Source organism: Onychostruthus taczanowskii, unplaced genomic scaffold (assembly GCF_017590055.1).
Source record: "Onychostruthus taczanowskii isolate IOZ18803 unplaced genomic scaffold, ASM1759005v1 scaffold17, whole genome shotgun sequence".
Classification (NCBI taxonomy): domain Eukaryota; kingdom Metazoa; phylum Chordata; class Aves; order Passeriformes; family Passeridae; genus Onychostruthus; species Onychostruthus taczanowskii.
The window spans coordinates 9,345,808-9,634,165 of record NW_024498906.1 but is presented as its reverse complement, the minus strand read 5'-3'; the positions used below and the strand labels follow the sequence as shown (position 1 = coordinate 9,634,165).

Here is a 288,358-nt window from a genome sequence, read left to right as displayed (position 1 = left end):
TTAGTTCTTTAATCTCAGCAATAGACTTGTGACTAATATAACATTTCAAGAGCTTTGGAGCTGGGATCACAGCAATTTCCTGGAGCTAGGATGAGATTACAACATTCAAAGATGTGATACGTTAATAAAAACAAATTAATCTGCTACAATACAAGGAACATCTTGAAGCATATTTATTAATTCCACTGGGATTATATGAACTGCTCAGGTCCTTAGGAATTTCCTGTATTGTGCTGTAATTTGTGCCAGAGAGACTAGACCTGGTACCAGCCTGCTTATCTGTCTATGAACAGGTCAAGGATTAAGTGTTATCAGTGCATTAATAGACTTGCCTGGAGAGAACAAGGGTAAATGCATCATCAACAAAGGCAACCTTGCTAAACTTGAAAATTGTTGAGTTTCTAAAATCTGTTGCAGAGTATATTGAGTACGCTGGCTCTCAGCATTGTTTACCTCTGAAGAGAGAAAATGCAGCTCTACAGTGGCTTCCCAAGTGGAATTCTCTGTGGGATGAGAGCAGAGGGAGCCTGCAGTAAACCTGCTCAGCTGGGGGCTCCATGGGCAGCTGGGCTGGAGCATCCCCCTCCAAGGGAGGGTGTGAGAGGCAGCCTGGCAGGCACAGCAGAGAGGCCAGGCTGCTGTGCAGTGCCAGGGTCTGTTTATTCCTGGGCTGTTCCTGGGGTTTGGAGGCAAGAAATCAACCAGGACTGCTTAGTGGAGGTCCTGCAAGGGGATTTCCACCAGAGTTGTGTGGATACGATCTCCATGGCTTAAAAAATTATTTACTTTGTCTTAAGTCTTCCCTGGTCTGTTGTCTGACCCCCCAAAATGCTGCTTGGCCTCTTGTGACCACACCTCCATGAGCACCTGTGACCACCCTTGTTTGGGTTCCAGATCCTAGGGGCATGGCTGTAATCAGCATTTCCTTAGGCTGCCCTTCTTACCCCCGTTTGTCTGTGAAAATAATGTGTGCCTGGTCTATAAACTCTGCATTTTGAGCTTTTAAAATTGCACTATAAACTGATTGATTCCTGCTAAACCTGGGGTGCTGGGGATGGCTAATATTCAAGCATGCTGATGAGCCAAATGGCTTTGTATTCATCTACTCAAATACTCATGCCTTGCTCACCAAGAACAAAAAAGTTCTATTCATACAGAAAAAAGGTTTGTTTAACCTGAATAGTGTCACTTAATGCTGACACCAGAAAGTCAGAAACCTGCACATCAGCAGGTTTCTTTTATAATCTCTTGAGGTTCTACTTCAGCTGTTCTCTGCCCAGCTTGAATGTCTGTTTGCCTCATCACAAATGATTTGCCCATTTATTGTCGAGGCTAAAATTACCTACTCTAAATCCCTGCTAACTACTTCACTTACAAAAAGTGATGAAGAAAAAGATCTAGGCGGGGTTTTTTTGTTCCTCCAGGATTTTACTGGGCTAATGTCCTCAACCCCTAATTGAGGCTAAGGGAAATTAGATCACAAAAACTTATATTAAAGTAACACTAAGAATCTGAATTGAATTTGCTATAGTGATGAATTTCAAAGATGGAGCTGAAATTCCCACTGAGCAGCCTCTCCTTACTGCATCCTTAAGCACAGAGACTTCACAAAATAGGAGATTGGAGACCCATGGCTCTGTCCATACTGGGAAACCAAACTGGGCCCTGGGCTGGGCTCAAACTCCACCTGTGAATATCCACAGAGTTTACACCTTAGTGCACCTCCGTATGGTTACATTCATGATTCTGCCACAGAGCATCTGTGCATAGTCCAGGAGCAGCACTGGACCAGGCACAGTGCTGACCATGAACCCTGGCTGCCCTCGCTGGGCTAAATGGGAGAGGGCTCCCTCTCCCTGGGGGAAGAAAACACATCAGTGTGGGAGCAGGCAGTGAGAAAAAGCTTGCTCCTGTCTTAAAGCAGTCATATCTATTTAGTAATTTTATAATGATAAGAATGATTGTCCCATTAGGTGACAGTTAGCACCTTTCACTTTGAATTTTGTACCTGAAATTCCTTTCATTTTTCTCCCTCCTGTCCTTTCTCCTTTGGATTGAGCTCTATCCTCAGTGCACCCTTCCACCCCTCTTGGCCTGTCAAGAAACTTAACTGAGTCTGACTGTGCTTGGATCAAGCACACCTCCTCAAGGGACCTGTGCAACCCAAATAAAATTAAATGTAGGGATTAAGATGAGTAGGGGAGGATGTGATTAACACAATCAATTAACCCAAGTTCTCCTGTGTGGAATGAGCCCTACTGCATCCATGGTAAATTCTCATTAAGATACTAATTTTATCGTGGATGAACATAGAGATAACCCATCTCAGTCCCTTTTTGTAGCAGATGTTCACGAGACACCAGTGAAAATGTGTCTGAGCCTGGTGCTCTTGTGCTTGGCCAAGTGCTCTGGCAGATAAGGGAGCTGATTTGTCCTGTGACAGCAGCTGGGTTCAGGTACTCTCATTCTCAGACCTGGAGAAGTCTGTCTGTGTAGACTGAGCATCCTGCATGTTTGTGAGGGGGAAAAGGCAAAATGTGGAGCAAGAAACACCATTTTCTATTTTAAACATACATCAGCCTCAGCATGGGGTGTTGGTTCAACAAACACTGAGTGTGGAGCATCCAGAGCTGGATGGAACTCTGCCTCCAGGGGTCTGCAGGGACAGTAAATATTGTTTCCTTCAACTTTCACATCTTCTAGAGAGGACTAAAAAAACCACTTGGATAAGCCATTCACAGACCTTCTCTGACACGGGGAAACATGGGAGCAGAGGACTTTAGGAATGACAAGAGGCAGCCCCAGACACCTTCCTGGCTGCTCTCTGTCCCTGGCCCCTTGCTCTTCCTTGTTCTTCCATCCTTCCTTCCATCTGTTCCCTCAAACCCTGGCTTGGCTGCCACCCCTGCTCTCAGCACCAGTTCTGCTCCTCTCTTCCCAGTCCTGGTTGTCCTTTTGTTCTCATCCAGCCACTGCTGCCCTGAGGAGCTGGCAGTGCCATTTCAGCTGCTCCTGTGCTGCCTGTAGTGCCCAGCAGTGTGAGTGTGAGTGTCAGTGTCAGTGTGAGTGTGATTGTGTGATCCATTGCCCACACATGCTCCAGCTGTGCCTGCTGTGCAGTGCAGCAGCCTGCACCAGATCAAATGATTCCAAAATAGACAAAATTAGTTCCTCCCCCTCTGATGAAACGTAGAGAACTTCATTTCTCTCCTCATCTACTCTTTCAAAAAGACACAGAGGTGGTGCTCTAGGGCTTTTATAATCATATCACAGTTAGCACCTTAAATAAGTAACATTTACTGTGATTTCAAGTTGCTGAGGAGCCTCCTCACATCCACCACCCAGCAGACCCCAAATGAGCAAGGAGCTGCTTGCCTGAGCAAGGGTTGCTCCAGAGGTTTTCCTGAGGAACCAGGAGGTGCTGCATGAGCAAGATGTGGGGTTTCAGTCCTGATTAACTTCACAAAGGGCCAATTCTGAGCCATGACAGTCCCAGCCCAGCCAGCTGCTTTCCATCCCACAGTATCTCAGCTATGCCAAATATGTGATAACGCTTAAAATTAATGGCAGTTCCAGAGTTATTCACAGGGTTAGGCATATTTATTTCTGTAAATTGAGATCTTGCTAAAACCTGACTGCTTTAGGAAACACTTTGAGCACACGTGGTAAAAGAGAGAGTCTCTCCAGAAGGATTGAAGGGAGGTTATAAGCCAGGTAGATATTCTTTCATAGAACATGTAGATGCATCAAAGGGGAACAAGGGTGTTTTTCTGCTCTTTTTGTTTGTATAAAAGCTGTTTGGCACCTATACTGTATGTGTTTGTTTGTTTGGCAATTGTCTGCCATATGGCTTTTCTCTTTTCTTCCAACTGCAGCTCTATGTTTCCTAAGAAACAGAAATCAGATTGACAGGTAAAATAACTGAACTTTTGTCAAAAATAGATGCACCTCCAGTCTTTTATGAGCATGTGGAAATAGCATGCAGATATAGCATGCATACATTTTGTTTTGGAGAGGGTCTGGAGAGAGACAAATTCACTTCCACCCCTCCAAAGCATAGTAAAATCCTGTTTCTGTACCCGGATGCAGGTTTCCTTCTTTCTTTCTTTACTTTCCTTCTAAAATGTCAGTCTTTTAGGTAAGTGTCCAAAACACCAACCTTCTAATCCACTCCAAAAAATGAGAGTTAAAAGCTTTTATCAAAATCCCACTTCCATTTTTGTGTTTGTTTTGATTTGTTCCATTTCCCTCAAAATAAGCCAACTTTGCTGTTCCAGACAGTCCTCCTCATGAAAACAGCTTAAAATATTTTCCTCAATGAAACCTGGACACCTGCCTTATTTCAATGATCTCTCAGTGCTTTCAGTGAAGCAGATGCTGTTGAGTCAGACCTGCAGAAATTGTACTCTTCCTAGTCATTTTTGCTATCTAGAGTCTGCCTTAAAAAAACAATACTCTTCATCTGCATGCCACCTCGTTCTCTAAGAGGGTTGTAGGAGACCACTGAAGGGAAAATAGTGCACAACATCTGGAGGCTGCTGAGCCTGCCCTGCCCAGCCTCCTCCCCGGGCTGGAGTCAGCTGTGCATCCTGCTGACTCAGACCCGCCACGTTTTCAGAGGAGTAAAATACGACTGAAAAAGTGCTAAAGTAGGAGTTCATATATAATTAAAATTTGCCAGCTATGCCTAAATGAGTTCAAAATACCTTTTCCAGAAATCACTATTCCTATAAAATGGGATTTTTTTTCTTTTCAGATCAAAGAATATTTTTAATAAATGAGGACATCTGTGGGAGCATTTCTTACTAAAGACAGTGATTAAATTTCTTCAGTTTCTAACCTGATCCCTCTGACTTATGGGAAGCATTTCCTGGGCAGGTGCTGGCAGCAGCCCACCCCTCGTGGGGTTTCTCTGCTGTGCAGGAACCCCAGGTCAGATCCCATTAGCACCCAGGGTTGTGATCACCTGAAAAAGGAGCAGATGAAGTCAGTGCCTGCTTTGTACCTGTCTGTTGAATTATTGATATCAAAGGTCATGCAGCTTCAGAAAACACCAAAATGTGGCATCCTTGCTCCTTCAGAGCTCTCTCAGACAATTCCGCTCATTTTTCTCCATCACAATGGAGGCTCTCCCCCTGCCAGAACCCAGGACACCCTTCTGGGTGCCCTGGATGACACGAGCCCCTGGCAGGGGGCTGGGGAAGCCAAAGACACTTGGGATGTCAATCCGCCCTGGATGAGACGAGCCCCTGGCAGGGGGCTGGGGAAGCCAGAGACATTTGGGATTTCAATCCTGACCCATGGAGCAAATTACCAACCTTGTATGAAGAATCACAAGTCACAGAAGTTTAAGTAGAGTAATAATGAATTAATCAATGGGTGAAAAGTGGAATTTTGGGGATTTTTACTATAGGGGTCTAGGAGGCAAGATGGAGGGACTTGGGTGTTGTCCTATTGCTCTTCCTTCTTCTTCCTAGCCTCCATCTTCTTGGTGATGCTGGCACATTTGGATTGGTTTAGAAGTAGACAGTCTAACATAGGTGATAGGGATTGGAAAATCATGATAAATAAAGTAATTCATAGTATAAAATGTAGACACCAGCCTGGGGCAGGCAGTGTGCCCTTGACAGACCCCTGCAGGTCTGAGAGAAAGTATTTTAGATAAGAGACAATAAACAACCTTGTGAACCAGAGCCGAAGAATCCCGACTCTTTCTTTGACCACCAGGCTGGGAAAAAGGGACTCTCAGCATCATCCTGAATGCAGGAAACCCGAGATCCCCCCAGCCACTGAGCTCTTGGAGCTGCTGGGGGAAGCACACAGCAGCAGTTTTGCCCCACAGCAGTGGCAATACCTGTGCTGCCACCAGCAAAGCCAAGGCTTCAAGCTGAGGTATTTCTGGGGAGGTTTCACAGAGCCTGCTGGCTGCTGTGCAAAGTGACCAAGGTGTCTCTGGTGCAATAATATCAGCCAGCTGTTTTCCCAGACGTGTTTTGTATAATCACTGAAATTGCTATTGACCTGCAGCAACACAAATAATTTTCCTCTGTTTTATCATATTTACCATGTGCTGGATGGCATGAACAACGTGCAAATTATTAGAGAGGGAGTTGTAAGGACTTAAGGAATGCAGTTTCCTGTCCCAAAACACTGTCAAGGCCACAGAAGGGACTGGCCATAAGGCAAGCCACCACAGCAAGAACTTGAGATAAGCACAGAAGAAAGGAATTTGCAACAGGAGGGCACTAATTCCAGGCCTGGTGAGGCAAATCTGGGTAACCTCCCAGTTATTGCACCTGGACAAAAATTCTCTATGGCAAACTGTGGGGAAGAAAGCAACTGCTAACACTCATGTAATGCCAGATTATGGGAATGGCACCCATGCCCTGTAGATACCCAGAATTTGGACTGTATAAAGGTGATAGCCCAAAAGAACAACTCTGGGACCCCCACCACCAAAAACCAGGCTGAAGAAGGACCAGTGGAACACCACAGGATCTATGGGATGGTGATAACTTTCTGCTTAATCTGTCTCTCTCTCACTCTCTTTGACCCCTTTACTATTTCTTTCTCTCTCTACACCTCACATTTACTGTTAAATAAAATCTCTACCATTGACTTCAGCCTGTGGTCTCATTTGCACCTTGATCTGGACAGAGGCACCTTTTAATAACTGGATCATAGCAGGGATTTCTGTCCTATTGGCATCACTTCAACAGAGTCAGAATAAAATCTCAATGTAAGCATTTGCTCAGGTGTCCAAAAAGCTATATTAGGAATATAACCTCAGAGGAATAAAATAAATTATTCTGTTTTATTTCAAGTGTGACAATTTTTTTTAATAATTGTTCCTACTGCTTATAACTGACCCAAAACTCAGGGCAGATTAAAATATCAAGAGACAGGTCCATATGGCAAACGTTCATGGTTATGCTAAGCATTAAATGGCTGGATGAGCAGAGGGGAAAAAGATGTCTGGATTCTAACACTGGAAAGGACATTGTGCATATTCTCTGGTCTGAGAGGAGGGAGGAACATGATGAGAAGGGTGAATTGGGAATCATAAAATCATAGGATGGCCTGGGTTGGAAGGGACATCAAAGGTCATCTACTTCCAACTTCCCTTCCATAGCCAGGGACACCTTCCACTGGAATGGGAGGCAGGAGCTGAGCTGGGACCTTTCCTTCTACTTTGTGTTTTCTAATGAGGAAGAAGGGGGGTTTGGGAAAGGAGCTGTGCAGAGACAGGGCAGCTGAATCCCATGTGTGCCCCAAAACATAGGGCTGGAAAAGCAAGTCTGCAGTTCCAGAAAGCAAACTAATCTATTTCCAGGGCACAGAAGTCTATGAGTCAGGCTCTTGGGAGCTGAGTGGGATTCCAGCCTCAGCTCCTTGAAGGCTGAAACTCCCAGGTCCTCCACCCAGTGCTTCTGTGCCCACCCCGGGTTGGGTGGGAACACCTCAGCAGAGGAAGCTCCACCTGGCACAGCTGCAGCACATCTGGGCAGCAGGCTCCTCAAGCACGCTTAGCCTTGTTCACCTACAGCAAAAGCCCTAAAGGATTTTAAATGGTCAAGCTGCATTTTTTCACATGTTTGAGTCATGCTCTATGTCTCCATGCCTTATGTTAATGATGAGGTGGCCGGCCAGCAGCACAACCCTGCCCAGGTAAACTTTTAAAAGCCATGATCGTGTTTGCCTACAGTTTGGCTTGCAGAGGTAAAATAATGTACTAATAAATCCTCCTCCCCGTCACTGAGGAGCTTCAGTTTTCCAGAATTAAATAACGTGGTGGATTGTGGCAGTGCACAATTTACCCTTTCAGCATGTGAGTCACAATCCACTTTAATTACTTAAGTAATTCAGTCCCCAGGCCTCGTTTACAGTGGGCATGCAGTGCCTGGCATCCAGCCCGTGATTTGCATCTGAATCTCCCACATGCGTGCAGTGCTCCCCTACATAAAACTTTATATATTCCTACACTCTTTCCAGGAGTTATATATTATTTACATCATCTATATTGCAAACATACCAGAAGAGCACTGGAGTTTTCTCTGGAGTTCAGCAGCCTTTTCACGTTCCCCATGCCTGAAAGTATATTAAACATTCCTGCTTCCTCTTGTACCTCTACTCTACTGACTCCACAGCCTGTTTTATGCAGGGCAGTGCTCCCTTTCTGTGTAGGTGAAAGTTTGTTTACTCACATAATGCAACTGAAAAGGCAGCTGTAATGACAGTGAGAAACAACAGAAGGAACCAGGCAATAGCAATATTTCTTCCTTTGAACATTTGAAAGGGTTTGGCTAGAAGTGAAGGAGAACAAAAACCAAAAAGTTATGTGGGATCACCAGCGTGGAAACAAGCTGGGATTGCTCCTGCAGTTGTGGTAACTGGTGGGAGTAGTGGGGAAAGGCAGCCTGGAGAAAGATGAGGAAGGCAGCCCTGCAGAGTTCCCATGTGCATGGCTGCCCTGCCAACTACCTCTCCTCAACTGCCTCGAGTTCTGGGAAATTGTTTATGTGGCTTTTGGAGCCTTTGTTCTCAAATGGATCCTTTGCTGTTTCAGATATTGATCAGCTTACAAGATTCTCTGGGCAAACACAAGAGGAAAAATATTGTTTGGGAGACAAATGGAATATTGCAGAAAGTAACATTTCTAGAGCACACATTAGAACCAGATGTTCCACTCAAAAGTATTTGTGGCCAGGGACTATGCCGAGAAACTAGCTGCTATAAAGAGAAAAACCCAGAATTACAGCACACTGGATACAAGAAAAAGTTACACCAAGAGCAAAAATATTGCAGAAGGATATATTAGGTGTCTTACAGTCTAACGAGTCTAATTACAGGTTAGTATCCAAGCCAGAAAAGGGTTGGATCCAGCTCCCACCTCTTCCACAGATGTACTGCTGGATTTTGACCAAACCACGTAGGCTTCACTTCAGTGTTGACTAAGGACTTGAGGGCTTTGCTGTGCTGAGGGGTTTTAGTTTCCTCTCTCTCTGTGCCTTACTCATAAGAACTGAATGCAGCCCAGGGCTGGCAGGGGAAGTGCTGGCATGGCAAGGTCTGCATGGGCCTTTCTCTGGGGCACCACACAGAGTGTGAGGAGGAGGAAGGTGGCTGTCAGTCACTCAGGACCTTTCCCATCCCAGCAGACCCTTCCTGGGTCAACAATCCAGGGAATTGTGAATGAGGAGTGGGCTGCTTCTCTGCCATTTGGAAGAGCTGCGAGGGACATCTAGGTCTCCCACTTGAGACAGTGTGGAAGATGTGGAAAAAGTAAAAATAAATAAGTCAGTCATAAATTTTAAAAGCATAACAGATGAACACAGTTGTCACACCAAAAAGCAAAGCCTCTCCTGGCTCCATGCCCCAAGTGTGGTCAGAAAGGGACACTCAGGAGAAGCACACAAGAAGCAGTGCAGTGACCTCCGCTCTCTCACAGCTTCTGGTGACATAGGAACTTCTGGGGTTTCACCCTGGACACAATTTTGAGCAGAAACTGATGGCCCCATCCTCTGCCAAACTGCCCCACCAGCTTTTGAACCCATTTGTTGTTTTGGTCTCCATAATATCCCGTGGCCGTGACTTGCACAACTTCAGCACATGCTGGGTGGTGAAGTGTTCCCTTTTTAAAAACCCAGCTGATTTCATCAGCCCTTATTCTTATATTGTCAGGAATGATAATCAGTCTCTTTCCTCAACTACCCATTACCACTCATGACGTTATCAGGCTTCATCTCTTCCCCAAGCTGAAAATACCCAGGGTATTTTGCTTTTCCTCATGCAAAACTCACTCCATTCACTGAGCCTGCTTCTTCCTTTTTCTGGGGCTCTTTCAGCTCTCCATTCCAAGCTGTGGTGATGACTTCACTGCATAATATTCAGGATAAAGATACATCATGAATTTATGTGGTAGCATAACTAATTTTTCCTGTTTGTTCTCTATTCTTTCCTTAACAATTCCTAACAATCTTTTTGACCACCGCTGAGCAATGAACTGATTTTCACAGGGACTTGTCAGTAATGACTCCCAAATCTCTTTCCTGAACATCAGAAGCTAATTTAGAAACTGTCATTCTGTGTCATCCTGGAGTGGATTTTTCCCCCATATGCATCACTTTGCATCTATTGGCATTGAATTTCTTCTATCATTTTATTGCCCAATCACTAAGCATTGTAAGATCCTTCTCTGAAGGTGAAAATCAGAAAATTGATATGGGAATTTGGCCAATTGCATGTTAAATGTATTTGTAATTTCACTGGAAGCACAGTCAATATGTGAAGAATGCAACTCAGAGAAAAACGTACCTCTTGCTGCCAAAAAGCTCTGGGAAGTTCATCTCATGGAGGATCTGACTTTTAGAGAAAATAAATTCTTTTCCTCATTTGTGTGTGGCTGAAGGAATTACATCTTTCCAGTCTAAACTTCAGTTCTGAGATACCTATGATGCAGGGAACATGGAATTTGCCAACCAGGGAATATCTCAGGGGGCAACTAACTCAGCCTATGGAATTCAGAAAGTATTGACATCCCAGTCAGGATAGCTATGTCCTGACAAGGCTCTGCCAGGTCTGACAGGGCTGTGGGTTGGTGTTCTGACACCCTGGTGCAGGTGCACCTCTTGCTTTGCTGTTTGCATCCCACTGGAAGTACACTTTGAAAATTATTTTCATTAATAGCTTTCTCTCATGATTTTTGAGCCACCCCTATAGGCCATCTACACCTCTAAGCAGTTATTTTGTCACCAAGGGCACTTCCCCCTTGGAGAACAAAAATGTTTTTTCTGCACAATGAGAGTTGAAAAGGACTTGTTTTCACTGTAACAAGCGAGTTTGTAACAAGAGTGCATGAGGTAAACCAGACCTAACACTTGTATGTGGGTGCCTGCATAAATTGTGTGTAGCTCTGGTTGCTAATGTACACAAATAAATCCTGCCCATGAAAAGGGTGACAGGACTTGGGAGGGATTTGATGCCGCCTCCTGTCCTCTGCAAAATGCTTTGAGCTGCCACAGGTTTCCTTCCTTCCTTCCTTCCTTCCTTCCTTCCTTCCTTCCTTCCTCCCTCCCTCCCTCCCCCCCCATTGCCTTGGCTCTAGGAATCTTAATTAAGCAAATGAGCAGACCTCTGCTTTAGCACACACAGTCTTTTACCCATGTTAAATGAGAGTTTCCTGCATCCAGTGTCATCACAATTCTGAAATTCCACATGGAGCACTTTTCACTGAGCTGCATTCAATTATTTATTCAGGCTCTGGTTCCATCCCCGCTGAATGCAAGAGTACAGACTTCAACACAAGCTGGAAAGAGAAAAAATGTGAATTAAAAGTCATTTAATCTCATTTAATCACATTTCCTCTCCTCCTTGACCAAAAGATTTAGAAAATAAACAAACTCTCTGAAAAGGAAAACTATTAAGTAAGTTTCAAAGTCAAGTTCATGCCAACTAATATTATCTATTTCAGGACTTCCTGCCCTGCTTATCTCCTTTTAATTAACCTATTTCTGACCCGGAGCATGTGTTTGCCTGGCAGACACAGTCCCATTTCTGCAATTGCTCTTGGCTCAATAAAAGAGTCTGTAGTGGTGTTTGTGATCAACATTGCTGCGATGTATTTCCTGTAGCAGAGCTAAGGGCAGCCCGAGAGGGAGGCTGGGGAGCAGATGTGGAGCAGGAGCCTTGCAGAGGGAAGGCAGGGCTTTCTACTCAAAGTGCTGCACATTGGAACCATTGTCAAAACAATGTGGTCAATCTGCTCTGTCTCCCTTTTCCTACAGCTCAGATGTCTGGGCACAATCCTGGAGCCAAGGGGAGCACAATCAGCAGAATTTCTATTCATTCTTATCTTCTAAAGCACAGATTTAACATCCTCCTGTGCACAGTGACAGGCAGGCCACAGAGGGTGATAATAAACTTGCTTCCCAAGTGGAGTCCGTCCCTTTATTTAAAATCTGAAAATAAACCTGATAATATTCTCAGACTCCAGATAATACCTAGAGGTCTCAAATGTGTGTTATGAAGAGGGCAACAGCCCTGAAAATATGTAGTTTTAAGTGCCAGAGATTCTATCTCGTGATTTTAGTAGCAATTTGATGGAGCCCTGGACAGCACAAAAAAAGACGTTAATCCACTTACCCAACAAATCCTATCCTCCAAAAACAGTACAGAGGATCAGACTGAGGGGAAACTGAGCTTGAACAGCTCCTCTTCAAGGGGAAGGAAGGAAGGAAGGAAGGAAGGAAGGAAGGAAGGAAGGAAGGAAGGAAGGAAGGAAGGAAGGAGCAGAACATAATACATTTGTCTGGGCAAGTGAAAAACTGGTTGGTAAATACAGCAAACCAATGTTATGAATAAATAATTTCACAGCTGATTCCTTTTCTCCTAACCCTTTATTTTAATGTGTTCCAATAACTGAAACAAAAAAAACCTGGCTATTCAGTGCAGGAAAGCTGTGTGAGTACAAACTATACACAGTCAGCTATGAACAGTGATTTAAAAGGAGGAAAGCAGGTAACAGACAGTTTAGAAGAAATTCCTGCCAGGAAGGCAAATGATGACAGGATCTAAACACATGTTTTGGAAAAAGGGTGTGCCTGAGCTGCCTTGGAGGTGATGATCTCACATTGTGGCACGGTGTCCTCGTGGCCCCACAGCAGTGTGACTCCCCTGAAGTCCTTTGTTGGACCCCAACACCTTCCAGCCTGGATCAGCCACAAGCACCACAGTGTCTTGGAACACAGACAACGATGAATGTGAAAGCTGAAGATAAAAATAAGCACAAGTCCTTCTTTTCCATCCTAAGCTCAACTGAAACATAACACAGTCCCAAGCAGAGAGGAGATAATCTTAGATGTGTCTGCCAGCCTGTTTACTTACTTATTGTCAGATGATAAATGCTGGCAAGTCTTCATCTCCTGTTTTACCCTTGAAAATGTTGATTTCCAGAGTTTCTCCTGTCAAAGCCTTGCTAAGTTGGACACAAGCTAGGGTGGAAGCACAAAGCCAAGTTGTGCACTGCCAGTGGTGGCGAAGCTGCTCCAGCACCATGCCCCCAGGCCACTGTGAGGCTCAGCATGATTTCCTCACACTTCCCTTTCTTGTTCAGGGTAATTGTATTTCCCAGGGATGGGAAAATGTACTCTGGCAGCCAAGGTGTATCTCCAGTGTCATGAACAGGCTGGGCTTGAGCACAGACATCACAGCTTGTGCCTCTAGACAGGGCAGCCACAAGTGAAATTGAAACATTAGAACCCTTAAATGCAAAGTGTGTGTCTGTGGCAACAAATTCCTCTATGCCAGCTGCTGTAGCAATCAGCAACACAGGTCTTTTGTGCCTTCCCTCAGAGCTGAATGATAAGAAACACCAGTTCCTGGGAGGGGAATGTAGAAGAGCATCACCCAGCATCACTAAAGATGATCAACTGCTTCATCAACAGCTCCCCTCCAGCACTGGTCAAGGAAGAAGAATCTGCTTCTCAAAATACCCTTTTGTCTCTCTTTTAGGAAGGATTTTCTGCTCATTTCTTTGACTGACTGCCACCAGTCCATGCCTCAACTGAGCAAAACTTCTCTAGGAACTAAAAAGTTTGTTGTGTAACAGAGCTGGGAATATTACAGGAAAACACAGTGTTTGGATGCTGCTTAATCAATATTTCATCTCAGAAATACCAACATGTTCTGTCTGACAACAAAGCAAACAATTTTTCTGCAAGAACACTATTTATCTAAATAAAATCTAAGGCAGAAAAAGGTTAAAAGGATTAAATAGTCCCAAAATAAAGAAATCTCTTTTTAGCTTAAATAAAGCATTTGAGTTTCAATAAAGAATCCTTTAAAATACCATTCTTGGCTCAGCATCAGATGAACATTTTTCCATTCTTTTGCTTCAATTGCCATTCTGACAAAACTAATATTCACCTTTCTCTTGCACTGCACAAATTCAAAGCAGGAGTACCCCTATCTTCCCAGACAATAGTGCATGCTTTCCTAAGAAGGATTTCTTTTGAAGTTGAGATGTCTTGAGCAAAAAAAAACCTATAAATAGATAGTGAGGAAGGTGACTTGGGACAGCTGTGAGTTGTATAAAGGGCAATTTCCCTACTCAATGGGAGCAGCAGAATTGGATTCAACTCATAGCCACTTATCCAGATGTCTGTAATTTTTTTGTCTCTAAAATTACCTTCCCACAATAAGTAGGAAAGGTCCTGTAGGTCAAGGCTTAGAGATATTCATAGAAAGCAGAAGGAAAATGTTATTGCATTTTAGTAGCTGTGGCTTTGCTACTGTGGCTTCTTATTTGTGATAAGTCTATCTGAACATCCAGGTGTGATGGAAAATGACAGATTTTAAATAAATCCTCTCACTTATTACCAAGAGCAAAAGCAGCTTTGTTTTATATATGTAAAGAACTCCCATTTAGACATCATGTTCACACTGTAATTTCAAATAAACAACATTTAAAACAGCAGCTAACAAGACTTAGAGTTAAAAGCCTGATGATTAATCCATCACTTCACCTGTCTTCCCAAATTATACATGTTTAGCCAAATAAAGTAGTAACATTCTGCATTTTACATACAGCAGCACAAGGTAAAATAATCTACTGTGACAAATATTTCCAGAGGGGGGAAAAAACCATTTACAAACTGTTGAGAAAACTGACGTAATGCACAAGAAGCTTTCAGAGATTTCATCAGCAAAAGGCTGAGCTTTCTAAACACCTCACACCTGTTTTGTGAATGCACTTGTGCTGAATTACACCATTGTGGGTTTGCTGCTGCTGTTCCTGCAAGGGAAAGGAGGGAGAACCACCGGGATGGTTCCTGCGCATTTCACTCTCCATCACATGGAAAAAGACATGGCTGGAGATGGGAGAGGTAAAAACTAAGGAGCAGGAGAGCTGCAGAGCAGGCTCCATCCAGCAGCACGCTGGGGATGGCAGAGCTGCCCAGCAGCTCCTCATCCTCACAAAAGCAGCCTGAGATTGTGCAGAGACTGACTCAGAGCAGACCAGGAGCGAGCGCATGAGAAAAGCAATGCCAGCTTGAGGAACACAACCAGAATAGCACAGAGTGCTGTGACACACAGGCAGGGAAACAGGCTCATTACCTCATGCATATGTTTGGAAACTGTTTTCAAGAGAGCTTTTCTGGTGGTAGGTACAGTTTGTTCCTCATACTCATTTAGCTAGGTAACATTTTCTCTCATTAGGGAGAAACACAGACCAGTTGGGGCAAGGCTGAGACACATCCTGGCTCACGTCTAGGCTTCAGCTGGGAGGCTGAAACTGTGTCACCAAATCTGTGAGCTCTTTGTGGGGGATCAGATGTGATGGGGTCAGGCTGCCCACTGAGGCTGACCTGAAATGACAGGAAAATCAAGATATATATTTTTAATACATTTATGCAGCACATCTTCCACTTCTCTCAATATAACATCTTTAAAGCTTGGAGTGATGGTGTACAAGCATGTAACAGAAAGGCAGGAAGGGAAAGATGGTGTTTGTTGAGGAAGGGCTGATCCTTGGGCTGTAAGTCATTCCTTGGCCTTGCTTATGCTATTTGCTTATTGTTTTCAAGTAATGCTTAAGAAGAGCCCACATTTTCACTGATTTTCCTGCAATGATGCCATCATGAATGTCCTGTTAGCAAGCACTGCCAGGAGCACATTATTGCTGTATTAGTGTTTTCGGAAATGTGTGGTGTGCCATGTTCTGGTTACTCAGCACAGTCCTTCTACTCAGATGGGGTTATTGCCACCTTGGGGTACTCCTTAACTGAACACTGCAACCTCAGAGGCAAAAAGTCTGGGAACATTTCAGCCTGTGAACGTCCAAGGCACCGCTAATCCAGTTCTGCAGTTTATTCTGGCATCAGTATTTCGAGTCTGTTACAAGGCTTAGTGATTTCAGAGTCCCAGTTTTAGTGCCAGCAGCACGCAGAGTTTACACTGCAGAATGAGCCCGAGGTGCTGTCATTGTGCTTTAGTGCTCTTGATGGAAATTTTTTTCCATTCATTTATTCAAGCACTTTTCAAGCACCAGATAAGATTTCAGCGTCCTGCAGCAAGTCCCGCCACTCAGAGAGGTGCTGAATATCTTCTCAGCCTTTCTGAACCTGCCAGTTGTCCTTTTTCATGAATTGCTCCCCTCTGTGCCCCACACTGAGGAGTCCCTGGCTCGCTGTCAGGTTTCTGTGGGCTGTCACCCGTGTGTCCCTGCCCCAGAACCACGTTTCAGTGGAAAGTGGCAGTGGCTTTCCAGCCAGACCCTTTCAAAAACTTCAGCCTTTCTCAAGCGTGTTTGTTTTGGCTGTTCCAAAGTTTCCTCTCCCTTTAATAGATGGCAAATGCATTATCCAGCACAAACAGGGAGCCCATATGATGGGGTGGAGGGACAAAACAGATGGCACATGAGTCACTCCCATTCGCAGAGCCGGCGATGAAAACATGCTCCTGCTTTAGCATCCTGCTGCAGGCTTCTTGCAAAGACAATTGAGGAGTCCAGTGCTTGGCACTGAGTCCCCACAGCCTTCCAGGTGAGGCAGGGATTGCTGCTCAAGTCCTTTCTTTGTGCATCCAAAGCAATCCAGGGAAGGGCCTGGGGACTGTGGCAAGCCCCTGGTGAAAAAGTGCTGAGAAGCAGCCAAATTCCCTGGGTGTGGGGGCACTGAACCATCCCCAGGGCCACAGGACCCCTGCACTTCTTCAGGGTATTAAACTCCTTTGTTGTATTTTGTTCCACCTACTTTGCTCTTTGCTTTAACTAGGAATACTCCCTGTTTTCTTTTCTCTTTCTTTTCCCCCCCATCCACAATCCTTCTATGGGTAATGCATTTTATACGATCACTCACATCACTGAAATGCCATGAATTACACAAGTAGGAGTAGAAGGCATTGGTTATGCTCTTGCCAGGAAAGATCCTCAACCTATTGGAAATAATGATTATTTGCACTGTATAAATTGGATTTCTGCCATGAACAATATTAGAAGGAAAAGGCAGCGAGCAGTATTACTCTGCTGCTGAGTATTCATTGTGTTAAAACAAAAATAGACATAATATCAGATAGCTACCACCTGGAAGCTGCATTATATATTTGGGTGAGAATACAATCCCAGTCTGCAAACACATTTGCACATGATTACTTTTACATATTGCAAGAAATTTCCTTGAAATTCAGTGTGTGTAACATTATTACTCTTTATTCATATTTGCAGAGGACAGCTTAGAGGAAGAGGCACAAGATAGTTCTTTCTATCAAGAAGGTTTAATTAATTTTCTCGCATAATTCAGGGAAGGAGGATTATTGAAATCAAAGACATATAATCAATGAACATTTTATTAGTTATTTCTAACTTAAGTGTCCAAATGTAAAATTCTTTAGACATCAAAAGCCATTTCACTGCATAGCTAGAAGGGATTCTTTTTTTCCTAAAAATAAGGCAGATTTATCCTCAGAACTATCTGAAAATTAAAATTTGTATTTCAAAGAAAAATTGCTATTATTGTAGAATAGGAAAGTTTGGGGTTTTGTTTGTTTTTTCACAAAACCAAACAAACAAAACTTCAAATGTGAAACCTGACAAATTCAAGATACATATACAGAGAGAGGCTTTCTCCTTTTTTTCCTGTTTCCCTTTCATACTGACACTGTAAAATCGATAACATCAAAATTGTTCTGGTTTTGCTTTTCATTTTCCTTTTTATTGCCTTCAATAATTTTGAAATTTCCTCATCTTTGAAAAAGAAAAATGGAAGAGTCCCTTGTTTGTGTCACACTTCAAGCACTAGAAAGACTTTTCAAAGTTCCAATAGCAACCAGCAGCAGAAACATTTCAAAATGCAAAAAAAAAAAAAAATTGTTTGTGTGGGCAGAGCTGCCTGTTCAGCCTTCATTTTACTGTCCCCAGTTTCAAAGAAATATTTGACACTGTTAAAACTTCAAAGCAATCAGACATTGGTGTTTCAAAGGTTTACAAGAATTCCTTTTGAAAAACCGTGTAGTGTCAGACAGAACAGTGTTCAGACAAAAAACCCTGATGGTGGCAGATACTGGCAATTTGCATTGGAGTCCCAATATTCAGAGCATCAGTAGAAACAACCCTTCCCAAATACTCAGAGCAGCAATGCTCCAATAAAATAAAATAACTTTTAATAATAATATAATAAAATAAACATAAAATAAAATAACTTAAATAAAATAAAATAAATAAAATAACTTACATAAAATAAAATAATTTTTAAAAAGAAAATAAAATAACTTTTAAAATAAAATAACTTTTAAAAAACCCCATAGTTTGTCTCTTACAGTGTCTCCTCCTAACTGAGGAGATATGGTAAGGAGAAAAACATTTGTTGAGTGGTCACTGATCCTGCATGAACTCATCTTTAGACATCTAAGGTGGAATTTTACAGGGATTTGATTTTCACGCTTCCAAAATCAGACCCTTCAAATGTATTCCAGGTTCAAAGCCTCGAGCACAGCACATTTCTTGGCCCATGCTACACAATATATGCAAATTACACCATGATATAGACACATCTGCACACAATTCCACAGACCAGTACACTGAAAAAAGATAATAAATCATAAACTGAGAGAAGAAATTGTACAAATGGAATGTCACAGACACAAAAAAAAAAAAAAAGGAAAAAAATAAAAGTCTAAAACCAAAGCATCCTCTTTTTTTGTTGTTAATGAAGCAATCTGATTTTGCACCAGTAAATTGGCTTTGATCTGTGTCCGTGTTACCCCCCTGTGCAGACAAATGCAATAGCTGAATTCTGCTGTGGCAGAGAGGGAGAGGGAAGGGCTCACGGCTCCTCAGGCTTGGGCTGGTCCCTGATCATGGATCTGCTGCCTGGGAAGGCTCTGCAGGGGTCACACACAGCCCCTGCACAAGGACTGGAGCTGCACAGCTCACAGAGCTCAGGCAGGACTGAATGTATTCTCTCAGCTTCCACAAACTTTGTACACAGCCAGGAGACAGCCTGAGCCTCACAAGCTATGCTGAATAAGCAAAAGAGGGGAATTTTAGAGTGGAAAATGTAAAAGAAAATCCTCCTTTTTGTCACATGTGCACAGGTGAAGGTGCATCCTTCAGTCAGCCTCCAGACCAAAGCCTGTAAGACAGAGGTTACCAAAACCAGAAAATATCCCAGATTTAAGCAGACCTGGCTCATCTCAGAATGGCACTATCATATTTGAATCTAAGCAAAGCTTTTTTAAAAATGGAAATTGGACAAAAGTGTAACTGGGAAGCTTACACAGAAGTAAATACCAGAGGTGTACCCTAAACCCACCATGTCTTTCTGCAAGTAGCACCAAATAACACTCCAAGAGAGACAAAAAACCTTAATATATCCTCTTCAACAGATGTAACTAATGCACTGACACCATATCAGTGCTTTCAGCCTTAATGAGATGTCAGTGTCTTTGTTGCATGTATTGATCTGTTCACCAGGCTACAAAATAAAGGCATGTGACCCCATGGTGAACATCTGCACTGCCTTTTTGGGTGACTTTTCCACCTTGACTTTGGCATGGGGAAAACTTGATATTCCTACCTTCATTAACATTTCCTCCATCTGATCTGTGTGTTAAGGAATCACAAGTTATATTTTTTTCCTTTTTCCGTGGGGATTTTTTTTTGGACAATAAATCTTACTTTCCTTTTCATGTTGTTCCACATGAAAAACACTTTCTAAGCAAAAATTGTGTGGATTTTTTAATGAATTTGAAGCAATGAAGGTTCTGCACATGTAAACTCTGGTCCTGAAACTTTAGCACCTCAATCTGAAGGTGAAGAAATGCAGTCCCAAGCTGTGTTCCAGGAGAGTGGAGACTCCCTAATAAAGTCCAAATAAATTTCAGATTATGTTTCCTATTCTGACAGCACCTCTTGCCAATGGGTTAATGCAGCATTAAATTTGCATGTCCAGTGCCTGGCTTGGCTTTACAACTCCCTTTCATTTTATGGTCAAAATCCACACTGAAGATTTTAACTCAGTCAGATGTCTGTTGTCATCAGGATTTACTCAGCTCCCTTCAGCTGTAAAGCAGGGAGCAGACCAAAGGATCACCAAAGTCAGGACAAGTCTCTCACTGACTCAAACCACCTGGCAAAAGTGATTTCCTTGAGTCTGGGGCAGGCATCCCACAAATGGCTAAAAAGTAATAAACGTGTAGAGCCTGCAGGAATACAGTGAAATACAATGAACTCGAGGTGTTGGATGAGCAGCATGGCCAGCCACCCCCAGCCTGCTTCCTGGATTAGTCAGCACCAATGCAGAAGAGCTCCATGTGGATAATTTATGGTTCACGTAAATATCACATTATTATAACATTTTCCTGTTCACTCAGAGATAATAAGAGACATACTCCAAATCAATATTTATTATTTTAGCTTTACTTCCTCCCTGATGTTAAGCTTGACATCCTTCTCCTCCCCCATTTATAGCCTGCCATTGCTTACTGAACCCCTCCACAACCTCTGAGATAAGTATCTGGAGGAGATTCATATATCATGATAGCAATAAACCAATCCTTCCAGACACATTTAACCACAATGCAGTACTGTCAAGCTCTGAAGACAAGTTGTTCCCTGAGGAGCAGAACTACTGAACCTTGATTTCCTGCAGTTCACTGTCCCAGAGCTTTCCTTTTTAACCCCAAACAACACCTCTCTGCTCCCAGCATTGCAAGTTCACCACATGTCCCCTTGGTCCTGTACATGTCCCTGGAATATTTTGCCTTGCAGTTTTCTCCAGTTGCCTTCACGTCTCCCAGGCTTTCTGGTGACTCCACTCATTTCTCCTTCATGCCCTTGCTACTCTTTTCTGTCTTGACACTTGGGCAGGAGACAGTGGGACTAGGCTGGAAAAACAGATTGGAGATTTGGTCTGCCAGCTGTGGGGCTGCCAAACCCCACACAGAGCACTAATTTGTTCAGACAAGACATGAAGTAAACCTCTGTCCTTCACCCACCTGCCGGGTGGGATTGATAAATTAGGATGGCTGGGAAAACTCCCCCTTGCCAGGTTTGGTTTGAAGCACCCAAGAGATTCACAAGTTCCCAGAGGGCCATCAGACAGGTGACAGAAAAGCCTCACCTTCTTCTCCCAGTACCACAATGCCAAAAACTTCCTGACCCACCCCACACTCTGCTTTTCAGAGTAATCAACTGACTGACCCAACTGCTCATGATCTTCACTAGCCTGACTGCTTTCCTTCTTGAGGCAGTTTTATATGGCATCAATCACCTTTTTAGGTTTTTTTGATGTCTAGTGCTAAATTTACATTAAATATATCTGTTGATTATTATTGTCAAAGTTGCCGACCCGAATCCATAAGAATGTCAAACTTGATTATGCTGCTGATATTTTGCTGTCTCTGAGATGGAGCATTACTTTCATTGTTGTGTTATTTACAATTATTTACACAATTCCTTTGTTCAAAAATAAGGGAAAAACCACTAAATAGTACTTGGTGTATAGGTAAAGCCTCAAAATGCACAGCTAAGACAAACAAGGCTGCAGTGTGCACATTTACTGCTGCAGCTCTTATAAACAAAGTTTAGCTGCCTGAATCCTGGTGATTTATACACTTTGGGCAAATATTGAGCAAATATGTGATTCATGTCCCCAGGCACTCTCCAAAGATGCACAGTGTTCCCTCCACTGTGTTTTAGATGTGTGCAACAGAATGTTACTGTTTGATCCAAAACATGTGTTATGACCTGCTTCCTTTTCCTTTGGTGCATTAGCAGAGGTTTTTGGTAAGCTTAATTTCTTTTCAAAGACTGTCAGAATAAAAGGGTCAGATTATAATTTCATTTACTTGGAGGAAAGTGAGAGGGTGCAAAAAATAAATTTGATGTCCCTCTGTGAGCCAATATCTGTCCCTGTGGGCACCCTCTGGCCCTGACTTTTTTTCCATGACTCAAGTTTCACCTTCAAGTCTTGGCTTTCACCAGGAAGAACTGAGGACATATCCTGAAAGACATTTTGACACCAATTGATCATTTTGCTCACCTAAGACTATCATTTATATGCTAACAGAATGTTCAAGGCTGCCATTCAGCTGCCAGCGAGTCCCCAAAGAGGTTCTGAAGTTTTCTGGGGTCACCTCAGACTTAGCTCACGCAAGACTGACAGATCAGTCAGGGCTCCTGTTGTATTTGCAGGGTCCCTCATGGCAGGAAGGAATGATGAATCTGTCTCCATGTTCTCAGAAGGCTAATTTACTATTTTAAGATACTGTTATATTAAAGAGTACTATACTAGACTAAAGAATACAGAAAGGATACTTACAGAAGGCTAAAAAGACAATAAAGAAACTTGTGACTCTCCAGAGTTCTGGCACAGCTTGGCACAGGCTGGCCATTGAATCAAAACAATTTACAGCAGAAACCAATAAAACAATCACCTGTGGGTAAACAACCTCCAAACACATTCCAAAGGAGCAAAACACAGGAGAAGCAAATGAGATAATATTGTTTTCCTTTTTCTCTGAGGCTTCTCAGTTTCCCAGGAGAAAAATCCTGGGTGAAGGGATTTTTCAGAAAATATGAATGTGACAGGCTCCTGCTGCAGTTTGGCTTCTGGGAGGTGAAATGCAGCCTGGGCTCAGTAGCCAGCTCCAGTGCAGCAACCAAGCTTGGAGAGTGACAACCAGCATCTTTCTGCCACTGTGGTGTGAGGAACCCCCTGCACAGGGCAGCCCTTCCCTGAAAGGACCAGCCTGGTTCTGCTTTTCCTTCTGCTTCCCAATTCCCAGCAGAACCTCTGTGGGTATCAAAAGCTGCTCAAGAACGACAGGAGACATTGTGCCAGTAGCTGATGAGTTAATTGCTGGAGTGAGACTCAGGAGGAAAACGACTGAGGCTGTGGTCTCATGGGTGGTGACAGATCGACTTCACCCAGCTAAAATCATTCCCACTGCTACGCCCAGGGCAGCACAGCTGTGTGTGGTCACACTGGGAGACACGTCACGGAACAGATCCAGATGGAAACAGCTAGTTCCCAGCATTTTTCACATCATTAGGCATTTTTGTTGGCAGCCAGACAGAGGGTGACAGGGAGACAGAAGGGACAAAAGAGGGTCAGTGGGGAGGAGTGGAAATGATGCTTAAATGGCATCATGCTCAGACAAGGGCAGACAGGCCAGCAAAGCCTAAATGTTATCTTTAAGTCACTTGGAATTCTCCACATATCACTGGAAAAGGGAATCTGGATTTCACAGGATTTTTCTTTAATATTGCCTAGACTCCATATCCCTTCATCACTGTTATTTCATTTCAGCTTTTGGCCTGGGAGCACATAGACTATATGTGTGTGTGTGTGTGTGTGTGTATATTTATATATGTACATGTAAAAAAATGAGCAATAAAGGTAGAAAACAGACAGGATCACATTGAAGTTTGCATCTTCTGTGGATTTCTTCAATCAACTTTTCTGGTAGGGACAATCCTTAGTTGACTGCAGTTCACATCACAGTATCACTGTAGAGCAGATGTTTGACTAATGTTTGAGCAAGCTATAAAATACCTGAGATTGTCACTTATTCTTTGTTGGAAAACATCCTTACAACACCGAGAAGAGAGAAGGAGGAGAAGGAGGAATCCACACTTCCCTTGGCATTGCGTGGTGCATTTGAACTGTGGGCTTTCCTCATGCCTTGTAAGGTGAATTTTTAAGGATTCCAGTTATTGAACAGCCTATAATATCCTTTCTTTAGCTTTAAATAAAAATAAATCCAAGCTCCACTCTTGGAGAACAAAATGTGAGAGAACACATACTGTGCAGACACATACTGTACAGTTCTGCCAACAGCTGTTGCTATAATTAAAGAGAGTAGTATTTGAAACAGTAATAAAAATTAGAAAACAGTATTGAAAATGTGACTTTTCACTGGTTTCATTCTGGCAGGCAGCCTCATGTGACACACCTGAAGAGTAAGAGGCTTGTTGCTTATATTTCAGCCCTGAAGTTCTGCCATTCTGTGCTTCAGCAGGTCTTATCTTCATCTTCAGACTTTTACTACCCTTCATATTTATATGTTTTAGAAGTAGATGAAATTACTAACACACCAATACGCCTTTAGTTTCTGATAAAACAGCATTGCCTCCATGCTAGATAATAGGTGTTGTTGATGCATCCTCATAAGCACTTATTCTTTTATATAAGATTTTAGGTACAAGAATAATTTTTTTTAAGTTATTAGATTAGTATGTTGATTAAGTTTGTCAGAATAAAATAACAATACTTACTTACATTGAAAGATCCAGCAAGTCCTCACAGGCATTTAGTTCAGACTGATCGTGGATATTCTACTGGCATGAGATCACATGAAAATTTTTGCTTCTCTAATGATAATCATCACATAAAATCTCAGATAACCGTGCCTAGAAAGCAAAATTACAGATTGAATTTCTTGTACAGCCTATAATCTGAAATTAACTGGCATTTTGTTATTGTTTATGGACTACATTGTCCCATTGGTCTGAATGGCAGATTACAAATATAAACATAAGGTCTTTGTCCCAGGGAATTTGCAGTTTACTAGATTGATTATCTTAGGATAAAATAACACAACCAGTAAGCAGGGGGCTTTTCCTTATTTCTGTTTTTTTAGCAATAAAAAACATCACCATATCACTGATAGGGATTTGCTAAATTTTCATCTCTACTAGGCCAACAGCTCACTAGAGCATCTGAGAAATAGCTACCATTACAAAAAGATTTCTGGTAATTAAAGGCAATGATTAGTTCAACAAGTTGAACATGGCATTGTCAGCCAGCACTGCCTGGATTTAAGATTTCTCATTTTAGATGCCATAGTTTTCATATGTGATGTTCTCAGTTACCAAGGAATAATAGACTCTTCATTGAAAACCTACTCAAAATTTCCCACCTGGGAGTTCTAAATGAATATAGACACAGTTTGTACCTTGTTTATATCAGCCAATACCTATTTTTCAACTAGATCCAAGGGCAATTCTCCAGTATCTGAGAGTTAAGGAGACTTAACATGTCACTTTTTCTACCTCAGTGCTTTACAATACAATCCCGTTGCCATATAAATCACCAATAAATAATAACCTCCTTAACACTATCTTCACTTTCCATTAACCAAAATGTTCTTAACTTCAAATTGCAAAATTAAATAAAAGAATACTGCTCTATCCAGCATTACCTGCACTGTTCATCATTTTACTATTCAATAAAATAGAATGTAACAACAGGATGCAACCTGTAGGTTCACTGTTAGAGAATTCCAATCAACTTCCACATTACACCATTTCAGCTGGAAATAAGAAAGTCTAGAGATAAAATTTATATTTAAAAATATTTGTAGGTACAACCACAGTTTTATTTGGGTGACTATTTGGGAAATGCAGTTACTCTGTAAAAGTGTAAATCAATAGTAGCTGTCTTTTTACACAATTGCTGTTGAAATTTCTGTTAACTTTCAGTAGCTCTGCATCTATTTCACATATGCCAATTACATATAATGTGGGCATATTTGCAATGGATTATAACAAAAATGCCATGTAACAGCCTAGCAAAAATAAGGCAAATAACTCCAAAATACATAAAACATATCAAAGCCTTCAAACAGGCCCACCACAAAAAACCCCTAATGGCTAAAGAGCGTGTGTTCAGGCCTCCCTCAAAGGCAAGCAAAATCAACTTTTGATGACAGAAAGGATGTTCACTATTTACTTGTGAACTAGGGTGACAAACTTTAGCCATTGTCACTGCTTGTCATGAAAAATAAGAAAGATGTGCTTTGGTGGTAAGTTTCTTAGCAGATTTCATCTAGATATAACCTTTTCTAAGAGATGGCTTACTCGGGATGAGAATATACCTAATGGCAGCAGCCCTTAATTTGATAATACTTTTTTTTTTTAGTTTTCAAATAGATAGCTCAAAAGAAATTCTTAAAAGACATGAGTACCCCATAAAATGCATTGCTTACATATACAGAAAAACCCCACATATTTCACTTAATTTCCACTTTACTTTTTTTTCCTTCTATATCTTCAGTGAAGTTACTCTGAGCTCCATCTCGCTCTTGATAATTTGTATTTCAGTTGCATCCTCCAGTTTGCAGCCTCTGTATTTTTTTTTTTTTCGCTTTTCTTCATAAAGAAGGTACAAAAAGTCCTTGCCTTGGCAGCCAAGGGTGCACCTGGATTTGTTAGGAAGTTGCAGCAGTTGTGGATGCTGTAGCCCAGGCATTCCCTGACTGCAATTCTGGCACCATTTATCCAGCAATTCACTGCTAGGATAGGTGAGAGCAGCTCACCTGTTGCAAGCACCATTTTCAACCTCGTGCTTGGTAGAGAATTATCAGTGTAAGCTGCATTAAATATCCTTCATATGGCAGAAGATAATCAGGGCCTTTTCCACCCCATTTGTCACAGCAGCTGCAATCAGCAGTGGTTGGTATCTGCTGGTGCAGCTTCAGGGCTGCACAGATGACTCAAGAATCCCTGCAGATCTTGAAAGCTGTGGCAAAAGCTCCTGTGTTTGCTCGAGATCAGCAAAAGTCTATTAAATATAATCCCCTTGCATAGGTTTTTAATTCCCAGAATCCCTCTGTCTTCAAAAATATCAACAATGTTGCCTCTCTAAAAGGCACACAACCAGCGGCTTGTCTATGTGCAAGTACCAAGCCAAAATACACTTTGTTATTCTAAGTGAATCTTTCCCAGGTCTACATTCTGGTTTTCCAGTGCACTGGCAAGAAATAGATTTGCTGAACCCCAAAATAGATCACTGTTTTCAGCAGTGACTATAACTGTTTAAATCCACCATCCCCAAGTTGGAGGACAAGCACAGAAATTTTCTCACCTGCCTCCTCACTGCAAAGTTGGAGAAGTTGGGTTTGTCACAGTGATTGCTGCTTGGCTGGGAGCAGAGACATGTGCCTGAGCTCTAGAGAGTGATGTCATCTCTTTTATCTTCCAAAGGCATTTTCCTCTGTCTTTGAAAAAGAATTGGACGAGAAGTGACTGATTCAATTTTTCTCCACTACTGAGACTTGCAACCCATATCTGCAACCACAGACTGTGTGTTTGTACTTGGTGCACCAAGGTATTCCTCAGCAGCCTCTGTGCTCCTCATGCTATCAGTAATTTTTTAAATGGCTTTGCTAACTGACTGCCTAATGAGTAGATCTGTCTTCCAAAATAGTTTATTATTCAAAAGAGTCCAGATAATCAAAGCAGTGATGGGATTTTAAAATCACATCTGGCCTGCTTCTCCAGACAACTTCATTCATTCCAAAATAAAGTCTATGACATGAATGTAAGAAATGCAAAACACTATTAGGTTTTGGTTTTCAACACCTTTTTATTATCTGCATTATACTCTAAACTGATGCATGATTTATAAAAATGCATAAAAATGAGTAAAAGACTCAGTCAAAATGGTCTTGGCAGATATTATCAAAAACATTGTTGATCCATTCAAGCATCACTTCCAAGCGGGCAACATCAAATATAACTATTCTGCAGCCAGAAAAGGAATTAATTCCATACTAATCTAAAGAAATGCTTCAACTCTGACTGTGTCAAGCCTGACAACACAGGTACTATGCCATCCCTTCAGCAGCTGCTGGATAAAGCCTCAAACTATGGTGCCAAATTCTACACATACTCCTCACAAACGTGTCTCCTGGAAATGTTTGCCAACAGTAAACAGAAGATTGAAAATGTGGTTTTGAAATCACCGCCCTGGTAATGTTTCTGTGTATCCTGTGAGGTTATGCACGTGGCCTTTGCACAGTTTAATCCAAAACATTTGTATTGGCAGAGTCAGTATTTCCAGAGATGTTGGTACTTAACATCCCTGCCTATTCCAGAGGAGATGGCAGAGGGCAAGTGGTCAGCAAAACAGTGATTTATTGCTGGGTTGCTTTTAATATGACAACAAATTAATGTCTTTGCCAGGTCCTCTCCTGCATGCACTACATCCCTGGTGTGCTCTGCTGGTCTGTAACCTGAGAGGGCCCATCCCATCCCCAGCCCTGCTCGTTGTCTCTGACATTGAGCATCCCCTCTTTACATCGTACAGCAATAAATTGCAAGTTTTATGCAGAGTCTCAAATGTTCTGGATATAATCTTTCAAAGAGCAACAGAAAAAGAATTCCCCTTACATAGTATCAGGTATTCTCCCAGTCACCTCCTGAAGGCTACAGAATTCTCACAGACACTGTTCTGGCACAGAAGGAAGCAGCAGCACAATGCCTTACTGAGAGTTGATGGTAGAAGCTGCCTCCCTCTCCTGTTCCTGAATGAGGCACACGATGGCCCAGCCTGTTTAGTGTTTAAATGCTGTTCACATTCCTCGTTAACCTCAAATTGTGACTTCCTAAAAAGCAGCAGTAAATGTGCTTTAGGAGATGACTTTTTCCATGTGGTACTGTAAAAAGTGCAGTCACTGAAGAAGTTGTAGTCTATGAAATGAAGTCTCAGAAGTCACACGATTTCTGAAGATCAAACTTCAGATCTGCTGGCAATGGTGTAAATTCAGGGATTACTTTTCTGAGAACCATCCACATTTACAGTGGTGGGAACTGTTAGTTATGTGATGAAGAGCTCATCACCACAAGCACAAAGGCCTGGAGATGGGCAGAGCACAGTACCAAGCAGAGGAAGGCACATAGAACCTGGTCCTGGGTACTCCCAGGGACCTCAGCACATGACTGCCCGACCATGGTTTGGGTGTGGGACAAGTCTGCAGGAGCTGCTGTCACCAGACAGCCTTGCAGACTGAGCAGGGTTATTGCCTGCAGGTGTTCAGGACTCTTTGTGGGATGGACATTTGGGAAATGGTGTGAAATGTACTGCAGGATGTCTTAAAGGAGTTAGTGGCAATGTGTGAGACTTAGGGGTTTTTAAGGGTAAAGACCAAAGGCAAGAAGAGGAGGGTGAAGGCTGCTTGCAAATGAACAAGCATGAAAAATACAGAGATAAGTTGATAAAAAGAACCAGTTGCATGTGAGCAGGCTGCTGGTCATTATGCTTGCTTGGTCATGCCCTGATTTTCTTGTTAAATTGCATTTCTGATTGCTTGCCTGGGTCAGGGACCATGTTCTGTGTGCATGTGTGTTTGTGTGCGTTTGTGAGCAGCAGCTGGAGTCAAGCCATGCAGCAGAGGACCTGTGTGTCTGGGCACCAGTATCTGGAGAAACCAGTGTGTGTTTGTGTGCTTTTCCCTAGGGAACATCACTGCTGATGTGTCCATGTAGGATAAGGGGTGTGGGAGGCTGGATACCAGAGAGACCAGGGGTCTGGCAGTCAGATCCTGGCACGGCAATAGGTCACACAGAGGGACCATGTGTGCATGTTCATATCTGTGTGTGTGTGTGAGTGTCTGGCTGCAGCAGCCAGACTGGAGCTGCAGACCCATCCCATGAATGACATGAATATCCTGGCCTCCAAAAGATCAGCCCAGAATAACTCAGTGAGGCAGAGGTCGGGCAGAGCACGGAACGGTGCCCTGTGTCACCCTAGGACTCACACCCACCCCTGCCCAAAAATCACCTCAAACCTCCCCACTGAGCCAGGCAGAGGAGGCTGCAGGCAGGTGTCCTGGCAGAGCTCCACAGATGGGGCTGTCACAGCTCCAGGTGACAGGGAACACAATTGCCTGTGCAATTCTTGCTCTCCCAAGACAGGAGGAGCCAGGTCCTGAAGCAGAGACGGCCACACGAGAGCAGCCCTGTGGTGGAAGACGTGTGGGAGCTCAAGTGCTTTGCAGTATGGCACTGCCCAGGGACAGCCTGTGCCCACAGACAGCCACGGGACAGCCAGAACCTGCCTGTCAGACAGTCTGGTGGAAACCTGGAAGCGGCACAGCCAGGTGGACCATGCTGTGTCCCAGGGTGTGGGTTGCAGTGCTTTTCAGCTCCTGCCTCACAGGACAGTGCTCAGCTATGAACCAAGGCTGTCCTTCATCTCTGGCTGTGGTGGCACTTCTGTCTCCTGACTGAGGGGACCAGCAGGGCCAGCCCTCCTCACCCCACAGGCCGCTGGTACAAAACAGGACAGTGGGGACACAGGTCCTCAGGCTGCCCTGCTGCTCCTGTGCCATTAGAGCAGAGCAGGGTGCTGCTTTGTCCACTTGTAGCTGGGGCACTGGTGCTGAATTCTTGAGGGGACCAGCAGGGCCAGCCCTCCTCACCCCACAGGCCGCTGGTACAAAACAGGACAGTGGGGACACAGGTCCTCAGGCTGCCCTGCTGCTCCTGTGCCATTAGAGCAGAGCAGGGTGCTTTGTCCACTTGTAACTGGGGCACTGGTGCTGAATTCCCAATAAAACAGACTCTGATAGGTTGCAGCTGAGGTGCAAACAGATGGTAGAAGGCTTTGAGCTCAGCTGATGGGAAGAGCTGTCAGGAGGAACTGGGAAGTGCTTTCCATTCTCAGGGTGGTGGGACTGCGTGGCTCCAGGAGATGCCACACATCCTTGCCAGAGGCATCACATCTTCTCACTGGTGCATCTGCAGCTCTGGGCTCCCAGAGATCTTCCTTGGGAGCCAGCAAGGGGTAGCTCTTAATGCATGGAGGGTGAGGGGCAGGAGATTAACTTCCTCTAGCAACTGGCCTCACTCAGAGCTGCAATCTGATCCAGGACTCAGTTTCTAGCTCAGGAGTAGAGGAGGATTTTAGCTGCCCTGAATTTTGTATTAAATGAAACATGTTAGAAAATCCTGTACATATCTGAGAAACCACAAGCCTAGGCATTAAAAAAACATGCTTCCTTAAAACTTACAGAAGTAAGAATGTTCACCTTTGAGCTCTCAATTACAAGCGTTCAGGGCACAATAGAGCTGTGCAAGGAAAAGGCAGCTTGTAATTGATGTGATTTATTAGGTTGTTTTTATTAGGTTGTTTTTCTGTTCTATGAATATCCATAAACCTGCTGCAACTGTTACATGCATTTGTTTATTCAAATACATTTGACTAACAGTGTTCAGAAGCTTTGACAAGGTGGATTGATCATATGTAATCAAAACCTGAATGGTGTTGCACTAGTAATGTGCTAGGAGAAAAAAAAAGAAATGCTTTAACAAACCTGGAAAGCACAGAAGTACTTGTAGGTAGTAGAAGCTGCTTTCAATGTTTGTTTTTTGAGGTTTCAAAAGTGACTCCCAAAACTCCTGTCAGGATAACAATTGTTCCTATAGACACAGCATGCAAACCTTGAAGTTGGTAAGCATGTTCCCTCAAACTGAATTAATTTTAAAACTCAGACACTGTTTGCATACTTTTAATTACATACAAAGAACTGGCAGTGCAAGTAACAGAAAAAATATAAAAAAAATGCAAAGAGAAAAGTCAAGCCTTAAAAATTAAGCTCCTTGTTTCAAGCCCCAGTAGACAATATCAGAGCTGGCCCTGAAGAATAAGGAGCAGAAAAAAGAAAACCAGAAAACAGCTCTCATTTTTCCCAACTTCCCAACTTGCATCCAGTGAACATTCTTTGCTTTGCTCTCACTTTGTGCAGACCACTACTGTGATAGCGAAGGCATTTTCTTTGCCTGGAAAATGTGAATATTCCCTCAGAAGAGCACTTGAAGCATAGCAGGAGGAAATACTGCGGGGAAGAGAGGTTTCTCTGAAACCAACCATAATGGATTCCTTTTCATTCCTGCGCCAAGGGACTTGCTTCAGAGCAGAAGAGTAGCCTGGCTCCTTCCGAGATAATGTTCCCTGTATCCAATGGAGACTGAAAGAGGAAATATTTTTTCCTTGGGGCACCTGTCTCTGGTCCTCAAGGGCTCTGCATTGCACAGGGCCAAGGCAGGTGAAGGATTTGTGGTCTAAGAGTTAAAGCAAGAGGAAAGAGAGATAGGACCCCTGGATTACAGCCTTTTCTCTGACACAGAGGTAAATAGTCACATTCAAATAAAAACTTCCCCTTCAAGTTATTTTTTCCATTCTCTACCAATCCCAGCTTATCTCTCCATAATGGTCTTCACTTCCAAAATCAATTTATAACCGATCAGACAGCTAAAATAGCTTCTTACAGTAGGTGTCTCTAGTCAATGACTGATTTGCATTAAGAAAGATATGACAGCCAAGTGTGAAGAGAAAAGAATGATAGTTTAATTTTAGAAAAATTCCACATTCATCTGAGAAATGATTACTAAGCACTGTGTATATTCATACATAAATTACTTCTAAAAATGTGAAAAATATATTAAAATGCTAAATATTTTCTTGCAGTGGGAGCAGGAAGGCCCCATATCAGATGCCAAGGCCTTTTTTGCAGTAAGGGAAGGAGGAGAAGCACACACATCCAGTGGCTCTCACTGTGGCACTGAGCAAGGACAAAGGGAGTAACTCAGGAGGATGGAAGCAGACGGATGCAGGAGGAGGGAGAGGCTGGGAGAGAGGCCAAAGCACCTTCCAGAATCTCTGGGGAAGGGTGAGGAGCCTCATGCTCTGTGTGTGTGAGCACTGGGACACCCCTCCTGCCAGCCCTGGGGACAGCAGGGATGTGTAATTTTGGGAGCAAAGAACGAGTTTCCCACCCAGGGAGTGCCAGCCCACCCCAGCTCCAGCCCCTGCAGAGCCAAAGGCAGCTCTGAGGAGCATGACACAGTCACAGGGGGACGTGCCAGGAGCCAGGTGCCAGCTCCCAAAATTAGTCCTGCAGCTTGTCAACAGAGCTCTGTCATCTCTATCCAGAAAAAGACTAATAGTGGGCTGACGCCTGGCACTGACAAATTAACAGGTTGCTAGAGCTGGGATTTGGATTGGCTGCTGAGATTTGTTTTGATTTTTGAAGTGCATCTTTATTTTACCAGGAGAAGGGTTTTTCTTTGCTCGTGGTCCAAGCTGGCAAAAAGCAGCCTGGGATCTCCCACAGAGGAAGCCCAGACCCTGCCAGGGCCTGTGCACAGGCACTCAGAGGCAGCAGAGACCAGCAAGATAAATTGTAGGCTCAGAGCCTGCAAGGGAAGGGATGGAAAGAGTCGAGAGGCAAGAAAGGTGTAAGAGGAGGCAGAAAGACAATGAGAAGGTCAATGCAAGACCATTAGAGCATCTATTATGTTTTTTTACTAGATGTGTCTCATTTTTCAGTGTCAAGAAGAGAATGTGTATGCAGTGTTTGTCCCACGCTAACACACCCTGAGAGAACAGACATCAGTCACTGGCTGTGTCACGTTTTTATTAGCTAAGTTTCACAGAATCATCCCTCCAAGTAGGGAATAACTCCATGCATCACAGCTCAGGTTTGACAGGAACATTAAAGGCAATATGTACTTTGATATATCAATCCAAATTTGTAGGCAGCAGAGGCCAGATTTGATGTAAAAAATTATTAAGATTATTTCTTATTAAAAAGTTAATGTTGTGGCCTTCTAATGAAGATCTCACTATCTTACATAAAGGTCTGTTTCAAACAACCAAAATTGTGTTATCTGACATTTTAATTAGTTCCATTTCATTGCCTTGGATTCACCCCGTCTTCTTGCATTATAAGTCCTAGAGCATTTGACACTCTTATGTATAAGATCATCTTAGAAAGACAGCAAACTTTTATTAATCTTGACTTGGTTTCTACACACTAGAACTCTGTTATTTGACATATCTGCTCTGCACATCACTTCCCTGAAATGTAACAGGAAACTCTTTCCTGGCTTCATTCAGGAGAAGAAAATTACTGTATAAGCAAATCACATGGAGGACCAGATATTTTAGGGATTTTTACTCCTAGGAGACAGCATAGAACAAGAACTTCCCAGAACTGTACAGCCATGAGTACCAGCAGAATGGCTCCAAGTTCCCTCACACAAATTCTCAATGCTTTTCCTGCCAGAGGCAGGAATAAGTAATTCTTTCATAGATGGACTGGCCCAAAGACTGAAAGGCAACAGGAATCTCCTCAGGAGACTGGAGAGCTCAGCTCACTGAGAGCATTGACTCCATCATCCCAGTATGACTGAGCACAATTTTTTGTGTTATTTTGCAGATATAGCAATGTGTAAGGGACTTCTTATCCCATGAAAGTAATTTAACTAGCCCTTAAAAAAGTTATACCATTGCAGCATGACACTGAACAGTTTCAGTCCTTTCAAAAGCACTTTGAAACTATGCAGAACTCAAGCATTTCCCACTCAGGGGACTAAAGGGTAAGTTGGTTTATTTTGCATAATTTAATCTCAAAAATTTTAACAGATTTGTCTAAAACAAGTCTAAAACAGGCAAATATCAGTATTAAGCAATGCATTTTAGACAACAATTTCACACACTCACAGAGCAGTCAAAATACTACATAACAGAACGATTCTGTGGTAAAAGGATTATGCTGGCTTACACCAAAAGCTCTATGTCTAATTTAGGACTTAGGCATTCTGAGCAATAAATTTAAAAACTCATGGGAAATTAATTTTTTTCATCAGCAGTGCCAAAGGTTTCTAGATGAGTTTGAGTCAACTGACTGAAATTTGAGTTGAAAAGCACCATCCCCCATCCAGCAATGGCTCCACTTTTCCATCGTTCAGGGCAGAGCCAGATTCCAGGAATTCAGCTCTCTATATTCACATTTATTAAATCTGTGTTGCTAGACACAATGTATGGATTTTCACCCAGGACTTCTCTGTAACAGAACATCCTCACTGCCTTTCTGTTGATCAATTATTGCTGAAATTACATTCCAGTGCTTCTGAAAACAGCTCAGCTGGCTAAAACCTAACAGGAGCCACATGCCAGAAAATTCATCAAAGATTTTCTTTTTCCTCTCTGGATGAAGCTAACAAAAAAACCCACTTTTCCTTTCTTCCCCAGGTAGAAACCTCTCAATTGACCATGTGGAAAGGAAATTAAATTATGCCTTTTCTTTTTCAACGGTTTGCTCTTTTTTCAGGGCTTCAGGAGGAGTAGTTTGCTCTGGACCCCTGGCTAACAGTTTCTTAAGGCACTTAAAATATATTTCTATTTACTTAAAACTTACATTTATATTTCATGTCTGTGTGGCTTAATATATTTCAACTCCTCTAAAGGCTCTAATTCAAACCCTGTATTTCTTTGTCTCTCTGAAGGGCTCAGAGAGGCTTCTGTTCCATGCATTCCAACATCTGCCCTAAAGATCTGAGTGATTAATTTTTATTCTTCATCATTTGAGAACACAGAAACAAGGCAAGACCAGCTCAGGTCTAAACCCCACCAAAGAATCCCTGAAGGTTTGCACAGGAGACACACTGGAGGACTGGCTGCAGCTTCAGGGGGGACATCTCCACCATCTTTAAATGGTAGTTCTGTGAGGACACTAAAATATTACACATTTCTTGCTCTACTCTATTTCTTGATAACTGGAGACAAAACAAAATATAATCCTGACATTGCAGTGCCAAGTCCCCTGCCACGGTGTGGTCCCTGCTTTGGAAGCCTCCTCCTCTCCTCCCTGGCTCTGCTCTCTCACAGTCAGTGTAGAGGCTGAAAATCCAGCCCTGAACACCCCCCACAATCACCTTAAATGACTGTCTGGCACAGTCAAACAAACTTTTCCTTTCCAGGCACATCTGAGCAAAGCTCTGGACTTTTCCTAAGCAAGGTGACATTCTGTTATTAATATGTGATTCTGGGAGCCAAAACCCTGCAGGGTCCCACCGTGACCATGAAAGGCACCTGGCTGCATGGAAGTAGCACTGCTCTCTCATTTACCCAGCTAAAACCCAAATATTTACTCCCAAATTGAGCTGAGCTGCAGCTCGTCTATACCAGCTGGTTATCCCATTGAGCAAAGAAAGGAGGGAAATGGATTTCTTCCTGTTTTCCTTGCTGGTCAAAAGATTAAAAGCAATATAGTTGTGTTGGTCCCTAGGTATTGTCTGATTAATATCCTGCTAGCCTGCTGGCAAATTGCCAGAATCACTTCTCTTTAAATGAAAGACTTTTCCATGAGCTTAAATGGATTTTATTAGCGTAACACTAATAATTCAGCACTTAAAACCCAGAGAAAATATTATAAATAAATATAAGCATGCCGTGCTTACTAAGGTTCGTTCCTGCTTTCTTTCCAGGTGGGCAAAGAACTGCAGATATTTCACCACATTTCACCACAGTCAGGTCAGAAGGGTCTACAGGAAAGGGGCTAGGGAGCTGAAAGGTGGGCAGCCCTAAAAATTCCTTTCTGCCAGCAGCACCTAGCAACATGTCCCTGCTGGTTTTTAATGGTGTTAATCAGGTAAGATGTAACACAGATAAGTCTTCTTCCCCTGCCTTCAGGTTTCTTGGTCACAACTTGGACTCTTTCTCTCTCCTGACTCTTCCAGCATATTTCCCATTAATGACCATTCTGAATTCTCCAGCTTCTCATTCCTTTACTCTTCTTTGTAGCAGATGTTTGTAGCCAAGTTCAGTTTAGAAACCACTGGCACTAGGCTGGAGTCAGCAGCCCATAAGGAGCCTGAGATTGCTGCATTTATTCAGTGTTATTCATGTGTTTGGGAATGCAGCTATGGCAAGCCTATCTTTTGCCTACTGTCTGCATCAGCTACTCCTGTCAACAGGGATTTCAGAGGAGATAACTCCTCCCTGTCACCTCTAGCAATGGTTGCTTCCCAAATAGTGCTCCCTGAAGGACTGACATGCCATAGAAGAAGATAAATGTTCTGAGGACACTCACTAAAAATACTGTGTGTTAATCCCCCAATTAAAAGCCTCTGGAGGAGAATAATGAGTGATCTGTTAGCAGTTCTGTAGGTTTTCAGCTGTCTGATATCCCACATCTGGGAGCTACTGCCCTCGGGTAGCAGCTAATTGGCCCCAGTTACCACAGAGCCTGCAGTCCTTAATGTATGTATCATCACTCCTGCTCAGTAAAGCAAAAAAGGACTGATTTCAGCTCGACAGACTCAGAGCTGCATTTCAGAGAAGGCAGGGAACTGACTTTACAGTATATACTCCATGTATAAATCACAGGACGAGGCAAAATCCAGGTCCTGACAAGCACTTTCTACCCAAGGGAGAAACTGGCTACAGAAGATGTTTCTTTGGGTCAAATACGTTTATTTACAAGGACTGCAAAAGTGCTGCTTCCCTGTCAAAATCAAACAACCAGCATGTTCTTCACCTAGCCCCTCTTGGCCAATCTGTAACCAAAAAAAAGCTGTTGCAAGGCCTTTTCTTGAGCAAAGATCCGGTGATTGCTCTGTCTCCTTGGTTTTGTGTTACTTTCTGCCTCTGTCTCTGCAGAAGTCCTGCTGCTTCTCTGGCAGGCACACAAAGATCATTACCTCTCCCTCCATGCCTTGCTCTTTTATTCCCACAGGCCTGTGTAATTCAGCCTTTGTGGGATCTTAAGAACTTGTTCCCGTGGTTTTGGAGACTTGGTACAACCAGAGAGCCCTGTTATTTGTAAGGCTTATCTCTGAGCCCACTCACCACCCCCTGCAATGCACCCAGGCTGTAACAGTGCTGAGATACCTCAAGATTTACTTTTTTTTTTTTTTTTAAAGGCTACATCCGCATTGATTTCAACAGGAGCTGGATGCCTAATCTGCTTATACACTTTTGAAAATCCTATTAAGTGCCTCTTTACTGCTCTAGGTTCCTAAATATACTTTTCTTAATTTGGTTCGAAGTGATTTGCATCCATCATCAAGATTCTTGAGAGTGTGGCTGGAGGGGAGAGGCCTCCCTGTCACAGCCTCTCCATGCAGTCTGTCACTTGCTCAGATACCTACACTGGGAGCTGAGCTCCTGTCAGGATGCTGTGGCAGTGTGAAATATGTCTATTAAACTGTGAACACTCTTGCTGCTGCTGCATCCTTACCTCTCCTGTGCTGAGCACAAGTGTTCTTTCCCACTAGAGCCCTCACCATGGGCTTGTCACGGCCTCCTCTCCCTTCCCTCAGACACAAACTGGGTCCTGCAGCAGGTCCCAGCTGCAGGTGGTGACACAGCTCCTTGGTGAAAGTGGGAAAACACATTTTGGGAGAAGGGAAGGGATGGTTTGGCTGCTTGGAGGCAGCAGCCAGGGCAGCATCAGTGTCTCACCTGGCAGTCCTAGAGAATTCAATGCCTGTGTCTCAGAAATGCCTTTGCTCAGCTGATTTTATGTTCCTGGGTTTGCACTTCCTAAAAGGAAGTCACAGGCAAGAAAACTGTGAGGATGTAGATCAGAGAGGCTGAAAAGAGCAGTTTGTGCTAAGCACTTCTCAGTTTGGAGAAAGGGCACTGAAAATGGGTCTGTGCCTTTAGAACTGCCACAGGATGCAGGAACTGCTTCCTGCACTCACTAGACATGGAAGTGGGGCCAAGGAAGGAAAGTGGCCATGGCTAAGGTGCTCCCCACCCATGGACAGCTTGGGAAAGATGGGCCCTGCTGGCATCCTCAGCAGCTCTGCAAGTCTCACCAGAAAGGAGAAGAGAGGAAATTAGCACCTTGAGAATTACAGTTTAAACAGTCCTCAGAGCGCCTTTAGCTGTTCTGAAGATGAAAAGAAACTTTGAAAAGGGATTAAATGTAGGATGGTCTGGTTTTGATACAGAAGAACAACGATTTTAAAAGAGCAATGAAAAATATTTCAAGATCTAAGCATACATCCAGAGAAATCTAGAAAAGTGCAAATGTGGGAGTATTCTGAATCTGGTCAGATCTTTCTCCTCTTACAGGCCCTATGCTGCAGCCCAGAAGGCCTTGATAAAGCAGAGCCTAAAAGTCCACATGGCCTTTGCTACTGGTTTCTCCCAGTATTATTTGTTTGCTACAAATCACAGCATCCTGTATTGACAAATAATGTGTGTATTCTATTTGCCATCTGTCAGAGGTGGGGCAGTTATCCTCTGTTCATTGGGCAGTTTACTTTGTCTCTCCCACAGCCAATCCTCCCTCCAGAAGATCTCTTCTGTTCATGGCCAGTGAGTGTCCCTGCATGGCTGATAAAATTCCATCAACCCATTGGGAGATGCTCCGACCAGGGGAGGAGCCAAGCATTCCCACCTGGATATAATCTGAGTTTGCAACACCAGGACAGCCTTTGCCCACTGCATTCCCAGAGGAGCAGCTTTCTTCTGCACTTCATTCCCAGAGAAGCATCTTTTTTATCCACTGCATTCCCAGAGGAAGAGCAGGCCCATCTCCAGCAGCCCTGGAGCTTCAGAGGAAAACTCCACCCTTGTGCAGGATCCCTGCTCCAGCAGAACCACAGCTGGCACTGCAGGAGGGCTGAGCCACCATTTAATCAGACTGACCCACAGGGTGTCAGGTCCTATTCTGACTCTGTCAGTAGGTTTTTTTGTTGTTTGTACTACTACATTTGTATTTTTATTTTTCCTAATAATAAACTGTTATTCCTATTCCCATATCTTTGCCTGAGAGCCCCCTTAATTTGAAAATCACAATAATTCGGAGGGAGGGGGTTTACATTTTCCATTTTGGGGGGGCTTTGCCTTCCTTTGCAGTCATCTGTCTTTTCAAGACACACAGGCAGAAGCTGAAGTGCACCAACACTCTCAGCAGCCTCATTAAGGACTCAGAAGGGCAGGATCCAGCCTGGGAGCTTCCATCAGCAACTTCTGAGCTCTTGGGTCTTTCCTTGTAAAGTGTCAGCTTGGGCAGGCCTTACAGCACATCTGAGCTCCAGTCCCTTGTCTGCAATACTGCAGTAATAATAACAGTGGATCCTATACAATCCTTATGGATTGTTTAGTTACCATTTGCAGTGGATAGTCACAGCTGTACTGAGGACAAATCGCCTTTTTGCAAAGACTGAATTAAATGTCCATATAAAAAATCTAACCAGTTATAACCTGCTGAACAGGCAGACAGTCCAAATCCAGAAATAAAAAAATAAAAAATTAAAATAACAAAAAATATTATTTGCTCATCCTCCCACTGCAACTGTGCAATAAGCAGAGAAAGGAAGAAAAGGTTACCCTTGTTCTCGGTGAAAAGTGACAAGAATATTCTTGCCCTTGGATCTGCCAAGCTTTCAAGGAAGATCCCAGAGCTGGATATCCTCAAGCAGCAAATGTTAACTAACAAAGAGAGAGCTGGACAGGTTCTCTTTCTTGGGAGAGGAGCAGGGCTTCCCTCAATGCCACTTTGCATGAGACCTAGAGCCAGAGGCCAGAGCATAACCTAATTAGGCCAGAAAGGGTGATTAGCTGTTTATTTTGAGGATGTTCAAACCATGCACTCACATTATACACTGCCCTGGGAGAAAAAGGATGCTGTTTATAGTTCCAGGCCTATGGGATCATCAAAGTTTATTTTCCCCTACAAACGAAGGCCTGTTCTACTTACATTCTTTCAACTCAGATTGGATCTGTTTATTTTCACTCATCTGCAGGAAATGGGAATATTTCAGTCTATTATTCTGAGTCCAGGGAAGCAGTTTGTATTGCTTAACCATGGGCAAAGGCAAATTAGTCACAGCCTTCACATGCTACCTCAAAATGTTTGTTTAATAGTAGTACCATTAGTGGAAAAAGGATTTACAAACCCTCATAGTGCAAATTCTGCTTCTTGAACCTTTTCTGGAAGGCATGAGAAACTTTGTTAAACCCCCCAGATGACTGGTACTCCACTGTGGAATGTGGAGATGATCAAGTTGTCTCTCTTCCCAGCAGGCACTCCATGTATTGATGCTGACCTGAGGGGTTTAATGCAATATTTTCAAGAAGCTCACTGCTTCTTTACTGAATTTAGCTCCTGGTTGTCTTAAAGCAGAGCACTGAGAAAGGAAAATGCTGGTGGGAGAGAAGGGAGGTGCAATGATGGTCCACACATGTGGCTTCTGGTCAGAGCAGCGGCAACAGGACAAAAATGTCTTCATAATATATAAAGCACACCCTGCCAAAAGCTACAACGGGATCTGTCTTCAGTGTTTCCAAATGTTTGTTTGAGCTGGCTTCATATTTAGTTATAAAACAATCCCTGTTTGTTAGAATATATTAACAGGATTTGTTTGCTTGCTTTGATCTTCTATTTTTAATCATCTCTCATGTCCATGAAGCCTTTGGTAAGATTCTCTGTTGATAAAAGTGCTCAAATTATAGCAAATGGACTGTGAGGTGCCAATATATCTTAGAGAGGGTTTTAATTCCTTTGAAGTTAAGCTTTTTGACAGTCAATTAAATTATTTTAATTGTATCTTACTTATTTTAAACTTAAATCAAGATTATTTTTTCAACTACTGTAATTTAAAAATTCTGCAGAAGCCAGGCAACTGCAAATGCTGGGAATGTAAATTTTATCTGTTGCCTGCATTCAGCAGAAGAAACAATCAAAAATGCACCAAATACTGTGATGAAAACAGAAATTACTGGCAACCAATTATAAAGATATGGTGCAGCAGAAGGTACAGTGTGTTACATACATTATGGAGCTGCCAGAATAGGCTACTTAGGGGTGTACAATAATAATTTAGATTGTTGATCATAATAATCTCATGCTGGCCATAACTGTCTGGCTGTTACTTTATGCTTCCCCAGCCTGTTTGCTGAATCTGTTTGCTGATTTCTGCACTTGTTTATAGTTTGCAAATTGTTTGAGGCAAAGTGAATTTTGCTGTTTGTTTGCTTTGCTGGCTCTCGAGAAGGGAACGGGAACCTCCATGATCTCCTTCACTGAAAATAATTTAAAAATCCCTAATGGATGCTGTAAAAATTCTTCTCTAGGAAAAACAAACTCAGCTGAACTCTAGCTAAATTAGCTGATATCTCTCATGATCCACCAATTTTCATGATGGATTATGGGGAAGCTTTATGAAGTTCAGAAATGGCATCATGTTCCTCCCTCCTCCTCCTCCTCCTCCTCCTCCTCCTCTTCCTTCCTCCTCCTCCTCCTCCTCCTTGTGGCAGGGTCCTGCTGGCTGCCAGAGATGGAGCAGAACTTCCCCACTGCACTGACACAATCCTCCAACTCACCAGGTTAAGGGAGCCTAGATTGATCACTTTTCAGAGTAATGAGGGTTAGATGCTCCACAAGAAAGCTAGAGAGCCTCCACGGGTTTTTAAGATGAGCCACTGCATGAGAAGTTACAAAATGCCAGTAGCCTTTACCTGGGTGCTTTTTTTCCCTTTTCTTGCTCTGAGATATCCAACTTCCTCGGAGCAGCTTTCTCATGCAGACCCCTGGAAAAAAACTTCATGTTTTTCTTGCTATTTTCTTCTAAATAGTTTCCTTTTTGTTCTTCCTTTTGTTCTTGCAAAAAAAAAATAAATTATATATGTTCCATTTTCAAATATTCCCTGTGATTGCCAGGACAACAAGACATACCAAGGTAGAATCAATTGATTTGCAGGGTTTTTATACAATTTTCTTGTGGAGTTTTGGTTGTTCCTTGTATATGATCACGAAGTCCAACACAGACAGTAATTTAACCAGAAGCTTGGTGTCAGCTCTTCTGGGGTAGGAATATTTTAATATTTCAGATTTTTCTATTGTTCATAAGAAAAAAGCAGCTAAAATCTGATTCGCTAGTTAATTCTCCTGCAATACATGACTGACAAGCATTCATAATATTTAATTATTATTATCAAGTCATTTCTAGCCTTGTTAAAAATTTTCAACATTTCTGTGGAATTTACTTGTAGGTTTTCTGAGGCATTTTGACAAAATCCATTGGAGCATAGCTGCTTTCTCCCAATACACACAGGAATTTATGCTAAATTGGATAACAAAGCTGCTTGGGTTGGAAAACAAATTAATCCACCCAGTCATATATGAAATGCCCAGAAGAAACAGAAGAATAACAGCTTTTCTACATTTTACTTCTGTGAAGAGAGAATGAAACATTCTTGTCTCCAGGGATCTTCGAGTCCCTGCTCCCATCCTTCAAGTTTTATCTTCCCTCCCCAGATTCAGAATTGAAGGAGCAGAATTAAATGGTTTAATGAGAAGAGGTGATGGTGGCAAGAGGGGATACTGTCAATCAAGGAACAAGTCCATGGCCATGTGAAAATCCAGGATAAAATGCTCAGTGCAGCCAGACAGGCAGTCCAGGGGCTGCTGGGGAGAGCAGAAGTGGGATCTGAAGGTCTGATAATCAGCGGCAAGGTGATCAGTACAGTGCTGGGGGTCTCTGCTGCTGTTCATCTCAGGCAAAAATAGAAGCTTAAATGCAGGTGTTTCTCTCCAGTGACATGGACCTCTTGCTCATGTGAAAGCACCCACACTTAGTAAAATAAATCCCACCCTCTCCTAAAGCTGCTTGCATTCCCTGAATTGTTCAGGAGGGAACACTCTTCCCTTTCTGCTGCACTTGCAGCTGCCCAAGAGGAGCGTGGGTGCTCAAACTTTGGAAAGAACAGTGCCCCTGATGGGGAGCACTGGGGGAAGTGCTTGCTAGGATTAAAGGAGGAAGAAAAGAGTTTCTAGCAGAGTCCAACAGAGACACAAAGGCATGAGAAATTCACCTCAGGGGAAATCCTAGGCTGTATTTTCTCCGAAAAAAAAACACCTAAGCTTTACATCACGGATGTGCCTGACAAAGGAATCTGACTGGCAAAGTTCATCCACATCTGCTGTCTTTTAGGAAAGGGGTAAAAGTATATTTGATGCAGCGTTCAGTTATTTGCTCTTTGGAAATCCAGGTCCCAGGGAGTTTTTCTCTCATTCTGCTTTATTGGTTTTCACTGTCTCCCAAGATCTGTGCAGTTCAGCTCCATGGTAACTCAGGAACTTCCTCAGTCACTTACCTATTGATGTATACAAGGAAAGCACAGTGCTAATATACTGTTTGAGCATCTCTAAGGTATATTTAAAATATCTAAGGAGTGTGGCAGAGTAGGATTTATAGAGGATACAGAACACTGCTGCCTGGCCTTAAGTGGTAGTGATTGCCTCTTGGGAAGTACTACCAAGTCACTCCAGGCTTTGCAACAACTAAAGTCATGCTAAACTCCTGTACACACTCTTAAGCAACATTTGTTCTCCCCGTCCTCCAGAGATTACAACAAAAAATATGAGGTGATTAAAAAGGGGAAGCAAAACATAGGAAAAATCACTTGTCTTACAGTAATTAGCCTTGTCAAGGCTTATTAGACAGGTGCTACTGATTTAACAGCCAGGATATGAGCCCTGTAATCCTCATTCTCTGCTGATCTACAGCCCACCACCACTCTGCTCAGCCTGCCAGCCCTGGGTTTTTTTACAAAGAGCAGAATGCTAGAGGGGCTGGTGCATGTCCACATTGTGCTCTGACATGTGCATGCATAATCAGAAAGCACTTCAGGCATTAGGAAACAGAAAAGCCATAACAATTCCCACACGGACCTGAAATCAGATCCCTGCTTCCTAAGCTTTCATCCTGGTGCCCAGTCACCAGCTGGCTGCTCCTGTACATGACACAGGTGAAGTTACTTTTAATATCTGTGTGTTGATTTTTACAAATTATGATGGGGTCCAGACAACAAAATGCTCAGTGCAAGCTGCAGTTCTGGGGGTGCTGTGGGGATTCATTGGTTAATGCCACAGGAACTGGTCTAGAGCATTTAAAGCTTTCGCAGTATTCTGCACCTTCTCACTGTTGTGAGCTATGAATATCCTTGGGATTAATTTTTTAATACTTCAGAGAAGATGACTCAAAAAGTAGAAATTACTATCAGAAGGGGGAAAAAATTCTCACATATTCTGGGAGAGAAATAAAGCTGCATGTTACCCTTTAAATCTTGCACTGAGAACAGGAGAAGGATCACCTTCTACTATTTCAGTTGCAATGAGGGACCTGCAATGACATATTTGTACAAACACAAGGGCAAGAAGCTAGAGATCTGTATCAGCGTGTCCTGAGATCCTTTGGAATGGTTACTTTTTCAAGGAACTGTTCTACATTGAAAAGTTCACCTTTGAAAATTGGCAATGAGTAACCAAGGATGTCAACCAAAAGACCATTGCAGCTGGCTACACTGTTGAACATGTCAGAGTAACCACAGGATCTCTGTGATCTCTCACCAACAAGAGGCAAGCACCACCCTCCGGCTTCAGATCTGGAGATGGAAATCTTCCCCGGAGAGTTTCCCAGAGCTCCCAGCTGGTCCACATCACCCTCCTGCTCTGGAAGTGTTTCCTTCTGAAAGGCACAACATCAGGGGCATTCGAGGTGAGGTTCAGTTGGTGGAATGCAACTTTCTGGATGGTGTATATTTATCTGTAATCCCACAGCTAATTTCTGAAGCTGAACAAAGCCAAATGCAGAAAAAATGGAAATGGTTGGGTTTCTGTCCAGATTATAAAGTCCATATGGACCACTAGCATGAAGCTCTTTATTCTTACTGATACTACTATTGTTATTGTATTTTTCATTTTGAAGTGACAAATGGTAAGAAAAGGAGTTCATAATTATAAGTTTGATTAAAAGAAGGGAAACTCGCCCAATTACATAAAACATATTTATGTATAACTACAGAAAATATGTTTACATGTCAGAATCCTGATCCAGCCTATGTAGATAAAAATGGTGAAAGAAAGCCTACTTCACTTCTGGAGACATCTGTTGTCTGCTGCTAAATAGGGAACTAACTTCTAATTAGACAGATCTTACAGAAAATGTTTGGCAATATTTGAAGCATCCTGCATGCTGCATCTTGTTTGAGCTACCTGACTCATCAGCATTTTGCTTTTGCAGTGAAGTTTAGCCACACGATGCTAATGCAAAAATAAAGAGTCATCTGACCTGTAAGTAAATAATAATACAGTCACAGGAGCTACCTCTTATTTAAGGTTTCAGAACAATTTTGGTTTTAAAGTTCATTTCATTAGAATGCTTCAGCACATTCCTCTCTGCACAGCTCTGTGGTTAGATCCCAATCAGAAGACAATATTTGGAAGTTGCAGGTTTTAGGAGGAGCTGCTCTTTCAGAACACAGAATCAGCAATTTGTGACTTTACATACTAAAGGTTTTGTGCATTCATAATTCAAATTAGGCAAAATTGAACAGAAGATTTCTCACTGGTCATGCTGACAATGAAGGTATGGCATATTTTTTGCCAAGAACTTGGGGAAGAAATAGGTATAAAATGATCTCCTCACCCAGTATAACCCCATGAGAAGTTTAGTAAAAGGGTAAAAGTACATCACCTGTCCTGTTTCTAATTCTATTCTACTTTGATTGCTGGAGATACATTATATATTATATATGTCTGGGGGATTATATTAATAAAATTTCAATAAAAGTCCCCTAGCTCTGCCCTTGTATCTATCTAATGGAAAGGGAAGGCCTCAGCCTCCAAAGTTCATCCTGAAATTCACTTCTAGCCTATCTCTTTTTATGAACATTCTTGGCAGGTTCTGGCAATGAATACACTCAAGCAGTCATTTAAATTCTGCTACTTTCTCAGGAAGGGAATTCTTTACAAATTATATTTGGTAGCATCTACTAATTCATTCATTCTCTTTCAAGTGCCAACTATAGCCTGATCCTGTATGAACGTTCATGTAAAAAACTTCCCCTTTAAACTCTGAGCCTCTAAGACTCAGCAGTGAAAATACTCTAATTGCTGATTTTATTTTCTAAAAAAAAAAAATTATCCTGAAAACAGCACATTCCTATGTGATGTTTCCACCTTGACTAAATTACACACTTCCCACTGGAAAAAAAAAAAAATCCATTTTCCACTCTCTATTTATGGAAGCATCAGTCCACCTTCCTGAGGTTTCTCTGCAGTTCAGACAAGGGAAGCTTCCACTTTGCACCAATCAGCTGTTTACTGCCTTAAAAAATTGGGCTTCTGTAGGATGAGTCACGAGGCACTGGAGATTCAAAGATCAGTTCCTGGGTCCCAACTAAGGGAACACTTTACTGTGCCTAATTTAGGTGCTAAAGTATATTTAAATCCATTTAGACCACAACTTAACATTCAGTGGGCAGCAGGTTTGGGTAGAAATGCCATTGTGCAAAAATCAAAGGCACACTCTGGAGTGACATTTCATGTGACAGCTAATTAGGAACTTGAGCTGATAGATGATGGGCATGGGGTAAAACTAAGGACATTGCAGACTTTGCACTGCCTGCTTCTGGGATTTCTAATGCTTTTTTCATTGTTATTAAACAGCCTCATTATTTTGAAGAACAATAAATTGTTACAATTAAATCTTCTTTACTGTTATTTTGTTGGGGAACTTTTTTATAGATCACAGTGTTTCCTGAAATTGCACTGTGCAAATATTATTACTTGAGAGATGAAATTAAGCTTAGTGAGTAAACCAAATAGATGAACAAATAAATAGACATTCTTCAGTGAGCAACTTATTTCTGAATAGTTTTGGACATGTCCATTAATTTGTCCTTCTGAAGGTAGTAAACAATAATTTCACCACCCCAGTTCTGGACAATGAGGAGTAGAAGGCTTCAGCAGTCCTTAGGCAACCTTTTAAAATCATCCACGTTTTTAATCAGAACATGAAATATTTTCTAAGCAAACGTGTCACCATAGACTGCAATTATTCAGAAACATCCATGTGGTTACCATCCCATAAGTGCAGTGTAACAGGTAATAAAAATCATGAAAGCTTACATTTTTGCAACTGCTGAATTCCTAAACTTACCCAATTGCAAAGCTAGTTACAAAATGAAGAGAGAGAAAGTTATAGAAAACTGCAATAAACTCTGAAGTCAACAGTGACAGAAAAAGGTGGCAGGTGTCAGACTAGATAAAACAACTTGTGATTGCATACCACAATGTGACTTCATTAAAAGTACAAACAAATTTAAGCCTGAGGTTATGGAATTTACTTTAATTTGTCTTCATAACAACACCTAAAACTTTCAGAAAATGTTGGCAGAAAAAAATCTAAAGACAACTGTGAAAAAGCTCTTTTTTCTGTTTTGTTTTTTTTTTTTTTTGTCAGTATATAATCAAAATTGAAATAAACCTTAGGTTGAAAATCAGATATAAGATCTGGTTTCTAATTAATTGGGTAAAATCATATAATTAGGTAAAAATTAATTCATGCTACTTTGAGCTTGAAAGAAAAAAAAACATAACTAAGTGAAAAAATGCATTTTATCTGCTGTGCTCAGCTGAGTTCAGGTTGCTTATCTGTTCAAAGGTATTCATGTTTTTTACGTGAACCACGTCAGCAAAGGGAAATCTGTACTTTTAAAAGAAGTACCCACTGATCCAGTGCAATCCCTGATCACTCCTGACCATTCATCCCAGTTAACTCCTAGGACATTGCCTCACAAGATCTCTTTTGGGCTGTTCCAGCCAGGTAATCCAACACAGCATCGCTCACTCTGAGCATTTTATCAATTCAGGCCCTTCCACAGAACTCCGCTGCAGAGCCCTCTTGGTCTCCTTTCACTGAGCCATCCAGGCATGGTCAGGGTAAGCTGTGTCACTGCTTTTCAAGGGGTTTTCTTCAAAGGGTTTTCTTCAAAGAGTGATCAGAGCAAAGCTCTGCTAACTCAGCCACCCCAGCAGAGATCCTGCAGCCCAGGGTTGCTGCTGCACTCTCAGCTCGGGTAGGATCTGTAGGGTATGGTTCATTTTGCTCAGGAAAGTAGAGCCACGGGGAAGTTCCCAGTGATTTTTTTTTTATTTATTTTGCTTTGCTTTAATCAAGTTAAGCTGCAACAGCAAAGCTGAAGTTGCACAGCATAAACAGGAGCTCGTTCCCATCCATTGCACCATGCCACACTTTTGCTAATGTGATTTTAAAAGCCAAAACTTTTCTTTCTGACTGGCTCCTGTCTTAGACAAATTCCACACATCTGAATACAAAGATCATTCCAGTATTAGATATGAGACTTCATTATTAAACATTACTGAGGTATTTTATCTCTGTTTGACAAACAATATTAAAAAAGATAAACTGGAGTATCTGAGCCACAGGAGGGTCTCCAAAGGTTCATTAGATTAAAAAAACCCAGGAATTTAGCTCCTAACCTGAAAGGATAATAGCAAATTGCTTCTGTTGGCATTTCAGATGGATTTTTTTCAGATTTCTTTACAGGTTAAGAAAAAAAGACTTGGAAACAGTGACTCCTAAAACAAACTGAACAAAGATTTATATCTATTTGCAGAAATATTAGTTCTCAGTGGGTCTGTCAGCATTCAGCAGTTTCTATATTATTATATAGTTTCAGTGTTGCCAGAGTCTGCTCAGTTGCTCTAAATTTCTTTTGCTCAAGTATGTATTTTATATCTCTTGATGGGAAAATCTGAGGCTTGTAACTTCCTGGGCTACAAATTCATAAGTGACAGACAGACATGAACAAAATTTCTCTATCTCTTCAGAACCTCAATAAACAGAAACGTGGAAATGATGTTTTAAATGTAAGCAGAAAATACTGATATTAAAGTGTTGTTTCAAAAACTGCTAGCAGGAAACAAGAAAATTCACGTTCAACACAGAAGACTGAGAAAGGGGACTAAATTAATCTATTTTCAGCCACAGAACATGGCACACTTCAAGAGGCCAGGAAAACCAAGCTCATGAAATAGGATTCCTTTAGATGGAACTCTTGAATTTGAAAGATGACAGTTGTGTAACAAAAGCATCAAAACTTAGGAAATTATTCTCTTCCTCCACTGATTATTTCTCCTTCTGAAACACCTCCTTGGAGGAAAATGAATGTATCTCACCTACTCAGCTCATGGCAGATGAGATACAGCTCTCCTGTGCAGAAGACTTGAATTCAAAGGACTTGAATAATGCTGTAAAATAAATAAGGCGATGACTACGACAGAGGTTTTGACAGGTGCAGAGAGTTCTTTATCTGTGTAGTTCTTTTCAGAGTAGCATTAAAGCTGCTAAACAAAGATTCTAGATTTACTCAGCTCTTGCCATTGAATTTCCTACTAAGACTTGTAAATATGCCTGGACTAGAAAAAAGATTATTTTTTTTAATATTCTTTTAATTATTCTGTAAGTAAAACAATTATATAAAAATACTTGGGAAGGTAATGGGCAACAAAAAAATCAAATTCACTTAAATAGAACATGATCTTTTTCAGGTAATATGAAGTACTCACAGAGCCATCTAAGAATATTCTACACCAATTTTGAACACAGCATCAGAACAGTTCTGCAATAATCTTTAAGACAAGTGTGATATCTTTAAAAATGAATCATTACAAATATATGGGAGAAAATGGGATATATGTACAGGTCCAACTGGTATCCTTCAGCTTCAGAACAACACAAAGGTGCCAGCAGTTACACCTAGACAGCACAAATGTATTCAACGAGAACACAAGTGCAGATAAAGCAGAAGTGCTAAAACGACAAAGAGCTTTGCAGGATAACACATCCCAGCTGAAGCACTTGCAAGGTAAAATAAAATACTGTGAGGCAGCTGCACTTAAAGGCTCCACACTCACACTGAGGGCCCAGGGATCAGCTGGATGTCAGGTCCTTGAGCCCTCCATCAACACTGCACGGAAAGGAGCTGCCACAAGCAAGATCTCTGCACTCCAGCACGGCACACGCTGCGGAAATAACAGAGACACATTAGAAAGCACAACGTGATAACAGGTAGTGAATGCTGACCTCTGCCAGTGACTGTGCAGTTTTTATTCTTTGCATTTTTCGCTTCCCATCTTGCCTGCTGAAAACCAGGTTTTCTTCAGGCTACCTTTGAAACGTGCAGAGAAATCTCTCCTGGCAGAAAGCATAATGTGCGTGACCTCCTGTGGGGCACACGAGCATGGCTGGGCTCTCTCCTCGCTGTCTGCTCGCTTCTGGCTGTTGTTAGAGGTGCCAGCTGCCCTCCAAACCCCTTTCTGCATGTGGAACACATTTATCCACCAGAGATCACTTCCCTCATTGAATCTGTCACAGCAGCAGCAGTGCTTTGGTTCCTCTGGACACACCTGGAAATGCCAGTAGCCACAGAGACTCCAACATGGGCCTCTGTGGCCGCATTTCTCTTCACAGAGAAAAGCAAGGCACAACTTCCCAAGGATATTTTCTGGGAATCGCAGCGAGGAACCTCAGAGAAAGAAGAAACAATTATTGTCTTATTTGCTGTGCCTGTGTTTGTGCAAAAGCAGAAGGCAATATGGAGATTGTTTACCCAAAGTGATGGTGTTTTGCTTCCTTGGCCTATCAGGGCCAAGTGTGTGTTTGTGTGTGTGGGGACTGTCGGCTGACAGGCACGAGATTCAGTGCAGTTATGTGCAGAGTTGAGTGCTTGGCAGATTCAGTTTAGATGTAATGTAATATAGTGTAATATAATATAGAATAATATAGTATAATAAAGTAATTAATTAGCCTTCTGACAAGATGGAGTCAGATGCATCATTCTCTCCCCCTTGTCAGGGGTGAAAATATCTACTGTAGGCCACGGTCCAGGAGCGGCCTTTCCTCTCTCGGGGCTCCAAAGAGGATCCCAGCTCCTGCAGTCAGTGAAGCATCCAGCTCAAGATGTACCTCACAGCAAGGATTAAAACCTTGGAATGCTTGCACAGAATCATGTCAGAGACAGCCCTGCACAGCACACGCTGCCATCCCACCCCAGCGCAGAGGCAGCCCCAAGCACACGCCCTGAGAGCAGCAAATTGCCACTTGTGGGACCATTGCTCCAATGAGGAACAAAAACTGCACAGGGGAGAAAATGGAGCATCAGACACAAAATGTATTAATTGATCTATCTCCATTCTGACCTGAGCATTAAGAAGGACCAAAGCCAGCTGTGTGGTGTAACGGAGACCTCTGTCACTGCTGCCAGAGGAAATGGTCCCTGCCCATGGGTCACATCATGCAACCATGGTTCAGAAACTTGTCCCAGCTCTGGTACAACTTGAACCAGAGTTTGAGGTGGGCCCTGGGTGCTCAGCAGGTGCTTCTGAGCCAGCAGGTGCCCATCCAAAACACACCATGCCAGGTCCTGGCTGCTGCTCCCCCGCAGTGCTGCAGTGGCCACAGGGGTGGGGATGGCTTCTCAGAAGACACTTTGTAATTGCCACCGTGAGCTTCATATACAGCAGCCAGATGCTTAGGGGGAAAAGAAAGGTGGGGGACTATAAATCTGTGACTAAGTAATGGAATGTTGGGCTATGAAATCCACAGATTACCCTGGGAGAGGCTCTCTGGGCGGCTGCGTTAATGCCAGCACAGCGTGCAGCTGTATATCGCTCCCAAACAGCTCCTGCCTCTCGCCACAGAGGCTGCACCGGGCTTGTCTGGCCTCCTGGAGGCTCTTTTCATGTTCACCTCTGGCCGTAAAGAATTAATTCATCACTGAAATGCTATAATCAGGATCTCAGGCTCCACTAACACCTGCTTAAATAGTATGACTGTGCCTCGGATAATATGGCTATGCCTCATGTAACACCAATCTCTCTGGTCTCAGAGTGCAGCTATGTGCTCACTGCCTGTCTGAGAAGTTTTGGGGGAACAAGAGACACAAGGGAACCACCTCAAACCTGTTTCTCCTTGGCATCAGACACCCCAAGGTCACAGCAATATTACACACCCTTGAGATAAGTCTGTAAGAGGATTTACTGGTCTTGGAGAATCACTTGTCTTGGATGAGCCACTGCTCTTGGATGAGCCACTCCTGGTTGTCAAGTAGGGACTGATCTAAACCTGCAGCCTCTCCAGGTACTGCCTTTTCAGTGAAGAATTAAAAACTCCTTAAAGACAGCATCAGCAAGCAGCTGCAGGCTCAGCAGGTGCTGGTGCTGCACATACTGGACCACCCAGCAGAGCCACATCCATCTTCCCAAAAATTCCTGCCCTACACCCCCCTCACCCCAGGGCACTGCTGGCATTGCTGGCAGCCCTGGGCAGCAGCTCACCCAGTGGGAAGCCCCAAGCCTGTTTTTAACTCTTCTCATGCAGGGACAATGCACCCTTCTCCTTGTCCTGCTGCCCAGCTCAGCACAAGACCTTCCCCCAGGTTTCCCTGCCGAGGGCAGAGTCCATTCCATGGAGTGTGGGATCTGCACTGTACAGCAAAGGTACCTCACTGTCCAGCACCCCAACCCTACAGCTCCACTCCATCTACATTTTTTTCTGTCTCTTACCCATTTTTTAGTGCTTCTCTGACTGATTATCAACTTCCATCATGAAAATACCCATGTACTTTGTAGTTACTGTACTTTATTCCTCTGCCAAGGGTGCTCTCAAGCTCCTGTCACTGGAAGCACCATGTGTTCTCTTTGTGCCACAGATCTTTAAATGCAGTAGTTATACGTTACTTAGGCTGCACATATTTATCCCTAAAATAACACAGGCGTCTCTGCAGACCTTCACTGGGCCTTTGATGCACTCCAGACATGTTGCTCTCCAGTCTATTACTCAGTAGCACAACTAAAATAATTGGTACTTTCCAAGCCTTTGCTGTGTTTTTTTGACTCCTAACAGTGTGAGTGGTCAGGTGTGATACTGAGCTCAGAGGAAGCTGGAAGAAAAGAGAATAGATGAGTATGTGAGGAATTAAGCTAGTTCTTGTTGTTTGACACTGTAGAGGGTGTAAGGCCTGCTGAGGAGAAAATCACAAATAAGCACCATTCTCAAAGTAAGTGAAGGTGAATTAATGACTTGGAGTTAAAAGTTTATTAATAAACCAGAAGAAAGTTAATACATATCTTTTTAATGCAGTCAAGATTTGAAGTATTCCAACTAAGCACTGAAGAGAAAAACCACAAAATATATGCTTAAAAAGACCCAGGGTCTGAAATAGGATGTACTGGTTGCAAATATATTCCACTATTTAGCTGCACCAAGGAAGCTGCCATGGGATATGCTCCTTACATATCTGTTCTTTGCCAGGTTTAAGGAATCAGAACTGCAAACAGAGTTGGAAGAAAAGACCCAGCTTCATCCAAGGCTGTCAGACAAATGAGGTCAGGAAGTTTTTTGCTGAATTTGGGTAAGGGGAGCTGGGTAAGGCCATAGGATTTCTCCTCAAGCAAAGGGTAGCACACAGTAATATCCAAAGCAGAAAATGCTCCAGCCTAAAAAAAAATTTAAAAAACCAGAGAAAGAGAATAACTCTAGAGGCAGGCTTTTGTTTTATTAGGTGTAAATCAGATGTGATATTAAATCCATATGGTAAAGGTTAACATGTAAGAAGGATTGCATATTGATTGCAGCACTTTAGAATTGGACCATTTTCCATTAACATTTTCTCAGCTTCACAATAGGCAACAAGAGTAATGCAGAATGCCTAAGAATTAACCACAACAGTAAATGCTAATGCAAGTTTTATAAAGATAACAATACATCCCTTACATTTGTGATGGCAACAAAACAACAGAGATCCTTAATAGCAGTATCAATTCTGCATCAGAAACAAGGAAAAACTAACAGCAGAAAAGTAAACTATCTAGCCCTACTAAAAATCATAAAGCTGAAAGTAAAATCATCCAGCAGCAGAAGAAAATGCAAGATCAATATAAAATATACTAATTATTGCCTTTTCCATTCTGCTGCATATATGTCCTACTCTGCTTCTTGCAAAAGCAGGAAAGATTGTCATATCAGGGCCCTAGACTCTAAAGCTCATCTTTCTGTGGCTGAGCAATTGTCCCTGAAGGCCACTAAATTAAACAGAGGGAGACAGAGCAGTAACACTCTTTTTCCAAGGATATCAGGGGGTGGCAGGATTAGACATCTCCCTGGCACTCCCCTCAGTGGAACTGTAACACCCTGATTCCCCCTTTTCTACATGTTAATATCCCAAACCTTCCAAAATACCCCACCAGTGAGTGGACTCCTCCCAAGCAGAAAGAGTTAGATCAGACCCTGTTGTTAAGCATGTATATCTTGGAAAAATTCTCTTTTTGGCCTGCTTTCCACCCATCAGCGCTGAATTTCACCTGCTGTTTCACTACGTGGCAATGCAGTGTCAGCTCTGCAGACAGATTTGCACTGCCCTCAGTAACTTGGTGTCATCACCCAGAAATGAAGTTATTTTGGCAAGTTATCTGAAATGCCTTCTTCTCCCCACAAAATAAAATCATTCTGTCAAATAAACAATCTCTCTTCTGTGAACACACCACTCCAATTAATGGAGGTTAATTGTCTATAACAAACAACCATTCAATGTATTCATTACACTAATGAGATTTCCTTTTTAGAGGATTTATGAGTCGAAAAATACAGTTCTGTTCAGTCAGCTTTTAACTGCAGGAAGGAAACGCGCCTGAATTTGGGAAAACCTTTCACTCCAAGAGAAAATTACTACCTGCTCTTAAGAAAAAATGGATATTCATCCACTAGTTGACAATAACTGAGCAAAAGGCCAAAAGAATTGCTTTCAAACACATTCATTTACTCTGTTTTGTAATATGAGCATGTGTGATACCACAGTTGCACCCACTTGTTACAATGACTATGAAGATTATTTTTAAAGCATAACTGACCCTGATGAAGCAATCTGTCTTCTTTTGGCACTTTCAGATTGCCACCACAGAGCTAAAGTCACCTGGTTCTAACAGCAATGTGCTGGAAAGCCAGTGGAAAGCAACCGCTATGATATTTTCAGTTCTCTTTCTTTAATGTTTCCACAGTTGAAGTAATTTGCCTGATTAACCACTGTCTATTAAAATTAAAAGGCAAGTATCATCAGAGAAATTACACTGGGCTTGGCACTGCTACAGCCAGACCACTACATCTTGTTAATTCACAATTAGGCTGTGGATTGCTGTTCTGCTCTCCACTCACACCCATGTTTGCAATGCAGACTCTACCCCAAATCAGAACCCAGTGCTTTCAAGATTAATAAGAGTATATTGAAGCTAGTCCATAAGAAAAAAATAAGATATTTTTGTACTGGAGAAAAGGAGGCTCAGGGGTGACATTATTGCTCCCCACAACTCCCTGACAGGGAGGGTGTAGCCAGCTTGGGGGCTGGACTCTTCTCCCAGGTAACCAGAAACAGAAGTAGAGGAAATGGCCTCAAGTTGTGCCATGTTAAGATTGAATATTGGGAAAAATTTCTTCCCAGAAATGGTGGTCAAGCACAGGGAAGGGGTGGAATCAGTCCCTGGAAGTGTTCAAAAAGATACGAAGGTGGGGTGCTTGGAGACAATTTAGTGGTGAACCTGACAGGATAGTGGTTAGGCTTGATGACTTTGGAGTTTTTTTCCAACCTTAATGATTCCCTGGTTCTATGATTCTTTGCACAAATGTCTGTGCTGATCCCTCACCATCAGTGTGGGCCAAAAACTGGGCTACTCTCACCAAAAAGACTCCAGGCCAAGCAAGGCCAGGTGTTCATCTGCAAAGGCCTGCAAAGACACTTTATCCCAAGAAATGTGAAACTAAGAAATCTGACCACAGGGGTGGTAACTTTTAGTCTTATGCACATGACTTTATGGTGTTTACTGCCACTGGTTTAGATTGGGTTTGGCCTCACATTTGAGTCAAACTCCACCATGAAGGGAAGTTTCTCCAGTGATGTTGTCCACATGGAAGTGGACAGTCATCATTTGTTAAAGATGTGTAAAAGCTGCATGACAGTGTATGAGGGAGGTGCTCCACAGTACTGAAAGCAATTTCAATTTGATGTGTAAAAAAGACATTTATAGCATGGCAAATATCAAGAGAAAAGGGAAAGGAAAAATAAGAAAAGCCCCACCAAAAAGATAGATTAAAAGCCTCAGGTGTTTCACTATGCCAGAAGTCAACTCATTCTGAGTCACTTCCACAGAGCCAGTTCCCCTTATCTTTTTCAAATAATCTGTTTTCTGCTTTCAGGACGGGTTTGGCTGTGGAGACTGAAAAGTAGCATGGGCCACAGGGCAAAGAATGGTGCATGAATGTTTGTAAGTGTGCCTACTTAAAAGTAAAAACTCACTTTCATTGTATGTGCAGGTTCATTTCTCACTCCAGCTATGTGTGAAGAATAGATCATTAAGAGCACAGGCATGAGAGACGAAAACATTTGACTGCAACTAATAGGATGTTAAACTGAATGAGATGTGATGGGGAACACATCTCTGGGCATGGCCTGGATTCCACCACTGCTCCATCTGGGCTGAAGGAAGTAAATACCAGCTAAAAATCAATTGTTTTAGTCCAGGAAAAACTGCTGTGGCCTTACTCATGATGTTCAATTGTCCTTCTCTTCACAACTCACAGACAGCTCCAGAGAAGAGCCAAATGCCCTCTGTCAATTGAGTGATACTTTGGTATTTTTACCAAATACAAGTTCCAAAATGCTCTTCCAGACAATTCTGATGCAGAAATAGTTCTAAATATAATCCACTTCTCTCAGCTCCCCTTTCCAAAGTCTTCCCACTAGCCCCATAAGCAATCAGTAAAACTAATATGAAACATTACCACATCCAAATTAATACGGAGATTACATCCTGAGGGTCTGCTGCCACCCTTCATAGTTTCCTAGAGCTCCCATTTCCAAACCAAACCTTGATCATGTGCCTTGGATATGTGATACCTTCCAGGTGAATGGGATTAGGAACATTTACATTTTATTAATGCCAATGAAACAACAGGAGTAGAAAAGGCATAAGTTGTTCAAAAATGAAATATTTAGTAAGAATAAATAAAAAGAAAAATGTGGGGAAAAAATCTCCTCACTATCACTTGATGAGGTGATACAACTCTAATCAGCAAATTGCAATCTTGTTTCAGACTGATGATTGTTTCCATGCAGAGCATAAGAACAAACTAAATCATCTAACACTTATTTAAAATGCTGCAACACCAGCAAGCTTATTGCAATATAATACAGTAGTAAAGCAATTACACTCTGAGATTAATATTTATAGAACATAATCAGGTTTTCCTTATTTAAAATTTTATTCAATAATTTGTGCTCCCTAAAAGCATTTTCAAAGTCAAAGAAGGGTTTGAAATAAGTCTTTAAGGGAAGGTATCAAACCCTGGCAGGAGTCTGGAACAATGTTCACTGCCCCTGGGAGGCCACGTGCTAGAATGGCACTTCAGGACTGAGGATGTCCCTTTGTCACTTGAAGGAATAATCACAGGAGAGAGCAGGGAAGGAGTTGAAAAATGGCATGAATTAGGTGATGTGAAAGGAATTTGCAACACAGGACAGTGACCATTCCATGGCAAGAAACACAAAAAACCCAACAGAAGTCAGATGCAGAACCTCACCAGGAGGAGGGAAAGAAGGGTATTTTTTGAATCCAAAAGACTGTGGCAGTGACACACTAGCCAGAGCCTCAGAAAATTAAGTGTGGACCTCCAGCATGACTGGCCAGTGACACAAGGACCCAGTGACATAGTTCTCCAGGTTTCTTTCCTCCTGGCTGGTTCCTCTCTCAGGCAGGAGCTGTTGTTGGTCACTGGGTACACAGCACACAAAGCTGTGACTGGCCTGGGCAAAAGTCTCTGTGGGCTATTGCAACACAAACTGTGTGAAATAATGGCTATTATTTCTGGAATACAGTTAAAACTTACACCAGAGCACTAAAACTATTCAGTTTTAGTGTGAGAAAGTTGTATGCTGGGATGTCCTCATCTAAGTCAGAGCAAGAACAGTGCCCAGATCAGAAAAATGCAGGTGGAGCTTCCAGGCAGCAAATCCCGTACACCCACAGCACAGGGGATCAGGGTTTGCCTTCTGTCAGCAGAAGCTGACAGTATTTTAAGGTTCTAATTGTCAGTACTGCCAATTCTGAGCTAAATGACTTCTGCTGCAACAAGCCCTGCTTCAAATTCCAAAATGCACATACACTTTATAACAGGGTGTGGGAGGGTTGTTAATTGCTTAACTGCACTCTTCAGGAAAGCATTTCTTACAGTTGAGTGTGTATAAATCCTGATCATTTTAATTTTTATCTTGTAAATCTCACTTCTTTTTACTGTATAGTAAATTCCCATGGTGCCTTATAAACTTGGTATGTAATGGAACTGATCAAGATATGATCTTGCTTTACAATCATGTGGGGAGAATCCTTCAGTTTCCTTTCTTCAAGGCAAGTCCTGCTTATAGACAGGACAAAATATCACCTGGTTCTGGGGTGCTCAGAATGCAGTTTGTCTGGTATTAATAGAGATTCTCAAATCCCACCCCTGGAACATCTCAGTCACAATCAGCACCCAAGTACTGCTTGTCACTGCCCAGTGAAACACGAGTTCAGCCCAGCACCCCCTGAGATCAGCCTGGTGAAAAGCCTCTCCTCTTGTCTCTGGAAATGGTCTGTGGCAGCAGTGGAGCAGAAGACAGACAGAGGAGCAGAAAGTGCAACCAAGCATCTTCATTGGGTATAATGATAGGTCACAGCAGACACAGAAACTGAGAAAACAGAACACTTGAGATTCAATGAATTAACTTCATTGCTGACACATCTTCTGGCTTCAGCAATCTTGTGTTTTCACATCTCACCAAACACACAGCTCCCGAACCTCCCTATTTTGTCTTCAGATTAAGAAGGCACCATTTCTTGTTTGTATTATCTGCTCAGTTTCCTGGCAGTGGCTGTCAGCAGTGGACATCTCTTGACACCAAGTGACTAATGGAGACAACTTGCAAAGTATCAGTGCAATTCAGAGCAAAAGGAATAGAATGTAGCATCCACCACATAATTCCCCTGTACAGTCCCTGTTAACTGCTCAGAAGTTCTCAGTGCTTTGGAAACCATTGAAAAGAAAGGACATTTCCCTCCTGTGACTTGATCCAGACAGGCCCAGGCTGATTTGGGTTGTTGGTACAACTGAAAACAGTTTTGACCTCTGCCTTTTTTAAAACAGCAGCCAACTCTATCAATCCAGCATTGTTGTGACATGAGTAGAAGCTACAGCCAAGGCACTTCAATTGTTTGGGTTTTTTTTTTCATTTCCCTCCATCAAACAGTACTTTATTTCCTTTCATCTTCATATCTTGCCCAGCAATCCAGTGATTCACAAATGTATCCTTTTCATATCTTCAAAGATACTCTATTAAAAATATTAGCTTGACTTGGGTGAGCAATGGTAAAGTGTACTTCCAAGTGTTAAGTCTGGATTGAAAATCAGGAATTTGCTTTGATATTCACAGCACCTTTTGTCCCTGTAAATTTTCCTAAAAATGTTTTATTTCAAAAAAAAGGCAAAGGCAAACAATATGTTTGCAAGTTCATGTGAAGAGATACAGTTATAAACAATAACTACAGAACAAAACAAATGGCAGAGGGCCTAAGTGGCTATTCCAGCACTGGAAAAAGTAAGGTACAAATGGATGACAATATAAATATTAACACATGCAGGAGAACAAGGTTGTGACTTGTCCTCACCTCTGTCAATGTATTAATCCATATCTCACATATATGGGTGAAACTAGAGAGGACCTGGTAATTCTGTTTTCAGAAAATGGACCAGACTGTGCTGGATCACTGATTCTGCACCAGAGCTCACATTTCACACAACCACAGAATACCTCAAGTTGGAAGTGGCCCATAAGAATCACCAAGCCATTTTCCCTGCTCCTTTCAGAACTGCCTAGAACTAAACCATATGACTAAGGATGTCATCCAGATGCTCCTTGTACTCTGATACCCTGGCAGGCTCCATGCCACAATTATATCCCTGGGGAGCCTGTTCCTGTGACCAACCACCCTCTCCTAATGTCCAGTCTAAAGTTCCCTGACAATATTTAGTTCCAGGTATCTGCAAGCTTTCTTTTTAACTTTTAATTTTAATCATTTCTCCTTTTTCTCATTCTTTTTTTTTCTTTCCCTGTCTGAAATAATCACTTGTGTTTTGTGTGTGAACCTGGAGGGTGCATCAGCCAGAGCATATTCATTCAGCAGTTTGACTGGAAAAGTGCATTCCTGAGCGTAGACTCATTCCAGAATGTCAGCTCCTGGTGCCTTGTGGAAGGTAGGGAGAACAATTCACGGTTTGTCACTTGCATCCTGAAGGGAGAGCCCTCACAGCCTGATGCTTGTGCACTCCCAAGAAAATCACACCAGGCTGCAGACCCAGCAAGGGGCTAAACTTGAATCCTTCACTCGAAGGACATGAAGGCCAGCAGAACAAAAAAGCTGCACATGGCAGTGCCACTGCAGCCTGCTCCTGGTGTCTGTCCCCTTTTCCTTCCCCCTTCCTTCCCACTGCTCAGTGATGAGAGGGCTGCTTCAGCAGTGAGGATGATGGGACTGATTTGTGACATTTTTTTGCTGCCTATGAAATGCTTTCCATGAAGTCTTTTTGACAGGTAGAAACTCCTTTGCATCCAAAGCATTCTTTCCTGCTTTTTTTTCCCTTTTTTTTTCTTTTTTTTTTTTTTTTTAGGAATTCTTGATTTTAACAGGAGGATATTGACTGTTTCAACGAGGAGAAAGGTTACACGGTGTCAATCTCAGATATGATGTAGAAGGAACTTGCACAGAAAAGACTGCAGGCAAATTAATGCACGCTGTCAATCTAAACTCACTGTTGCCAGGCATTTATAGCCTGTATCTAAATTATATTAATTTTTGACTGTCCATACTGCCAGCTTGACAGACGACTGGTTCATCTAATTGTTGTTTCCTTCTCATTAAAAGATATTTGCAAAAGCACCTCTAAGCAAATACACAAGCTGCACAAGAAGAAAGCAGTGTTTTTCCAGCAACCTTTGCACTGCACATTTCTGACAGGTTTTTGCACCACATTCCACATCAATAATGCTACAGCAACCAAAAGGCCATGCAGGCATTTAATCTCTGAGTGCCGCGGGCACACAGCTACTGGCCCAACATTCTTCAAAATGTGCTTCTGCTCCGGGGAGTTGCCATTGGAGACTACTCAAAGTCTAAGTTAGACTCATTTTAAAATAAAGCGCTTTTTGACACTAAATAAAACAAACTCCTAGTTTTATTGAATTACAGGCAGTGCTAGAGAAAGAAGAAGAAAAATTATACCTTTAAACCATATTCTTATGTCATCTGAGAACAGCTACCAGGAGGAAAACTAAAAATTCCAAGTGATGGCAGGTAAAACACCCTTTGTCCAATTTATAATTTGTACATATCTAAATAAATGTAAATATCAACTTTCTTACAGCACCCAGCAGAGCCACATAGCACAGGTCAGCAGGGGAGAGCAAGGGACAGTGGAAAAAGGGAGCAGGGCTATAGAATGAAGAGAGTAAGGGACAGTCAGATCCTCTCTCATCCAAGGGGACTGAAGCAATATAAATTATTTTCTCCAATGGTGTCTCCCAGACACAGCCAAAGATGCTTTGTTTGACCTTGCCCTATACTTTTGTATACTTTTTGAGATTGTTCATTTCATTAGACCAATACACAAATACAAAAAGCAATTATTTTTGTGAAACGTGCCTCAAAGAGTGAAATATTATTGACTATAGCTGGTATCCATTCTATACACATTGCTGAAGTGCAATTAATCATAGGCAGACATTGTAAACATTATAGTTGTCAACATTTAAAATCTATACAAATGCTTTTCCAGGTAATTAATATAAGGAAAGCATACCCTCAGTTCAGGAAAGAAAGCACCTAAGGAATAGTATGGTAATCTTATGCACTCTCAAAGGCAAAATGGTAACGATTTTAGTGGTGACACCAAGTAATAAATGTAGGCTGCCTGAGCTGAACACAGGAGAATACATATATATATATAGATATACACACACACACACAAACACACATATATATATATAATGAAATTTTAAATAAAAGTTAGATCGTTGCCCTCAGAAAAATAACGGGGTTTTCTGCTTTTTTTGTTTCTTTTGGTACTTTCTGACTCCTGAATACTATGAAGTTGAAAAAGCAATTAATAGTAAAAAATTGCTGTCATTACATAGTGAATAATAGAATATACAATGCCTCTGACACTAAATCTTAGCTAAAAATCCAGTACACTCAGAGAACCTCATTGGAAGTGGTATTGCGCAACTACAAAGAGGGACACACAACTATTGGTTTTTCTTCTCAGTCCCAGAAGTAGAAATAAAAATAGAAACTCCAGGGGGAGCAGGGCCAAGACAGCTCAGAGGGTGAGGACCTGGGCAGCCTCCACCTCTTCTCTCTCACAATGTCACAGTCATCTGCTGCTGCTGTGATCCTAAGGATATTGCCACTGGAAGGGCAATTCTTTAGGAAAAAAACACTGTGGTTTACCAGAGGGAAAAGACACTGAGAGTAATGAAGTGAAAGGAAAGTTCTTCCTACCCATGTATACACATACTATAATTTATGTGTGGTGTTTCTAGAACACCCAAGAACTTTCTCTTTGCATGTTCTTTGAAAAGAGAAATGTACATAAACATATGGCAAACATGGTCCCAGAAAGAAAGGCAGCTGCTAATAAACAAGCACTGAATTAGGTGACAAATAAATTAATTAGGTGAACTTGTCACTGAATTGCGTGACAAACCCACTGCAGGGGGAAGCAGTGGAAAGATGAAGTTGTAGCCCCACTGCAGCCCTGGAGGGAGCTGGAATTGCTCCTGGCAGAGCAGCAGTGCAGGTCAGGCTCTGTGCTGGGCTGGGCTTGGCAGCCCCAGCTGTGCTCAGAGCTGGTGGCACCGAGCTGCACAGGAGCTGAGAGCTGATTGGAAACTGGCTTGAGCATCCTCCCAGCTCAGTGCTGCAAGAGCACTGACTTCAGCTACTATTAAAAGGTATAATAGCATTATATATAAAATAATGATTTGTGTACAGCAGGTAGATGGAAGTTCCTTAATTACTTTTTCACATAAGCCAGCACTAGGACAGCGTCAGTAAAACAGAAAATAAACACACTCAAACTTGCACACGAGGCATAGTTATCGATAGAGTTCACATTGCTAGGCATAAAAAATAAAATAATTCAAAAAAAGGGTAGAAGTTTGTATAACTTCAAAGAATGGAGTGAAAAAGACAGATCACAAAGCATTGAAAAACACTAATGCAAAGCAACCAGCAAAAACTCCCTTTTAACTCTGAGTATTTAGGAAGACTACACATGATATATTTCATTGTTGTTTTCTACACCATTTCTTAAATTGTTTGGCATGGACTGGTGTCAGAAGCTGCCAGTGTTCTGGAATAGGGGAATTTCCACCAACGGATTCCATGAAGGAAGTGCCAGTGATGCTGGGAATGAACACCACAGTTGCTCAGCAGGAATTCCTGGTGCAAAGCAAGTCCACAGACACTGCTTGTGATCACAATTCTCCTGTTGTGCAGTGCTACACTCAACAGCCCACTCTTTTCCTGTACAGTTTTTATAGTCTTTAAAGGCCTGAATGTGACTTTCCATCTTTCCAGCAGCGCTTTTTCTTTATTGCTTGCATGAGTTGTTCCATTTCATTATCCAGTGGCATAGTAGATCTTCCTTGTTTTGACAGGGACTGCTCTGTTACAATTACCTGCTGTCGTTGTGGTTCAAGTGAAGGTGCTGCCAGCTGGACAGAGCTGTAAAGCAACATGAGAGAATTTCCCAATGTTAAAGATTTTTTGAAAATCCAGGAAGCAATTAGCCACTGCTATATTTAGAAGCCTGCTTGTATTGTAATGAGATGCTGCCAGCCAGAGGTTGGGGGCAGACAGAGCCTTGATGCCTCCCAAACTTCAGAGATGCTTGACTATTGCATCACATTTAAAAACTCTTCCTCTCATCTGGAAAATGTTTAGCATACAGGAACATGTGACACTTTGCCACGAAACTCCATGGGGATAAACTGCACCAAATCTTTCAAGAAGGATGTTGCACACAAGGGGAAATGACAAGTTCATGGCAGGCAGCAGAACTGGCAGAAGGTGTCTGTCCATTGGTGGGTTCAGCACCTCTTTTCTCAGCTAATCAGAGCACGAGCTGGTAGGGAACAGACTCCAGGGATTACCAGCATTACAGAAACATGGACAGGAGAGGAAGAGGAGGTGGGATATGGCAGTGTGGGCTCACACAGGTCACCTGCTTCTCCACCAGTGGAAATTCCTCATGGCCCTGTGCACTCTCTGGGAGGGACACTGCCTCAGGACATACATGACCCCTGTCATCTCCTCAAAGGTTTGCTCACACACTGGAATCATGAAAGAAAAAATTAATAAAGCCTCATTTTAAGAAATGAACAAACACAGCACAAGATTTCAAAGCTACTTTTCTAAAAGATGACTAGAAGATATTGGGAGGCCATGACAACCCCAAAGCCCTCTGCCACTAAACCAAATGAATTTGAAGCAAAACAGGTAGCTAAAGAATCTGCAAAAATAATTTTCAACAAAAAGAATTTTCAGCAAAAAGAATTTGCAGCAAAACATGCAGCTTCAGCAACAGATGAGTACACAAGGCTGAAGCCACACATGAGAGGCCATGATCCTACATGTGGGAGAGCAGTCTTGAAGAAAAGGAGGAATTTCAGCTCTAACGTGGAAATTGAAGCTAATAAAAATCTGGTACAATTATCTCAGTACTTTTTTGCCAAATGAACCTCAATTATATAAATTATCTTTATTTTCCTCAATAAGGCATAAGAATGTTTTCTGACATTTTTGCAACTAGTTTCTATTGAGCTACTAAGTACAGAAAAAATCATTACTACCTGAAAAATGAAAATTAACCTAACTTACTAGTTCCCTCTAAAAGTTCATCTGTTAATCATAATTACAATATTTTCCTTTTGTCAGAATACAGTAGGAAATATTTTCCTTCTCCAAAGCAGCTTTGGTTTCAGGGAAACCTAGAGAGATTTCTGTAATTTTCCAACTATTACAGTCCCCTAACACTTTATTGTTGAACACGATTATTAGATCCACCAGTTTTGTCTTTTATGTGTGTGTTCCTAACAGATGAGCTGGTTTTGTGCCCCATCATAAGCTTACAAATTAAACTCCTACATGCTCTCCTGCTTCCTAATTTGGTGCTTTGGGACAGCACTGCTGTTAGCTCTCTTAAGAACAAAACCATTATTCAGATGAGCTACAGCAACTCATCTTCAAACACTGAACTGCAACTTACAAAACAAAATTGGATTGCACTCAGTATTTAGCTTCAACATTCAGCACCACACAATACAAGCTTTAGAACATTCAATTTAACAATACATGGAAGAAATTCTTGCCAAAGAAAAGTGAAATTTCCAGCAGAAGTCTGGGGTAATCTTGTGTTAATGAAAATGTTTTTCATGGGTCTTTTACATTCAGGTTCACACTGGTGAACTTGCAGGCAGTGATATGGGCAAGTGAGTATAGGCAACTCTTCTCAGGAGCAGCCTGTAATTGCCACTTCTTACAGCATAAATAACTGCTTAGGCAGCAATAAAAAATACAGTCAACTGTGTTTTCCCTAGACTTTAAATTGGACTATTAGTTTTTTCAACCTAGAGAGACATACTGCAGACTCTCATTGGAGAGTGATCCAGTAATGAGGAGTAAGAATAAGGAGACAAGTTAACCTATAACTCCTAAAGGCAATTAGGGTACCTAGAAGTGCCAACTGCCAGGATGCTCCCAGTGGTGTTCCAGTGATGCTCAGTAAATAGAAAATTCAGGGATAGCAAGAGCCATGTCTTCACAAGCTCCTGTATGTTCCAGGCCCAAAGGCACCAGCCATTTTAGAGGAAAATCCAGTGATATTGGTGTCCTTGGTTACATGAGAACAGGAGTGTGCAGGGTCAGGCTGAATCTTGCTCTTTCCCTCACCCTGCACTCTTGTTGCCTGTGATCAGTGACTGGTTGGAAATATTTGGCTCCATTTTCTAACATTAGCACAACTGCAAAAAGCAATAATTATTGACACTGCAGCACATGCTGTATTTCCAGGGGGGTTTGTGTGCCATGGAGAGGGAAGCTGTGCTGGAAAAGGTTTGGTCCTTCAATTTCTTCCCAGAGATAAGACCAGGCATGCAACAGTCCAGTGTAAGTGTACAAACCCAGAAGTAAATTTATGTCCTGGTGGTAAGGTTCAGAGACTAAACCAAGAACCCTGACACCAATGGCAGCCAGGATGGGAATGTGATGTCACCTGAATAAAGCCTCCATTTCTTCAATTAAGAGTTGTTTTCCTTTCAGGAGAGACCTGGGATCCACAAACCTGAGTACCCAAGCTCAGGTGCTGCCTGAATGAACAAACTCATCTGTCCTGTGTCCTTCCAGGATGGCTTCTGGGCAAACCCCAAGGCACAGGGGCCAGAACAGCACTAGGCTGCTGAGAGAAGTACAGTCATGAAGGATACAAAAAAAAAAAAAAAAAACACCAACCCACTAACAAACTGAAAAACACACACACAAAAAAACCCCTCCCATAAAAAACCAAAATACCAATAAAAAAACCAAACACCAAAAAACAAAAAACAACACCACCAAAAGGAAAATAAAAACAAAACAAAAAAACCCAAAAGCAAACAAAAACCCTAAACAAACAGAGAAACAACCCAAAAACCCAAACAACCAACCTGGCATCCGTTAAAAACTCCAGAGGTAAAAACTGGAACTTTGATTATAGAAAGTTAAAATCTTTCTGTTTCAAATTCTTCTCAGTAGGAGTACAGGGAACTACTGGATGTTTTCATAAACCAAACAGCACTGCATTTATGAGAGCTTATGATGCAGCAATGCCATTTTAATAATAATAGTGATAATTATCATTTTAGTTTTGTAAAAATTATCTCTTAATATGATTTGTAACTCAGCAAAGAAGTCTCTTGTCTAGATTGCAATTTAATTTTTCATAATAAATTACCAACAGTGTTAGAATTTGAATCAGTTGCTATTGAAATATACACAGTGCTTTAAGCACATCATTTTTCACATTATTTAGTTTCATATGTGTATATATACCCTAGGGGGAAAAAATGTCAATTTTTTCTCTTTGGACTGGTAGGTGATGGGTATGGCTCATCCAGGTGCAATCAGGTAATAAAATCACTGCACCACAGTGGTGTGGGTACCTATGGCAGGCTGACCTTCCTGTCTCCCTCCTGTCCCCCTGTGTCTCCCCTCCCACCTCCCATCTCTGTGAATCATTTATTTAAGAATTATTATTAAAATCCACATTCATCACACAACCTTCATGTATGTCAACAAACCCAACCCGGAAACCAACAAAAAAATTCCCCACCATAAAAACCAAAATAACATCAACACAACCCAGAATAAAATGGGCAGTTTACACAAGAACCACCCCTTGTCCTTTGACCACAATTACAACACAAGTTCCCAATGATCTTCCTACTCTCTAACATTGTTCAATCCATGTTTTCCCCATTATCTCTCCCAGTTACCATCCCTATTTCCTCACAGAAACCACCCCTGTAGCCCCCCTGCTACCAAAACCTGGCCACGCAAACCCAGCACAGTGTCCAACCAGGTTAACAATGGCATCTCAAACCAATGCCAGGAAACACAGCACTGTTAATTCATTGCCCTGGAAGGCACAAGATATTTGGGAAAGAGCACTCACGCAGTGACTGATGTCCATGGATGTGCATCTCCTTGCCCTGGTTGAACTCTACCACCCTTAGTTCCCACTTCTACCCATCCCTGAATTAACAAGTTGCTATATTTGATGAACTTTTCTTCCTTCCCACCTCTTTGTGTAGTTATCAGCTTCTATTTGCTGTAAATCCACTTCTTATTTCTGGGATGAGAATTGTGAGGTTAAAGCATTCTTTTTTTAATTTCAAGTCCTGGGAAGAGTAAACACTCCTAGACTGGATGAAGCCAGGCAAGGAAGAGTTTGACGTTTTTTCCTCACTCTGCTATTTTCCCTTAGGGAATAATATTTTCCCCATTGTTACATCTCCCATGTAATTTTCCTTTACTGCCCTCTTCTGATTTAGCACTTGGATATTAGGCAGATTAATAGTGAATAGATAACCTGCAAGTTGTCCAGTATTGTAAATATATTATAAATACTACTGGCACTCGCCTCACTCTGCCCATTAGCAATGCTCACCCATTATATCTCCAATGATAGCATACACATAAAACACCACCGAGGCTGCTAGACAAAAGAATCCCCAAGCAGAGTGGATAAATCAGAAAAATTTAAACAATACAAACAGGAACTTCTATACCTTTTACAAAGTTCCATTACTGCCAGCAATACATTTTGAGATGATGTCATAACACATACATCACAAATACTCAGATAAGCAAGGCTTGTAGCAATCTTCCTCCCAAACACCCAGCCAGTATGTATATTTGAATATCTTTTTGACAGTGCTTAGGCTGGAGGAAAAAACAACATTTTTTCCAGCCTCATCAAAAAGCAATTGACTTTAAAGCACAGGGTTTCATCTATGGCTGTTTATTTAGGGGACTTTATTGGGTTTAGTATTTTACCATTTCACATTGATACAAACAACTTCTTCTAGGTATATCTCAATTTTTTTCTTTGCTCATTATGAAATTAAATAGCCTGGTATGAAATTTGAAATTACATACTTTTATTTCTGTGTAAACAGCATCTCCCAGTAAAATAACCTGTAATACAGTTATGGAAGGAAATTATTTAAGAAATTGCAATTCTCAGTTGAATTTGTCTGCTTCCTTTATAGACTAAGTTACCAAATCTTTATAGACAAATGTTAGTCTTTACTACATTTTGCTTTTGGAGTACTGTGTATGCTCCTGGGAGCCTAAACTGGGGTGTCTTTACCAATCACTGGACTTCAATAATCTCACTGCAAGTCCTTAACTGTGTCCCCAGTTCAGAAATGCTGCTGCTGGTCATTCACAAGCTACAGAGAAGCTCAGTCTTCAGTTGCAGGATGCATTTGCTGAGCTGGTGTCTCACAGAGCAGCACATCTGACCCAGGAACAGCAGGAAGGCTTCTGGAGCCCCCAGCCCTCAGTTTTATAACCTTGTCTCAGCTTAGAGCTCCAGAGTCCTTACAGCACTTCTGGCCAGGGGTTCCTTGAGTGCAGAGCACGTTGGAAACATCCCTTGGTTTGGATGACAAGAGCCAGGCTGCATGAAGGCTAACCCAGCCAGAAACAGGGAACCTGGGGCCTGACTCGGGAATTCTTATCAAACCAGCTGGATTTCTGGGAGGGGATTGTCTGAAGTCAGCCCAGACAGACAGACAGACAGATCCTTCCCCAGTCTGCCAGACAATCTCTGAAGCATCTGCTTCAACCTTGCTGAACCAGATCTAATCAGAGCAGGTGAGACTCACCTTCTAATCACTCAGTCATAAAAAAGCCTTTGTGGCACCATGTGAGAAACAGTCCTGTGAGCAGAGAGGACAGGCAGAGGGAGAGGCAAGGGGGCACTGAACAGCACGGGCTGTGGCCCTAAAGAAGCTGAAAGGCCCTCACTACCCCCTGACATCAGGTGAGTGCCTGATCATGGTGGGCTGTGACCTCCTGCTGGTGGCATTTGGCCCTGGCAGTGCCAGGCAGCTGCTCTGAGCCACAGCAACCATCTAAGCCCAGCCACAGGTAGGGATGTGATTGCTCACACCCGGTTGCCACCCTGAAAAAACTCCTACACTGTGGGCTGGAATGTTTCCAGAGCCCCAGGCAGTGTCTCACTGACAATACTTCTCCTGTTTAGAAACCTCTCTCCCTTAATAGCCAAGTTAAGATTCTGTGTATTATTCTTACAGCTTTCACTCTCTGACTCTTTAATGGCTCGGCTATTAAAACCAATGGGGTTTAAATGCAACAAAGGTAGAGCTTAAAAAAGAATCCCCAAAGCCCTACTATTGGTAGGCGGTAATGGCTGAGTTAAAAGGGGTGGTATTTCTCAGAAGAGATTGCTCAAAGGGAAATTAGGAAATTCTGGAAACCTGAACTGCCCATTAAAGAGAAGGTCCTGGCAATGGGAGTGAAGTGTGACAAGGCAGACACTGGCTGAGTGAGGCTGTGGGATAAACTGAACAGAGGGAGAAGGGATTGTAGGGAGGTATGAGAAAAATGTAAGAAATTAGGTAAAAATCGGAATGAGGCACACAGACAAATACGGGAATGTTCTCTAGAAAAGGTTTCAAAGTTCAAAGGTGTACCTTTATCAGGATTGATATGGGCAGAGTATCATGCACACCAGGATTAAGAGAAAAACGGTTTTATTTATAGGTAAAACTAAAGAAAAAAGCTATGCATTTTTGGGCCAAAGGGAGCTTGGGAGTACTAAAAACCTGAAATTAACTCTGAAGAACTGTAAGTACTGGTTTTAAGTACAGAACTAAGAAAAGGCTGGGTATGACTATAAGCCTTGTTTCCATAACAGGAGACCAAGCTCTCAGTGCAGAATCCCTTCAAATTTAAGGAATTCAGCTGTGATCATCCCAAAATAAGGATTCACCAGCTTATTCCAGTCAACTTCAGGTCTCTAGAGCAAGAGCTGCAACATGCCATAGGGGATGAAGGTGTTTCTAAGTAAGCTTTAACACCTGAGGAGGTGTGGAATGACACTTTTATGGCTCCAGGAATGCTGTGGAAATACAAACTGGTGTTTTGGCAGAGGTAGAGTGCATTCATGGAGTGCACTTCACACTGTAGAGCAACAAATAGTTAAGCAGACACATGCCCATGTCTTCTCCTCTGCCTAACACCTTCCTTCCTTCCTTCCTTCCTTCCTTCCTTCCTTCCTTCCTTCCTTCCTTCCTTCCTCTCTTTCTTTTTCCATCCCGGTGGAGTCTAAGCAAACTCCAGTGCCTTTGGAGCACAACAGTGGAGCATGATCAACTCTGGCAGGAGAGCAAAGGGGTCCCAGTTGAGCTGCTGTGGTGCAGCTGTCAGCTGAGTGCTCCTGACTGAGGAGCTGTAAAACTGCCACATCCTCAGCAGAAGCCCCTACCTACTGGATAATACAGCAGAAAATACGAACCAGTTGTTTTTCAGGAGAAATTTTTAAAAAAGAGAAAAGGATATAGGTATGGACTGAAGAGTTACAGCAAGCTACTTAAATGCAACTCTAAGTGCTAATTGAGCTATGTTTTAAAAACAAACTATTCCTCATTATGAGAAAAATGTAAACTCTTCAAGGCTCTGCTGAAACACAGTTCTTTCATGGGGGCAAGGTGACTACTTTTAATAAGGTGTTTAAGTAAGAGCAGAGTGGGGGAAGGACTTCTGTAACACCTGGGTCAGGAAACTCTTGGTTATTTATACCCAGTCCCACTCAGCCAGAGGCAGCCCCAGGACCATGGGGGTTCACAGCTTGGCAGCCAGGGCAGTCAGTTCTGCCACTAACCTGAGGTGCTGCTGAGTTTTATGTGACCAAAAGGACTCAGGTCACCACAGGTCCCTTTAGTTATGTATTCTGCCTGCCCAGCACCCATGACATGTGAATCTCTTTCTGAAGACAATATATGCTAAAAAATCACATCTGTGCTGCTTAATTTTTGCCTCCATTCCAATTACATCAGAAAGTGAAAGCTGTCTTCCAGGAGATTTATGGCCTTTATTTCACATTGCATTGAGCCCATCAAAATTTAAGATCAATTGACAAGACACAGCTCATGAGACTTCTCAGTTTGTGGACATCCACACTATTAGGGAAACGGAAAAGACACAAACTCAGCAGTACAAGAGGACAAGGTAATGAGCTGGGACACACCTGAAGCACATTCTGCTCTCTTCTGCAGGATGGAAAACCCAGCCACCAAAACAGACAGGAAGAAAACAAAGATGGAGACAGGAGCCTCCGTGGCCCTGTGGGATAACCTGCTATTCTGCAAATGATTGTTTATTTCAAATGGGAATATTTCTGGCCTCTGGTTTGCTCAGATACCTACAGCTGTGGTCATGGTGCAACAGCAAAACTACTTTGTTCTGATCCTTGTTCTGATGTTTATAAGACAGTTTCTCGTTATTAATAAATTTGCCTTAGCTGCATTTCCTTTCTTTTATGAAGTAGTTTAGTGAGGCAGATTTACCTTGGTGTGAGAGATGGGCAGATGGCAGGGCTATATAGGTCATGAGCTCCTCAGCCTGATAAAGGAACTGCTCTGTGCCTATACACTGACTGTCTCCTGCTGACTGAGACTGAAAATATCCATAAAAGCATTCCTTATAAACAGAAATACCTGAATCTAAGTATAAACATACTGCCTAAACTAATTATTATGGTCAATTTTATATACCCCTTGTGAAAATAAACTCCCTAGTTAAAAAGAATGAAGCATCTGATTATCCCAAATATGAAAGTGGCTCAATCAAGTTTTTTCTACTGTTCATATTGATTCTTCTAATGAGCACATTTGACTTCCAAATGGGTAGACTCAGTGACACCAGCTTGTCTAGGATCATGTCAGCAGCTGTTGACAGTCCCTGGTGCTTCAGATGAGGAAGACAAAAATCCAGTTTTTTAATGCAAAGATGAAATAGCCACTCAATTTCCTTATTTTAAGGTTTGTTTTTACTATCCTTTCTCTTCAGTTCTATACATCGTTTAGTATGTTCTAATTGAGGACATAAATATCTTTTACACTCCTCCATCTGGTTCTACTCCTGGCCTCAGAAGTATAGTACAGTATTGCATCCATTGCTACCTATTATCCATTCTGTCTTCAGTTAAATATGATAAGTTTTATCTTTTTTGTTTGATGTTTGGATTGTTTGAACATCTTTTTGCTCTTGTATCGCAATTAAAAATACAAGAACATGAAATATCTTCCCTTATTTAATGTGCACTCTACAGCTATATATTCACTTCTTATCTAGATAATCCTAATATGAAAATCCTTTATATGGAAATTTTTCCACGTCATTCCTCCCAGTTGCTTCTAAACTCTTCTTTTCTGACGCTCATTCTTTTTACGTGATATGTAGAATTGAAAGGTTCCAAATAAACATACCACAGATTTATTCCATCTAAACCCATACAATCTTCCATGCCACTCCTAGGTTTGCATCAATGTTTTCACTCAATTTTTTTTCTTTTTACTGGTTGTCATTAACTTGGACCTCTGACAGCAGTTCAGGTAATTCTTCCAAACTGCAGTACCCACATTAATTTTCATCTGATGCTCAGTGACCTAGCTTAGCTATCTCTGTAGTGCTCTTTGGTCTTCTCTTGTTTTAATTATCCCAGACAATTTTGTCGTATTGCAAACGTTGCCACCTCACTGACCATTCTTTTACAGATTGCAAATTACATTAATCACCGAGTACTGGTACTCAGCCTCAGGCCATTCTGCCACTTCTTCTGACATTTCTGTATCTGTCTCTCCATGTTTCTATAACAACTTTCTCTTCTTCCACAACAACTAGCTTTTTTTTCACAGGTTTCTACAAAGAAATTTTCAGAAATTAAGTATTTTTTTTATTATTAATTTCATAGAAAATCTTGCATCTTCCATGATGGAAAAATGTTTGTCCCTACCACATTATATCCTCTTAGATGCCTTGTACCTATTCATAATTGTTTAATCCAATTTACCCAGCAGTTAAGCAAAGCTCACAAGGGCTGTAATCACAAGATTGTCCAGAGCACTTACAATCTGTTCAGCTGTCTAATACCTTCGCAATGTCTCTCACTTCCCATTTGAGCTGTAGCTCCCTGGAATAAAAGCCAGCCCGGTGATGCAGGCACAAGGCTCAGAGTCAGCTCTGGATTCTTGCTCTGGCTCTGCCAGCTACTAGCAGTGTAACCTTCAGTAAGTTCCCTAACCTTTCCACACCTCTCTCCTTTCTCCAGTGCAGGTGGTGTTTAACAAAGTCAAGATTTGCCAGGTCAGGATTTGCCAGGTCTCTGTTTGTCTCAGTGCTGATTCCTGGGGGTTTCTGCCATGCCTCCATCAGAGCAGAGCAGCCAGGGTACGTGAGCAAAGAGCAAGCAGCATCCTGCTCCTCTGCACATCCCTGAATACTCTCACAGCTTTCCAAGGATTTCCTCTCTGGGTGGAACAGGGAGCACCAAGCAGAGGCACAGCTTCAAACCACCCACCTCCAGGGGCAGACACACCTGGAAAAGCTGTGCTTTAATTTTTTTATGAAGTCTGATTATTAATGTTTTGTAAAATTCTGGGAGATCCTTGGTAGGAAAATTTTACCACCTGCTAAGTGTTGGACTTCTGTAAATATTTCCAAGAAGGGCACAGTTGCCAAATGTTTGGGTTCAACTTTAACTATTCTAATGCTGGGCTGGGGGGAAATTCTCATGAGAAACCAAATACTCTTGCTGAACAAATGTTTTACACCACTTATTTTTCTGGTTTCTGTCTCAATAGCCCCCACTGTTTCCTGTCCCTTAAGTGGTCCTTGTAATCATGTATTTAAACATTTTTTGCCAAATGTGTATCTTCCTTCTCAAATGCAGAATTTGATAGTATTAAAGCACTGAAATGCTGCAGGTATTAGATTCAAGGTCTTGACATATTTAACATAATTAAAGAATCTGAACACTTTGTTCCAGTATTGTCATTTTAGCACTGTACTGGTTTTTGACTACATGAAGTATTACACAGTACCCTAACTGCAGAAGGTCTGAGATAAATTACACCACTTGAACTTTTAATATATTTACTCAGGCAGTACCTTGAAGGAAAGTTCATAGAAGCAAATCTATTAGGTAAATTAGGGTTGTAACTTTTTGGCAGCTTTATTTAAAATATTAGTCAAAATTAGTGAAGCAATTTAGTCCCATTCAAAATTATGCAAGACCAATATGCAAATAGAAGAGAGAGAGCTTTAGAAATGTAGAACAATTACTATTTGAATACATAGGTATTTAAATAAATGCACCACAGAGAGACCAGCCAATGACAGCTGGTTATCCTACAGTGTAGGCTGGCTTTGATCTCCATGTTCCACATATTTCCTTATTTCAGGAGAACTTCTGACTTTCTCTCTGCCAAAGCATCTAAATGGCTGACTTCAGAGCAAACTTTTTCTTTTCCACATGCTGATACTTGAATCAGAAAATATTATTCTGATTTTGTGTTATATTTGTGTAGGACACCATTCTTCCTTACCTCTATGCTGTGTTAAAAGCAGATTAGTAAAATTGTTTGATCATTCATGCTGAGTTCCTGGCAACAGCCTGTCATACTACAAAGATGACTTTTCACTGAGTATCTCTCCCATAAGTGTATTAGGAGGACAGGAGAAAAAAATAGATAGAATTGTAATAATTTCTCCATGTTTACGTCCAGTCTACATGACCTGAAGGTGCATTTTAAAGGATTGGTGCATTCAGCAGCAAAGAAATTATCCAAAGGAAGGCTAAATAATGAATTTGGTGGGGGATTCCTCAGTTGGTATTTCTCCTGCATTATCTCCCCCTTGGAGAAAGGTCTTTTTACTGTAGTGGTTGAAAATGAGCCAGGCATGCTTTCAGAGGGTACTTGGATTTAATTATCACCATCCAGAGGGCTGATTCAGGTGAACAGACAACACAAAGTTTTCATATACTTAAACACACACTTAGCCCTACATGTTAGAGGTGCCAGGTTTAAGGAGCAGATTACACATGTGATCTTTCACTGTGCTCCAGAATCGAACCCCAGGGGTTTAGAATTGTGTGGGAACAAGCTTTCTCTGTGCTATTTCTCCTCAAAATGTTTTCCAGGACATCGTGCCTACCTGTCAAAGAATGACAAAGGTGCTTAAAATTGACCTTGAGTCAAACAAAGAGAAAAAAAAGATTTAATCTTTAGTCAAGAACCAAGTTTAATCAATTATTTTAATAAGATTAATTTAAGATAGTCTCATGAGCAATCTTCTGCTATATTTAGGGCTACTGTGTCATTTTGGTAACATGGAAAATCAAAGAATAAAGAGGAAAAGGTAAAATAAAAAATCAGGCAAGTGCATAATCCAGTATCTAAGAAACAGGGCAAACAATCTTACCAGCTTCTTCTTATTTGAAGTGAGAGATTAAACTCACATGAAAACAAAAATCAGAAGTTCTTTTGAAAACCTTAACTTTTTATTTCAAATGTAATTCCAGTAAAAGCAGGGTATGCTGAGTAACAGCACAGTGGTCTGCTGAGGGTGACAGCTGCTGAGACCTGTGATGTTTTTGCACTGAAGATGGAAACCCTCAAGTGTTGAAATGGAAAAATTTTTAATTACTATTAAATTGCCAGCAGGTTTTTTTTTGCCTATCCACAGTAAATTATTTCTGTAAACACTTTCAGCATTGGGGAGAATGTTTCAGAGATGAGTGATTAGTTATGAGTGACATCCAGAGACTTCAAAGTGCAAGACCTGAACATTTTCTGAGCCACAGCTACTCTGGGCTGACAGTGGCAGCTGTAAAGCAGCCAGGGCAGGGAACCACAGCTTTCCAGAGCTCTGGAAAATGCCAAGAGCTGGTGCACAGAGCCAGGTTAAGCCATGGCAGTCAGAGAGGTACCAGACAGGAATGAATCACTCAAACATCTTGGCTCTGTAGGCTTAGAGAATAAAGCCCAGGACCAAAAATAAAACTAAGGGTGTAACTTCACTGAAGACTGCAATGGACAGCACAGATACCTGAGGCAATTTGAAATCAGTGAGCTTTCTTTCAGGGGAGCAAATTAACCCATGCACAGCTTTGTGCTTTCATATACAACCAGCTTAACCAGTGAGCACACTCAGAAATTTTGTCATAGCTGCTGTAGTTTATGAGGTTTAAAGTAAGGCATATAATCTTGTAACTGGGACGTGCTGGATGCTTAGGGACCAATAGACATCCATTCTGGTTGTAGCAGTCATGGCAGAAGCTGCTGTGTTCAGTCAAAAATGAGCTGGGTACTTTGAGCAATTTAAATAATAAGTCTTCATTAATCCATCTCATTTTCTAGAATGGTTTAGGAAATGATCACACGAGGGAGGTTGATGTTATCATTAGTATACCTAGCCTGACAGACAAGAAAGGGTTTAAAGATTCCTTGGAGAGACAAATGTTGCATGCAAATTTGTGCCTGACAGAGCTGCCAGAACCAGCTCCCTAAGCCTGGCACTCTGCAGAGCAGAGGACACAGCAAAGCACTCGAGAAAAAGTGCCACTGCCAGTGACAAAGCTCTTGAGAAGCTGAAGGAGTGAGAGGCCTGTGAAAGGCATCACAACACCAAGTTTTCTTCCACCCACTCCAAAAACGAAAACAGTGCAAGCTCTCTTACAGTGATGGTGCTGAGGCCCTGGCACAGGCTACCCAGAGAAGCTGTGGCTGCCCATTCCTGAAAGTGTCCAAGGCCAGGCTGGATGGAGTTCTGAGCAGCCTGGTCTAGTGGAAGGTGTCCCTGTCCATGGCAGGGGACTTGGAATGAGATGATTTTGAAGGTCCCTTCCAACCCAAGCCATTCTGTGACTCTGCGATTCTCCTTCAGTTGCATGTGGGTGTCAATAGTTGCCAGCACCACAACTAAAAAGGTTCATGCTCTCATTCCCCAGAGATAAATTTTAGCTGAAATTGGCTGTCTGCCACAGGGACCTGGGAAGCAGTACTTTAAAGAACAACATTCAGCTACAGAAACATGATTTGCAAGTTAAATGCAAACCTAGGAAAGTTTTGGTGGCTGCAGGCACACTCACCCACTTAAAAACTGAGCTGTGATTCAAGGTCCAGAGTCAGATTTTACAAGAATCAAGCAGATTAAAAAAAAAAAAAAAAAAAAAAAAAAAAAAAAAAAAAAAAAAAAAAAGCAAACACAGACTACAGACTTTGTTTGTCAAACCTGCTCTTACAAACAAGTTTTTTACAAAATGTAATTAAAAGTATTTACATACTGTGCCTAGTATATTATTCTGTCTTTACTGATAATCTTTATCAAACTCAGATTGGGGGGTGCTCTTAATGTCAGATGAATGCTTACAGACCGGAGTGATCATTTTTAGATGTCTTTGAAAAAATATAAAACGAATTAAGGAAATTAATTTAGGGATTGAAAACTCTAAGAAATGGGTATAGAGATTTGTCCTGATCCTAAACAAATGAATTCATCAAGGAAGTGGTAAGACTTGTCGTATGATACAGCAAGTACTTGTTCCCAATGCAAAGGAGAAGCGAGCTTGCATGTCCTGGCTGGAAAGGAAAATCTGCAGTCAGCAGTCCCTTATCCTAGATGTGTATTGAGAGTATTCTCATTTTCCTCAGACAGTGCTGCTAGAAAAGATAACAGCTTAGAAAGATGACATCCCAAATTTGAACCTTATGCTAGCCCTGGCATACCTGATACAGGAATGTCTGACATCTATCAGGGTCCTGTTTAACCATTCTGTTCAGAAATTTAAGTTTAGTCATAAAACCAAAACCTCCATCATCTCCAGCCTCTACAGGCCAGCAGAAAATGTTAAAGAATACACAGGAATGGATGCCAATCCTGATCTGTACCTAGTGCTGTTAATAATGGAGTGGTACCATTGTAACATGACTTGTTACTTGCTTATATTTTATTCAACTGAAAACTGAAAATAAAAGTGCCCGCTCTTGAGTGCTTACTAGGAATTCATGGCAAAGTCACAGCAGCCAGCAGATCCATGGGAAAAAATATGAAGTGGGGGAAGGTAAAAGGGAAGCATAATCTGGGATACCAGGAGCTGTCACCATTTTGTAAGAAACAACAGTGGGAATGAAGAGCAGTGACTGCAAACAGCAATGATGTTGTAAGAAATATCCTGTGGCCAGAGACATAACTTGACATACCAGCTGGACAGATGCAGAGGAATACATGACACGTTCTCCAAAAGAGAAGTCCCAGCAGTGCCATTTCACCTGAGAATTTATGACAGCCAAGAGCCACAGCAGGTTGAGATGAACTCATTTCAGGACGTGGCACAAGTGGAGCTAACAGAGCTGCAGCCATCTGACAGCAGGAGTATTGATACTCTGGGAGATATTTCCAACCCCATGAATCAGCGCAGAGCACCTCAGACTAATTGAACATGTGCTTGTTCATTAAGTTAGATTAAGTTAGCAACTGAACTTCCTTATTATGTTAATGTTTAATTTCAGGAAGCAGAGGGAAGTTGCTGAGAACTTTGTCTTCAAGAGGTTCTGGCTTGAACCAGTTGTTAAATACGAGCTACAAATTGCACTGCTCTTGTTAGGAGCTCACACTCCAAGTCAGACAGATCCCTATCAAACTCCGTGGTGCCTGCTGGTTCCCGAACACGGAAATATTGAGGAGACATTTTTTCATTTCTGTGAAAGCCAGACAAGGAAAAAAATACCTTTCTCATTACTTTTTTAAAAGCTAGTAATCTTCTCCTTTTCTTTTAGGGCTTCTATTACTATATTAACAGAAGAGATTAAACCATCCCGCTTTGAAAGATCAAAGGAAAAAAAATCTCTATTTTTTTAAGGGAAACTTGCTGGAGCTCCTTACTGCCTCCCCAGCATATCCAGAGTGATCGTGCCTCAGAAATGTCTCTATCTGTTGACTGTCTGTAAAGGAAGCCCAGACAATTAGCTCAGATGGAAACCTAAAGTTAATTTAAGACTAAGAGACTAAGATTGATGCCTAAAGTTAATGAGATGATTTGTAAATGATTCTTTGTTAGAAACCTACATGAGATGAGAAAACAGAATTGACCACTGCTTGTCTAAATCTTGGTTTACCTGACCAGCTGGGCACTGGCTGTATCTGCACAGCAGAGGCAAACCAAGTGCCTTTCCCTGTTCATAATTCATTCCTGGTCTTCGTGCCCTTCACATCCTTGAGCTGACATGATTCTGGATAGGTACAGCTACTCTGGGCCACATCTGCTCTCTGATTGTCTTCACACTTCCTACCAAAGGCACCAAAGGAAGGACAACACAACCCCATGTAAACCTCTTAGTACTATGAGTCACAGCTTTTCCACTTATGGTAGGATTTACCCCCTGATCTGACAATTACTGCAAATAAGTACTTAAAAGATTTTTAGACAACATCTCCTGTCTTCTGAAAGGAGAAAACACTTGGCCCTGTCTGGCCCTTTGAAATAATCAATTATTATGACTGAACTCAAGCTTCCAGTCTAAGAGGGGCCCTATATTGACATCTGTAATGACTGAGCACAGGCACAGCTGAAGTCTGTGGGTGTGGAGCACAAAATGGACACCATGGCACTGGAAAATCCACAGAGAGGACTCAAACAGCAAGGGAGTCTGAGGGATCTGAGGGTGACAGCATGGGAAGGGCACCAGTGTGCATTTCTGCTCTGGGCTGGCCGCAGAGAAGTTTCTCTGTCCCTGTGCCTCTTACAGGACAGAGGTTTGGGTGGACTGTCAGCAACACGTGTTACTTCTGGCCATTTTCCTCACAGAAAAATTAATTATTCTTAGAGATTTGTCCTTCTTAAGTTACTGTAAAAATATAATCCTGAGAACTTAGTTCTGCTAGATTCTTTTGTATTCCTTGTGCTAAGGACATCACCAGCATCAGACAGAGCTTCTGATTAGGAGCCATCATGCATAACATGAGGTTAGAACAGGTATTTGCAGCTCTTTAGAAAGTGTTTACATATTTCCATGACCCTTGGTTTTCCTCTGCTTCTAAGATAACATATTTTACATTAGTGAAGGAGCAGAGAGATGTGTTTGATGATGCTGTACACCTGTAGCTGAGAGAAAATCAAGGGCAAGTCTTGTCTCCAAATGAGCACTGATGGCCAGAAAAACATGAAGCTGAGCATATTGGCCTGATGTAAAAACACCAGGCAAAGCATCACTGAGGACCACACTTTACTACAACATAAATAACAATTTGCTCACCTACCACTTCTTCCCACCTTCTGTTATATTCTCCACTGACATTCCAACAGTGAGAGCAAATAGGGCAGCAATCACAAAAATAGGCTCATACTTAGACACAAGTGCCTTTTCCCAAGGAAAAAATTTGCCTTTGTGGAAGCATTTTCTCCTTCCAAATGAAAAGGCCCCAAGCTACTCACAGAAGTCTCTGCTGAGATTTGGACCATGTGCAGTGCACAGGTGATCATCAAGGGAGAATGGCTGGAATTTCTTCAAAATAAGGGAGAGCCCATAAAGGGAACAATCAGAGAGAAGCTGTGTATTGGGTTCAGAGAGAGCTGTTATAAAGTGTGGCAGTCTTTTTCTCTCTCTGCTGTCTCCAAACTTCAGTCTCACAACAGCTTTTCAGCTGCAGCCAAAGTGTCAGGCTCCCAGCACAATGTGAATGCTGTGGACACTGCCAGGGATGAGGATGCCCATGGCCAGTCCCCTTGGATGGTTGTCAGGGTGCTGCTGCCAACATAAGCCAGAGGAAAAAAGGACATTTTTCTCCCAGTTTTTCCCTTTGACACACATGAATAGAATTTCATGGGACATGGAAAACCTTACACCTTTGCCCTCCAGGAGTTTTTCTCCTGCTAAATTTCAAAGATCTGCTGCAAACCATCTATGGCTTGGATTCCTGCAGGTAAAAAGTTTACAAGAATTTTCTCAATGGCAACTTGGCCAGTCTGAGTCAGGAAATCAATACCAACTCTTTCCATTGCAGGTGGTTTTACTCATGAAGTATAAAACAACCTTGAAGTTTGGGTGTGAATAATCATGTAGCCCCAGCATAATACTCCAGAAGGGGAAGGCATAAGAGGGAGAAGGAAGGGGAAAGTAACTAAATGGTGAAGCAGAGGGTGTTCACTCTTCTGTGAAGATATTCCTCATCTGAAAAAAAAAAAAGGAGGCTGAGAACACCAGGAGAAAAAGAAAAAAACTGGATGACAAAGAGGCAGATGAAATACTTAGTAAACAACTACTTACAGAATTAGTATTCTCTTCTAAAGTTATAAAATGTGGCAAGCTTAGCTTACCCTGAGGCTATAGGATAAGTGGTAAAGCCATAGCTGTGTCTTAGAAGCCTTCAACTATAAACCTTGTCAGCTTTTGTATTGCATTAGTGCACATTAACAGTGATCTAGGAAATGCAGTAAGAAAAATTAGGTATTTTAAACCTCATAAAGAGGGTTTGGAAAATAAATTGGTGGCAGAATGGGGACAAAATAGAGCACGTATTTTGGAAAGAAAAATGGAACACAGAATAAAACTAAGAGGCTGAGAACACAAGAAACACCCTAATGGGTTCACCTAGCCCACCTTACCTGAGAGGGAAGACTGAGATCAGTAATGTGGCCTTCCTGGGTAAGGAGATTATTTGAATTCCAGGTGTGCTGACTCTGGGGATTCACCTGAATGTGGAGAAACTGACTGTATAATTTGTAGTGAAAACTGAATTTACACCTTTAAAAATGGAAACAGAGCAGTGGCAGTAGGAGATAGCTTTGGAAGTGCATGAAAGCCTGGTAACTTTCCTGCAACCCTTCCTTTCCCCAGTACCTGCTGTTGTTGTAGCAGGCCTGCCCCATGGCACAGCCCTGCCTGTTCCATCCAGGGGTTTTTTTAATGATGTGTCATTCCTGAAATGCTTTCATTCCTTTTTGAACCTCCTGATATTACTGGTGTCCACAGCTTCCTGTGGCAGCAAGTTCTCAAAAAGTTTGCTAGCCAGTGTGTGTGTGTATAATATTTTTTTGAAAGTAGGCTCTGTCTTAAATTACCTTCCTACTTGCTTTATGGATCAGTAGCGCAGGGTTTGAACTACAGCTTTGTTTTCACCTTCATGCTTTTGTAAACCTCAAGTATACCTTACCTCACCTCAGGTGTCTTCTCTGCAAAGTGACAAATCCCAGCCTTTTTCCCTCTCCTTGCAAGGCAGCTGGCTCATCCCTGGGTTGGTTTTGTTGCCATTTTCTCTCTGTTCCCTGGCAAACTCGTTTGCCATCTTCCTGGAGATGGGAAGGTCTAAAACATCCCAGCCCTCCAGCTGTGGGTGCACCAGAGTTTTATGTGGAGGCAAAATGACACTTTCTGCCTTGTTTTCATGCCTCTCCTGACACACCCAATACTGCCTTGGCTTTTTTTTGACTGTCAATGCACCCCACAGCAGTGGTTTCAGAAAACTGCCTGGCTGAGTCTGAGGGATCTTTCCAGAGCTGCAACCATTAGTGCCAAGCCCAGCATCCAGCAGGGATGGTGTAGCTGAGGATTTCCTCTCAAGGAAGTATTCCCTGCCATTTATCTACACCAAAGCTCCTCTGGGCATTTGCTCTGCTTTGTGGGGCCCTTCTGGAGTTTCTATTAGGGTGGCACCTGTCCAGTCAAAAGAGCTTAATGAGAGTGAGAAATGCAAGAAAGAAGGAAAGACTTGAAAGGAAAATAAAAAGGTAAGTAACTAGTTTTCAGTTTTTTGTGCTAGTACTTAGCATTTTGATATTGTCTTTATAATGTGATTTTTAATTATTTTTCTCTAAATAGGTGCATGAATATAGCATATGGTTGCAAATGATGAAAAGATAACTGGAATTTTCAGTTGGTTTTATTACCTGGTTTTAACCCCTCTAAGACATTTTTAATTTTAAAAATTTTCAATAAAAGCATCCTGGAGAGATTTCCTCTACAGTTCTTCTAATTTAATCCATACTCATCAATAAGGAAAAGCTGCAGCTGGGGAGAAATAAATAAACACCTCCAGTAATGCAATCAAGACACAGCTACACGGTACACAAGGAAGGGGAAAATCAGCAGAATGGCAAGGAATAGCTAAAGAAATTCAATTAAATAAGGGTTTGTGTAATTTTAAAGTATTCCTCTCTCTTTTAATGTTGTCAGCTGTTCTTACCTGGGACTATTTCACCTTTGGAAGTTGGTTTTGAAAGGTGACTTGTGATACTTCTGACAGTATCAGACTGGGTCAGCTTTGGTTGAGTTTAATGCCCATCTTCAGCGGTGTTACCACAATTTCTGTTTAATTATGAGTAAAGTCTAATTGCAGATGAGGAAAGTGACCAAGACCTGTCTGGGTACTGGCCCGGGGTCAGTGTGAGCCCTGCCAGAGGAAGGGGATGTGGTCACCATGTCTCAAGGGCAGCGAAAGCAAATTGCTCATGCCAAAGAGGCACCTCTCAGCCTGCTGCCTGAGGAAAGGAGGTTTTGCCATGCTCACACTACACCTAACTTTCCCAGGAACTTTTGAACCTGGCGGTCAATTCCAACAGAATTGGTCCGGGGCAAGGTACAGAACCCTGAGATAAGCTCCAACTGCTTTTTGAAGAGAAGTGGCTGCAGGAAAGAGACCTGGTGGTGGCTTCAGTGAGGAAAGGTGGCAGTGAGAGTCCCCTTCTCATTGAGCAATGGAGAACTGACACTGTCACGGACCTTAAAATAACTCCACTGGGGGAAAAAATGCAGTTGGAGATTATCTTCCCAGACAAACATCACTCACCTGTTAAGACAAGCATTCGTGGGAAACCTGGCCTCTTAATTACAGTGTGGCACAACTTGTGTGCTACACCTGAGCTCTGCAGCTGCAGCCTACCCTGCCACATGGCAGATTCTGAGCTGATTTAATTACAGACTTTTGCAAGAAGCTATCCAGACCTGCTCCAGGTCAGCTGATGGCTTTTGAGGGTTCCTTTCACTAACAGTTTTTATAAGGACTGAAAATGTCTGTGCCTGTGACCAAAACACTTTTTCTTTTCATTTCAACCAAAACACATTTCTACTGCTCAAAGTATGAACTGTTTTCAACTCATAAAACTTGCCCACCTAAATAATATGGCTGTTTGTCAGAAACCTGGTAGGCCTGCAATATTCTCTCTTACAAATTACTAACAGCTCATACTCATCTTCAGTCTTGTTCTCAAACTTTGTAAGAGGGAGGGAATTAATACCTCGGTTACAGATCAAAGCCCCCAGGAACCTGTTATAATTGGAATTCCTGTTATAATTGGAATCTGAGGAACAGGATTTGGTGCTTCCTACATCTGTGGGGTAACAGAACACTGTCAAACCACTGAAATTTCTTGTTCTTCATCATCATGTACCTTTTACATCAAACTTTTAAATGAAAACACCGTAAAGCTCTCTGGATAACTGATAACTACTGTTCCAAAATCCACTTTTGAACAACTTACCTGCCCTGTGGTTCACGCTGTATGTGCAGACTGTATGTGTGAACTCTGAGAACAACCCCAGGTGAATAAAACATGAAAACCCCACAAAATTTTAAGAAATAAGTTTTCCAGTGTCCAAGCCCACACTCAGCTACTCCTTAGCATTTTTTGAATGCGAAACTGATTAACCTAAACATACACAACCTTAACCAGCCTGTCCAGAATCTGGCAGACAGGCAGCTCAAACATGGGCAGTGCTTTGGGGAAGGCTACCAAGGACTCTGGGGCATTTCCTCATGTGAACACTCAGTGTCCTTCTCTTGCTCTTTCCTGATCAAAAAGTCCGTCTCCCAGCTCTGAAATAACTGCTTTATTTTCAGACCACTAGCTTGCCAGTAAATAATTTCAGGTCTCAAGTGCAAAGTTTCTTCTGCTCCTATGTCAAACATTACAGTTACACACTTTTTGTGTGTACACAAATACATATTTCAGAATTATTAATTTAATCCCAGAATCTATAAGGATCCGCACTGGATACATGGGTGAAAATAAAGAATGCTTGCTTATGAAAGGGGATGACTACTTTTGAACTTGTGGCTGGAATGTCTGCTCACAAACACACCTGTAAATGCTTTGCTTGGATTATCATGCTGCTGGGTCCTGGCTGCTGCTGGCAGACTAATGCTCCTATTTTCCTGAGCCCATTCAATGTGAAACAGAGTTACAGCACAGTTCTCAATTGTTCCAGTAACTGCTGATGCAGTGGTATCCTTGCTGTGTTTGCTGGCTCACCATGCAACTCTTTATGATCCAGATCTACGCACAAATCCTGCTTCAGACAGATTTTTTTCATGCAATTCAAAGGGGAGGCAGCACCCACATTCACCCTCCCCCTGCACTGAGCGTGGACAACTGACAGGTTTGGTAGATCCACCTTGCTTCTTGTGAGCCTAGTGAATGCTAGGGCTGCTCCAACAAGGCATTCTTTGCTCAAGGATGGGAAAAAAAGCCCCAAAAAACAAATAAACAAAGAAAAAAAATGCCAAGCTCAGTCCATCAGATTAAAAAAGCAGCCACTACCCTCCTTCCTGGAAGGCAGCAGGACTCCTCAAGTAAGCCAGATGCCTACTGGCATTCCCTGGATGCCAGGGATCACCTCCCTTCAGCAAAAGCCCATTTTTGTTCCATGTCTTCCAACTTCCTTCCCAGGAACATCCTTCCTTCCCACAACTGATCCCCAACCTGGGCCCCAGGATCTTGTCCTTTAGCAGAAAGCCACGTTCATGTGCTGCCTATTCCCAAAACCAACCCAGGTGTCCTCTGAAGTTCTTAAAGGGTTTGCTCTGTTACAGTATTTTGGCACAAAGGCCCCCATTTATTATGCCTGGTAAACTTTTATTCAGTTTAAGCTGTCACACTTGGGCAACGTGGCCTGGTGTGACACCAAGCACTCAGCATCCAGAGGAAGGCAACACCTCAGGTGATGCTGCTGCAGCAGCCAAAGCTCAGGAGGAGATCCATCACCCCCAATTTTCTTCCTTGTGCACTTTTTTATTTTTATGTTAACTTCTCACGATGGCTTTGCACACAACTTCAGCTCAGAGCATGAAATGAACACTCACCCATATTCTAAAAATTCTTAGTGACCTGTGTGGGACTCAGCTTTGTGGGCCTGCAAAAAGAAAAAAATGGGTGCCCACGTTTAGCTGTGTGAAATTTAGAGAACAGTTTAAATATATCAGCTTTTTGTTTGCAGTCCAAAGAGCAGATGGTGGTTTAAATATTTTTAAAAGGTTTGTATGGGATGGAGCACAGACCCACAGGAATGTCTCTCACCCTTAAGACAGCACTGTGCAGTGATGTTATTATTGGACATAATTAATTAGATGTAATTATTTTCACTATTTTTTCTTGATTTTTTTTTTCCCTTTTAAATTTATCTGCGGACAGGAGCAAGGTAGTGTTGCCAGTTCTATGTTCCAAAGGCAACCTTTAAACCATTTCATCAGATATTTCCACTCTGACAGTTTTTTTCCTCTGTCTGGGGAACAATTCCATAATTTACCTCTGCTAACGAGCTTTGGGAAGTTGCACGTGTGCTAACGCACCTCGCCCGAAACAAACACTTTTTGTAAACCGCAAGAGCTCCTGACTAAATCCTTCAAGAGAGCTTTGCTATCTTCCACAAAACCACCCAAATTTTCAAAAACCTTGTGAAAGCAGGCAGGTGCACGCCGTTAGGCCCGGGGACAATGGCTGGGCAGGCACGGCGGCGCTCTCGGCTCCCCGCCGTGAGGCGGCGGCGGGAGCCGCGCTCCAAGGGTGAATTCGCTGCTTTCAGGGATAACGAGCGGCTTTCCCAACAGCAAAGGCGCTCCAGACCGTGCTGCACAAAACACTGACGTCCCGCTGGAAAACACAGAGAAAAATAAAGCAGCGGACAAAGCCGTGCGAGCCCGGCTCGCGCAGAGCTCCTTTACTGGCACAGCCCGGTTCGTTCGAAGGCGGGCGCGCGGCGGGACCCCCCGGTGCCTGCCGCGGGGGCGATGGGGCCGATAAAGGCGATAAAGGCGATAAAGCCGATAAAGGAGAGAGGGGCCGCGGAGCGGTAACAGCGAGCAGCACCCGCGCCGCGACCCCCTCCCCGCGCCATGACGTCACACCCCCCTTCCCCGCGCCATGACGTCACCGCGCCCCGCGCCTGCGCGAGCCCCCACCTCTCCCTTCGCCTCGCGCCTCCCCGGACCCCTCGAGCGGGCGGTTGGGGGCTGCGTGACGGCGGCGGCACCGGGAGCACGCGCGCGCGTCCGCCCGCCCGCCCTTCGGTACCGCGAGCGCCTATCGCGAGCGCCTGTCGCGACCGCCGCCTCGCCTCCTCCTCGCGCCCGGGAGCGGAATCAGCGCCCGCGCCTGGGCTCTCCCCGCCCTTCCCCCTCCCACTATTATCCTCCCTCCCGGCGCTCCCGCCCGCCCGGGAACGCGCGCCCCGCTCCCGCCCGGCGAGGGAGTGACCCGGCGCTGCCGCCCGCCCCGATCCCCTCCATGGCTCCCGCGCCGCCCCGCTGGTGCGACACGCGCGGGGAGCGGCGGCGGCCGCGGCAGGAGGCGGAGGAGGAGCGGCAGGAGCGGGGAGTCCCGGCGCGGCCGCGGGAGCCCCGGGCGGGCGGCGCTGGGAGCGGCCGGGATTTACCGTGGTGGCGGTGGGCGCTGAGCGGCGGGGGAGCCGGGCGTCCCCGGGGCCGCCGCCTCTCGGGCTGAGCCCCCCCGCCCGGACCATGGCCGACGACGACGTGCTGTTCGAGGACGTGTACGAGCTCTGCGAGGTGATCGGCAAGTGAGTGCGGCGGGGAGCGGGCAGGGCAGGGCTGGGCGGGGGGAGCGCTGCCCCGCGCCCCCCGCCCGCACCGGGCACGGGGATGCTCCGCCCGGGACCCACCTGAGTCGCCGCCGGCGGGTCCGTGCCGGGTGCGGGCCCCCCCCGCGGCCGGTGCCCACCGTCCTCGTCACACGGGAGGCGGAAGGGGGAGAAGTGACCCCATGTTTCCTCAGCCACCATGATTAACCACCTCGCCATCGCTCAGCCTGGCTGCAGCAAGCGGCAACCACTTCCCACCCCTTTTCTCCTCCTCCCCCCCGATATCCCATTCCTGGCACACCCATCAAGGATTGCCTCTTGGGGAAGGGAGAGGGAAGACAGCTCTCCGTAGATCCACCTATTCGCTGGGTGTCTGTATATTTGTGCGCCAGGTGTTGGGTTTTCCTCTTCTTTGCTGCATAATAACCAGCTTGGTAGTGGCGCTCGGGTAGAGCTCGGTTCTCGTTCAGATCCGTCACTCCGGTTCGTGTGGAAATGGAGATGTACAAGGCAGGAGGAGTGCTTGGCCTTTTGAGTCTTATTATGCAACTGCTGTTAAACCGATGCTCGAGGCTTGTGTGAAACCTGGGAGTTGAGGCAGTGGCTGGCGTTCCCCAGCTGCTGTTTCGGGTTACCGCTGCTGGATGAAAATGACAATTAGAGTCACCAAGAATATGCAGAGACTCCCCCAAATCAGATGGTGATAAAGAATTAAACCTGAACTCCATTCTCCCCTGCCCCCATATTTCCGTGACTGCTCAGTTTTGAAATCCATTCTTTATTTCTTCACCGTCTTTCATGTATTTTCTGTAGTTGTGTCTGTGTTGCAAAAAGGACAGGAAAGATACAGTGATACTGAGACTGCCTAATTTTCTGTGTGTCTGATTCCAAAGCTGAGATTGCTCTGCAAGCCTTAGTAGTGACACTGTTCAGTGTGCTTGGAGTTTTTTCTTCGTGACAATGGATTTTATGAGAATAATTGACCGTGTTTTGGTTATAAACAAAGAATGTTTCCTGCATGTATTCTCTTGCCCGCTCTCCACCCCGATGCTTTTCAGTGTATATGGAGTGCTGTCTGCTTTCAAAGCCAGGGCTAAAAATATTCCAGAATTAATCTTTTCTCGGGATTATACTGAAATGCTGGTCTTGGACATAGCAGGTGGCTTTGTTGTCAGCAGAAGTTTCAGCTCTCAGTTGTGTTGTTTCACAAGACACTAGCACCTTGCTCCTAACACAACTTTTAAAAATACTAAGCTCCAAGGGCCTTGTTTGCCATCATAAATGGTAAATGATTGCTTTAACTTGATGCTGTTGAGGCGCTTCTGTAGGAGCAGAACTCTTGTTGTTAAAGGTGTTTTGAATACGATTTTTGGCACATTCCTTTCACAAGTGGTTTTATGCTAACCACTGCAGTTCACACTCGGATTTATTCCTGCCCGATTGCCATTAGGAGGAAGGTGCAGTGCTTATGCATGACCGCACACCCTTTCAGAGGATGCATGATCGATTCACAGGGAGCCAGATGTTTGCACATCTCCGCTGACTTTTTGTTCTGTGGCTGGAGAATTTAAAAGGGAGAGCTCAAAACCGGTGGATTAGGTGTTAGCTGCAGAAGTTCCACACAAGATTTAGGTAGTGTAGAGAGTGTTGTGATGTAACTAGATCTAACAGATAAATATTGAATCACAGCAGCAGGATGATGCCAGGAACACTGAAGCAAAAACAGGGTGTATCACTGAAAATACCAGCAGTGGTGGTGTGAAGGGCCGATAGCTGGTTGTGATTACTCAGGTTTTTCCACACAGGTGTCAAGTCCATCCTCTAAAAATACCCAAACATTTAAAATATAAATACACAACTTTCATGTACAATTTATGAGTGGTATTCCTGTTTCTTTGCAATGCTACGCAGGTAAATTCCAAGGGACCAGAGGTTCAGCATCATTATTTAGCTTAAAGACTCTGGGTACCTCCTTGCCTGTCCATAGGAAACTTCAGGAAAGCTGCTGTAAATCTGCTTTGAATTGCTACATATGCATCTGACCAAACATCTTTCAGTGAAACATACACTAAATGTCTGCATGTCCCTGGGATTTGTTATTGATTGATGCAGTGATTTAGTTCTTGCAACTAGCACATCTGGCTCTCATTTGCATTTCGGACACATAAAATACTAAAATGTGTAATTTATCTTCCTAAATAGGTGGTTACCACTGTCACTAAGTGTAGTAAAAGGTATTTTCATAAAGGGTGTGGAGAAAGGTCTTTGCCTGTAAAATGTTTTGAGTGTTTAGGCAAAGTTCTCATACAATTTACCAGAGAAATCAGGAGATACTTTCTTGGCTGACAGTAGACAGTCCAATTTGTTGAGGCATATTCTGATCTTTAGGATAAGCTTTAAACACTTCTAAATACAATAAACTGATAAGACTGACTTTGAGTAAATGCAGCAATAATAGCTTTTGGTGAGGAACAATTACAGGGTAATAGTATATGAATGAATTGATGGGAATGACAATGATAAACTGTTTATTGTGTGACATTTAGTGTGTTTAAGTTCTGCAAGCATGCATTTTTCATTTTTAAGGGGTGTGGGTGGAAAGAAAGGCCAGGAGGGATAGAGAGAAATTCTAGTTCATGTTTTCATTAGAAAAAAATGTTAGGGGAAATCTTATTTTGCATATATTTCCAGTATACCTTTCCATTGCTGAAAGCTATATGAAAATACAAATTGGAATAACAATCCAAATTTCTCATTGAACTTTTTTAAGTGGCATTTATGACACTAACATTAGTCATGTATTTTTACTTAACCAGGCTTGTTATGTTTGAGGTTACAGTCTCTTCAACTTGGCTGACAAACATTCTTCAGAAAGAAATAAATTGAGGGTTTCTTTATTAGCCTTCAGAAATGTGTTAACTCAGGATAAGTGATAGTGATGAAAAATACAAGTGTGCCATTTTTTTTTCTAACTTGCTTCCAGGTGACTATGAAGAGATTGCCCCTGTGTATTGGTTGAGAAGTACACAGTCTAAAAGCTTTAAAGCTGTTCCTATGTGGATCAGACCATGTGTTTGATTGACAGCTCGCAGATAGTAGTGCTAAGTGTACTTGTTTATTTTTTATTAGAATTTTCATTCAAAATGCTTTGAGTAGTTTATAAAACGTAGTAGGTGTAACATTGAAACTTGTTGGCTACTCATCCAAGGTGCAGTCTGTTCTATCATAGGAGCGCCACATACACATAGCAGGAGTTTTCTTTATGCCAGAGAGAGAATGCCTGTCTTCAGTAGGTGTTGAATCTAGAAGAGTGAGGCAAGGTTTTTATGATAGAGCCTTGTTCTGCAAGGACTTTATTTTAAATTACCTGGTTTTACGTTTCTGTAGCTCTTAAGATCCATATCAGTTTATGTTAGCATTAGAGGAGAACCATAAAGATCGTCTGACCTTTCTAACAGTAGGACTTAAATTTCTCCAAATGTTTAAGTTGTAAATACAATGGGATAAAGATGATAGTCACTTATTGTGTTTAGAAGGGCTTTGGTCACAATTGAAGTCATTAATCCTGGGATGCCTTAGGAAGAGCATGCCTGGCAGCTGGAAGGAGGGGATCCTGTCCCTCTGCTGCACCCTGGTGAGGATCACCTGGAGTTCTGGGCTCCTCAGGACAGGAGAAACATGGAGCTCCTGGAGTGATCCAGTGGAGGGTGACAAAGATGATGGAGGGACTGCAGCATCTCACTGAGGACAGGCTGAGGGAGCTGGGCCTGTCCAGCCTGGAGAAGAGAGGGCAGAGAGGGGCCCCCATCCCTGTGTGTCAGTGCCTGCAGGGACGGGCAGGGGATGGACCCGGCTCTGCTCCATGGTGCCCAGCAATGGGACAAGAGGCAGCAGGCACATTGATGCACAGAAGTTCCACCTGAACATGAGGAAGAATTCCTTCCCTGTGCAGTGACTAAGCACTGGATCTGATTGTCCAGAGAAGGCGTGGAGTCTCCCTCGCTGGATCTATTCCAGACACATCTGGACACAATCCTTTGCCAGATGCTGTGGGATGACCCTGCTTGAGCAGGGAAGTGGGACCAGATGACCCACGGTGGTCCCTTCCAGCCTGATCCATCCTGTGGTATTAAAAGTCACTTAAACTGTACATTTTTGTCATTTTTTAATTCTGTTTGTGGGCTGTGCGTGCCATCACTGGGTATGTAGTAGTGCAATTGTTGGCATTTCCAGTACCCAAGGATACCATGATGTTTGGTGCTAATGCTGTCAGAGCTTCCAGGATATTCTCTGAAATCTTGGTTAAGGCTAATCCTCTTCTGCACTGCATGTGTGAGGATTTTAGTTGTTTTCGTCCCTCTTTGCTCTGTGATGGGATGAATCTTTCTGCTTGGGCTCTTCTTCATCTGGTAAAGAGTAGTTAAAGAGCAAGAGCCAGCAGGCATTGCTCCCTTCTTCCTTCTCTTTCCAGACTGCCAGCACCGCTGGAACACCACAGATGTGAGCTGAGGATGCAGTCATGGGACAGGGTTTATTTGTTTGGTTGGGTTTTTTTCATTAAAGTTTGAAGGCTTCTAGCCCACTGAAGTCAGGGGTGGTGGTTGCAATTCCAGCCTGAGCTCTTACCTGGAGTTGGAGGTGCTTTAGATTTATGCCTCAGTCTGGGGGTGTTCAATAAAAGGATGACAGAGCTCGTGGATTCCTTGTCCAAGAAATACTTAAAAATATAAAAAGTATAAAAAATACTTTTAATAGTTGTAATTATTGTGGTAACAAAACTATTTGATGGTTTCAGTGGTATTGTTTTTCGTTATTGCCTCCATTTTCACTTAGAGGAATTAGAATGCTGTTGACTCTCAAACATACTTTTACTCTAGTACACTGTTGAGACCTTTGCATTTCCTGTAAAACTAATGCAAACAACTGATGGGTGTACTTAATGACAAATCAAATGGATATGTGAAACAACTGTAGTATGAACTCACTGTTTGTAAAGGGGGGAAGGGAAGGGAACTTCTTTGGGACAAGGCAACTGATTTGTCTAGTTTGGCTTTTGAGTTTTTTAGTGCTGTTTGAAACTCTCTGCTAATAAAACATTCTTGGCTGTTGTCTCTGTTAGAGTATGTAAGAGAAACAGATTATAATAAATACTTGATTTAAGCATGAGGTCGTAATGTGCATTTCTTCAGGAAAATAGTGGATGATTATTTTTAAGTATAATTACTAGAGTATATACTTAGCTAAGTTATTCTGCTATGCATTTTAGCTGTAGCAGTGACCTGTTTCTGCTTAAGAGGCTCTGCCTACTTAAGAGAAACAGCTGAACACAGAACAGAATGAACAAACCTGGCTGCAGAGTACAACATTTCAATCACTACTCTCTATTTGTACAGCTTTTTCTAATATTGATAACCAGCAGCACTCTTGTGTACCTCTCTCTGGAGGAAGAATTCCTTCATGGAAAGGGGTTGCTAAGCATTGGAATGAGCTGCCCAGGGGGTGGAGGAGTCACCATCCCTGGAGCTGTTCATGAGATGACGGGATGTGGCACGCAGTGCCATCCATGGCTGAGGTGACAGGGTGGTGATCGGTCAGAGGTTGGAGCTGATGATCTTGGGGGTGTTTTTCCAACATAAATGATTCTGTGATTCTTGTGATGTGAACAAGAGAGCTGTAGTGATTGGAAAGTTGAGGATTGCGTAAGAGGGGAGTTTGGAGGAACTTTATCTGGGAAAATACACGGAGAGAAAGATTGTGCAGGGGCTTTGCAAATATGTTTGTGTTTAAACACCCAAGAAAAGGAAGCCTCGAAAATGAGCAGATCTGAGCAGACTAGTCCTGTGTAATTTCAGCCTGAAAGTTTGAAGATTGTAGACCAATTCACTACTGAGATTCTGGATCAGATGCCTGTGAGAAGTTGTGGGATGAAAAAAGTGACCTTGACTTGAAGATTTGCTAAGTTAGGAGATTGATCTTTTTATTAAAATAGTATGAAGCTTCAGAAAAATGGGGGCCAGGCTCCAGGACCCAAGTGATTCTTGATTCAATCTTCTGAATTTCAATTCAAACATAGTACTTAAGATAAAATACTCTAGGATAAAGAAATCTTAGGGGAAGAAGAGAGACACATTTTATGTCAACAGCCACTCACCTACTTAGCCCTCTGTCTGATACACTGTGCTTTTTTACAATCTTTTATACAGATGTCACTACTATGAAAGGTAATCAAGCATTATTAACCTCAGTATGATGTTTCCAAAGATCACTTCTCAGAAACTTGTAGTCTTATTAAATGTGTCATCTAAAGAATGATGACTCCAGAAATGAGTGGTTGTTATAAGTAGGTATTTCATGCCGAATTGTGGAGTTGATAAAAATAACTCTCATGAATGGAGTACTTTTTTTTTTTTTTAATATGCAGCATGACTATCAGCATGGCCAGAACTATCATCCCTACCTGATAAAAATATTAGACTTACCTCTTAAGATAGTGTTGTAATCAGCTCTTCCCACCAAAAGAACCCCAAGAAACTTTTATCGTTCTTTGCCTACATCAGATAAGTGTGTAAGAGGATACCTTGGTAAGGCATCTAAAGCACAGGAAGAGAGTGCCTTGAGTTCAGCATAGCTGTAAACTGAACTGTGTTTTGTGTGTCAGCTTAGTACCTTCTCTTCATAAACTTGTGCTGCATTCAGAATGGGTTGCAGTATTCCTTGGGAGGTGTCTGTTTGTGCAAGGAATGCTGCCCTTGTTGGAAACAGCAGTGCACAGCAAATCTATGGCATTTCAGTTACCTTTGTGTTACTGGGTGTTTAAGCTCCCTTTTACCTGTATTGACTTAGCTTTTTCAGAAGTCAGTAGTTAGAACATGTTTTCAGCACCTGAACACATTAATCGTTGATGCATAGTTCTTACAAACTCACAAAGTTCATTGTCTGTTTAAGAAATTCTGAATATTTGCCTTCCACCAGGGAGTCTAAGTAGCATTTGGTTGAATAGATTTTTACTTGGCTCCTTCACCTGTTTCTTTGGCTACCCAGTGGGAGGTCATTGCTTGCAGCTACTGTGATTTCATTTTTAACTAACATCTCCATTTTCTTTTCTGGATTATGTGGACATAAGCAGTTATTCGTAGCATTTGAGTAAATTTCCTAGGATATGTGAACTAAGAAAGTTGTACAAAACTTTCCTCTGAACAATTTTTTTAGAAGTAAAAGCTGGGGTGTACAGGCATTTACAGTGGTTCAGAATGTGTTCTGCTCAGTTGTTTGGAAGCACTTTAAGGCAAGTTGCAAAACTAGTTTTATCTTATCAAAGTGTCAGTTCTGCTGCAGCTGAGATTAAGAAACCCTTAGAATTTCAAAGTGTGCCTTTCCTAGGAACATGTTATTCTAGGGTAACTTGTGACTTGATATAAATTCAGTTACCAGAGTTTGGAAGGTAGTTGACTGTTGGGTATTTTTGATCCAGAGATCACTAAGAGTAAGGAAGGAAGTCTTAACTGTAGAGAGGTTGAGGCTTCTCAGGTACAGTCTTTAAGATACTCCATGAAATCTTTTTCTAGGTGTCTGGTTGTGTGGGTCTGTGAAGTAGACATAACACCACCAAAACCAAAAGGGGAAAAAAAGACCCTAAAAAAATCTAAAGAGCTTCTAAAAGAAAGTTCAGCTTGTCCTGACCATCTCGGAACTTAGGCATGTTCCTCTAGCTTCTTTTTTCTTCCACTTTCATTTCGGGTCGACGAGTGAAGCCTTTGGCTGTGTCCTTGATGTTCCAGCTTAGAGAAGGCAGCCAAAGGAGTGTGTTCCTGCTTTACTTCCACACTGCTCCAGCGAAATGCTGATAATCCAAATGGAGTTGTCAGCTGCCCACTTCCTCTTTTTTTTTTGGCTTCAGATGTTGCTTCTGATACTGAACAGAGGGGAACAGTTCTGAACTGTGGGAAAGCACTCATTTACACTCAATTAGAGGGATCAATACACCTGTAAATGGAAGGGATGGTGAAGAAGCAAGTGAGGTAATCTTATCTCCCTTCCTCAAACCACTTCTCCACCCCCTTCCTTCTGGTTAGGAGAAGATGATAGAGGAGGTGGGAATGAGGGTGGCCTGTGAAGATGACAAACAATTTAGGGAATTATGTATTAAGTGATAGGTTCTTTTCTACAAGAATAGTGATACAAACTAGTAATTTTTCCGAGAAAAGAGCTTTGTGGAGCTCTTTATGTTTGCCAGGGTTGAACTTGAATGCAGCAGCAGCAGAGAGGTTGTGTTTGGAGGGGTTTAGAGAGGAGACCTGTCTGCTCAGCACTGGTGTGGCTGCATGCAGAGCAGGAGCCAGGGTGGGAATTGAGGTGAAATCCTGCACCTTTGTGATCCTACAGCCCCAGCAAGTATACCATAATTCATGGAGGAGAGCTGTGACAAGTTGTAGCTGTGCAGGAGGTTGTGTAAACATGGCAGGGGTACCCTTTCTCCTCTTCGTGCCCTGTGTGAGGAGTGTGTGAGGGCATCCTGGCAGCAGGAGCTGACTTAAGTTTGCTGCTGCTGGAAGAAGGAGGCGTTGCTCTCGGGGATCTTGCTCTATTTATGTGCCCTGAGTGATGCACACTTCCCCTGTGCCAACTCCCACACTCACCTGGTCTGTGTGAGCCAGGTGCACTACAGAAATGCTCACTTGCTGGGTGGTTTTTCTGCTGTTTTCACTGGCTTAACCAGACCTGCAGTGCAGTCAGGGCTCACTCAAGGTAGGAGACTCAGGGACGGACAGAGATAAAGGGTGCAGGAACCTCTCCCCTCTTCTCACCTTTGGCAACAGTGAATTACTATGACCATATCATAAAATGCTGTGTTAGGTTTTTTTTTTTTTAAAGTATGTTTGGCTTTTTGTGTATAATCAGGAAGTTAGCTTCCAAACCCTTTTCTACAATAATCCAGACAATGGTAAGGAAAGGGCAAGAAAAAAGGGAAACAGATTACTTTTTTTGAGGGGAAAGGAAACGTTCCAAATTAACATGCAATTATTAACACACACACACACACCAAAAAAAAAAAAAAAAAGTTGTTTTTATGGTCTTAATTTGTTTTTTCCTTCTTCCTATACACATATTCCTATTCCCTGTAATTAAAACCAAGTACTAACTTTACATCAGGACCTCACTTCATTCAGGATTTTAATTGGTGACACAGCCAATTAAAATTAGGAAGGCAACTGAGTCTGGGATTTTTATTTGTTGAATATTTGAATTAATTCTTTGAAACATATTAGCTTCTGACATAGTGATGTTCTTCAAATGTGCACATGCCTTGTTGGGTCCTTCAGAACTTAAAATGTTCACAGTTGAGTGTGCTCTGAACAGCAGGCATGCTTTGATGTTTGGGAGTAATTCTAATCTTTATAGAAACCAAATCTGTTACTTCTGGTTCTGGTGTGATTGTGTGTAAAAGCTCTGATAGCATATTTAGGAATATTCAAGAAATTCAAAACCAAAGTTTTCCTGAGGCACCTATTTTCAGATTTTGTTTTGCTCTAAACGTAAATGTAAAATGTATTGTATTGACTTCTGCCTTTCTGTCTATTTGTTTTTTGAGGGGTTTTGTTTGGGTTTTTGTTTCAGGTCTTTTTAGGAAAAGTTCTGTGTTAGTGCATCTAGATTGAGTTTAGATTGAAAAGTACCAACTTCCATTTACAGAAAACTGTTTACCTTTCGACAACCCCCAAACTAGAAGTAACCTCTTTCTTAGTGTGTTACTGCAAATATCTTCATTTCAGACCTTCAGCACTACAGACATGAGAGGAACAAAAGGTGCTTTCAGAACTGAAGGTCAGACAGACTGTTTTGCTCAGTTAGAGCTATTAGATCAAGATTATTTTCCTTACTTTTTCCTTTCTGGAAAAAGCAGTTATCTGTTGGCCGAGTTTCTCGGATGTTACAGCCCTTAAGGTTCAATTATCTTTAAAAGCATAAAGTAAACAGGGTGCTTAAAATATCAGAAGTTCTTTCCCTAATCTTAGATCTCAAGTGTGTCAATTTTTTTATCAGCTGCAGGCACTTGTAATTGTAAAGTATTCAAAACTTCATAGCTGCCATTGAGATACACTTTGAGGATACTTCCTCAGCTCTTGCAGATGAATCTTCTTACTTGAATTCTTGGTTTGAAGTTTTCAAAAGTTGAAGTTGTCTGTTTGCTGTGTTGATAAGAGGTATTTTCAAATAGATTGCTGACTGTAGAGTTGTTTTGTGTTGTGTGTTTGAAATACTTAAAATTTGCTTAGAACAGGGACTGGGAATCAGATTTTTGCTTTGTGAAAATGATCATCATGGATGCTTCATTTCCCTTCTTAGTGAATCTGGTCATTTTTAAATGATTCCATAAAACATCAGCTGGGATTGTTAAGAATACCTTTGATTCTTTTATCTTCTAGCCTGGTGAGTGCTTTCACAGGCAGTGTGTGCTAGGGAAGGATTTTAATTGGAGTGTCCTGATTTTGGGAGGATTGCTCCAAGCACTGATGATGCAGTGGCATGGACTGACAAGTTCTGAGAACGAGTCCCAGGTCATAGCGAGGCAAAATCCACAGCACAACTGTTGATTTGGGTATTTTCCATGCTGGTGAGCTACAATGTCTCTTGAGATGGTGCTTTTCGATATCCAGGATCCTTTAGGTGTTGTGTTAAACAGCAAACTCAGAAGTATGATCTGAAATTATTCTCAGGGATGCAGTTATGGAGAAGGGTGGGGTCACTCTGTGAGAGTTCTGTGATTCTTTCCCTGAATGTTCATTATATTTCACAATGGGACTTAGTTCTTCATATTGCTAATGTATGTTTTAAAAATTTAAAGTGTTCCAGGAAACTAATTTGGGCAATTCTTTTCTCAAAACCCAGGCTATATCCAGCTTCTCAGTATTTGTTAAAGTTGCAAAGACAAGGAAGAGTGTAAGAATAATACCTTCCTGAAATGTGGTTTCAGATGTATGGCTGGAACATTCAGAAATCAGCGGTGACTTGTGAGAATATTGATGCATGTTAGAATTTACACATGTATTTTGCTGAAAGCTGCTTTAAAATTCTTTTTCTCAGATGTGCTAAAAATTTATCTGTGAAGTTTTTGCATTTAAAAATAGAGCCTTGCAGTGGTTTGTAGCTGTTCTTACTGATAGGTTTCACTTTTTGGTCACTGTTTAAAAAAAGAAAAAAGAAAAGCAACTTGTAATGTTTACCGTTTGGACAAAGCTGTAAGAATTACTCAGAACTTTCCTTTTCATTTAACTTTTCCTCTTACATTCAGATGCTAGCTTGAGACTTTGCTGCCATCTCTAGTTTCTTGATGAAATTTATCTTGAGCTGCTATTTGTCCTGCATTTTCATCTGTATTCTTAAAAAGACAGATTTTGGCTGGATTTCATGACTGCTGTTAGAAGAATTTGTTTTGTAAAGCTTGTATCAGTCAGGAAAATAGCTGTGTGTTTTTTTCGCCTGTGTATTTTTCCCCTGAGAATACATTAGGGAGGTTTTCTAAGGAGAAATATCTTGTATTCCTAATATCTTGTATTCTTCTTTGTTTCACCTTCAGATACAGCTTTAGTTAATAAGCAAACTTCCTGCATTTTTTGCTCTCATTTTGGCTGTTAAAATTTGCAAGTCAAGCTCCTGTTACTGTATTTACTATGATAAAGGCAATATATTCTGTTGGTTGGTTATTGAATATAGAATATTGAATACAGTTTTGGGTTTTGCTGGTCTCTTCAGTACCAGCATTTTACTTCCAGTTTGAGTGTCAATACACCTGAATGGTTTTTAAATGTTTCTTTGCCAGTTTTCATTCTTTTAGCATTTTTTTTTGTAACATGACACTCCTCGGTATCTCTGCCAAAGCTTCCTTCTGGATTTTTTTTCCCTGCTTTACCTCATATTTCTTTTCCTATCAATGACAACTTTTCCTGACAACTTGTATATGGAGTTTCACATGGTGTATTCTGTCTTAGACTGAGCTCTCCTTCAGTTTTCTTCAGACTCACTGGGCTCCCAGCAGACTGTAGGCTTGCTGTCAGTCAGAATTGTGCTCCCATGGAAACTGGGTTGCTGCAAAATCAAACTGCAGTTTCAGTGTGTGAAACCTGAGCTAACAAAAGGTTTCTCAGAGTTACGAGAACCTTTGAAAAAGTGTCATCATTTTACAGTTTTATCTTTGAATCTGCAGCCATCTGTGACTGTAGTGTTGGGACCTGTTTTGTTTTCTGTAGAGGGAGTGGTACAGGGTAACCTGTTCTGTTACTGTCTCAAAGTCCTGATGACAGTTCAGGTATTTAATGTGATTTTTTTATTTTATTGTGTTGGTTTTTTTCCCCTTGTAATAGCTGTGAAAGCTGTAGAGGAAAGTGCTTTTCTTTTCACAGGTTGACTTTGCCTCTGCAGCATGGTAAAAGTAAAGTTGTGTAGCTTCACTGCTTCTGCCTAGAATTCAAGGAAGAGAGGTGGTTCTCTGCAGTGGAATTGTGTTCCTGTGAGCCTGTGTGGAAGAAGGAAGTTTATCTGATCTCTTCTCACCAGGGGGAAATAAGATCTAGGCCTACTTGTCTTAGCAACCATTCTTCTCTACCCAGTCAGTTTCTGGGAAAATAAGGGTTTTTCAGCAACAACATTTATAAAACAAATGTTTTATACCCAATAAGTACAAACCTGCTCCACTCTTTCATGTATACTCTAACTAGCAGAAAGTGCATTTTGTATTTTTCACATTTTCTGATTTATCTAATCTCTGTGGTTTTGCAGGGAGTAGGGGATGGTTCTCAAAAATCATTTAAAAATGCTGCTGCTTTTTTTTTTTTTTTCCTTGCTGCTTTCTTTAGGCTGATGCTATCTTACAGGATAACTCCTAGAATCTCAGGAAAACTTATGTACCTACTGCTCAAGTTAAAGGACTTCCAGAAATACAGATCTCCAAGAGAAAGGAGAAAGTTGTATCTCCAAATTCTGAAGCATGTCTTTTGCAGGAATTCATGTTTTGTGGAAAATATTACACCAATAAACTCATTTGAAGGGGGTGTATGATCCTGCCCTGTTAATATGTCAGAGCTGATACCAACACTGTATGTTGGGTTGGGGTTTTTTTTTTAATTTATCCACATGTAAATGGGCTGGTAAAATGCTTCAATTTTTTGCCCATTCTCCTTCACTTCTAGTAAACATTAATATTATGTTCTGTCGTATCAGCTTAAATGCTTTTTGGAAATGTGTTGTTTATAAAGCTACAGAAAATCTGCTGTTCTTTAATGATGTGCGAAAATCTTTAATCAGCATTCCTTCAAGCAGCTCAAATGCACAGAGGTGTGCTAAGTCCAAAATCACATTTGACTGAGTGCTAGTTAAATATTTCACTTGTTTCCAGTTAAGACCCTGCAAAATGTGCAAAACCCCTATTTTTTTGTCTGCTTTAAAGGCAGCCGAGTTGTTATAGGCAGAATCAGGAGCACATTGTTGATCCTGGCATACTTACTGCATGCAGTAGGAGTGAAGAGAAAGAAGACAGTGTGGATCTGATGTGAAAGTGTCCTCTATTTATGTGGTTGTTGTTTTGTTCCCCAAGTAGTTCCAGATGTTTTCACAGTCCTCCCTAGTCCTGGATCTCAGTAGAGCACATTTTATGTTACTCCTCCTTTTTAACAGGTAGGTTGTTCAGTGTTAGTGAGCTAGTAATCAACAAGGTAAATATGATAGTATGGTTTGGAATGATCCAGTGTCCAAAATGCTCAGTGTGTTTATGACTGTTTGGTGCTATTCAGAGTGGACCACCTGAAAAAAAAAAAATTCAGATTTTCCACCAAATAGTGGAAAAAAGGGTTGTGTTCAGCTTCTCAGTATTATGTTGAAGGTGAGTTGCTAATTAAAATTTATTAGCATATGCTCTTTTACCAATTAAAATGGCTTCTTGATTTAAGTTCTTGAGAAAATATGTCTAGTAGTAGAGATTATACCTATAGTCAGACGCTTCTCATAAAACCAGTTTATTTAAATTATAGTCCATGTTAGTTTATGTAAACAGTTGGTAACGTTTATGCAGTGTATGAAAATCCTATAGCTTTCTATAGGCAGTTCTGTAAAATGGGAATTATCTCCTTGTGAGGAAGTTGACAGCAAGTAGTAGAAAATAGTCACAATATTAATATCAGACTCAAGTTTATCTTTGTCTTGTCCAGAAAGGAGTTTCTGTGCAAGTGTTCATTTTCAAAGCTTTTTATGTAGTAAAATGTATACAATGAAGTTCTTAAAAAAACCCAGAAAATCTTATCAAGCACTGTTCCTTGAGATGTGTCTCTCCCCCTTTTTGTCATTTTTGTTCATGTTCTTGCTCTTTTGGGTGGCTAAACTAGACTGATGAAAAAAAAAAATCAGGATTAAAAAGTGTCTTTCTCCCCTCACCCCTTTCATAAGTTTCCCACTCAATCATTCTCTTCAGGAACTTTGGCCAGTTTTCCAACTACAGTGCAATTACTCTTAAAACTTTAATCTTCACCTGGATAGGAATTGGGGAGCAATGGAAGCCATGAAAACAGTTAAACCAGGAAACCAGTTTATCAGAAAGAAGATTACATGTCTGTGTCTTTGGAAGGAAAGCACAGATTATACTTTTTTTTCTTTTAAATCTCCCAGACAAATGTTTTTTGCTTCTCAGTGAATTGATTACATGTGGTTGTCATGTGCTGGAAAACATTAGTGGGAGTAGGGACCTTTCAGTGATGTTGCCTTAGTGGTACTTGGAATCTAGTTTGTCACAGAGGGGTATCACATAGATAACACAATTATGAGTGTCCTTGGGTGTCACATGTAGAAATTCATTTGTTGAGAACCAGACCAGCACCTTTCTTGAATGATCCAAAGGAAAAAAAAGAAATGTGGAGGGGGATCAGGAGGTCATTAGCAGTTTCGAATATATATGTATATTTTATTAAGGGCTTTTAGTTTGGCACTGTATTCCTCCGGCTTGTATTTGAAGTCACATTTGGACTAAACCCTTGACAATAAAGGAGTTGTTTTAAAGCTTTGTTTAGGCAGATGCCTGCAGAAAGGACAAGACTGTAAAAATGGAATTTTCTAGCCATGTGAAGGGAGTCCTTTCTCCTTAAGAAATGAAATGAGCAAGCACTTGGAAATAATCAGTTTTGTAAGTAAGGCTCAACCCAAGTGCTGCTGTCCTGGACATACAATTGAACTGGGACATCTGTGAACTATCTAAAATGATTTCTAGACACCTTATATAGCACTCTTTCATAGATTGTTTTCATTCTGGTTTTGGCCATATTATCTGGTTTTGGCTATAGAATTTGGTGTTGAGTAGGATTTCCATAGTGAATTGGGGGGTGGGAATCACCCTCTTGGTATTTGGAAAGAACAGATCCAGTGTATACAGGAGATTGTATTTATTTTGCATTGCAAGTCTGCATCCAGAGGGGAGGGAAGAAGCAAGATCTGAATCTCAAGAGATGTGCAGTGTTGCTTTAGACTTTCCAGTTGAACTTTAACCTAAAAATGGGGAAGAGGGCTTTGATTATTCAGTCTGTAGTATGTGTTTGCATTGAGCATCAGGAATGGGATCTCCATTAGGAGGGGTAGTTGAGGTGGCAGCTCTTGACCTACTCAGCTGCTTCTCACTTGAATGTGGAGAGAAAAAGCATGTAGTTGTGACCATCATTCTTCTTGATTCCTTCTAGCATGTCACTGGGTCTTCAGGCAGGAGTAAATCAGACTTGGTGTTTTGCAAGGTAGGGTAGAATTGAAATGAATACTTGAACAAACTGATGAAAGAAAACCTTGCTAAGCTGCTTCAAGTCCTTATTTTAATTAGTACATTCAATTCTGAAATATGGCCTAAGCTTACCCAAGAGAGTTTTATAATAAGCTGATAAGTGTCTGTGGGGGCAAAACTGGGTTTGTTCATTTGCTTGTTTTTAAAGTACGTGTATAGCGTAATTTTCAGAATATTGGGGTAAAAAAACTGAGTTTTATGCAAACTGCTTGGCTGTAAATCCTTCCTTTCAGCATTCAGCCTTACTCCAGCTGGGAAGGTTCATGTGAAACAGCCTTGAAACTTTTTTCTGCTTGTTGTTGTACTGAAGGCTGTGGCAGATTTATCATCTCCTGCCATGTCTACAGAAGTCTTTTAACACGAGTCACAGTGTGTATTTCAGTTGTCTTTTGCCAGTTTCTCACTGCCAAGACTGAGCCTTGCCTGCACCCAAATTTAAGGCAGGTAGATAAATTTACTGTAGCATCTGCAAGCCTCTTTTCTTTTGCCTTCTAATGTTGTTGTTATTACTGTTATTGTTATAGAGGTAGCTGGATGTTACGTTTTGTGAGAGTTTGTTTTAATTCCATTTCTGGGACTTTCCCCCCTTGACTTATCTTCAGGTCTCAACAATGACTGAAACTGTCAGATGTATTAGATCAGAAAAAGTAATATATACTCAGAGAAAACTACCTGCTGAAATATTTTCATGCTGCTCTGTCCAGGCTAAAGATGTCATTTTTTGGTTTTTTTGGCCCTAACTCATACTGAGCTGCCAAGTTTTATCTTAATTAGTATTTTGCTATTGCTGCTTTAAGATGAATAAAACAATTATGTTTTTCCAGATATCCCCAGTGCAGATGTTTTTGGAACATCTCTTATGGGTTATTACACATAAAAGCAAATTAAAAGTTTGAGCTCTTATATTGTGACAAGCTGAAGGGATACTTACCTGTGATTTAATGGTATTGAGTTAGTCATTGGGCTTTTTGTCCTGGTAGCAGTAAATAGGCAGGGATGAAGTTCTGCATTAAAAAAACCAGCTTTATATGTCTAAAAAGTAATTTCATTCTTTTCCCCCGACAGAATTAGCTTTTGTCATATAATATGCCTGCTAAAGTCACTGGTGAGTTCTAGCAACTGCTTTTGTCAAAGAATCTACATCTGTGTATTAAATGGAATTGATTCAGGGCTGTGTTTAGACCAAAGGTTTTGCCTAAATTCTACTTGGAGAAGCCTGGCAGAGCCTTGGCTGTAGGCTGTGGTTCACTTTGTAAGCATTCTGGTGTCTTCATGTACTCATTTAAAGCTTCCTATGTACCTTAATTTCACACTGTGTTGAAAAGAGTTGATAGTTACATTCTGGAGCAGTCAGTCAGATGTGGAGCTCTGCAATGCTGCTGTTCTAGCTGGGTGATTCTGTACCCAAAAATACACAATTCAGCAGGTAGTGGGGAATTTAGGTTGTATTCTTGCCTGTGAAGGAAACTGCAGTACAGGTTGGAGCTTCTAATTCTGTTTATTCCTCTGGTTCCATGCTGCTCTAAGGAACAGCACTTCAAAGTGTGATGTGCTCTTTCTGGCTGTTTGTGTACAGTTCCTCTGATGAATGCTGGGTTTTGGTTTGGTATTTTGTGGTTTGGGATTTTTTTTGCTTTGAAGAGTCAGATTGGTTTATTAATTTTTCCAGGTGAACTGTCTTTTGTGCAATAATAACTGTTTTAGCTTGTATAAAAAGATATAAGGTGTATCATAACAAAAGTAGTAGAGGTGAAAATTGAAGAATGTCACTGAGGGTCATAAAGAGAGCTTTAACAAATCGGATAAAAGTGGTAGGAAAATGAAGAAGAGAATAGATTCCGATAGTTAAAGAAAACTGACCTAGAATTCTGTGAAATTGATTATAGTTGCATTTTAGATCCAACATACAAAACTTCTGTAAGGAGGATAAATACAAAGAAATGAAGACTGTAGAAAAGCAGAAACAACAGTGTTTTAGAGCATACAAGTGTGAAAACCCCTTTGTTTTCTCACTAAGAATTACTGTATTAAAATGTTTTATGGGAAAGGTATGAAAAAGCAGTCATTGGTACAGACAATACATTGGAAAAATAATTCTAAAAATTCCTACAGCAGCTTTTAAATATGTGACTGATTCATTGTTTATGTGTCTTTGGTAAGTGAAAGACTTCAAGGTTTAGGGCTTCTGTAACAATCTGTGAAAAAGCTACATATTTTGTTTAAAAACTAAAGCCTAATTTAAAAAAAAAAATATAACTTCTCAGTGCTTTGCCTTTTCTCTTTTTTTCTGTTATTCCTGAAGAGGGGGAGCAGGAATCACTGAAATCCTGGCCAAGTGGATTTTTGGAAGCTTGTCTTTTAATTGGAGCATGGTCCAGCCTGCTTCTGCTGATGCTGCAGGATGAGAAGGAAGGAGAACAGAAGTTGGAATAGGAAGCTGCTGAGAGAAAGATTCTTACTGAGGGTACTGTTGGGAGGAAGAGAGAGGAAAAAAGATGAGTAAAGTAGGTTTATAAGAAGGAATAAGGAACACAGTTTGAAAAGTAAAATTGAACAGATAACCAGAGGAGATCTTATGATTGCCAGCCTGCAAGGATGGACAAAGTGGGTTGAGGGAGGGAAAAGCAGCAGCAAGTAGAAATTGATTTACTGGTTAATATCAGGATATTTGTAAATATAAGAGGGAAAACATCCCAGATGAGCTAAGGTTGTGGAAAATACACAGCTGGTGCTGGAGAAGGGGGAAGAGGAATGGAAGTGAGAATCATGAAAGGATTAGGATTACTGAGCTGATAATCAAACACGAGAGAGACCATTTTAGCAAAGCAGAGTATGCAGAAGGGCACAAAGACTGATTCATGAGTAGGGATGGGATGTTTGACAAGGTTATTGCCATCAAGTGTTCAGCATTCAGTGGCTTTGAAGTTGAATGCTATTTAATTGCAGTGATTTATTTCTTTATTTGTGTGCCATTTCGCCAGAAGAGCAAAGAGAGTAGAGATTCTTAGTATGTTAAAATAAGATATCAACAAAAATGTTGACTTCAGAAAACTGTACTAAGCTGGATCATTGGATGATTGTGCATGGTAATAGTTGATTGTTGTCAGCCATCTCAAGTTACATTTTCCCTGTTTCTTAATCCATATATTTTAACTGATTAAATTAAAATCTTCATTCTTGCTCTTCCCTTGTCTCCAGTGCTTGTGGCACAGCTCCCTTCATTTTAAATAAACGAGGTTAATTTAAATGTTTCAAAAATTCTGTGATGTTAGCTTAGCTCACTCAGACTAAAATGGGTTAGGGAACAATTGCAGGAATCCCAAGGTGAGGAATGGAATCGTGTTCATCTCCAGTAGAGGAAACAACACTTGGTTATAGGTCTGATAGTTCTCTGCCAGCTTGGATTGCCTGATGCTGTTTGCAGGCACTGTATACTGCAGCTGTCTTGTGAATACATAGAAATTCTCAATTTAGCAAAAGTCATTTGGGCCTTTTTTTATTAATAAAAAAATGCTAACGATATATGAAAACATTATCGGCACAACTGACCTTGAAGACATTCACTGGACAAAATTTGTCAACTCATGCTCAGTTGACAGACTTATTTTTAGACAATGTAGAAAATGTAGAAGAATTTTGTACCTCTTGACAGACTTTTCTTAAAATTTTGCTGTCAAAGCAGACCTTTGTTTTGTTTGCTTGGGTTTTGGTGGGTTTTTTTTGGGGGGGGGTGTTTTGGGGTGGGGGTTTGTGCAGTGGTTTGGGGGTTTTGTCTCCTAAAGCTGAATGATCAATGTGTTCTCTGTTAACATCAAAATTCTGAGTCCTGTGGATTTTGTCTATCTACCTGTTGGTACTTCTGTCTTTCTTCTGAAAGTTTCTCCACTTCTTGAAATTCTTAGTATTTTGGTTTTTGTTAACATTTCCATATGACGCATGTAAGTCATCTGTTAAAAAAAAAAAATCCTGCTAGCATTGCAAACTGAAAAATTATCCAGGGCTACTTAGTAAGTGTGACTTTTAAAATTAGCCAGTGTGACACTTTCTTCATTTCCTGTGATGTGCAGTGTGAACAGTGTAACCAGACTGGCTGTTTCAATCTAGTGTCTAGACTTGGATGAGTTGTGCAGGAATCAGCATAGAGCTGATTCCTTGTATCCTGATTTCCTGTATCCTCTCCTCACAGTGTTCCTGAGTAAGGGTGGGATTGTACAAGGTCAGCAACAGACAGAATTCACCTTCAGCTGCTTTTGGCATTATACAAAGAAAGAGAGTTGATTAAATGTTCTTAGAAGGATGTTGTCATGTAGAAATACTTATTTTACAAACATAAATCTGAAAATTGCCTTTTGAAGCACTGCTTTTCTGCAAAAGAACCTTTTGTATAGACATAATAGAAAATAGCCCTTGCTCATATAGTATTTTTGTATAGTGGCTTACCAGAAATCAGGCATTGTAATTTTACATTTCCTTCTTAGAAATGTGCAAAATACTGTGATGCCATTCAGCTTTCCATGTCTCTATAGAATTCTGTGATGCTCTTATCTGTCGCTGAAAAAGAAGATTCCAGTGTATGGATGTAGTCAGAAGATGGGGTTTTGTGTCAATCAGACAGTTATTTATATTCAGTCAACAATAGAAAATGGTGCTCTGTCCCTCCTCCCTGTGGATTTTTTCTGTCTTTTATGCTGCTGGAAAGAAGCAGGGCATTGTCACCTCTGCCTCAGACTAATAAAGGCTGGAGATGCTTAATGTATTGTATAGTAGAAAATGCAGTGCAAACTCTCTCGCTGCTGGCCTCTGTCAGTGTCTGGAGATGTATGGGTGGGGAAAAAAAGAATATCCCTTTAAACCTTTTTTGCTGTTGCAGTTTTCTCTCCTGTATAGTGAGAGGCATCATTCCAGAGGCAGTAGAGTGGATAAATAAGATTTGTGTTGCATTGTTGCTTGGACAAAACAAACAAAAAAAGCTTGAGGACTCAGATAAGTGAATGAAGTTTTGAAGTGAATGAGTTATGCCATGCATGATCACTATGTATGTGCTGTTGGACCAAATCAAAGACCTTGGCTGTGTCTTCCTGATAACCTCTTAGCTGCTGAAAGACTAGTGCCAGCTAGTCCTTCACACTTCCTCTTCTCTGGGCTACACAAGGTCATTTTCCTCAGCTTGCCCTCATGGAACAAATGTTGGAAATTTAATTGGATGGTTGATTTGTCAATTGTTTTCAAGGATCTTTGGTCCCTATTTACAGCTGGCACATCTTTTTTTCCTGTGGAAAAAGAAGTCGTGGTAGATAAAGAGAAAGCAAAGGATATTGTCTCTCTAGACTTCAGAAGGGCGTTTGAAAATGTGTCCCTTAAGATTCTTGGAGAAAATAAAGGAGCAGGGGCTGGTTGAGCACTCAGTGAGGAGGATTGAACAGGGTCCTTATCAGTGGCTCAAAGTCCAGCTGGGGCCAGAAACCATCAGTGTACCCCGGGGGTCAGCCCTGGGTGCAGTGCTCTTCAGCACACTCATTAATGGTCTGGGTGGTGGGACAGTGTTCCTCAGCAGCTCTGCTGATGGCACCAAACTGGGACAAGTGGCTGGTATCCCAGAGGGTCATGGTGCCACCCAGGGAGTCCCTGGCAGGCTGGGGCAATGGACTGGCAGGAGCCTCATGCAATTCCACAAGGATAAGTGTGGAAAGTACTGCACGTGGGGAGGAACAACCCCAGGAACCAGAAGGGCTGCAGGGTGTGTCTGCAGGACAGTCTGGACTGATGTCCAACAAGGTGAACACCAACTAGCCATGAGCCATTGTGGTAAAAGGGGGACATCCTGTGGCATCCCAGGCTGCCTTAGGAGGAGTGTCACCAGGAGGCTCAGGGAGGAGCAACGGGCACAAGCTGAAACACGAGACCGAAGGTGTGGAAACATTGGGGTTTTTACTGTGAGGATGACTGAGCCCTGTCTCAGATTGCTCAGAGGGCTTGCTGCGTCTCCATCCCTGGAGATGGTTCAAAGCTGATGGCTCTTGGCAGCTCACTGTGTGTGGCCCTGCTGTGGACCAGATGACCTCCAGAGTTTCCCTCCAACCTCAGCCATTGTCTTTTTCTGTGTGCATGATTCAGAGAAACATCACTCCTGGTTTTTATGAGGTCTGGGACAAGTTTCTCAGCAGGAGGCTGATGCATTGAGTTTTTAATTGGATGCAGCCAGGGTCTGCATGTGGCAGCTGCTTTTGATGTTTCTGAAGTGGAATGGCCTCTCTACTTTATTCAGTGTCTCGCAGTTTATAAAATCAGTGGGAATGGGTTGCTCAATTCTACATGCTCAGATTTGCTGAGATCAGAAGTGTGTTGAAAATCTGGTGTAATATACCTTCAAGTTTGTCATCTTAAGTTTGAGCTTTCATTTAGTACTAAAAGTTATTCAACAACACTTCAGACCTCATATCCTTCTAAACCTGAGGGCCATACACAATTTCCAAAACATTTGGAAACATTTCTTATGATGTCTCAATTCTTAATTGCTGCCTCATTCACTATGTGTTTTGGCAATGCTTTCTCCCACAGTGTGGTGCTATTGTGTTTAACTCTGTAAAGCTGGTAACAACTGGAATAAATCATTCTTTAAAAGGGTACAGGACAATAAAGCTACAGCTAACAAGGATCCTAATAATGTTTCCTTCTTTTGAATACCACATTCCAGTTAACATTTCTTGTAGAAGCTGTGAGAATGGACAAGGTTTGCATGGAGTTATGTGCTAGCAAACCTAATTATTTTCAAAGTTTTAGTGGATTCGCAGCCTCCTCTAATTTTGCATTGCGAAGAGAAGCAAAAATTGAATGTTTTTTCAAAGCTTGTGTTTCACTGCATCCATCACGGAAACATGAATGAACATGCATGTTCCTCTTGGTTTTCCACGTGGACTTCTCTCAGGAAGGGAGATAACAAGAGTTGGTAAAACACCTGGGTACAAGGTAGCTTTTCCACTTAAATCTCTGCTAAATTAATGTAGACATTTGACTAGATCGTTGGACCACCATTGCTAAACTAGAAGTTAATAGTCTTCTGCACAGGAGTGGAAAAAGATGAGCTTAACTTAAAACCATTATATAATTATGGAGTTGATTTCCCCTTTCCTCCCCTTCAAATGATAGTGAAGTTTAAACTGAAATGTTAAACCACAGGGGTATGTTATACAGAGATACACCTCACATTGAAAGTCAGGTGTAAAAAAAGGGTTATCATTAATTGTTTTATTTCCTGTAACAAAATGTGCCCAGCTGCTTGCAGTTCATAGTTTGTTCTGCTTGTTCTTTTTTTTTTTTCTTTCCAGTCTCAATTGTGAATCAGGAATTTGTTTCCTAAGAGGAAGTTGTTTCTTACGGCTGATTTACACTAATGTGTCCATGAATGATTCTTAGGGCTTTGTTTGCCTTTCTGGCACACACTTCAAGTACCTTATTTTTCACTCCATTGCATAAAACGACTTCAGATTATTTTTCTTTCTTTTTAAAAATCTGATCATCACATTCTTATTTTCTGAGTTGCATCCTTCTCCCTCCAGTGGCATCTGTGCAGTGGTAGTGTTTACTCTTCTCTGTTTTAGCCACGTGGGTCTGTGATTTTAAGCCTCTCTCCTGTTACTGAGACCTAGTGCCAAAGACCAAAATTAGCTTATTTAAATCCAGTTACAAAAAGGTATTAGTTCTTGAATTTGTCTTGCTGATTTAGTATACACATATAGGCTTTTGCTTGAAGGTGATGTAATGAAAGGCTTGTTTGCTGTGATTGTTGGAGTTCAGGAGGTCCTTTAATGCAGCAATATTCTGCAGTTATTAAAGGTGTGAAAAGCTTTCAAGGGTAGTGTTGCTAGCAACCTTAACGAGGTGTTGCTTAAGCTTTAAAATGTTTTGAAGAAACTGAAGCTTATGCAGTTATTTTTAAGCTATTGCATCTTAAATAAACAAATCTTCAGATAACTGTTAAATAGGCTCATGAGACTTATCTGGCCTTCACCATGTTTATGCTATAAATAGATCTAAAGCCAGTCCTTGGCAGCAAGCCCCTTAACAGGCTTGTGAGTGCTTTACATCCTGACCTGTGTCTGGGGACCCACCTGGTGAGTAGGATCACTTTTTAAATGGACCTTTTTTCAGTGGTGAAAGTAAATAAGAAAAGAAGTAAAATGTTTTTAGTCATAGGAAAAGAGAGAGGAGGATGAATCCATCTAGTGATTTTAGCTCTTAAAATCTTCAGGAGTTAGCAGCATGCCTCAGTAATTAGTTGGATAAATTCATTGTCAAATATCCAGGGAGTGTTCAGCTCTTCTCTGAGTATACCACACTTCACCCATCACAATTGATATAATTTATAATTTCCTCAGTGATTAAAAAAGATGTAAGTATAAATTGATATGTAAAAGAGCACAAAGGATCACCTGTTTCAAACTTGCAGCTCCAGAAGAATAAAACAACTTTTCCATAGTTAAATTATACTTGAACTTGTGTGGTAATTGGAAAAAATGTCCTCAACATTTGCTACACAAGAGTGGGAGACCAGAGATCACCTGAATGGTTTACATATATAATTTAAATTTTTACAAAAACGTTAAGGTGATAGGAGGATTGTCAGAAATAATTTTCTTGCCAAGAGAAATAATTTAAAAATCCTTTTCAGGAAAGCATAATGCTATTTCTCTAATTTAAATGACCTTGTAGGCATTTGATGAGTAATTAGGTCTTTAAAGACTATTTAGATTAATTTCTGAAAGTGGTTAAACACACATGTATACAAAATTACTGAAGTGCATCAGAGTTGTTATCTATTATGTTTTATCCATAAAATATTTGTGATGATGTGCTGTGCAAAGCAGCAAGTCCTGGTTTCTGTACAGTACAGTGACACACAGGGAGGAATTTAATAAGGGGCAAAGCAGTTTCTTTATTAACGGGGCCAAGATGTGTGTTTAGGTGCTAGTATTGAAACCTGTCAGTTATGTGCTATCTGTAAGCTGGTTTTACTGAATAGTGGAATTAGTTGTAGTAGTCACTTGCTTGGAAGTCGTGACTGCTTAGGAGATTAAGGCACGTTTCTGATTTGCAACCCAGTCACAGAGAAATTAATTTTAAAACAAAACTACTGAGATTAACAGCTGGGAAACTAATAATATCTCATTATGTTTATGAGCTGAAAAATAGTATGGTAACAAATTAAAATTTGGGAGAAGTTGGGTTTTTTAAATCTGTGCTCCTTTGTGCAGTGAGTATTAATGAGTGCTTGCATTTCCCCCAAATGTAATTTGTTTGGGGTTTAAGTACATGGTTATAGCCTTAGTGCTAGCCATGATGTAGAAAAATACTGTTTCTCTGTAACAAAACGGTTTTGTACCATCATTGTGGCAAATACTTTTAATATCAGTACATAAAGACAATTAATTTCAGGAGCACATTCCCCCTGCCAATTCTGACAAGTCCTGCTTTAGCAAGTACAGAGGGAAATAAAATAATTTCACTAGTAATTGGAGAATTTATTATTTGGGCATTTTATTTAAAACCCCTAATTTTTTTTTTTTCTTGTATAAGATAAGTGAGAAATAAAAAAGATACCATTTTCTCAGGTCCACATTGATATCTCCAAGCACAATATTCTAGAGCTGTGTTTTTCATGTGTACTGCCTATGCATATAAGCATAATTTATAGAGTATCTAATCTGTCTCTTAGAAAAATATATACAAATTTTTCAGAAGATTCATCTAATAACTATGGAGAAAAATTAGCATTTGTCATTTCATTCTTGCATGGTCTTGGGAGCTCTTTGTACCTCTGTGTCTGAGAGATTTTTGACAAGGAGCATCACTAGCAGAGACAAATGAGTGTTATAATTAATCAGATTCTGTTGTTTTGGGAATAGTGTAACTTATTAACAGGGTCACTGTTTAAATGGGTTTGTCCTGCGTGTAGTAATGCCTTAGAGCATAGTCCTTGGACAGTAATTTTAGTGGTTTTATTTCTTGTGTTTAAGATTCTCTAAACCCAAGGTTGTGGCCTGAGCAGATGCTGCTTATGAATGACAAGACAGTTTTCAATTAAATGCTAACAGAAATAAATTATTTTCCAAATCAACCACCAGTGAGCAGTGATTCTTTAATACAAACCAACAGTGCTACTGTTTTTGATTGCAAGCACAATGGTATAAGTTGGACACAATGACAACTTTCTTAACAACTTTTCTTAACTCTGAATATTTCTTCTTTATAACTTTTCCTGTAACTGCTTTTCTTATATTCCTTACGGGTCTGTTAATCTTCCTGTTCAAAACTGAAGAACAGTGTGTGATACTGCATAAAACTGGATGTGAATATGTACCAAAGAGCTAATGATCATTAAAGTGCCTGTGGAATTCCTGTACAATTTCCAGGTAACTTTATTGCATGCTGTAAAAATTTCTCTACTACTTCTGTTTAGTAAAATTAACTGATCTCCATACATCATCTTCAATGGCTAAATTACATCTCAAAGTAATACTACAGTTATTTTTTCTAAAAGCAAAAAGTTTGTCCTGTGCACAAACTGTGACCAAACAAAAAGAATTTTAAAACACAACAAAACAAAACCTCACAAACGTGCACAACATCCAACCCTCCCTGCATTTCATGTTGAATAGACACATTATGTGTTTACAGAAGCTCTGCAGTGATTCATATAATGAAATAACATTAAGTGAATTAGGTGACCATTAGGAATATGTGCAGAAGTCAGTTCTATGTATTTAGTTCTCAATGTGTCTCAAATCAAAATACATAGTACTGCAAGGGGCTTTATTTTGTGGTGACTGTTGAGGGTAGCATCTTATTTTCTGTGTTAGATATGCAGACTCCTGTTCTCTAAACTCCTCTTTTGTGTGTGGCTTTTCTAGCACTGACAGATGGTTCAAACTGGACCAGAGGAGAGAGTGCCTCTCTTTGTGTCATTTAATGTAATCATTCCTGTCTATGAAATTTCATGAGTGAGAGCTACTTAATCTTGTTTCTGAGACAAAACTGCTGGTTTCCTGGCATTTTTAATAGTTGGAACAAGGATTTTGGCCTTGGACTCTGTGTGTGTTTTGGAAATTGAATATTGTTAGAATTACTGCTTGTTCATGATCAAATATTCTAACAGAATTGGAATGCAATCACTAAAATGCATGTTGTTATGGGATTAGAGTTACATTAAATTCTACTGTCAGAACTCATTAGAGCAAGTATTGTAAATACGATTTTTCAACCTGTACGAGTAAAACTTGCGTGACTTCTTCCTACAAACGCTGTTCCTCCATAGTTGTTATGGCTTGGGCATATTGCATATTGGTAGAAGTATTTGCTTTATTTCTTTAATATTGGTAACACTAAGTCTGTCATTCAGATAAGCAGTTGGACTGTAATTCAGGTATATGGACATTTAAGAGATTTCTCCATTTCTGGACTATGGCTTGCTTTACGCCTGCAGTTCAGATTCTTTGGATAAATTGAGTTGCATCTTTCTCAAATAGAATTCTGTGTTGTCTTTTCTAAATACACAGAAGTAAATATCATCTGTCTCAGGGCTGTGTGGATATAACTTAAGGTTGACATTTTCATGATAAAAAAATCCTTTCAATGAGTTGCATTGTTTTAAATAAAAGCTGTACCCTGGCAGAACTAATAAATTGAGAACTGTTATATCTAGCAAACTTGGCTTATTGATTTTGCTAGCAAAACAGGTCTGTGTTTTAAATCTCTAACATCATTCTGTTTCTAGTATTATCTGTACATAGCTCTGCAGTTCAAAGCTGATCATGCATTCAGTGCAATACCTTTTGGTCCAAGCCCTGGTTACAGCAGCTTGCTCTTTGCTTTTGAGTCTGACTCTGCAAGCTGAAGAGCAGAATGAGTTGTGTGCTGATTTTGTTGGGTTTGTGGCAAATACTGAAGTTGCTTTCAAGCTGAAACATCTCTTGTTAGCTGATTCTTACATCCTGATGTTAACTGAGGGGGGGAAAAAAGCACATCAAGTCTGTCACTTGAGCAGCAGTGCCTGGGACCAAAACTTCTACAAAGTTCTGTACTGTACAGCTAAACAAATCCCATTTACTAGAGTGTCATTTTTTGGAAAACCTTTCTGCATTGGTCACTGCTTTCAGCTGGGATAATCTTCCTCCTGGTGCCTGGTACAGTGCAGTGTTATGGATTTAGGATATTGGTGTTAAGTTGTTGCTGAGCAGCACTTCCAGGGAGTCGAGGCCTTTTTGGTCCTCAGCCCATCCCAGCAGGGAGAGGCTGGGGCTGCACAGGGGCTGGGAGGGGACACAGCCAGGACAGCTGACCCAAGGGACATCCCAGACCGTGCAGGGTGCTCAGTGTGTAAGCTAGAGGGAGGAAGATGGCAGGAGGCTGCTGCTTGGGCTGCTGGATGTCAGCCAGCAGGTGGGGAGCAATTTTCATTGTGCATCACTTGTTTGGATTGTAATGATAATAAAAATAATTATTATAATATTTTTATTAATACTGATTTCCCCTTTTGCTTCTGTCCTCTTCAAGTGTCTTTATCTCAACACACAACTTTCCTTTTTTCTCTCCCCCATCCCTCTGGGGCTGGGGAGTGAGTGCATGCCTGTGTTTGCTCCTTGCTGGGTTAACCCACAATAGTTACTGACATAGTGCCATTATTAACTAGTACTGAGACTATGAGCCACTGAAAGTAATTTTCTTAATATATCTGTATTTTAATATTCATGCAGTGAATGTGGCTATATTTCTTACAGCTTGCATGCATCTTGCCTTCCAGATGCTCCAACTGTGTGTCATATATGCCTGTGATCCTAAAAAAATCCTGGAAATAAGTTCAAATAATACTGGAAATGTGAAAAGGAGTGTAGCTATTTCTGCCCATAGGTTACATGATGTGTCTCCTCATAGAGTGTTTTTACAAGATTGCTGCCAAAGCACTGAAATGTTGAAGTTAATTTAGCATTCAGTTTGTGAATTCAGAAAAGAAAAAAGGAAAATCAAGAGATTAATTACACAATGTGAATTTGAGAAAGAGCAAATTGAACTCTTCAGTCACTTCTTAATATTAATTCTTCAACGAGAAACAATTAGATTTTTTAATAGGTGTTAAAATTTTTCATTTGTCTGATATTTTTTTCTTTTTAGTTACTGTTTTTTCCAGATGTCTGCCTAACAGTGGTATGACTTAATGTTTCCAAGTCACATCAGTGTATATAATAGTTTAATTCTTAATGGTGTTTGAGAGGACAATGGGTATTAACATGGGACTTTAACAGAACTGTGCAAACCATATGACACTTCTGGCCTTTCTCAAAGCATCTTTAAACACTCCAAAGTTTACCCATCTAGTACTTGAAAATGAGCCTATCTTTCCCCAAGAACAAATGTGCAAGAAAGATGTAACAGTGTTAATCTTTTCTGTTTGCAGTTTAGGTTGTTTGGAAGTATGTGATGAATTTTTCTCTGTTACCAATGTGAGATTTAGTTTTCTTTGTAACAGAGAAATATTGTTTAATAGACCTGCAATGTGGGTGTGTCTGCATTGCTGTTTTTTCTTTTTTCCTCAGGTCACGAGTGCTCTGTTGAATTAAGTCTCTTGATCGTCCAACCTTAATGTGTTTTTTGGTTTGTGACAGCCCCGATGTTGGTTGTGGTGTGTGTCAAGACTCACACAAACCTCATGGAGTGACAGTGTGAGGAGATGATTTGATGTGTCCTGTTAGCAGAACAGAACATTGTGGTTTAATGCACTGTGCATTCTGTTGTGTAACTATTGTGACATTACTGTTGAGCTGGGCCTGTTGAGCCTGGAGAAGGAGAGGCTCAGGAAGGATCTCACTGATGTACAAATATCTGAAGAGAGGATTCAAGGAGGACAGAGGCATAAACTTGAGCACCAGGAAACACTTCTTAGCTGTGGGGGCTCCCAAGCCCTGGCACATATTGCCAGGGGAGATTCTTGGTTATTGGAGATGCTCAAAAGTCACCTGGACATGGTCCTGGGCACTTGGCTCTAGGAGGCCCTGCTGGAGCAAGGGCTTGGACCAGATGACCTCCAGAGGTCATTTCCCACCTGAGAAATGAACTTTACTCTTAAAAAAACAAATTTGGAAACAAATGTGGAAAATGCAGGTGGTCTAAAATCTGTGGGAAATAACACTGGATTGCTTTAAATAGCTGGTTCTGTTTTAAAAGAAGGGGTTTGTGTACATCATTTAGGAACTTGTTTATATGTACATGTTGGAAAGTCTGCCAAATAGTGCTCACTTAAAATTATTTTCTATTTGGCTTGTGACTTGGGAGATTTTTTTCAGGTAGGTGTTATGCCTAAAATAACTTCTGAAGTTGTATAATTACAGAAGTGCAGTGTGGGTTATCTAATTGATAGTGAAATATGTGTTTTGGACAGCTGCTTTTTAGTGATCATCTGTTTGTATACTAAATCATTAACATTTCAGAATTTTTAATAGCTGTAGGAAGAGCAAAAAGGTTTTGTTTTAGCATTTTGTATTCTGTGATTCTCATAGAATTTAGATGTGGTTTTGAATGATAGGTTAACTGTTTGAATCTAAACTTCAGGCGAAAGTAAATTAGCTTTTGACAGAAAAGTCATGGGATGTGAATTTTGCTTCCATATTTCATAAGAGTGAGATCTTAGCTTTTTCTATAATTAAGCTTCTGGCTGGAATAATCTTGGTGTAATTTGAATTATTGAAAAACAGAAGAGTATCAGTGTAAAAGAGGAGCAATACCTGTTTTGTAAATAAAATTTTTCAAATATTTTTTGAGACCTTTCTGATTGTCTAAAGGACAATCTTTTCTCCTTTAACACTGGCAAGCACTCAAGTTACACTCTCCTTTCCTTCCTTCAAGCTGATTGCAGTAACATCAGTTTCTGCAGGAGGTGATTCCTTCCAGGGGCCAGAAGAGAACTGAAAACCGACCCGTAAAAGCCCAGTTCTTTGTGATGGGTTGTTTCTCACTAGTTCTCTTTCTTGCCTGTGTCACCCCTGTGGCCACACCTTTGCCCAGGATGACAGGAGGAACCTGGCAGAAGTGGAAGGACAGGATTTCCTCATTTCCTGATTACCTGCATAATAGTTCTTCTTAAAGCACCCACCCAGCCATAGTCCAGGTGGCAGCTGGAGTGCTTTTGGCATTTCCCCAACTTTTCTGCTCTTGTAAAATGTCCAGAGGTGCAGCAGAGCACAGAAAAGAGTCATTGAAGTCTGGCCAAAATAACCTGCTTGCGAGTAAAGTAGGTACATGAGAGTGGAAAGCTCTCTGCTTGTGCTGGAAATTCATGTTCAGTAATAGAGATTTTATTGGTGGTATTTGGTTTTGACCCAAAACAGTGCCTAAATTGCATTTAAATTACTCTGGGGCATGTAAAAAAAATGTTTATACTCTCTTTTTTTAGTAAATCTGTGTTCTGTTTGTTATTTTAATGCATTGAGGACAGCTGCTCCTACAGTCTGTCCACTGCACAACCTGCTCTCTGGGTGTTCCTGGGAAGGAAAGCAACCAGCCTTGAAAGACTTCTGTTCAGATGCAGAGTGAAAGTTTTTGTGCCTTTAGCTTTGTTTTGAGCATTTAACTTTGTCATTCAGCCACAGCTGTAAGGTTCAGGCACTTTGGTGTGGTCTGTGTTGATCTTAAGGTGCAAAGAAAGATGCTCTGTGCAAGGCAGAGGCAGCTGAAAATGGAAAAAGATGCATTTCCAGGAACTGCGCTTGATAACCTGTGACTAATTTACTTTTTTTAGCGTTTTAGCTTTTAAGGATAACTTTTCAATTGTGTTACAAATACAACAGAAAAAACATATACTGAAACTGTAGGTCTTGCATATAGGAAGAGCTTTAGAGATAATCTACTGAAGGATCTTATCTCTGAAGATTTCAAGAAAATATGGGAGTTTTGAGTGCTGCAAGGGGGGCAACCATAGAAGTGTCATGTTAAGCTTCATGACCATGGAGAGAAGAAGAATTTTAAGAGCTTACTACAAGGTTCTAATTTGAAGGAAGTCTCAGCAGGTTCTCATCTGTTCCTGGCAGCTCTAATTGTTTCCAATTTTCATCATAACTTTTTTCAAACAGCAGAAGACTAAAATGCTCTGAGAAAAGGAGCCTCATCCATTTGTGTTTTCTCTGTTGGTAAATTTGTGATATCTGTATTTCTTCACTTGTGTACATGAAAGCACAGAGGTACCTTTTTCTTTGTTGGTATCATAGGACTGATTGAATTCCACATGAAGAACTTCATAAACTGCTTTTTTCTTCTCCCAGAGTGGCCTTATTTGCTCTCAGTAGAGCAATTGGAAACTTTAATTTAGGCAGGCTATAATGTCACTCTTAAGATCTTCGCGGTTTTTTAGGGAAATTTTTTAAAAATGAAAAGTAGGGGCTCTCCTGTGTCGTTTTGGTAGAGGGTAAGGTCCTGTGGCTCTGCATTTCACTCACACCTCCTGAAGGGCTGAGAGGTGAAGGAGAGATGTCCCCTGTAATTTCCTTAAACCCTGGGGTTTAGCCAGGGAGAGGGGACATGAAAACCGACTACCATTGCATACCTGCAGTGAGCTCTTGTGAATATCTGTGCTTATCAGTGTGGAAACAACCAGTTTTCAAAGCCTTTAGCACAACTTTTTTGTAATAACTTTGGAAATTACACTTTTTGTGGCACTCAGGTAATTTTTTTTTCTTTTTTTGTTAAATTATGCCTGTGGATTTAAGTAACTCAGCTGTTGCAGATAGTCTGCATTTTAAATGTGTCCTTCTGTTTCACTTCAGCTGTCTGTAGAGGAATTTTCCTTTAACTTAAATTCAGGGCCTGTTGTTCCCAGATAAAGATCTGATGCACAACATGAAAATATTGATTAAAATATTTGTGTGGGACTGTCTGTTGTTAGATTCTGATCTGAAGCTAAACCTTTGTCAATAGATGGGAAAGATTGATAGGCCAACAGAGAAGATGGGACATAACTGCATTCTAACCAAAAATCCAACTCTGTGCTGGACTAAAGAATCTTTATTATAAATCATAAATATAAACTTCACAAAACTGGCATGAGCTCCTTGTGTTGCTCTTTAGCTTGCAATTTGCAGTAGTGGAGATTTTCATGTGCTAAAGATAGTGATTTCTGCAAATTCCCCGTCAGTAATTGTCGGGAAGAATGGTGGATTTCAGCAGTGCACTGAGTTTACGCTTTCATTGGGATTTGACTTCTTTAACTTTACTGAAGAAACAATAAAAGTCTGTCCTTGTTTTTCTGTTTGCACTAATGTGGAGATTTTAGCTAATGGGTGAAAAGAGTAGAGAACACAGAACGCCAATGAAAGGGCTTTTAGCAGCTGACAGGAGGTATCAAAGTCAGTCCTGCTGAATTGGGCTTTTGCTGTTCTGAGAAGTTAAATCTTGATGTGCTTCACAGGCATGAGCACTTCTCTGTCTTTTAGTCAGCTAAAGTCTGTGACTGCTGAATTTTGCTCAACTCTGATTTTTACAGGAAGGCTCAATTTGTTGTCTCATCAGCACTACATTGTTGATAAAGGCTTCCAAACACTATCACGTTTAATATCACTGAAATTACTGGGGTTTTTTCATTGTTGACCCATTGTGTGAGATGTTTTTGTGCTGGTGTGCTATAATAATTAAAATATCTAAGGTAGGGGAAATTGATACCTCAAATGAGCATTTTATGCAAGAGTAAATGAAACTGAAAACATATTATGGTTGTATCAGGCTTTTTTGTTTGATTTTTTGTTCAGAAGGCAGTAACTTGGTCTGATATCTTGCATGCTTGGTCTTTGAAGAATAGGAACTTCAGTAAAATTAAAATATAGAAGAATGATCTGAGTTACTTAATGATGGGCCAGTAATGCAGTCTCAGATGCACTTAATTTTCAGAGAAAAGCAAATTTTTAAATGAGTGCAAGAGATTTGACAGGAACATATATTTGAATTGCTTTGCTATACCACATTTTAATTATGTGTGCATATATGGGGGGGAGGTTTGGGGTGTGAATATATGCATCATGTATATCTATGCCAATATATATTATAAAAAATGTACTCATTCAACTCTTGGAAAGGCTGAATCTGGCTTGGAAAGGCTAAATCTTTCAATCTCCATGAGATTGTGGTTGTTTTGAATGAGTTTTGAATATTAGAGCAGTTTTACCAGGGAATTTAGTATAGGAATTTCTCATGATGTGCAGGAACTGCTGCTTTAAATATGTTGCCATATGTTCATTTTAATTAGAAACTTATTTTAGTGCTATCAACCAATAAAGTTTCAACCTTCAGGGGATTGCTGAGGTTCCAGTGAAGCCATAACTTGTTGGAGGAGTTTATCTGGGGAGAGCTCACCTGCAGTGCTGCTTCCAGCTCTGGGTCCCCAGCATGGAAGGACGTGGGGCTGATGGATGAGAGGATACAAGGATAACCCAGAGGGCTGGGTCACTTCTGCTGCCAAGAGAGTTGAGGTTGTTCATCCTGGAGAAGAGAAGGCACCAGGGAGACTTCATTGTGGCTTTGCAGTACTTTAGAGGGGATTATAAAATGTAGAGAGACTTTTTACAGACCTGTGGTATGCAACAGTTCTAAGCTGAAACAGAGGAGGTTAAAATGGGACATGAGTTTGGGCATTCTTTGCAGTGAGGGTGCTGAGACATTATGCTTTGGTCCTTATTTCCCTCTCAGCCCCAAAACATAGCCCCATATTAGCTACTATAAGAAAATTAACTCTCCCCAGCACAAAAGTGTAAAGTGCTCCTTTTCCAGGGTGATTATTCTCTTAGCACAACTGCTTTGCCCTGCTTTTGTGGAACCTGTCCCTTCCTAAAAAGCCTTAGCTGTCAAAGTGATCTTGTGCTCCTAAAAGCCAAATAAACCCTTGCTGTCAACTTCAACTGCATAAATAGTTGCCCAGTTACTGACTCAAAAAATGCTGGATGTGTGTTTGAAGGGACTAACAACCATCCTAAGCTTTCTTAAAAGTTTTGGAGGTTGGTTGTGGTTGGGTTTTGGTTTTCACTTTCACGTGCATCACACAAAGTATTGTGTGTTGGGTATTTGTATTTTTACATCTTTACAATCAGTGTTGTGTAGTTATTTGAAAAGCATGCCAGCAGGGAGTTGTGTTCTGTGGTTGAGCAATGCTGTGTATTCTCTGCAGTCTACAGCACTTGTCTTTCTCTTTTTTTCCCCTCTTCAAATTGTTTTGACTAGAGAAGCATAATAAAGAAAATAGAGTATGATAATTTGATTTCTTCGTCCCATTTCCCTCTCCCCCGTCTTCAACTGCCAGCGCATTTCTCCTCATTCACTTTTTCCTAAATGTTGCCTTTCTTAGCAGTTAACTTCTGGTTCTGTTTTCTGTATCCTTCAATTCATCTAAAAATATGGTTAGGCTTGAATTTTCAATGCAATTTCTAGTATAAAACAGAAGGCTGCTATGGTAGGGTTCCATAGTGTAGCTATATACTATTAGTCCAAAAGCAACTGGCTCTTCTAAATCCTGGTTTTATTCACATTTGTAACCCTGTTTTTTGATTACTTGAGATTCTTCATAGCTTCAAGAATGCGCCAGCATTCAAACCAGAGGAGCAGTTGAATTCTCTATTTTTGCCTTTTTACAGCCAGGAAAGTTGGTGTGGAGATGTGCTTATTTTCATGTGTGTGTAGCTGGAACAAAGCTGGAGCTGCATTTCTGCTGCTGGGCTCCTTTCCAGTGACAGCAGCACCAGCTGCTTGTGGCAGCCAAATGAGCAATGCTTGGGAATGTCTCAAATAGGCAGCAGCAAGGTTCTCAGTGAACAGTCTCCTAATTCTTCTTTAGGACTTCTACCAGTATCACAAAATATCACTGGATATTTTTAATTTTGCTTTATTTTAAGAACACTGGTGCCCAGGTGGTTTGGTGCTTTGAGATAGTAATTTAGGGAAGGAATTTGATTCTGTGATCCAAATGAAGAACCACAGCATTTATCACTTCAGGTGAAATCACTTCTGGTTTAATTTGAATTTGAAGTGACATGACTGAAAGAATACTTTGACTTTCTGCTTTTTGGTGCAAGAACATAAGGAAACAAACTGAGATCTGCTCATGGACCCAAGGCGTTGCTTGGCTGCCTCATTTCACTGTTCAGTCCTTGAACATAAATAAAGGGCAGCTGGAACCTGGTGAAAAGTCAGGTGCTGTTCCTGACCTGGACCATGGATTCAGCTTCCTATTTTTGTCAGAGTCCCAAAGGTCAGATAATCACTTGCAGGAGTGTGGGATGTTTCAGCATGAGCACTTTGTTTGGTTGTGTACTGATGGAGTCAACGCTCTGATTCCTGCTTTTTGTATTTCTAGGAGCAATTTGTTGTTTGGTCTTTTTTGAAAAGCAGTAGTAAAACCCTTGTCCTCTCCTGGCACCCTGTGCTTTCCTCACAGTGGATCTGGCACAAACTTCAGTACAGCTGTGCTCAGAGCTCACTGGGAAATTCATCCAGGCAGCTTTCCCTTTTTGTAATGGAAAAAAAAAAGAAATATTTTATGCGGCTTTTAAATAAAGGCTTTACTTAAACTAAATTACTTTCAGTTAACAGTTCTGCTGAATGTTTAGCCATTAGAAAACATTGTGGGTTTTTTAATAAAGGAGCTGTGAAATGATCATGTAATGCGTTGTGCTGCATGTGTACTAATAATTGTCATGTAGGTGGTTATAGTTCACACAGGAATAATTGTCCTGCAGTTAATGTGACAGATTCTCTATGGCTGAGTCTTCATGGTGGCAAGATTTTGCTAAGGAGAGACCTTGAACTGTACTTTGGAACATGGAGAGAAAAGGTGAATTTAAAATTCATGAACAGTTGTTTTACAGGAAGCTGGTATTTCATATTTAAATGCTTTGGGAGGGTATTTGTTACCATCTAGATATTTAGTTATTTTCAGTTTCAAAGTTTTCTCTAATAGCTGCATGAGCTTTTCCCAAGAATTGTAGAATCATACAATAGTTTTAATTTAATTTTTGAAGTTAGCAAGAGAGATGAAATTTCCCAAAATCACAGAATATTCTCATTTGGAAGGGACCCATAGGGATCATCGAGTCCAACTTTAAATAAACTACTAAAAATTAACTTATTTCAATGCAGGAAAAGGCTGAAATAATACAGATGGTGTACAGACTAATATTTTTCTCATAGAGATTCCTAGACTGTTGAAATGTAATCTATTCTTTAAAATAATTTATAATCTATACTTTAAAAAAAGTTGGGAAAAAAACACCCCAAACCAGAAAAAATACCATGACTTCAAACAGTAGTTTATATGCATTAAATATGTAAAAATACAAGAAACTGCTGTTCAGAAATCCAACAGATCCAGATAGAGAAACTAAATTTTCCTCATCTGTGACAGGTTTTTCATTTCAGTACATTGTTGAAAACTTCAGACCTTAAGAGGTCAGAATTCATTCATTTCTCCCCTGGAAAAAAAATTCAACAACCTTCTATAAATACTATAACCAGAAAGTTTTTTCCCAATATTCACCTGAATGTTCTTAATAAATCCCATAATCCTTCCATAATTTAAAATGTTATGAATGACCCTAAAGGCCGACGATTTGAGTAGCAAATTCAATTTCTGAAATACTGGAAGTCTTCCAACATTTTTTAAAGAAAACCTCAAGTATTTATGCTTTCCATCAGTTCATACACAATTTTGATGACAACTTATGAAATTTAATAGTTTTGAAACACACAAGACAGACTTTCTTTTCAGGATACTTTTCCTTTTCCTAGCACATTAATGTGTTTGGCAGTTCAGAGGCCACACTCCTGTAAGAAGTGCAGGAAAGTCTGTCTGGATCAAGATGTTTCAGATAATTTGGCTTTGCTGATCAGTGCTGCAATGGAGAACTTCCTCACTTAGAAACTTGGTTTCTCTTACTGGCCTCAATAACTTCTCTTTATTGCTTCCAAAGGGTCTTGTGAATTCGTCTGCACATAGAAATATCCCTGTGCCTGGGATTGTTAGTGACAGCCGGACTGAACTGAGTTGTTGGTTTTGGTTTGCTTTTGTTGGCTTTTTTTTTTTTTTTTTTTAAATAAGAATTGATACTGAGGTACACAGAAAGCAATTTTGATTGAACTGGCTGTGAGAGTAAATTCTGTTTAGCTCTATGTGTGTGTTATGAAATATTTTGTTTGACCATTGATGTTTTTCAGGTTTCAGACTTTACTGTGTAGTGCTAGCAGATTAAATGGAAGTTTTGTTGTTAGACAAATACTGGGAACAGAGAGACCCTTAAAAAAGTGCTGATTTTTTTTTGCATATAATACAATATAATTTTGAGGAACTGTCATATTACCACAGGCATAATAGCAATATTTAAATGAGGTTATTTCCATTAAAAATGTGGAGTTTCTTCTCCACTTCTGTAGTGGCCTATGCAAGTTAGATGTACCTTTGTCCTTTGTAATGAATCTGTAGGAAGTTCCTGATTTTGTAAGGCAGTAGTGTTGGGGCAGCTGAATTAGTGCTGGTGTATTTCAAGCAATGAGAAAAACATGTCTATGAATCAGATCTTCCAGTGCTTCTCTCTGGCTTCCCTCTTGTACTTTGAGCTGCTGGCATTTTTTAAAACAAACAGAAGGATAGCAATATGATAAATCCAAGTAGTCTGTATTGGATTAAAGAAGAAATTAACACAGGGCATTCAGAGAATAAATAGTGTGAAAATGAAGTTTTGTCATTGGCCAGATTTGGATTAGGTCTCTCTCAGGTTATTTTAAAATTTAAAAGTGCCAAATTGAACTGTACTATTACAGTTTAAGTATCCTTCTTACAAGGCAACATTTGAGGACAATGCAGAGGAGGACCTGGACACCGTCCAGAAAGGACTTTAGTAGTGGAAATTATGAACTTCTAAAAGAGGATTCACCACTTGAGAATGGAAAAAGCAGTAACAGCCTGTGGGGTGGGCTGAGGCTGGTTGAGTGTCAACAGCTCAGCAGAAGAATGCAGCTATAGTAGGTGCCTCAATGATCTGTGTGTCGACAAGGCAAGTGCAGGACCGTGTACCACGCACAATATTTCCAGCAGAGAAGAAAATATTGTTAGCATTGTGCAAACTCTTTGTAAGACCTCGTCTGGAGTTCTATTCACTAGTTCTGGTTACTTCTGTTAAGAAAAATTAAGAGTGGAACAGGTGCTAGGAAGAGATTCTGAAATGAGAGATCCTTCATTAAAAAAAAAAAGTGGTTTTTTAGGCTTGCATTGATCTGTGAGAGAGAGGAGAGGAAATAGTATGTAAGCTCAGTTTTGTTAGCAGGACTGATAGATTTAAAGTGGACATTAAAAGTCATAAAGGGAAGTCTAACATATAACCAGAATGCAGAGGGAGAGATGGTGTAGGGAGTGCTTAACGCATCTGCATTCACCTGAGGGTGTAATTTCATGAAGGAGTTTTTGACAACAGTAGTGGCTGACATATTCCTGTTTTGATTACTCATCTTGCTGTGTGTGCTGCATGCAATCAAAGGCAGTTGTAGCTGCAGCACAGATAACACAGCGCAGGCAGCTGGGTGTGGATTTACCCAAGGCTGTCAGATCAGTTCCTTCGCTTCTCTGCACGAGTGCAGGTGTGAAGGAGGGCTGCAGGTACCACAGGGGGCTGTGGGACCCTTGTAGGATCATTGTGGGCTGAGACAAGGCTCAGCTTTAGCAGCAGCAGCAGTGCTGCTTTGTTAGGTCTTTGTTTGACCTCCTGTCCCAGCTGTTCTTTCCTGGGTCTCTCTGGACACAGCTCTGCACAGCTATGCTTTAAGCCAAACCAAGCATCTGCCCTGGCTGAAAAACAGCACAGTAAAAAAAGGGAGAGTTGGTTTGTCTGGGGTATTTTGAGTAGTTTTAGTTTGTCCTTTGACTTGGTTGAGTGTAACCATGCCCAGGCTGTTCTGGGAAGATGCAGTAGCCAGAGGGGCTGCTGGTTTGGCTGAGGTGAGGCCACAGCCTGGGATGGAGCAAGGCTGTGGAGCACATGAATGGGAGTTCTCTGAATGGAAAAAGAGAGAAATAGTGGTCATCATCTCCATCTGATGGTGCTCTACATCTCTTCTTCTGAAGGCAAAGCTGTTATTTTTAATATATTCCCTTTTGTTCCTGTAATTGAAGTGCTTTTTCTGACACATTTGTTCATTCTTGCTGCTTTTCTCCTCACTGTTGAATGATTTAATACCTAAAGTAGTTTTACAATTTTTTTCTCTTGTTTTCACTTCCTCCTCATCTTCTTTTTCTTCACAAGGAAGAAAAAACAGGCAAAACACTTGGTCACATATTAAAGGAGTCTGTTAGGAGAAAAGCATCAGTTTTCCTGAACATTCTTGAACTGATGCTTTTGATTCAGCTGCTGGCATCTTGTGTTTTTCTGTGAAGTGTTACAGGATGTTTGAGTGTAAAAATAAATTTTTGAGGATTTTGATTCTATGCATTTATTCCAGTACTCATAGTGGAAATTAATCAGTGCACAAAGTTCACCTTATTTCTCCTCTCTCCTGTTCAAGTACTAGAATCTGTGCTTTTTCACTGGCCCAAAATCACTTCTTGTGTGAGCCATAGATTTTCATCTACCTCAAGGTGAACCAGAGAGAAAGTTATATTCATCATCAATTTCTTGAGTTCTTCATTGCTGAGGGAGGCAGAATGTTTCATTTCAGCTCAATGAGCCAATTTTGATTCTTCTTTCATACCAAGAGTTAAAAAAAACTAGCCAAAAATGTTATTGGAAAGTTCCATTTTCTGAGATCCTGGTAAATATTTATAACTCAGGGAAATATCTCATCATTTACCTGTGTCTGCTTAGTACATACATGCCTGAAAATCTTTTTTGTTCCTTCTTTTGTCCATCAGGAAATGGCAATCAGTCACTTCTTTGAAGATGAGTTCTGGAGTCATAGTTTTGGATGGATGTGCTGTTCTAGGAAAGTGGAAAGAATGACCAGTGTGTAATCTTGCAGCAAAAGTAAATTAGCAGTGAATCATTGGAAACATACTCTCAAGGAAGAAAAAAAGCGCTAAAAAAGGAATCTGTGGAGCCAAGAGCCTGAACTCCTTAAGAAGTTTTACTTAGTAGGTACTTGAATTTGAGGTCTTGACCTTTTGCTAGGAAATGACCTCAAATGAGTTGAGGAGTAGGAAGGGAAGGTCTGAGGATGGGCTCTTGAGGGGCTGCTCTGTGTCAGCAGCTGTAGCCTGTGTTTGGAGCAGTCCAGACTTCAGTGCCAGCCAGCCAGGACCTTGAGGTGCTGTGCTGTGACCTCCTGTGTGTGCCGTGTGTCCCCTGGGAAGCCACCCAGCAGCTCCTGTTGGACCTTTGTCCAAGAGGCCCTGACAAAGTGCATTTCCTAGTTCTGTACCTGCCACGGCTGCAGGGTTCAGAGCAATTCTTTTAAGACATTGAAACCTCTTACTACAATATTTATTGAAAACAGGTTTTGCTTGTCTGTGTGTTGAGGTAAATCATTATTTGCAAATGGCTGCTTTTAAAGAGGGAGATAGTTTGTTTTCTTAAAAAAAAAGTCATGTAAGTATCATTTTTGATCGGAACAAGTACATGTTCTGATAAAATTTATTAAGCACATCCCTTCAGAAGTACCCTCCAGCTGAAACCCTTTTGTGACTCTATGAATAAAACAGTGGAATTGACGAGGGTAAGGTCAATGTTAACAGGTAATTGTGGAATTCAGAAAATGAAGTATATGTGAATGTAAAAATACTTTCTGAATCCTTTGTGTGTGAAGAATGTTGCAGGTGCCTGGTGCTGAAATATTTATTTCATGGTAATAGAATAGCAGATTTAGTGAGCATCTTATCTCAATGTTCTTCCTTTTCCATCCCCTCAAAATCCCAGCTAGTCAGTGTAAAAGAAGAGTTGTTTGCAAACTATAGGTGTATTAAAGATATTTTTACATAGCAGCATCTGTTTATAATGTATGTATGCCTAAGAGATTTAGTAGATATATAGAGTGACTGATAGAATAGTTGTGATTTTTTGCTTGATAAGAAGAAAAATCAGACCACAAACTCACCATTTTATTGGTAGAGGTGATTGATCATTTAAGGATAGCTTATCCCCCTTTTAGCTTGGAGATACGAAAGACAGGACAGCAGAAGAAATCTCTTTCTGCTTGTATTTTGCTTTTTTACTGACAGAATAATGGAAAAACTCTTCTGAACTACAGAAAATCTCTAAAATTGAAGGTAAATATTTTATCAGTTTGCTGCATGAATTCCAGGCATACCCTAGGTTTTCTTGGGGAGTATTTCCCTTTCACAAGCACTGGAGTGCTGCTCCTTCTCTGGTTTTCTTGTGGATGGAAAGCAATGGTTAAGATTTGATGTTATATATTCTTTTTTTTTTTTTCTCTTGGATTAATATCAGAAAGTATCTATGAATATGTAATCATATTGGGGTGCGATCCAGTGAACTGCTGTCTTGTGCTTTGTTCTTTGCAGGTTTCACCCTAAAGCTGAGTTTAAAGATAGACTTGGTTTCAAAGATGCGAGCTGTTGAAAAGTAGAAATAGATAGAATGTGATAGCAATATTGCTGGCTGGGAACTCAGTTTCGTTGCTTGTGCTGGGATATCTAATTTTCCAAAGTATCAGATCATCAACCCAAATGTTCTTCTGTGCCATAGTTATCTTAATGCATTATTTAAAATCTTCCTTTGAGACTAAAACAAAAAGTGTCAACCCAGCATTGCCAGCAATGGCTTTCTAAATGTGGATGCCCTCTAATCTGAAGTGCTATTTCACAGAAAGGTTCAATCACTCTTTTAAGCTGCAGTGCCATGTGTAAATGAGCTGATACAGTGACTAATTGGAGGTTTAATTAATTTTGAGAATACTTAATTTTTGAAAGAAGTTCAATAGAAGGCAAAGGGAAAGTTAAAGAACAAATGTATGTTATAAATTTTGTGGATGAGTGAAGAGGGAAAAAGATCTGTTTCTTTAAATGTAATAGCAAATTGTTTTCTTACCAATAATGGTCATCAGTTTGAATACAATTGTTTTGAAAGTATTTACCATGTTAGTACAAAGCAATGTTTGCTGCTTAGGTAAGCAAATGTACAGCCTGTAAATAAAAAAGAAAAAAAATCTGGATATGAATATTGTTTTTTATGTGTATACAGCTGTGGTATCTTATTGCAACAAACTAACAAAATCCTTTTTAGAAAACACTGACCTGGATCTAAACACTTGATCTAAAATGTTGAATTAAAGTGACTTTAAGACCTGTGTTGCATGTTTGAAGTTCTTAACTGTTAAATCTTATTAAATAAGGAAAAGGAGTTACAGGCCTTTTACTTCTAAATGGAAGATGATTTTTAAAGCAGGAAATATTGTTCATTATTTGGAGTTTTTTTCTGTCAAAATGTTCAACTTGTGTTTCTTACTTTCTTTTTTTTTAACTTAACGGAAAAGAATTAGAGAGCCAAAACACCTTGTTTTATATTAAGTTCCTGAAAACATCACTTGGAAGAGATGTTGAGCAAGTTTGTGATGGTCTGGCTTGATCTGAAATCTCAAATGTTGAGGCTCTGAAGCAAAGGGGTTCCGGAAGTTTCTTTACAGGAATTCCATTCCCACAGGTCAGCTCATTTCACTGAGGGACATGGGAAGGCAACAGGCTGTGGTATATTCCAACCACTACCAGTTTCTTCTTGCAGACCACCAGGGATTGAAGGAAAGGAGACAGACAGATAAAATGACAAGATTGTGGTATAAAAAGATAGTTTGTAATATATTGGTTTATGATCATTGTCCTTGAAGTCCCAATGGCACACAAAGTAAAATAATTTAAAGTGAAGGAGATGATAAAAAAGGCTTTGATGTTATCAAAGATTTAGGATTTGATTCTTATTCAGGTGTTGTACTCCTGAAGGGGAGAATAATTAATAATTGACTTTCTTCAAGTTTGTGTCTAGCTGATAGAAAATGAGCTGCTCTGTGCTAGACAGTAAAGTTACCATCAGAAAATAGTTTCAGTAGGGTTAAGGTTACATCAGGCCTGCTTTGCTAATTTGAAATTTTGGACTCATGAGAAGACATGAGACAGCCTCTTTAGCATTTCAATCCACATTTTGGTGGATTTTTGGCCTGTATGTACTCACTAACCTCCTCAGTACTGTAACACTTGGATTTCCATCTGCATAAGACAGCAGAACCCATCACGCATCCCAGCTTCAGTTGAAGTTCATACATTTTGGATTTTGGCATACACTGTAGGTGGAACTCCAAGTGTTCCAGGTGTTGGAGTGTGCTGCTGCCAACCTTGATAAAATATCAGTGAAGAAATCATCTGTCCTTACTGCTTGCTTGCATATTTTAAGGGTCCTCATTTGAGCTGGTGGAGTCTCTGGTGTGCAAGCTGACTGCAGGGAAAGATTTTGCAAGTTAGAGTTATATCTGTTAAAGGCAGCACAGAGAGAAATGAAATATAAAGCACATGACATGATTACAGTTTGTATGACTTAGAAAATGAAGTCTTATACAACTTAACTCTGTTACTCTTAATAAATAAGCAGTCTTATCTATCTCTGACAGCTTTGAGGCTCTGTGTCTGGGGTTACAGTTGTTCCTTCCCCAGTCTGTGTCACCTCTGTACTTTAGATCTGTAAAATTGGAGCTGCAGGGCTGGCAAAATGAGCTTTAGAATTTGTCATTTAGCAAGGATGTGATACACATTTCCCATCTGCAGGCACAACTGTTGAACAGCTCCTCATCTCAGCTGAGAGGTGAATTGTTGTGATTCCTTTCCTCACTGGGTGGTTTCAGTGCTGAGACTCAGGGTGGGCTGAAAGGCTTTTGTGTTGGGAAACAGGGATTCTTGTTTTCTGACTCAGGTCACACAGCATCACCGTGGGCTGTTAGAAACTTAATTTGTAAACTTGCATGTGCCATTGCAGCTGGAGAGGACTATCTGCAACCATAATTTATTTAAAAGTTCCTTTGTGTTACTTGGCACATGGAAGTGATGGTGTCTGCTTAATTGATCAGGGCATGTCTTATGAGTGATTTAAAATTACCTAAAATTGGACTATGCAAGCTTTTGTTTTGATGCTATTGTCATGGGATGCATTCGTCTAATACAGTGTCTTAACACTATTTTGAAGCTGTGTGTAGCTTGAGTATCAGAGAGAATGTTTTGGAAAAGTTGGAAGTCTGAGGTTTGTAAATAGCTGAGTCTTTCTTCAGGTTGTATTTTAAAGTATTTGTATTTCTGTATAAAATTGCTGTATTGTTTCAATAGAATGAGTTAATTGTGGGTGTCACTGAATTCACAGAATCATAAAATGGGTTGGTTTGGAAGGGAATTCAATGGTCAGTTGGTTCCAACTCTAATTCTTGTATTCCATACTTTACAGCACATTTAATTTACTTAAGAGTCTTTGAGATTCCTCAATCCAAGTAGAGAAGCCTCTGTCATAATCATAGTGAAATTTCAATATGGCTATAAATTTTGAGACTGTAGGGGTGTCTCTGTATCTTTTCTGTTACAGAACTGAATAAAATGCTCTACATTTTTTGTCCCAGATTTAATATGCAGGAAGGAAATTGCTCAAGCCAGGATTTTAAAATGTTAATAGAAGGAGAAATCAGAGCATGGTGGTACAAGATAAAGGTGGGTTACACACAGATCTGATCCTCTCAGAACTGAAGTTTATAGGCTCCTCTTTGATTTATGATTCCTCCAACTCTTTGCCTGCTCAAAGCACACGCACTGTGATGGCTGGGCCCAGGCTTGGCAAAACCAGGAGATAAAGAAGTAGCTCAGGCAACAGCGAGAATTACTGATATTTGTAGAGTTTGGGTGAATTTACAGAATTTGGGGATCTGCCTGCAAGTAAGGATATGGTCTTGTGAGGTGTCTGCACTCCAGTGATCTACTCTTCTATATCAGAATATGTTAAAAGCATTATTTAATGTATCCAGAAAGGCTTTGTAGGGAGGAAAAAACAATGGCAATGAAAAGAAAAAAGGATCATTTGAATTAAATATGTTTAGTTTCTAGTGACTTATGACAATTAGGAGTGAAAGGAGCTGTTGGACAACATTATTCCAAAGCTGTGATTTAGGTTTTGAAATGTTTTTAGATTAGCATAATCTAAATGTGTTGATACTGTTTTAAAGCAACTTTACTTTGAATGCTAAAAGAGGAAGCAGGAACTTGGAATAAGGTGACACTGATCTGTATAAAGTGGAACTTTTTCACAGATCACTTTTTGAAACCTGGAGGGAGGATTCTTAGTCAATAGCTGTGTCCTTCCAATGCCAAATGAAGTCAGTTGAACCTTTTTTATTTAATGATGAAAATGCATTTCTATGTATTAGAGGTTTAATTCATAATAATTTTAAAAATGTCTGTGGTAATTTTTGGTAAAAGACCAAATACTGAATATTAGTGGGGTGTGGATTCAGAAGGGAAAATAGTCATCAGTGTGGGGGATTTCATTGTACGTTTGGAGCAAGGAAAGAAGAAATAAAACAAAAAAGCATTTTCTTGAGTAACTTGTTCTGTCTGAGTACACTGTCCGTGGTTGTGCTAATAAATATCTTCCTTGCTTGTGAATATTTAGACTGGGATTCATTGACTGCTGTTGGCATTCATGTTCTCTGTCAGAAATAATCCTATTTCAAGAAGTCTTTGCAAGTATGTTGAAAGAGTACAAAACCTGGATTTTAGGTTTGTGAGTACAGGTTTGGTAGTGTGATGGATTACACACTTCAGATCATCTGGTGTGTAAAGGAATACCAAAAGGCAGTTATTAAGGTTTGTAAGTGCCCTCAGAGGGACATTTCTGCCTCCTCAGGGTACCTTTTATTTTGAGAATGGTGTTGCTTTGCAATCTCGTTGCTCAGAAATGTGTCAGCTAACTTCCAGTTCATTGTTTGAATGGAAGAATTTTTCTTTCAAGATATATTAAGGCATTTATTTCACTCAGCAGGTGAATGTTCACTCAATAGACAAACTTCTGAACAAAGGCTCTTTCCATCCTCAGTTTTTCCCTCACATCTTTTTGAGAAGACTTCAGAATGGATTTCTTTAGAACTCACATGTATGTCATTAAATAAGTAGCAGTAAAAAAGGATTGGTTTGCCACAGCTAGTGTACTCTTGAAAAAATCCTATTCTGTTTTCATAGCATACTAGTATTTCATGTTTGAAAGCATGACATACCCTGTTTATCTGATTGTAATTGTTGTTATTAACATCGGACAGAAGAGTCCATATTAGATGTTAAGGCACCAAGAACTTAAATCGTCTGCTAAAAGGTGCTTCCGAAAATACATATTTGTGCTGGTGGTTTTTAAAAGGTTGCTATTGTTCCAACTGATGTTTTGGCAAATGTACCTTCAATTTCAAAAAACATCTACTCTTTTTTTAACTTGAGTGCAATAGTGACATTTGTCTGAACTAATTTTAATCTTTTCATTTGTAACTTGCAGGATTCTCTAAGTGTCATAGATGAGAGAAAATCCTGAGCTGTGTGGAATTTCCAAGTATTGCAATGGAGGTTGCTCGTATCTAGTGATGCCAAACTTGAAATAAACCTAGCTTGTGTAAAACAGACAAACTGAAATAGCTCACAGTTCTGTTACTCTTGTCGTTGTCCATTATCTTTTCAGATTAGGACTGAAAAGAAGGAATTTTCTCTCCTCTTGTTTTCCTCCCCATTTGGATTTTGCATCTAAATAAGGTCCACTTAAAATTTAATAATGATGATGTCAGTGCCATATTACATAAGGTTTCTAAGAGTATAACCTTTCTAAAGGGGCAGGGTAAGAGAATATGTCTCTAATATGGGAAAATACAGAACTCAGTGACGTTCTTTACACCAGTCTATAGTCAGAACGATTAATTTACATTTAATGGGCAGCAAGGACAGGAGCTATATTCTGTGTAAATACGACACCTGAATGCACAAATCAAAACTTTGTTGAGTAGGAAGGGAATTGTGGCCCAGTGAGGGGGAGGATGGTTATTCACTGCTGGTTTCTGTGTCGCAGGGGTCCGTTCAGCGTCGTGCGGCGATGCATCAACCGGGAGACGGGGCAGCAGTTCGCTGTGAAGATCGTCGATGTAGCAAAATTCACTTCAAGTCCTGGATTAAGCACAGAAGGTAAGAATTAATAATTAAGCAAACTCCCAGCAGACAGGTTTTTTTGATTTGTCAGCCATTCTTATGTTTGCTCTCTTTATGATGCTTTCTGGTTTATATTTTATAGAAGTTTTAAAGCAAGGTTGTATGTCTCAAAATTAGCTTTGTGCTTGCATTTCTAATCTTTAGTAGTTTCTGCATATATTCAGTGGTTATCATAAATATTAGAAAGATAGGTCTAAGCCATTTTGCTTTCTGTTTGAATCTTTTTGTCTTAAGAATGTGGATTTTGCAAGGAAAATAGTAGTTCTGAGTCAAAAAAGCATACACAGGAAGTAAAGCAAGAACACATGAGTTTTGGTTTATACTAGTCTAGATTTAGCAAGTAATTTGCTATAAATGGATGTAGACTTGCTATTAAAGTGCAAAGTTATATTAAAAGTTTTTTTAATGTTGTCAGGATTACAGGCAATGCTGCAGAACTGCTACAGTGCAAACACAAGGCTGTAACTCTCTAATGTTTTCTGCTTTAGAGTAAAAAAATCTGTGTTTTACAAGTTGGATACACAACTTGTGTGTGCATAAAGTTCTGTTTTTGCCCTGCATGGAGAAGAGCATTGCCAGCTGAGTGACATTTGCTGTGTTCTCCATGCCCTGTATATTTTTTCTGGAGATGATATTCTTTTGTACAGTAATGTTTTGGGGGGGTTCCACTGATGCCATGAAAGTCCTTGTGAACCCTACTTCAGCAAAAAGGGTCAGTGACTTCTGTTGGTGTTTACAGTATCTTGAGCCTTAATGACTAGCTTGATTTACAAGGTAAATCACAGGTCTTGCCAGATATTTTCATTTAATAATGCCATTGCTGTTTGTTTTTTCTAGCTCTCTAACAAAGTATAAGCCACATTTTCCACAATATTCAGCTTCTAATTGGTTCCATCATGGTTTTGGCAAGTTATACCAAAACCATTGCATTCTGAGCTACTGAATGTTTATTAAAATGATTTGATACCTTTTGACTAAGGTGTGTCCATATTCTTTTTTTTCTAAGCCTCATTTGAGCTGCTGATGATAGGGCCCATTTCTGCCTTTGCTGGAATATTGCCTTCCTGGCTCCATGACAGTAAAAGTCAACCTTTTGAGGCCATGAAGAATTTCTGAAAGGGAAAAGTCGTAGGCAAAAGAGAAGGGACTCATCAGGAGGAAAAGAAAAGCCAACAGTAATAACAGATTAACTGAAAAAAGGATAAATGTGGATGGTTTGCAATTTGTGCCTGGGTCTAAAGAATAGGCTTGGGAGTGTATTAAGAAGTCTGGTGTTTTTCCAATTCCACTTTTGTGTGTGTCGTTGTCATTTTAATTCAAGGTAGCAGATCACTGAGGTATGATCATAAACATTTTCTGGGTTTAGTGGTGCTTTGTTTTGTGGTTTTGGATTGTTGTTTGGGTTTCTTTTTTTTTGTTGTTGTTTTGGGGTTGGTTTTTTAAAAGGTTTTGAATTGTTATGCCTTAGATTTGTAGTATTAAGACACAAAGGCACATAAATATGTAAGCAAGCGTGGAACATGTTCTTACCTCAACATAAGAATGTGAAGTTTTCACAGACTTTTTCCATCTTCTGTACTCTTTGTTTCTCCTCTGTTTTTCATTGGCTTGTTTTTGACTTGGGTGGTTTTTTTGCACCTCTACTCCATCTAGGTTCTTGGGGGGTTTTAAAGATTTTTTTTTTTTTAGTTTGTTTATTTCTGATGAGGCATTCCTTAAGCATGTTGGTGGGCAGCCACCATGGTGGTATTGGGATAAAGTAAATATACCTGTGAGGAAGCTGTGTTTGTAAACTGTGTTAAAGTGTGAGCTGTAATAAAGTGATACCATTAACCCTTGGAGATACTCTTGACCTTGAAGTTTTGACCTCTGCAAGTTCAATTTGCTCTTGAAGGTTATTTTTGCACAACTCTCCACCTCCAGTCTTTCTTTGAGGCACAAGAGTGGGAGAACAAGACATTCTGCATGTGAGGGAGCTGATGACAATTCCTTCCATTAATTCTTATATATACAGAGAGCTTAGAGCTAAAGGTCCCAATATGCCTCCACACTTTCAGATTAAATCTAAAAAGTCTTTGTTCTTGAATGCTTTTACATAAATACCCCTGTAGGATGATGTTTTTATGGGTAAAAGCTTCATTTTTGTTTGTCAGCAGTGTACTCTTGTGGCAGAGGCAGCCAACTGCAGAGCAGAGCAGAGTGCAGCCAGCAAGGCAAAGCAAGTGGTTGTTCCCTCTCTTCATGCCTTGTGGGGCCACACCTGGAGCACTCTGTGCAGTCTTGCTTTCTCCAGTACAAGAAAAGCAATGATGTGCTGGCAGGAGTCCAGCAGAGATGGACTGAGTTGGTCAAGCCTTAATAAGAGAAGCTGAGATGAGGTTTGGTGCTGTCTTCAATTACTTCATAAAAGGATATAGAGCAGATGGAGCCAATCTCTTGATTTGGCTACACGGTGAAACAACAAAAGGCCATGTGGACAAATTGCAACATGAAGAAATGCCAATTAGAACAAGGAAAGAAAAATCTGCACCTGATTGCACAGAGAGTTCGTGGAGAACATCCTCAGAGATGCTCAGAAGTGGATTGCACGAGGCTGCAGGCTGCCAGGTCTGTTTTGACCTGCTTGGTGCAAGAGTTTGGACTAGGTCACCTCCAGAAGGTCCTTCCAACCTAGATGATCCTGTGGTGTTTGTAGCAATGTGTAATCCGTGGGCCAATATAGTTGCAATTCTACACAGGGAGAGAATTTAGGCATAGCATTACTGTGCTAAAAAGGAGATAATTTAAAACTAGTTTTGATCCAATTTTTTGAAACAGGTTTTGATTTCTTTAACCTGTGAGCCAGCTGGGCACCAAATATGTTTTAAAGGGACTATTTTCTAAACAATTCATTTAGAAAAATACATACTGGTGTCTTAGAATAATGGTATCTCCTTACCAGGGTAACAAAAACAAGCTGAAATGCTTCTCTGTCATCTAAAGGCTGATGTGTTGCCAGTTGGTGTTATTGTGACCATTTGTGGCATATGATGGAGAAACCAGTAGCTCACAAGACAAACTTTTATCAGGTATGGTGTTCTTTCCATAAGGCTGCTCAATACTCAAAGCATGTGTAGACACAGACATCTCAAGTGATTTTTGTGTCTCGCTGCATCTCTGCAGTGGTTTGATAATAGCAGGGAAAATTAATGCAATGTAATGATGCCTGACAGCTAGCAAATCTAATCTAGGCTAAATTCTATTGGATTTATGTATTAGTATTCATGGTCTTACATATTGTGTATCATCAATCTCTGTAGTGTTGTAATTCAACCATATTAATGAAGTATATTGACACCTTGTCACTGCTCAAGTGGCCACATGATCTGCTGGATTAATGTTGGATATTTTACATGTTGAAAGATTCTACTACAGTTCACTCATCTCACAGAGATACAAAAAAAATCAAAAATAAGAAAATGTGAAGGTTTAATATTTTTAGACATAAGAGTCTCTGTTTTGCTGTTCAGTGGAGAGAATCCATGTGGAAGAGTACTCGATGCTCTCAGAAGCCAGTAGTAGTAAACTCATTGAGTCTGAAAACATATATCACTGTAAATAAACTTATTTTCAAGTACAGCTCTTAGTTGCTATACTCAGAACTTTTGGTGTAGGAGACTGTGAGAAGCATGTTCCTTATTTCTGAGTTTGTTACAGCTCACGTCTTAGTTTGACTGTCCATTTCCTCTGCTTCTCCTTCACATCCCATGCTTTTTCTCTTATGTTTTTTCTCTGCACAGCTTACATGTCTGATTTTTAGTTACCTGTTCTAACACCAAATATCTCTTAAGTGCAGGCACCATTTCTCAGGAGCAGAATGGTGATCAGTCCTTACTACTTAGAAGCCAATACACATTATTTATCTGCCTTTTCTTAAATCCAGATTGCTTTCTTTTAACATGCTGAGTGTTTTTTGAAGCGATTTAAGGGGTGGTGTTTTGTGCTTACAGTGCACTGAAGTTGTTGTTCAGAATTTAATTCAACATATATTAGATTTTCTTACCTGTAGTTCATTTCTATAGAAATGTCCTCACAAAGAAGGTGGTTACCAGTACTTCTCCAGCCTTCTAACACTCTACACCTTATTTGTTAGGTTGATGTGTGTGGTTGATGTACAGGTTTGTATACATTCAGGCCACTGGGAAGCTGAATGAATAAGCTGATAAGGACAGATTGAGGTTTCCTTCAGAATCAAACTGGTTCTTCTGGAAGCAGGCTGTGAGGACATTCTGCAAAATGCTTTTGTTTGTGACAAAGAGCAAAATTGTAGCCAAGAAAGCAGTGTTTTAAATACAGTTCTTGGACTACTTCTAGCACAGAGAGGGGCAAGATAATTGAATGGAAACTGGCCTTGCTATGGATCATCCCCTTCAGGAGAATAATTCCAAAATTATTTAATGGGGCATTGGAATGAAAACTGGGAGGGTTTTGTTGTGTTTTAGTTCTTGTCTTGAGGGGTTTTTTTTTCCACAGAGGGGCTCACAGATCTTATCCCTGACTAACTTTCATATTGTGAGAGATTTTCTTAAAGTTGAGATCTTACTCTTGTTCTGCTTATTTCATTAAACAGCCTACCCTTGTTGGTTTTCTTCTTTTTATTTATTTAATTTATTTAGACTTTCATTTTTTAGAATCATTTTGTCAGGGCAGTGTTTTCAAAAGGCTTTATTTAGTTCATAGTGAAATGGCATGACAGTATCTTCAGCTTTTGGTACTGGAAGGCTGTAGTGAATCATAAGTTATTTTTCACAGAAGTATCTGTAAGATTCTGCACTTCCCTCCCTGCGTGTTTTCAAGGGTTTCAGAAAAAAAAGGTACTGTCAGCATTGAACTCATCTCTTTTGAGTAAAAAATACTACAAATCTGTATGTCATCATATTTCACGATAGTGTACCATATATAGACTGGATCTGAAGAAAGAACAAGTGAGTCATTGCCTTTGATGTGGAAATACCAACTAATCTGGAATTTCTGGTTGTTATCAGTTCTGTGTTGTACCATATCTCACAGATCAAGGCCAGGTGCTTTCCTTCTGTGTGACATTATTGGGCCCACACCTGAACTGTTGTGCCCATTTTGGGGCTTCATAATTTGATCTGGAAAGGTCCCTGCAAAGGACAAGATAATCAGGACCCTGCAGGACGCAGTGGGCAAAGAGAGGTTGAAGAAGCTGGGTTTGTTTGGTCTGGTAAAGAGGAGGCTGAAAGGGTGTTATAATGTGGTCTACAGCTACAAAAGTGTCAGAGCCAAGGTGTCCTTGAGTGGAAGCTGCTGGAACACAGGGAAATGCCGGGAATTGTTGCTTGGAAGGTTCAGGTTGGACATGGTTTTCAAGAGTTTGCTCAATGAAATCACAGCAATCCTGACCCAGTGTGTCCAGTAATGTCACGCTGAATGGTGGTTGGACCCAATGTCCATCAGAGGTCATTTCCCACCAGCTTTTCTGTGATCTAATGAAAGCAGGAGGAAGGAACCATTATAGGTTTCATTTCACTGCAGGCAGAAAATACAAGTGTGGCCGCATTTCTCTTCACAGAGAAAAGCAAGGCACAATTTTTCCCGAGGATTTTCTGGGAAAGGCAGAGAGAAGCCTCAAAGAGTAAAACAATTCTTACCTCTATTCTCTGCCCTTGTTGTTTTGCACATGTGGAATGTGTTGGAAGATTGTTTACCTGAAGGAATTTGGTAGTTGGATTCTGCTGAGGATTGTTTTGTTTCCTTGGCCAGTCGCACAAAGCTGTGTCCTGACTGTCAGAAGACAGCCACGAGCTTTTCAGTAGTTAGAAGTATGATATAGTATAGTAGTATCTCTCTTTAATATAATGTAAAATAGTATAGTTTTAATAAAGTGAGTGTTCAGCATTCCAAAACCTTGGAGTCAGATGCCAATCATTTCCTTCATCGGGGCGCATGCTAATACTATATGTGAGGATATTTCAGAGAGTGAAAAACGATGTACCAGCTTGACTTTGCTTTTGAATTGCCATTTTAACCCTATAAGAAGCTATAATCCAAGTATTTAGTGACTGTAGTGTTGCAGGTAAAACTGTTACACATGAGTTTTCTTGAAGATTCATCTCATGTGTGTGTCTCAGTGGTGAAGAGTTTGAGGCATCTTTTTATAGACCGCAAAAATCACATGGTATTAGTGATGCCTCGGTTCATAAGCAAATGCACAAATGTGGAATTTTGAAAAGAAACTCTAAAATCTTGGTAGCTGACTGTCATGGAGTTTATGTTGCTGGTGCTTAAAATACCACTACAGTTTCTGTGTGGGCTGTATAAACAATAGAGGTAGGAAGAATTTCAATTAACCATGTATCTGTGGCAATATAAAATCAAATATTAAAAACGCTTTTTAGGAATTTTTTTTCTTTAAAAAGAATGTCTGATGGGTCATGATGGAAGGGACCTGTAGTAATTTATGCTTCTCAGGAGGACTTGAAGATCAATACTTGAAGTCACTTTTGATGTTTGTAATTGGAAGACTCTGCCTTTCTGGGGAATGAATTGTTCCTGACTCAGTTCTCCTGCTCCCACAAAGCGGGAGAACCAAGACCAGGAACTGGTCCTGTTTTGGTACAGGAAATCTTACCTGAGCCTTTCTGAGAGGGGTTTGCTTCTCTTAACTTAATAAAGGGCTTGGGGTTTCTTCTTTATTTTTCTGGAGAAGCTGTCAGCTGGTTTGGTTATAAATGCAGTTCTTTCTATGAGGAGTACAAATTTCATAAATGTCTAACTTTAATAGCTCTTCTGTGACTTTCATAAACAAAGTGTCATTAGAATTAAATACTTCTATGCAGAAATGTAAGATGAGATGGAAGCAGGCTTTTGCCCCAGCAGACACTTCTATAAGTGTGGCAGCATGTTAACCATAGAACAGATCCATATAAAGGATCACAGGAATGCATGAACACTTAACAAGAGTTCCTTTCTAAGGGCTCATTTTATCCTTGCTCCTGGAAGTCAGTTCACTGAAGAAATGGTGCCCATGTTTCTCTGGTTGTAATTGCAGAATTCAGTCTTGGGGCCACGTTTCACCTTTTTTCTTTTTTTTTTTTTTTTTTTTCTTTGAAGTGTAAAATATAGCATTTTGTATGAGGGGTCTTCTGGGTTTTTTTAGGATTTCTTGGCATATGCCTGGATACAGGCTTCCAGGAGCGGGATACTAAGTGTCACTGACCAAATTATCATTGTTTTGACCTTGTTTAGAGTCACACAGGAAAACTTGATTCATCCCAGGAAGCAAATATGATGTTCTGTAGGGAACTACGGCCTATTATCCAGATCATAAGCAAAGAGTTATAGAGATCAACTACATGGTATTACTTTATTTCAAGAACATAAAATTTCTGGAAATACTGATGCAGGCATATTAACAGTGTTAATGAAACATTTTTCTTTTCCATCTTCAGCAGGGAAAGTATAGCTTGGGAATTTATTACACCGACTTTAAAGCATAAAAAGCATATTTACCTTATTTTTTTATGCACTGTTGCTTAAGTAGAAGGAAAATAATTAAGTCTTTATGTGTTGCAAGCAATTGGTTCTTTATTCCTTCTAATCAGTCTCCAGAAAAAGGACAGCTTTGCTGTGTGACTTCAGTCCCTTGCCTTTAACATGTGTCTGATTTTCTGGGTTTAGTACAGCACTGAACACACAATGGCTCTGCAGGAGTGCTCCTCTTCCTCCCTCTCTTTTAATCCTTGCTGCTTGGCTGCGTGCTGGCTGACAGCTTTGTTCTTCTGCTCTTGGTTTCACTGTGGTGCCAGCACTGAAAAATTACTGCTATGTCCAGTGGCTGAAACCACTGTGGACTTGCTGCCAGATGTTTACCTAAGATTATCATGAAGCTGCTTTTGAGAAAGGTGTCGTGCAGCTGAGCAGCAAGTGCAGGCAACATTTCCCAGCTTTATAAATAAAAATGGTATGCTTTACAGGTTTCAAAATGCAATTACATCAGGTGTATTTAACTGCCATTTTAATAAATATTCATTCTAAGAATAACTTATTAGAGTGCTAATTAAAAAATTGCTGTATCTTGGAATTCTTAGAACACATATAATAATGGAAATTATTATGTAATTAGCACTAAAAAGAATTTATGCAGCAGATAATAGATAATTTAACTGTTATTTTTGTTACATAACTGAGTATTCAGTTGGCCTAGTTTGGGGTTTTTTAAGTAATCATAATTGATTAAAAAGTGCTCCTATAGTAGCATCTCTGTAATCTTCTTTCTCACTTTATGTGAGAGGCACTAGAACAGGTTACCCAGGGAAATTTTGGAGAAGTGTTCAAGGCAAAGTTGGACAGGGCTTTGAGCAGCCTGGTCTAGTGGGAGGTGTCCCTGCCCCTGGCAGGGGGTTTGGGACTACGTGGGCTTTAAGGGCCTTTCCAACCCAAACTATCCTGTGATTCTATAGCACACTTCCATATATGTGAAATAAGAAAATATTCACATTCACATTTGTAAACAACAACATGAGACCAATGCCAAGAAATATTATTATGAAAACTTCCTTTAAACTTCATGTCATCTAACTCAGTGAAATAAGGTTTTTCACTTAAAAGTTAATTCCTCTTTGTACATACAATATAGGGCTTAGGGACCATTTGATTGACGTCTTTACTGAAATAACTAGTGAATCTGTGTGGGGAGTATATAATATTGAACCATTTTTCAAGGAAATAAACATAATTTATCTTCATTTTGGTCATTTCAAGTGTTACAGAATATTTGCTAATTCAGGAAAACTTCAGTGAAGTCTTATATTTATGTATCACCTCAACTGGACAAAAGCTGGTTGGTCCTTGAAATCTATTGTTTGAATCCCATCTGTTCCTAGGAGCTCACAACCATTTAGAATGCAGGTTTCACTGAAAATTAAACTTAAAAATACTTCAAATTCTTAGTAGATTTGGCAGAAACATTTTCAGATAGTTCTTGTGATCCAGCATGAATCACAGAAGTACAATGGTACGCTGCAGTTAATACTGCTTATTCCAAACAGGATGATGCCTGTGGGTGTACTGAATAGCTCACAAAGTCTTGGAGATAGCTGTCCTGGGTTTGTTCTGTGGGGGTTTTGCCAGTGGGTAAGCTTGTCATTGAAATGCTCATCCCAGTCAGCTACAGGTGCTTCCTCAGTCAGGCACTCTGAATGTGACTCTGCTTTGCAAATCATATCTCCCAAACCATGGTGTGAAAGATTGTAGCTGAGCAGGTTTCTAAAGAGCCTAATCCTTGCTTTACCCAGAAATAAAATATCACAGGCTCACTTCACTGTTATTCAAAAAATACTTTAAAATCTCATACTATTTCAGCCTTGTCTGTCCCTTTACTGAATATTTAGTTGGATGCACAGGATAGTTTGAGAGCATCAAGACTTAGTTATTTGCATTTGGTATTTAAATATGTGAAGTATGCAGTGAAAGAGATGTCTAAGAACTCAGTGTTGTGTCAGTCTGAAACAGGCCTGGAGCACCTGAGAATAATGAATTGTTAAATTGTAAATCATTGTAGATTGATGATTATAAAGCATCTGTTTACACAGATGTGCACCCAGAAATGCTGACAGAGTTTAGAGGTTTCACAGAGAGGACGTTCAGGATGATCTTTGAATGAACAAATTGGGGGAGAGGTTCGAAGGACTGAAGGAGAACATACAGCTCTCCTGTGCTGGTCCTGGTGGGCACCGAGGTGAGCAGGAGCCAGCCAAGAGCCCTGTGGTAAAGAGCAGCCAGTGGTATCCTGGGCTGCCTTAGACAAAGTATTGGCAGCAGGTGTTCCTTTGTGGGTGTGCAGATGAGGTTTTACAACAGAACCTAATGTTTTTCTTTTCTAAAACCCTGGTTTAATTACAGCATCCTTCAGTGTTTGAGACAGAATTTGAGTAAAGCAAATTTATTTGAAAATAAATTTAGCTTGGAGGGATAAGGAAGGATATTCCTGCTGCAGCTGTCCTACAGCAGTAAACAATGCTTGAAGCTTCTACCAATACAATAAGCCAAATGACAAAAGTGTGTTTCTTCACCCTCTTTGCAAAGCGAAGTCTTAATTAAATTTATTTTTAAAAATCTGCAAGTACGCTTTTAAAAAGGTTTATTTTATAAACACAGCCAAAACTTCATTCTTAAACATTGTTGTCTTTAATTTCTGCAGAATTCGTGAGGTATGTCCAACTCCTGTTCTGAAAAATTAAAATGCTTTTCAGAACACTTCTGTCTCTGTACACACTCTGTACTCATCTAATGAATCGTGGTTCTTGCCAATGGTCCAGAAATAGGCTCTATCTGTGCTTGCTGGAATTCAGGCTGGTTACAAACACAGGGAAGGAAGATAATAAGCATCAGCTGTATTTTCAAATATTTTCTGTTTGGATGTGCTAGCGTGTATTCTGTTCTGGGTTTGTGCAGTCAACAAGATTCAAAATTCATTGCAGCTGAGCTGCAGTTTCTGTTAATTCATTGATCCAGAGAGAACCTTTTTTGACTCTTAAATGCTGGGGTTTGTTGTTTTGTGAATCTAAAAGTATATGTCACTGTGGTATGATAAATAATGATCCTTGTGCAATAGCACTGTTAGAGTGACAAACCTGTATCCTGCCATAGCAGTAGGACATGGGTAAAACCCCTGTCTTTTGGTTGTGTGGGTTTTGGTTGGGACAGTTTCAATCTTTTGCAAATCTTGCCTAAAGTATTTATTTTATTTATTTATTTGTTTATTTTATGAAAGCAAAATTCACGGTTTCTGATGCACAGATTCCTGTTCTTTTGTAGTGTCCAGTTTTCTGCTGAGTTTGGTAGGTACATCACAATCTTGGGCAATTTTCCCATCAGTCAGCTACAAACATTCCTCTTGGAGTTTTTCTGCACTTACTGGTGTTTTAAAGGGATTGGAGATGAACATGGATTTGAGCTATAGGCAGTGAAAATCTGCAGTAAAGATGTGTTAGCAAATCTTAATGGACCCCCTAAATAATCAGCTGGGAGTGAGAATGATAGAGTTTTAAATGGGGGGCATATTTTTGATCTGTAGTGTGTATATGTCTATATATTCATAATAAAATGAACACACATAGCAAAATCCTCCTATGATCCAACTGCTCTTCCAGATGAAAAATTAAGCATGGAAAAAAAGGTGAAGCTGAAGACTGGTGACAGAGTTCCACAATCTGTACTGCAGTTGTAGAAACTGCACACTGATCTCCATGGAATTTTTCATTCTAACATCTGCATCAGCAAATACTAATGAGTAATACATGAAATATGTAGAAGCTGAGAGATCTGCATAGTATGTCATTATGTAGGAGAGTGTTTAATCCAGTTGTACACAGTGCCAACCAATGGCTTTTTCCCAGGGTAAGAGTTACTTCAGAAGGGGAAAAGAGAACAGATTTGTAATCTTTTTAAGTAAAGAAAATCTTTGAGAAAAGACAAAGATTATGAGAAACAATTAGGTCTGCTTGATATGAAGGCAGATGGAAATACTTGTGTTTGGAAACTATCTTGTAAAAGTATCTCTTGGCTAACATACACAGTAGAATACTGAAGCTTTTTAGCTGCTCAGTCGAGAGAAGCATGAAAATTTAAATAAGTCTAAGACCTGAAAGTCCTGAGGAGATCTATGAACTTGTTTCTTCAAGACTTTCTACATTTTTTCTGATGTTCGAGTTCTACCATCTCTACCATCTGTTTTCTTCCAGTATATTATGTTTTAATAATATTAAAAGATAATATTATTGTTTTAATAATATTAAAACAAACTCCTTGTTTTAATGGAGTGAAAAAAATTAGGGACGAGCAATAAATTATTGTCTGTATAGTTACGTTTTAGATAAAAATCCACTTAGTAAAACCTTGAATGAACATATTTTATATTAATTAAATTTTATCCTTAATACTGCATTGATTTTTTTCTGGTTCTGTGTTTTAAAACTGCTACATGTATAAGCAGTAACTTTGAGAGAGAGACCTCTGTTAACCAGCTCTGTGTGTTACTGAGCACTTTCTGGCATGGCATTTTCCAGCTACAAGCCATTTATTTTAATGATGACATTTACCAGGGACAGGCTACTCACACTGAATATATTGTATGTATTTGATTTCCTAATATGAGTCCAACCAACAAATACACACAGTGACAGTGAGTAAATTGGCAATGTAAGTAAAATCACTGTGATCTATGGTTGGTTTACTTAAAATGTATGACACAGATTTTCATGGGAGGTTGTTTTTTTAAAATCACTTCAGATGAGTAAGATTTATGGTGTGTTTCTTGGTTGGGGGAAGGGGTTTGTTCTGTGTATTTCTTTTGCCTGCAATATTCAGTGGTCATTTTTTTTTTCTTTCTGTTTTTTGAAGTTGCTGTAATAGGAAAAGCCCAATTGCAAAAGAGGCTGGTGCTAAAAAGTAATGTTTTGTTGTTTCAGAGTGTCTTAGCATTTGTTAAGGCAGTTAAATGAGAACTTAATTTTAATACTTTAAATAACTAAAAAATTACTTTACAGATATATTCTAAGTTCCACTGAAAGCTCCTAGCACAGTCAGCAGTCTAAACCCCAAGCTTCTTGATTTCCTTTAGAAGACTAACTAAATAAAGTTAAATTTTAAAAATATAGTTTTATCTACTGTGACAGAACCAGTTACTGCAGATTTCTTAATGTCTGTCACTTTTAACACTGGCTGTGATATAGTGACAATTTACAGTTGCAGGTCTTACTGAAAATGTTGCCTTAGTTTATAGCGTTATGAATAGTGAAAATGATTTATGAAATACTACTTTGCCTGAGCAAAGTAGATTTTTTTTTTCCTTTGCCAAATCAAATTAGGATTTGAATCCAAGTTGCTACCACAAAAATGTATATTACAATATGTATATGTTACACATCTCTCTTCAGGTCTGTACAGGTTATCATTGCTGTACCCTCTGTGTGCTCCATTCTCTTTGAAAAGCTGTTCCAAGCTGGAGCCTGTGTTTCCAGCACAGGGCTGGACAAGTGGGGCTGACAGGTTTGCAAAGAAGCTTTTCATCTCTGATGTTGTAGGTCTACAAGAGCCAATCTTGTGCTGCAGGCTGCTGGGGCACACATCATCTCCACCTCTGAATAGCTTATCTGATAGAGGGGAAAACCACTAAAGGAGCTGAGCTGGGATTCCCTGGAAATGTAGGATGGTGACATCCAGGGCTATTAGGTGTGACTGTGTGTGCAGTGTGTGGGTGAGTGTCAGTGCTTTGCATCCTCCCCTTCCCCCTCAGGAGGACTGAACAGCTCCTGGCTGCTGAAGGGGAAGGGAAAGCTCTATTTCTTCATTCCACCTTCCTTACTCTGCTGTCCTGTGGCTCCATTTGGGTTTGGTTTGGTACTTTTTTTACCTTTGGGCTGTTTATTTTAATTCAAGTTGAGGGAAAAAGTGAATAGAGGACTTGCACCCTAAGTCTCCTAGTCTTTACTGTCTTGTTGATTGACTTGCTTCCTATTTTAAATGCAGCTTATTTAGAAACCTGTTAGGGTTGAAGAGGAATTATCCTGTTAAGGGGAAAAGCACGAGCAAACATAGTTTGAGTTTGTTTAGTTGAGACTTTTGATATTCCCTTTAGGGGAAGATAATTCTGTGTGCTGTGTGTTATACTGGAGTCTGAAATAAACTGGTGTGAGATGATCAGAAAACAGAAAAGATTTTCACTTCTTTCATGGGCTACCAGTGACTTTGTTTAAGACAGGAATGTAGTCTGGATTTTTGGAGTAGTAACTCTAGGAGCATGTATTGTCAATAGCCATGGTTGATACCACAGATCTTTCCTAAATAGCTCATAGGCATTGTTCTGGATTTGGGTTTTTTTTTGCCTTAAACTACAAGCACCCTACCTGGAGAAAGTGCATGCACATGGTAACACAGCGGAGGGCGAGGAGAAAGATAAGCTACTATATATTGCAGTTCTGGTAAGAATTGAGGCTGTGTTCCTGTCCACTTGGTAGGACTGGTCAGCAAATAAATACCAATTAAAGATTTGAAAATATGCACCTTGTTCTAGAAATGGTCTGGGCTACCAGGCTTTTTGCCACTAGTTTTCTTGTTTTGGTCATGTCTTGTTTATTGGTGTGGTCTGTCTGTGTGATTAACTCCTCTTATTCTGGATTACTGAAGGTGATTCAGCTCCTTTTGTGTCAGCATCCTAACTTTTACCCACCACATACCCAAATGAAGAGTTTACTAATTTGAAGGAAATTCTAATCAATTTAATTAATTGTCAGTTAACAGACTTTTAATTACTGATTCTGATATTGAAAAAAACAAATTCAAGCTTAGGCAAAACATGCCTCCCCCTCCCTGATCTCCATCCCAGTGGCCACACGTTGGCTTTTTCACTCCGATATGAAGACTTGGTCATTTGCTGATTCAGGGCACTGCTTTGTTCATTGCTTATCCTTCTGTGTTTTATAACACAATCAAATCTTCTGCCTTGGTCATGTTGTGTTTAGTAACTACTGAGGAATTATAGGCTGTACAGTAACAGTCAAAGCTATTCACGGCTTCAGGGCAGGTTAATCTGTGTTGCAAATGCTGGTCGGAGGACTGAGGGCACTCACATGTGCCAAGATCTTTGGAATAAAACAATATTTTAATATCTATTCTGGAGGGGTTTTTTTTTCTTTTTATAAAAATAATTTACATTTTGAAGTCTTTTGCTCTCTTCCATGTAGTAAGAACTGCTGCAAGAAAATTGGGGTTTTTCAGTGTTATAAACCCAGATGGGAGAGAGGGTCTCTTTATAAAATTGTGTCTCTTCTGTGTCAGCATTTAGACATGTTATGTTGCAGAACAGAGCTTTAGAGCTGGTCATGCTGTGGTGACAGGTTGTTTGCTGATAGGAAGGCAGGTTCATATCCTGAATCAAATCTGTATCCTCATGTGGCACTGCAGTAACTTGATTCCCCCTTGCTCTCAGCATTACACTTCACTATCATCTTTGCCTCTTGCAAACTGATGGCTGGATTTGCACAAAGGAAGTAGCTCCTCTGAAGAATATTGTACCAGGTGAGGAGGATTCTGCAGTCCTTTGTTTTGCTGAATTTGCAATTACTCTTCTGAGTAACAGGCCTTGGACTTTCAGTACCTGTACGTGCTTTGTTACCTCTGTTTGAATCTGTGTTTGTGATTGTCCTGGTTTGTCTGCTGGCCCAAAACACAAATCAATTACAATTGGTCTGGTTCTGAGGTTGCTTCTAACAAGTAGGAACTGATAAATGTGGAGGCAGTGGCTTTGCTGTGATAAGGCAAGTTTCAGGATTTGCTTCATATGTCTTTGAAGATTCTACCCTGCTTTATCAGTTGGTACAAAGCTGCTAAGTTTTGCATCACTGCACCCTTTCTCCACTTATGTTTTGTAGGTACTGGGTGCATAGTTGTGCACTTGTGCATGGTTTTGTTTTGCCCTTCTTGTAATTAATGAGGAGAAGGTAAGAGTTCCTTACCTCACCAAGTGAACCAGATTCTGGCTTTGTATCCCTACAGATTGAACTTTCCACTGCAACTTGTCTGAGACTGCGAGAGCTTAAAGAATCCTGTTCCTTTCATAGCTGGATGGAGCCTGTCTGGCAGCAGACAGTCTTGCTGTGGTAGTAGTAAGTTAATTGATGTCACTTAGACATTTGCATGTAGCAAAAGTTGAAGTCCTGTTCCTTTCATAGCTGGATGGAGCCTGTCTGGCAGCAGGCAGTCTTGCTGTGGTAGTAAGTTAATTGATGTCACTTTGACATTTGCATATAGCAAAAGTTGAACCAAATGAAGAAGGGCCCAATTCCTGACGAGATTGAGAGACTTTAAGGACTACAGTGATGTAACACTAATTTTCTTTGCAATGTGGTATGTGTTGTTGCTCGTTTGTGTAAATGGAGATCTTGGTAGCTTTTGGTTCTCTGAAACACTCTGGGAGGGACAAAGCAGTTTGTTTGTGTTCCTGTGATGTAACACTAATTTTCTTTGCAATGTGGTATGTGTTGTTACTCGTTTGTGTAAATGGAGATGTTGGTAGCTTTTGGTTCTCTGAAGCACTCTGGAGGGAGGGACAGAGCAGTTTTTTTTGTGTTCCTAAATTACTGTGGTGTAAATTGTCATTTTCAACTGGTCTGGAGGCTTTTGCACAAAGGCTGACCCAGAAAAGTGTTGAGATCTGGGAGCTGGCTTTGGTGGCATCCTCTCCACCGGACCTGTTTCCAAGAAGGGCTGTGTGTTTCAGGGATCAGGAGTCAGGAGAGCTTGTTCAAACAAGCCAGCTCTGTTCTAGGCCTTGCCTGAGCCTCCTGCCTGGGCAGGGCTCTGGTGGGTCCTGTTGCAACTCCATGGCTCCTTAGATCTTGAAAGATGATACAAAGTCAATGGTTTCTACCCTTTCATCTGATGCTTTCCTGATAATTATTTCAATGTCCAAGTCCGTTCTCCACCAGATTTTACCCATGCAAAGAGTGATCAAACTTCAACTCAAAGATCAGTTATTGCTGAAGGTTTTGTAACTTGTAGTATCAGGTGAGTACGGTGAACATGTGTTGTAGTAGTGAGGAATATCTGTATACTAGAAAAATAATAAAATTATTTAACTTTTAAATTTAGAAAATGGAAGCCTTTGTAAATTTTCTTGCAAGGTTGGAAGTTCTTTGTGCTTGCTGATTTTACTATGTGTAAATAATAGATTTGTATCTCAAAATACTTTTCCAAACTGGAGATGATGAATCAGATTTCATGACTACCAACAGGCTACTGGATTTGTGTAATTTTTATCATGTGAACTTTAGCAGTATTTTAAAGTTAAATTTGCAGTTATAAAACAACAAAACAAAGAAAACACTCTATAGAAGAAATGTTTTCTACATTTGTGCAGTATTTACATTTTTACTTTCATTAACATCTATTGTAGCTGTCCTCAAAGTTTTATTTGGTACGTGTGTTTTTACAAAAACTCTTAAAAATGGAATATGACAGATGTGTTGTTTGCTTTGATTCCAGTATTCATTGCTGACAGCACACAGCATTTTTGTGTCTATGATTGTTCTTAAAATGGCACAAGTATCACTTGAATAATACTGCTTGTGGTAACAAAAGGCTTAAATGGATTCCAGTTTCCTGATTTTCTGTGGCATTTGGGAAACAAAAAGGAGAGGAAAGCCAGTTTAATTTAATAAATTTTCAAGAATGCAGAAAAGTTCAAAGCTTTAGGCTCAGTTTCAGTGCTGAAGGTTCAAAGCTGTAAAAAATGTGTTGAGCTTTAATTGTTCTTTTTTCAGGTTAAGAATGTTATGATGCAGTTAGGCTGTTTTTAAATCCTTCTTACCTAGGAATTATGAATAGGCTAGCCAAACTGATTGTAATATGTAGTATATAAATATATATATATATGTACACACACATATATAAAATTAATTTCTCTGTGCTCTGAGGCCATTTTATTTTCTTAATTAGTTGTTCATGACTGAAGATTTATGGAGAAGGATGATTTAAGCAGTCAAGTCTTAATTCTCCATGTAAATGGAGACTGAGGTGTACTGTAGCTCATAAGAAAAAATAGGTGCAATAATACAGCTATTGTTAGAAAGCATTTGGATGTGCAAAACATGTTCAGTGTGTTTTTATCTGTGAAGGTTTGTGAGATGTCAGGTAGCACCAGTCCAGAACTGACCCTTTGGAGATGTCAGCCCCATTTTCCTGGCACTCCATTTCAGGGGGTGTTCATTGGCATTTCCACAGCTTGTGTTTAGCTGGGCTAATACATCCCCAAGAATCAGGGTCCCTGTAACTTTGAGGTGACCTTACATGGTGCAGACTCAAGTCCATCATGGTTTATTAATCCAGGTATTGACAGGCAGGGACTCTCCTGTATCATCGTGCCCTGAAGCTGCAGAACTGCTGTGCATATACTGCATTTAAGTTCATAAATTCTGCTAGGACCTGAGCTGACTTTTAATTCTGTTGCAGATGCATATACAACCTGCATAAACAGCTCATGGATTTGCAAATTTGAGTTTTTATGTCAAAGTAGCAGGTGCATAATTCATCTCCTTTCTGAGTGGAGTGTTCTACCCCTCCCTGCCTCGGTTTCTTGTTTTCCTGCTGCAGCATTGTGAAGAATGAGAACAGGTTGTGCAGCCTGAGACACACTGGACAGGTTGCTTCACCAGAAGAGACTTGTGAGGGGCGGGAGGTCGGGCTCTGAAATAGTGTTTGCTTCTTCCTTCAAGAAAGGGTGGGGAGAGCACCTTGTGCAACTCCCTGTGCTTCGGATTATTTTCAGAATCCGGACAAGGCTGCATTCAGCCTGAGAGTCGTGCCTTGTCATGTTCAAAGACAGTTTTAATTTTTGTTGTGCAGACAGGAAAGGTGCTCTAAAAAGCCTGTGGAATGGGTCAGGGCCCTCTTTAACTCAGATGACTGATGTGTCACGTTTTAATTTCCATCTACCCTATCATGTCAGTGATATTTTTTTCCTGACAGGCATTTAACTTGTGAGGAAAAGAAATGTGGGTTTATTTTAACAAAAGAACCCGCTAACAGTTTCTTACATTGCTCTTATAAAGCTATTTTGCAGAGAGGATACAGATTATCAGTTGTTTTACTTCTGTGGACTTCTAAAATATAGTTGTGGATATATGTTTTGATAATTTAATATATATGCAAGCTTATTGTTGCTCTTGCACTTCAGAGCAAGAAAAATGGGCAGAATTTATAAAGGTTTGTTCTTAGTCTAATGGATCATCATTTCAGATTTGGACACCCGTGAAAGAAATTTGAACAAATTTGAGTCAAACCTTTTAGAACCTGAGAAAGGCACATTCAGCTTGAAAGGGTTTATATGCAGGTACTTAAACAATCTTTTCTCTGTCTAGCAGGAGGAGCAGTCCATTATTCCCAGCTGGCTACTACAAGGCTTTGTATATCCATGTCAGTCCCTCAAAATACCCTGTGACAGTGAAGGAAATTGTGTATTACAATGTGATTTTTGCTGTTGGCATCACATGAAAGTTCAGAGGCAGTGGGAATCTGTCCCAAAAGTTAGATAAAAAGCCGTGGAGGTGTACTGTTTGCAAGTCCCATCTCCTACTTTGATACAGTTTCCAAGTTCACAGATTTTTTTAGCTGATCAAATTAACTAGTTGAGTTCTAATTCAACTTCTGCTAAATATGAATTTTAGCTGTTTTTTTGCTTATCAAGGTAATAAAGGAGGGAAATTTGAAATATTATTTGCTTAATGGTTGGCTGAGATTAAAGAAGAAAAACTCGTCCTGTCTGTATTGGTGGAGAGAATTTGTCCTTTAAATAACATGAGAAGTGTGTGAATATTAAGAAAGAAAATATTTCTCTGGTGACCTGTAATGGTGCTGGGACTCAGTTAATAGGCAAAATTGTCACTGGATTGGTTCTTTATGGGGTGTGTTACTTCTGTCAGCTTAATCTATAGAAAGGAAAGCATAAGTTTGTAAAGATTTGTGGTATTTTCAGCCTCTTGTAAAATCAGAGACAAGTCAGGCAAGTTAAAACCTTATTCCTTGAGCTGTGACCTCAGTGTTGCTAGAAACAGGCCTGAGCTCAGTTGCGGTGCCTTCATCATTAACATCTGATTTCTGTGGAATAAAAGGAGGAGAATGTGTTTTAAGAGCATTGGTTTCAGAGGCTTGGAGGAGTATTGCAACTACACAAGCAGGAAAGGGACAATGTGCTTCTTAAAAGCATTACAAACTTGGTATGCAGAAGTACTTTATGGATATTTGGTAAGTAGCAGCAAGTCTAGTTAAATTTTTTTTGGTTTGTTGGTATGGAATCCTGAAAGTGCTTCTAAAAAGTTCATTCTCTAGTGAATTTTTTTAATGACTGGACTAAAACATGCACATTAGTTTTACAAAAGTTGCTTTATAACATGTCAGTTAACAAAGAAAACAAAAAAAAAAAATTTGGCTTTTGGTAATAATTGTGAAGAGATGCATGTGCAGAAGTGGAACAAACCAAAATTAAATTTTCTTATATCCTGGATTATTACTGCCTGTGAAGAATTTTGTTCTGTCACTGAACCAGAAAACAAGTTTTGCTAAGGTAGTTGTTCTCCAGCATTCAGACATCATTCCACTGCAGGATTTCCAAGTAGAACAGAATTGGCATCATTCTGACATTTGCTAGGTAGTTGTCTATTACTCGGGGTGCACTGTAGATGCTGTTTGTGCTTAGTTCCCTGTGCTGTGCAGGGACTTTCAGAATTCAGCTGTCCCTTACAGCAGCATTTACTGCAACTTGTACTATTTTACCTGAGAAAAACTAAATTAACCTGAGCTGTTTGCCAACTAAAACACTGTCAGTCACTGAGCTCTGTGGCACCGGGGAGTTGGAGTCATTTTTAGATGCTAGTGTTGCTTGGTTTGACTAGACTTGGGCAAAGTAGATGATTTACTTTCCAGCATTAGTGTGCAACTGGTTTTGTTTTGTATTGGCTGTGCAGAGCCCAGCAGTTCAAGACCAAAGAAACTTTGATCAAAGCAAACAAGTACATTTTGTCTGCATGAGAAGCATCTTAGGCAGTCAGTTCCTTTTGTGAGTGCCTTTGGGCTGTTCCTGACTCTTAGTGTTCAGCAGCAGAAGCAGTGTAATGGATTATTTAACCCTTCCTCGAGCAGGAGTTACAGACAGTTTGTCTAGACTAGCTGAATATGTTTTGAAGAGATTTCCTTTGTATCTTTAAAATACCAGAGTTTTTCCTGTACAACTCAGATTCTTTCTTAATACCAAAAAGTAAATTTGCCTGTCATTACATTTAAGTAAAGGCTAAGTCACAGAAGAAAAGACATTTCAAACAAAGAAAACCCAAACCCCTTCAAATGTTAGAATGATCATCAAGAGAAATCACTTAATTTTTCAGGATCAGCTAACATCCTCCTCTTGATAATGTTCCATTGCCTCCAAGGGCACTTACTTGATTTAATGTCATTACATTTTAGTACATGAGTACTAAAAACTCACTTAAAGGACTGCAATGTCTGTAACCTTTAGTTAACCTGATCAGCCTAAGTGAGTTCTGCCCAAAAGATGTCAACGTTTGGCACAAAAATGTTATGCCAATCTAAGCATAACATTGGTAATAATGCTTTTAGCACGTTCTGAGATAATACATTGCCTGTGCTGCAATAGCCAAAGGCTGGAGAGAAACCCTGAACACACACATACATAGACACACACCTGCAGCAAAAAGAACCCTCCAGAAATGAACAAATGAACAAGGACTCCACTCTGGGTGATTAACATCTAAAAATTGAGACATTCCAGTGATTTAAAATGAACTACTAGCAGGTTTTAGCTTTCTAAAGCTTTTTGCTAGACTTTATAGCAATAAACACACACTGTGTTATAGTTTGTGGATTAACTGAAGAATTTCTGGTTTATGAGAGCAAACTGAATGTATTCTAGTTGTGTTATGCACCTCTCAATGTGTGCAGTGTAGTAGGATACTGGTGTGTGGCCATCAGCTCCAAAGGGCTCTGGTTGGAAGCAGAGCAGAGACTGGCCTTGCACAGAACCTGGATAAAAAGGCACTTAGCACTGGATGTACCTTAAATATTTTCGAGTGGCATCCTTTATTTGCTCTTAGGCCTGAACTGTTCTTGTCATTAGTCAGATCAAGGGGTGCAGAGCTGGCCAAACACAAAGCCCTTTGCAGCTGAATCCATGCAGGCTCCGTGTGTGTTCAGCTGCTGACTCCGCGCGGATCAAAGCCGGAGCTGCGTTGCCACCTAGTGAGAAATCTGCAGGGACACGTGTCCACGTGGAACTGCACAAACTGGGCACTACAGAGGGGGAAAGAGGTATCACCTGACTTAAAGTTCATGTCTCAATTTAATTTGAGGTGTAGTTAAAGATATGAAAACATAAAACTAAGGCAAGTTAGCATTTCCTGATAATATTGTGAAATCTGGTTTTGTGGCTTCATTACTCATTAGGAGAAGGACAGCAATGTACAAACTGTTGAGATTTGACATATTATCAAATGTTTTTGCTGCTGTGATCTGGCCATTTGTTTCTATTGCCAGGCTATCAACGCTGTTGTGCTCAGAGGTGTTTGTGCAGGTTCCCAAGACGAGCCAGAACCATTCTGGTGGAAAAGCAGCTCAACCAGGGCGCTCCACCAAGGGCAGAGGGAAAAGGATTGTTTGCAGTTGAGGTGGATCATTCCTTGATTGTGTTAATGGTGTGGTTGCATAAGCATTGCACCAGCATGAAGGGAAAGATGGTGCAGGAATGGAGAAGGAGCTGACAGAAGAGGGAACAATTACTGCATTTAATGGGGCTGCTACCCTAAAGTGTTAGTGTTCAGTACAAGAAAGCACAATCAGTGTAACGTTATGAGATTACAGCCTTCCAATTATTTCAGTAAAGTCCACTGTGACCATAGAGGTGAGAATTTTTCCAGTTCAGTGCTCCAGCCAGCATGTAAAATTCTTTTATCAAATACACACCTTATGGCCAATTGTTTCTCTGTTTTATTTCTGTTCGGTTTTAAAAGAAATTTCACGGCATACTCTTGACAGATCTGCTGCTGCACTTCATTCTTTTAAGGAGCTCATTGTATCACAAAGTGTTTAAAATTGTGGTTTGCAGTGTAAAAACCTGTGGTCTATGGTACTTGGGAAGGTGTTGGGTTTCAGACTGTTACACAGTGCTGGGAAAGGTGGGAACGTGGGTTTTAATAAATGTGAATATCAGTAGTGAACCCACTTTCATAACTTGATTGATCACAACTTGAGAGTCAATGGCTATTTCCAATTTCCTTTCATTAATTATTGAAAACAGTGCAACATTAGAAGTGTTTCAGATTTTACAGCACAGGCTGTAAAATGTCTTCAGCAACAATTCCATTTGTATTTGAAAGGCCAACCTTGCAACAGCAAGAACGCTCCTTACTCCTTTTTGAATTCATTTATGAAGTTTGTAACACTGTTTCTGATTATTATATTCTTTGTTGAGTTTGTGAAGCACTTCAGAAACTGCTTCTTTGCTGGAGAGAAAAGACAGATTGTGCATAAAATTAATTAAAAAACAATAATAATCCGGAAAATATTGCTTTCACATTCTTATGTTTCCTCTTTCCCTTTTCCCCCTACCTCTGAATCTGCTGTTGAGAATTAACCAAGAGGACATAGAATGTGGAAAGTCTTAGATGAGACATATCTGATATTTGTTCTTCCTTGAAAAATGTTAGATTTTTTCAATGTGGTGGGTGCTTTGTAAAAAGTTGCTAAGAATTACCATTTAATTAAATGAAATGGGCTTAGAGTATCTGCAGTAGGCAGCTGTTAAATACTCTTTTGGACATTCTTAAACATTTTTATTAGTTCAAGTGGATTCATTTCCTAAAATATACCATCTTATTTATGAAGCATTGCTTATTTGCATGTCCGTAAAAATGAGGAAGTGAATAAAAAGTGATAGAGTTGCTTTCATGGACACAGTCATGCAAACCAACTTACACTGTCTGTCAGATACTTGATTCTGGACAAGTCTGGTGGATGGATGTATCAGAAGTTGAGAGAGAAGTGGGATTTTTTTCACACCCAGTTTCGTGTTCATCATAGCTGACAGAGTATAAATTGAGGAAGGAAAATTGCCTGTAAGTCTCCCAAGACACCCAGCTCCAGCTAAAAAGCCATTAATGTGTTTAGATTTGTGTCCAAACACTGAGAAAGAATAGAGTAGCAAGTGAAAGTTACTCAGAATTTAGCAAACATCTGCAAAGTCTAACTCCACAAAATGAAGATTTCCATAGGTTTCTTCATGGAGGTCACAGAAAGGGAAATAATAGCTGTAACTGCATTTTGTTGTTCTTGCTTCATGACAGAATTTTGTTTGCAAACACAATAGCATTAAAACAAAAGATACTGATGGGAGATGGAGTCTCACATTGCCACTGGACTTGTTGATTCCCATGGTGTTTTTATCAAGGGCTACTCACTGCCACATGCATTTGTTTCTTTTTGGTGCATTTTTCGAGCATGTTTGCTAAGGTACAGATGGATATTATGCAATAAGGATTTGGTGACAGTGGAGACACTTTCAGGGAAAGGTGTTACTTGTTCCATATTGCTTCTCTTTAAGTCGAGTTCTGTAATTGAGGTTGCTCATGAGCCATTTCCCCTGCTAAAACTGCAAAACAGTGAGCCAGTGGAGACAAAAATAAATTTCTATTTTTCTTAACTGAGTTAGCACTGAAATGGTTTTGGTGTGTGGTGTGACAAGCTGCGGGCTGCTGGAACAGAGGGCAGGAATGTGTGTGGGATGAGGGGGGAAACAGCCAGCAGTTAAATCAGCTTGGCTACCCCGGAGCCTCAGCCACCCCAAGGTGTGTGGGAGGGGAGGCTGGAAAAGCTTTTAGTGCTTGTTGAGGCAAGGAGTCATTAACTGGTCGGATGTGTCTGTGTGGTGAGGAATCACTCACATAGCCCAGGAAGACAGGAAGTGCTGCTTTTATTAAGGAAAAGGGGAATACTCTCTCGTGGAATAATATTAAAAAAATACTTAAAAAGAACAAATCTTTGGGGCAGAAACGTTGCTGTGGTTCTGCAGTACAGGAGGTTCACTGCCAGTGGCAATACAGGATGTTCCCACCTCCAGCTGCTCGTTCCTGTTGCGGTGTGTTGGCTGCTCTGAGAGCTTTTATGACTTCCCTGATGAATTATTAGAATAATAGAGCCTAGAAGTAATTTTTACAGAGCAGCAAGAATGGGCAAAGAGAGGAGATGGGGAAATTTTTTGAGTCAGGATTTCCCTGGAAGTTCACATGGTTTTGGCAGTGTGACCTCAGGTACGGTGTGGTTGGTTAAACTGGAATTTGGTGTTGTGCAGGCTGTTCCGCGGGGCTGTTACTGGATGATCTGAGGCAGAGCTGTGTAGTGTCTACAGCAGAAAGGGAGTTAGATCTGGATTAAATGTAAGCAGCAAGTTTCTGATAACGGGAGGGTGCAGGGACAGCCTTTGTGGGAAGAGGCTCAGGGCTGTGGGTTCCCAGACAGCTCCAGTGGGCCAAAGCTGAACCCGTCAGCCTCGTGTGTGGTGCTTCTGTGAAGATACATTTCAGGAGATGTAGGAAACACTGGAACAAAGTGTAGGGAGTGTGGAGCAAAAAGAGGCAAGGGCAAGGTCAGGGAAGGGGGAGATTGACCATGGCAGAGCCGATGGAGAACCCTTGCTGGGGTAGCAGAGAGGAGCCTGCAGTGTGCGGAGCATGGCCCTCACCCCGGCCCCCCTCACAGCTGGGGCTGGAGGGGCTGAAGTGGAGTAGAGGTAAGGCCATGAAAGGGGGGAGGAAATTTCTTGGCTTCATCTTTATTTTCTTTTAATTGGCAAAAAACAAGTTAATTTCATCAAGGCTGTTTGGCAGAAAATAGTAGCTGATAAATAATCTCACTGTCTTTATCTCAACCCTTGAGTTTTTTTGTTCTTGTTACTTGCATTTTCTGACCCCTGCCTGGCTGAGCAGGAACCTGAGTGGGAGTTCAACATCTAGCAAAGGCTAATAATCCACAGGACAGTTGTGTGTAGGGTGAAACACTAGGGCTGAGATCTCAGTGTCTCCCCTGTCCCTGCTTCAGGTGGTGCATCAGGCACATTTCAGACACACAGTTCAGTTTAGCTGTTCCTGGAAAAAATTCCATTTGTATGGTCAGGGGTTCTCCACGATGCTCACCAAAGGGTGGTTGCTGAGAATGACATAACCAAGTGAACAAGGCATATTGATTTCCCTTTAAAACTTCGTACTACCACGTCTGTTTAAGTTATAAATAATCATATCTTGCTGTACAAAACACATAGAAGCATTTTTTTAAGCAAGAAGCTTACTGAAGATACTTCCTTTCAAAATACTGTCATACCCAAGCTGTGGCTGCAAAACTAATCCTTTAAAGGACTGATCCTGGAAAATCAGAATGGTGTATGTATAAAAATGAATTGTGTGTACATAAAAATGACATGTGCCTTCCATCTTGCTAAGAAACTTGGAGCTGTCTGTCCCAAAAAAAGATGGGACTGCTACAGTCTGTGCACATCACTTTTAAAATAATGAATTGGTGCTATTATATAGGCTGCTAGAGATCATCTAATTTTTCCATGAACATACTTTGAAAATACGTTCAGTATATTTGAGATGTTTTAAAACCTTGGTAGCAGGTTTTGAAAGGAAATTAGGTGTTTGCCAGAATTGTCAGAGATGTGTAGGATATTAGGTTGTTAATTCCCATGGGAATTTTAAGTGATACTCATGTTTTATGGTTTTTATCAAAGACTGATATATATTTCTGTGCAATTATGTAGAGCAGTTATTTTTTTTGTACTTCCAGCAATTCACTTTCAGTGTCAACTGATATATATTTCTGTGCAATTATGTAGAGCAGTTATCTTTTTTTGTGCTTCCAGCAATTCACTTTCAGTGTTGCTATCCACACATGAGGCTGCATTTTCTCTGTGTGGTGATTATGGTTGGGAATTCCCTTTTCCATCTTTGAATTTTTCTTCTTTGTTACTGAAGTCTGAATTTTCCTGCCCTTTAAACAACTTTAGGGCCTCTCTAAAGAAGTAGCCAGGTCTAAAATGGAAACTTTAACATGTCTCCAGTTGCTAAAAAAATGCTCAAAGTTTTGTAAACAGACTGAAATTCTGGAACATTTATTGGTAACAGTTGTGTAAAAGGATAGCTTGTAAATGCTTTTTAAATTATGATGTAAAGTAAGAGGCTGTGTGCTAAACAAGTTAAATGGAACACCAGATCATTTTCCCTGTTCCGAGTTGTGTGACAATATCTTTCATGCAGCTGGCAGAGAAACTTTCTAAGACTTGTGCTTTTAGTACTTGCAATTCTATTTATTATTGCTGTTGTCAGTTATGTTTAATTTTGAAAAAAGTGCTGACAGGGGAGGCTTAAAGAATGAACCAGAAAGTAATTTCTTCAGCCATATCGAGAACAAGAGAGAAATGAATAGATGAAGGGTTCAGAAAGGATTCAAATGAAGTTAAATAGTCCAGCCAGTAAAAGATGACAGTTTGGTTTAGACTCCAAGACATGAAGGGTATGTTTTTTCAGCTAAATTTTGTTTACTAGTAGAGGAGACTGCTGTAAGTATGGGACACATGACCATTACCAAATGACACATCACCTCTTACTGCTTAAAACAAACTTGCTGCCGTCTTGGAAGATTCTAGAGTTGTCTTGAATCTTTTATAGGTGTCTGGAATATGAAAGGCTAATTTGAATATGGGATGTGTGTCTGGGACCTTTATTACTACACAACATGGCTCAAATACTCAGCAGAGGTTTAGAAAATGTAGCAAATAGTTCATACAATGTGGTATTCACAATGATGCCACAGATAATATTGTGGCTCACAAGATAATAATGGGATTTTTCTTGGGATATCCTAAATCACCTGGTGCAAATGAATATCTGCTTGGGTTTGTGTTGGATTGAGAATGTGTCTGTGGGTGCTTGGGAATTTATTTACCTCTTTGACCTGTGGGAGGTAAAATTTAATTCAGTCTAGAAAAAGCATTTGCTAAAGGATTGAGTAGATGCTGATGTCATTTTTTTAAGTGAAAACAATGAAACATATGTGTCATCTCTGCTTTTTCTCCTCCTTCTCTTTCCCTTTTACTGGTCTTAAACATGACTTATTTTGACCTTTGGGTCATGGTCCAAATGTGCTTCAGAATCCATCAGCGCTTTCCTGCCCTGTGGCTTTGTTGAATCAGTGTGGTATGTGCTTGTCTGTCTCTTTATACCTCATTTTATTTTTCTTAATAGGCCTACTGTTGAACAAGTCCCTGCTGTGTTTAAAATAGGACTTTGTTCTGCTCTTAGCCCCAAGACCCCTTAGTCATAAAAAGCCTTGTTCTGTAACTTCTATTCATTTGTTTTCCTGTTTGGAGATTTTATTTTCCACTTTTTTTCTCCTTCCTCATGTGCTGGTGCTCAGTCTGAGCAATTGCTGCACTCATCCAATATTACACAGAGGAATGAGGGAAATGGCAGCATATACTTTCTTCCTTTCAGTTCTAATTCTTTTCAAATAAAGCCCACAAAATATTAATAAAGGGAGCAGCCAAAATAAACTATTTTGAGCACAGTTTTTTGCCTGTAAATAAAGCAGAACTTTCCTGCAATTTCATGTTGGATATTTTCACTTGGCTTTCCATCTGAAATAGGTATCGGATCCACGGCAAAAAGTGGTGGCATTAAAGTTGTTACAAAGTGAGAGACAAAATACAAGCAGCCTATTTTCTGAAGATCACAGTCATTGACAGAATCACAGTTTTTCATTCTCTTACACTGCTCCTCAGTGTGCTCATCTCTGATCCTGTGTAGAAAGGACTGGATGTGTACTTGAGCGAACCTCTCTGCCTAGGAAAGGGGTGGGAACCATTTGGTGTCAAATCTTTGCCTGTTGTGATGGAAGGGAAGGTTACAGTGTGGCTTTGGTAGTTACTCTGCATTAAGGTGAGGTAGGAACTGACAATGTGAGTATTTTCCATAGTGAAAGACATACTGCTGTTTCTTTAGTTTGTAGAATTTCGTCTAAATAAATAGATGGACAAATAAAGGCCGAAATTTGCATTAATTTCTTTATCAAAGCTTCTTCTGTATCACTGAATGATACTTCTGTTTGCTGTTCTGCTTGCACCTCCTAAGATGCCATTACATAATGGTTTCTAAAGGATTGCTCTGTCATTTTGCTTTTAGATTGTATTTGCAAGGTTGTGAGGGAGGGGACACGTAACCCAGGTGTCATATGAAAGTTCTGATAACAGAATTTGCACTTTGTGGATCTGAACATTTTTCTTGGATTGAAATTCAGTCATTTCCAAACTCTCAGCTTTTCATTTGAATTTATGGATGGCTGAAAGATCCAGAGTCTAGCATAAATCCAAGTTACCTGTTAAATGCTTCACATAAAGGAATCTTCATCTTGCTGCTTGCATTTTTCGATATAATTGATTCCTGTTAAGAATGTAGGAGGGCACATGTGAAATAGTGCATTGTAAATTTCTTTCTAGTGTAGCCCAGTTATATGGTGAATATTCTCAAACCAAGAAATCCTGTTTTTATTTCTCCATAAATTCATGTGTAGGCCATTCTTGAACAATGTCCAATTTTATGGAAAGAGAAGAAAAAAGTAAGATGTCTGCTTTGGAATTCAGACTGATATTTTCCTTACTTATCAAATTATCATCAAAGCTATTCATTCAAGATTTTGCTATTCTTTCTAGAATACAAGTAGGTAAGCTAAAAGAAATAAAGTTTAAGGATGATTAAATAACAAAAATACCAAATTGTTTCAACAAAGAAGAAAGAAAATTAATTGTGTGGTTGGTTTTTTACATTTCTTTATCTGCAGAAGGATTGATTTGTGGTCAGAAAAAGTAGGAGTGTTGTTTAAAACAAAATCTTTTAAGCTTTGAGAGATTTCAGAGTGGTTTCTGCTCTTCTTTTAGCTGCAACTTTTCCTGCTTTATTCACTCTTCTCTAGAGCAGAGATGCAAACTAACACATGCTGATTAAAATTTCCAGTGTCATTTCATATAATGTGATTTTAAAATAAATACTGTTGAAGAAGTAAACTGGAAGAAATGTAACCATAAGAAAAACACTTCTTTACTTCTGAGGATGATCAGGTACTGGTGTGGGTTTTCTGGGCAGGTTGTAGAGTTTCCACATCTGGATGTGTTCAGAGCTCAGCTGGGTGAGACCCTGCACAATCTGCTCTGCTTCACCTTGCTCTGAGCAGAGGATTTAGAGACCTCCACTTATTAATAATCCTGTAGTGTAGTGGATTTGTTTTCGGCATTTGGAGGTAATTCTGCAGTGTTGTTAAATATTTAGGATGAAATTCTCAGTGTAGTTTGCAACTGTACATTCAAGGAACTTCTGTAGAGTTCTTCAACCTATGACCAAGGATATCTTCTATTAATGTATGAATTCAAGAATCTGTTAAATTTTGAGATATGTGAGTATTTGAATTAAGCATAATTAAATATCATCTTGTCAGAGTTCTTTATAAAGATTAATTAATTTTTTAGAAATTTCAAATACGTACATCTTTCCAAAGATTGTGTTCTAAACAGCTTGAATATATAGCTAATCTGCAACTACCTTCTTATCTTCCACAGATCTGAAGAGAGAAGCCAGTATTTGTCACATGCTGAAGCATCCTCACATTGTTGAACTGTTGGAGACATACAGCTCAGATGGAATGCTTTATATGGTCTTTGAGTTGTAAGTTTCTCTCCTTGATTCTACCTTTCCATGTTATTTGCTAAATAAAATCCTAAAAATATGTCTGCTCATACCTGTAGGTTTTGTAGCTCAGAGGGCTTGAGTACTTTGAAAATATTTCTTTCTGGTTAGTCAAGGTTGTCCCAAAAAAAAAAAACAAACAAGTGTCCCACTGTCTAAGTGGTGAACATCAGGGCTTTGTAAAGACAAGCATGATCCTTTTTGATGGCTGCAGGGTAAGAGAACTAGTTGAAAATCTGCTGACATCACCTTTGGGTAACTGAGGGTATTTTGTTCCAGTTGTGAAATTTTATTTATTTCTTTCCACACTGTTGCTTCTTTAGCACTGCTTTTCTATTATTAGATAAGAAAGTAAAGTTACTGGTGTTTTAAGTGCTCTTGTAAATCAATATACCTGCTCACAATATATGAAAAGATGCTTTTGTCAAGATTTGTTTTGAAAGCTTGGGTGTAGAAGTTTAGTTGTAAGAAAGAACAAAACATGACTTTTCAGCAATGGACAGGTATTTTTATTCAACATCAAGAAACAAAGAAGGGGGAGCAGCCCTGAAATTACCACATTCTCTCTTTGAGAGAAAATTATTCGTTCTTCCTGAGTTAGGTTTTGTCTAAATGGGAAGGATACAACCAGACATGTGAAATGGTCATTTGTGCATGTTCTGTATTTGATCTTCTTTCTCTCTGCCTACCAGCTCTTCTTTTTATGCTCCCTGTATATTCATTCAGTCTGGGCATATGTATTTTTACCTCCTAAATTTCTCTGATCTTCTTCCATTGTGTTTTCTGATGGATTTGAGCTCATGATGTTGGGGTGACCACATCATACACGTTTATTAGGTAAAACTGGCTTACCCACTAGAGCCAAGAATTTCATTTGAGATGTCCACATAAAAAATAATTCTCTCATGTTTTACCACTGAGGTAGTAGAAAAGCCACAATAAAAACATCAGGTAAAGCAGAAAATTGTTGTTTGCAAGTCTTCTGCGTTTTTTAATGAGTTTATAAACTTACAGTTTTGTGAAATAATTGTTCTGTGCTTTCCTCTGTGTACATTTTGATTCAGTACTGACTTTGCATTTTATTTTGAAAATCCCAAAGCATTGACCGAGGGACTTTAATTACCTTATTATGAAATAATTATGTACACCTTGGGTAGTCATACTCAGATAATTAACAAGATTTTGAAATGGAAAAAAAAGGGGTTGCTTCTATTTTTAACATGCTGATAGCTCAGAAATATGAGACAAAAGCAGTAATTATTTTTTAATGACAACCCTATTATAATTTATGTTTGTACACATAAAAAGCAAGTCTGAACAATTAGAATTACTACACAAATACTGCACCTGACTTCAGGCCACATGAAAGAAGGAATTACAAAGCTAAATTATTTGAGGGATGATGATTGTTTATCATATGTATGTCCTCGTCTCCTTTGTACACAAAAATCATCAGTCTTTTGTAGCAGTGATAGAAAATGAGGCTGCAGGAGCACCTGTGCTCAAGATGTGGGAGGGAATGGAAGGGCTGTGGCAGGATGTGGTGTTGTGCTGGAGGGGATGCTTTGGTCAAGGGATTCAGCAGCAGGCTGGTGTTTGTGTGGAGTGAGAGAGACTGCATTGTCTGAGTCTCAGCATTAGGGACACAGTCTGTAACTGTGATCAGAAAAACAAACTTGGACTTTGCAGAAAAGCATCTCTGTACATGTAGGTAATTCACTTTCCTCCATAATGCTTTCTGTTCATTATGCTGTTACTGTAACCAGCTCAACTGATTTGCAGCAAATTTCTATCTATAGTAATAAAATATATTTCATTGGGGTCTAGTTACTCTGAAGGGACTGAAAAGGGGAAGACAACACAGATCTGCAGAGGAGACATAAACCCAGCTGTGATGAGTGATTTGTGGGCTGGCAGGTGCTTTACATGAAAACTAAGGCAGGCCCAGCACATAAAATGTGTGGAATAACCAAACCTAAAAGTTGGTGCCATCACTTGCACATAAATGATACATTGGTTCAGTGCTGTTCCATAGGCTGTGAGCTGCATGGGACAGCTGCTAGAGGAACCCTGAATATCTTGCCAAACCTACTGATACAGGAAAAGTACAAGTGAAATAAGCAAATGTAGCATGTACCTGGGAATAACTGATTGAACCACTCAGGAAAATATACAATTTGTGCCCGATTTCGAAAGCTTTTGTGAAAAGACACATTTTAAAAATCAGACTGTGATTCGTAGAAGCAGTGATGAAGATCCACAGTAGCAATGAGGTTTGACACCAAAAAATGAGCTCTGTTTTGAACCCCTTATTCATACACAAGCTCAAGACTCTTTAGGCTGGCCCATATCTCAGATTACCAGCAGGCTGCGTGGTGCTGCTGTAATAAATTGCAGTGAAGCTGGTGGCCATAATAGATGAAGTGCATGTGTAGAGTAAGAAGCAGACCCTATCCCAGAAGGACTTATTGCTAAGCTGAAAATAGTATTTTAAAAGTATTTAGGTGTTACTGCATTACAAATAAGAGAGGATCTACCTGTGCAAAATGATTTCCCTCACACACATCCCAGCTGCCTGACTAGAGGGGCTCTTTACTCTGAAGAAAATGATCTCTTGGGGCTCTGGAGATGCCTTAAATCTGGGAAAGGCCAATTCTACTTTCTGTAATAGAGTTGCAATTTTCTTTCCCATCTTTGGTGTTATTTGCAGGCAGCTGTATAGAATCATGGGGTCATTTAGATTGGAAAAGACCTCATAAGATGATCAAGCCCAACCATTAACCCAGCAGTGCCAAGTCCACCACTAAACCACGTCCCTAAACTCCCCATCTACACATCTTTTAAAGAATCCCAGGGATGGTGACTTCACCATTAACCTGGGCATCCTGTTCTCATGCTTGACAGCGCTCTCAGTAAAGAAATTTTTACTGCTATCCAATATAAACCTCCCTCAGCACAAACTGAAGCTATTTTGCCTTTTCTGATTGCTTTTGTTACCTGAAAGAACAAACCAACCCTGACCTGGCTACAACCTCTTTCAGGCATTTTCAGAGACTGATGAAGTCCCACATAAGCCTCCTGGTTTAATTTAGAATACTGTTTTCTCTGTGGTATACAAGTGTCACTTAATGTTCTGTTGCTTACTATATTTTTTTCCTAATGATCATTGATTTTTATAGTGAGAATACTTTGAGAAAGGTCACAGCTACTTGAAATATTTCTAAATGAAAGCAAATGCTCATTTTGAAGGGTCTGAAAACTAGATTTTGGACTTATGAATACATTATTTGCACTTTATCCTCAGTATATATGGACTGAGAGTACTTTCATGCTGAAGAGCTCAGCTACAGGAGCAGTGAGTGCATTCCAAAATACCTTGGTATTTGGTAATTTGCAGAATATTGTCTTAACACTATACATAGGTGGGTTTGGTTTTCTTGGTGCATTCTAAGAGAGATTTATATCTTGGGACATTAGAAGAACTGATATGTTAAGATTTAGCTGTTAGGGTGTGTATATATATATATATAATTGTATACCTATAGCTTTGCCATTTAATGTAGCTGACATGTGAAAATGCTTCAGGTTTAATATCTCAAATTCATAAAAGCAGTGCTTAACAGGGTAGCAGTTGGCTTATATGAGGTAAGTGAAGATGGCAAGTACGTGAAAACTGTTCAGGTGAGGGGGAAAATGCCATTGTGCACAAGCCTTGAACATACATGGTACAAAACTCAGTTACGAGCAGTATGTCAACTCTGAATTTTTGTAACTTGTTTTTATTAACTAATAATTCAGTTCCCTGAATGAAGCAGTGGTTCTAAGGCTTTCTCATAAATTAAATTGTAAGCCACATCCTATTAGGTCTGCAAATTGAAAGCTATCATACCCCAATCTGAAAACACAGATTTGTTTTGCAGTGTGCTGTCTGTTCTTCAGTCACTGCTGGTGTCAGAGCAATTTTTTTAAATTTTTTTTTTAACTTATTGTGTATATTTTTTTATTTATTTAAAATACATCGGTCCCAGTGAATTCATGTCCCTTCCATGAGCTCCCTCTGCTGGTGTCAGGGAATTCTCTCAGGTTATGACTGTCTTCTGATTTTTCCCAAATTTTTTTGCATCATCCACTACAGTCTTCAGCATTAATATATTTGTATGTTTACTTCAGTGGATTTTAACTTTTTTCTTTTTTTTGTGGTTTTCACATGCTTATGCTGATAGTTGCAAACCCTTGAGACTTCCTAAACTTTCATTCCATCACTATCCCAAAACTTTATTGCTCTCATGTAATACAAGATTTTCAGTTTCTGCAAAGTCATCTTGTAAGTATTTGAGCTATTGGTGAGTTTTTAGTCTGTGGGTTCACTGAATTTTCTGGGATTTCTTATAACTGAGGTTGACTCTGGCTTTTTTTTCAGCCTCAGATAGACAAAAGTCTCATGATTTTTAGGTAAAAGTCAATATAATGTATTGAATATATTGTATCACATGGAAGTATACAAGTCCTCTTTACACATGAATCAAAATCTTCTCTTCTAAAAAAAGGATTTTTTTTTTTTTTGCCATGAAAAAATGGTCAGTTTAAGTCAGAGATTAAAGTACACCTGACTCATATTTGTGCCTGGGAGGCCAACAGAGTTCATCTTAATGGAGTAAAACTTTCAAACATGTGTACCAAGAAGAAATTCAGACTGGCACTTACTGGTACAAAATTTCAATTAAAAATGCTGCAGTCTGTAAGTGGGAGGTAGAAATACATGTTAAAGACCATGCTGATTATAAACACCTTGTGTAATAGAAAAATTAGTGTAAAAACATTATACTCCTCCCTCCATGTCTGAAGAACTATTGATGCTGCTAAAAAGCTTGAGTGCCTCTGGATCTTTCATTTCCCTGACTTGTTATAAAGTACAGGTAATTAGTCTTCTAAAGGGTTCTGCTGCTTCATGAGAATGACATCTGCTTATTTTTCGTAGCTGATCATACATTTTGTATATTCTACATTTGAGAGAGGGTTGAGAGGTTGACATGAGGGTTTTTTCCCAATGAGCCAGTGAATTCCAGGTTTGTGCTCTCTCAGTGACCCTGCCCCACGGCTGCAGTATGGACTCTGTGATATCCTCTGGGTGATATTTAGCCCTGTATGCAGACCTGGTGTCAGGAGTTGTGCAAGACAGAAAAACTGCTGGGCAAAAAACCTGCAGAGGAATATTGATGCAGTGAAGAACAGACGTGGTTTGGCAATATGGGGCTCTTTGCACTCTTCAGTGTGCTTTTCTTTTGGTCACCAGTCCCTCTTAGAGTTGGCAGTGCTCTATGCATTTGATAGTGTATTTTGCATGAGGGAGACCTTCGGGATTTGTTTGGGAATTAAACCTTCTGCACATGGCTTGTGGCTCCCTAAGCAGAAGTTTGGCATTGCAGGTATGTAACAAAGCAGAAGTGATGCTGATATTCTGAATAGCTCACTGAAACAACCCTGGGAATGTTGGCTGTCCAGATGCCTTGGAAATTCTGCCTTTTGGGTTTTTTCCCCCTTGATTCTTTGTGGAGAATAAAAAGAAAAGGTGTGAAGGCTGAAGATGTCATGTTACATTCAATATTTTTGCAAGTGCCTTATTAAACATGAGTTATGTGATTTTTATTGTTCCTGTTAACTCTTGTTACACTCTTCTTGCTCCATCAGGCTGTGGACATTTCTAGATACAATCTTAGGTCCCTTTCAGGAGAGGAAAAAAAGGGCAGCACCAGGCTGCTTTTATTTTAGAGAAATGGCAGCCTAATTTCAGACTAAGGTCTGTGAATATCTGCATCCAAAGTGTAATGCTGCTCATTGTGGGAAGTTTGATGATGAGAATGAGGGAGAAGAGGAAAAAGGTATCAAGTTTCAGAGCTGGTGATACAGTATGTGAGCTGTCAGTGTTCTCAGGTTTCTATGAGCTGTAAAATCTCCTCTTGGCTGCTTAATTATCCAGAGGAGAATGCCAACTGGCAAGACTGTACTGTATTTCTAGAGTATTTTTCAAAGTCTTCATTTAAAATTCAAACTGAGTAACATTTTTTTATTACTACAGTCGTTAGTATAGAGTTGCACTTGTAATGCTTATAAAAGCACACTTAACCTAATATCAGGAGCTAATTGTTAAATTGCAGCATCCTCTTTGCAGGGCATTGACTTTTCTTGCACACCTTGTTCAATGACCAGTTTAAGCCATTAAGTAAATGTTTGGTATTGGTAATGCTTTTAGGAGAGCTGTTACATGACTTGAGGGACATAAAATGGTTAACCTGTGGCAAGCCATTTTCTATTAGATTACCCATTAAATGCTGTTTTAATGAGTAATGCACTGTACTTGTATCTAGAGTACTTTATGTAAGATTTGTGTAATTGAAATAAATAGATTTTAAAGCATTTTTATGTAGTTGATTGTAGTTATCAGTTTTAAGCATTTTGCCTCTTTTTACCTGCAGTATGGATGGAGCAGACCTGTGTTTTGAAATTGTGAAGAGAGCAGATGCTGGATTTGTCTACAGTGAGGCTGTAGCCAGGTATTTATTATAATTTTAATTAATCCCTCAGGATAAATAGAAAATAATGGACTATAGTGTTGTACAATCTGTTAGCTAAAACTTGAAAGTTGTACTATAAATAATCCTTTTCCTACACTCTAGATGTTTATTGCAATAATTAGCACAATCAAAGTAGAATTTTGGAGCATTTTGCCGTTTACTAGTTACAGATTTGGATGAGATTACTGAGTAAAACTGTATTTCACATCCGATGCCTAATTGACTGTGTTTGCCTTTATGGATCTCTCATATGATAGCATTAAGTGACTTGCCTGTCGTGGTGAGAATTTTACTGGTCTTGCTAGATGGAGTTGGTTTGGTTTTTTCTTTCTAATGTATCACTGTATTTGTGATCACCTCACCTTTCCACTTATGAGATTAACTAAGATGAAAGAGTCTATAAAATTGCAAAAGGATAATGAAATCCACGGTCCTAATGGCCTGATAGTTGAGCTCAAAGCCCACAGCATTCTTTGTTTGCTTTCCTCAACACTGTAGATTTTTTAGCATGGTAGGAACCAAGTTAGAGGAGCCATCAATGTCTGTGTTTGAACCTCCTGCTCAGGGCAGGCTCAGCACAGCATTTTTATCATGCTGCTCAAGGCTTTGTCCAGTGGGATGTAGAATACCTCCAAGGAGGGAGATTCCACAGCCTCCCTGAGCAGCTTGATCCAGTGCATTGATGTTCCTGTGGAAAAAAAACATTGCCTCTAACCAGCTGGGGCCCCCAGAGGACAAGGATTGGCTCCCTGAGCCACAGTGATGCTCTGATGCAGCACAGGGTGCAGAATTATTGAACCTTTGAAACCTTTACAAAAACCTGGAAAACACAGATTTTTATTTTCTAATTTCCCTCATCTTCAATCAGAATAATTCTCAAGCTTTAGATTGTGTTATTCGCTACTATAAACCTAAACTCCATTCTACAGAACTCTAGATATTTGAGGTGAAATTGGTTGATTAGTTTTATACAGTTAGACTCTTAATACTTAGATTGTTAAATGTGTATAGTATTTTTTCCTGCAGGTTTCTCATGCATAATGTGTTTGTTTTTTCAGTCATTACATGAGACAGATACTGGAAGCTCTACGTTACTGCCATGATAATAATATAATTCACAGAGATGTGAAGGTAAGGGGGCTTAATTACTTTTTCTTCTTCACCACAATAATGCAAAGTACTGAATTTCAATTTCTGTAATTTAGAGAGGAGAGGAACTGTGGAAAAGGAATCTATCTCTATTTGCTGAGTGTGTCTTTACTCTCATTGTGTCATGTAAGATTGAAGCCCACCCTAATTCCATCAATATAGAACATTTAGGAGGTCTGTATTCACAAATTGTACATGCATTTAATTACAACGTGCTTGGAAAGTCAGTTTAATTTCTACTTTTTGAATATTCATACAGAATCTGCTTGCATTTTCTTCTTGTTAGGAAAATGTGTATATAAATTAATTGCATAAATTAAACTGGAATTGGCAGTTTATTGGCATCAATTTGACAGCATAATGACAGCCCTCATTCACACTAAGATTTCATAGCGATGCACAGGCTTAAATGCTAAATATTAGTAATATTATCTGCTTCTTGGAGACAGTCCAATAAACATTTATTATTATGAAAACTTCTTTAATATAAATAAGTTTGAGAGGATAAATGCAGTGTTTAAGACCAGTGTATGAACATATGGATTTTAATCTGATAAACTTTGTACTGTTTCTATGGATATTTATGGAAGTAGTTTATCCTAAAGTACTGTAATGTAAGTAGCTGGGAGTTTTAACCCAAGTGGGCTTGACTCTCTTCAATTTGAATATGCAAATTCTTTGTTAATGTCATTGCCTAAAGTAGTTATTCCCACTTCTCCAAGAGTTTGGTTCCATCCAAAGTGAGTCAAACATTGTAGGAGTTAAGAAAAATACTAGCAAGCTCTGATGGTGCAGTTTGAGAAGTGACTCTTGGATTTTAGTGAATAGAGAAGATGGAGGGAGGGTAAACTGCACTTCAAACTCCTGCAGGTGACCTGTGAGGGGAGAGAGTACAGACACTGAACTGGTGGTTTTTATGAGGAGTCGTTTGGTCTTCTGTACCCAGACATTGCAGACCATTCGCCTCTTACTCCTTTCCTTTTGAAATCAAGAAGATTTTTATGTATCAGGCTTTCTTTTTAAGTTTGTTGTTTTAATAGTCATTTCATGAAACGGAGTCTAAAAATTAGAATTTTTGAATACCAGCTCTTAGTTGCTGGTAGAATGTCTCATACTGTTCTATGTTGAGTGTTCTAGGTACTTTTAATTGTTTAGGTTTGGTACCACATGAATTTCAGAATGAATCTGAAATCATCATTATGGTGCTGTGTCTTCGTGAAAGCTCCGCTTGTTTTTGTTGGACCATATTATTGAAAAAAAACTTAAGTTTTAGCTTCAAGGGCCTCTGAGGGAAGCCATTTTGCTGAGGGTAAAGTGAGGATTTATTTTAGTGCTTATCCTGTCTCTTTAGAACCTCAGAATCACAGGTTTGGTTTTTTTTAAATATCAGCCTTGGAAATGAACCCGTTCAAATTACATGCGTTAGGAAAAAATGTCTAAGGTATCAGTCTAAAGCTATGTAAACAAACAGTGCTTTGTTTTGGCAAAAGCAGTGCAGAGCTGTGGGGTTTGGGAATTGAACACATTAAACTGCAGTATCCAGGCTCTAGATGTCACTGTAGAAGTTGCTTTGAAAGGAAATAGGCTAAATGACCACATTAGAAATTACCTGAATGCGTGAAAGTGCTTTAATAAAATCTGTAAGGTTAATATAGTCAGGCTACATTTTTTTCCCTTTTAGACTTTCTGTGAATGTTATTTTGAAATGTAAAATGCTTGGTTGTTTTTTGCTGCACAGGAAAATCAGGACCCTGTAGTCCTTGTAAGGTACAGGTATCTTTCAGCTGGTTTTGTGCTCCCTTAGCTCCTGGATGATTAGGAAGTTAGACAGTTTAGAGTAGACAAAATTACTGTTGTCTGGTGCCAGAAACTTCACCTGACCTTTCCAAGTGACTCCAACCTGGGACAAACCCCCTGTGCCCCACATTCACCTCTGGTGTCAGAATAAAGATGTGAAAGCTTTCACAGGATGGCCTGCAGTTGTCCTAATTGCTCTCACTGCTCTGTGAGACCAGATGTGTCTTGAGCCTGTGACATCATTTCACCCCCTTCAGCTTTGCTTAAAGGCTTTGTAATCAGTGACAATTGCAAATTTGCTTCACCATCAGTTAATGTGATCCTGCAGTGCTTGGAAGCTGGATCATATGGTAAGGAAAACAGAAGATGCAGGAAGGTAGAAAACTAGAGACAGCTGTGCATCAGAAATGTGAATGTCAAGAACTTTTTCCCTTGCCACAACATTTGTTCCTGTCCTTTCAATCTACCGATAGAGGACTCAGCAATTCCTTTCCTTCTGTCATAACCTTGCTGTGTCAGAAATACCCAGAAGGTGGCTGTTGAAAATAGCAGCATTGAAAGGAAGTCTTTTCCATTACCAAATGTTATTACAGAGCAGCTTGTGTACAGAGAAATCTTTATGTAAGAGAACAACAAAAGGGAAAGGGGGGGTGTGGGGGGGAATGTAGCTCTGAAATGAGATTCTTGTGTTTTCCTGTAAAATTCCTGCTGCAATTTGAGTACCCTTTGTCACTGGCTTAGTTTTGCAATAACTTTAACAGAATGGTTTTTATCAGTAAAACATCAAGAGGTTTTGCAATCTTTTGTGAGCCTTTATTGTTATGTAGAATTTTCCATAGTTGCAAAAATCTTGTTATAAAAATATCTCTTAATATAACTGAGGGATATAAGAGTGAGAGTATATAAGGTGTAAGAGTAATTTAATCACATCAAGAGCTTTAGTTGCTGGGGTTTTATCCTTAATTCATTCCAAGTACTCCAGCTTTGTTCCATGATTTCCATGTAGTTTGAGTACCTGATTAGCAAATTAGTGTGCAGCTGGGGCCAGGGTGAGCCTGTCAGCAAAATGCAGACATCCAAAATGTTCATTATGGCTTTATCTTGATAGGTATGAATGCTTGTTTCCCATATGTGATCATCTAAATAGATAAACCTGCTAAAGCAAAAATACACATATTCTGCCTTCACTGTCATTAAGATTCAGTTCAATATTTCTGTGACTGGGAGTAAAAACCAGGGAGTTTTTCCAGGGAATAAGACCAAGCATTATGTTCTGTACTGCATGTCATATACACATCTGAGCTGGTCCAGGTTACCTGAGACTTGACCTGTGGATAGATTTGCATGGTGATTTTGGCACTATACAGAGCTTAACCCGTGATATGAATTCTGAGAGCACACTCAGTTACCACTTCTGCCTTTCATTGCCTGAACTGCTTCTAGCTCAGCACTTCAGATTTGGCTGGTAGAGTTCAACACTCCTACACTTCTGCTTTTAGGCATAACTAAAAAATTAGTAAACGTAGTAGATACGTGTTTGTCTGTGTTTATGTAACTGTATATTTCGTTATTTAAAAAATAACCAGGATAGAATCTGTTCTTTATCTTTTTGCATCTTTTAATACCCAAAACAAGAAATCTGTTGCATGTTATTTTCCTTCCAGTCTTTTCAATTTGATACTTCTTTTATGCTTTCTGGGGACATGCAGTAATAATTAGTGTTTTTCTGTATTTTCTAGAGCTTGCTAGATCTTAGAGATCCAGTAGCAATTTCTTGGTGAGGATTTTGTTACATATTAAGTTGTTAAAAATTATTAAGGCTGCAAAACCACTATCAGAGGTGCAATTGAAGTGTCCTACCTGGCCACATTTTTTTTTGAGGTACACTTCCTCATTCAATGTACAAGTTAAGACTCCAAAACTTTCAGTATTATTTCTCAGTGTTTCTTCAGGCAATGCTCTTTTCCCCCTGTTTATTTTCACTCCTGTGCCCCTGGTTCATATCTCAATGTCCCCATGCTTGTTTTGTCCAGCCCTTTTCCTGTTGATCTATTAGTACGTTCAGAAGCAATTTTGCTGAGAAAAGTGTAATTATTCTGCTTGGCCTACCTGGAGCTGAACATACAAACTTTCTGGTCACTAAGTTTATAGGTTTCAGTCATTTTCTCACACAGTCTGAAAACTCCTGTCTTCTGATCGATGAGCTGGCTTCCCATGCAGCTCATTTGAATGGCTTAACCAAAAATTTGACAGACTCTTGTGGTCTCTAAACTGCTTTGCAAACTGAACTTTGTTTGTCTTATGATTTTGTGTTTACTGCAATAGAAAAGAATTGTTTTATTAGGTCTTTTTTAAAACAATTCACATGTCACCTGCTAACTTCTGATTTTGGCACCAGCATGTCCAAGCAGTACAAGAAGTTTGCCACATGAGCTGTGTTTTGCTGTAGTGTTTTTCTAACTCTCCTCATCCCTCATGCCTTTAAGTTTTGGGGGATTTTTCCTCCATGAACTCTTCTGTCAAATGCCAGACCAGTGCAGGACTCAATTTGTAATTTCTCAAATTGCTTGTACTGCACAAAAACTTTTCCGCTATTTGAAACAAGAAATCTTTGATGCAGCTAAGAACTTTAAAGGACATCACCTTGGGCAGATTACATAGGAAAATAATTAAGCATATATCATTTCTGGGTAGAAGTGTTTGAGTGGGATCTTGCTAAGAGTCTGTCACAAAGTTATATTTGATTAGTAGTTCCCGAAGTTTCATTCATTTCTCTGCCTTTTTGATAAGCACTGGGGAACAAGTAGTTGTGAATAGAAAAATGTAGGAGGAATGTCCTCAGCCTATGCTGCCCTCAAAAACTGTTATAAGAGAAACAAGCCCAGGCAGGCATTTTTCTGAGGTAACTGCAGCTACATTCCCTATGTATTTCAGGAGGGACAGAAGTGGTGGGGTTTGAGTTTGTGTCTGTGCAAATCAGAAGAGCACTTTGGTAGTGAACAACTCTGCTCAGCCAGTCTTGCAGCTGATGGTCTAAAACCAGTCCTGTCAGCAGCACTTGGCCAACTGGAGAGCTTTGACTGCTCAGCTCTGTCTTGCTGTGGTTACTTGGCCATTGGACGTGTAGCACAGTTGTGGCTCACCCATCCCAAGGAGAGTGTGTGTGCTTTGTTCAGCCTTCTTGTAAGGGAAACCTATGTCCAAAACTGTTGCTGACAACAAGAGAGAGCTGGGTCCTCAACTTCAGCCTAGTTTTTGCTTTCTTCCTTGACTTTTTAGGTAAAAGGAACTGTCCACAGGTCAAATATGAAATGTCTTTAGTATTACATGGATGAATGGATATTATACTGTTCTCTCTGCAGACTCCTTGGATTCTTTTGGATATACACATTGGATTTATTATGACTAATGTTGATGTAGCAAGATGATTTGAAAAGAAAATACAATATGTTACCATTTTATTTAAATATTTGCCATTTTATATCAAAGCCTGCCTAAAGGTAGTTAAAATCAGTTTATTATTATTTATAGTCTATGAAAATCTTTCCATATTTCTTCCCATTTCAGTGACAAATGTCATCGTTACGTTCTTGATGTTCTGATGTGCATTTTGTAAACAGGCCATAAAAACTTTTCTTAAATGTTTTATCTAACAGAAGGGTTATAACTGGATCCAAACTGCTTTTAGTAGCAGCAAGACAAGTAAGGACATTTTTAATTTCCACTAGATAGTTTAACCTTGGACAGTCATCATCTGTAAGCAGTACATAGAAAATTGGCCTAAAAATATGGTATGGAAGAAAACAGACAGTTAATATCATCTGGATGACAAGAATGTTTCTTCTCACTGTTCTGTAAATGAGGTGTTTTTCTCCAATACAGGTGTTTTTTTGTATTCTGTTCAGATGTCTAGTTAGAGAATAGTACGACCACAAAACGGTCATAAAAGACAGAAAAAAGCACACAGTGGCAATATAAGCTGCAATCATTGCAGGACGTTCACCAGCTTCTACCCTGATGTTGTAGCACGTGGGGAACTCTCCTGAAACCCTCTCCGGGGCGTTGTAGCTGATGGCTGTGACTGTAACGCAGAGCACAATCAGCCAGATAACGACGCAAAAGCATTTAGCGAACTTTGGCCGCCGGAACTGGTGCAGCAGGCGCCCTTGGAAGGTTCCTGGCAGAGCTGGGGAGTGTTGTGGGCCACAGTTCTTCTTCAGCGTGGCATACTGGCTGAGGGCAATGGAGCACAGGATGGTGATGGTCACGTACATGCTGACGTGCATCACCAGCGTCCCCAGGTGATGGGCGAGCCTGCACGCCGCCGACTCGTAGGGCCAGCGGTGCCCCTCCGCAAAGTAGGCGGCCAGGAAGGGCATGGTGCTGCAAACCAGCAGATTTGCAGTCACCAGGTTGGCCAGGTAAATGTACTGTGTCCTTCGGGCGGGCGTTTTCTGTGAAAATATCCAGGCACTCAGAATCAGAATATTGCCAAAGATCCCAGCGGGAAACAGGCAGGAGTAGAGGATGGGGAGAAATACGGTGGTAGCTGGCGATGGCTGAAGACATGATGAGTTGTTCATTTATGGCAGGATTTCTTGAGTGGTCAGAGCTGAAACACAATTTAAAAAGTAATATTTCTGTAATGTGCATCTAACATCTCTTCTTTGCTCTTATCTGTTTCTTTGTCTCCCTGACTTTTCAGTGTTCCTTTGATGCTGTTACCTTAAGTTTCCATGAGGTTACAGTTTAGGCATTTTCTTCCACTGAAATTTCATGAAGGAAAGTTAAACCCCAAAGCTTTCATGTGCATAGAATCTAATAAAATAAATTAGGAAGCTGAAGGTTCAGGCTAGGGTCTGGCAATAGCTTCTATGATCTTGGTTTATTTCTCAGTCTTCTGGAATGTCTCTAACCTAATTTGGAAACCACTTACAGACCATTTAAAATTAAATGAGCAAATTAAGTGCAAAGAATTACTTTAATTCCAGAAATGGAGAAGAGTATCTGTACCTCCATTTAACTATAAATTAGTCTGTGAACTGCAAGAATATCACTATATATATTTATTCTGTGCTCATGTCTGTATGTGATGTTACTTTATCACAGCTCTAATGTCAGATGTACATTTAGCAACTCAGTCTATATTCTTTAGTATATACAGTGATTGTTGAAAACTTCAGTATATAAATTTTTTTCCAAGTTCATTTTTCAGTCTTTTCTCCATTTTCAAACTGAAAATAAGAAATGAAAGCTCTGTGCAATGACTGTGTGTAAAAAGTGACATTTCAGCTTACAGCCCTGTAGTGTTTTTACTTTTGTATGCATAGATATACATGCATGTTTTAGTGGAGTGTATCCTAGGTAGGTTTTTTTTTCACTTTTGTATGCATAGATACACATGCATGTTTTAGTGGAGTGTATCCTAGGTAGTTTTTTTTTTTCATATCATATGGAAAAAAAAAAAACAGATTTCAAACTTGGAGACTAAAAATAATTTTTTTTAACAGCTGTAAACAAATGAACTCAGATGCTGAAGAGGATTCGGTGTAGCAAAGATAAAAGCCCAGACACCAAGTATAAAAACTGTCAAACACTGTAGGCAGTGTTTGACAAACTTGCAAATAAAAATAACTTTTATAGCTCTTGCATTTTAGTGTACACTAAGTTCTATGTGTATTGTTGAACCAAAATCTATTAAATTCTTCTATTATAATGAGTTGAATTCACAAAGTATTTGTTGAATTTACTGATTTTCAGAAGTCTAATGAAATTCTTTGTGTAACTGACCAAATTTTATCAGGTAAAACAAAGAAGTAGTAATTTTAAGCTTACCTATACAAGCTGCAGGCACCTTCCCTTGCTGAGAGGAAATACTCCTGTCTGGTATCTGTTTAATCTCCACTGCTGCAGTGAAAATGATGGCACTGGAATCTGGAGAGTACAGTTAAAAATTTCTCTCTGGCATAACTAGGTTTTCAGAGTGTACACTTCCCTTTTACAATGTCAGGAGGCAGGCAGGCATTTAAAGTTCAGAAAATATGATGTCTGTGCAAAAAAGGCTTTAAAATTAAGTCAGGATCCGCTCCATTAGGGAAAAAAAAAGATGGAGGTAGCATGGAAGAGCAGCTGTAACAGTCCTCTAGGTACGGCACAGAAACACCTTGTAATCCTTTATATGGAGCTTTCCTCTTTTGGGGCGTGGAGGGGTTCTCTTTAGGACTGCCCACTTTCCTTCACACTGCTATTTTATGCATGAAAACTTCTATTTTCCGTGGTATTAACAGTTTTTCAGCTCCACAAGCTGTCACCAAGCTGACTATTCCCAAAGGCCACGTGCAGTAGTGCTGTGTCCGTGTGTGTCCTCACATCAGTGACCAAATGGACACATCTCTTCTGTGTGCTCAGGGGATGGATTGTGGGGAAGCAATTTACACCTGATGCATCTGAGGGTTCTGGCAGGGAAAATGAACTGACTCACTGTTCAAGAAATGCTGTGTTTCATACAAATCATCCAGAGGTGTACACAGGACAGCAGCACAGATATGATCACAGAGCAAATTCTGGTCACCTCTTCAGAACTTGAGACTTCTTTTCCGATACATATGTGGTTGTAAGATAAGGCTTTTCAACACCTATAAATGAGTTCCTTTATGAGAACAGAAGTTTGGTACAGTTCTTGTTTTGCTAGTTTGGCTTTATGTTTAACCATAAATTCACCTCATGATCTGTTATCATTGTTCAGTCTCATTACTAATTTTTTTTCTAAAATAATGGATACATAAGCTGGCTTCGTATTCTGAATTCATTGTAGAACTAATTTGCAATTACATTTATTTGCTGTGAAGTATTAGTGATTAGGTTGTAAAACTGTAATTAGTTTGCATGTACTTTAATTCTTGTTAAATTTAATTATACCTTGTTTTCCACTTTTGAATGTATATTATATTAAAAACCGTTCTGACAGAGAGTCTTCTATTTATTACATGTTTAATAGTTTCAGTAGTGTTAGAAGTCCTTGTTGCTGTGGCATTCCACTGATGTTTAGATACAAGAATACCTATTCTGAAAAGTTGCTGAGAGAGGTGTGAACAATTCCAGTTAGCAGGTTTTTTTAAATTGCTAGTATTATTTGGTTGGGTATTGACTGTTGCCTGTAGTATTTATAATTTAATGATAATAACTCATGCTGTAAGAAGACATAACTGTTACATTTTTTTTCTGAATTATTGTATGATAATAGATTGTTGTAGGGAACTAGAGTCTGTCAGACTTTATTTTGGAATGGATTACTGAGGGCAGTAACCAAATAATGAGGTATTACAAGTTTTTAAAAATGCTGTCTGTCCCAGGAATACAGTTGCAGTTGGTTCTAAGCTGTAGCGAGCACCTTCCTTATTCTTTTAGTGGACTATTTCCATTCACCTAACTTACAAATGGTGTGTTTTATCTAAAATGTATTTGAAGATACTCAAATGGAACCCATGCATTTTTATGCCATTTACTCTTTAAGTTCATCATAATTATTTTTATGTGTGTCATTCACCTCAATGATTTACATTTTCTCTATTCTTGAACCCTGATCATTCTTAATTTATGCATGTTCTAGATTTTATACTGGCAATAGGCAGCATATGTTGCATTTCATCATTATATGCAGACAACTGGTTTTCTGGCCCTAAAAACACAAACCCCAGGAAATTCCCAGTGGTGGAATTTCTTGACTTCAGCAAGGCTTTGACACTGTCTCTCCCAGCCTTGTGTGCTGTCAGAGCATCAGACTAAAGATTCCATATGTGAACCTCCCAGTTCTGGGAATAATGTGATTCTCACTTGTTTTTCAGTGGTGTAAGTTGCACTTTTAGAATTGCTATTTGTCTGCCCTCAGAAACATCAGTGTGCAAGTTAATACTATAATTGCATTTAATGTTAGTGCAAAAATGAAAGTTGATGTTGTGCTTTAACCCTGGTAGGCAGGTGAGCCCTCACAGCTGCTCACTCATTCCCCCTCAGTGCGATGGGGAGAAGAATCAGCACCTCCCCTTCTGGTGCTCCCTCCTGCTTTGTCTGACACACTGATCAAATCTGCCAGTATCTACCAAAGGAGGTGCTTGTGGTTTTATCCCAGAAAGCTCCTATATCCCACACGTTCACTTACTTCCTCTCCAGTGGGCTGGGAGGCAGAACCGGTAGGGTAAAAGTGGAAATGCATGGTTTGTGAGAAAGACTTTAATAAGCTTAAAGAAAAAGAAAACAAAAAACCCAAGTGATAGAAAGCAACCCCATCTGACCAGTGCCCATTGAGATCCTAAAAACAGCAACACAGCCAAGCTTCCTTCCTGGCTTTTACTGCTGAGCATGGCACCATGTGCTCTGGGATACCCCTGGGGCCAGCTGTGTCCCCTCCCGTGTCCTTGTGCCCCCCAGCCTGTCTCTGCTGGGGTGTTCTGAGAGACAGTGAAGTCCTGCTTGTTGTGTAAGTCCTGCTTAGCAATGGCCGAAGCATCCCTCGGTGTCAATGCTGTTTGGATCACGAGCCCAAACCACAGCCCATCTTGTGAAGAAGTCTATCCCAGCCAAAACCAGCACAAGACTGGTACGTTTTGGTACACCAGCTGAAATTCAAGTATGTGTTTATAGATTTGAGTGAAGAGGAAAATGAGGTTCGTGCAGTTATATGGGGATGAGTTAGCTTTTAAATAAAAATAGAAAGCAAAATAAATAGAATTACCTTCATGTTAAAATTCACCTGAAGACTCGGGTAATCAGGCAGCACTGAGAAGTGAAGTAAGACACTATTTGAGTGACTAATTCCGTGGTCGTTTGACACGTCACAGTATGACTTTCAGCAGGTTTCCCAAGATGTTTCCGGACTGTTTGTTCTTCAGTAATATTTTCTTGTAAGGCCTGGCATTTTACCCTCAAATTTGGGAAAACTGATTGCAGAAAAAAAAAAAAAAAAGTAAGAATTAAATTTTTTTTTAAAGAGTAAATATATCTGCTTTTGTTTCTTGGTCAGTAGTAACTGCTTCCTACATGACGGTGCTGTCTAGTTTCAGATCCATTTCTGAGCCAGTTGATATATCTGGCCTTTAACATCTTGAAGCACTGATTTATACAGTTGTAGAAATCCAAAAGTATTTTCTGATTGCTTTCTGTGGTTGTCTCTTTGTTCTGAGTGCTGCTCCCTTAAAGCTGCACTTTGTCAGGATCATGTGGTCATTCCTGTTCCCCTCTTCCGTGCCATGCCTGAACTTAGAGATTTTCTTATAGACCTGTTTCCTCTCAGATTTTCGTTTCTGAGCTGGAGAGTTGATTAATTTAATGCATTTTGGATTTTCAGTATTGAAACCCTGTGATCTTCTGAAGAGATCGGAGGTTATTTTGGCAGTACTGCCGTGTCTATGAATTACAGACCTTGCAAATGAAAATTCTGGTCTAACACTTCATTCAAAAGAATTTTAAAAATCGCGTTTTGTTCAAGCTGCTGTTGCTCATGTCTGTCCTCTCCCGAATTCCCCAGCCCACACCCTCACCCCAACCTGCTGCTGAGTATCATCAACCAACTGCTCACAGAATAAGCAAAGAAAGAATGATGAGATAACATATATATCTTGTGAAATTATGGTTTATAAGCTCTACTGGATGTAACAGAATTGATGTAGTTATGTAGAACTACAATATTGCAAATAAAATTGCACTGTAGAAATACAAAACCAAGAGAAGCATTAAAATAATAGGATGGCAAAATGATAGATAAAAGATCCTGAAATGCAATTTCTGTGAGAATCAGTTAGAAGTTATTGTACAAACACCTCTGTTGTATGTGGAAATGTTTAAGTAAAAGTCAGTTACCATCATATCTCTATGAAATTACACATTTGTGGGAATCTTTCTTTTGAAGATAAGGAAACCCCCTAATTTTTTATTTAAAAAAAAAAAGGAAAACAAAGACTGGCTAGTCATTGTAATTTGTTTGACGTGTTTATATCCAGTTCCATCAAATCTGAACAATGTAAATTCGCATCAAAATTAAACCAAGCTTTATATCTAGCTGAGGTGAAGCCTTATGTTTACTTTGTTCAATCAGAGTATTATGAGTATCTTCTGTAAAATCAGAATATTGTATGGAATTAGTAAAAACCCACACATTTTGGCACAGGTTTGGCATTAAAAGTCACATGATCCATTAAAGAAGTTACTGGTAGTCATATTAAAACCAACTTCTTTACACCTACTTATTTGAGCAGTATTGTTTGTGCGTGTAAAGACAATAAATCCTTATTTTACAGAGCTTGATGTCTGGCCTCTGTATCTTTCACCTTTTTGGTCTCTTATGCCAGACATTTAATTTGTTCATGGTTATGCTGCTTTAGTCATCTTGGTGCCAGACATTCCCCACCTTCAGCTCTCTGGTTTTTGAGAAATGTTACAGCTTGGAATTTGTTTGTGCCTAAATACATAAAGCTGTTTAGTATCTGAGAATGTAGCTGTAGCTATGAAATGTTGTTATTACCTTGCTGTTCACATGGCATCAGCAATTATCAAAATTATTTTAATCACATGGAAGGAAAGGTCTCCTGCAAGGGAAGAAGCATGCAGCTGGAATGCGTGGAAATCTAGGAGTAGACCAGGGGCTGAGCCTGGCTGTGAGCTCCTTGCTGAGCTACTTCATGCAGTCATCAAATTTGTCACATTGAAGGAAATCTTAGGAAATACCCATGTCATCTCTCCTTCACTTATTTAGAATTTTCTGAAAGCATTGCTTGCTTTTCCTCAGGTGTTTGACCTTGACACTCATTAAAATGTTGGAAATACAAGGGTCTTTAGTAGGATTGAATATTTTAATTTTGCTGCTTAATGAAACTAAGAGTATCTTCTGTACTTAAAACTGAATTGATGGATGTTGTATTCTTCACCTCATTTTTGAGACACGCGTTGCTAAATTCTCAAATATTTTATTTAAAAATGCATTTATAAATGTAGCAAAAATACTGTTCTCTTGGAAACCTATTAAAACAGAGAAAACCATAAAATGCATAAAATCTGTAATGGTATCTACATCTTTCAAATCAGACAGAATTTCCTTTTTGCAAAATTTATCTATTATTTACAAACAGAAGCTACTAATATTAATGTACATATACAAGTTTACTTTTACAGGTTCAAACCCCTTTGTGGAAATGTCCCTAAAGAGTTAGTGTTCTAGTTTAGTCCAACACAAAATGAGAACTTCCTAATTTGTTTTCTTGGATAAACAAGAGCGAAAAAATTCTTCTGAAAAGTAACTTCTCATTTTCACAAACCAGAAGTACGACTTCTCTTTTTTTTTTAATAGGAGGAAAGAGAATTAGTAGCTGTAGAGTAGAGGATTTTGTGATCTGAAATTGGTGAGCTGGAGAGATCCATTTCAACATTCAAATCACAGACTTCTTCCTTGAGTAGCTGGAGTGAGGAGTGGTGGTGGATAATCGCTCTTGAGCGTATTGGCCAAGTTTTATGTCTGAAGTGCTCTCCAGGTTTAGGCCTGACTCTCCATGAAGCTTTGTGCAAATCAGTTGGAATACAGTCTTACGGACACTTCTGGACATTAGGAAATACATAACTGGGTCTAGGCAGCTGTTAAATGATGAAAATATGAGCATCACCTCATTGCAGGTGTGAATGATCTCCATCCAGTAACAGGATGGGTTTTGTAACTGTGATGTGATGTAGACAACCCGGAACATGTGATAAGGCACAAAACAGATGGTGAAAATTATGAGAACAATGAAGGAATTTCTTGCTGTCTTGGTGTATTTTCCTGCATTGGGAAAATTTGCCCTTCGCCTCGAAATTTTCAGAAGGTTCTTGGCAATTTTAACATACGAAAGTATCAAAAGGAAAAAAACTATCCAAAAAATCAGTACAGTGATATAATTTAAAATTGCTTCTGTCTTCTCTGCATTCTTTTTGCTTCGGTAATGAAAGCACTTGGTAGAGTTGCTGTCCTCAGTCTTAAAGAAAGATGGTGCAACTACCACTACAAATCCTGTCAGTGCAATCGCCCACACAGTGCAACAAATCTGCACACTCCGGGTAGTGGTTAGCATCTTTGGACGCTTCACAGACTTAGTTATTTTTATATAACGATCCAGACTAATTAGTCCCAACAATACTATGCTAATGTACATGTTCATGTAAAACAGAGTTCCCACAACCTTGCAAAAAATCCGCCCGAACATCCAGTGGTTGGTGGCATGATAGAGGATCCGGAAGGGAAGACAGAAGATGAGCAGGAGGTCTGCAACAGCTACGTTTAGCAAGTAAACTTGGATAGAATTCCTCTTCTGATGAATGCCCAGGAAAGCAAAAAGGGCTACAATATTTCCAACCAATCCAACAACAAAAATAATGGAGTAAAAAATTATTAAAGCAAGTGACAGTGAGTTATTATCATCCACGGAACAGCTGGCATCATTGTGGCTTTCTGAGGCATTTATGGTCAGGTTGGTTTGGTTACTCCAAAATTCTTCCTTGTGTGGACCAATGGCTGGTAAATCAGCTGAAGTTGCAGCCATCATTTGCAAAGGAGTTTTAGCTGTTCTGCAAAAAGACAGAGAATTTAAGAATTAAATCTCCATTCAAGTGTCTGTCTGCTTTATAGCCTACAGTTTAATGTGGTATAAACATAAAAGGAAGGAGGTAAAAGGAATAAATGCACCAAGTGTCAGTGTAGCTGAATAGAAGGAGTTTCAGCCAGATATCATAAAATAATATAAGTCTAGGTAATCTGCAGGCAAGAAAGATCAGATAGTGTAGAGTACTCACAGATAAATATTTCTGTAATTACAGCATTATTACTGTTTTGTGTTGTTTTAAAAATCAACTATTACATTTTCTTGAAAACTTAAGAATTTTCTTCATCTATAAGAATAAATAAGTTTTTTATTCTTAGGACCAGGATTTCTAGCACAGTAAAAATTTTAACTAAGATGCAGGGACAGGTAAGCATAGCTAAGTATTCTCAGTGTTGACATAAAGTACGTAGAAGTATATTAAAGGAAGTCTTAACTCATCTGTGTTAATTTTAAATAATTCAAATCTCTCACATGCAACTCACTGCTTCTCAATTAAAAAGCATTCTTCAATTAATAATATTTATTTGGCTATGTACTGTGTTATAAGTAAACCTGTGAAACAGTATTATTGCAATAGCTTGTCTTTAATAATCTGTGCCTTCACATAAATGTGGTTTTTTCCCTTGGCTATTCACAAATCAGTATAACACAAATAAACTACTATTAACTGGAAATCACAATAATGCGGTAACAGGTTGTTTTCGAACCTTTCTTGTTTTCATGGTTTTCTTTGCTTTCATTGAATAGTTTTTAATTTCACTAAGGTTATTGCTGACCAGGAAGGTACAATGTGAAAGATAAAATTAACCTTGACCAACAAAGGAAAACCAAGTGTGTGGTTTGGAGAGCGTGAAGGCGTTTAGGGAGATGGTTATCACTGATCAGTAATGATAAAACTTTAGTCTTTTTCTTGTTTGTCAAGGCAGCAAGAAGTACCATAAAAAATAATTTATTTAGAATGTTTTTGTTTTACAGTAGAAAGAGGTTTTTTTCCTGTAATCTCACAAAAATTTCAGAAGTGGTTTTTAGCACTCTGAACTTAGTTGTCTGGCAACTGTTATGGAAAAAAAAAAAAAAACAAAAAAAACAAAGAAACACTGCTGTATGTGTAATCTTAAAATAACTTTTATGCTAGGTCTGTGTCTAGGCCATGCAATTTGCATGCTAGGTCTTAAAAAATGCAAATTTACATTTAATTCTGTGATGCAGCTACAGCAGTGAAAATGGCAACACTTTAGGCAAAATTCTTAAGAAGACCTAATGTACTTATAAAATCTGAATTCTTGAGAGGAGAGTCTAAAACATTTTAACATTCTGTGTTGTCTGACCCTACAATTCCATTAAAGTGGTAGGGTACATTAGCAGTTTCAAAACCAGCTGTTCTCATACTTCTTGCCACATGATAACATCAGGGCACGTAATTTCAAAAGATTGATTTCAAACTGCAGTGTTTTCAAATACATCTTGAAACCCATCTACTGCAATGACTTCATGTTTAAATTGCTTTTCTGTGGAAATGTTTGATATGGGGACTTGTATAAGGAAGTTTAGATCAATGAGAGAGAAACTTGGGTTGCGCTGCAAATGGATTGGGAACAAAACTTTTCACTCTTGTAAGTTGTGTCACCTCTAAGCAAGCAGATGTGCTTAAACCTAGATATTAAGAGAATTGTTATTAAGAGAACTACAGCTTAAGTATAAAAGAAGTCACTTACCATTTATGTGCTAAGAAGTTCTGCTGGTTCTCAAAAGCACTGGTAAAGACAGGGAGGAGAAACGTGCAGGTCCTTTTATTAGAAAGCTGCAGCAGCAGCTTCTCTCTGAAAGTGGTGAGCTCCAGCTGACTTGTACAATTGGCAACAGGGGGAAGTTTTAACTGATGTTGCAACTGCTTTGCTTTGTTTTTTTAAAGGCATTTTAACTGGCTATACCCTGTTTATTTGGGCTCTACTGAGAGAGGTTCTGTAATAAATTTTTCTCAGTTTTGTTCTGAATTGGAGATCCGAAGGTTTTTTCTCAGAGATTTTGTTTCTGGTGAGCAGTGCCAGTGGTTTTCTGGGTGATGATGATGTTGGTACAATCTGTCGTCTCTTTAATGCTTCGTGGAAATAGCATCACTTTTTTCCCGTAGAGGGTGAAGATAAGTCACCACCACAGTGTAATGGGGCATTTTGTAAATGTTTATATAGTTCTCCCATCTACCTTTCTCCTTGCCTGGAATTAGAATTCTTTGTCACTCCAAATGACAGTGATGAGAGGATGTGAAAGTGCCCAAAGTGCGCATCTTAACCATTTCACTAAAGCAGAAGTGAAATACAATATGCAACAATAATACCACCTGCTAATATTCTTTCAAGTGACGCATAAGGAATTGAAAATTACATTTCTAAATTGAAAATTTAAGAGTAAATTCTAGAAGACCTAATATGACAAGGCCTAAATTAAATGAAGATCTCAAGAACGTTGTTTTGAAGGTCTTTGTTCTCATATAATTTAAGCTTTTACAAAAAGACACAGGTGGTTAGAGATAATAACTTCACAGGTAGTCAGAAGGAACTTCTGGTAGGTCTTGTGCACTTTTTTGGGTTCTTAGTTTTGCAATTTAAGCAGTAATGTATTCTCAGGAAGTAGTATACAAATTTGAGGTTCTTCATTTTAAATAATATGGTATTGAAAATAGAGGCTTTGAGTAAATGCAGGAAGTTAGTTCTAAATTAAATGCAATTGTTTGGGTATGCGTATTTAATACCAAATTGTGTTCTAATAGATTTTGTCTGTATGTTGCTTCCTCCTACAGCAGTCAGTACCCATCTGAATTGTTGTAAAATATTACCTCATTTATGTACATTACACCTCACTCTTACATGTGGAAAATCAAGGGTATAGATGCCTATTGCTGGAATCCAGTTTAGACACCTAAAGTATATCCCTCACTGGACTATTCCAGGGGTGTTCCTTTTCTTGAGAAGTGCAGAGTGAATTCTGTGATTAAGGCTCAAAACAGTTTTATGCTCTCTGTGGGAAGGATAAGACTCCACAAAATGTATAATAGGCAGGATAATTCAGCTGGGGAATTGAAACGGTGTAAGGGTTAATAGGATGAAAGACAAAAAGGAAAAGTAATACCAGGTAAGAAATTATGGACATGAGGTTTTTATCTCCATTTTACCATGATTTCATTTTGTGTTCCTTGCTAGTTCTGATAAGTTCTGAAAGGATTTTGCTATGCCTGGGGCAATAGAAGGAAAGCCAATGTAGAAAGAGGAGTCCATGCCAGAAAAGAAGATAATTGAAATTAAGAAGTTATTTAAAAAAAATAACAAAATCTAACCTCTGCTCACAGATTTATGGAAGTACATTCTAAAATACAGATTATTTTTCGCAAACAACGTAATAATTTGTCTTGATTTTTGTCTTTTCAGCCACACTGTGTACTGCTTGCCTCAAAAGAGAATTCAGCCCCAGTAAAGCTTGGTGGCTTTGGGGTAGCAATTCAGTTAGGAGAGTCTGGGCTAGTTGCTGGAGGTAAGAAATTTTCCTTCTCAGTTATTTAGCATTGTGCATGTTGTACTGCAGAGTTCTGTTCTTCTGACACAGCCTGGCCTGCAAAACAAGACTTCAAAAATAATATTTCACTACAGACTCAGTTAACATGGTAAATGCACACAGCCAAGCTGAATTGGTAGTGGATTGTAACCTGCATTCAAACGTTATTAAATCCCTGTAAATGTGACTCAAAAGGAACTCATGCTGGTTTGAGCAAAGTAAAACTGAAAAAACCCAAAGAATTTTCCACTTTAATACAAGCTTTGGCTTAATTCTGCCGTGCTTGGTAAGGCAAAGAAAATAAAAATGCAGTCATTGAAGCACTTGAGTAAGGACTTAGTGCAGCATCATCAGTGCTCCCCTGTTTGATAAACAATTCCTGTCAGAATGCTGTGCTGTTTAATTGCAAAATCTTACTGGTTTTCACATGTGATTCTTTTCTGTGTTTTAAAATTTCATTGTAATTACTGCATAAGACATCAATATCTTGATACGTGTGTATATTTTTTGACTGTTTTGTTTTCTGTGGATTTTATTTCCTCTAGCTGCCTTCCATATTGTTCCAGACAATAGGGTTGTGCTTTAATCAGCCTGCACAGATGAAGACCCAATCAATTTTCTGGTGCTTTCATTGCCAGAGTAGGAGACCACAACAAAACATTTTCTTAGTTTTAATATTTTTTCTTCAGAATTAGTAACTTTCTTCAGTACCATGCATCTTCAAAATCTCAGATTTCCTAATTTAATCACTTAACGTTCTGTGTCAATTTGAGTTTTGTACATTTTAAAAAAAAAAAACAAATCAAATATAAACGTATCAACAGCTTCCATTCCCTTTCAGATATTGCTGACGCCCTGGAAATATCCAAGTATCTTATTAACTACAGACATTTTTTCCAAGAAAATACCCATTCCGTTAAGCTGTAATAAAAAGGTCATTGCTTTCTTTACTTCTCTTGTGTTACTCAAATTATCTGTACCTCAGTCACTGCTTTTTTTAGTGATAGTTTCTACACTTTTGTTTACAATAACCTCATTTTTCTTCTTTATGTTCTGCTGAGCAACTTTACCCACTTCTTCTGTTTCAGCCACTCTTCTGGAGGTTGTCACATGCAGTGTACTTTCACATTACCAATTGTCTAGCAAAAAAAATTCAAGTTCAATTTTGAAAAAAATAAATTACTGCATTTTCCCGAAGTTTGCCATGGCCTTCCTTTTGTGTTACTGTACCCAGTGCTGTGATCCCAATCACTGTTCCTGTGCTCAACCTCCAGCAGTGATCAATGCTGGGGTTTCTGTTTGCAGCTCTCACTGAAGATCCCAAACCTCATCACTTTGATATTTATCAGTGTCTTTTGCTTCTTCCACCTCGACTTCTGCCATGTTGGTCTGCCTTCACACAATTTTTTTTCCCTTTTTCTCAACTGGCATCTCCAATCTGCAAGTGCCAATTTTCATTGGCACTTGTTGCTTTCAGCTTCAAATTCCACTAATTTTCAGGGATACACAGAGTAATTCCAGTCCATTTATATACTGTGGAAAGTCTCCTTAACAGACTCCTCTCTTTTTTCTCATCTTTCCTTCCAGTCTTTTAAGCACAAACTACCTCTGTTATCCTGGCATTTATTTTCCCTGCCAGAACCCTACCTGAAGACAGATTACACAGAACTAGCAAGGTTTTATTTATTCCGTTTTACAGTATAACGTGTTATATGAAAGCTGTCAATACTGGCTGTTTGAACTGGACTATAAATTCCTTGTAAATCAGTGTTTATCTAAACATTTGTTTAAGGGTGTTATTCATATGCATAAGTTTTGTCATAATAGTAACAATAATTTACAGGCACTTCTTATTTCTCAGTTGTCTCATAAAAAAGTAGAAACTCTCCAAATAGAGAACTCAGAGCAGCATCATAACCAACCCGTTCACTTTCACATTGCTTTTCTAATTTCTAGAAACATTGATTCATCTTGACGTAGTCAATTATTTCCCTTTGAGCATGGCATTATTTTTATTTCCCTTTTAGCATGGGAATGGCTGCATTTGGTGGTTAGTACATAAAAAAAAGAAATTCTCTATTAAATAAAATCTATCATGGCATGAAGATAATTTTCCTGACCTGAAATCCCCTGTGCTTTGTTTGTGCTGTTTTTCCTACTTCTGTACACCTTGACACACCTGTGCCTGGCAATCCCAGATTCTGTGTAGCCCCAGGAAAACAAACTAAAGGGAATTTTCTCCCTCAGTGTGTTTGAAGCCAGTCTTCAAGCATCTAGCTTTTGCTTTATTTGGGACTAACATTTTTTGACTTGACAAAGACATCTTTATCAGAGTGTGCATAAATTGCTGGGGAAGGATTTTTTGTAGTGGAGTTAAATTAAACCCCAGGTATTAAAATCTTCTGATGTAAGTCCAAAGACAGACTTGTGAAGTCTAGAAAGTTTGTAACTACAGGGTTCTTTCTTTCAAGCAGGTAGACAACTGTTTTACAGAAGTGTAAGAGAGCTCATGAGAACAAGCCATGGCGTCATTCTAGATGTCATTGGTGAAAATGTGTATGGAGGAGATTTTAGGAGTGACTGTATTTTATCAGCTAACAACTCAGTTGACATTATTTTTAATAAAAGTTCAATTACTGGTTATTATTTACTTCATGTAAGTAAAATAAAGTACAAAAAAAATGACATAGCCATAACTCATTTCTTTATAAGGCCAGAGGGGAAAATGTAAGGAAATATTATTTTTTTCCACTCCATTTGCCCCTAAGCTGCAATAAATGGCTAAGAATCATGTGTTGTCATCTGAGCTAGAGGAAATAGGTTTCATGAGCTACCAATCTCTGAAGGTCTCTTCTTGCTTCAGTTGTTACGATCAGTACTGGAAAATTGTGCTATGGGCTTCACTTGAAGCCTTGAAGTAGGTACCTTATAAAGGAACTCTGGCAGTATACACAGGAGTTAGAGAACATCATAATTTGTAAGTGAATTCCTTTAAGGAGCAGCACAGTTCCATAAGACAGTAAACAGTCTGTGTGGCATTGCTATGATGCAGCTGGAGTAGTGGAACCTCTGGGAAGTCAGTGATTTAACAGACTAATCTCACATTATGATCTCTGTCTCCTTCCTTGAAGAGTTTTTCTTGCAGAGCATAGTATGAATTGTCACAGTATTTTCTTAAATGTGACATCAGATTTATGTGATATCAAATATCATAGATGCTAAATCTTGGGATTTTTAGCTAGTATATGGTATAAAAGTCTGAAGGAACAAAAACCATTGAGTTCACAACTGATATTTCCTTCACTTAATCTACTTAGTTTCTCCTGGTTTCAGCTAGTGCAAAGATAACTGTATAGGTCTAAGTAGGATGAGGTTCTTTATCTGGGTATTGTTAACTGCCTTTCACATTTCACCTTCAGCAGCAAAATGTCACAGACACCATAATGCTAATCCAGTCTAGTATTAATTTTCATGTATCGTTAGTTAGATGTCCTAGACTGCCTCAAAATCCTGTAGTATCCTAATGTTAATTATCATCTTACTGGAAAACATCTTATGTGTTCTTAGTAGCAGTACAGCACATAAATACCAAGTGCTCTTGGTTCCTTGTGAGCTGTGTTTTTAGACTTACCACCAAAACAGCACAGGAAAGCATTGCCATAAATTTCCTTCTAATTAAGACTATGAAATGGGGGGAAAGGGAAGAGAATATTTTATATTTGCTTATTTTTGGTTTTGTTCTCATCAATGTAAAAATTATCACAGAATGGTTTGGGTTGAAAAGGGATCTTTAAAGCTCATCCAGTCCAACCCCCTGGTAGGAGCAGAACACCTTCCACTAGATGAGGCTGGTCAGAGCAGCCTGATCTTGAATGTCTCCACGGGTGGAGCATCTGTCACCTCTCTGGGCAGCATCTTCAGTGCTTCACCAAACTGAATCTTGGTGGTTTTATAAACCCCATGTTAGAAAACTCTTTTTTTTTTTTTTTTTTTTGTGTTGTAGAGGTTTATACTGTGCAGACGCTTCTTCCTTTTCATCATCAGAGTCTGAATGATATTTCAAAGCTTTCATTTGTTTTCCAAAGAGAAGTAAAATTTTTTAAGCTGAGATCCTACACTACTATTCTTCTTTCTCTTACAGGGTAATGTTTTCACTTCTTTTTTTTCCTGAAAAATAAAATAATGTGAGTCTCTTCACAGCTTTGCCTTTAAGAGACTTTGTTTTGTTTAAAAGATACAGCTGTGGTTTACTGTCTCACAGAAATACCACTTCATATTTGGGCTGATTTGAGAGTGCTTACAGGAGGCTAATGTGTTGAGAAATCATTTAGGTTTACTTCTACCATCATAGTTTTATGGCAGAAAAGGCCACTGAATTAATTATAATTAGTCTCATTAACATGTGAGCTTTGCTTTGTTTGTTTTCTGGACACTCATATCCAGTGGTCCAGTTGTCTGCTGATGCATCTTTTAAACACATTTTCTTCAGACAATCTTCTGTGCTGAAGCTGAATTACCCCTTTTTCTACCCCCTTTTTTTCCTTTTTTTTTTTTTAATCTACTCATCTTCTCTGTAAACCTGCTTTAAACATCTCTATTGTCTGGAGTAATGTGGAAAGGAATTAATAGTAGTAAAGTACTGCCCTCTCTGATCTGTTGTGTGTGATTCTTTGATTCCTTCCACATTATTCTGGACATCCCACTCTTTTAGAAACACCTTAATTTGTGAGCATATTTCTTATTACACTATTGTGAGAGGTCAGATGGTGATGTTTGCTAGTACCTCACATTTTTTTTCCTAAAAATTATTTGTTCCAGTTGTTTCCTTATACATCGTTCAGATACTACTGCTGTTGAAAGACTCTCCTTCTGATATCTTGGTCATCAGTCCCCTGCCTTAGGGATGACAAAATCTGATTGGGTCTCTGTATATACTCTTCTTCTTGTGGAAAGCATAGTCCTATTGTCTGGAATAATATGGAAAGAGTCATAGAAACTAAATTACCAAAGGTAAGTCAAAATTTATCTTTAGTGCTTGTAAATGATGTCAGATTGACAGCACCTGAAGACTGAAGCTCTCTGTTTATCCACAGGAGAAATCAGCAAAATTAGCAACTTTATAAATTTACAGGCAGCCAACATGCCTTAAAAACTGGCTGGTAAGAAAGTTTACCTCTAGAAATAAGGTATCCTTACCAATGTAACCTGGATGTCCCTGTCCAGGCACTGAGAGCCTCCTAGCTCAGCAAACACTTTGGTGTAGGCATTTACAGTGAGGTGGATGGAGGCAGGTATCACACTGACCACATGCCTCTGATGAGTCTTTGTACAGTGATGATTTTTCAGTTAGTGCCAATCTAGAACAAAGAATTTAAATGCACACAGGCAGAAAATTTATTCCAATCTTCCCTATGATTTCTTCTCATATATGGATACAACTAAAAATCCTCTGTGTGTCCATGCATACAATCTATATTAAATTAAAATGTTGTTTTTTCATGCACAGTCATTTGAATATGTTCATGAATGTGTTTATATTCTGAAGAATGAAAAGCCTGTGAAAGGCAGAAGTTACCTGTTTCAGAGAAAAGTGCCTTTGCTTACTGTTCTTTCTCACACTGCCTTCAAAAAGATGCAGAATTTCTCCCAAAATACCAAAGAAAATTTGAAAGTTTCTAAAATATTTTAAAACTGAGCTGTTGAGAAGAATTTTAAAATTTTACACTGGGCATGTTTACAAGGAAGATTTTCTACTAAATAATTTTCAGCAGAAATTATGTTTGATCTAAAGGGCAGTGAATATCCATGGGTTTAGACAACTTCGTTGCCTGTTGACTGTATTTATGCTGTTATGAGATTCCATACAGTTCTTGTAGTTGCAACATAGGAAGATTCCCCATCTGTGTAAGTTCACGTGTGTACTTTGTTCATTTTCCTGGGCTAAGTTCAGTTCAAAGGTGCAGCTGAATAGTCCTTGCTTGGGTCAGCTTTTAGAATAACTTCAAAATCATCATTTGCTCCTTTGATGAACCCAGTGGAGTGGTCACAAGGATAACAGCTGGCCCAGAATCTACTGTAGCCTTTTTAAGATTCCAATACATATGAACACATCTATGTGCATTTTTTGATCGTGTTTGTCTGTTGGACAGTTCAGTCTCAACCAGTTGCATTTCTGCTTCTTCTGGGTTTGCTTTTTCATGGACATAAAATTGTAATTTCCACCACCATTAAGTATCCACCTCATCCCTCTCATCTACAGTACTGAGATCTTGTAATCAGCATTAATAAAACCAAATCTGTCTCTGTTTCCACTAATTATAATGTAGCAATGGTAAATGACAGAATTTCGTTAACCTAGCCTGGTTTTCTTTTTAATTTCTTTTGTATTTTATGGAGTTCTCATTTTAAATTTAAATGTGAGTATTAAGGTTTAGTAGCACTGATTTTTCAGTGTGCTTTTAAGTAACATCCATTTTTCATCTGGTTTATGGCAGCAGCCTGGTGGGGACTTAAACAGGCATGTAGTGTTTCTTTTTACCAAACCTAAACCTTCTACCAAACTTCTGCTCCACGACAAGCAGTTCATCAAAGTAGATTTTATTGTGTCCTGGGTTTGGACCAGGCCAACAGTGAGTGAGTTCTTCTGCCTGTGATGGAAGAAACACCTTCTAACTTCTGGGGACCAGAAAGAAGATGTGTGATGATCAGAAAGGGACTGGTTTTTGACCATTTGTCTGTTTGGAAGAACACTTGAGCACTAAATGAAGGTGCAGCTTCACATTCTGATGTGAGGTCACCAGATGAAGCAGAAGAGGAGCTTTGAAGTATCAAATAGATTTGGATAGTAGGAAGCAAAGACAGAAATTAAACCACCTCCTCTCCTCACCTTCCCAGGTTCAGCTTCACTCCCTCAGTCCTGACTCTCCCCCCAGCCCCAGGTGGTTCAGGGAGGATGGGAAGTGGCAGTTCCCAAAACTCCTCACTTGCTGGGCAGGTTTTTTTTGCCTTTCTTACACACAACTTTCCCTGCTTTCTCACACCACTGTCCTGACTGCTGGGCTGAGCTGTGCCCTGCAGTGATCCCATTGGAACTGTCAGTGTCTGGCATGGGGCAGCACCAGCCCCTGCTCAGAGACCACCCCTGCAGCCCCAGTGCCAGCAGCAATTGACACCTAAATTCCAACACTCCATCATGCTATTGGATTGCTTTTATAGCATGTGTTGCTGCTAAATACACTATTTACACCAGCAGAAAATGTAATTGTTTGCAAGAACACAAGATATTCTTTAGGTTACTCTTCACTGAAATGTCCAGCAGACTTAAGTGCATTGACAAAAAAACCCCAAAGCCAAAACCCAAACCCTTAAGTGTTGTTCTCACAGCACACAGACATTTTTGTACCATGCTCATCTCTGCAATTTCTTACTGAAACCACAGAAAGTTGCTGAGCTGAGAGGGCTGACACATAATTGTTGAAAATACACATTAAATCAACTTTGATATCATTTGATATGTAAGGTTCATGGTTTCATTAGCTACTTTATCCACACAACTGTACGTTAATGCCTCTTTTAAATAGCTTGATATGATATTTTGTCTTCTGCTGATTTCTCCTGTTTGTCTTCAGAATAATCCCTCTTCTCCACACTTGTCAGATTTTATAACAGCAATTACGAAGCATGGTGGGCAGGCAGAATTTTCAGAGAATATACGATTTTCCATTTGTATTTATGAAAAATATTTAAGTGCGCTTTAGTACCACAAAAGATTTTTTTTGAACACGTAAGAAAGGTTGCACCTGCTCCAAAATTGCAAATGGGTTCCTTTGCACCCAAGTCTCAGGAAGTTCCCACTGAGACAAACAAGACTTGGGTAAGCCAGGCCTTCTCTGTGGTCTCTCGTGATCTCCTGAGTTAAAGGTTTCCAGTCTGTGTAGCTACACCACGAACACCACGTGAGCAGTCTAAGGGATAGAAAAATGCTCTTTGAACAGGCAGGTGTTGCTGCTTATGCACAGGCATAGCATGATACAGAGCTGGAAATGTTGATGTTTTTCCTGTCACCAATGATGGCATCCAAAGGGAGAAAAAAATTATGACCTTTGTATCTATAATTTTTAGGCACATAAAAAAGGCCAAAAAAAAATCACAGCAGATTATGCATACTGGGTGTGTGTATATGATTTCCATTTTCCTTGTCTTCCCTGCCACCAGGCATCTAAAAGAGAGAGAGTCAGCTAAGGAGATATTTCTGTACTTCATATATGTGATTTTGAAGATTTGCCTTCAAGATTTCTCAGGCTGAAATTACGCCATACACCTACAAAGTGTGTACAGCCCACAAGAATAATTACTCATCTTTCCCCATGTGCATCTCTTTCTCTGTCCAGACTAAATATCCTTCCTCCTGCCCCTGTGATTTGAGGGATGAGCTGGACTTGCAGCATCTTGGTGGTTTATTCTTTTTTAGCTCAGGAAGGAACTGCCCCTTTGCTGTCAGGTCAGCCTGGACTACAGGGACTTGTTAAGATGCCAGCCTGGCCTGGTGATGAGGTGACATCCCTTTGTCACAGACAGATCCCTAACATTTGTTTGGCAGGGGAAATCCCTGCTAAACTGGGATTGAAATGTTTGATATAAAGCCACATGAAGAAGTTTGACAGTGGTGGTGTTTTTTCTTAAGAGTATGATTGAAAAGCTGCTGTCTTTCTGACAATATTTTAATCCTTTAAATGCAAAAAGGACTAATTAAAAGAACATGGTCAGATCATATTCCTGGATTAGGTGGGATAACCAAAGGATGGTCTTTACTGAGGAGGCCACATCCAAATAGTCCCCTCGGTGTTTGTACTCAGAGCTGTGACTTAGCTGACCCCCCTGCAGAGGGAGAGCAGGACAGGTTAATCAACAAGAGTCGCTTTACAAAGACAAGACTGAGTTAAATACACGCCCTACAAACACCTCTGGGCTGCATTTTAGGCTTTCCTAACCAGCAGGTGCTGCAGACCTGAAATGGAGCTCCTGAAATCCATTGTAGTAAGCAACAATCATTTAAGAAGGAGGTACTGGTGGTGAAAGTTGGCTACAGGGATGTTCTCTTTCTTCTGTTGGTACTTGGTGAAACCAGGGTAGTCCAAAGACTGCAGTGCTTGTGTCAGTGATAACCTGAGCATTCCAAGCTTTATTTTTCCAATGGAAACAAAATTGTTTACAATGGGAAACATTTATAAGGACAGGTAAAATGTTCATTGTTTTTATTTGGCCTAATGTGTTACATAGAAATTGAATAAAGTTATTCTAATCACTTTTATCTGCTCAAAAGATGAGTTGGTACTAAATACATTCTGTTTTCATAGGAAAACATTAATTACACTGAATGAAAGCACTCTGTGAAATTAGCATTATCTTTTCATCTGCAGTAAGATACTGCCCTCTTCAAATAAATGAATAACACATTTGCTGGCATTTTGCATTTTTGCTGGCAGTTTCAGTAGACCAGCCAAGGTATGAGCAGAGCATCAGACCAAATTCTGCTCTTGCCAATTAGATGCAGCTTTTCAAGTTATCAGTGTGGACTAGAACTCTACAGCATCTTTGTATTTGCTCTCTAAATAATTCCTGTTTCAAAGATTTTCCAAATTGATGGGTTTATTTTTATATGGGAATTTCCACTGAAGAGTCCCAGTGCTCTTACAAGTCTTGTTTCAGATTCTGCCAGCTTGGATAGACTGTTCATCAATTTAGAAAAGTAAAAATTAAGCAAAAGGGAAATGCTGATTTATCTCACTACATATATATATAAATATAAACTTAAGGTTTAAAAGAATTGTGTTAAAAGCTTTAAACCATGAACAAAATGTATTAAAACTGTTAGGTTTTTTTTTTTGTTTAATGCAGTGATATTCTTCATTTCCATGTTTGACACACATCACCTTGATTCAATTTTCTTTTTATTTCCATTTAGGACGTGTAGGAACACCTCACTTTATGGCTCCAGAAGTGGTAAAAAGAGAACCATATGGGAAGCCTGTAGATGTTTGGGGTTGTGGTGTGATCCTGTTTATCCTGCTAAGTGGTTGTTTGCCTTTTTATGGAACCAAGGAAAGATTATTTGAAGGCATTATTAAAGGCAAATACAAGGTAAATGACAACATACATGTATCCTTTTCCAGTGAGATGAGATCTGTTGGTAACATTTCTGAAAGTTGATGGTTGTATTTAGCCTGATTTAAATTTAAAGTTATGGAAATCTGTCACACAGGAATAGAGATGATTTTCCTTCTCTGGTCTGTCTTGTACCTGATGTGTTTTGTATCATTGCTAGGAATTGAATTACGGAAATACTTGCTCAGATGAAATAATAAATGGGTTTTACAACCAGCCCCTAACTGTACATGGAGCCCAGCAGGAAGACAAGAGGTTTAGCTGTGAATTAGAACATACTGTAACCTCAGATTTATAAACCGTTTAAATTTTTTGATCAGCTAACAGAGCTGTCATAAACATTCATTATCATATTGCCTTGATGTAAAACAAAATGCATGGTATTTTACAAATGCAGGCAGGCATTTTTCTTCTTAGTGCAGTGTGCAGTAAAGTGCAGCTGATGATTCAACAGGAGCCACTTGCAGCCAGGGGCAGGTCAGTGTGCACACAAGAGAAGCTGTCACAGCCTCAGCCCACAGACCATTGTGGAGACAAATTTAAAGCTGAAACTTCACTGTTTCTGTGGGTTTGCCTAAGATCAGCTTTGCTGTGCTTTGCAACCAAGGTCATACATGAGCTGTGCATTAGCAAATTACAAATGGAAGCTCCCAAAGCTGTCTGATAGTCTGATTTATTATATCACCTTAACAGCCTGCTGAAATGTAAGTGACAGCAGTGTTACTGTACTTGGTCAGGAGCACATATTTCATTTTTTCAATTTTATAATCCTAGAAACAGCAGCATTTCTTCATGGCACTAGTTTTGGGATTGCACAGACTTGACAGATATTTCACTTTGTGGAAGATTTCTTTATGGAATTTCTTAAGCAGCTAAAACCTTCTGGAAGGATACAAGTTAACTTCTCTTTTTTAAAGGAAAAAAAAAAAAGTTACAACCAGTACATTGTGTCCTCTTAGTTCCTTTTCTGTTCCTGTTTCCACAGTAATTTGTCTATTCAGTGAAAATCCTGTCAAATTTGCAATTACCTTCATTTCATTAGAGCTGAAAAAAAAATTAAATCACAGCTATAAATGTGCATTTCATAGCCAGATGACAGTGCTGAGTGCCCCAATTCAAAGTGACTATTTTTTGTAAAGACTGATTTTAAATAAAATGGACCTCTTTAAATGGTCAGATTGTAACACTGAAAAGAGTCTGGGTGTAATTTTGAATTTGCTTTAAGAATTTTGTAAAGTTAGCTGCCTGTCATCTAAATAAAACTTAGCTTCTTCATAATTTAAACAAATATTAGAAATTCCTTACGGATATAATCCTTTATATCACATAAAGAATTTTCTTACTTTGGTATGGTTTTATCAGGTGTCCATCATTTTGACTGGTTGGGCACAAACCTGCATATATGCACAAAATAAAAATATATTCTAAAGCATCATTCCTATTGAATCTCCTAAAGATAAATTTCTGTTCTGAAAGTGTTGCAGTTGCTGGTATTGTCTTGTCCTTGTATGGTTTCCTGTGGAAAGGAAGGAAAAGGACATTTTCCTTTTCCCAGTAGAAAAACTTTACATCTTGTGAAGTTGAAAGGAATTTATTGGGAAGAGCCATTGTCCATAGCACCTTCAGGACAGGAGCAGAATAGTTCACAACAGGCATTCTCTTACTCCCTTCTTACCCAGAATCACTAGCATGAAATTGTGGGTTGAAACAGATAAATTCTCATGCCGTAAATTGATTTCAGGAGTAGATTTAATTTCTGCATTTATCATATGCATCATTAACAGTTAAACATATCTTAATTATTTTTTGCTTTGTCTAGTGAATGGACACTTTCATCTGAGCAGAATGTAGAGTAGGTAGAAATTATACTATGATTCTAACATAATACTAGGGACATGTCAGGATTTCTGTTTTCAATTTTTGTGCCATTTCAGTAACAACTAGCGTTCCATTTTTGCAAGTTATTAAAACCCTTTAAAATTTCCTTTTACGTTCATTACACGGAAATGTTTGCAAGCACCAACCACTGTTAAATCTCTGCAACTAGGTTCTTTTCTACATTCTTATTACTAATTTAATTTTTTTCCTTGCTCCTAATCAGATGAATCCTAGGCAATGGAGCCATATTTCTGAAAGTGCCAAAGATCTGGTGCGCCGCATGCTTATGCTGGATCCAGCAGAGAGGATAACAGTGTATGAAGCACTGAATCACCCCTGGTTAAAGGTAGTAAAAGCAGCTGTTTACATGCTACTTTCCTGTTTAAGGGAGGAAAAACATGTATTTCTTTGTTTTTCTGAGCTTTTCAAAGTAGGCACGATCTGTACAAAATGTGGGATAATGTGCTTTAAATGCTTTCTAGGATTAGAGCCTGAGATTTTGATAATTGCCAGGCTTAAACTCTTGCTTAAGAGCAAACTCATTTGGTCATCTTCATCAGCCCCAGAGTGCAGGGAGTAGAGCTGCATAGCATAAAGCTTAAAGAAAGTGTTAATGTGTCTTTCTGTGGCTCTCAAACTCCAGAGAAATAATTTCTGATCTTCTTTCGCTCAGTCATATCTAAACCTCTTTCCTGTTAGTCATGTAGCCATGCACCCTACTGCTGTAGGTTATGCTACTGAACTGTGCTGCTTCCTTACATGAGATTCTTGAAAATATCCCACCAAAAGGGAAGGAAGTAGTGGAGTGTTGCTCCAAGGCCACTGTGGCTGCGTAAAATTGTATGACATCTGGTAATCAAAGTATTTTTCAGTGATGGCAGATTTACAACATACTTTAAGCCAGTGGAAGAGTAATTGCTGCACACTGAAGGTTTACAACAGGAGCAGGAGAAAATACACCTGTAGCTTCTCAGCAGTCCATCACTAGTCTGTGCTAAACATTGGGGTTGGAGAATGGTGGGTTGTGCTGCAGAATTAAAAGGTGAAAAGTGGTGGTTTAGAGCACTTTTCTGGTTCTTTGGCTGAAGCTGATGAATTAATTATTTTCTTAGTTATCCTTTACTTTTCTATTATGGGTGTCCAGGGTAGAAAGAGTCATAATATCATTAACTTAAGCAGGGCACTTATTTTGAAAGGGGACTGATCTGGTGTCTGCTGCTGGCCTCTCTTTATGCTGTACATGAGTCAAAGAGAAACTCACAAAGAAAGAACCTGGGAAGAACAGGACCCTATGCACTTGTCCCTCCAAGTAAATGGTGTAACCGCCTGTGAATGGAGTCACTCTTCCATTTCTCTGCTCTCTTTCTGCCTCTGACTCTTGTATTCCAAGCTGCAGAGTGCTCTAGCTTATCAGAGGAGGTTGGGAGTGTTCACCTCTCCGAAATGACAGTGCTTAAGGCAGCTCTTCTGTGTGTCAGGAAACTGTTCAAACCATTCTACTCAAAAAGAGGCAGAGTTCTGTCTGCTGGTCTGGGGTGTACACAGTTTATCACATATCAAAGAGTATGGAAATGAATACCATGTTTTGGAATCCCAGAATATTACACAAACACAGATGATCTGGTTTGACCTGCTTGTAATTGGAGTTTTTCTTCACTTTGAGAGCATACCCACATTTAGATGCCAAAGCTAGAGCTTGGTTCATTTTGGCAGAAAACCTGTAATTTTTGTTGTTTGAGCAACTAAGCTAATTTGGTTTGTTAAAAGCCAAGTCTGTAATATGCATGTGTAAGCTCTGCCTGTGCAGGTTTGCACTTTTGGTGTCTGTGGTCTCTTTTTGACCATGTTGTTATTTGTTGGAAGGCACGTGGTTTAGTTTGTGGCAACTTTGTTTGCCAGGCATTCTATCAGTCAATCCTCTCATTTTTTCCTACAATAAACTGCCTTCTGTGCTGATTCAGAGCTTTCTAAACCATTTATAGATAGGAGCAAATACAGCATGAGGCGGAGATGTCTTTAGTGCCATAGAGGGACTGCTGTGGTTTCACTCTGATTCAGGAGAAGAATGTGATGAACACATTAATTTAAGTTTTTCTATAGCTTCAGGGGGAAAAGGTAGATGGCTGCTGCAAGTTTTGTCCTTCTGTCACTGCAATTGTTCATTGTCACATTTTTCATCTGCACCTTCAATGGAGCCTTTTCCTGGCTGGCATTGGGTTGGCATTTCCTGCCCCGTTGGACATGTGTCCCACCTCCCAAACTCACCTGAAGTATCCAGCACCCTGTCAAAGAGTGCTTGAACGAGTTCCTTCACTGAGATTTGTGAATTCCAAACAACAGAACTGCTTTCTGCTTCAAAGTTCAGTGTTGGGCACAGACTGATAGCACAACAGTAAAACAAAAGACTGGGGTCTTACTACAAGGTGGGAAACAATTACAAAAAGAAAATATAGATATCCTTGGCCCCATTTAAGAATTCTGTCAAAGTACTTTAATCCTTCTTAATTTCTGGAAGTTTTCCTTAAGCTGCAACAAATCCTCATTCTCCTTAGGATATTTATGAGCTGGTACTTGTCTAGTTTCTTAGTGTCAAGAGGATATTAAAAGCTTGTATTTAATGCTCTTTTGGTTTGTTTTTTGTGGGGTTTTTCAAGGAGAGAGATCGCTATGCATACAAGATTCATCTTCCAGAAACAGTAGAACAGTTGAGAAAATTCAATGCAAGACGAAAACTAAAGGTAAATTGAATGTAGTGTTAAAACAATATAATATGCAGCTCGAATTTTTTGTGATACTTGATTAATTTTAAAAGTGCTAAGAGAAATCCATGCTTTGAAGTTGGCAATAAAATGAAAAGTTGCAGCAGGCCTTCACAGATGTTTGTTGAAATGATGTCTTAGAAAGGCTGTTTGTCCTTTCTTTCTTTCTTCCTTAGTGCATCATTTTCAAATTTCATGATTAGTGCATGATTTGCAAATTGTCTGGTATCAATCAAGGTGTATATGAGGCCTTCATCTTCAATAAATTCAGTAATTCTGTGTCATATGAATTATGGGAAAGAATCGTGCAATCACTTCTGTTATTATTGTGTTACCTTTAGAATAAAAGGAACATAGTAATTTTTAATGGCTTTGTTGAAGAAGAGCAAATATTCTTCAGTTTATCCTATTTATGTTTAACTACATACTAGTTTATTTCTTAGCCATATTGAAAAGAATGTTAACATTTTAGCCCAAAACAACATGGTTTTCTTTCTGTTCTTGTCGTGGAATGTTCAACAGAAGCATTTCTGAATTCACTGAAAGGTTCAGAAAATTATGACAGAAACATGGAGCATTACAGTTCATGGGCTGTTTTACAGTTTGTAATAAAATCAGAATCAGGTATTCCCACTGAGCTGCTGCTTTGCAAAAGTTTCATGTGGCTGATGATGAGGATGCACGGCTGCCACAGTTCATGAACAGGTCTTTCTCTTAGGAGGTTTGTATGCCCAGTATGTAATACTTACATTAAAATGCTATCTGGTATATTTTAGAATATGACCTGGTTCCTATTCTAGGTGCAATTTCAGATATTTCCTGGATTTCTTCCTGGGGAGGCCACTATATTTAGTTTCCTGAGCTTTTATACCTTCATTATTTTTTTATGCTGTTTTATCCAAAGCACTGTTCTGCAGTATGTTCCATGAAATTAATCCATACTTTCCTAACTGTGAGGCATTAAACCTGAGTGGTTAAAGTGTAATTTACTTGAACAAGTAAATATATGTCAGAGGAGGTAACCATTTTTCTGGGTTTGTAAATTCCCCTGTAAAGCTCATTCTGGGACTCTGTGATTCTGTATATAACTGTGTTATTTTTATATTGATGCATTATGGGTGTCAAAGCATTCTAGTGCTGTCAGTGTCAAATTATGACAATTTCTAAAATAAAATAATAGTGTTTTGCTTTAGAGAGTGAATTTTTATTCCTGCTAATCCACTCAGTCTAGGTAAGAGGAAAAGACAGAGATTAGTTATTTTGTTTACATTGTACTACAATGTGAATTTATGCGTCACAGTTATTATTTCAAAATGCATTTACGTAAAGAACTGTCCTGACAAGTCCCCTTGCAAAGAATATTTTTGCTGTTTATTAGTGTATCACCAGCTCTTCTGTTAGATATGGTCACTGATAAAAGGGAGGCAGAGCTGAAGACTAGAAAATATATTTGCTCTTCACTGAAAAGGTCAACACACATGAGACCTCAGGAGACTGAGTGATCCAAGGGGTCTGGAAATGTTTTGTTATCCTGCATTGTGTAATTGAGACTGTGTGGGTATTATATTTTTATTCAGGGGGCAGTACTAGCAGCTGTGTCAAGCCACAAATTCAACTCCTTCTATGGTGACCCCCCTGAAGAGCTGCCAGACTTCTCTGAAGACCCTACCTCCTCAGGTATTTTAACAGAAAGTGTATTTACTGCAGTCAGCATGTCTTAAGTCCATACTGACCAGAGTACCAAATATTTACTCATTTCTTGAGATTCCATAAAATTGACTATTAAGTTAACATTTACATGTGAAGGGATAAATAATTCTCAGTCATAGTGGCATTCACAGCTGGCAGAAATGGAGAGAAAATCTTGGCACAGTTTTAAGCTACTATAGAAGGTCTGTGTGATATTTTTATTTGTTAGTATATGTACATTTAATTACAAATAATGTTACAGTCTCATATTTCTATTTATATTACTTGAGTATAGAAGCTTATTGAAATTTTGTCTTGAATTCATAGGCAGGAGCAAAGCTCTAATACCTTATTAATAATTATTTATAAAAAGAAGCCATTATGTACCAAAGTTTCCTGACTCCTGTTTTAGGGAACAATACGATTAAAATGTGTCCTGTTCAAAGCACACTGGACAGTATTTCTGACCCTCAGATCTTCCGAGAGAGACAGTACATATTCTCAAAGGGGAAGATAATACTTGTGCTGTGATCTAGGCCTTGGACAGGACAGTGACCTTACCAAGCAATCCTTTTGTCCATAGCCCATATTCAGAAATGTAAATCACCTGTCAGTCCCTAAACCAACACAGTCCTGTTTTAGTTATGTGTCTTAATTTTGACATAACATTGCTCAAAATATTTGAAGTGCAAAAGTCTGGGTTGGTTTGTCTGATCTAAAATTAGGATTTAGGATCAATTTAGATGAACCTTTAAGACAAACCTAAGACCAAAAGGACTGTCTTTAATTTTTCTAAACAATTTAGGAGTACTGGCAGAATATTTTAGCTGTATACTGACTTCTCTAGAAGACATTTCAGGAACTTAATTACGTGTGTTGATCTTCTGTGTGATAATTCTCTATCCCAATATTTTTATAGGTGAGAAAATTATGTGTTGACTGCATATATTAATTATTTCTTCTATTTCATATAAGCAAATAACTTTTATAAATTGTTTCAATGTCATTAATATAAGAATTATATGCCACATAAGAATGGGGGCAACTTTTCTTGGTTGAAATTGTCCAATTTCACTTCTTGGAATCCAACTTGGTGTACTAAAATTAAAAGATTGCTTTGTCCTTAGGCATGAACACTATTCATAATTCCCATAGAAATGAATGAGAATCTCAGATCATTAATTGCAAATGGGTAATCAAAGCCTCATAGCTTAAGTTCAACCACACAGCTTTTGGATACTTGTACTTCCAGTTAAGAATCCACCTATTCTTTTAAAGAAAGAGTAAGTCAGTTTTACTTCACCTAGAACTATTTGCAGTGCCTTAATTTTTGTTTCCATCTACTTCCCCCATTTCAGTGGTGAATGGCCACCAACATGACTGGCAGTGGGAAGTTTCCTAATCTGGAAACAGCAGTTCTGCTTTCCAGTTTCAGTCTCACATCAACAGGACATGTGTCTTCCTCAGAGTGATGTAATTGCAGATAGCACTATACAGGAAAGTTCCAAGTTCTATTTTTTCTGCTCACAGAACACTTGAATCCAGTGCACATGTAAATTGTACAGAATATCTGTGTTGGATCCATTGTTAGCTTGTGTTCATCTCTGAAATAACTGAAACCAAAGCTTGCAATTCTCAGGAAAGCAAAGTTATTCTCTAACCTGACATTGTTGATCAAACTGATGGGGGATCACAGTGATCAGGAAACCATCCTAAGTGGGTAGTTTTCATTATGATTCTCTGACCCACTACTTTCACTGACAAAATATTAAATATTGAGCACTAAGCCTTGCAAGAAAAGACTCTGCAACTCTTTCACCTTTCTCTTTCAGAGATTATAACATTTCAGCTGAAATTCCTAGATACAGAAATCTATTTTGTTTCCTCTTCAGAATTACACTAATAGTATTTTCAAATAATTGTAGCTTGTAAGATGGGTCTTGTGGTGATTCTAAACCGGACTAGTTTGGAGAAATTAAAACTCAGGAATTGCAGTAGAAACTTGATTATCTTAAGGTTATTTGAGTTTCCTTCCTAATAACTCGTAATGTTATTCCAGATCATAAACTCTTAATGAAGACCATTTAATATTTTAGATGTGGTTGCCAGTTATTCCTCCCATAAAATTTCATGAAGCCTGTCACTGTAATTAAATGATTTGTCAGAAACAGGCAAATACAGAACTCCTACAGAGATAAATATACAGAAATATAGGTGCTTATTAGGTTGTGCAAATCACATTTCCTGTCTTCCAGGGCTTTCCAAACACAGAAACAGAAAATTTCAGTGCTCTCTTTTTACCCAATTATTCTAGACGTATTCTTCTTCAAAGTCCAGTATAGAAACCTGGGATTCCTGGAACCTTGGAGCATTTTCCTGTGCTACCAGAGGGTTATCCCAGGATAGGAAGGCACTGCAGGCAGCAAGTCAAATGATTTTTGTAGATGCAGAAGCACAAAGGTTATTCTTGTTAGAGAGTTTTCCAGTGAAAGTCAGAAAGTTGCATAGCTAAATTAGATGGGAATGAACAGAGATAAATTTCATTTAAGGTCAACCAGGTTTTTTTCTGTACACATCTTATTTTCCATTGTACAGTATTAACAACTCTTGGTTCCAAGCACTTGCTGATCTCTGGGTGGTCTGTTTCCTCTTTTGTCAGCAACCATCCTCTGAAAAACTTGAATTAATCCTGCTACCATCCTGTTGGTAAAATGGCAGAAACCAGTCTTGCTGAATTTTGAGTGCAATAAAACCTTTTAAAATACTTTTAAACTACAATGCTGCTTTATTGCTGACAGTCTGTGTTTAGTAACTTCTCCAGTAAATCCACCAAGCAGCTCAGCTGACAAGCTTTCTGCAAATGGTCTTCTCTAGAATGTGAAACATCTGACTTTCAGGTTGCCTGTCTTCAAGACATTCTAAAATGTGTATTCCCCAAGGCAACAAATGTTTTGGATATTTTTAATATGCTGAAACAAACATAAATCAGAAGTTAGCAATCAGCAGCCCTGAAGGCTAAATCTGTCACAGGATAAAAACTGGTCCAGTAGGAAGTGTTTGAAGTGCACCATGAAATCCATAAGGTGCCAGGGAAATTCAGTGTTTCCTCTCTGCTGCCCTTCCCCATCTTCCTCCCTCCCTTTCCCTGCCCAGTGCCTGACCCTCCTACCTCCTGACTGCCCATTAGCTCTAGAGAGGATTTCCTCTCCTTCTGTCATATGCTGCCCACTTGTCCCCCAGCAGAATGTACAGACATACAGTTTTCAAGTGTTTTCATAACAGTGCCTCAGGCTGGGAATGAAAAGCACCAGTGTAAAGCTTTTAATTTTTCCTTCTTTTGCTTCCTGGGGTCTGACTTGAGAAGCTGAGTTGAGGACGACTGTTTCATATGGGGTGTTAAGTAATTCAGAATAGTTACATTTTCAGGCCAACAGTTAAAAAAACTGATAAATTTAAGAGGTTTTTTGTAAACTTTGTGTTTCCAAAAGCTTTTTGCAGACACATTTTCAGAACCCAGTCAGTGCTAGAGTTAAGCTAGTGGATAGTCCATAGGCTTTGGAAAACTGCATAACTGACTTGTAATTCAAGCATCCCTTACCTTTTTGCTAAAGGCTGTTACTCTCTGATGTCTGCTGGAATTGCTTGGTCTGTGCCACACATTTCTGAACTGTGACTAAGAGGTTTCAGAGCAACTTCTTGCCACAGACAGTTCTGGATTCCTGTAAGGGATCCTCGACCTGTGTTTTGGGGTAACCTCAGAGCAAGAAAAGAGCCTGAGTGGCCAAATGTGCTCCTGCACCTGAGCTGAGCAGTGGCACTGCTGCAGTATTTCCTGCACTGTGTGAGTGCTGGGCTCTGTGGTCACTCTGGAAGCAGATAAACAGAAGCCGAGTTTTGCGCTGCACACAAAGCAGCCACACTGAGGCTCCTTCCGTGCTTCTGCCTCGTTTTCTCCACGCACAGCATTTTTGCAAATGCTTTTTGGTATTCTGTCTCAGGCTTGATATGTGCAAATTGAAATTTTCATCCTTTTCTATTTTGTCAGACTCTGTGTTGAGAGAAGTTTTTAACAGCATGAGATCTTGATTTTCAAATCTGATAATAAAAATGGGAATAAAGCTAAATCTCTTAGTCTTTCAGAGCAAGGTCAGACAGCACAGATACAGACAAGTTGTGAGCTCGCTGTTTCCAACATACGTGGAAGTAGCTGGATTCACAAGTTAGAATGGTTAGTTGTTTTATGGGATTTAGAATTAATGAAATATTGTCAATACAAGCCCATATCTTAAAACCCATCAGTTTCATCAACAGAAGAAAAAAAGCCCACTTTTGTTATGCAAAAATTAGCATTGATTTTGTAAATATTTGCAAAGGGTGTTGTGTAACATTTTAAAATACGAATGCTTGGGGGAAAAAAAATACATTCACCTTATAATTGTTACTAATTCCTTCACTAGTATTACAAGCACAGCTGTCAGTTTTGAGATCATGAGTTTGTGTGTTTCCAACATTCCATTATTAACTTTATGATTTTTCAGCTATTGATTCTTTGCTCTGATATGTTTAAAATTTTTTAAAAGGGCATAAAAGACACTGTTAATTAAAAGCAATAATGAAGTGGTTGTATTTCTAATGGTTCAGGTAACATTTCTCACTGAAACTTTTGATTTCAATATAACATTGCTAAATTTTGCTTACTAACTATATTAATATGATATTTTGCATCATTTGCAGTATGTTGAACTATTTTATCATCTCAACTCCTGCAATATTTTTACTAAAAAATCCCTTTTTGTCCATGAGTTTTTAAAAATAGTTTAACCAATGTTGGGAAAAGTCTGGTATTAATGGATCTCTAACACTGCATCCATGTGCTGCCTTCCCAATGCCAAGTGTTTGTTTTCCTCCCATCCCAGTCTGCCAGTGCCATTTGCTTCACACATAGAAAAAACATACTAAAAACTGGGGGGATCCTTGTCACTATGTTGAGACTATTTTGTGGCTAAATTAGTCTGCTAGGTTGCAGCTTTATAAATGGCTTGTTCTGAAATCTTCATACTGTTTGTTGTTTGTCCAAACGCTGCCTTCCTTCTAGGACTTCTAGCAGCAGAAAGTAGGTATCCCTTTGTTTTCCTTTAAGGCATATCAGTCAGCTATGGTGTGTGTCTTTGCATGTTTAAAAATCCACTTTCTTTTGCTTCTCTTTGCTCTTTTCAGTTTTAATACTGCCTGTTCAGGTAAAATTATATGGTATTAACTAAATCAGTGTAATATGTAATCAAAAGTATAATTAAGCAGAAGGATGATTTCCAGGGAATTCTGAAGGCTCTAATTTAGAGGCAGTATTAAAATTACCTGAGTTTTGGGGGGTTTTTCCCAATATTTAATATTTGCAACACAGCTGAACTAAAATCTAATTTTCGTTGAATTAATAAAGTATATTTTGGGTTTGCATTTTCATTCCGAAACTGTTTTCATGGACTAAGGTTTTTTTTTTCTTCCTACCACCAAACATATACTGTTGTATTAGTCAAATATTATATTCTTGCTCCGTGCTTGCATGAGCTTTGTTGATCCTTCTGTGTTGATGTGGTACCTGATCTATGCATATGCACTGTGGATATGCATACTCCTGATTTCAATAACTACCCAAAATGTGTCTCCTCCATGAAGGAATGTTGTTGGCATGTAGGGAAGAGGTTCTGCTGCAAGGCAGCTGCACACTTCGTGAGAAACTGGGAGCACAAGCAAGTGTAAAACCTGCAGACTATGCTAGGCAGAAGAGAAGCTGTGAAATTTTAGACCCTTTGATGCAAACCACAACCATTTCAAAAACAACTAATTCAGCAAAACTAATTCTCCAAAAACAGGCTATAGAAAGTGGGGGTTTCCTGCAGCATTTTAAGACTTGTAGATTAACAGCTCTGCTTCTGTCCTAGGTCATTAGTACCTTAGGACTAGTCACAGGTCCTTCAGGACATGTCAGCAGGATGTGTCCCTGACTCCATTTCTGATCAATCATGGATTTTGTGGTGTTTGTTGTTTGGTTCATTCTTTTGATTTTACAAGTTGTGGGGGAAGTTGTTCCTTGTGCTCCTATTTCCCCATCTCAGAATGCCTGCCCAGTAACGTGAGAGTGAAAGTTCAGTGGATTTTTATATAAAAGTTTTGTGATAGTATTATTTTTAAACAGCTGTAGGGGAAAAAAAAACCCCTCATACAGAGCCTGTGCCATGATTTTTGGGTTTTTGTTTGTGCATAGAGACTTCTCTTCCACAAATTGACTATAAGAGTGTGCTGCCTTCATGCTTAGACATTTTTGCAAGGAGGAAGAAAGGATCTAAGGAAGGGATAGTGAAGGGCATTCATCTGTTAAAATATTTATTTGTTTAGTTGCCTGTGAGTGCAATTACATGTAAGCTACAGGTCTGGTCTGTAAAACAACACTCCTGCATGTTTCTTTATCACCACTCTAGGCTGGCTTCTGTCATACCTGTGGCTGGATTTTCAGCGAGGGTGCCTGGGACAAAGAGTTAACAAACTGTGTGTTGGTGCCAAGTATAGAGACAGGAGAAAGTGGAGCCATGCCTACACTCAGTGCCCCTCTGTGTGCAGGATGAAAAAAAGTCTCTCTTCAAAATTAAGCATTAGTTTCTCGCTGCCCTCTTTGTCTTCTCCCCCACTACTTCCTCTTCCCCCCCATCCTTTGTTGTTTTCCATACATAGTACTCTCCTCTGTATTCCTTCTGCTGTTTGGAAACACTTAATCTCTTGTTTTCTTCTATTTTTTCTCTTTATTTTTCTTTTTTCCTTTGTTTAGTCTCTTTCTCTCTGTTTTTCTCTCCTGCCCCTATTTCATTTGGTTTCTTTTCTGACTTTTACTTGCCTTTCTTGTACTCCTTAGATGTTCTTACCTTCTTTAATGTAGTTGTAAATCACAATACCCTTCCATTGCACCAGCAGTCTTCTTTCTAAATTGTTGTTGTCATCTCCATAAACCTCCATCTTTCTAGCTCTCTTACTACACTCCTCCTGATTGTTTTATATACATGCAGTGTATGTATATACATATATTTCTATTATCACTGCTTTATTTGCTTCCCAGTAGCATTTACAGAGTTGTGTGCATGTAGGAGCTTATTTGTAAGTTTATAGGGTGTCTAAACTTCACTGTTTGATTTCAGTCCAAGAAGGAAGAAGTCATGAAGTGCTCTGTAGCTCAAATTTGGGCAGGACAGAGCCTTCACTTGCCTTACATTTTAATTACACTGCTGTGTTTATGTGAAACATGTACCTCCCACCTTGTTTTGAACTATTATACATGTGTACACCTGCTCTGGCTGTCATCTGTTCCTGCAGAGTCACTTGCTCTGGAATACAGTGAACAGCAAAGAGCAACAAATTTCTGTGTGAGATCAGAGGCATCTCGACTCCAGTGATGTTTGCAGATGTTGTTGCAAGTGATGAAGAACAGCTGGTGCTCAGCTGGCTTTCTCTAAATCTGAGAAGTTACATCAGTTAAAGTAGTGGAAAGGTCCGCACTTTATAATAATGCCCATGCTTGGTTTTTTGTGAGATTATATCCTGTGACTTCATTTTGTGATTCTAATATTGGATCTCTCTAAAATTTAACAATTTCTGATGATTTTTCATCTTTCCTTGTTGGATGTACTACCCTCAGACCTCTTCACAAGCAAGTAAGATGTAAATCCTGCCTTCTGAAATGCCTGTGCTGTAAGAGCCAGGATTAGTCTTTTAATTTCATTTCCAGCAGCTGCCCATGAGAGGCAGCCACGAGATGAGGCTGAGAGAAATCAGCTTCTGTTTATTGTAGATTGGCTGGCATAAGGACTGAACTGTGATATATAGAGAAATTAGAAATGACAGCAAAGCCTTGCTTAGTCATTTAAATACCACTGTAAAATCTTCAAGACACAGTTACTTACATATTTACACAACATAAAGAATAGTTGAAAAGCCAATCAAATAATAAGAGTGAACAGGATACAAATGAGTGGCTGGTGTCATGAGCTTCATTTTATATGGGTCTACAAATCTAAGAGATTCAGATGTCTCTTTAATAAAAACATGCTATAATTATAATGGTTATTATCAATTCTTGTGCAGAGCTATTTCCTGGCATAGTAAATGCAGGAGACTGGCAAAAAGGTCAGGGTTTATAGTTTTGTGTTTAAACAGCACCAGGCTTCCTGAGATCTGGGTTTTCATTACTCTGAAGCAGGTTTATGACTGACCCAAGACTTAAATGAGTGTCTGTAATCTTCAGTATTAAAAAATTAATCAAGGAGTACTTTTTCCCTCTGTCATAATGTCTTTGCAGTCAGGATGTATTCTGTGCTTTGTAGCAATATCTGAGTCTATTTACCTAAACACTTTATTTAGTCATACACTGTTGCAGATCACATGTCACATGAAAAGAGGTTCCTAACTTTATTTACTACCTGTTATATAACAAGGGGAGCAACTTATACCTGCCTGGTGAGCTGAGAAGCCTCAGAAAAGCAAACTTTTGGGGTGCTTTGTACTGGGGGGACACATGACTACTGCAGAATATGTAGGCAATTCTTGGAATAGTATTTAAAATTCTCTTTTACTCTGTTCTGGGGAGAAGTAAGGAACTCCTCTCTACCTTTAAAGTTCAGTTTCTTTCATCAAACCACCTGTTCCAGACTAGAATAGCTGAATGTTGTAGTAACAACACTATTTTACCAAAGCTTTGCCTACTTCCAGCCTGATGAAACAGTGTCCATAGCAACTTCAGGTGCACTGTGTGACAGCTACAGACTCTAGTGACAGAATTCAGCTGTAACAGAAAACTATTTCTGACTGGCCATCTCCAAAAATGAGGTGGCAGAACCTGCACAAAATACCTTTGGTAACTTTGACTATGCACTGCACGAAGAGAAATTCCCAAGTTTCTGCCTCACAAGGCAAATACATGTCTGATAAATAACATCTGCCTCAGTAGGCAGAAAACTGCTCAATTCATCTCTGTCTTCTCAGAAGTAATTGGGTATCATCCTTAAGATTCCACTAACTATAAAAGCATTTTATGTACTAGTGCTGACTGCAGGAGACTGTCATAAGCATTCTAATGTGGTTTTTCCTCTTTTTTATATGTGACAGCTCGTAGTTTTCAACTTTTCACAGTTGGCAGTCCCCAGGAAACTCTGAATAGCTGCAGCCATCCTTTCTGGGGTATTATGGGAATACAGGGAAGACAAGGTTGTGTGCATGGCCCAGAGTGTCACTGCTCCTTTTGACACTGAGGTCATTTACTGTGCATTTACAGGAGGATCCACAGTCTTCTCACAGAACCATGTTTGGTGTGGATTTTGTTACTGTTTCTGCAGAGAAGAGTCTTCTATTTATATCACTGGAATTGCAGCCTTTCCTGTGCAATTGGATCTGTTTTTGCAGGAACTTAAGGTGCAGGGTGAAATTCATCTCACCCAAAAGTTGGGACTGCTTGAAAATTCTGGGGCAGTGAGCAGCATTTTCTAACAAAGTGTACTTTATGGAGTCTTAAAAAACAAATGAACACAGCCAGTCAAGTTAGTCAGCTTCTTGATTTTTCCTGCCTTACTAATACTTCTGCATCATTCTAATTTTCATGTTTCTAGATTCTGTCTGTAACTGCTACAATCCATGAGAAGTCTGAGATTTTAGCTTGTATGATTGAAATAATTCACTTAAGTCTTTATCATCTGTGCTGAGGTTAAAATGGGTGCATTTGCAATGTTGAAAAGAGGTTAAATCCTATTTCAAGAGGATATAAGCTTTAATTATAAGTATTGAGTACCTTTACACTTTCTTCAAAGGTTAGAAATTTAGCTTGAATATGAATCCTTTTAGAAACAGGTGTGGTGTAAAGGTTGGTTAACTTTACTTTATGTAGTATCTCTTCTCTGAATTTAAAACTCTTCTGAAAGGAACTTTCAGACATTTTAGCAGATGTCTGTAACAAAGTGAGTTAGGTGTTCACAAACATGCCTGTAAAATTGTTCTGTCACTTTTTTTAAGCACTAACATGCTGTCAGTATATTGCTGCTATGCCATTTGCTTATGCAGGTGCACATTATTTGTAAATGAGTGAAGGATGTGGCAGTAGGTGAAGCATAAGATTATAGATAAAAAAAACCCCATAAGGTAAAAACTGTCATTTGGGAGATTAACAAAGTCACTGTCAGAAAGTCTCATCAAATTTCTTAAGGACATTCTTGGAAACTTTATTGACAGCCTTCTATTCAATGTGACCAATTGACAGGAAAAGAAGAAAGACCTAATGATCAAACCCTATTTTTTTTAATTCCCAAATATTCAAGAGATTGTTGAGATGCAAATATTGAAAAGTCATAACTTTCTTTTCCATTTCAAAGCCCTCAAAGTATTCCACAAAATAAAGTTTGCAAAGGATGTGATACTGTCAAATATGGAATGTGGTGGTCCAGAGCATTTGGTGTTTCACAATCACACAGCACCGCAGGCAACTTGGAACACACTTCTTCCTGGCTCCAGATTTGGCTCAGGTTTTGGGGATTATGGGCAACACTGAGCAGTATTAGACTCTTAAGAACCCCAGGCCTCTGAAGTGAATCTTCTTTTAAGTTTTCCTTAAATACCCCAAATACACAGAAAGGGCTTTGAACCCAGAAGTGAAGCTTTGCTTGAAAATAAAATAATTCAAACTCTGAGCATGAAAAGAGCAGAAATAAAAGAGAATTTTTAACACATTTTCTTCTACCAACTGGATCCTGGAAAGTCCAGCACTTTCCTTCTTCTTCCCTTGGAGATCTCCAAGTGCATCAGCCTTTAACTGATGTTCTGAACATGTGAAGGAGACAGTGCAGTCCTTTTGGGGTCCCTGGGTAGGTTTTTTCCTTGCCTTTGAGGCTTAGCTGTGATCTCTCCATGCTCTTACCAGCAGATCCCCAGTCCTTGTATTTCCTCAGGTTTCCTGCTGTGTCTCTGGCAGTGGGATGTGGATGGTTCCTTTCAGCTGAGCATTCTTGTTCATTATCAAAGAGGAAGCATTTTTTTTCTCTTTTTCAGTGCACCCGACCTCGCGCACAGCAACTGCTAAAAGTCAAACCGTTTGTTTTACTTGCTGACAACTACAGATTTTTAAAAGAACATAAATTAGTACATCAAATAGGTGTAAGTAGTCAGGCACACTTGATGGGAGAGAATTAAGAAGTTTTATTGCTCCTGAGACTTGAGTTGTGAGTGAGTGGGATATTATGGTTCTCAAACCTTGTACAGAGAACTGAGAGGAGAATCTTAGGCTGAGGTTTGTACTGAATGTGATGCAAGAGTTTCTACATTTTTAATTTATTTCTCCTTCTAAGCCAGGAGATTGCAGGTCTTGTGTAGTAGTTTTTGTGTATTTTGTTATGTTTATTCCAGTTTTTCAAGATTTTCAGGGAAATAAGTTAACTTCTTTCCTTGTGTGATTAAGAGGCAGTTTGGTATATTGTTTTTATTACATTCTGAAAATGCAGTACAAAAGGCTTTGAGTTAAGGAGGGCTGCTAAGAATTATTCATGCAATAGAAGATAGAATTTCAAGGAATGCAGCAATTTTCTAGATGTTATCTGTCTTGTCAAAAAGACACAGGCAAACATATAAGTAAACAGAATAAGCATATTGATGAGAAATTAGTGAAATAGAGAACGCCTAGAGTTCTCTATCAAGAATTAAGAATTTATTTATGAAAAAGCATTCAGTTGTTCGCTGCCAGACCACCAGCATTGCTGCAGACTCTCTCTGGATATTCTGCCTCTTACCAGACGCTTTTACCACAGTGGAAAAGGTGAAGACATGATCCGTGGGTGTTGAGATAAGCCAAGGCTGGCATTCCTAGTAAAGCACACAGGTGGCAGCCACCACTGATACTCTGATTTTTAAACAAGTTGTTTCACACAGAACCACTGTGAGGTGGTTTACTGTGGATTTGTGTTGTGTTTCTTTGTCCTCTCCTGCTGAGAGTTCAGCTTTTCCTCATGGACTTGCACCTTCCACAAAGCCTCCCATTTCTCCTTTTCATTTCCATAGCTCTTGCTTCTCTCTCACCCTCATGCCATATAAAAACCATCGCCATCATCCTATGACCCAAAACCATGCCCTGGTGAAAAAGCAGGGTAACAGCTGGGTAGGAGATAACCAAGCAAGCAGAACAAAGAGAACAAAAACACATTACAGACTTTTCTGTCCCCCAGAGGATTTGGCAGTCAGGTGTTTCTCCCTCTTCCCTCCTTTATCCCGATGCTGATTTAAAAAATATTTGTGAAAGCATTGGTTCTTCCTGATTTTACCAATGTTTAAGATTTGATTTCAAAATAATTCTTACTGGTGTGTCAGAATTTTACAGTATGTATTTGAAATTGTCCAGCAGCTCAAAAAGAGAAGTGAAGGTTGGGGTGGGAATAGTGAGGACAGGCCAGTAATCCAAGTTGCTCTGTAAGACATCGTTGAAAGCAAGGCTAAAAGAGAACAAAGCTGAGCTTAATAAAATCAGGTTTTAACCTCTCTCCCATTAAGCCACTTCTTATGTATAATTGCATGATCTGTGAGCACTTTTGATATATGCAAAATTTATTCTGTGAGTTTTCCTGTTAAAACTCCAGCTTCTTTAAGCTCCCATTCCAATTGTACCAGATGAATTGAAAGTTTCTTTTTCCAAAGTTCAGTTTACCATGAGTCTTTGCTTTATTGATTTTTTTTTCTCTTTTTTTTCCCTGTCTGTTGCCCCATAGGAGCAGTTTCACAGGTGCTGGACAGCTTGGAAGAAATTCATGCACTTACAGACTGCAGTGAAAAAGACTTAGATTTTCTTCACAGTGTTTTCCAGGATCAGCATCTTCACACGTTACTAGATGTAAGTTTTCTGTGATAAAAGTTTGAATGTGTTCCTGTGTCTGTTGTTCATTGGATAATATTTTGTATTATGCTCAGCATATTACCTTTTTTTGTTTGATACCAAAATCGATTTCTTTAGTTGTACAATGTAAGAATCATCCAGCACTTTATGCAAAAATACATTTTTAGGCCTGTAATGTAGAGTATTTTAGAATATGCAAGTGATTAAGAGTTTTAGTTAATAATTGGCTTTAAAATAATTCATCAGAATAGATTTTTTCTTTTAATAAGGGCCACATTTTAGTTTTTGTTTTAAACGTGAATTGCAACTTTATAACTGTACATATTCTGTTATTATTACCATTAAATCTACTAATCTTAGGCCAGTTCTGGGGATATTCTTATAAGTATAAAATTATTAGTGTGATGCAATGAGGTATGCTCATTTCTCTTTCACACTTGGACATGGTATGTAGTAGGGTCAGTCATCTAAAATCTGTATTTCTCTATGCTTCTGGAGAGCTGCTAGTCCATAAGGGAGCAGTGTCTTACTGGTGTGCCAAAACACTCACTGAATGACAAATTCAAAAGCACATCTTGCTGTCAGTGACTTTGTATCTGCACAGCATGAGGTCTCAAATAAAAGTCAAGAAACACTTTCCCTGATTTTTTTTCTGGGCTTTGTGGATACTTCATGTTGAAGACAGAGGACTTGCTTTTCAGGCAAGACCAGCTTTTTTTAAAGCAATCTACACCTTGCACTGAGAAAAAAAACCCAGATGGAACCAAATGCACAGAGGCACCTTGGCAGGTGCTGTGACACAGCAGTGGCAGATGTGCAGAGCAAAGCAGCTGGCACTGAGGAGCCAGGGCTGACAGTTCTGTGTGTTCTGAGAGCTTTTACTTTATGCCAGTTGTACTGCAGTCCTGTGAGCTGAATAACCACTGGTAGGTGAACAGCATCTTTTATTTGAATGTTGTTTGAGAGGGAGTGTGCTCTGCTAACACTGTACAGTAAAAAAAAAAAAAAGAATGATAGGTGGGCATAATGAGATTAATTTAAAATATGCACTCCTGGATCAAACCATAATGCTTGTGTGATCACATGGATGATGACCTTTTTAGTACAGTGTCTTAAACTGAACAGCTCAGTGAATATCACAGATCAAACGAGATGTGTCCAGTGAAAGAGCCACGGGAGTAGGAGTCATTCCAGCTGTCTGATCTGCAGGTAGATGATGATGTTTGGAGGGACTTGAGAGAGTTTCTGCAAAACTGTTGAATGCTCTGGTTCCTCTGTGCAGCTTTGCAGGAGCATGAGCTGAATGTCAACAGTGCCATGGGTCCTTTGGTGTCCAAACTCTTAAAAATGTAGTGAATGATTTGTACACTTGCTACAGTTTGATCAGTCACTTGAATTCTGTGCATTCTTGAAGTTTGAGGGATTGCAGTCTGGAAGTGGCCCCGGCTGCTGGGTTCTGAGCTGGCCTGTGTGGGAGCACAAAGCTGCTGGCAGAGCATCCCCACAGCACAGCTGCCCCTGGGACTGCAGCATCCAGAGACAGGGAGTTGGCTGCTAAGGGAGAATGGCATTGCCCTGGCACAGCACTGCAGTTCTAATCTTTGTCCTCTGATAACTCTTATGCATTTTTACATCAACAGTCATTGGATAAAATTATATGAAGCACACAGGAGGAAGGGACTAGGAGCTCATGACTTTCCTGAATTGCATCTCCAACAATTCATCTTTGCAATTTGCATTAAAATATGAATCTTTTTTCCCAATTTAAGTTCACCTAGCTTGTGTGCCAGATGATTAAATTACTTTTTATATGGCATGTTGCAGTACAGAAAGGTGCTCAGTTAATATGAACAAGAAATAAAAAATCTGGAGAGGAGTAGAATAATATGAGTGTAGTAAGAACCAAAATACTTGTGTGACTCATGCAGAAAGGTTTTAGATATTTATTAACCATTATTGTGTTATCATATAACTTCTTGGGCTTTGGTAAACCACATGGCCTTAGTTTCAGTGGTTTTTTGGGATGACAGGTCTGCCAGACATGAACTCATGCTTCTGCAATGCTTTTGCTTTTTTCTGCTCCTGACAGTACCAGTCAGGTTCCCAGTACTTCATTCATGACCTGTTATTGCTGTGATGGTCTGTTGTAGAAAAAACAGCAGTGAGTTTGTACCATTCTCACATTCTTCATCACAGTCATTCTCATAAACAGAAAAGGATGCATTTAATTGCACCTTCTAAAAATATCTGTGAGAACAAAATGCCATCAAAAAGCATTTTCTTTTATTATGCTATGTGGAAGGGAGATGGTAGAATCCTCTCAAAGATACTTTGGTTGGAAAAATACAAAATAAAATTCTGAAAGAGTTCAGTGTCCTGAAATAGATCTTTTAAAGCCTGAAGCAAGTTTCAGTATTATTTGAAAGGGTAGGTTTTTCATGTCAGTAACTTGCATGTGGGGGATTGACTTATGGTTTTGTATCAATACTATTCCAATTTCTTTGTCAGAAAAAATCACCAGTTGTACTTGGATGAAGTTCTGTCAGGGAAACTGTTTATTCCTCTCAGAGTATTTGGGATTACTGAAGCCTCCAGACCAAGTAACCTATAAACCATTATATCCCACTAAGTGGGAATTTTCTATTCTGTTGTGAAGTTGTGGCTGTCACTTTGCATTAAGCTACTCTTCCTCTTCTGTGGCCATTTTCCACAGTTAAATTTGTTCTCATGTTCCTACTCTTTCTCAAGAGTTATCCTTATTTTTAGATTAAGCACATGATGGTAGATCATGCCTGCTGCTGAAATATCCTATTTTGCCTCTGAAATAACTTCTTCTGAAGGCCAAAAAGGAAAGAACAATCATTTTGTTAAGGGTGCAAGTTACCCATGTGCTGGGTTTTTTTCCAGATTGCAGAATAGGAATCTTCTTTCTCAGTAACTCATTAGCTTGGGTGTTATGAGGACAGGCACCTCTGAAGGCCACAGAAGGCATCATCCTATTCATTGTTTTTAATTGATTAATTTGTTTAGGTAACAGTCGTAAGGCTCTCTTTCAATTTACTTGGTGGCCAAAGGTGTTCAAAACAAGGGGGGAAAATTTGCCAACTACTTAGGAAGTAGTTAATCACTCTCAGCCAAATTCTGCAATACAGAAGCATATCCTGATGTGGGTTTATTGAATAGTTTCATTGTGTGCTTTTTTCATCATTTTATAGAATCCTATTATTTGTGTTGAGTGGGTTTTTTCCTGCACAGAAGTTTTACATTTAATTCTTAAAAACTTAATTGTGTTTACTGCAGAGAGTAAAGAAAAGGCCCTTCTAGAAACAACCATATAGAAATATTCACTGCCTAAAAAAAAATTATTGTTTAATAATTGATTTTTTTAAAAGTAAAAGAGTAACTTTGGTTTGGATCGAAAAATTATTGTTTAATAATTGATTTTTTTTTTTTTTAAGTAAAAGAGTAACTTTGGTTTGGATGGATTTTTTTCCTTTTTCTTGCTCTGTTAAATATGTGAGGATCAAAATTTTGGTGAATGCTGTAGGACATTTCTCTCTGTCACTTAGAAATGTCTGGGTTTATGACTATATAAAGCTTTATAGACTGTTTCATTCCGGTATCCAATTTAGATGATAAAGAATGCAGTACAGTATATAAATAACTTTATGGAAAAACAGAGTTAAATTTAAGTAGTGAATGCAGTTTTTTATTACTATGGACAGATTTTTAGAGGCCTTATCAAATGCTTGAATTAAATCCTTTTTTATTGACTTTCATGAAAGCCATCCTGGGAGACACTGCTGTCCTGTGTCAGCAGTACTGATAAAGGAGTTGGAAAGAATTGTGAAGAGGTTAATAATTTTGGAGGTCTTCTACTTCAATTATTATTTATTTTGCAAAGTCTGGTGGGCTTCAAGGCTGTGCTTAGTGGGGAAGAGTTTTACCCATGATGTTTGATCTCTGTCAGTGCATCAAAGGAATTCTGCTCAGATGGAAAGGCAGGAGCTGCTGCTTGGTGCAGCTGCCTGCCCTGAAGGAGATCAGAGCAATCATTCTGCAGTGGGCTGGAGTGCTTTGGTCACCTCTGCAGGGCCCTGCCTGGGCTGACTCTGAATGCAGATGGCCCTCAATTTACAAGTGAGATTTTCACCCAGCAGGAGAACAATATCAGCTTTTGTGTGACTGGGGCCTCTCTGCTGGCTTTGTCTGCATCTGTCTGTCCCAAGGCAGAGATAGTTCTCTAGGCTGATGTCTTTTGGCTGTTAACTTTGAAAGTTTGTTACATTATTTTCATAGATGGAATCGTTGAGGTAAGTTTTGTTATTTCTGTGATAGAAATGTTACAAGCTTTCAAGAAAGTTTATTTTACTTTTTACTGGCTTAACACATTACACACGTATGGTTTTAACTAAATGAGGTTAAATAAATTTTGCTCTGGCCATTTATGTCATATCAGTGTATGCAGCCACTTATTTCTTTTTCCAGTTTAATTTATATTCACAGTGCATATATTTAAGGCATGCTGATTTCTCACTCACTTCTGTGTCTGTTATCCTTTGCTGCTCATGGTAGTGTTTCACAGGAACCTGCATCTGTGCACACTTCAGAGTTTCCTTGGGATTTCTTTTGAACTCTGTCATCCAAACAGATTGGTCCTCAAGTCCAGACTTTTAAGGAAACATATTTTCTCTTTTGCTAAAATGAAATGTTGTTGGAACTTCAGTTTTGCTTCTTACGTGGTTGGCTAAAACTTTCTGCTGGGTTTATTTTGGTTTGTTCTGTTTACCCTCCCAGTCTGGATGTTGGCACAGTAAATTTGGATGTGCTTTGTAAAAGCTGCAGTTATTCTGCAGTGTCCAGGCATGGCTGACAATATAGTTCTCTGTTTGACAGTGTTTTAACTCTCCATGCATTTATCCCTGATCTGCTCTTTTTTGAGCAAAGTGTATTATTTTAACAATTTTAATGTGTACTTTGTAATTTTAAAAAAAAGGGGGGGAAAAGCAGAAAACATTTTGATCTTTCTCTTCAGGTTGCTTTAATGTCCTTCTTTCTTTTAAAGCATTAATAGACTGGTGGAATATCTATGATGTAGAAAATAAAACTAGCAAATGTGTATAAAAAGCTTAAATATTTTCCTGGGTCATCCAGTTTTACTGTGTTTTGATTTGAATGAGAATGACTTTATATGTGAATCACATAGTGTGGTTAGAGTTTTTTTGGATGCACATTGGTCCTTACCCTCTTGAATACTGATTTTGTTAGCACTTATAGGGGGAACATGTTGTAGTGAAACATGAATGCTTCTCTTCTGCAAAAACAGATCACAAAGTGTGTTATGGATGTCTTGCTTAAAATCCCTCAGAACATGTTATGCTTCAGTGAAATAATACTTTATCATTTTTAAAACACATTGTTTTTATATTTTTAATTGTCCTTTGTTTCATATCATTGTAAGACAAAAACTTATGGAAAATATTTGTTAAAAAAAAAAATCAAAAAAGCCAGAAGAAACTATGTTGGCAGGAAGGCACCTTGCTATTTGGGGAATCAAATCTGGCTTTTATCCCAGAGCAGAGGCAGCGTGCTCAGCCCCAGGAGTGGGAGGGACTGTCCCACACTGCAGTGGGAACTCCTGTCCCAGGCAGTGGAGACAGAACAATGGCCAAGCCTTAGGGAGAATTGTGGAGAATTCCTTCTGCAGGTGGGCTGGATCATCACCACCAGTGCAGTGCTTCTGTTCTCCAACAGGTAACTTCTCTGGAAGCTCTGTCTGAAAGAACACAAAAAGCAGAGGCTGTCCTGGAATTCCTTCTGCATTATTTCATAATCATGCTCTAAAATATTTTCCATTTTCATCTTGCATCGTACCTTTGCATTTCATTTTCTCTGCTGCTGGGATAGGTGGATCACTTTGCCACTCAGCATCCTCTCACTGTTTTCTTGTTCTTCCTGTTCCTCCGCCTTACAAATTAAATGGGGAATTTATTTTATATTTAGTCTTCAGTGCAGAAAGCGTTGTTCCACATTTTTATTATATGTAATACTGATAATTGAATGGGTCTCCTAAACCCAAGGCTAATACAAATATGAGCCAACAGTTACTTTTATATTAATTGAGAGTAATTTTTGAGAAATTTATGTACCCACCACTTTCCAACAGTGCAAAATTCTGGCTCAGTTTTCATGACACTGTGAGAGTTACTTTGTTATGCTTAACCTGTTTTCTTTTTAACTAATATTCTCTCATTTTGAGTATTTATAAGCTTGATACTGATCTGGTGACTCCTCAAGGGAAATTCAGCTTGATAATGCACTTTAAATGGGAATTTTAGTACTTAGTCCATTCTTCTTGGCTTGATGTCATCTCCCCTGTGTAGAAGGTGTGTCGTTGTGTCTGTGTGCACCAACATCTCTTATTCCAAAATCCACAAATTCTTTTTTTTTATGTGGAACTAAAAATTCCCTTTATTTCAGTCTGTTTTTAAGTTACTGGGTCCTGATACATCAAATAACGGTAGCACTGTATTCCTGACACTTGTGGAATATTTAATTAATTTCACTGGTATTGTATTGGGATAAAGAGGATCGGTTTCATATTTAACTTTCTACATTTTCTTCACTTCTTGCATTGTGTGTAGTTCTTTTTAACCATAAGACCTACCTGTTGTGTTTGGGGTTTATTCTTTCTCCTAGAGCTTGGGATCTGCTCTGAGAAATGACAAAAATTAATAAATTCTGCGGCACCTGAGCTGCAAATCTTGAAAAATGCTTCAGCCTTCTTGGTGCTGGGAGCTGAACTTTGGAGTGAGACTTCAGTGTGCATTTAGTTTACATTCAAACACCCAAAGGCAATGTATAAGCAGCCCAGTGAGCTCTGCTTCTGTCTCTGAATTCAGTCAGTCCTCTCTGCCTCCTTCTTCCAGTCCTTCAGGTACTTGGCTGGGGCATGTTGGCTGTTCTAGGTGCTGGTGATCTCATTGCAGTGTATTTTTATTCTCAGAATATTCTTGCAGAAAATTCATGTGAATAGGGAGAAACAAAAATAGTAGTAAATCCCAGCATTAGCACCTCCTGGTGCAAGGTGTGCTCCACATCACAAAGCAGGGTAGGAGCTGTGTTTTTCCTTGTTATTGTGGATTTAACTGGTTTTATGGGTTCTGTATCTCCCTGGAATGAGGTTTGTGGTCATTAGCATTTTCTCTTCAGGGTGATGATCCAACCCTGACACGGTACTTTGGCCAACAGGTTTGGGAATGAAGCCCATTCAGGCCTAACCCAACTCTGTTAGTTCCTGTTCTTGGTTATTAGTCCATATTGAAAGGTGGAGGAAAGACAGGAGCAAAGCTTATTCTGTGGGGTGTAACAAGGTGTTTTCCATGGAACAAACCTCTCCAAAAAGCCCTTCTGTACTGAGGGAGTCGTTTTTCCTGGTGCTTATTGAATCATTGAGGATGGAAAAAATCTTTAAGGTCATCAAGTCCAGCTCTAAATGCAGCACTGCCACATGCACCCCTTCACCAGGAAACCTGTTCCAGTGCTTGATAATCCTTTTTGTGAAAAATTTCCCTAATATCTAATGTAAATCCTTCCCTAGCACAACTTAAAGCTATTTGCTCTTGACCTATCCCTTGTTACTTGGGAGATGAGATCGACCCCCAGCTTGCTCCTCCTCTGAGTGAGTTGTAATGAGTGATAAGGTCTCCTCTGAGCCTCCTTTTCTCCACACTAAACACACCAAGTTCTCTGCTCCCCCTGTTTAGACTTCTGTTCCAGACCCTTTACCAGTGCCTCTATCTAAACTCCCTCCAGCACCTCAATGTCTTTTACATTTACTTTTATCTAATCAGCTGCATGGTGTCATCTCTAAAATGTGCTTTGCCTTGATTTTGTTAAGATCAGCTTCAATTATATCTGGTGCAGTAAGAAAGAAAAGAAAAGTGACTCTGTTATTGAAATAATGGGATTTTTGTGTCCTTGAAGTCAGTAATATGTCAGAGTACCTTGGGAAGTAATGTTCTAAGCCCAAGTTTTTCCCAGCACTACTACTGTTGCATTCCAGAGTGAGAGTGTTTTGCTTTTTTTGAATGGGACCTTTGAATTTTATTGTATTGGTTTTCCAGCTGCTGTGCTGGTTTTGCTGGTACTGCCATGTGCAAAGCAGTACCTTTATCTCATCCTAGTTTGGCATAGTTTATCTTTGCAAAAGATGTTAAAACATTTGCAGTGTGAACAGAATAAAGTCTGGTTACGTCTGTGTACTGTCTGGCATGTCTTCAGTATCTGCTGTCACTTGTGGAGAACTGCAGCTTCTACAGTCAATAACATTTTTATGATGACTATTAATATGGGTTTTCCTTAAAATAGGAGACAAATTACTAGGTTAGAGTCCTACTTTGTAAGGAAATAAAATGCTGTCAGACACCAGAGTCTGGGTTCATCATACATGAATGAGTCATTTAGGGACACCTGAAATTAAATAGAAGAAAATAATGTCTGCTGTGATTGTGAGGAGTAGCATAACCATTCATCAGTACTTCCGTGAGACAGCTTGAACTAAATAAATAAATAAAAATATTTTTGGTAACTGAAGCAAATCCAGAGGCACAATTTAAAAAGTCAGTTGTGAGGGAAGAAATCCACACACCGTGGAGTTTATTTTGTACAGATATAGTCCTTTCTTTGGCTCTTTTGCCTCTGAAGTGTTAAGGCTTTGATTTTACAGAGTAAGTGCATAACACTTGATAATCTCTGCTAAAAAGGAATATGTTCTACAGCAGAGCTAAGATTTTTTTTGTAGCTCATGTACACTGAAGGTAGAAACTTCGACCCTTGCAAAGAAATAGAATATGCAAGTCAGATATTACTGAATATCTGTGGGGTCTGAACCAGTGTTAGCAGAAATGTGTCCTTGAATCTGTTTTTCACTGTATCAGTGTGTGGAGCTGCAGGGATTTGTGTAGTCTTTGTTTCAGACTGAGTTTACATGATTTTCCCACAGTTCATGGCTGCCTGCAGTTTTGCTGCAGCATTATAACCTTTTGAGAGAATTTAAACTTGGATACATTTTCACTTTTTAAGGTTTTGATCAAAAGATATACAGCAGAAATGCCAACACTTAGCTTCATAACAGGAAGAAAAACCTTTTCAGTGTTCTTTAGCTGAACCTTCTGGTTCCCCTCATGTTTCCAAGCCTACAGAATATGTCAGTGGAAGATATCCTTGATAAAATACTGACTGGTAATGTCTAATGCTCCAGGGCATCTCTCCCTGCTGCTGACACAGGTGAAGGGCTGTGTGCTTTCCTTACAGCTCTCGTGTCACCAGATTGCCTCTGACAGACCCTGTGAAGGCAGTGAAGAGGATTTCTTTCTGGGATCCTTTTTACCCTTTGGATCAGTACAAAGGCAATACATGCACAGTCTTTGGCTGTGGCTGGGGGATGGGTTTTCCTTCTCAAAGGAGCCTAAAATTATTTCAGGGTTCCACCTTGACTAAAGGGAATCGTATCACCTGTAATTTATGTTCTTCCCCAGTAAAATAAACCTTCATCATTTGTGTTTTACTGAGCTGCTGTTCTGGCAACTCTGCCTTCTGACAGGCAGTTTGTTGTCTGTACAACACGCTGAAGGGTCAGGAATTTTATTCTATCAGTTCTTGAAGTAGGTAAGTTCATGTATCTCCTTCTCCCGTAGCAAGGCACTGACCCCTAAGAAACAGGTATTACCTTATGTGGCTCAGAAATGTGGTCATTAACAACCTGTTAATATATATTAAACATTCTCCAGTTGGCATTTAGCTTCACTGCTGTGCCAGGATTTCAGGGTTTATGCAGTGAAGTTTGTCATTCTCACTCCCTACAACACACTTTGTTTGCCAGTCACATGCAGTGAGAACTGAACTAATGCTCAGAGAAAAAGGTTCTGCCCAGTTGAGCTTCTCTCCTCTATTCTTACCTCCAAAAACATTACATGTAACCTGCAGTTACATTTTGATTTACAACAAAACAAGTGAAGAAGCCCAGATGAGGAATGATCAAAAAAAAAAAAAAAGAAAGCAGTTTCAAGTAAAAGCTGAAATTGATAGGGCTGACTGAGTTTAGCTGGTATCATTTTCTCTTATATGTAGTAGGTAAAGGTGTAAGAAAACCTGGTTTTATGTTTATTTCTGATACAGGTGGCACCAAGTGTCACTCTGTTCTAAAAGACACGTTATGAATATGTAGGAATATAGATGACTTTGAAAACAAGGTACAGTTGGTTTGCTTTTTGCAGATAAAAGTTCCTCTAAAAATTTGAAGAGTATGTATTTCTGTTCTGTCATGTGAATGATCAAACTTAAAATTGAAATTCAGGGTCCAGTTGCTACTGCAACATTTTTTACTGGAAAGATTGTTCATGTGTTGCTTGAATGGGAATATGCACAGGGGAATTGAGTATTTCAAATCTGCATAACCCTTGTCAGGGTTACTGAAAGTCTGAGTGCTTCCAGTAACAAACTGCATTGTTGGCAGCTGCCAGTTTTGGGGCATGACAGAAACAAACACTTGTTCAGACAAAATTAATGTTCTGCTTCTTCTGTTCACAGACTGTCTTCTATGAACACTCTATCAGGGAATCTTGATTTTAGCTGATAAACTGTTTCCTGAACCCTTTTGTTGAATTAATTTTGTTTGCATTGCTCAGCATTTCACTGGGTGAGGAGCTGGCATGCAGATGTTGATTATGCTCCTCTTCTACAGCGAGTGTATCACAGAAAAAGATTTGAAGCTGTGGAGGGCTGTAGCCTGAAATGCTCTACCAGGCACAGAGTACAGTCTGAAAGATGCTTTAGACTTTGATACAGGATGGAACTGTAACATGTTCTGTAGAATTATGCTGGGAAGCAAATGTTAGGTCTCTGATGCTGAAATGGTAAAAATGAACTTCATGCACAGTCCTTAACAGTGGAGAACAGAGGGTTGGAAAGAATAAATTGTCTTTAAACAAAGTTGAAGATAAGGCCTCTGTTGTGACCTTGGTACTCTGTGTTTTCCAGTAGGAGTTATTAGCTTCAGGGATGTGTTTCCTTGAGAGCTTAGAATCCCAGGAAAAGAGGCACCCATGGGAACGTTATAATATTTTGCATGGAAAAGGAGATGTGAAACAGAACTGGCAGAAGAAAGAATGAAGTGATCTAGCATTTATCTAATTGGCCCTTTAATTTTAGCCATTCTTTGATACTGCTGTTTGTGAGTATTACTTGCTCAGTAGGTAATGAATTTCTTTCAGTCTCTGAGCACATGAAACCTCTGGGGTGGATGGAGAGCCAGGACAGAGAGCTGTGGGAGGTAACAAAGCAAAAACCCTCTTTGTTAGTAAATGCTGCTGTGCAAGGGGCAGCACCTCCAGATGAGAATTTTTTAGATGGTCCAAAAACTTAAAAGTGATAAAAGACAACCATATGATATTACTGTGTTGCCTGTGGTTAAACTGTTGAGAAAGTCAAATATATAAGGACGTACTGTAATGATTATTTTTAGATGTTTCAGTGTGGAGGTTTAATATTTGAGGTTGGCAGCCGAGTATCTGGTCTGAATTGCAACTGGATCCCCACAAAATGTGTATTTGTGTTGAATGATCAGGGGGTTTTGTGCTCTAGCAGTTCAGTAGCTCTTGTTTTAACAAGTTTCTCATTTGCCTCATGGAAACTTCAAGGTTTGGATAGATAAAATAGTTACTGATTTCATCTTTATTACATTCAAGATCAGACCAGGAGGTGAGGCTGACTTTCTGCTACTTGTGACATATCTAAATTTTTCAGTGTGACATTGAATGGGGGTTACATTGGGATAGTATTCTCACTCCTCTTACAGGAAATGGTTAAAAAAGAATTTCTGCACATCTGAAAAACTAGTCAGAAGAGAAGAGTTTGTTGTTTTGTCTCGACTGCCTGATTGTCCATTAGGCTTTGGGCTGTCTGCTTTAAATATCAGAAGAGATGAGCTCCCTTTGTACAGGCAGAAGACAAAAAGTCTTGATTCTGCAAAAGCTGGTGAACTGATAGCAACTCAGCTTGTGGGTATTCTCTTCATAGCTTTTGTCTTGTAGCATGCGAAATTTAAATCAAAACTTGTGTTTTTGATACGTAGTAATATTCTGTTTATTAGCTATAATGTCAGTGTATGTTCATTATATCAAGTTTTGTTAATACATCAGTTGGGATTGTTTATCTTGTCTCAGTTTCAATTTTCTTTCTAGGAAATGCAGGATAATTGATGCTGAGGAATGAGACTGACATACAAAGTATTCAAAAGTCTTGGAAATGCTGAATGTTATATATGCTGTGGCATTTTACTTTTTTTTAAATTATTATAAATTTTTAATTTATATGTTTATGCTTATTGGTGAGTGAAATTCTTGGAGGTTGGGTTCCTGGGCTGAGGGGGCAGAGTTATTTGCTGGAAAATAGAGACTCCCAGCATAAAGACAGCCATTATTAGAGCACACATTTCGCCTGCTGTAAGACTGTTGGTATTGCATGGAAAAGCTTCCTGCAGAGGACAGTGAAGAATGAGCCAGTTCATTCTGCTCTACAAGAGCCACCTTTGGTATGGTCCCTGTAGAACTTAGGTTTACAGGGCTGCTGAAAGGAGCAGCGCTGTGAAAGGATGGGTTTCTGTCATGAAAATATTGTAGCTAGCTGCACAAAGTAATGTGTTCTCTGCCACAGGGAGCATACAGAGCCTGGCTGAAATGTAATTAATGTTCACTTTAATCTGTGATGTGTGCAAACAGGTGTTATTCAATATTTTCTTATGCACTTTGTAAAACACTCGTGTAAATGTGTGTTAGGTTCTTACATCCAAGGGAGCAAATGTTCTTTTTAATGTTTGAATGAAACCTCTACATTCAAATGCTTTCACAAATCAGTTATGCAAGCTGTAAATTCTGTAATTCTAAATTGCTTTTGCTACAGCTAGTATTTAAGTGCAAAAATATTGAAAAGTATTGCAAAAGCAGTCTTTTTTCAAAGATTGCAAAGAAATTAGGACTTCTTCACCAGTTCGGGTGCATTAATGCACATTGTAAGCTTTGCTCCTCTTGCCTCTTGTAAAAAAAACTCCATGAGCTAACTTAAATTAGAGTATGCCATTTCAAAATGAAGAGATCTTCTTGTGCTAGTGAATCTACCAAATCCACATCCTTTCTCTGGGTGAGGCAGTGTTCTAGCTCCACAATGAATGATATAAGGATGATATATTACCCTTGCCTTGGGTAATATATCATCCTTAAACTTTAATGCAAATGTGAAGGTTTTTCTTTTAAGTGCTGTCAGAGTTCCTCCTAATAGTTTGGCGCCTTCAAAGCAAACCTCAGTAAGCAGAAATCCTAGAAGATTAAATTTAAGTGTCATGCCTCAGCATGGAGGCACTGTGGAAAAATAAATGCACTCTTGTTTAGTCTGAACTTTGCCTTAATTTTTTTTCTAAACATTCTTTGAGCAACTCTGCTCCCTAATTTTCTTTTTGCCTCCTTCCTAATCTCAGAAGATAACTCTCCCATTTTAGTGGGGAAAAAACTGTTTCTGTAAACTGCTGGTTGTTTTGGGTCACAGTAATGAGGGAAATCAGCAACTTCAGAGACTTAGCTTTTCAACCATTGCTAGAAGTAACTAATAAAAATATTTTCAAGGTAACTTTTCTGTAATTTCATTACTCTTAAAAAGGAAAAAGACATTCAGTAATATTCATGGTGGGTGTCTTTCATTTTCTGCTGTGCTTGGTCAGGACACAGTGCTCAATGCAGTTTCTTAACAAGCATAGAATGGTGGTACTTTGTAATTTGCAGTTGCTGGAGTTTGGGTAGTTTTTGTTAATTTACTTAAGAAAAGGTAAAACAAATAATTGTGTTAACAAATATCTCCTGAGCTACAAGCTAGCAGAAAGCTTTTATCTCAAAGCTTTCAAGGCTGCTCAAACAGTGGAGTTTAGTGGAGTTTAGGCAGCACAAGCTGAAGTTGTTGCATTGGAGGAAACTGATTTAGCTTGACTTTCCTCCTTTTCTTTCCCCAAGAGAGTGGTGTAACTGTCCTGCAGGGAATGTTTTTTGGAAGCGACACTGTTTGCTGGTTTTGTGCTCTTTTATGTATGGGCTTGAAATGTTCAAAATGTTTGTTAAATTGTTAACCCAGGGAAGTGATGGTGATGTTGGATGGCATTTTTGGCAGTTTATGTATCTAAAGCTGAGTGGTATTTCATGTTGTGTGAGAAAGAGAAGAGGGCAGTTCTGTGTCCTGGCAGGATTCCCTTTTTCAGACATCCAAGGCCATTCTGAGCCAAACAGTGGAGCTGTGAACTTCCAGAGGAAGCTCACAGCCTAAATGGTGCTTTCTTGTCACCTCATCCTCAGCAGGGTTAGGGTTTGCTGAAGGTTTTAGAGTCACTTTTGTATTTTGAGTGCTTTTTTTATATCCATTATTTTGAATTTCGGTTAAATTTTGAGTGTTTCCAAAGTTGAAAGATTCCTCAGGTTCCCTGGGCAGCTTGTTGCAGTGTTTCACCACCTTTATTGTGATAAAAATGTCTCTAGTTCCCTAAAAATGTTATTTTTGCTTTCTTTCTGTCGTATATATCAGAGAAATAGTCTAACATAATTAGAAAATAATTACAGGCATGACCATCTTTATATCACTTGAAATGTCAGCCAAAAGGTTTTATTTGAAAATATTGCTTATTACAGTACCTATTTATTATTAAGTATATATCTTTTTCTTTTAAAACATGCACAGTCTGTTAGGTTTGTATGAGGAAGAGCCTGCAATGTCTTATCTCTAATTTACAACTTGGAAAAAGATCTTTCCTCTGTTGTGCTTTGCATAGTTGAATGGTTTTTAAAAGGGTTTTTTAAAATAATAATTAATGTGGAAGGTTTGCAGTAGCCTGTTTAAATACAATGACATTCTTCTGTCTAACAGAAAATCCAAGTAAAATAAGGTTGCCCTTTTTTATGAGTACTCATTCTTAGAAAGTTGGTTTTTCTGTTCTCAGAGTATTTGGCTTTTGTACGTTCTATCTTCCAAGATCATTTTCCCATATTCCAAAGTTTATTTAAATTACTGTTCAGAATGTTTGATGGTTTGATTTATTGAAAAAAGTGGGATATGCAGATTAACTTGATTTTATAGCAGAATGCTTGGTTTATAGCATTTATTCAAGATTAGGGTCACTTCTAGTAGAAGAATATAGTTTCTGTAAATCTGTGGTAAAAGCATGGGAGGTTTGCAGAAGCCCTTAACCTCTTGAACTTTCCCATGTCATCCTATGAACTCTGAATCTATGGCACTGTTCAAATCAGGAAATGTTTAAAAATGAAAAGCCAAAACCCTAGGCTGCTAGATTTTGTATACAGAACATCTGGGGGTTTTGCAGTTTAACAATCATCCTAATCCTCATAACATAAGCAGGCTATTGTAAACACTCATTAATTTATATAAAATAGCATATGATTTCAGTAGTTTGTTTTCTTGTTATTTCAGCTTTATGACAAAATAAACACAAAATCTTCACCACAAATCAGGAATCCTCCAAGTGATGCTGTACAGAGAGCCAAAGAGGTAACAGCTTTAAAGTTTGGGGTTTTTTACTTTGAAAGGTTGCTTGTATTTAAACTGTAATTTACTTTTCTTCATTAAGATGTGTATTCTGGCTCATTATCTGAATTATTTCTGGAATATTACCATTGCTTACCCAAGTTATATAACAAGTTGCATAAACTTGCAGAATTCCATTATCTGTGTAAGGATTATGAATATTACTCAGTTTAATCATTTAACCTTTTCTTCAACAGTAGTGGTGTTAAAAGGAACACTCCTGCTGGGTAATTGCAGTATCTTCCCTGTTCAAGTTATTTATCTGCACCAGAAATCTGATGTTTATAAAATTTAGTCACAAAAAGAAATATTTTGAAGTGTCAGCTTTTTTAATTGAAAAAAAAACCCCAAGTTTATCACAGATGGGTCTAAGCAGAGCAGACTTGGAAATGCAATGAAGGTGGCCCTCTAAGACCAAAGATGGACACAGATGTTCTTAATTCTCATACCTTCAAATAGTATGTTATCTGCTTATTTATGGCAAGCAGTAAAAAACCCAAACCCATATTGTATTATGTATTATCAGTAAAAATGTGTGCAGTTGTTAAGGGTTACGTAATAGGAAAACTGTTTATTGTGCTATTAAAGGAGGAAGACTTTAACACTCTACTAAATAGTAATAGATTGCATTTATCTGTGTGACTTCAGTAATAACTAAAGTCACACTGATAGATGCCCTCAAGTCCTGTTCTGCAAAATTTGCTGTCAGTTAATCCTGGGGGGTGCTTCCAGAAGCAAAATACTCTGCTTTTATTGTCCAACTAGCTGCATGTGAAAATTAAGGTGTAATAATCAGGTTTCAGGTAAATGAGTTAAAGCTTCTTTACTCCTCCTTCCCCAGTGATAAAGAGGCTGAGATTTTATAAAATCTGGAGCTTGAAAGTGGGGTAGCAGATGGCCCACCTAGACTTGGTGTCTTTAACAATTGATTTTATGAGTGCTTTTAATTATGATTTTAAATAATTTGTTTTAGTAAATTGAGACCATGTATGAAAACAGCAACTGTTGAAGGGATGCTGTCAGTTGAAAAAAAATTCCTTCAAATTTCTGCTGTAATCTCTTTCAGAGAGAACATTGGAACAAGGTGTTTTAGTCTCTTGGGGCAGCTGGGTAGGGGCACATTCTCTTAAACCCTTCCCTGTGTCACAAATGTTGATGTGTATAGTCATTTGGGGATATTCTGACTGAGCAGTGAGGGGTTTCATTTCTTCAATAGCTTTAAAAGAAAGTTACTATGGGACATTTCTCCTATTTATTTTGCAGGTATTGGAAGAAATTTCATGTTACCCAGAGAACAATGATGCAAAGGAGCTAAAGCGTATTTTAACACAACCTCATTTCATGGTAAGCAGATCCTACTCTTGTTTGGGGGTTTTTTTTCTATTTTTTTTAATATATCCTTTATGTTAGAAAACTTCAGTAAATTCTTAAGATCTGCAGGGGTGGAACTCTATACAATACACCTATTGATAAGTGTTTCTAACCTGCTGCTCTGGCAAAAGAATTAGTATTGGTCCTCATTACTGTTGAAAACTGTAACAGTTTGGAGTAGTGTAATTATGGAGCAGTTTCACTGTGGTTTTGGAAGTCTGTGTTGCTCATGGAAAGAAGAATGAATCCATATGGATGTTCATAGACAGAGCTGGGATCCCCCTTTTTCTTTTTCTAGAGGTCTTCTTACAATAAAGATGTGTGAATTCATTGCAAAATAAGGGTTCATTTAATATTATTTTACAACAAATCAGTAGTTTGTACAGTCAGTTGAGTTTGTGTTATCTATCAACACTTACTGTGTCTGTTTCCCAAATCTGATTTGAGAGCAATAATTGTCCTAAATTCAGGGATGTTACTGCTTTATAACTTGGTTCAAGTTGCTGAAGTCTACTAATTTGAAGGAATTTTTTTGTTTATGCTGTAGGTGAAGTTCATAAATTGAGAAATAAATAAATTGCTTAAATCTGCTGTATGCTATTATCAGCTTAAAATCAAGAATTTGACTTTTCCCTACTCAGCTTAATTTAGAATCTGACAGGTTCATTTTATTTACTTTTTTGTGTGTGTAATTACCCCACAGTACTGCTAAAATGTGAAGCACTGTTGAGAAAGAGCATTTTAAAGTATAAATTATTTTCAGAGTAGGCATCAACAAAAGAGATTCTGGTATGTAGAAATTTCATATATCAAATCAAGTGACAGGAAAATTGAGTTGAAAATCCTCTTTTTTAGGTATCTCTATTCCCTGATATAAATCTAAAACCATTTGTCAGAATTCTTTTGCTACAAATTTATGAAAAGTATTTTTTCATAAGGAATAAGTTGCAATTTCATATCAAGTACTTTTGATGAGGAGAAATTTCAGCAAGAGAATCTGTGATATCCCAGGCTAAATTGCCTGTTGCTGAAGTCCCATTATCCTTTTTTCCCATTTTTCATCCTCTCCCTTGTACTTCTGGCGTTCATCTAGAACCACACTTTAATGTTGCCCTCAGCTGAACTAGTAGAAAATTGCTCAAAAAAAAAAAAAATCCCCAACTAACCATTTAGCAAAAAGAATTTGGGATAACAGGGATGCTGCCAGAGCCAGAATGAGCAGGGGAACAGAAACAGTTTGTGTTAGGGAGGAATGTAAAGCAGCAATTAAACCAGCATAAGTTGGTGTGGATCCACACCTGCAGACACCACGGTCTCCAGATGCCAAAGGAACAGCTCCATCCTCTCCATCATTCCCACTCCCGCTCCCAGATGCACCTTTATGGGTTGCAGACTTTAATAAAATTGTTCTTACATATGGTGCATTCTGCTAAACTTCCCTTCAGAGCAAAAGTCTTTATATTTTAAAGGAAACTATTAAGAAAAGGAATAATGGTATAAACCAGTATTATTAACCCACACTCCGTATGTTTGCCAGGTGTTGTGCAGAGCAATATTCTGGTTATTAATGCACATTAATTCAGTAATCAATTAGGCGTAATAAGTAGGAGTGTGCATTAACACCATATGAGAATGGACTATTTTAGTATTTTTACATCTCATATGTGTTACTAATCAGAAGAAAAAAGAGTATAACCTGTCTTGTTTACTCAACCACGGTGTTAGTGGGTTAAACTGTGTGCAGGCCTTCACAGAACCAAAGCCAATAAAGCGTGTTTGTAACAGATCTTCAGGGTGTTCTGTTCTAATTTTCTTTTGCCCTCGTGTGCCTTATGGCTGCAGAAATAAATTATCAATTTATTCTGTGCATCTTTAACATTTTAATTTAAAGAAATATATGTAAATTTTGCATGAAGGTCTTTCAGTAGATAATTAATTTAAGAAGTCTTAAAGCATTGTCAAGTACCTTATTTGTTATGTATGTGCACATTTCAAAGAGCTTTTATTCCATTACATGACTTTCAGTAGTTTTTCAAATATGCCAGTTTCATGTGTAAAAGATTCTATTATATATGTTTAGTATGTTGTAGCAATTCAAATATTTGCTAGGAGACTTCGCTTAATAACATATTGAAGTTTTATCTGTCCTCATATGCCTTCCTGTGCTGTTCTCTGCAGTGATCCTGCAGTAGAGTAGAAAGCAGTTTTCTCATTAAACTAATTTTTATCAGGATTATCATGTTCTGCAAAGGAAAAACAGACAGAGAAAAAACACATTATCAAACTTAGCAGAAATGCCTGAAAACAGGCATCTTTCAGTAAGGTCAAACAGGAATATTTTTATTAAATATTTTCAATATTAAATTGAGTTTGATGTACTTCATTGTATTTCTGAAATAGTGTTCATTTTTGTGAACATATTCAGAAGTCATTTAGTATAATTATGGACCTTTAAAAACGCTGGAAGTGCCCTATTTTAACCTCCTACAGGGTGAATATTATTGGTAAAAATAATATAAATCAGGGCAAATATTTGATGTGATAAAAATGTAAGGACCTGGATTACATAAGAAATGTAATATTAAAGTGTGGAGAGTGTAACAGATATAGGCAGGGGCACAGGAGCACCTCCAAGGTCATTGTGTCCAACCATTAACCTACATTGGAGTACCCACACATAAATGGACACACAAATAAATAAAATTTTAAATATTGTGTGAGTGGTTTGACTTACTTATAGGGTACAGATCTCTAATATAAAATCTTGCTTCAGTAGAGCACACTAATGCAGAGGAATTGTTGGGAGTTTGACCTTAGTGGCTGACAAAATAAGATGAGAAATAGGAAATGCAGATACAGGTTAGTATTTAACTAAAAATAGTATATATGTAAGTGGGCTTGAAACACTGGGAAAATGGGAGAGAATATGGGCAAAGCATTGTAAGTTTAGGGAATTTTGTTCCATCATTATAGTGTTGACTTCCCAACTATAGTTTCCAATTGTTTAGAGAAATGAGAACATAAAGTGTTTTAAGAAATTACTTTTTATAACATGGTATACCTTAGAAGGGCTAATGAAGCAGTATTTTAGCAGTTTGCTGGTTTGCACTCTTAATTTTTTTAAGCATTTTGAACCTCAGGGTGGTGGTGCTGGGTCCAAGTTCTAGGGGAAGGGCCCAGTATGGAAGCAATTATTATAGTGAAAAACAAAAAAAAAAAAAAACCAGTATTTTCTTCTTTACGTCAGCATTGATCTACAGTCTGCCTTTATTAGAGGGAGATACCATGGGATCTGAGTAGCTTTCCATTTCACTAGAGTAATTATTATAGAATGGTTTGCACAGAAAGATTCCTGATTCTCTGTCTATGCACGTGAAGATGGATTCACTCTCACCCTGGAGGTGTCAAGAGGATGAGGGGAAGGGAGGCAGCATCATTCTCATTGAAGTACCTACAGTCAACATCACATTAAGTCATGCAGGTTTTAGAGGCTCAGTGTGTATAGGCATTTTGAGTCTGAAAGTTTATCGCAGACTCCTTTAAGAGAAAAGTTCTTCAGTAGGAAATGGGGCACAAATATCTTGGGTTTTCTTGAAAACTTCCAAAAAACCTTTACAAGGAACAAGCAAGGGACATGGGAGATGATGGAAATGTGACTGTGGTAATTTTGATAATAACTGTATTAATCATGATACCTTTCAATGTGTGCAAAGATTAATTAATAAAGCCATTTAGTCAAAAAGAAAGGGGGAAATGTTAGAATGTTAGGAGACACAAGACAGATAATGGACTTTAGACCTGGTTAACATAAGAGATTTGATAGACAAAATGCCTTGGCAAAAGCAAACAGAACTTTAAAAATTAAATCTAGATAGCAAGAAGACTTAATCAGAAAAGTTTATGAGAAAAAGAAAATCCTATTAAACTCTGAAAGCAAGAGATGTTGTTATATGCATAAGTTTGTGTATGTGATTTTAACCTAATCATTGTAGTAAACATTTCTAGTCTCCCTGAAATAATATGTAAGCGTTTGTATCCCACAATAAAACCAGATTCTGATCACTGAGTCAGTCCCCCCATCTCTCTCCATCGCCAACATGACATCTTGTGCTGTCCTGCAGGCCTTACTTCAAACTCATGATGTAGTGGCACATGAAGTTTACAGTGACGAAGCGCTGAGGGTCACCCCTCCTCCCACCTCTCCCTACCTGAACGGAGATTCCCCAGAGAGCGCCAACGGCGACATGGACATGGAGAACGTCACACGGGTCCGCCTGGTGCAGTTCCAGAAGAACACAGATGAGCCCATGGTATGGGGGGAAGCTCACTGTTTCCCTCTGTGCTGGTAAAGACCAGTGTTGTGATGGTTTTAGTGTCATTTCCTCACTTTGAGGTGGGGTTGTCGATTAATTGGAGTGGTTCCACAGCCACTGTAGATGTTTGTCCTCCTTGAAATGCTTTGTGTGCACTCACACTGCTGCTGTGCCACTAGGGCTGGGTTTGTTTAAAAGCAACCTTGTAGTAGTTACACCAAATTATTCCTTAAACCCAACTGGAGCCTTTGCACTTCAGTATAAAATCAATTAACAAACCAGATCTTTGTATACTCACATGTTGAAGTATTGCATCCTCACTTATATCTGGTCTTATTACTCATCTTGAAGTGAGTGACAAAGATTTTATTTTAATCCTAAAATTTATACCCTGCCTTCAGGCTTTCAGGAAACATGACTGTTCTTAACCACTCAAGAATCACAGTGCTTAATATTTTATTTTAAAAGTATAAATGTTCCTTTTTTTTTCTAGGGAATCACTTTAAAAATGAATGAGCTGAACCACTGCATTGTGGCAAGAATTATGCACGGAGGAATGATTCACCGGCAAGGTAATCACATCTCATGAAGAGTTTTCTCTTCAAACACAATTATTTTAAATCCTTTTGTACAAAGTGTGTACATTCTCCTGCTTTTGATTGCTACTATTCCATAGCAGTGTCTCTCTGTGCCTGCATGGATTCCTGCTAACTGCTTTAGTTACCTTCCAGTTGCAGATGTCTGCCAGTTTTGAGGTGAAGGCCCACTGTGTTTCATTTAGGTCTTAATTAGGATAATTGCTGTCTTACTACTGAGTATAGCTCAGCAAGAGATGGGAACACCAATAATTTTGGAGCTGTACTCACTTAATCCTCTGTTTTAAAAAAAATCCTTACACAAGTAGCAGTACTTTCCCTTGCAAAAATGAAAGAGCTTTGTCCACACAGTTCTTGAGGATCTTTATATTTTTGGTGTTGAGAATCACAAAAATGGGGTTTGAAATAAAAGTATTACTTGTGCCTAGATTCTAAGTCTTTATTTTCAGTTTTCACTACCATAAGAAATCCTGCAAGCATGCTTTTTTTTTCTTATCCACAATCTTCTTTTTGTCATTTTGTCTGTTCAGATCAGATGTCCAGAAGTAACTGGGTTTTGTCCTGCTTTAAACAGATTAACTTCCCTACTAGGTTGTTGGCTGCAAGTTTGAATTGCAGCCATGAAAGAGTTACTTTCGTTTTTTCAGACTGCTGTCTTTTTCTTGTGATGAAAAATTTTGTTAATTTTTCAGACCAGGGTTCCCTCTAGTCTACTGTTCTGTTTCAAAGGAAGCTAGGAACAGGTAATTGGGAAGACAAAACATATTCACTTTGTCTCACTGATATGGTAAAATCTGCCAGGAATCAGGAAAGATAAAAGTTTTAATACAAGCAAAGGTGGCAGTTCAGAGAGAATTCTGTATGTCTTTGGAGGACCTTCTGAATTGAAATTTATTTGGCTTCTGAAAGTGAGTTTTTAAAGGAGATTGCTCTAAGCTTCACAGGAGCAAGGTTTTCTTCCAGCTGTGCTTAGGTAGTGGTGATACCCTGCACAGTATTGCTTCACATGACTGTGTTCCATAATGGGGCTAATGAAACTTTTAAAACCTATTAAAACTGGGTAAAACATCCAGTTGTGCCTATTAAAACTCTGCTTTTTTTTTTTCTTTTTTTCATTTGCTTTTTTTTTTTTATTATACAGTGTCTTTTATGTCTAAAGATTTGGGAAATTTAATCTATTCTCTATGTGCTTCATCTAGCTAAGGTAGTGCTTCTGTACTAGGTATAGTTTGAAAAGGAGCTTTACTTCTGTGTTTCTGTAGTATGATCATCTGTTTTTTAATGTTTCTAATTCTGTTAGTGCTCTAGATGCCTCTTAGCTTCACTGCTTCATTCATCATGCCTGTATTTAGAATATTTTTACTGAATAGAACAACACAAGTGTAATTTGACAGTGATCTCAAGCACCATCTTTGAATCCTGTTGATAGGGCCTGTGCCTTGAATTGGTTTTGGGGAGCGTTAGGTCATTTTTCTCTGCTGTCTCTATTTGCTGTGTGGAAAACTGCCAGGCAATATCAGCGGTGTCTGGATAATAAATCTGCTGTGAGGGTTACAGGAACTGTATAATTTCAGGTCCAGCAATATTAAACACAAACTGTGCAATTCTTGTTCACAAAATTGTAGCTGCTGTGAAGCTGTCTCCTGTCTCTAGGCCAGCTCTGTCTAGTCCTGGTGATTGAAATTGTTCTTATTCCAAAGGTGGCAGAGTTGAAATGGGAAGAAAGGCTTTTAAAGATTCCACCTACTCACACCTTCCAGAGAATTCAGTAAAAATGAAACACCAGTGTCAGTCATTAGAAATTGTCTGTTTGTTGTTGACATGTCTGCCAAATGTCCATTCTTTATTCCCAGTTTTTATGTATACTTCTCCTTACAGTCATGAACATAACAACATTCACTTCTGTCAGAGTGACAGAAATGGGAAATGATGCAGAAAAGGGGATTTTATTTGATACAGCGATGTTACTGAATCTGATTCTCAGTCTAATATGTGATTCCATCCATGTTTTGAATAATATGAGAGAATCTTTATACTATTCCAAGCCATGTGGTGTTTTTGATTCAATATTATTGTTTAGTAGCAAAAACGTGGTTTTCCTGTTCACTGAGACGATGCCTGGGCATCTCTTGCTGTGTGTTCACTGCACTCTGAAAGATAGATTTGTAGCTAATATGAAGTCAGTCCTTTTCTGAATCCAGCAAAAAATTATTTTAATGTTGTTTTCTGTTTATACCTCTGTATGAATAATAATGCTGTGTTATAATTATTCAGTTTGTAGAAACTGAGGTGATTGTGTGTTTGTTAACCCTGCAGGTACGCTACATGTAGGAGATGAAATCAGAGAAATAAATGGAATCAGTGTGGCAAATCAAACTGTAGAACAACTACAAAAAATGCTTGTAAGTGCCTGGAATCTTCCTCATGTCCTCTGTAAAAGTGCCTGTCTTATTTAGACAAAACTTTTGTGTAATTGTGTTCTAACTTCCCCTTTCTCTTGTGTTCTTGATAGGCTACATGTCCCTGTTTTCTTGTGTTCTTGATAGGCTGCATGTCCATGCAACAAAAAGTTCTTTCAGTTTGTAACATTTGGGCTCACAATTGCTGAAGTTAAAAATTTAAAAAGCATTACTTTGAGCTCAGTCTGTCTTTTTCCAGGAAAACTCCACCTTTGACCTTGCTAGTAGAGTCTGTTTGATATTTCCATAACACTTGTTAATTTTTCTGCATGCAGCACTAACCTTGACATCTTGGATGGTATCTCTAATCCTAGACAAGCTTCAAGGGAAATAGAATTTTTTGGGCATCACAGTAAGCCAGCCAAAGAGAGAAAGGGGAGAAACTGAGATCTCTTGAAGTGATCTGCTCACATTTCTGTCGAGATCGAGTCCTGCAGTTGTCAGCCACGTGGTATTCACAAGTATTCAGATTGCCATTTAAGAAAATATGTTGTCACAATCTGCTGCTACTCTGGAGTTACTACTTGTTATAAATATTCTTCTACAATAGTAAAGCAAAGTGGCAGACCCCCATGTTCTGTTTTGATAAAAGACTGTTTTTGAAATTACTACGTTCAGGACAGTAAAAATGCAGTTTTCCAGAAACTGAATACAGCTCTGCTATTTAACATGTATTATGAAGGGGAAGAAAATGCCACTTTGGTAGAAAAGACTTTAGATGACAAGAATATGGCTACAAAGAAAAGGTTAACATGGAAGAAACCTACACATCTCTGAATCCCTCACAAAAAAATAGAATTCTGGATTATAGGCATTCAAAACCTGGTCAGGTGAACAAACTGGTAATGCATGTTCATCCTTTAGATTAATGAGGACAATATGAATGTTTGTTTATGGGAGATCTGACAACTTATCCATAGCATTTTAGCTTTTCATACTTGGACTGTGATGTTTTCCTTTGTAGCATTAACAATTTGGAGGTTTTCTCTTCATTTAGTCTCAAAATGCTTCTTTTTTAACAGAGGGAAATGCGTGGAAGTATTACCTTCAAGATTGTGCCAAGTTATCGCACGCAATCTTCATCCTGTGAGGTAATGAACTTAATGAGCCATCCCCTTTCTTCCTCAGTCCTGTAACTAACTGCCTGCTGATGGCTGAATGTTCCTGCTTTCTGGGAAATTGTTTCTGCCTGTCCTGTTAGATCGCACACCAATTTTACAACAAAGATAACGGAACATGAGTAGGTCCCACCTACCTACTCAGCCCTGCCTTCATATTCATCTCATCAGCACCTTAACTAACTCTTTACAGCCTATTAAAGAAAAAAAATAGGAAAGGGGATCCTCAACTTATGCATTTAGGAAGCCCCTTTAACATATGACCATTTAAACTCATACTTCAGTAAGTCCATTAAAGTTCCTAAGCTGAGGAGCGATCCTCCTCTTTTTTAGGCTTTAAACATTATATTGCTGCCTTGGGCTGTTAAGGGTTAATTGAAAAACCTGTTTCTGTATAACCCTGTTGAGGTAAATTTGTGATGGTCGTGTGTAACAGTTACATGTGGCTTAATATTATGTTTCCATGAAAAAATGGTCTTTGTCACTGCAGAAGTAAAACAGATTTCGAGTTGTTGCTGAACTAGAAACTTGGTACTAGAGCTTTTGCACAGCAACGTTTAATTCCCTTCTGCTCACAAAGTTCCATTCCAGATTGCAGCTGAAGGGAATTAAATTGTCTAAAATGGCTACTTGAGAGCCCCTGTTCAGTGGGAGCACACAGATGGCATTTGCAGCGTGTGGCTGGTGCCAATCTCGGAGCCACACGCTTTACTGCGCAAGCAGCTCCCGAATTAGAACTCCCCAAGTGAAATCACAACCCCTGCTGAAGTCAAGCACCTTATCTTAATTAGAGCTGTGATTTCACCCTAATTGTTCTTATGGCTCAGCAGATGCTAGAATACACAGAAACTGCTATTGTGGTTGTCAGAACAATCTGTTTTGCAAGGAAAACAATTACTGCTTTTTGGTTGCCTTCGGTTCTTCTAGTAGAATTCAACAAAATTAAAAGAGGTAGAGTTTTAGAGGTAGAAGGTTTGACAGATTTTCACCTATGGGGCCAATTTTCTTGAAATAAATATGAAACCAAAAGTTTTTCATGAAAGGCAAAGGCTGTTAAAAAAATTGCAGTGTGCTGACAAATTCATGTATTGACTTCTGTGCTGCAAAGAGGAGTAATAATAAAAGATACCTCACTTCTCAATAATGAAATACAGAAACTGGTGAAACTGCAGATTTGCTGAGAATGTGATTATTTGGAAAGACTCAGCATACAGCTTTAAATTAGTACCATTGGTTGTCATTTTAGTAATAGCAGATAATCTCTTTTCTTTAGCTTTTTCTTTTAGGCTTTTCATGACTGCTTATTTATTTCACAGAAGAATGGAAAATTTACTCTTACCTTCCTTTGGAAAAAAATGGCTAAACTAGAAATATGTGATCAAAGAGAAAAAGAAATCATGTCTAATTATCCCACTTCGTAGCATTTAGCATTCATTAAGTCAGAGATGGATGAGTCCTTTCCACCTGCTCAGCCACACTGAGGCTTTGGCTTGATTCTCATCAGTGACAGGTGTACACAAAAGCCCCAGTGTTCTTAAATCATCCCGTTAAGCATCACTAGTCCTTTGGTACACAGAGAATTTTTTCACAGAATTTTTCAGGAAGGTGATTCAGAAATTGAATCAAATCCTTAACCATTGAAAATGGCTAAAAAACAATGTTGACTGACTGTACTAACACAGAAATCTTGCTTCTCATGCCCTCCAGCAGGATAAATAGAGAGATATTGGTGGTTCACTAATATAATCTTCCTAGTTAAGGTATTTTTTGGCAACATTCAGTCTGTGTTTGGTTTCCCCCCTCCTTCCTTCATGGACTGGTGCTCATGTAGTGTAGTTTTATGAGAAGAGGAATATAAAACAGAATTGAGGACTGGGGCTTTGAGGCTCCTACTAGGATCACATCATTGGATTGTAAAACATCTTGTTAATCTTGAATAAGAAAGAAAACACTACATATTAGTAGAATCAGAGATGATATGCCTTTTATTTACAATCTTAGGCCTTCACAAAAGTGAGAGGGGCATGGAATATTTCTTTTTTAATAACTGGGATTCAAATTTCACTTGCCATATTTGTCTTATTTTATAGTCATTTAAAATAAATGTTATTTTCTAAATATTAAGCCATTTCTGCATATTTATAGGGAAGTCTTTTTCCTACACTATGTAATTGAGAGTTGCTAGGCAGTTTGCAAAATCTCAGGGTTTTTTAGGCATTTGTGGCTTTTCCTGCACCCATGCCTTCCATTCAGTCACCAGACATTCTATTTCGTGGAGCTCCCCTTGGTTGAAGACATAATAATTTTGAATTCACTTGTGTAAAAATTGGATCAGCTGATGTGGTGTGAGGTGACCTATTTAGTCACTGGCATGGCAAATGATCTATCTGAGTTAACACACATATTTAGATAACAAGGGGCCAGGGTGTTGTTTTCTTCATCAGATAGCAGGAAAACAGCAGATTTACATAAACATGAACTTAAGTAACTATTGCAACACATCCTTCTTATGGCTGATGGCTGTGAACACTGTCTATGTGTTTCAGTTTAATCCCAGTGAGTAAGCACTATGCTCTGGCTACATTTGCATTCTTACTTTGTGCTGACACAAGACCCAAAGTAACTTTTTGTAGTGTCAGATATGTGAGAATGGTAAGAGAAGTATTTTTTCTTTCTCTTTTTTTTTTTTTTTCTTTAAACAAAAACAAAAAAAAATCCTTATAAACATTCTTTATGTTTCAGATTGCCTTTGTGAAACTCTTAAGTTGTTTCGTTAAGAAGAAAAGCCTCTATACATGGGAGATTTTAAAAGCCTGGTGGTAATCACCATGGATTTTTTCCTTTATCTTCCATGGTTTCCATTAGTGCTCAAGCATCAGGAGTTTTTATTGTCTTAAACCTTTTTTAAATTTGTATTAAAGATTCTGACAGATGTGTTCTTTGAGCAAGACAGAAATGTTAAAGTATTTCCAGAATTTTGGAAAGTCTGTCTGTTTTTATTGGAGGTGTTGGTTTTTTTGTCTGAGTTTCTTTTTTTATATCTGGCAACAATGTCATTGATCCACCCGTTTTTGTCAGTATCTAATTTGATCAGGTCATATTTATTAGACATCATTTAGTTCTTCTGTATAGGTTTGCATCTCAAATACATTAGTTTATCATTCATAAACCACACCTAAAAATAGGGAATCAACAGGAAGCTGGGTTTGCCATCATTTGGAAATAATTGTGGTTGTTTCCTCTAAGGCTCTGGCTCTGTGGCTCTTCAGCTGAATAGTGATGACCCCAAAGGTTTCTGTGCTTTTTGTCTTGGGGCTGGAGAAGGCTGGGAAGTCCAGACAGTCAAGTTTACTAAAATATAATTATAATAACCTTTCTACATTACTCAGAATCATTGGAACCTCCAAGTGTTTTTCTGCCCCTATTCCCAGGAAAAGTAGGACTTCTGCTGATTTACTGGAGAAACAACCTCACAACCAAAACTGAATTTTTCCAGGCCAGTCCTAAGCAGTCTTGTTATTCTGCAAGGATTTCTATGTTTTTTTCTTGGGGCTGGAGAAGGCTGGGAAGTCCAGACAGTCAAGTTTACTAAAATATAATTATAATAACCTTTCTACATTACTCAGAATCATTGGAACCTCCAAGTGTTTTTCTGCCCCTATTCCCAGGAAAAGTAGGACTTCTGCTGATTTACTGGAGAAACAACCTCACAACCAAAACTGAATTTTTCCAGGCCAGTCCTAAGCAGTCTTGTTATTCTGCAAGGATTTCTGTGCTCATTGATTTGTCTCATTAGATTGTCCATAATACAGTTTTTCGCCCAACTTTTGAGTCTGCTCTTTTTTGAAAGAAAGACCTGTCCCTAGAAAGTTAAGAATCTAAATGCCTTTGAAATTCTGACAGAACAGCCTAATTATGTAAAAGTCATACATAAAAAAATGTCTCTTGACTAACTTGTTAGATTATTTCTGACAGTACTGAAATCACCAATAGCACTGAAAATGTATATTTTCCTCAGTATGTGATGATGAACATTTGCTTTGAATAATATGCTGTCTTGTGATGGGAATTGTTGGAGGAATACAAATCAAAACATTCTCAAACCAAGAAAATTTCCTTCAAAGGCAGAATCCTTCAAGACAGTCCAGAAATAGTGGCATTCTCCAAACTTGTTTTTCTCCAAATTATTTGGGTGCTTGCATCAGTTTCCAAAGCTTTCCCTTGCTAAACCATCACTGACAACAGATCATAACAAACCATATTAAAAAAAAAAAAAAAAAAAAGTTAAAATTTATTTAATTTATTTTTCACCTCTTGAAAGTGAGAAAATAGCAGAGGCAGAATTGCAGAGCAAGCAGAAAATCACTTTATAAAGCAAGGAAGTTACTGCCTTTTTGAAAAAAATTCTTATGGTTACAATTTGATAAAGGTAATGCTGATAATCCATACACAAAAGAAAAAAAAAAGGAATACTGATTCATTTAGGTTTTTCTTTTTTTTTTTTGTTGTACATTTAAATATTTTTTCAGTAATGAACGGTTTATTTGCTCTCATTTGAATATTTTAAACTTGTGGTGGAGTGATTTTGTAATTAGAATTAGGGCTGATTTCCCCCACTCCATCACACATTGCAAGTGCTTGTAGGAGGCAAGTTTTGTTCTTGAATATGTGGCATTAATCCCTGATTAGTGTTGCATGAACAATTTAGCTCCAGGTTTTTAATTATTCACAAAATAATGGCATTGATAAAATATGACATGGTTAACTTTATTTCCTTAGAAAACTGTTTTAGCCCTTTCTCTCTGCTGTCCTTGATGTTACACAAAATGACCAGACATTCCTAAGCTGACCTTTGACATGGAATATTATATTCCAGAATTCCTGTGAGGGTAAAAAGGATCTTTTTTTTTTTTTTAACAATAGATTATTTTATTTTTAGAAGAGATGGCTCAATTATCTGACCTCATGGAATTAAGCACAATGCAGTCAAAATGGCATGTGAAAAAGATGGCTCTGAAAAACCCAAGCAGAAATCCCTGTTATCCTTCCTGTAGAATTTCCCAGTGTGCTCCCTGTGTCTGCTGTCTCTGCTCTGAAGTGTGGGGCCACGCTGGTAGTCTGGGTCAAGGGAATTGGCTTATTTAAAGTGCTGTATTTTGGAAAGGTTTGCTACTTTCAAGCCCATCAGAATGTTGGAGGAAAACCTTCCTTGTGCTGTAAAATGGATGAGAAGGGAGGAGAGAGAATCCAGCTTTCTCCTCAGGTCCCAGTGTCTGTGAGACACTGCAGGGAGATGCATCTTGATGAGTAGAGACTGACAACCACCACAAAGCTGAAAAAATATTCCGAAACATCTTTAAAACAGAATATGGGCCTCATTCTATTCCAAGTACTATTCAGGGCATAACTTCCAGGTATTTAACCAAGACTGGTGTGTGACTGAGGGCTGGTAGCGTTGTCAGCCATGTGAGATCTCTGAAGTCCCAGTTATTAAAAAGCTGAAGGCAACATACAAATAGTTATAACTTCAGATAAATCAAAATGTCAAACCTGAATCCTAAGCTATGGAAAAGCTTTTCAGCTTTACAGTTTGTAGTGTGGAAGCTTTCACAAATGAAGCAGCTAAGCAAATGGTTATAAGGCTGTGGATGTAACTGTTCTTTGAAATATTTCTGTGTTCCTGTGCTAGTGTTGTGTTGTTAATGAACCTTGTGTCTTATTTCAGAGAGATTCCCCCTCTACATCCAGACAGTCCCCCGCTAATGGTCATAGCAGCACTAACAATTCTGTTTCGGTAAGATTTCCAGTTCCACACAGAGAAAGTGTGAAAGTTTTGTTGGTGCTCATCTGCCATTACTGTTCTACTTATCGTGTGGTCAGTGGAAAATTTTGTCCTGCTGAGAGAACCCAGGTTATTGCATATGTAACTCCCCATTTTCTTTTCTTTCTTTTTTTTTTAAGGGCTTTTTCCAACATGTTCTTCTCATTAAAAGCCATGCAGTGAATTAAATGTTAATAACTGTACTGTGACACTTCAGTGATCCTTAAATCATTGTCAGCACTTTCCTCAAAACTGAGCAGAGGTTTAAAGTGGAAGCTTTTATTTCCATCCTGAACTTTGGAAGCAGAGTTTGAAGGAAGAGAGTTACTGTGCAGTTGGTATCCCAAGACATTTTAGATCCTTTTTTTTTTTTAAGTTTTGTGTTTGAGAGCCCTCTGGAGCGTGTACTGGTTTCCGCTATCTGAGTTAAGGAATTGGTGTGCTCTCTGCTGTCGTGGTACGTGCACATACTGTGTGAAACATGAGCCTTGCCTGGGTATGGAAAGCAAAAGGAAGTGGCTTTAAACTGCACTACAAACCAAGCTATTCCCATCACATCTTTAACACAAAGTACTTCTGTTTTGTATGTATTCAGGTAGAAAGGTGCTGTCGATCTCCTGTTCTTCCTAAAGTACATTGATGTTAAAATTCGTGTTGTTTCTCATTTGTTGTTGTTTGGACCAATGTAGTAACTACACACAAGTTTCTTCAGTGAGTGCTGTCAATATTATGAGTTCATGGGACTAGCTAAAAACAAACCAAAAAAACCCAAAACCAAGTAACTATTTCTTTAACTATTGATAAAAATTGCAACTTATACGTTATTTGTCACAAGGTAAAGTGCTTATTAATTAGTAGAATGAAAAATAATTGCATGAATGAAAAATTCAGGACATTTTTGTTAATTAAATTAAATTTATAACATGAAAGTCGTTATAATCTTAATTCTCAGCACAACTGATCACGTTATACATTTTTAATAGTAGGTTTTTAACATTTATAATAACCTCTCTTTTAAAAGCAAAACTTGATACTTAAATGGAAAAGGCATTCACATAAAGAGCCTCTTTCACTTGGTGGTGCTTTTGTGTTGAAGATGCTGAATTATTTATTAAAAAGCACATTCTCTATCTGCTTAAACTTTTTACCTGCTTTCTTCAGCTTGCTGCTAAACAGCCTGGGTTTGATTTTTCTTTAAGAAAAAAGTTATTTCTAAACATGGGTCAATGCTTTATACTTTTGTCTAACTTACCATTTTACTGTAATGTAGTATGAATCACTAACAAAAAGTGTTATGTACCCTTAAAAAGTAAAATGAAAATTTCTTCTCCTGGGTTGACTTTATTCTGCAGGACTTGCCATCGACAACACAACCAAAAGGACGACAGGTGAATAGATATCCTCCATGGGAATTTTTGTAAACTTAGCTGCTAGCAAACATCCCTGCTTACCTTTTCCCCACTCATTCTGTATGTGCTGGACTAAAACATTTAAGCTTGGAAAATTTGTTCCATTTGTTTTCATTTTTCTTTTAACTCATTTGTTTGTAGCTAATTCAAAATAGCTTTTTTTTTTTCATGTGTCCACATGTGTGAGAGTTACAACTTCACTAAGAATTTAACTGGATATATTGATTTAGTTCAGAATGTATTAATAGACTTCCTGTTGTGCAATGACCTGTTCAGGTTTTAATCTTAGAGGAAAGCTCAAATTTCTATTTTAGCTGGAATGGAGACAAGTAGGGCAAGTGTCTAAAACTCTAAAATATGGTGCTGACAAAAGTCATAAAGCTTGAGTTTATCTGAAACTAATTATTAACATTAACAAAATTTTTCAAAGAAAAACATTAAGGATAGTTTCTGTTAAGGCTTGATAAATCTGAAAATGGTCTCTTAAAATTTCAGTCCTTAGTCCCATTTTCAATGACCTCCCTTTACTTTGGTATCTTCACCTGGTGGTTGTGCGAGTCAGCACAGACCAAAGAAAGATCTTCCCTCTACAGAAAATTCCAAGAAAGCACATGGGGCTCCTCAGAGGATTCCCTGTCTTTCTTTTTGCAATTTTAAGAATTTTTTTGCTTTTTCTGCAGCCTACAAATGAGCACATACCATCAAGTGATTTGTGATTCATCTCTAGTAACTGCTTCAGTTATTTATAGTCTTTCCAGAATCTACCTCTGAATTTTTAACTGTGTACTCAGCCGCCTCCTCTGCCAGGAGTTTTTAGAATAGCTCTTGCACTTCCATTCAAGAAGTCAATCAGCTACATTAACTCTTGTCTCTGAGAATCTTTTTACACTGCTGTCTGGTTGAGTTGGCTGGAACTTCTATTACAAGAATGGTTTGCTCTGACTTCACTTCCCATTTTTAAAGCTCTCTATGGTTCTTTCAACTTTCCATTTTCTTCTGAAGCTGCCTGAATGCAAACCTGGACAGGCTCCATGAAACAGCTTCCAGATATTTATATTAGGTTTTCATTTGCTCCTCATAGGGTTTTTTTCTGCCAGAAGAAGCAACTTTGTTTAAGGCAATATCAAAAAAATGGGGTTTCTCTCACACCATTTATAATTACATTATTTTTTCAATTTTTACCTGATTTTTCCCATTGAACCAGCATATTTTTCTTGTCATCCTTGAAAACAGTGAGAGCTTGGCTAATAGATAAATTTTTATGTGTAAGGAAGTTTGTAGTGTTCCATGAGCTGCCAGTATATGGTGAATAATGGCTCAGACTGGAGCAGGGACTTGAAAAGCAGGGAAGTTTCTAGATAGTAAAAATATTGCTGATGTTTTTAGACCTGTATGGATAAGCTTCAGGCAAAATAAGGGATTGGCTCAATATTGATTATTTCGTGGAAAACAAATTACTAAATAAACATAATTGGTTTCAAAATATCCTATTTCTCAAGTAATTAAAATAAATTGGGTTGCTTTTTTAAACTCAGTGCACAGCAGAGCAAGGGTCAGATTTAATGTATTGAAAGTTGAGTTCTCTATTGGTCTTCTCATCTGATGCTCTCACTGCAAACCAATAAAAATCCATCAGATACAAGATAGAAGTGATTAGCCATTTTAAGTTAATTTATTCATGTGTTGAGGTGCAGATTGGGTTACTTTTTAAGTGCCATGAATAGTGCTAACACTGCACAGTTACAGCTATTACTGGAGCAGAATTTGAGCAGAGTTGAAATGTAATTGTTATAGTTTCTAAGGATATTACTTTGCAATGTAATTGTTGGGGATTTTTAACTCTAGTCAATTTTTAGTAATAAAAACAGCAGTATGTGTATACAAGGCTGGCTGAGATGCTGCAGGGTGATGTTGGAAGTTCATGAACTGTAGAAATTACCCATCTAAGGCATGACACTCAGTTTTGATTTTAAAATCCTTGGGTGCATCAGGGCTCCAGTTAGCAACCAAAACTGGGTGTCACTTTTATTTTTATTTTTATTTTTGAGGGTTGAGACCTCAGTAATACACAAGGAAAGGATTGGTATAATCTTTTAAATTGTGAAGTCAGTGTCTGGATTCTTTCCGTTCATGTTCTTTAGAGAATAACTTGCTCAAATCATTAGTTTTATTTACACAGGAGCAGACTTTTACTGAAAAACCCATACAGGGAATTTCCACATTCCTCCTGAGTAACTCTGTGATAGGTACAATCCAGGACTTCCTAAAAAAGTTTTTTTTTAATGTCTTCAATCTTAAAACTTCTCATTTTAAAGATCAGTAATGAAGCCAAAGTCCTTTATAGTGTCCAGTAAAATTTCCTGTCACAGAAACTTTTAAAACATACCATGGGACTTCAGTTGGAAAATGCATTACAGATTGAGTTGTAAGGTGCTGGCTTGTGTTCTGGAATGATTTGTGATAGTTAATAATTGTTTGAGGGACTCCATGAGTTTATTACATTTTTGTTGTTCAGGTTCTATAGAATGTAGAAAATATGAGCTTCTGAAATAGCATCATGTGTCTCCATCATTTGCTGGAGAGGGCATTTTCATTTTCAACTGTCACTTATGCTTTGGCACCTTCCTCTTTTGTTTCTTTCTTTGCTTGTTGCAACCAATATGTGTAGCTGCATTCACAGATCAGATTTTCACCTGTTACTCTGAATACTCTGAATGGCAGTGATGATACTGCAGTGTCTCTTACAAACTCTTTTTCTTTTTAGATCTATGTAAGAGCACAATTTGAATATGATCCAGCAAAGGATGACCTCATTCCTTGCAAAGAAGCTGGCATCAGATTCCGAGTTGGTGATATTATCCAAATCATTAGCAAAGATGATCATAACTGGTGGCAGGGTAAACTTGAGAACTCCAAAAATGGTACTGCAGGTCTTATTCCTTCTCCTGAACTTCAGGAATGGTATGACTTAAGTTTTCTATAAAAATGAAAGTTTTTTCTATAAAAATAAAAGTTGGTTTTGATTTTATTTCTGTCTGTCATACTTTTCATTGTTGTATAGCTAGCCTTTGAATTATTTTCTCTTTTTCTTCCTTTTTTTTTCTCTAAGTCTATATATTGACTCAATTTGTGTGGTATTAATTTTTGTCTCATGTATGCATAGCAGTAAGACTCAACTGCAATTTCATATGTGTGATTACAGTTAAAAAATTAATTCCCGTGTTAATAAACATTATGCTTTCTAGTATACTGTAGGAAACTAGGATTGAAGATGGCTGCATGCAAATTGTTTATATAAGAGGGTCAAATTAATTTCTCTTTTAGCTTCTAATCAGGGGTTTCATTAGTACTGTTTACATGGAAGTGGTGCAGGAATAGGGTTTTAGCAAGTTGTCAAGCAAAAAGGTCATTGAGGGAGTTTTAGGATTTTCTTTTCTTTTCATTTTTCATATGAATGTCAAAAAGCAGAACAAAATCACAGTGCCAGTGGCAGGTTCAGTGAACAGTAGTGGCACTGAACAATGCAGAGCCTTTAAACAGCCTCTTGCAGGAGCTGTTTAGAAAAAAATTTAAATATATCAGCACAAATTGTGGCAAGTGAGTCCTGGGCCTTGGAAGGTGTGGCCATAGCTCAGTAAAGTTTAGATAATTTAGCACAAAATACTTCATTCAGGAGTCATTACGTAAAAGAGCTGGAGTTGTGCGCTGCTCCTGTGCTGGCTCAGGGAGATTTTGGCAGAAGAGAGACAGAGGCAGACCTTTAGTTCCATCTCCTGAACTCTGTGCCATCCCTGATACGAGGGAGGCACAGTCCACGTTGCAGCAGGGTTCCTTGCAGTGCTTCACCCTAGAGATCAGCTTCCAGACACTGCCCCAGCACAGCACCACTTGCTCTGCAGTAATTTAGACCATGGTGGGTGTTCCAGACCTTGTGCTCTTCTCTTCTGATCTGCTAGAGAGTGGTCTGGATTCATTCCAGCAGCTGCCCTTCCTCCCATGCTCACTTCATCTGTCAGCTTCTATCACCTACCTCTAAGAAAATATTCTTACATCATAATACCCCTGTATATAAGTTCTTTAAAGTCATTAAAATGTTTTTAAAAGTTTTACTGTACTCATGTTCTATATAAAAGTCTTGCTTTTCTAATTCATTCTGTGCAGCTTTTTAAAGATCCTTGATTACAACAGAAAATGTTTTTTCTCCTCCTTATGTCAGGCGAGTTGCTTGTATTGCCATGGAGAAGACCAAACAGGAGCAACAGGCCAGCTGTACTTGGTTTGGAAAGAAAAAAAAGCAGTACAAAGACAAATATTTGGCAAAGCACAATGCAGGTATGAACAGAAAATGCAGGTATCTGTAACAGGTTACGTTTTTTGCAGTTTAAGCCTCGCCATTAATTATTCAGCTGGCAGTATTATATAAACTTAATGAGTTACTTGGGAAAATATAAAGTAAAATTCTAATTATGCTAACATTATTCTGCTTGTTCATTGGTATTTAAGCATGGAGCTTAGTCAGTGAGAGGCAAGCTGCCACAAAAGCAGTGCATCATAGTATATCCTGATAGAGGCTTAGATTGTTTGGGGGTTTATGTTTAAAGCAGCATTAGAAACAAACAGGATATGATTTTTGCAACCTATATAACTGCACTGTGCTCTACAAAAACTGTTCTGCAGCATCCTTGTTAACATGTATTTATAGTTGCAGATTACTTGTGGGGAAGCATCATGAAAGAGCATTTTTTTTGGAGTGGTATAGCTGGAAATGGAATGAGAGCCATTGCATAGTCAGTGTGTTATTTACAGTTACCAGATAGAACCAGCTGTGGAGGTTTATCCTCCTTCCAGTGATTTCTGCCTGAATCCTGGGGTTTCTGTTTAGAGTGCTGAAAAAATGAGTTGTTTTAGAAAATTTCAGAAGTGTAGAGTAAGAGATCCTTGTCAAGCAAAAGTCATTCATTTTAGTAGTAAAGAAGACAGACCCTGTCATTTTTGAGCTGAATTTGCTTCTTTTCTTCTTTTAATATAAAATACTTAATGTGCTGGAACTGCTTTTCAACACCTTTCTGTTGCTCCTGCTTTGGTAGCAGATTATGCGATGCTTATGTTTTTGTGGTCTCCTGAGAGACTAGCAGAGATTTTTATTAGAATCAGAACAGATACCTGTCCAAGCAGTGTAATGAAAGTATTCTATATCACATTAATTTCTTGGGGTTTTTTTCAGTTGCATTGAACACAGTAATTAAACAATACAAATCCATACTTTCAGGTATTTCTCTTTACATGCACAGTGTGTGCAGGATCAGAGCTCATAATGTGCCACTATTACAGAATGTGTGTTTTCTTAAAAGTAATTTGAAAGTAAATTCTAAGAAAGCCTAAATTCTAAGACAGTAATTGTTGTTTATACTCTTTAAATTCACTGTTGCATTTAAGATGTTCACAGGTGAATATAAAATTATTTGACCCCCTGAAAGCAGAGATTGAAACTTTAAGCAGGTTCCTTCCCTTTGCTGCTGTAACACCATGCTCTTCTTGAGGGGGAAACATTGTTCTAATGTTTCCCCCTCATTGCAGTAGCACTCAACCACATTTTAATAATTACAACAAAGACTGTTGAGAGTAAACTGGATTTTATGAGCCAAAGCCTTTCACAATACTGATACCAATTGCTCCCAGCACACATTCCCACAGCCTTGCTCCTCCCTTCACTTGTGGCCATGCTGTGAATTGGATCAAGAACAGCCCAAAAAAAAACATGGATTTTTTTTTTCTTTAGGGTAGATACATTTCTTAATGCATCTCTCAGTGCAAATACAGAACTAAAAATGTCTTGTGAGTAAGCAAGGCCTGCTACAAGGGAGTGAGCTGAAGGAAGGACAGCCAGGGCAGGAGGAGGAGCAGGCAGAACTGTAGGAGCAGAACTGGCTCAGAGATTTTCTATCAGGTAAATTCCTGAAAGGAACGTAGACTTTGCAGTCTTGGCATAGGGGCACATTTCAGAGTAGGTTGATGGCACTTGGATTCACACAGTTCACCTGCCTTCACCAGCAGTGTTATATCTTTATTTGCTTTATATCAGAGCAGGTGTTTGCCAATAATTAGAAATACCAACATTAAAAGTTATGATAATGAACATAAAAGAAACTGTTCCCTTTAGAACACAGCTTCCCCTTTCCCCTAAGTCAAAAAGTTAATGTAAGTAGAGATGGAAATCAAGATTTCTTGTAGAAATGTTACTGATATTAGTGTCCCTGTGGTACTGAAGGTGATGTCAGTAATATTCCAGGGAATGACACCAAATATTCAGTATATGAATATTATTAATTGCTTTGGTGGTCATGTGGATTCAGGTTTAACTGAGGTGGTACTGAATTCTCTGAAGTGCTCTGTCACATCCAGGATTGTTGGTCAGAAACATGGCAGCACTGGCCCTTGCAACCTTGCAGTCCTTCTGTTTCAGAATAAAAACCAGATCTTTTCTTCTGCTGGATCCAAACAAGTTTAATCATTGTCAAAATGTTGCTCTGACAGGAAAGTAGAATTTATTTCTCTTTTATCTGAGTATAAAACTAAATCAATTGATCAGCAGTGTGTAATCTATTTGGACCTGTGTGTTATTTTTCTCTTAGGGGTGAGACTGAACTGGGGTGCTGAGAAATGACCCAGTAAAATAATTCACAGTCAACTCAGACTTGTGTGGCCAGCTGATGATGTGAGGGCTGGTGTGGCATATTGGGATATTACTGGAAGCAGAAATGAGATTATTCTGAAAACCAGATGTAGTTTATGAAGTAAACAAGAGATTATTTCAGTTACTTTTTAGAATCAGAAGCAAATACATTCTCCTTTGCAAGAAAAATGTAATCCTGTTGCTCTTTCCTCCATGCTTCATATTAGAGTATTAGACAATTTCATGATCATATGCTTTATCAGTATAAAGTCAGTTTTAAACCAAAGCCCACAGAAAAAATGAAATATCTTTTCCATTATTAGATTCACTGACATTTTTATAAATGCTCTAGAGATATGCTGCAGTGATATCTAGATACGTTTTTTATTTATTTTGCTGAAAAGTTACTGCAGGGCTTCAGAAAAGAGCAGAACATACCAGAACTATGCTCCATATTATGCATAATGTAGAAAATTGCCAAGCTTTTATGAAATATGTTTATCATTTCTTAATGTGATTTATTTGCCTTGTGTTTAGACTACTGCATGGTAAAGTTTATTTTGTGCATATACTTTTTATTTTACTAATATATTACAAGCCATATCTCAATGACCCCTGTACATTTTTCATGCTGTCTTACTCCCAATGGCCTCTGTGCATGTAAGTAACCTGTCAAGTGACAATGCCTCTTTATTTGCTTCTTCTGTTTCCTTTCAAGAACTCCTTTTCTTTTATCAGCTAGTAACACAGAAGCATTGAAGTTCAGTCTTTAAGTGTGCCCTGTATTCCTCCTATCTTTGTATATTAAGGAATTAATCATTTTTCTTTTGCATTTGAGAACCCCACAATCATTAGTTAAATCCATGTAGACTGAGACACATCTTCTCCATGCCACTACTTTGTGATGAAGGCATTAATATGTGTCATTTCTGGTGTTTGTTCCTGTTGTTTGTATCTAACATGACATGGTTTTGTTCAAGAAGAAAATAAAGGATTGATTTCTTTTTTTAATTACTATTTTTCAATGGAAAAAGACACACCTGCAGGCTTAGGTGGTTAGCATGGTAAAGCTGTTTAGTGTGTTGTAGATCATTATTATGAAATGAATTATTGATTTGTTTAAATAATGTGAAGTTGCAGAAAGGACAAGAGTAAGAATTCCATTGTGGAACGGAAAAAAAAAATATGACTAAATTTTTGCTTGTAGTATTTGGGGAAAGGTTGAAAGAGATTCTTCTTTAGGATAAAATTCAAAATGCTTCAAATGGGCTAGGAAGTTTTCATATCTGTATCTTTTCAAGACCTTAAAGAGTTGAGTGTGTTAATTGGCTGATTTGTAGTTTCACCAAATTGAAGCCATTGGACTTCCTCAGGTAAAAAGTCTGCCGTCAAACTGAAAAACTGATACCCACACTCATCCTAAAAGATGGATTGGATATAGCTGAGGTGAACACACCACTTAAGACTTGGAAACACTCAGAGAGATATTCCATAGTTGGGATGGAGTCTTTCCTGCCTCCTTTTCATAGCATCAAAAATACAGAACTGAAAACTCTTGTTTGTTATTCTGCTCCACAATTGCTGGTTGCTGCAGTCTTTACAAATACAAATAACTGCCTCCTGCCTCCTTCTGTCATTAGAATTCAGCAGGAGTTACCACAGGTGTTGTGTTACTGGGCACAGGAGGAATAAGCTGTTATTAATGAACAAAACTTCATGTGTCAATCACTGTATTCCCTGGCAATTGACAACAGATTGATAGGCATGATGGAATTCATCCAATTTCAACTGCAGTTGAAATGATATCTGAAATAATACTTTTACAATTTTTCCCTAAATATGCTGGAGGTTCTTTTCTGCAATGCCATCACTTTCCATTAGAATTCTTCATTCTGTCACAAGTTTTAAAAGCATGTCGGTTTAATTAGCACGTGTGTTTAAAGAGAACTCTAATTACAAGTAAGTGGTGTGGTTTGAAAGAATAAATACCACAAAGTATTAACACTGTGTTTCTCATAGATCTTGTTAAAACATTATTATGGAAGTATCCCTATCTTCAGTGTAAATAGATGTTCTCATATTGTATTCATGTCGGTCACTGTCCACAAATTTTTCTTTAGTATTGCTATTTCTTAGGAATGCAAATGTGAATGGCATGCTGTTCTAGCTGATTTTTGTGGTCTGCTGAACACTGCATGAAAGGACATGCGAACTTTGCTGAGCATCTCGGTAGCTTTGTTACTGCTCTTAACAGTTTCTTAAATGAACACTTGTTAAAATTGCATAAGGAATGAATGGTTTTATTTTCCATAACATGTTACTTTGTATTAAAAATCTAAATCTTGATAAAACTATAATTTGTAGCAGAATTAGTTGTCACCATTCATATGCCTTTTTTTCTTACGCTTTGGGGCTTTCTTTTGTGTTTTAGTGTTTGATCAATTAGATCTCGTCACATATGAAGAAGTAGTAAAGCTGCCAGCATTCAAAAGGAAAACACTAGTCCTACTAGGTAATTTTCAGTTATTTTTCTGAACATAGCATCGCAGCTTTAAAGCCCTTCTGGTGGAATATATCTAAATGATTTTTTTGTTTTGACTCAGGTGCCCACGGTGTCGGCAGAAGACACATAAAAAACACACTCATCACAAAACATCCGGACAGATTTGCTTACCCCATTCCTCGTAAGTAGCAGGGCTCAATGTGCTCCAGAATTATTTGTGTCCTCCTTGACAGCACCCCCCTTGTTCTACTGCCTGTGTTCAGCTCAGCTGAGACAAATCCTGCCTTGAAGGTGGGAGCTGTGTAGGACTGGGTGTGTTTCTTTTGCTTTTTCATTTTTTCTTTTTCATTTTCTTTTGCTTTTGTATCAAATGTTCCTTATTATTCACAAAACTCTTGTTAGACATATCTCTCTCTACCCCAAATGTGTGTTAATTTAGAATGAAGGATAAAATTTTCCTCATTTTTAACTGTGTATAATTCCCATGAGAAGAAATATGAGCTGGATTTAGAGGGAACCTGTAGTGTTTTAATTACTTCACACAGGCAAGTCTTAAGGACTGGTATTGCACTAAAATAGTTTCAAGTTTCCAGAGGTGACACTAAGTTAAAGAAAACACAATTAATTTCACTGCTTGCCAGTGGGTTGGTTTGAAGAGCAAACCACCAGAGGTGGTTTTCCTTTATGACCAATCTATGAATACCCTGCAGCAAATGCAGATCCATTACATGGTCCCTTGGAGATGCATCCTTTTTCCTCAAGCTGAGCACACCAAAACAAGAGCATCCAGCCCCTACCTGTCCACTCTGTTTCAGACTGACCTCAGAAATACATGGCTCACAAGTGACACTAATTTAATTTTCTTCACAGAAACTAGTGATTTTATCTGCAGATGCTTTTAAAATGGACTCACCTATACCATGGTGAGCATGCCTTAGGTTGCCTCCATTAGGTTCCTGCTCTGTGGAAGTACTGAAATTGTTTCACTGATTTTATAAAACTAAAAAGATGCATTTTCTGCACTCCTTTACAAAACCATGGTGTAGTAGGTAGCTTTTGAGATGGGCCTTAAGTTGGGTGAGGAGTTTGGAAGAATGCTTCATGAAGAAATTACCTGCATACTGAAAACCTGATCAAAAATATCAGGTCACACACAATGGCAATTAATTCTAAAGATTAGTAGGCCATACTTCTCTTACCACATAAGTCTGTAGAAGCAGTATTCAAGAAATGTGTTATTTCTGAGTAGCTTTTACCTCTCTTGACCACAAGTAATCAGGTTTTAAAACTGCTTTTTAGACTTATCCTTTTCACTCTCATAAAAACTTACATTAAAAAAAAAAAAGAAAATGCAGAAATGTTTTTAGGACAGAAGAGGATTTAGGAGAAATATGAGTATCTTAGGTTCAGTAGACCCTAGGGACTCTACTGCTGCTTTTCCCAACACATATCCCTCAAACTCCTGCTTTTCCCAGTGCCTGTCAATCTGACTGCCTCATCTTCATTGCTGTGTGTGTGATCTGACAGGTCATTGTTCAGTGAATAGGTATTGATGAACAAACAGAAAAAAGAAGCCACATATAACCTTAATATTGCTTCTGTACTAAAGTATTTTGTATTTTCAGACACAACCAGACCTCCAAAGAAAGATGAAGAAAATGGCAAAAATTACTACTTTGTATCACATGACCAAATGATGCAGGATATATCAAACAATGAATATTTGGAATATGGCAGCCATGAGGATGCAATGTATGGGACAAAACTGGAAACAATACGAAAGATCCATGAGCAGGGACTAATTGCAATACTTGATGTAGAACCTCAGGTAACTAATTAAAAGTGTATAAAAACGGGACTCATCACAAATCCTTCAACCTTGTTTCATTGAAGTGTTTTTATTGATTGCACACTAGGTAAGTGGTGCATAAGGTGATGTGAAACAGAAGTCCTTGAACCTCCAGGATACCAATCTGTGGAATTCTGGTAATCATATCGCTAGAAGAACACAGAGGAGAAAGAAAAATCAGGCTCTCAAGAAACACTAATAGTTTATTTATTCATTGTAGGAAATCTGTGGAAAATTCTGATACATTTCCTCTGAAACATCTGTAGTCATTACTTTCAATTCACAGGAATCTGTTTATATATTTTGTTACGTGAAACAAGATGAATATAGACAATTGTGATGTTCATATTATTCTAGCAGATGGAAGGAAATGGGAGGAAGGACAAAATTGTGACCAGTGTTATCTACTTAAATTTGCTGACTTATTTCTTCTTTGTGAATGGATTGAGGAAGTTCAAATTTTTCTAAGAATTTCACAACAGAAATGAGATACCTGACTAAATTATTTAAGAGAGTTCAGAGTGTGATGGTGTTCTTAAAAATAAAATCCCACATTAAACAGTGTTCAGGGAGAGCAGCATTTATAATTAGTTCAAATGGAGCAGCTGTTAACAGCAAACTCTCTTGATAACTTTTTCAACGTGAATTATTCAAGAGCTGTACAATTCTCAGAAGAGATTTTAATCTTTGTTAGACTATGTTTACATTTGGTAACAGCTGCCTTTGCCACATTTCCTGCAGCTCATGTCCAGCAAGCCACTTTGCTAACCAGCTTCCTCATTCGCCCATCTCAGCTCACTGAGGCCAACCTGTTTGTGGATTTATTCCTGGTTGTCTTACACCCCTTGCCTGTTCTCCCTTGGGCACTCTTAGGATTTTCTTGCATTTCTGTTGTGGGGTTTGCCTCTTGTTTGGAGCAGGTTGGCAGAGGTGATTCCTGCTGGTGGCAGCAGAGAGAAAACCTTTCAGCTCAAGTAAAGGGTGGATTATGGGGTTTGTTTTGTTGGTTTCTTTAAAAAGAAAAAGCTGTGGAGAAGACAGGAAATGGAAAGAGCAAACCCAGAGTGACCTTTAGCAGTCTGACTTTATCTTGTCTGTCCCTTTGAGGTCAGCTGAGGTGTTTAACCCAGTGTCCTGCCCTTCAGTGCAGCCCAGGTCTGTGACAGAGTGTCACATATGGCAGCTCTGTGTCACTCAGTTCATTAAGGCAACTCTTTAATGAGAACTCTTCTCTTTTGCACAGATTTGGCTCAGGAGATTGGAGCTGTGTGTATTACATTTAGTGCTATGCTCAATTTTTGAACACTTCAAACTTCTCACATCACATTTTCATTTTTTTAAAATAATAATTTTATAATAATAAAATTTATACGCTAATCAGTATTCTAAAACACAGTTGGCTCTTATCCCTATCTATGGCATAACTGAATTTTTTTACATGGCATTTCATCAGTCAGTTTAAAAATGTAAACAGAAATCCACGCTCTTTAAGACTGTATGAGGAGAGGCACTCTGAAAATGCTTTTACTGAAAGCTCTGAAAAAGCTGTTACTGTCTCAAAAACTCACTTTGATTAAGGATAAATACATGTTTGGACCACCAAAAATATAAATAAGTGTCTGTATTACCAGGGTCTTGACTCCAATTCAGTTAAAACAAATCCAGCATTGGTAGATCATGAATTTGTGTCTTTTTCTTGTGTGACTAAACTTACTTCACATTGATTGTTGGAGATTTCCTCTAAAGTATCTGATTTTCTTTTTCCCCTAGGCATTGAAGGTCCTGAGAACTGCAGAGTTTGCTCCTTTTGTTGTTTTTATTGCTGCACCTACGATTACCCCAGGCATTAATGAGGTATGGCACGTTGCAGTCTGATGTCCTGGCAGAGACAGAATTAATTACTAGATTCAAATGTGCAAATCAGACTCTTCAATTGTTTCCCTGTCTGTAAATGAAGAGGCAGAAAAATAATTAGCTTTATTAAGTTGATTGACATACATTATTCTTTATGAAACATTAGCTCAAAATGTGGGCTTCAAGAGGAAGGATCCATGTGCTGTATGCTAAAAGTACATATTCTTATATTTCATTCCCTGCTCCAGCTCAAAGATCCATTTCCAAATCCTTGGCACAAATTACTCAGTTGTGAGTTGCAATGCCAGCACTGATCCCACCTTTAGCTTTAGCATTTTCCCTGCACAGCAAATATGTATCAGAAATAACCTTGTTCATTTTGATAACTGTCCTCTAAGAACTGGAATCTTTGACCCCAGAGGTAATTGTTTGTGGAATGATGCTGAGTATTCCTGGAGGTGTGCATCATCCATTTCCTACTTAGTTTCTGTAGGGTATCTGCTCTGCAGATTGCTGCTGATGTCAAGGATACCCAGCAATTCTGGATTTAGCTGACACTCACACAAATTCCATTTTCACAAACACTTAATTTGCTCAGTCTTCCTTAAAGCATGATATTAAAGTATTTAATCTGTTTGATTTGATAATCAATCTGTTCCAAATATCCTAAATGTCTCCTTGATCATCAAAACACAAAGTCAGAAGCCATGTCACTACAGCAGGTTTCTATAGAAATGTAATTTCAATATCATAAGCATGAAGCTGTGACATCACTGCAGAGGCTTGCAGGAAAGGAAGGAGCCAGAAAAGCACATTTAAATGCAAATAACCTGAATGATTATTCAAATCAAAAGTGGAAAGTGAAGAATTTTGGCCTCAAGCTGGAATTTTACTGACAGCTGAGGCATTTTGCTAGTTCACTATGATGCTTTAGTGGTCTACTTTAGCTCTAAATTGGAGTTTTGTCCATTTTTAAGCACCAGTACGAGAACAAGCAGTGAAAGAGGGACAGGAGGGGGAAGAAGGCTCTGTTCACTTTTACAGCATTAAGTTATGTCATTTCACTGTGTGACCCACACCCTAATGGTACAACTCAAGAGTGTAAAAACAAAGATCTCTCAGCACAGCAGAACTTGCCGTGTTAGTGAAGTGACACTTCATGTAACTGCTGGTGTGATGCTGTGAATCAGTACAGTCTGGATAAAATACTAGAGTTTTGTCATCTGCACTGAATTTTCCGTTGTGTAAACAAATAGCATTGCATCAGGTACCCTGTAAAATTACATAATTGCTCTGGCTTGTTGCCTCCATACCTGCCTCAGCTCCCAGACAGTCTTTCCTTGGCCTCACTCATCTGCCAGTGGTACTTAAATTTTAATCTTCCAGTTAGGATGTAATACAGAGATACCTGGGACTGTTCATGTGAGAGGGAAAACATTTTCCCTCATACACTGGGAGGAGAACAGAAATGTGCCTTTTACAGTAGTGGTGGGGAAGTACTTCATGCCAAAGAATTAGTAGAAGTAAAATATTGTGTTGGTGCTGTAAAACCTGTTTTAAGTTCCTGTGACAAAAGTCTCTGTGCCCACAGGGTTTCACCCAGGCACATGAATTGCTGAGCCAAGGCCACACTTACAAAACATGCTAATTTATTAATCAATTAAAGCTAAGGAAAGGGAGGGGCAGGCAATAGCTGCAGCCCTACCCAAACACAGGATTCTGTTTGCCAAGGTTTTCTGGGCAAATAAGAAAAGTGTGTCTGTGTGTAGCAGCCTGCAGGGCAGCAAACAAGGGTGAGGAGTGTGTGTTTCCTATTTCCCATTCATGCTTCCTTTTTGAAAGGTTCATTTGCATAATGATTGTCCATTTCTGTTGGTCTTCTTGCCCTGCCTTGTTTTATTTTACTTGCACTTTTTGAGAACACTTCTGTAATGACTGTCCTTTTTTCCCCTTCCCATGTTTTCTTAAAATTCATCTTTGCTTTTCTTTTCATTTTCCTGCATTCGTACTAATTGTACATAGCTGCCAAAATGGTGCAGAAAACTGCCTGTAAGTACCAGCTAGGGGCTCACAAGGTAGTCCTGGTTATTGCAGTAGTTCTAGAATGTAGACATGCTTGTTCCCATTCAACTTCACATTTTGCTGTTGAAGTCAAAATTTAATATAATAATGATTTTTGATATCTGCACTAAAATTATCTGCTAGTGAAAAGAGAACCTATGGAGTAAAAATTCTACTCTTACAGATGTATATCTGAGCTTAAAACCAGTGCAGAGGCCTGATCCTGACAATGTCTCTCTTGGAGTAATTTATCCTGTCAAAGACCAAACAAAATGTCTCAGTAATTGAGGTCCACACAGCAAGAGTCAGGAGACAAAATATTATCCTTTCCAGTGGATATAGCCATGCACCCTGAGCAGTCCTGCAAAGCACAAGACCAATGTAAATCATACAGGCAATCTCCCAGAGTGCCCCCACCTGTCTAATCCCAGAGGAGGCTTAAATCTGATGGTGGTTGTGCTAAAACAGAGGAGAGAGTGCATCAGGAAACCTTGGGGTAGCTCCTCTTTCCTCCAGCTGTTCCTACCTCCTTTGCCAGACAGCAGCAAAGAGACCACAGCCTCCATTTGTTTGATGTAAACCTTATTGAGCCAAATTCTTCAGACTTTTAGCTGTGCTTCCTCCCTTCCTACAGCCAAAGGAATTTTTTTATTTTTAGGAAGTGTGGAGCCCACCAGCTGTTTAAATTATGAATTTCTTTCTGTTGAAGCAAACCTGGCAAAGGCCTGATGGTGTTTACACATTGTCCACAGCCTCAGAAGGGAATATTAGTAATTTTTTGGGCTGGATTTTGATTGCCACAAGTGGCAGCTGTTGTTCTATGTACTTTCAGGCTAAAAAAACCCAGCCCTCAGAGACTGAAGATGCCACTGGTGGCCTTTATGTACCTGGGGTATTTAATGGGCAAAGCCATGTTTCACTCCTTCCAGCTGTGGTGGAAAAGGAGATTAAGAAAGTGAATTGAATTAGGAAGAAAAGTCTGATCCAGTAATGGACACACTGCAACTAGACCCACATAAAATTCCTATTGCACAAGAGCTGAGGGAAGAAGGAAATGCAGATGTTGTGCTCCCAAATGTTAATTTCTGAAGTTTTGGCCATTCATTTGTTTGCAGTTCACTGAACATTTTGATAAATATCTTCTTTCTTGACACTATTGAGAGCACAACTGCTGAAGAATTTCCTTCTGGGAACATAAGCTGGGATATTGAATATGCAAAATTTAATTAAGACATTTTAGAGAAATTGAGAGGAACTTACTGCAGCAAATACTTTGATTACAGCTAGCTTCAAAGATGAATTTTGATATTTAAGTCTTGCAGACTCAGAGAAAACAGCCAAGTCTGACATGTACAAGTAGATACTCTATCACAAACACAGGCAAAAGTTAGTCCAAGAATGAAACAAAAATCAAGAGCTTTGATCTCTTTTCCTTTTGCTGAGCTTAGGAAGGTTTGAACCTATTTGAAACTTATTGCAATGGCCTATCCCAAACTTACTACTGCCCATTAAAGTATATGAAGGAAGTAATGGTTTACATTTCCAGCAGGCTTGGAAATGTAGATATTCCAAAATAAAGACCACTTTGATCCCAGTAAGTTGGATTTAGGAGAAGCTGAGTCAGAAGAATACTGAAATTGAATGAATTTTTGAACCACTTAGTTTTGTAGAACCTTTGTGTGTGCAAGGTAAACTTTACCAGTTCACTTTTTTTTAAATGAGATAGCTCATTTTAGAGATAGCTCAAAATGAGTAAGATTTTCAGATTTTCATTGTCAATCACAGTAGGATAGATGCTTGAGTGAGAAGAGTCCATATCTGTAGGTAAAAGTAACATTGATGGGAAATCTGAATAATAATTCAAAACCTGCATAAGGACTTAACAGTTGTAGGGCTTCCAGGGGCTTCTCAGGTACTGTTAGCCCTCTTTCATGAGATCAAAACTCTTTTCAAGGTGCGCTATGATTTGGACAAGACGACTATAAATTAAAAATTAATCTTAGCTGGAAACATGTAAAGCATTGAAAATAGTCTGCATGACAAGTTGCTGACCTTCCTTTGTAGGTTAATTTAAGCAGGAGAGGTTTGATGCTTAGCTGATATAAATTGATGTCTCTTTTGGAATCTCTGAGAAGTTGGAAGTTCATCTAACTAGGGTTTTGGCTTAAAGACACTGGGCCATATGAAATAGTCCACAAAAATATTTCATACTAGTGTTGATCCACATTGTTCTCTTTATTTATAGCATAAATGAAATTTGGAAACACTGGAATTTTCTACAGAAGTTCCAGGAGTTGCTGGTGGTGCAAAATGACCCATACAGGTCATACAAGGAACATCGCTGGTGGTGCAAAATGACCCATACAGGGAACATTCCTTGTACAGAAGTGCATGTGAGGGGTATCTGCCTGACTTGGAAGGAAATTTGTAATGATTTTCAAGCGAAGACAACCACACCACACAGCCCCCTCCCCATCTGAGGCTGCAGCTTCAGGAGAGAAGCAGAACTGTAACTCTGGCAGAGAACTTCTCCTCCAGAAGTGTCTGGTTTCATTGCTGCAGGGAAGGAGAACTCTCTCAGAGCAGGTTGTTTCCTTGAGGGGACCTGAAAGCTGTTGTTCCACAGCTACTTGTCACTGTAGTTACAAATACTTGGGAAGCTGAAACAGAAACAAATAAAGGTGGAGGTCATCTTAACAGCTGGATAAAAATCTTTCCATAATAATTTCTTGTGACTGTGGGCACTGTGTCTGTACTTCTGCAGCCTAAAACTCTGTTTAGCAAAGTGTATCCCAGCTGATTGATCAAGTAGAGTCGGCCTATGGATGCTGCAGAGCAGCAGCAGTCACTTTGCACCAAATCCACCCCAAACCTGTGGGACAGGAAAGACTTGTTTGCTTTCCTGTGGCTATTTCAAGGTTCCTGAAAACAGCAACTTAGTTTGTTGGGGTTTTTTTAATTCATAAGGAAATTTTCAGGAAGATAATTCAAATTTATAATTGCTGCAGAGCCCTGGGAAGAAGCCTTTTGCATCCAGCTGCCTCAGGCAGGCAGACCTCACTAACACAGGTCTGATGTCCAGGCTGCCTAGTTCATCTCCAGGATCTCCCACTGAGAGGGGCTGGAAATCCCTGCTCTGAGATAGAAACCACAGAGCAGTGATGTGGAGTGAGAACTTCCTTGTTAGTAAATTGTCATTAAAGGAAGCAGACCCAGAGGATTGGTGTGGAACAGAAAACATTACCAAAAGTGGGAACAGCAGATGCCTGACAGCCTCTCCCCCTCATCCCTTTTCTCACGCTCTCACTGGGACATAGGCCCAATAGCTCTTAGTTGTGCACCAGGTCTGATTTGTTCACATGTGGTCTCCATTGCTGCTTTTCGAAGCTTCCATCCTTTACCTTGCTTTTTTAACTCTAGAGCTGTGTTTTGTCTCCAAGAACGTCAATAACCGAGTGCTGTTTGAGTGTCAGCTTCCAGAGGGAAGCTGTGCCCTTTCTCCCATGTGATTCCCATAGCTGTAGGTGGGAGAGCTAAAACACCTCGACTCCCTGAGGCCTTTTTGCCCATTTCCTTCTCAGTTGAGAAGCTGTTGTGGGAGAGCTCAAAAGAATCCAACTTTCTTTTCTCCCCTTTTCTCTCCCGGCCGCCGCACAGGATGAATCCCTTCAGCGCCTGCAGAAGGAGTCTGAAATCTTACAGAGAACATATGCACACTACTTTGACCTAACAATTATCAACAATGAGATTGATGAAACCATCAGGCACCTGGAGGAAGCCATCGAGCTCGTGTGTACAGCCTCCCAGTGGGTCCCGGTCTCCTGGGTCTACTAGACCGGGAATGAGAGAATTGAGGAGAAAGAAAAAAGTAATCTGTCATTACTGGGAACCACCTCATACATGGAAAACCTCTTCGTTATTGACCTTGTGTCAACAGGTCTTGGCCCCTAGAGACTACCTAGATGTAGTGTGACCTAAAATATAATTATTGTCATGTCCGAATAGATAGGAGGAGGGGAAAAAAAGATGAAACACTAATTTAAAGAGACAGTATCTTTTTTTTTAATCATTTCTCCTAAACTTTTAATAAAATGTATCTTTAAATATATGTACTATTCAGTCTTTTGGAATGTTATATTTTTGGAAATCATAGCTTTTTATTTCAAGGGCCCCTAAAAACTGCACAAAATAGATGCTGCTTTCTATAATCTATTTTAATAGTAATAATAATATGATTCTGTTACCTTAACTTGGGGGTGGAACACTACATTCTTTTTAGAGTCTGATTTTATGGATTGGAATACTTTGCTTTCCTTTATTTATTTGAAGTAATTAGTCTAGTGGTTACAAAACAAATTCATAAATTTTAAAGGCCTTTTTTTTTCATGCTTTTTTTTTTCTCTCCTAGGATAGTATTCTTAAGTACTTTTGTGTAACATCCAGATAATGTGATACTGTCTCTTTGAAGAACTCTGTAAAAGTTTTAGAAATTTGAAATTGGGTCTTGACTCTTAATGCATGTGGACAGTCGCAAGCGTTCATGCCGTTGGTGTATCTGTGTTGATAAAACCTGTAATCTACAGCAAAGTACATTCCGTTCATGGGAACACGTACCCAAGGGAATAAAGCAAAATATTATTCTGACTAAGTTGTAAACCTATGCACATCCCTTGCATTTTGGGCAACTTTCTAAAAAAAAAGAAAAAAAAAAAAGAAAAACTGATTTTTATTAATAATAATCATGTAGTGAAATGTGTTTGTAATTTTGTCTCAATTTAATTTGTTGTAAGGTGGGAGGGGGCAATTACTGGTTTCACCATTTCAGATCTGTGTTGTCTGAGAGTATTAACGTTTTAATTAAGTTGAAGCAAAGAAATGCTGATTTTTAATATGTATGTAATTGTTTAAAGATGCACACATTTTAAAAGAAAATACTGTGCAATGAAGAAACCAGTTTAGACATTGCGATAAACTGACTATTCCAAAAGACTCATCTACAACAGCCCTGTAAATTCCTTTAAAATGGTAATTGACTCTACAGTCTGACCAATTTTTTTTTTTATTTTAAATATACTTCCTTTTATGTGTTCAACAATTAAGTGCTTTTGGGTCCTTCATTTCATCACAGGGAGTTTCAAGAACAGTCAGTGACTCGTGCAGTGAGGGAAAGTGACTTAAAGTCTTTAAGGGAAGCCTTTGTAGGGACACAGCCTGCAGCCTGCTCCCAGGGGCTCTGCTCCTCCTGGATCAGCACAGGCTTCCTTCCACAAAGCTGGAATTTGGGCAGAGCCAACTAAGAAGGTGTAACCATGGATGGACCTGGCGCTTCATTTTCCTCTTTGTGCTGGCCCACGTAATTTGCATTTTCTCTGAAAATGGTTGAAGGCAGCAGGCATTGCCACCTCTTTTTAGGTGTCAGAAGCACATTGTTCCTTAAAATGACTTCTCCTCGAAGAAAAAAAGAGCCTCTGTTGGCTGTGCTGTTGTATAGTATGAATTTTAGTGTTTATATTAAAATGATACAGCGATCCAGGATTTTTCCTCACAGTGGAACTTGCAGCTGGAGTTGGTCTCTGGGCTGTTCCAGTTGTTTGGGACCATTGCACGTGCAATCAGAAGAGGGTTCTCAAGGTTGAATGTTTCTCACAAGGGTAATCCTGTTGCTAATTTTCTCCTGCCTACTCTTTCTGCAGGTTGGGTGGTCAAATCTGTTTACAGTTCTTGTAAAATCCACAGCTGAAATCTCAGTCTGGCTGTGCCTCCAGCTTGCAGCCCACAGAAGGGAAATTCATCCATCACTTTAGCCCGCCTGCTGAGTGCCCTTAGTGCCACAGCTGGAATCACAGTTCTGTGGCTGCATCCCAAAACAAGAGCTGTACCTGAGTCCCTTGAGTTTGTGGTTTTGTGGGAAGGAATGGATGAGAGAGTCAGCGTGGGCCTCAAGTGGAGGGAAACGAGGGAGCTGCCAGAGGAGCTGTAGGTGCTCATCTGTTCTGGGTTTAGCCCCCCAAGAAGGGGATGCTGCAAACTGTGAACTGTTTAGTGAGTGAGAGGTATTTTTCCAAGTGCTTTTGTTGTTTAGTCCTGGTGAAGCGTAGCTGGTGTCCTGTAGGCAGCTCTTGCAGTGGTGAGTCCACACTGGCTGAGCTCGTGGAAGTGACAGGTTCATTCTCTCTCAGAACTACCTCTTTTCCCAGCAAAGCACAAAGATGGGAAGACCTACTGAAAATCAAGCAGTGGAATGTTTCTGATGTTAGAAATACAAACTTCTCTGGTGAGCATTGGTGTCTGACTTCAGTGACACGTTTTTCATCTCAAATGTTTATGGCATTAAACAGGTAAAGTAATTTTGATAATTCGAGTATAGTCCATCATAAATGTTTTAACTACACTTTTGACTCTGTTAATGTGAATTTCTTGGAGTTCTCTGTATCCAGCTTGTAAGGGAAAGAAATCTCACAAGGCCCATGAGGGAGCTTCTGCCTTATGTAGATGACAATAAGTAGTGATTTGGTGTATCTAATAACTTTTCTTAAGTGGAACTACCATTCAGTTAATGCTACACAGTAGAAAGATTGACCTGGAGAGCTTTGTTTCTTTTATTCTTACTGTATAACCTTTTATCAAGAGACAAAAACTGTAAAGCACACACTTAGCATCCTGTCTCGCCTCCTCTTTACCACAGTCTGTTTTCCTTGTAGGAACCTTCAGTAGCAAAAGATTAAATTGGAAACCCTGCCTAGGCTTTAGGTTCAGCAGATCCACAGCATACAGTGAGCTCCATGAGCAGATTTCAGCACAGTCCCAGACAGAGCAAGCCCAGGACTCCTCAGTCTGTCCAGTCCTCCCACCCTGTTCAAACCCTTCTGAACATTTCTGTTGTTTGTGTGGTACACAGAGGGCAAAATTCTGCAGAAATTGAGCTGGAAGCTTCACCTGCATAGGGAAGGCTCATGCAGATGCAAAGCTGATGTTACAGTTTGTTGTTTTTTCAGTCTCCAAGTGGAGAAGGGTCCTCCTGGTACTGTAAATATCACTGCATAATTTGGAGCACCACATGGACTTCTCTAAATTTATGCTGAATGTGACCTCAGAAGCAGCCCTGGGATTGGGAAGAAACAAATGTTTCTGTTTGCCCCTTTTATACTTTATTTTTGTACAGGGGCTCATAGATTTGTAAAGAAAACTTGATCTTATCAGTATGCTGCCTCTCAGTCTGACTGATGCCTGTGATTTCAAGGTGTTAAGTTGGTCCAATAAATGTTCATTAACCTTTGCTTCCATTTACCTAATAAAAGTACACTAGGTTACTCAGTGTCTCAGAGTGGTAAGATTATTGCATGGAAATGTAACCTAGTTTAGGCTCCTGGCCACTGCCAGATGGACATTCTTAATCTCATCACTAAACCCAAATTCTTCCATGTGTTTTAGCAGTGGTTTTCTTTTTATATGGTTTGATCAAGAACAGTGCTGTGCCACTCACCCCTAAAAGAAAACATCACTACCTACCTCAGAAACTTCATGAAGAAGGTTACTCAGTTGACTGAAAACACAACAAAGAAGAAAAGGTGTTGCAACCTGAGCAACATTGGGGTGGTGTGTATTCTCCAAAAACTGGGTACTAGAGCCACAAGAAAATTTAAAGCACAGACTAACCAGTATTTGTTCCATTTTTATTCTTTTCTATAAGGAAATTATTTTCAGAGTACTGTTACTTAAAGAAATATTTGGAAATGCTGCCAGAGCTTCCAGGGGTGCTTTGCAAATCTGCATTGCAATCCTAGATGCAAACAGGTTTGGCCCCCTTCTCTGCCACTGCAGATGGTATTCAACAACTTTAATGAAGGCTGTTAGAGCTCAGTGTCAGGCTTTAAAATACTTCATGGAAAAGGATTTTTGAAAACTGCAGAAAAATATATCTATTTCCTGACTATTATAGTAAAGAGCTATCTGTTTTATAAGCTCAATTGACAGAGAATGAGCTAAAGCAGCACCATAAAAAGTCTGCTTTTTTACGTGAAGCATATTCATTTCCTTAATAGACCTGTCTCTCAGACTAATTTCTTCTCTACCTTTAATGAGCTCAGAGATAGTCATAGCTCTTACCAAGGAAACTGCTGCACATTATGTCAGATAGTCACATATAAATCAAAATATCTGCACAACAGGAAGCACGTCACTGACCAACAGAACAGAAGTAAATTCTGAATAATTGTGCCTCGTGTCTACACCATGGGGACAAGTGCACAAACTTAGGATAGAGGAGACTATTTTTACTAACGCTGCATTAAAAAAAAAATTACAAAGCCACTTCCCACATTTAAATGTTTGCAGTGTTTTGGGGTTTTTTTGCTTGCTGATACAGTAAGTGCACCTATAGTAATTTCTACTTTTCTCCCCTTGAGTGATTTTTAACCCTCTCCTGCTCCTGTGAAAGCTGGACTGAAGCAATTACAAAAAGCTTCTTGACTCCTTACAGATTTCTACTTTTCTCCCCTTGAGTGATTTTTAACCCTCTCCTGCTCTAATCCTGTGAAAGCTGGACTGAAGCAAGTACAAAAAGCTTCTTGACTCCTTACAATTTAGCCTCAGAGTTAAGCCTCTCTCAGACCTGTGCATGAACAAATAATTAATTCTTACCTCAGAAATACATTTCTCAGTTAAGATTTTGGGCAGAAAGTTAATGGTTTCTCATGTAATCTTAAGCTTTCTAAGCAAAAACAGTGGGAGGGGGAGTGTTTATGCATTTCCATGCATCCTGCTGAATCTCTTAGCAACTGCAATGGGACAATCAAAAACATTAAATCTGGCCACATCTCTGTGTTCTTATTAAAATGTAGCCTGAGCCTACATTGGTGTTGTGGAAGATAACTGAACTAGTAGCTGTGTGCTTGAAAGAATTTGTCTTGAATATTAGCAAAGTAATACTTGCAAATTCTCCCTTAGCAGCAGCCATAGCTTGTTTTAGTGTCTGCATAATGGAAACACCCATGAGGAAGGGTGGAATTGGCTTATTTTTTTGTGTAGCCCATCTCAAATGTGAGTCTGTGTTTCTGGAATGTGAGTCTGTGTTTCTCCATTGGCCATCCAGGTGGAACCCTCAGCATTCTTCCCAGAATGTAAATAGATGCAAAATAGCAGAATTGTCTCATACTTGGTCTGTCTTTGTTGCCACCTGCTTCCCCACACCGTTACATACTCTTACAAACTTGATATTAAGGTGCATTTTCCTACCAGTCAGAAGATGTGATTTATTCCTCAGTATTACTTAAAATATTCACTTAAAAGGTCTCTGAAGGTTCATGTTCATCTCAAGCAGAGGAAGCCCTCTGTGATCCATGGCACACACTGCAATGGTCTGGAATTCCAGTTTCCAGCAAGGAAAAAATGTTCCTGCTCTCTAAGGCAAAGCTCTGAAAGGGCTGAAATTCAAGCAGAGCAAGATCTTAAAATGACATTTCACTGCCAGCCTTCATCACTTAATCCAGGGCTGTTTTAGCACATTGACTGGGGGAAAAAATCAGGGAAGGGTTTTTGGATGGAGCTGCCCTGGGTAAAGACAGACACTGTGGAAGAAACAGAGCAGGCAAAGAAAGGCGGAAGAGAAAGGAGAGCACAAAGAGCACTAAGATGAGAAGGTGCCACTCTGAAAACCAAAGTGGAATTTACTGAGACAGAAGGGGACAGAAATCAAGAATTCTGAAACATTTATTTACTATCCAAAAACAATTTCCTCCATGTGTGATAAACCTCCTCCTGAAAACAAGAGTCATCCAGCATGGTTTTCTTCAGAAAGTGCTTGGTTTGAATGGGTATTGCAGGCTGCAGAAAGGAAACACAAGGAAACACAGAATGACATTTTTCCTCCTTTTCAGCAGAGGACATGGTGGGGCACCAGGAGAAAAGGGCAGCTTGTGATCCCTCTTCAATAGGACTTGAAGAGGCAGAAAGGTCTCGTGGTTTTTAGCTGTTCCCTCAGTGATGTGAGGCTGTGGGAATCCTTAAAATCTGATCCCAGACCCCAGGCCACATTCAGGGGCGCCTTCACGCAATGATCTCGTGGTATTGAAGAGCAACGTGAATTAAAACCATTCAAAAAGTTGGTTTGATTTTGTGGTTATTTTGGATAGAGTTTTTTTGTTTGGTTTTTTGGGTTGTTGGGGTTTTTTGGCGTTTTTTTTTGAGAAGCAAAGTATAACAAGTACTACTGCCCTCTTTCAAAAAGCCACGAGCCAGCTAATGGAAACCTAAGCTGCTTGCTCAATTATTAGTGTCATTCATTGTTTCAATTCTATATCAATTGTACAGTTTTCTTACAGTAGAAGTTTTATTGTGTTAGCTGCTCTTCATGGAATTCTTCCCAGTCACACAGTTTGTTTCAAAGGTCTTACTCTAACTACTGATATATTAGAGAAACCAGGGTTGCAATTTATTTTAAATCTGTTTCATATAATAAATTTTGAAGTTACTGCAATGGACTTAAATAACTTCATATGTAAACAAAATTAAAAATGGATGGGTCTATCAGGTTTCTATTCACATCGGGAACTTAATCTCCACTAGCCTTTAACAGAAGCAGGAAATTGCCTTAAGGAAAAGAAAAAAACTTAGATTAAAGAAAAGCATACATATGGTAATAAATTGTGCAGAAAGTTGAACTAATTGAATATTAAATTGTCTCTTTTGGTTTCGTTATAAAGCCTGTTTTGAGGCTTTTTAAGGAAAAAAAGAAGTTTATTTAGTTATTTTTATTTAGATTAATTATTTTAATTATTTTACTGCAGATAACCAAGCCTGTTCTCAACTAGCTGATCTTGCTTTATTTTTCCTTTTTCAGATTTTCTTCAGACATTGGGTCTACCATACTTCTTAGTTTTTAATTCATGCATTAGGTAATTCTGAACAGTAAAAGAGTATTTTGAGACCCATAGCAGAAGGCAAGAGTTCACATGTAACAGAGTCAATTTCCCCGAGAATTTGTGCAAGCTCTGTCCCTGGAGGTTTCAAAAGACTCACGTGGATAAAGTCCTGAGCAATCCAGACTAATGTCAGAGCTGACCCTACTTTAAATCTGAGACCTCCAAAGAACTCTTCCAACTGCATTACCCTATCGAAAAAAATCTGAAAAAAACAAAACTATTACTCAGCTCAACCATCTTCAGTTCATGTGGATCTTTGTGCCAACAAAACCACATAGATACAAAAAAAGATATTTAGTTGTGGCCAGGAAGCATTTCAGTATTAGTCTACTAACAACTGTAGCAGAGAAAATCCAGTTAGTGGAATGGAAGATTCCAGGTAATGGAATTTGTCTCCATATTTGTTTATATTTCATATGTACAGGCAACTTTATTTATTCATATTTAGATTATGTTATTATGCTGCCACGAGTCAAATAGAGACTTGTTCAGCAGGTATTAAAATTTCACCCCAAAATTAAAAAAAATGCACAGCACTGCACTTCTTATACCAAAACTGACTAAATACAGTAAAAAATAAGAAATCCAAAACAAATCCACAAACACAGTGAAACTCAGCAAGAAAGATCTGCAAGGAGGGGGGAAAAGGCAAGAAGTTTGCCTTTGCAAAAAAGATTTAAAAAAATTTAAAGCCTTCATATTAAATTTAGAATAGAAATTAAAATCGGGCAAATGGGAGAGAAAATAAAGATATATTTTCAGTGAACATAATAATGAAATCAACCTAATAAAACAAAAATTAAATTCACTTTTTTTTTTTAATAGCTGCAGGTAGAAAAAGGAACTGGGAAGTTCTCAAAGTACAACAAAGCATCTTTGATGTGAGTAAATAATTGGAGAATCAGGCACTTTGTAAATTACACAGAATCAGAATCATTAAAGTTACAAGAGACCCCTAAGAACATTGAGTCCAAACTTGGAATCATTCTTTCAAATAAACCTTTGTTCTAAGTGCCACATCCAGTCATTCCTTGAACACCTCCAGGGATGGTGACTCTGCCACTTCCCTGGGCAGCCAGTCCCAATGTTTCACCATCCCTTCAGTGAAGAAATTGCTCCTGGTATTGCCTGAACCTTGGTGCAGCTTGAGCTCCTTTTAACAATAGTATTAACAGCAGCTTTGCTGCTGGCTGCTCTCTTTTGGTCTGGCCAAGCCAGGTATGTTGCTGGTTTTTTCAAAAGTTGTGTATGTTATGGCCTGCTCCTGTTTGTTTTTAATATCCCAAAGTCAATGTCTTTGTTTTATTTGCTGTGAAAAACCTCTTTTAAAAAAACCTAGGATACTGAATTATATCAAATGTTTGGAGGTAGAATGCCCAGCATTAGCCACTTACTTTTCCTATAAAGAAAAATAATTTGTTCCTGGCATTAACAGGCATATTAACTGTGGTTAAAAGGCAGCAAGGGAATGGTAAAGTATATGTTACGTATGCTCATTTTTTCAGTAGACTTCCAATATTAGTGTAGTTTTCAAGAGATTCATAATCTTACTGTGAAAAAACTGAGCATTCTGAACAGGTACCAAGCAATTTTAACTAACCCTGCTTGCAGGTAGGTCAGATTTTAGAACCTGACATGACAACAGCTCCAGGAGTTTTTCCTTGGTAAGTTGCATTTGCACATCAGAGCAATTCAGGGCTACCAACCTAAACATGCTCCAGTTTCCACTGGGAGACAGGAAACCCATGATGAGCATGTTTAGGGAAATTCTTATCTGGAAACATCAAGGGTCTGGAGCATGTGCATAAAACCCTTAGAAGGCTTTCCTAAATTCCTTAAAAAAAAAATTTAAAAAAAAAATTAAAAAAAAAACATTTTAGAGAAAAGTTCTGAAGACATTTAATTCAAGTGCCCAAAGTTGTGAAAACTCTGCTGCAGCTAGCATTGCTTGAACCAAGGGAGCTTTACTAGATGATATTAAGAGCTGATTTCCAACCTAAATGTCTCTGTAATCAAAACTGGAATTATCAACTAGAATTAATTGGAATTCAAATTTATTTAAAAGTGAGTAAAAACTGCTCCTTTTTGTCAAGGATGAAAGTCATTTGTGGAAGTGGGCTAATCCACAACATGAATTTTCAGATGGCTTCAACACAATTGTCTGCTTTGCCTCTGCACAACAACAGTTCCCTAAGATGAGTTCAGAGCAAGGGGATGAAATTACAGAGGCACTCATCTCTTAACTAACGTAACTGTGCATGAGAGATGGATGAATTGTTGTGTAGAGTATTTCATTAATGAGCAGTAAATATTGCAGGTTACAGCAATGTTACAGCACATACTACAGAACGCTGAAGAATCCACCCCAGGCTTATGCAGAAATTAAATTCAGTCATTTTTCATAAATTCAACAATTTCAATGTCTAAACATGTCCTTACTCTGCCTTACAGCCATTTTGTTACTGGGATGTAACAAAAGCAACAAATCTGTGTCAAAACCACAACCCAGTGAAGATTATTGGATTATAAATCAGTAAAGATTTATGAAGTTACACCATAGGTGAAAGAAGATAAATCCTACAAGGTTGTTTTCTGTTTATTATGAAAACTTTCAAAACTTTTTTTTTCATTTATTGTTAGGGGGAAAATTGCAGACAAGTAAACTTTGTAATGGATAAAAAAGATTTGTCTCTGAAATGTACAAGTTACTGATCATGACAACCCTCCTAAAGTAAAATATTCTGGTTCTCCACTCATCAAAATAAGCATTGCAGTAAAGGCTTTAGGGTATTTCCCAAGTTAGGAAAGGAAGAGGAGAAAGATCCTTCTTCCAGGAAAATACCTTGTTGATTTGAGCAGCTGCCCCTGCCCAGAGCAGCCTCCAAGGAATTTCAGTGCCAGCCATTTGAGGGTTCCACTCTGCCAACATCATCTTGTTACAATTTGTGATATTAAATTAGCAAGATTTCAGGTAGAAAATAAAATGTTTCAACTGTCCTGTGGGCTGCTGGGCTCAATGTTATCCCTTTGGCTGTAGTTTGTGATATTAAGCCTCTGAGGGCAATGGAAAAACTCAAAATAATTTAAGAATCTTTGACTTTCTGTCTTGACATGTACTTTTATTAATATGTTTTTAACATGTTTATCTGGTTTGATCATTAAAACAGCTAAAGAGTGAGAGATCACTGGGGGTGTCACTATCTACTTCCCCATTCTTGCCTGTCCCAGCTGTGCTGCAGCTGGGTTCTGTGGGCTCTGGGGCTGCCTGGGGTTCACATGCCCAGTCTCACACTAGAAATGACCTTTTAGGATCCACAGAGTGATGAAATCCTCCCTGCCTGGGTCTCACACACTCAGTTCTGGCTGTGTGCAGTAATGAGCCTTGAGGGAAGGGTGACACTGCTGATAGTTCAGCTGTCAGGTTTTTTATCTCTTGTCCCTTGAAAATTCCTGAACTTCACTCCACATGCTCACTTCAGGAGTTCATACCCAGCCCAATTCGGATTTTTAAGGTACCAGCCAATAAAAATGAAACAGTAGGATTGAATGAACTGGTAGAAAATAGAAAGGCAAAGGCTCAGAAACAGAGCAGCAGAACCGGAGAGCTGTGCAGGAGTCATCTGCTGTGCAGAACAGGGTAAGTCCCTTCTCCTCTTCCTGCACTTCCCTCCTGCAGTGTCGCCTGTGATCAGGATGTACTGGGGACATGACACCAGTGTTTGAGAGTCAAGCCAAGGTAAGGCTGCGAGGTGCCAACAATGCCAGTGGTGAGGCTGAGCAGTCCCCAGCCCCCAGCAGAAACTGCAGGCAGGGTCCATGTGAGGTGACTTGGGGTTTCATCAGAGATTTCACCCCATCACAGTAACTTTGGGGTTCAAATCTGGATTTCAGTGGATAACACTGGATAACACTTTCAATACTGAGCTGCACAGGCCGCATCCTGTGGAAGATCTTCCACTGCGCTCCCTTCCAACTCAGAATATTCCGTGGTTCTGTGGCTCCAGTGGCCAAAGACTGAGAGATTAGAAATTCCCAGGGCTGGAAGATGGGAACATAGATGCTCACCAGGAGCACTTCACTGAGCCAAGGAAGCTGCCCACACACCTTAAAATCCAGGACCTTGCAGTCTGTGGGATGGATGTAGGTCCCTTTTGTTTTGTTTTGTTTATTTCCAGTTCACAGCTTTGGGGCATTGTTTTTCTAAACCCTGTTCTCCAGTGTGACACCACTTGCAACTCTCCTTCCCCTGCTGACCTGCATCTCCCTCCTGTCTGGTTTGTCACTTGTTTTCCAAACTCTTTCTGACAAACACTTTTTTTAAGGGGAGACCTCACTGTAGCCTTCCAGTACATAAAGGGCACCTACAAGAAAGATGGAGAGGGACTTGTTACAGGAGAATATGGTGATAGGACAAGGGGGAATGGCTTTAAACTGCAAGAGGGGAGGGTTAGATGAGGTTTGAGGAAGGAATTCTTTACTGTGAGAGTGGTGAGGCACTGGCACAGGTTGCCCAAGGAAGTTGTGAATGCCCAATCCCTGGAAATGTTCAGGGCCAGATTGGTTGAGACTTTGAGAAACCTGACCTAGGTGATTTCTAAGATCCCTTCCAATCCAAGCCATTCTATCATTCAGTGATTTGTCCCATTTTAGTGATTTAATGAAAAAAATTTCCTCTCAAAAAGATAAGCTCTGTATCCTTGAGAGCTCCATGGTGATTTTTGTTCCTTTGTGTTGGCATAAATTCCTCCTGTGCTCTGTTAACCTTAGGCCAAGGGGTGCCCTGGGCTGGCCCTTAGGTGTCACAGATCCACAGGTGAGATTTGGTCACAAAGGTTGGCAGCATCACCGGAGAGCCACCACAGACAGACAAGGTCTGAGCCAAGAACACAGAAACCCAGCCCTACTCTTAGGAAAAGAGAAAAGCTCTGTGAATCAAAATCAACTTCACATCCTCAGGGGTTCCTCTGGTGAAGGTCATTGTGCCCTGTGGCACAGAGCAGAGATGTCTCACCCATCCCTAGAATTTGTGGTCAATTGTGTCCCACATTGCCCATGATCCATGCAGCACTGGATATCTGGCTTGCTCACTGGTTCTTTAGACACAGACAAAAGAATCTTTGTAGGACCAGCTTTGTCTGATTGCAAGTTTATCATTTATTTCTGTGTTTTGCCCTCTGGCTCTTTACCGGTCTCATGCATCAGGAAAGTGTCTGTCCACTTAGAGTCTGATGTATTTCTTATTGTCACAGCACACTGACACACAATCATTCAGCACTGTGAGGAATTGCTGCTGCCAATTCCACCCCAATTTAGGTGGGCACAGCTGGTTGTCCTTTGTTACTGATTTATCACATTTGCCCAGCCTGGCACTGTGCACTCAGCCTTGTTCTCATCATCAAAAGCCCAGAAGTAAAACCACTTATATTTTTACACATATTTTTACACCTGGCTGCATGCCACAGTTTGTTGTGAGTTCAGCACATCCTCATCTCACCAGGGGCTCAGTGCTTACTTGTTTGTCCCCTGATCTGCCCCCACAAAGCCCAAGAACTCCCTAAGCCTCTTCTCAAGATCCTTGTGCCTGTGGGTCTGCCCTCGGTCTAAGCAAACTGAGCAGCAATTGAGCACCAGCCTTCCCATTTAGCTTGCCCCCCTTTCAGATATAACAATAACATTTTATTCCAGTTATCCCCAGTTTATGACCCACTTATGGCCCAACCTGACTTACAAAATATTAGGGGAAATAATAGGGGGAAAAAACATTAAAAAAAAAGAGGGAAGGGTTGAGTGTTGGTTTTGCAGTGTTGGTGTTGGCCATTGCAGTGACCCAGTTCCAATCACAGCTGGTCCTGCTGGAGCAGCACAGTGAGGGCTCAGGCAAGTCCTGGCTTGGAAAACAAGCAGGTGAGGAGAGGAGGAATGGAAAGGAGAGTGTGGAATACAAGAGGAGGCAGAACAAGCCTCATTGCAAACCTCCAGCTACATCAAGAAGCTCCTGACACAGGACAAAACTTACTGAACAAGTACAAAGTGAAATCAGCTGTTAATCCAAATGGCAAATACATAGAATATGCATGAAGAGTAAACCATCAGGTGTGTACAGAAAAACAAATGGTAGTTTTAGGTATTTTTGAAATGCCTCAGTATTTTTCATTGAGAATATAAGATTTATGATGTGCAAGTTAAGAATTAACTCTAAAACAGTCCTTTAAAAGATTAAGAAGGAAGTACAAAAAAGTCAAAGGATGTGGTGAAGGTCAAAGTTGAGAAGAACTGCAGAAGAAATTGACTTCTCCCATTCAAGGCTAAAACTAACCACAGAGTACAAGATCAGACTGGTTCAAGTAACCACAGTGTCAACAAAATCAGGCTTTGGGTGAGAGGCATAGATAATTCTCTGTCCAGTGTTGGAGTCCAGAGATATCTATTTTCTGTATTCATCTTTATATTGGAGTTTAAAATACCAGCCTTGCCCCATGAGAAGTGGAACTTTCGTGCTGATCTTGCACATGTTTAGGTTTATGTTTTAAATATTAGCTATATGTTTTTCTTTGCAGTAATACTTGTGATACCTTTTTTTTAATTATAATTTCTGGTCTTTATTCCATAGTTAGTATTTTCTTTAAAGTTCTTTTAAAACTGCTTTGAAGGTTATTGCAGCAGATCCTTCAAACTCCACCGATCTCTATCAGATTTGGGTGGGGGAAGAGGAAGGATCAGTATTTTTAGTGTTTCTGCAGCAATCCCATACCTTGATTCTGCAAAAGCAGGCATTTACAATCACTGTTTTCTCACCCAAACTAGCTCTGACTTCTGAAGCTCACACTGGAGCAGGAGTGACCATGACAGGCTATTTTCTTGCAAAGCTTAATATCCTCCAGAGCAGGCACACCAATTTTCTGGAATTTAACTCAGTTGATTTGGTTCCTCTTGAATTTGTGACCACAGAAATTATCAAAGGAAAACCCAATAAATTAAATTCTAAATTTTTTTAAAAGCTATCAGCCAGATGTTGTGAAGACAAGAATTAGCCAAAATACAACACCCTTGAAAAGTGGCCATGAAGTTCCTGAGCTTTGGCTGGCCAGCAGCTGCTGCCTCTCTAGCAAAGGACAGCGATTCCTCATGTCCTGCACATCATGTTTCTTTCCAAAGCAGAAAAATATGATAATCCACAAGAGAAGCAAAACAGCCAATAGCTTCATTTCACAGGGGGTTACTGACAATAGCTGCACATTTAAAGAAAATAGAGGGGACATAAAGGTGTCCATGTTAAAACACTGAGTATGATCCTAGGGGGCAACATAGCAACAGAATTCTGAGACTCAGAGGTTATATCCAAAAATCAAATTGTTTGTTTCCTCTATTTA

General features: G+C 39.4%; 3 protein-coding genes and 1 long non-coding RNA gene across 9 annotated transcripts; 1 reads left to right on the top strand and 3 right to left on the bottom strand.

Moving 5' to 3' along the window:
* Window positions 1-82,196: 82,196 nt before the first annotated feature.
* LOC121333447 lies at window positions 82,197-88,933 on the bottom strand. Of its 2 annotated transcripts, none has more exons than XR_005952291.1 (5): window positions 88,803-88,933; window positions 87,823-88,021; window positions 87,235-87,284; window positions 82,763-82,849; window positions 82,197-82,328 (listed from the first exon to the last, which is right to left on the bottom strand). It is a non-coding gene; the product is annotated as an uncharacterized LOC121333447 (long non-coding RNA). The 2 variants fall into 2 exon arrangements; XR_005952290.1 differs by lacking the exon at window positions 88,803-88,933 and adding an exon at window positions 88,330-88,381.
* On the top strand, window positions 88,683-275,168 carry CASK (calcium/calmodulin dependent serine protein kinase). Of its 5 annotated transcripts, XM_041399776.1 has the most exons (27): window positions 88,683-88,946; window positions 136,848-136,960; window positions 167,208-167,313; window positions 173,808-173,885; window positions 174,965-175,037; window positions 192,895-192,997; window positions 202,983-203,158; window positions 205,284-205,406; window positions 207,715-207,798; window positions 209,397-209,496; window positions 214,604-214,621; window positions 222,285-222,406; window positions 237,929-238,006; window positions 239,306-239,386; window positions 243,535-243,723; window positions 244,220-244,298; window positions 246,639-246,724; window positions 247,804-247,872; window positions 253,625-253,693; window positions 255,073-255,108; window positions 257,894-258,090; window positions 259,346-259,461; window positions 264,234-264,314; window positions 264,406-264,486; window positions 265,931-266,133; window positions 267,925-268,008; window positions 273,727-275,168. In XM_041399776.1, exons 1-27 carry the CDS (start codon window positions 88,888-88,890, stop codon window positions 273,901-273,903), a joined length of 2,781 nt encoding a protein of 926 aa, XP_041255710.1. In that variant the 5' UTR covers window positions 88,683-88,887; the 3' UTR covers window positions 273,904-275,168. The 5 variants fall into 5 exon arrangements, with proteins under 5 accessions (XP_041255710.1, XP_041255711.1, XP_041255712.1 ...); XM_041399777.1 differs by lacking the exon at window positions 214,604-214,621; XM_041399778.1 differs by lacking the exon at window positions 253,625-253,693.
* On the bottom strand, window positions 180,416-182,835 carry GPR82 (G protein-coupled receptor 82). Its single transcript, XM_041399783.1, has 2 exons — window positions 182,688-182,835; window positions 180,416-181,464 (listed from the first exon to the last, which is right to left on the bottom strand). The coding sequence occupies exon 2, from the start codon at window positions 181,433-181,435 to the stop codon at window positions 180,416-180,418; it is 1,020 nt and encodes a 339-aa protein (XP_041255717.1). The 5' UTR covers window positions 181,436-181,464; window positions 182,688-182,835.
* GPR34 (G protein-coupled receptor 34) lies at window positions 187,711-191,264 on the bottom strand. Its single transcript, XM_041399782.1, has 2 exons — window positions 191,188-191,264; window positions 187,711-189,437 (listed from the first exon to the last, which is right to left on the bottom strand). The coding sequence occupies exon 2, from the start codon at window positions 189,413-189,415 to the stop codon at window positions 188,270-188,272; it is 1,146 nt and encodes a 381-aa protein (XP_041255716.1). The 5' UTR covers window positions 189,416-189,437; window positions 191,188-191,264; the 3' UTR covers window positions 187,711-188,269.
* Window positions 275,169-288,358: the final 13,190 nt, after the last annotated feature.

Bases quoted from the DNA above. Each gene is read 5' to 3' on its own strand.
- CASK (XM_041399776.1), top strand. From the start codon at position 88,888: ATGGCCGACGACGACGTGCTGTTCGAGGACGTGTACGAGCTCTGCGAG. The intron at 136,961-167,207 runs GTAAGAATTAAT...TATCTTCCACAG, and splicing joins TCCTGGATTAAGCACAGAAG to ATCTGAAGAGAGAAGCCAGT. The intron at 173,886-174,964 runs GTATTTATTATA...TTGTTTTTTCAG, and splicing joins TACAGTGAGGCTGTAGCCAG to TCATTACATGAGACAGATAC.
- GPR82 (XM_041399783.1), bottom strand. From the start codon at position 181,435: ATGAACAACTCATCATGTCTTCAGCCATCGCCAGCTACCACCGTATTT.
- GPR34 (XM_041399782.1), bottom strand. From the start codon at position 189,415: ATGATGGCTGCAACTTCAGCTGATTTACCAGCCATTGGTCCACACAAG.